Below are 285,987 nucleotides of genomic sequence, written 5' to 3'. Positions count from 1 at the left end.
GCGGAGATTCAGCGCCTTAGAGACACTTTATTTTTCGTCGGAAAAATGATATTTTCATGGTCTATAGCCTTATCATTTTTTCAATTTTAGGGGGAAAATTATTCTTTGCCTAATCGGTCATTTATCGCGTTAAACGGCTTCTGCGCGTGCCCGGGGACTGATATATATGCGGAGAACCAGCGCCTTAGAGACACTTTATTTTTCGTCGGAAAAATAATAGTTTCATGGGCTTATAGCCTTACCATTTTTTCAATTTTAGGGGGAAAATTATTCTTTGCCTAATCGGTCATTTATCGCGTTAAACGGCTTCTGCGCGTGCCCGGGGACATATATATGCGGAGATCCAGCGCCTTAGAGACACTTTATTTTTCGTCGGAAAAATGATATTTTCATGGGCTATAGCCTTACCATTTTTTCAATTTTAGGGGGAAAATTATTCTTTGCCTAATCGGTCATTTATCGCGTTAAACGGCTTCTGCGCGTGCTCGGGGACTAATATATATGCGTAGAACCAGCGCCTTAGAGACAGTTTATTTTTCGTCGGAAAAATGATATTTTCATGGGCTATAGCCTTACAATTTTTTCAATTTTAGGGGGAAAATTATTCTTTGCCTAATCGTTCATTTATCGCGTTAAACGGCTTCTGCGCGTGCCCGGGGACTGATATATATGCGGAGAACCAGCGCCTTAGAGACACTTTATTTTTCGTCGGAAAAATAATATTTTCATGGGCTTATAGCCTTACCATTTTTTCAATTTTAGGGGGAAAATTATTCTTTGCCTAATCGGTCATTTATCGCGTTAAACGGCTTCTGCGCGTGCCCGGGGACTGATATATATGCGTAGAACCAGCGCCTTAGAGACACTTTATTTTTCGTCGGAAAAATGATATTTTCATGGGCTATAGCCTTACCATTTTTTCAATTTTAGGGGGAAAATTATTCTTTGCCTAATCGTTCATTTATCGCGTTTAAACGGCTTCTGCGCGTGCCCGGGGACAGATATATATGCGGAGATCCAGCGCCTTAGAGACACTTTATTTTTCGTCGGAAAAATGATATTTTCATGGTCTATAGCCTTACCGTTTTTTCAATTTTAGGGGGAAAATTATTCTTTGCCTAATCGGTCATTTATCGCGTTAAACGGCTTCTGCGCGTGCCCGGGGACTGATATATATGCGGAGATTCAGCGCCTTAGAGACACTTTATTTTTCGTCGGAAAAATGATATTTTCATGGTCTATAGCCTTATCATTTTTTCAATTTTAGGGGGAAAATTATTCTTTGCCTAATCGGTCATTTATCGCGTTAAACGGCTTCTGCGCGTGCCCGGGGACTGATATATATGCGGAGAACCAGCGCCTTAGAGACACTTTATTTTTCGTCGGAAAAAAAATAGTTTCATGGGCTTATAGCCTTACCATTTTTTCAATTTTAGGGGGAAAATTATTCTTTGCCTAATCGGTCATTTATCGCGTTAAACGGCTTCTGCGCGTGCCCGGGGACATATATATGCGGAGATCCAGCGCCTTAGAGACACTTTATTTTTCGTCGGAAAAATGATATTTTCATGGGCTATAGCCTTACCATTTTTTCAATTTTAGGGGGAAAATTATTCTTTGCCTAATCGGTCATTTATCGCGTTAAACGGCTTCTGCGCGTGCCCGGGGACTGGTATATATATGCGGAGATTCAGCGCCTTAGAGACACTTTATTTTTCGTCGGAAAAATGATATTTTCATGGTCTATAGCCTTATCATTTTTTCAATTTTAGGGGGAAAATTATTCTTTGCCTAATCGGTCATTTATCGCGTTAAACGGCTTCTGCGCGTGCCGGGGACTGATATATATGCGGAGAACCAGCGCCTTAGAGACACTTTATTTTTCGTCGGAAAAATAATAGTTTCATGGGCTTATAGCCTTACCATTTTTTCAATTTTAGGGGGAAAATTATTCTTTGCCTAATCGGTCATTTATCGCGTTAAACGGCTTCTGCGCGTGCCCGGGGACATATATATGCGGAGATCCAGCGCCTTAGAGACACTTTATTTTTCGTCGGAAAAATGATATTTTCATGGGCTATAGCCTTACCATTTTTTCAATTTTAGGGGGAAAATTATTCTTTGCCTAATCGGTCATTTATCGCGTTAAACGGCTTCTGCGCGTGCTCGGGGACTAATATATATGCGTAGAACCAGCGCCTTAGAGACAGTTTATTTTTCGTCGGAAAAATGATATTTTCATGGGCTATAGCCTTACAATTTTTTCAATTTTAGGGGGAAAATTATTCTTTGCCTAATCGTTCATTTATCGCGTTAAACGGCTTCTGCGCGTGCCCGGGGACTGATATATATGCGGAGAACCAGCGCCTTAGAGACACTTTATTTTTCGTCGGAAAAATAATATTTTCATGGGCTTATAGCCTTACCATTTTTTCAATTTTAGGGGGAAAATTATTCTTTGCCTAATCGGTCATTTATCGCGTTAAACGGCTTCTGCGCGTGCCCGGGGACTGATATATATGCGTAGAACCAGCGCCTTAGAGACACTTTATTTTTCGTCGGAAAAATGATATTTTCATGGGCTATAGCCTTACCATTTTTTCAATTTTAGGGGGAAAATTATTCTTTGCCTAATCGTTCATTTATCGCGTTTAAACGGCTTCTGCGCGTGCCCGGGGACTGATATATGCGGAGATCCAGCGCCTTAGAGACACTTTATTTTTCGTCGGAGAAATGATGTTTTCATGGGCCTTACCATTTTTTTCAATTTTAGGGGGAAAATTATTCTTTGCCTAATCATTCATTTATCGCGTTAAACGGCTTCTGCGCGTGCCCGGGGACACATATATGCGGAGAACCAGCGCCTTAGAGACACTTTATTTTTCGTCGGAAAAATGATGTTTTCATGGGCTATAGCCTTACCATTTTTTTCAATTTTAGGGGGAAAATTATTCTTTGCCTAATCGTTCATTTATCGCGTTAAACGGCTTCTGCGCGTGCCCGGGGACACATATATGCGGAGATCCAGCGCCTTAGAGACACTATATTTTTCGTCGGAAAAATGATATTTTCATGGGCTATAGCCTTACCATTTTTTCAATTTTAGGGGGAAAATTATTCTTTGCCTAATCGTTCATTTATCGCGTTAAACGGCTTCTGCGCGTGCCCGGGGACACATATATGCGGAGAACCAGCGCCTTAGAGACACTTTATTTTTCGTCGGAAAAATGATGTTTTCATGGGCTATAGCCTTACCATTTTTTCCATTTTAGGGGGAAAATTATTCTTTGTCTAATCGGTCATTTATCGCGTTAAACGGCTTGTGCGCGTGCCCGGGGACACATATATGCGGAGAACCAGCGCCTTAGCGACACTTTATTTTTCGTCGGAAAAATGATGTTTTCATGGGCTATAGCCTTACCATGTTTTCAATTTTAGGGGGAAAATTATTCTTTGCCTAATCGTTCATTTATCGCGTTAAGCGGCTTCTGCGCGTGCCCGGGGACACATATATGCGGAGATCCAGCGCCTTAGAGACACTTTATTTTTCGTCGGAAAAATGATATTTTCATGGGCTATAGCCTTACCATTTTTTTCAATTTTAGGGGGAAAATTATTCTTTGCCTAATCATTCATTTATCGCGTTAAACGGCTTCTGCGCGTGCCCGGGGACACATATATGCGGAGATCCAGCGCCTTAGAGACACTTTATTTTTCGTCGGAAAAATGATATTTTCATGGGCTATAGCCTTACCATTTTTTCAATTTTAGGGGGAAAATTATTCTTTGCCTAATCGTTCATTTATCGCGTTAAACGGCTTGTGCGCGTGCCCGGGGACACATATATGCGGAGAACCAGCGCCTTAGAGACACTTTATTTTTCGTCGGAAAAATGATGTTTTCATGGGCTATAGCCTTACCATTTTTTCAATTTTAGGGGGAAAATTATTCTTTGCCTAATCGGTCATTTATCGCGTTAAACGGCTTGTGCGCGTGCCCGGGGACGGATATATGCGGAGATCCAGCGCCTTAGAGACACTTTATTTTTCGTCGGAAAAATGATATTTTCATGGGCTATAGCCTTACCATTTTTTCAATTTTAGGGGGAAAATTATTCTTTGCCTAATCGGTCATTTATCGCGTTAAACGGCTTCTGCGCGTGCCCGGGGACTGATATATATGCGGAGATTCAGCGCCTTAGAGACACTTTATTTTTCGTCGGAAAAATGATATTTTCATGGTCTATAGCCTTATCATTTTTTCAATTTTAGGGGGAAAATTATTCTTTGCCTAATCGGTCATTTATCGCGTTAAACGGCTTCTGCGCGTGCCCGGGGACTGATATATATGCGGAGAACCAGCGCCTTAGAGACACTTTATTTTTCGTCGGAAAAATAATAGTTTCATGGGCTTATAGCCTTACCATTTTTTCAATTTTAGGGGGAAAATTATTCTTTGCCTAATCGGTCATTTATCGCGTTAAACGGCTTCTGCGCGTGCCCGGGGACATATATATGCGGAGATCCAGCGCCTTAGAGACACTTTATTTTTCGTCGGAAAAATGATATTTTCATGGGCTATAGCCTTACCATTTTTTCAATTTTAGGGGGAAAATTATTCTTTGCCTAATCGGTCATTTATCGCGTTAAACGGCTTCTGCGCGTGCTCGGGGACTAATATATATGCGTAGAACCAGCGCCTTAGAGACAGTTTATTTTTCGTCGGAAAAATGATATTTTCATGGGCTATAGCCTTACCATTTTTTCAATTTTAGGGGGAAAATTATTCTTTGCCTAATCGTTCATTTATCGCGTTAAACGGCTTCTGCGCGTGCCCGGGGACTGATATATATGCGGAGAACCAGCGCCTTAGAGACACTTTATTTTTCGTCGGAAAAATAATATTTTCATGGGCTTATAGCCTTACCATTTTTTCAATTTTAGGGGGAAAATTATTCTTTGCCTAATCGGTCATTTATCGCGTTAAACGGCTTCTGCGCGTGCCCGGGGACTGATATATATGCGTAGAACCAGCGCCTTAGAGACACTTTATTTTTCGTCGGAAAAATGATATTTTCATGGGCTATAGCCTTACCATTTTTTCAATTTTAGGGGGAAAATTATTCTTTGCCTAATCGTTCATTTATCGCGTTAAACGGCTTCTGCGCGTGCCCGGGGACTGATATATGCGGAGATCCAGCGCCTTAGAGACACTTTATTTTTCGTCGGAGAAATGATGTTTTCATGGGCCTTACCATTTTTTTCAATTTTAGGGGGAAAATTATTCTTTGCCTAATCGTTCATTTATCGCGTTAAACGGCTTCTGCGCGTGCCCGGGGACACATATATGCGGAGAACCAGCGCCTTAGAGACACTTTATTTTTCGTCGGAAAAATGATGTTTTCATGGGCTATAGCCTTACCATTTTTTTCAATTTTAGGGGGAAAATTATTCTTTGCCTAATCGTTCATTTATCGCGTTAAACGGCTTCTGCGCGTGCCCGGGGACACATATATGCGGAGATCCAGCGCCTTAGAGACACTATATTTTTCGTCGGAAAAATGATATTTTCATGGGCTATAGCCTTACCATTTTTTCAATTTTAGGGGGAAAATTATTCTTTGCCTAATCGTTCATTTATCGCGTTAAACGGCTTCTGCGCGTGCCCGGGGACACATATATGCGGAGAACCAGCGCCTTAGAGACACTTTATTTTTCGTCGGAAAAATGATGTTTTCATGGGCTATAGCCTTACCATTTTTTCCATTTTAGGGGGAAAATTATTCTTTGTCTAATCGGTCATTTATCGCGTTAAACGGCTTGTGCGCGTGCCCGGGGACACATATATGCGGAGAACCAGCGCCTTAGCGACACTTTATTTTTCGTCGGAAAAATGATGTTTTCATGGGCTATAGCCTTACCATGTTTTCAATTTTAGGGGGAAAATTATTCTTTGCCTAATCGTTCATTTATCGCGTTAAACGGCTTCTGCGCGTGCCCGGGGACACATATATGCGGAGATCCAGCGCCTTAGAGACACTTTATTTTTCGTCGGAAAAATGATATTTTCATGGGCTATAGCCTTACCATTTTTTTCAATTTTAGGGGGAAAATTATTCTTTGCCTAATCATTCATTTATCGCGTTAAACGGCTTCTGCGCGTGCCCGGGGACACATATATGCGGAGATCCAGCGCCTTAGAGACACTTTATTTTTCGTCGGAAAAATGATATTTTCATGGGCTATAGCCTTACCATTTTTTCAATTTTAGGGGGAAAATTATTCTTTGCCTAATCGTTCATTTATCGCGTTAAACGGCTTGTGCGCGTGCCCGGGGACACATATATGCGGAGAACCAGCGCCTTAGAGACACTTTATTTTTCGTCGGAAAAATGATGTTTTCATGGGCTATAGCCTTACCATTTTTTCAATTTTAGGGGGAAAATTATTCTTTGCCTAATCGGTCATTTATCGCGTTAAACGGCTTCTGCGCGTGGCCGGGGACTGATATATATGCGTAGAACCAGCGCCTTAGAGACACCTTATTTTTCGTCGGAAAAACGATATTTTCATGGGCTATAGCCTTACCATTTTTTCAATTTTAGGGGGAAAATTATTCTTTGCCTAATCGTTCATTTATCGCGTTAAACGGCTTCTGCGCGTGCCCGGGGACTGATATATGCGGAGATCCAGCGCCTTAGAGACACTTTATTTTTCGTCGGAGAAATGATGTTTTCATGGGCCTTACCATTTTTTTCAATTTTAGGGGGAAAATTATTCTTTGCCTAATCGTTCATTTATCGCGTTAAACGGCTTCTGCGCGTGCCCGGGGACACATATATGCGGAGAACCAGCGCCTTAGAGACACTTTATTTTTCGTCGGAAAAATGATGTTTTCATGGGCTATAGCCTTACCATTTTTTCAATTTTAGGGGGAAAATTATTCTTTGTCTAATCGGTCATTTATCGCGTTAAACGGCTTGTGCGCGTGCCCGGGGACACATATATGCGGAGAACCAGCGCCTTAGCGACACTTTATTTTTCGTCGGAAAAATGATGTTTTCATGGGCTATAGCCTTACCATGTTTTCAATTTTAGGGGGAAAATTATTCTTTGCCTAATCGTTCATTTATCGCGTTAAACGGCTTCTGCGCGTGCCCGGGGACACATATATGCGGAGATCCAGCGCCTTAGAGACACTTTATTTTTCGTCGGAAAAATGATATTTTCATGGGCTATAGCCTTACCATTTTTTTCAATTTTAGGGGGAAAATTATTCTTTGCCTAATCATTCATTTATCGCGTTAAACGGCTTCTGCGCGTGCCCGGGGACACATATATGCGGAGATCCAGCGCCTTAGAGACACTTTATTTTTCGTCGGAAAAATGATATTTTCATGGGCTATAGCCTTACCATTTTTTCAATTTTAGGGGGAAAATTATTCTTTGCCTAATCGTTCATTTATCGCGTTAAACGGCTTGTGCGCGTGCCCGGGGACACATATATGCGGAGAACCAGCGCCTTAGAGACACTTTATTTTTCGTCGGAAAAATGATGTTTTCATGGGCTATAGCCTTACCATTTTTTCAATTTTAGGGGGAAAATTATTCTTTGCCTAATCGGTCATTTATCGCGTTAAACGGCTTGTGCGCGTGCCCGGGGACGGATATATGCGGAGATCCAGCGCCTTAGAGACACTTTATTTTTCGTCGGAAAAATGATATTTTCATGGGCTATAGCCTTACCATTTTTTCAATTTTAGGGGGAAAATTATTCTTTGCCTAATCGGTCATTTATCGCGTTAAACGGCTTCTGCGCGTGCCCGGGGACTGATATATATGCGGAGATTCAGCGCCTTAGAGACACTTTATTTTTCGTCGGAAAAATGATATTTTCATGGTCTATAGCCTTATCATTTTTTCAATTTTAGGGGGAAAATTATTCTTTGCCTAATCGGTCATTTATCGCGTTAAACGGCTTCTGCGCGTGCCCGGGGACTGATATATATGCGGAGAACCAGCGCCTTAGAGACACTTTATTTTTCGTCGGAAAAATAATAGTTTCATGGGCTTATAGCCTTACCATTTTTTCAATTTTAGGGGGAAAATTATTCTTTGCCTAATCGGTCATTTATCGCGTTAAACGGCTTCTGCGCGTGCCCGGGGACATATATATGCGGAGATCCAGCGCCTTAGAGACACTTTATTTTTCGTCGGAAAATGATATTTTCATGGGCTATAGCCTTACCATTTTTTCAATTTTAGGGGGAAAATTATTCTTTGCCTAATCGGTCATTTATCGCGTTAAACGGCTTCTGCGCGTGCTCGGGGACTAATATATATGCGTAGAACCAGCGCCTTAGAGACAGTTTATTTTTCGTCGGAAAAATGATATTTTCATGGGCTATAGCCTTACCATTTTTTCAATTTTAGGGGGAAAATTATTCTTTGCCTAATCGTTCATTTATCGCGTTAAACGGCTTCTGCGCGTGCCCGGGGACTGATATATATGCGGAGAACCAGCGCCTTAGAGACACTTTATTTTTCGTCGGAAAAATAATATTTTCATGGGCTTATAGCCTTACCATTTTTTCAATTTTAGGGGGAAAATTATTCTTTGCCTAATCGGTCATTTATCGCGTTAAACGGCTTCTGCGCGTGCCCGGGGACTGATATATATGCGTAGAACCAGCGCCTTAGAGACACTTTATTTTTCGTCGGAAAAATGATATTTTCATGGGCTATAGCCTTACCATTTTTTCAATTTTAGGGGGAAAATTATTCTTTGCCTAATCGGTCATTTATCGCGTTAAACGGCTTCTGCGCGTGCCCGGGGACACATATATGCGGAGATCCAGCGCCTTAGAGACACTATATTTTTCGTCGGAAAAATGATATTTTCATGGGCTATAGCCTTACCATTTTTCAATTTTAGGGGGAAAATTATTCTTTGCCTAATCGGTCATTTATCGCGTTAAACGGCTTCTGCGCGTGCCCGGGGACTGATATATATGCGTAGAACCAGCGCCTTAGAGACACTTTATTTTTCGTCGGAAAAATGATATTTTCATGGGCTATAGCCTTACCATTTTTTCAATTTTAGGGGGAAAATTATTCTTTGCCTAATCGTTCATTTATCGCGTTAAACGGCTTCTGCGCGTGCCCGGGGACTGATATATGCGGAGATCCAGCGCCTTAGAGACACTTTATTTTTCGTCGGAGAAATGATGTTTTCATGGGCCTTACCATTTTTTTCAATTTTAGGGGGAAAATTATTCTTTGCCTAATCGTTCATTTATCGCGTTAAACGGCTTCTGCGCGTGCCCGGGGACACATATATGCGGAGAACCAGCGCCTTAGAGACACTTTATTTTTCGTCGGAAAAATGATGTTTTCATGGGCTATAGCCTTACCATTTTTTTCAATTTTAGGGGGAAAATTATTCTTTGCCTAATCGTTCATTTATCGCGTTAAACGGCTTCTGCGCGTGCCCGGGGACACATATATGCGGAGATCCAGCGCCTTAGAGACACTATATTTTTCGTCGGAAAAATGATATTTTCATGGGCTATAGCCTTACCATTTTTTCAATTTTAGGGGGAAAATTATTCTTTGCCTAATCGTTCATTTATCGCGTTAAACGGCTTCTGCGCGTGCCCGGGGACACATATATGCGGAGAACCAGCGCCTTAGAGACACTTTATTTTTCGTCGGAAAAATGATGTTTTCATGGGCTATAGCCTTACCATTTTTTCCATTTTAGGGGGAAAATTATTCTTTGTCTAATCGGTCATTTATCGCGTTAAACGGCTTGTGCGCGTGCCCGGGGACACATATATGCGGAGAACCAGCGCCTTAGCGACACTTTATTTTTCGTCGGAAAAATGATGTTTTCATGGGCTATAGCCTTACCATGTTTTCAATTTTAGGGGGAAAATTATTCTTTGCCTAATCGTTCATTTATCGCGTTAAACGGCTTCTGCGCGTGCCCGGGGACACATATATGCGGAGATCCAGCGCCTTAGAGACACTTTATTTTTCGTCGGAAAAATGATATTTTCATGGGCTATAGCCTTACCATTTTTTTCAATTTTAGGGGGAAAATTATTCTTTGCCTAATCATTCATTTATCGCGTTAAACGGCTTCTGCGCGTGCCCGGGGACACATATATGCGGAGATCCAGCGCCTTAGAGACACTTTATTTTTCGTCGGAAAAATGATATTTTCATGGGCTATAGCCTTACCATTTTTTCAATTTTAGGGGGAAAATTATTCTTTGCCTAATCGTTCATTTATCGCGTTAAACGGCTTGTGCGCGTGCCCGGGGACACATATATGCGGAGAACCAGCGCCTTAGAGACACTTTATTTTTCGTCGGAAAAATGATGTTTTCATGGGCTATAGCCTTACCATTTTTTCAATTTTAGGGGGAAAATTATTCTTTGCCTAATCGGTCATTTATCGCGTTAAACGGCTTCTGCGCGTGGCCGGGGACTGATATATATGCGTAGAACCAGCGCCTTAGAGACACCTTATTTTTCGTCGGAAAAACGATATTTTCATGGGCTATAGCCTTACCATTTTTTCAATTTTAGGGGGAAAATTATTCTTTGCCTAATCGTTCATTTATCGCGTTAAACGGCTTCTGCGCGTGCCCGGGGACACATATATGCGGAGAACCAGCGCCTTAGAGACACTTTATTTTTCGTCGGAAAAATGATGTTTTCATGGGCTATAGCCTTACCATTTTTTTCAATTTTAGGGGGAAAATTATTCTTTGCCTAATCGTTCATTTATCGCGTTAAACGGCTTCTGCGCGTGCCCGGGGACACATATATGCGGAGATCCAGCGCCTTAGAGACACTTTATTTTTCGTCGGAAAAATGATATTTTCATGGGCTATAGCCTTACCATTTTTTAAATTTTAGGGGGAAAATTATTCTTTGCCTAATCGGTCATTTATCGCGTTAAACGGCTTGTGCGCGTGCCCGGGGACGGATATATGCGGAGATCCAGCGCCTTAGAGACACTTTATTTTTCGTCGGAAAAATGATATTTTCATGGGCTATAGCCTTACCATTTTTTCAATTTTAGGGGGAAAATTATTCTTTGCCTAATCGGTCATTTATCGCGTTAAACGGCTTCTGCGCGTGCCCGGGGACTGATATATATGCGGAGATTCAGCGCCTTAGAGACACTTTATTTTTCGTCGGAAAAATGATATTTTCATGGTCTATAGCCTTATCATTTTTTCAATTTTAGGGGGAAAATTATTCTTTGCCTAATCGGTCATTTATCGCGTTAAACGGCTTCTGCGCGTGCCCGGGGACTGATATATATGCGGAGAACCAGCGCCTTAGAGACACTTTATTTTTCGTCGGAAAAATAATAGTTTCATGGGCTTATAGCCTTACCATTTTTTCAATTTTAGGGGGAAAATTATTCTTTGCCTAATCGGTCATTTATCGCGTTAAACGGCTTCTGCGCGTGCCCGGGGACATATATATGCGGAGATCCAGCGCCTTAGAGACACTTTATTTTTCGTCGGAAAAATGATATTTTCATGGGCTATAGCCTTACCATTTTTTCAATTTTAGGGGGAAAATTATTCTTTGCCTAATCGGTCATTTATCGCGTTAAACGGCTTCTGCGCGTGCTCGGGGACTAATATATATGCGTAGAACCAGCGCCTTAGAGACAGTTTATTTTTCGTCGGAAAAATGATATTTTCATGGGCTATAGCCTTACCATTTTTTCAATTTTAGGGGGAAAATTATTCTTTGCCTAATCGTTCATTTATCGCGTTAAACGGCTTCTGCGCGTGCCCGGGGACTGATATATATGCGGAGAACCAGCGCCTTAGAGACACTTTATTTTTCGTCGGAAAAATAATATTTTCATGGGCTTATAGCCTTACCATTTTTTCAATTTTAGGGGGAAAATTATTCTTTGCCTAATCGGTCATTTATCGCGTTAAACGGCTTCTGCGCGTGCCCGGGGACTGATATATATGCGTAGAACCAGCGCCTTAGAGACACTTTATTTTTCGTCGGAAAAATGATATTTTCATGGGCTATAGCCTTACCATTTTTTCAATTTTAGGGGGAAAATTATTCTTTGCCTAATCGTTCATTTATCGCGTTAAACGGCTTCTGCGCGTGCCCGGGGACTGATATATGCGGAGATCCAGCGCCTTAGAGACACTTTATTTTTCGTCGGAGAAATGATGTTTTCATGGGCCTTACCATTTTTTTCAATTTTAGGGGGAAAATTATTCTTTGCCTAATCGTTCATTTATCGCGTTAAACGGCTTCTGCGCGTGCCCGGGGACACATATATGCGGAGATCCAGCGCCTTAGAGACACTATATTTTTCGTCGGAAAAATGATATTTTCATGGGCTATAGCCTTACCATTTTTTCAATTTTAGGGGGAAAATTATTCTTTGCCTAATCGTTCATTTATCGCGTTAAACGGCTTCTGCGCGTGCCCGGGGACACATATATGCGGAGAACCAGCGCCTTAGAGACACTTTATTTTTCGTCGGAAAAATGATGTTTTCATGGGCTATAGCCTTACCATTTTTTCCATTTTAGGGGGAAAATTATTCTTTGTCTAATCGGTCATTTATCGCGTTAAACGGCTTGTGCGCGTGCCCGGGGACACATATATGCGGAGAACCAGCGCCTTAGCGACACTTTATTTTCGTCGGAAAAATGATGTTTTCATGGGCTATAGCCTTACCATGTTTTCAATTTTAGGGGGAAAATTATTCTTTGCCTAATCGTTCATTTATCGCGTTAAACGGCTTCTGCGCGTGCCCGGGGACACATATATGCGGAGATCCAGCGCCTTAGAGACACTTTATTTTTCGTCGGAAAAATGATATTTTCATGGGCTATAGCCTTACCATTTTTTTCAATTTTAGGGGGAAAATTATTCTTTGCCTAATCATTCATTTATCGCGTTAAACGGCTTCTGCGCGTGCCCGGGGACACATATATGCGGAGATCCAGCGCCTTAGAGACACTTTATTTTTCGTCGGAAAAATGATATTTTCATGGGCTATAGCCTTACCATTTTTTCAATTTTAGGGGGAAAATTATTCTTTGCCTAATCGTTCATTTATCGCGTTAAACGGCTTGTGCGCGTGCCCGGGGACACATATATGCGGAGAACCAGCGCCTTAGAGACACTTTATTTTTCGTCGGAAAAATGATGTTTTCATGGGCTATAGCCTTACCATTTTTTCAATTTTAGGGGGAAAATTATTCTTTGCCTAATCGGTCATTTATCGCGTTAAACGGCTTCTGCGCGTGGCCGGGGACTGATATATATGCGTAGAACCAGCGCCTTAGAGACACCTTATTTTTCGTCGGAAAAACGATATTTTCATGGGCTATAGCCTTACCATTTTTTCAATTTTAGGGGAGAAAATTATTCTTTGCCTAATCGTTCATTTATCGCGTTAAACGGCTTCTGCGCGTGCCCGGGGACACATATATGCGGAGAACCAGCGCCTTAGAGACACTTTATTTTTCGTCGGAAAAATGATGTTTTCATGGGCTATAGCCTTACCATTTTTTTCAATTTTAGGGGGAAAATTATTCTTTGCCTAATCGTTCATTTATCGCGTTAAACGGCTTCTGCGCGTGCCCGGGGACACATATATGCGGAGATCCAGCGCCTTAGAGACACTTTATTTTTCGTCGGAAAAATGATATTTTCATGGGCTATAGCCTTACCATTTTTTAAATTTTAGGGGGAAAATTATTCTTTGCCTAATCGGTCATTTATCGCGTTAAACGGCTTCTGCGCGTGCCCGGGGACACATATATGCGGAGAACCAGCGCCTTAGAGACACTTTATTTTTCGTCGGAAAAATGATGTTTTCATGGGCTATAGCCTTACCATTTTTTCAATTTTAGGGGGAAAATTATTCTTTGCCTAATCGGTCATTTATCGCGTTAAACGGCTTCTGCGCGTGGCCGGGGACTGATATATATGCGTAGAACCAGCGCCTTAGAGACACCTTATTTTTCGTCGGAAAAACGATATTTTCATGGGCTATAGCCTTACCATTTTTTCAATTTTAGGGGGAAAATTATTCTTTGCCTAATCGTTCATTTATCGCGTTAAACGGCTTCTGCGCGTGCCCGGGGACTGATATATGCGGAGATCCAGCGCCTTAGAGACACTTTATTTTTCGTCGGAGAAATGATGTTTTCATGGGCTATAGCCTTACCATTTTTTTCAATTTTAGGGGGAAAATTATTCTTTGCCCAATCGTTCATTTATCGCGTTATACGGCTTCTGCGCGTGCCCGGGGACTGATATATATGCGGAGAACCAGCGCCTTAGAGACACTTTATTTTTCGTCGGAAAAATGATATTTTCATGGGCTATAGCCTTACCATTTTTTCAATTTTAGGGGGAAAATTATTCTTTGCCTAATCGGTCATTTATCGCGTTAAACGGCTTCTGCGCGTGGCCGGGGACTGATATATATGCGTAGAACCAGCGCCTTAGAGACACCTTATTTTTCGTCGGAAAAACGATATTTTTATGGGCTATAGCCTTACCATTTTTTCAATTTTAGGGGGAAAATTATTCTTTGCCTAATCGTTCATTTATCGCGTTATACGGCTTCTGCGCGTGCCCGGGGACTGATATATGCGGAGATCCAGCGCCTTAGAGACACTTTATTTTTCGTCGGAGAAATGATGTTTTCATGGGCCTTACCATTTTTTTCAATTTTAGGGGGAAAATTATTCTTTGCCTAATCGTTCATTTATCGCGTTAAACGGCTTCTGCGCGTGCCCGGGGACTGATATATGCGGAGATCCAGCGCCTTAGAGACACTTTATTTTTCGTCGGAGAAATGATGTTTTCATGGGCTATAGCCTTACCATTTTTTTCAATTTTAGGGGGAAAATTATTCTTTGCCTAATCGTTCATTTATCGCGTTATACAGCTTCTGCGCGTGCCCGGGGACTGATATATATGCGGAGAACCAGCGCCTTAGAGACACTTTATTTTTCGTCGGAAAAATGATGTTTTCATGGGCTATAGCCTTACCATTTTTTCCATTTTAGGGGGAAAATTATTCTTTGTCTAATCGGTCATTTATCGCGTTAAACGGCTTGTGCGCGTGCCCGGGGACACATATATGCGGAGAACCAGCGCCTTAGAGACACTTTATTTTTCGTCGGAAAAATGATGTTTTCATGGGCCTTACCATTTTTTCAATTTTAGGGGGAAAATTATTCTTTGCCTAATCGTTCATTTATCGCGTTAAACGGCTTCTGCGCGTGCCCGGGGACTGATATATATGCGGAGATCCAGCGCCTTAGTGACACTTTATTTTTCGTCGGAAAAATGATATTTTCATGGGCTATAGCCTTACCATTTTTTCAATTTTAGGGGGAAAATTATTCTTTGCCTAATCGGTCATTTATCGCGTTAAACGGCTTCTGCGCGTGGCCGGGGACTGATATATATGCGTAGAACCAGCGCCTTAGAGACACCTTATTTTTCGTCGGAAAAACGATATTTTCATGGGCTATAGCCTTACCATTTTTTCAATTTTAGGGGGAAAATTATTCTTTGCCTAATCGTTCATTTATCGCGTTAAACGGCTTCTGCGCGTGCCCGGGGACTGATATATGCGGAGATCCAGCGCCTTAGAGACACTTTATTTTTCGTCGGAGAAATGATGTTTTCATGGGCCTTACCATTTTTTTCAATTTTAGGGGGAAAATTATTCTTTGCCTAATCGTTCATTTATCGCGTTAAACGGCTTCTGCGCGTGCCCGGGGACACATATATGCGGAGAACCAGCGCCTTAGAGACACTTTATTTTTCGTCGGAAAAATGATGTTTTCATGGGCTATAGCCTTACCATTTTTTCAATTTTAGGGGGAAAATTATTCTTTGCCTAATCGGTCATTTATCGCGTTAAACGGCTTGTGCGCGTGCCCGGGGACGGATATATGCGGAGATCCAGCGCCTTAGAGACACTTTATTTTTCGTCGGAAAAATGATATTTTCATGGGCTATAGCCTTACCATTTTTTCAATTTTAGGGGGAAAATTATTCTTTGCCTAATCGGTCATTTATCGCGTTAAACGGCTTCTGCGCGTGCCCGGGGACTGATATATATGCGGAGATTCAGCGCCTTAGAGACACTTTATTTTTCGTCGGAAAAATGATATTTTCATGGTCTATAGCCTTATCATTTTTTCAATTTTAGGGGGAAAATTATTCTTTGCCTAATCGGTCATTTATCGCGTTAAACGGCTTCTGCGCGTGCCCGGGGACTGATATATATGCGGAGAACCAGCGCCTTAGAGACACTTTATTTTTCGTCGGAAAAATAATAGTTTCATGGGCTTATAGCCTTACCATTTTTTCAATTTTAGGGGGAAAATTATTCTTTGCCTAATCGGTCATTTATCGCGTTAAACGGCTTCTGCGCGTGCCCGGGGACATATATATGCGGAGATCCAGCGCCTTAGAGACACTTTATTTTTCGTCGGAAAAATGATATTTTCATGGGCTATAGCCTTACCATTTTTTCAATTTTAGGGGGAAAATTATTCTTTGCCTAATCGGTCATTTATCGCGTTAAACGGCTTCTGCGCGTGCTCGGGGACTAATATATATGCGTAGAACCAGCGCCTTAGAGACAGTTTATTTTTCGTCGGAAAAATGATATTTTCATGGGCTATAGCCTTACCATTTTTTCAATTTTAGGGGGAAAATTATTCTTTGCCTAATCGTTCATTTATCGCGTTAAACGGCTTCTGCGCGTGCCCGGGGACTGATATATATGCGGAGAACCAGCGCCTTAGAGACACTTTATTTTTCGTCGGAAAAATAATATTTTCATGGGCTTATAGCCTTACCATTTTTTCAATTTTAGGGGGAAAATTATTCTTTGCCTAATCGGTCATTTATCGCGTTAAACGGCTTCTGCGCGTGCCCGGGGACTGATATATATGCGTAGAACCAGCGCCTTAGAGACACTTTATTTTTCGTCGGAAAAATGATATTTTCATGGGCTATAGCCTTACCATTTTTTCAATTTTAGGGGGAAAATTATTCTTTGCCTAATCGTTCATTTATCGCGTTAAACGGCTTCTGCGCGTGCCCGGGGACTGATATATGCGGAGATCCAGCGCCTTAGAGACACTTTATTTTTCGTCGGAGAAATGATGTTTTCATGGGCCTTACCATTTTTTTCAATTTTAGGGGGAAAATTATTCTTTGCCTAATCGTTCATTTATCGCGTTAAACGGCTTCTGCGCGTGCCCGGGGACACATATATGCGGAGAACCAGCGCCTTAGAGACACTTTATTTTTCGTCGGAAAAATGATGTTTTCATGGGCTATAGCCTTACCATTTTTTTCAATTTTAGGGGGAAAATTATTCTTTGCCTAATCGTTCATTTATCGCGTTAAACGGCTTCTGCGCGTGCCCGGGGACACATATATGCGGAGATCCAGCGCCTTAGAGACACTATATTTTTCGTCGAAAAATGATATTTTCATGGGCTATAGCCTTACCATTTTTTCAATTTTAGGGGGAAAATTATTCTTTGCCTAATCGTTCATTTATCGCGTTAAACGGCTTCTGCGCGTGCCCGGGGACACATATATGCGGAGAACCAGCGCCTTAGAGACACTTTATTTTTCGTCGGAAAAATGATGTTTTCATGGGCTATAGCCTTACCATTTTTTCCATTTTAGGGGGAAAATTATTCTTTGTCTAATCGGTCATTTATCGCGTTAAACGGCTTGTGCGCGTGCCCGGGGACACATATATGCGGAGAACCAGCGCCTTAGCGACACTTTATTTTTCGTCGGAAAAATGATGTTTTCATGGGCTATAGCCTTACCATGTTTTCAATTTTAGGGGGAAAATTATTCTTTGCCTAATCGTTCATTTATCGCGTTAAACGGCTTCTGCGCGTGCCCGGGGACACATATATGCGGAGATCCAGCGCCTTAGAGACACTTTATTTTTCGTCGGAAAAATGATATTTTCATGGGCTATAGCCTTACCATTTTTTTCAATTTTAGGGGGAAAAATTATTCTTTGCCTAATCATTCATTTATCGCGTTAAACGGCTTCTGCGCGTGCCCGGGGACACATATATGCGGAGATCCAGCGCCTTAGAGACACTTTATTTTTCGTCGGAAAAATGATATTTTCATGGGCTATAGCCTTACCATTTTTTCAATTTTAGGGGGAAAATTATTCTTTGCCTAATCGTTCATTTATCGCGTTAAACGGCTTGTGCGCGTGCCCGGGGACACATATATGCGGAGAACCAGCGCCTTAGAGACACTTTATTTTTCGTCGGAAAAATGATGTTTTCATGGGCTATAGCCTTACCATTTTTTCAATTTTAGGGGGAAAATTATTCTTTGCCTAATCGGTCATTTATCGCGTTAAACGGCTTCTGCGCGTGGCCGGGGACTGATATATATGCGTAGAACCAGCGCCTTAGAGACACCTTATTTTTCGTCGGAAAAACGATATTTTCATGGGCTATAGCCTTACCATTTTTTCAATTTTAGGGGGAAAATTATTCTTTGCCTAATCGTTCATTTATCGCGTTAAACGGCTTCTGCGCGTGCCCGGGGACACATATATGCGGAGAACCAGCGCCTTAGAGACACTTTATTTTTCGTCGGAAAAATGATGTTTTCATGGGCTATAGCCTTACCATTTTTTTCAATTTTAGGGGGAAAATTATTCTTTGCCTAATCGTTCATTTATCGCGTTAAACGGCTTCTGCGCGTGCCCGGGGACACATATATGCGGAGATCCAGCGCCTTAGAGACACTTTATTTTTCGTCGGAAAAATGATATTTTCATGGGCTATAGCCTTACCATTTTTTAAATTTTAGGGGGAAAATTATTCTTTGCCTAATCGGTCATTTATCGCGTTAAACGGCTTCTGCGCGTGCCCGGGGACACATATATGCGGAGAACCAGCGCCTTAGAGACACTTTATTTTTCGTCGGAAAAATGATGTTTTCATGGGCTATAGCCTTACCATTTTTTCCATTTTAGGGGGAAAATTATTCTTTGTCTAATCGGTCATTTATCGCGTTAAACGGCTTGTGCGCGTGCCCGGGGACACATATATGCGGAGAACCAGCGCCTTAGAGACACTTTATTTTTCGTCGGAAAAATGATGTTTTCATGGGCTATAGCCTTACCATTTTTTCAATTTTAGGGGGAAAATTATTCTTTGCCTAATCGTTCATTTATCGCGTTAAACGGCTTCTGCGCGTGCCCGGGGACTGATATATATGCGGAGAACCAGCGCCTTAGCGACACTTTATTTTTCGTCGGAAAAATGATATTTTCATGGGCTATAGCCTTACCATTTTTTCAATTTTAGGGGGAAAATTATTCTTTGCCTAATCGGTCATTTATCGCGTTAAACGGCTTCTGCGCGTGGCCGGGGACTGATATATATGCGTAGAACCAGCGCCTTAGAGACACCTTATTTTTCGTCGGAAAAACGATATTTTCATGGGCTATAGCCTTACCATTTTTTCAATTTTAGGGGGAAAATTATTCTTTGCCTAATCGTTCATTTATCGCGTTAAACGGCTTCTGCGCGTGCCCGGGGACTGATATATGCGGAGATCCAGCGCCTTAGAGACACTTTATTTTTCGTCGGAGAAATGATGTTTTCATGGGCTATAGCCTTACCATTTTTTTCAATTTTAGGGGGAAAATTATTCTTTGCCCAATCGTTCATTTATCGCGTTATACGGCTTCTGCGCGTGCCCGGGGACTGATATATATGCGGAGAACCAGCGCCTTAGAGACACTTTATTTTTCGTCGGAAAAATGATATTTTCATGGGCTATAGCCTTACCATTTTTTCAATTTTAGGGGGAAAATTATTCTTTGCCTAATCGGTCATTTATCGCGTTAAACGGCTTCTGCGCGTGGCCGGGGACTGATATATATGCGTAGAACCAGCGCCTTAGAGACACCTTATTTTTCGTCGGAAAAACGATATTTTCATGGGCTATAGCCTTACCATTTTTTCAATTTTAGGGGGAAAATTATTCTTTGCCTAATCGTTCATTTATCGCGTTATACGGCTTCTGCGCGTGCCCGGGGACTGATATATGCGGAGATCCAGCGCCTTAGAGACACTTTATTTTTCGTCGGAGAAATGATGTTTTCATGGGCCTTACCATTTTTTTCAATTTTAGGGGGAAAATTATTCTTTGCCTAATCGTTCATTTATCGCGTTAAACGGCTTCTGCGCGTGCCCGGGGACTGATATATGCGGAGATCCAGCGCCTTAGAGACACTTTATTTTTCGTCGGAGAAATGATGTTTTCATGGGCTATAGCCTTACCATTTTTTTTCAATTTTAGGGGGAAAATTATTCTTTGCCTAATCGTTCATTTATCGCGTTATACAGCTTCTGCGCGTGCCCGGGGACTGATATATATGCGGAGAACCAGCGCCTTAGAGACACTTTATTTTTCGTCGGAAAAATGATGTTTTCATGGGCTATAGCCTTACCATTTTTTCCATTTTAGGGGGAAAATTATTCTTTGTCTAATCGGTCATTTATCGCGTTAAACGGCTTGTGCGCGTGCCCGGGGACACATATATGCGGAGAACCAGCGCCTTAGAGACACTTTATTTTTCGTCGGAAAAATGATGTTTTCATGGGCCTTACCATTTTTTCAATTTTAGGGGGAAAATTATTCTTTGCCTAATCGTTCATTTATCGCGTTAAACGGCTTCTGCGCGTGCCCGGGGACTGATATATATGCGGAGATCCAGCGCCTTAGTGACACTTTATTTTTCGTCGGAAAAATGATATTTTCATGGGCTATAGCCTTACCATTTTTTCAATTTTAGGGGGAAAATTATTCTTTGCCTAATCGGTCATTTATCGCGTTAAACGGCTTCTGCGCGTGGCCGGGGACTGATATATATGCGTAGAACCAGCGCCTTAGAGACACCTTATTTTTCGTCGGAAAAACGATATTTTCATGGGCTATAGCCTTACCATTTTTTCAATTTTAGGGGGAAAATTATTCTTTGCCTAATCGTTCATTTATCGCGTTAAACGGCTTCTGCGCGTGCCCGGGGACTGATATATGCGGAGATCCAGCGCCTTAGAGACACTTTATTTTTCGTCGGAGAAATGATGTTTTCATGGGCCTTACCATTTTTTTCAATTTTAGGGGGAAAATTATTCTTTGCCTAATCGTTCATTTATCGCGTTAAACGGCTTCTGCGCGTGCCCGGGGACACATATATGCGGAGAACCAGCGCCTTAGAGACACTTTATTTTTCGTCGGAAAAATGATGTTTTCATGGGCTATAGCCTTACCATTTTTTCAATTTTAGGGGGAAAATTATTATTTGCCTAATCGTTCATTTATCGCGTTAAACGGCTTGTGCGCGTGCCCGGGGACACATATATGCGGAGAACCAGCGCCTTAGAGACACTTTATTTTTCGTCGGAAAAATGATGTTTTCATGGGCTATAGCCTTACCATTTTTTCAATTTTAGGGGGAAAATTATTCTTTGCCTAATCGGTCATTTATCGCGTTAAACGGCTTCTGCGCGTGGCCGGGGACTGATATATATGCGTAGAACCAGCGCCTTAGAGACACCTTATTTTTCGTCGGAAAAACGATATTTTCATGGGCTATAGCCTTACCATTTTTTCAATTTTAGGGGGAAAATTATTCTTTGCCTAATCGTTCATTTATCGCGTTAAACGGCTTCTGCGCGTGCCCGGGGACTGATATATGCGGAGATCCAGCGCCTTAGAGACACTTTATTTTTCGTCGGAGAAATGATGTTTTCATGGGCCTTACCATTTTTTTCAATTTTAGGGGGAAAATTATTCTTTGCCTAATCGTTCATTTATCGCGTTAAACGGCTTCTGCGCGTGCCCGGGGACACATATATGCGGAGAACCAGCGCCTTAGAGACACTTTATTTTTCGTCGGAAAAATGATGTTTTCATGGGCTATAGCCTTACCATTTTTTTCAATTTTAGGGGGAAAATTATTCTTTGCCTAATCGTTCATTTATCGCGTTATACGGCTTCTGCGCGTGCCCGGGGACTGATATATATGCGGAGAACCAGCGCCTTAGAGACACTTTATTTTTCGTCGGAAAAATGATATTTTCATGGATCTTACCATTTTTTCAATTTTAGGGGGAAAATTATTCTTTGCCTAATCGGTCATTTATCGCGTTAAACGGCTTCTGCGCGTGGCCGGGGACTGATATATATGCGTAGAACCAGCGCCTTAGAGACACCTTATTTTTCGTCGGAAAAACGATATTTTCATGGGCTATAGCCTTACCATTTTTTCAATTTTAGGGGGAAAATTATTCTTTGCCTAATCGTTCATTTATCGCGTTAAACGGCTTCTGCGCGTGCCCGGGGACTGATATATGCGGAGATCCAGCGCCTTAGAGACACTTTATTTTTCGTCGGAGAAATGATGTTTTCATGGGCTATAGCCTTACCATTTTTTTCAATTTTAGGGGGAAAATTATTCTTTGCCTAATCGTTCATTTATCGCGTTAAACGGCTTCTGCGCGTGCCCGGGGACACATATATGCGGAGAACCAGCGCCTTAGAGACACTTTATTTTTCGTCGGAAAAATGATGTTTTCATGGGCTATAGCCTTACCATTTTTTTCAATTTTAGGGGGAAAATTATTCTTTGCCTAATCGTTCATTTATCGCGTTAAACGGCTTCTGCGCGTGCCCGGGGACACATATATGCGGAGATCCAGCGCCTTAGAGACACTATATTTTTCGTCGGAAAAATGATATTTTCATGGGCTATAGCCTTACCATTTTTTCAATTTTAGGGGGAAAATTATTCTTTGCCTAATCGGTCATTTATCGCGTTAAACGGCTTGTGCGCGTGCCCGGGGACACATATATGCGGAGAACCAGCGCCTTAGAGACACTTTATTTTTCGTCGGAAAAATGATGTTTTCATGGGCTATAGCCTTACCATTTTTTCAATTTTAGGGGGAAAATTATTCTTTGCCTAATCGTTCATTTATCGCGTTAAACGGCTTCTGCGCGTGCCCGGGGACACATATATGCGGAGATCCAGCGCCTTAGAGACACTTTATTTTTCGTCGGAAAAATGATATTTTCATGGGCTATAGCCTTACCATTTTTTTCAATTTTAGGGGGAAAATTATTCTTTGCCTAATCGTTCATTTATCGCGTTAAACGGCTTCTGCGCGTGCCCGGGGACACATATATGCGGAGATCCAGCGCCTTAGAGACACTTTATTTTTCGTCGGAAAAATGATATTTTCATGGGCTATAGCCTTACCATTTTTTCAATTTTAGGGGGAAAATTATTCTTTGCCTAATCGGTCATTTATCGCGTTAAACGGCTTCTGCGCGTGCCCGGGGACTGATATATGCGGAGATCCAGCGCCTTAGAGACACTTTATTTTTCGTCGGAGAAATGATGTTTTCATGGGCTATAGCCTTACCATTTTTTCCATTTTAGGGGGAAAATTATTCTTTGCCTAATCGGTCATTTATCGCGTTAAACGGCTTCTGCGCGTGCCCGGGGACTGATATATGCGGAGATCCAGCGCCTTAGAGACACTTTATTTTTCGTCGGAGAAATGATGTTTTCATGGGCTATAGCCTTACCATTTTTTTCAATTTTAGGGGGAAAATTATTCTTTGTCTAATCGTTCATTTATCGCGTTATACGGCTTCTGCGCGTGCCCGGGGACTGATATATATGCGGAGAACCAGCGCCTTAGAGACACTTTATTTTTCGTCGGAAAAATGATATTTTCATGGGCTATAGCCTTACCATTTTTTCAATTTTAGGGGGAAAATTATTCTTTGCCTAATCGGTCATTTATCGCGTTAAACGGCTTCTGCGCGTGGCCGGGGACTGATATATATGCGTAGAACCAGCGCCTTAGAGACACCTTATTTTTCGTCGGAAAAACGATATTTTCATGGGCTATAGCCTTACCATTTTTTCAATTTTAGGGGGAAAATTATTCTTTGCCTAATCGTTCATTTATCGCGTTAAACGGCTTCTGCGCGTGCCCGGGGACTGATATATGCGGAGATCCAGCGCCTTAGAGACACTTTATTTTTCGTCGGAGAAATGATGTTTTCATGGGCCTTACCATTTTTTTCAATTTTAGGGGGAAAATTATTCTTTGCCTAATCGTTCATTTATCGCGTTAAACGGCTTCTGCGCGTGCCCGGGGACACATATATGCGGAGAACCAGCGCCTTAGAGACACTTTATTTTTCGTCGGAAAAATGATGTTTTCATGGGCTATAGCCTTACCATGTTTTCAATTTTAGGGGGAAAATTATTCTTTGCCTAATCGTTCATTTATCGCGTTAAACGGCTTCTGCGCGTGCCCGGGGACACATATATGCGGAGATCCAGCGCCTTAGAGACACTTTATTTTTCGTCGGAAAAATGATATTTTCATGGGCTATAGCCTTACCATTTTTTTCAATTTTAGGGGGAAAATTATTCTTTGCCTAATCGTTCATTTATCGCGTTAAACGGCTTCTGCGCGTGCCCGGGGACACATATATGCGGAGATCCAGCGCCTTAGAGACACTTTATTTTTCGTCGGAAAAATGATATTTTCATGGGCTATAGCCTTACCATTTTTTCAATTTTAGGGGGAAAATTATTATTTGCCTAATCGTTCATTTATCGCGTTAAACGGCTTGTGCGCGTGCCCGGGGACACATATATGCGGAGAACCAGCGCCTTAGAGACACTTTATTTTTCGTCGGAAAAATGATGTTTTCATGGGCTATAGCCTTACCATTTTTTCAATTTTAGGGGGAAAATTATTCTTTGCCTAATCGGTCATTTATCGCGTTAAACGGCTTCTGCGCGTGGCCGGGGACTGATATATATGCGTAGAACCAGCGCCTTAGAGACACCTTATTTTTCGTCGGAAAAACGATATTTTCATGGGCTATAGCCTTACCATTTTTTCAATTTTAGGGGGAAAATTATTCTTTGCCTAATCGTTCATTTATCGCGTTAAACGGCTTCTGCGCGTGCCCGGGGACTGATATATGCGGAGATCCAGCGCCTTAGAGACACTTTATTTTTCGTCGGAGAAATGATGTTTTCATGGGCCTTACCATTTTTTTCAATTTTAGGGGGAAAATTATTCTTTGCCTAATCGTTCATTTATCGCGTTAAACGGCTTCTGCGCGTGCCCGGGGACACATATATGCGGAGAACCAGCGCCTTAGAGACACTTTATTTTTCGTCGGAAAAATGATGTTTTCATGGGCTATAGCCTTACCATTTTTTTCAATTTTAGGGGGAAAATTATTCTTTGCCTAATCGTTCATTTATCGCGTTATACGGCTTCTGCGCGTGCCCGGGGACTGATATATATGCGGAGAACCAGCGCCTTAGAGACACTTTATTTTTCGTCGGAAAAATGATATTTTCATGGATCTTACCATTTTTTCAATTTTAGGGGGAAAATTATTCTTTGCCTAATCGGTCATTTATCGCGTTAAACGGCTTCTGCGCGTGGCCGGGGACTGATATATATGCGTAGAACCAGCGCCTTAGAGACACCTTATTTTTCGTCGGAAAAACGATATTTTCATGGGCTATAGCCTTACCATTTTTTCAATTTTAGGGGGAAAATTATTCTTTGCCTAATCGTTCATTTATCGCGTTAAACGGCTTCTGCGCGTGCCCGGGGACTGATATATGCGGAGATCCAGCGCCTTAGAGACACTTTATTTTTCGTCGGAGAAATGATGTTTTCATGGGCTATAGCCTTACCATTTTTTTCAATTTTAGGGGGAAAATTATTCTTTGCCTAATCGTTCATTTATCGCGTTAAACGGCTTCTGCGCGTGCCCGGGGACACATATATGCGGAGAACCAGCGCCTTAGAGACACTTTATTTTTCGTCGGAAAAATGATGTTTTCATGGGCTATAGCCTTACCATTTTTTTCAATTTTAGGGGGAAAATTATTCTTTGCCTAATCGTTCATTTATCGCGTTAAACGGCTTCTGCGCGTGCCCGGGGACACATATATGCGGAGATCCAGCGCCTTAGAGACACTATATTTTTCGTCGGAAAAATGATATTTTCATGGGCTATAGCCTTACCATTTTTTCAATTTTAGGGGGAAAATTATTCTTTGCCTAATCGGTCATTTATCGCGTTAAACGGCTTCTGCAAGTGCCCGGGGACACATATATGCGGAGAACCAGCGCCTTAGAGACACTTTATTTTTCGTCGGAAAAATGATGTTTTCATGGGCTATAGCCTTACCATTTTTTCAATTTTAGGGGAAAATTATTCTTTGCCTAATCGTTCATTTATCGCGTTAAACGGCTTCTGCGCGTGCCCGGGGACACATATATGCGGAGATCCAGCGCCTTAGAGACACTTTATTTTTCGTCGGAAAAATGATATTTTCATGGGCTATAGCCTTACCATTTTTTTCAATTTTAGGGGGAAAATTATTCTTTGCCTAATCGTTCATTTATCGCGTTAAACGGCTTCTGCGCGTGCCCGGGGACACATATATGCGGAGATCCAGCGCCTTAGAGACACTTTATTTTTCGTCGGAAAAATGATATTTTCATGGGCTATAGCCTTACCATTTTTTCAATTTTAGGGGGAAAATTATTCTTTGCCTAATCGTTCATTTATCGCGTTAAACGGCTTGTGCGCGTGCCCGGGGACACATATATGCGGAGAACCAGCGCCTTAGAGACACTTTATTTTTCGTCGGAAAAATGATGTTTTCATGGGCTATAGCCTTACCATTTTTTTCAATTTTAGGGGGAAAATTATTCTTTGCCTAATCGTTCATTTATCGCGTTATACGGCTTCTGCGCGTGCCCGGGGACTGATATATATGCGGAGAACCAGCGCCTTAGAGACACTTTATTTTTCGTCGGAAAAATGATATTTTCATGGGCTATAGCCTTACCATTTTTTCAATTTTAGGGGGAAAATTATTCTTTGCCTAATCGGTCATTTATCGCGTTAAACGGCTTCTGCGCGTGCCCGGGGACTGATATATGCGGAGATCCAGCGCCTTAGAGACACTTTATTTTTCGTCGGAGAAATGATGTTTTCATGGGCTATAGCCTTACCATTTTTTTCAATTTTAGGGGGAAAATTATTCTTTGCCTAATCGTTCATTTATCGCGTTATACGGCTTCTGCGCGTGCCCGGGGACTGATATATATGCGGAGAACCAGCGCCTTAGAGACACTTTATTTTTCGTCGGAAAAATGATATTTTCATGGGCTATAGCCTTACCATTTTTTCAATTTTAGGGGGAAAATTATTCTTTGCCTAATCGGTCATTTATCGCGTTAAACGGCTTCTGCGCGTGGCCGGGGACTGATATATATGCGTAGAACCAGCGCCTTAGAGACACCTTATTTTTCGTCGGAAAAACGATATTTTCATGGGCTATAGCCTTACCATTTTTTCAATTTTAGGGGGAAAATTATTCTTTGCCTAATCGTTCATTTATCGCGTTAAACGGCTTCTGCGCGTGCCCGGGGACTGATATATGCGGAGATCCAGCGCCTTAGAGACACTTTATTTTTCGTCGGAGAAATGATGTTTTCATGGGCCTTACCATTTTTTTCAATTTTAGGGGGAAAATTATTCTTTGCCTAATCGTTCATTTATGGCGTTAAACGGCTTCTGCGCGTGCCCGGGGACACATATATGCGGAGAACCAGCGCCTTAGAGACACTTTATTTTTCGTCGGAAAAATGATGTTTTCATGGGCTATAGCCTTACCATTTTTTTCAATTTTAGGGGGAAAATTATTCTTTGCCTAATCGTTCATTTATCGCGTTAAACGGCTTCTGCGCGTGCCCGGGGACACATATATGCGGAGATCCAGCGCCTTAGAGAAACTTTATTTTTCGTCGGAAAAATGATATTTTCATGGGCTATATATAGCCTTACCATTTTTTCAATTTTAGGGGGAAAATTATTCTTTGCCTAATCGGTCATTTATCGCGTTAAACGGCTTCTGCGCGTGCCCGGGGACACATATATGCGGAGAACCAGCGCCTTAGAGACACTTTATTTTTCGTCGGAAAAATGATGTTTTCATGGGCTATAGCCTTACCATTTTTTCCATTTTAGGGGGAAAATTATTCTTTGTCTAATCGGTCATTTATCGCGTTAAACGGCTTCTGCGCGTGCCCGGGGACACATATATGCGGAGATCCAGCGCCTTAGAGACACTTTATTTTTCGTCGGAAAAATGATATTTTCATGGGCTATAGCCTTACCATTTTTTCAATTTTAGGGGGAAAATTATTCTTTGTCTAATCGGTCATTTATCGCGTTAAACGGCTTCTGCGCGTGCCCGGGGACTGATATATATGCGGAGAACCAGCGCCTTAGCGACACTTTATTTTTCGTCGGAAAAATGATATTTTCATGGGCTATAGCCTTACCATTTTTTCAATTTTAGGGGGAAAATTATTCTTTGCCTAATCGGTCATTAATCGCGTTAAACGGCTTCTGCGCGTGGCCGGGGACTGATATATATGCGTAGAACCAGCGCCTTAGAGACACCTTATTTTTCGTCGGAAAAACGATATTTTCATGGGCTATAGCCTTACCATTTTTTCAATTTTAGGGGGAAAATTATTCTTTGCCTAATCGTTCATTTATCGCGTTAAACGGCTTCTGCGCGTGCCCGGGGACTGATATATGCGGAGATCCAGCGCCTTAGAGACACTTTATTTTTCGTCGGAGAAATGATGTTTTCATGGGCCTTACCATTTTTTTCAATTTTAGGGGGAAAATTATTCTTTGCCTAATCGTTCATTTATCGCGTTAAACGGCTTCTGCGCGTGCCCGGGGACACATATATGCGGAGAACCAGCGCCTTAGAGACACTTTATTTTTCGTCGGAAAAATGATGTTTTCATGGGCTATAGCCTTACCATTTTTTTCAATTTTAGGGGGAAAATTATTCTTTGCCTAATCGTTCATTTATCGCGTTAAACGGCTTCTGCGCGTGCCCGGGGACACATATATGCGGAGATCCAGCGCCTTAGAGACACTTTATTTTTCGTCGGAAAAATGATATTTTCATGGGCTATAGCCTTACCATTTTTTCAATTTTAGGGGGAAAATTATTCTTTGCCTAATCGGTCATTTATCGCGTTAAACGGCTTCTGCGCGTGCCCGGGGACACATATATGCGGAGAACCAGCGCCTTAGAGACACTTTATTTTTCGTCGGAAAAATGATGTTTTCATGGGCTATAGCCTTACCATTTTTTCCATTTTAGGGGGAAAATTATTCTTTGTCTAATCGGTCATTTATCGCGTTAAACGGCTTGTGCGCGTGCCCGGGGACACATATATGCGGAGAACCAGCGCCTTAGAGACACTTTATTTTTCGTCGGAAAAATGATGTTTTCATGCCTTACCTTAAATGGCCTTACCATTTTTTTCAATTTTAGGGGGAAAATTTTTCTTTGCCTAATCGTTCATTTATCGCGTTAAACGGCTTCTGCGCGTGCCCGGGGACACATATATGCGGAGATCCAGCGCCTTAGAGACACTTTATTTTTCGTCGGAAAAATGATATTTTCATGGGCTATAGCCTCACCATTTTTTCAATTTTAGGGGGAAAATTATTCTTTGCCTAATCGTTCATTTATCGCGTTAAACGGCTTGTGCGCGTGCCCGGGGACACATATATGCGGAGAACCAGCGCCTTAGAGACACTTTATTTTTCGTCGGAAAAATGATGTTTTCATGGGCTATAGCCTTACCATTTTTTCAATTTTAGGGGGAAAATTATTCTTTGCCTAATCGTTCATTTATCGCGTTAAACGGCTTCTGCGCGTGCCCGGGGACTGATATATGCGGAGATCCAGCGCCTTAGAGACACTTTATTTTTCGTCGGAGAAATGATGTTTTCATGGGCTATAGCCTTACCATTTTTTTCAATTTTAGGGGGAAAATTATTCTTTGCCTAATCGTTCATTTATCGCGTTATACGGCTTCTGCGCGTGCCCGGGGACTGATATATATGCGGAGAACCAGCGCCTTAGAGACACTTTATTTTTCGTCGGAAAAATGATATTTTCATGGGCTATAGCCTTACCATTTTTTCAATTTTAGGGGGAAAATTATTCTTTGCCTAATCGGTCATTTATCGCGTTAAACGGCTTCTGCGCGTGCCCGGGGACTGATATATGCGGAGATCCAGCGCCTTAGAGACACTTTATTTTTCGTCGGAGAAATGATGTTTTCATGGGCTATAGCCTTACCATTTTTTTCAATTTTAGGGGGAAAATTATTCTTTGCCTAATCGTTCATTTATCGCGTTATACGGCTTCTGCGCGTGCCCGGGGACTGATATATATGCGGAGAACCAGCGCCTTAGAGACACTTTATTTTTCGTCGGAAAAATGATATTTTCATGGGCTATAGCCTTACCATTTTTTCAATTTTAGGGGGAAAATTATTCTTTGCCTAATCGGTCATTTATCGCGTTAAACGGCTTCTGCGCGTGCCCGGGGACTGATATATGCGGAGATCCAGCGCCTTAGAGACACTTTATTTTTCGTCGGAGAAATGATGTTTTCATGGGCTATAGCCTTACCATTTTTTTCAATTTTAGGGGGAAAATTATTCTTTGCCTAATCGTTCATTTATCGCGTTATACGGCTTCTGCGCGTGCCCGGGGACTGATATATATGCGGAGAACCAGCGCCTTAGAGACACTTTATTTTTCGTCGGAAAAATGATATTTTCATGGGCTATAGCCTTACCATTTTTTCAATTTTAGGGGGAAAATTATTCTTTGCCTAATCGGTCATTTATCGCGTTAAACGGCTTCTGCGCGTGGCCGGGGACTGATATATATGCGTAGAACCAGCGCCTTAGAGACACCTTATTTTTCGTCGGAAAAACGATATTTTCATGGGCTATAGCCTTACCATTTTTTCAATTTTAGGGGGAAAATTATTCTTTGCCTAATCGTTCATTTATCGCGTTAAACGGCTTCTGCGCGTGCCCGGGGACTGATATATGCGGAGATCCAGCGCCTTAGAGACACTTTATTTTTCGTCGGAGAAATGATGTTTTCATGGGCCTTACCATTTTTTTCAATTTTAGGGGGAAAATTATTCTTTGCCTAATCGTTCATTTATCGCGTTAAACGGCTTCTGCGCGTGCCCGGGGACTGATATATGCGGAGATCCAGCGCCTTAGAGACACTTTATTTTTCGTCGGAGAAATGATGTTTTCATGGGCTATAGCCTTACCATTTTTTTCAATTTTAGGGGGAAAATTATTCTTTGCCTAATCGTTCATTTATCGCGTTATACAGCTTCTGCGCGTGCCCGGGGACTGATATATATGCGGAGAACCAGCGCCTTAGAGACACTTTATTTTTCGTCGGAAAAATGATATTTTCATGGGCTATAGCCTTACCATTTTTTCAATTTTAGGGGGAAAATTATTCTTTGCCTAATCGGTCATTTATCGCGTTAAACGGCTTCTGCGCGTGCCCGGGGACTGATATATGCGGAGATCCAGCGCCTTAGAGACACTTTATTTTTCGTCGGAGAAATGATGTTTTCATGGGCTATAGCCTTACCATTTTTTTCAATTTTAGGGGGAAAATTATTCTTTGTCTAATCGTTCATTTATCGCGTTATACGGCTTCTGCGCGTGCCCGGGGACTGATATATATGCGGAGAACCAGCGCCTTAGAGACACTTTATTTTTCGTCGGAAAAATGATATTTTCATGGGCTATAGCCTTACCATTTTTTCAATTTTAGGGGGAAAATTATTCTTTGCCTAATCGGTCATTTATCGCGTTAAACGGCTTCTGCGCGTGGCCGGGGACTGATATATATGCGTAGAACCAGCGCCTTAGAGACACCTTATTTTTTGTCGGAAAAACGATATTTTCATGGGCTATAGCCTTACCATTTTTTCAATTTTAGGGGGAAAATTATTCTTTGCCTAATCGTTCATTTATCGCGTTAAACGGCTTCTGCGCGTGCCCGGGGACTGATAGATGCGGAGATCCAGCGCCTTAGAGACACTTTATTTTTCGTCGGAGAAATGATGTTTTCATGGGCCTTACCATTTTTTTCAATTTTAGGGGGAAAATTATTCTTTGCCTAATCGTTCATTTATCGCGTTAAACGGCTTCTGCGCGTGCCCGGGGACACATATATGCGGAGATCCAGCGCCTTAGAGACACTATATTTTTCGTCGGAAAAATTATATTTTCATGGGCTATAGCCTTACCATTTTTTCAATTTTAGGGGGAAAATTATTCTTTGCCTAATCGGTCATTTATCGCGTTAAACGGCTTCTGCGCGTGGCCGGGGACTGATATATATGCGTAGAACCAGCGCCTTAGAGACACCTTATTTTTCGTCGGAAAAACGATATTTTCATGGGCTATAGCCTTACCATTTTTTCAATTTTAGGGGGAAAATTATTCTTTGCCTAATCGTTCATTTATCGCGTTAAACGGCTTCTGCGCGTGCCCGGGGACTGATATATGCGGAGATCCAGCGCCTTAGAGACACTTTATTTTTCGTCGGAGAAATGATGTTTTCATGGGCCTTACCATTTTTTTCAATTTTAGGGGGAAAATTATTCTTTGCCTAATCGTTCATTTATCGCGTTAAACGGCTTCTGCGCGTGCCCGGGGACACATATATGCGGAGAACCAGCGCCTTAGAGACACTTTATTTTTCGTCGGAAAAATGATGTTTTCATGGGCTATAGCCTTACCATTTTTTTCAATTTTAGGGGGAAAATTATTCTTTGCCTAATCGTTCATTTATCGCGTTAAACGGCTTCTGCGCGTGCCCGGGGACACATATATGCGGAGATCCAGCGCCTTAGAGACACTATATTTTTCGTCGGAAAAATGATATTTTCATGGGCTATAGCCTTACCATTTTTTCAATTTTAGGGGGAAAATTATTCTTTGCCTAATCGGTCATTTATCGCGTTAAACGGCTTCTGCGCGTGCCCGGGGACACATATATGCGGAGAACCAGCGCCTTAGAGACACTTTATTTTTCGTCGGAAAAATGATGTTTTCATGGGCTATAGCCTTACCATTTTTTCCATTTTAGGGGGAAAATTATTCTTTGTCTAATCGGTCATTTATCGCGTTAAACGGCTTGTGCGCGTGCCCGGGGACACATATATGCGGAGAACCAGCGCCTTAGAGACACTTTATTTTTCGTCGGAAAAATGATGTTTTCATGGGCTATAGCCTTACCATTTTTTCAATTTTAGGGGGAAAATTATTCTTTGCCTAATCGTTCATTTATCGCGTTAAACGGCTTCTGCGCGTGCCCGGGGACACATATATGCGGAGATCCAGCGCCTTAGAGACACTCTATTTTTCGTCGGAAAAATGATATTTTCATGGGCTATAGCCTTACCATTTTTTTCAATTTTAGGGGGAAAATTATTCTTTGCCTAATCGTTCATTTATCGCGTTAAACGGCTTCTGCGCGTGCCCGGGGACACATATATGCGGAGATCCAGCGCCTTAGAGACACTTTATTTTTCGTCGGAAAAATGATATTTTCATGGGCTATAGCCTTACCATTTTTTCAATTTTAGGGGGAAAATTATTCTTTGCCTAATCGTTCATTTATCGCGTTAAACGGCTTGTGCGCGTGCCCGGGGACACATATATGCGGAGAACCAGCGCCTTAGAGACACTTTATTTTTCGTCGGAAAAATGATGTTTTCATGGGCTATAGCCTTACCATTTTTTCAATTTTAGGGGGAAAATTATTCTTTGCCTAATCGTTCATTTATCGCGTTAAACGGCTTCTGCGCGTGCCCGGGGACTGATATATGCGGAGATCCAGCGCCTTAGAGACACTTTATTTTTCGTCGGAGAAATGATGTTTTCATGGGCTATAGCCTTACCATTTTTTTCAATTTTAGGGGGAAAATTATTCTTTGCCTAATCGTTCATTTATCGCGTTATACGGCTTCTGCGCGTGCCCGGGGACTGATATATATGCGGAGAACCAGCGCCTTAGAGACACTTTATTTTTCGTCGGAAAAATGATATTTTCATGGGCTATACCATTTTTTACCATTATAGCCTTACTTATAGCCATTAAGCCTTATAGCCTTTATACCATTATAGCCTTACCATTTTTTCAATTTTAGGGGGAAAATTATTCTTTGCCTAATCGGTCATTTATATAGCCTTACCATTTTTTCAATTTTAGGGGGAAAATTATTCTTTGCCTAATCGGTCATTTATCGCGTTAAACGGCTTCTGCGCGTGGCCGGGGACTGATATATATGCGTAGAACCAGCGCCTTAGAGACACCTTATTTTTCGTCGGAAAAACGATATTTTCATGGGCTATAGCCTTACCATTTTTTCAATTTTAGGGGGAAAATTATTCTTTGCCTAATCGTTCATTTATCGCGTTAAACGGCTTCTGCGCGTGCCCGGGGACTGATATATGCGGAGATCCAGCGCCTTAGAGACACTTTATTTTTCGTCGGAGAAATGATGTTTTCATGGGCCTTACCATTTTTTTCAATTTTAGGGGGAAAATTATTCTATGCCTAATCGTTCATTTATCGCGTTAAACGTCTTCTGCGCGTGCCCGGGGACTGATATATATGCGGAGAACCAGCGCCTTAGAGACACTTTATTTTTCGTCGGAAAAATGATATTTTCATGGGCTATAGCCTTACCATTTTTTCAATTTTAGGGGGAAAATTATTCTTTGCCTAATCGGTCATTTATCGCGTTAAACGGCTTCTGCGCGTGCCCGGGGACTGATATATGCGGAGATCCAGCGCCTTAGAGACACTTTATTTTTCGTCGGAAAAATGATATTTTCATGGGCTATAGCCTTACCATTTTTTTCAATTTTAGGGGGAAAATTATTCTTTGCCTAATCGTTCATTTATCGCGTTAAACGGCTTCTGCGCGTGCCCGGGGACACATATATGCGGAGATCCAGCGCCTTAGAGACACTTTATTTTTCGTCGGAAAAATGATATTTTCATGGGCTATAGCCTTACCATTTTTTCAATTTTAGGGGGGAAATTATTCTTTGCCTAATCGGTCATTTATCGCGTTAAACGGCTTCTGCGCGTGGCCGGGGACTGATATATATGCGTAGAACCAGCGCCTTAGAGACACCTTATTTTTCGTCGGAAAAACGATATTTTCATGGGCTATAGCCTTACCATTTTTTCAATTTTAGGGGGAAAATTATTCTTTGCCTAATCGTTCATTTATCGCGTTAAACGGCTTGTGCGCGTGCCCGGGGACACATATATGCGGAGAACCAGCGCCTTAGAGACACTTTATTTTTCGTCGGAAAAATGATGTTTTCATGGGCTATAGCCTTACCATTTTTTCAATTTTAGGGGGAAAATTATTCTTTGTCTAATCGGTCATTTATCGCGTTAAACGGCTTGTGCGCGTGCCCGGGGACTGATATATGCGGAGAACCAGCGCCTTGGAGACACTAAGGCGCTGGTTCACCAGGGACACCAGCGAGACCAGACACGCACGGCGTTCAACGCAACTTTATTTCCAAACTCGTAGGCGGTCTTACACATCCGTGATGGGGAGTTCCTCGCCATCAACGCCCCTTCCGCCGAGCACGCTGCTCTGGAGCTGTACCAGAAAAAAAAAAAATAAATGACAGTGCTGCCAACTACATCAGGGAGAAACAGACTCTTGTTGCATGTGTCACTCTGTTTTCAGGAATTTGCATACTGTTCGACAGACATAAGGTGCTACGGACCGCGCGAAGACGAAATTTGAGGACCCTGGTTCCTAGAGCCGCGTACGGAGCGCCGACCACAGCATCAGAGCTATAGTACAATTCATTTATGCACCGATTTATTCACAGTGTTTTACAGGCTTCTCATCGGAGCAATGCGTAAGGGGTGCTTTGCACTGCTATTAGACAGTATATGGGGAGAAGTAAAGAAAAAGACACGACACGTATGTGCGGTAAAAAGGAAAGTGAAAGTCAATATAGAGCGCATCGTAACACGCGAAAAATAAGCAAGAGCGTGCCCTAAGCTGTCTACGAAGAAAATACTTCAGTCACAATGCTCACTGTCAAGCAAGGATACAAATACTAGTACAGGTAATATAAACTAGAGGTTATCTAAACCTTCGAATGACGTCGCAATTTCTTGCGCGTGCGTCTAGTTGGGCGTTTGGTGACAAGCGCGCTGTGCAACCCGCCTGCTCCATGCGGGACAATTCTAGGCATAAACTATAAGCCATCTTATGACGCGTCTTATTAGTACCAAACAACTCTGAATATTTTAAACATTGGCTGCCTTCAAAAAGCAGTCGTATGCCATAGACAGGTCAAAGTTTGCCAGATGCTTGAGTTAAGTAATGAATCGCCACAGGATGTGAATTCCGATGGGGAAACAAGTGCATATCTGCTCCCATTGCGAGGCGCACATGAAGCTAGTTTAAGGAAACGTTTCATATGCAGTTCAGAAATTACATGCTGTTAACGGGAGGGTAAATTTTTTTGCATTGGCTATATTCCACGTTAGAATCGCTGTACCATCGGCATAAATGGAAACATCACCAGAAAGTAACAGATTGGAATGCCTGTAAACGTAATTGCATGGAATGTGATCGCTATGTAGCCAGTTTTTAATTATGTTGTAGTAGTCCCAACTGTACGTTTCGGTGTAACATATACAGATGCAGTTGAACATGGAAACGGAACAATATGTTTGAACAGTGTCAGAATTGATAACGTTTGAGTTTATGCTGCCCTCGATTGCGCTTTATGAAAGCAAGTGCTAACAAATTATTCCGAAGCTCAGAACTAGACGGAAAATCTCCAGCTCACAAAAGGGAAAACAGTTTATAGCATGCTTAACTTACTAATCCGCTTTTCTCAGTTTGCCATGCTACCCTCTGTCGCGAGCCGCTGGGGACGCTTTGGAAGGGCGCCGGGACTTTCGCCCGTTGATTCGCGCACCTCGGCCCATGTTGAGTGTGCGCCGGTTATGCGTTTCGTGGATCGAGATTGGCTTCTCCAGGGAGGCATGTCGCACCTGGAATCCATGTCAACCTCACCGATCATTTGTTGAGCAAGTCCGCCGTTGTGACAACTGTGCGGCCGGGAAAGGCGTGCCGAGCTCCGTCTGCAGACGCGGCTGCCTTGGAGTTTGGTGTCGCCGATTTCCGCACTTGAAATTTACTTTTCGTATTTCTTTTACACGTTCTTTAGACATTTCGCTTATACAAGTCTTAGAACGCAGCTTTACGGGTCAGGTTACCCAATGCGGTGTATTTGTTTACATCGACATCTACAGCCAAGGATCTTTATTTGTTAGCTCCAAATATCGTGGTAGCGGAACATCCCTGAAAAAAAAAAAAAAAGTCGGAGTGCTCGCGCGTCGGCGGCAACGCGGGCGTTTGCCGCCCGTCGCGTTTTTCGCTCGCGAAAAACGCGCCATGCGGTTCCAGCTTAGAAGTAGCGCAACGAAGCGTATTTGCACACCCTAATCCTCAAGTCCTGCCTGCGTTGTTTCGTGCTCCTTCTGCATTATTTTATGCAGCAGGCGGTTTTTGTACCAGCGCAAAATCTTAAACTACCTATTGCTTGGTGGCACCTCTGGTATACATGCGCTGACCACAGTTGCGTAGCGGTAACTCGGGAGTTGGACTGATTCTGGAATCATTCCACAAGATTAAACAGCTGGTTGGAACGGGAATGAAATGATGTCACCAGTTCGACAGATGGAATGGGAGCCAGGGATTCCGGAATGAACTTAGAATGGAATGGGCAAATAGGCTTGGTGCACAAAAATGCGGTTTTAAAAGAACAAATAGTGGTTTTGGCACGTAAAACCTCATCCACAATATCTGCTGCATTCAGCTATTGACGGTACCGAACTAAACGAGCGCCGTATAGAAGAATCAGACTTTACGCAAAGCCAAACTTCACAGAATCAATTCCGCGTTTTTTTTATGTTTTTGCCAAGCTGCGAGCGTCAACTGCAACTGTGCCAAAAACTGAGTTTTACAGCCTTGGATACCTCGCTACCTATTGTTTGTTCCCCGAATTTTATGGGAACTCAGTAAAATCGTAAAGGCAGTCGAATCTACTCTTGCATTCCCCCTGCTTCCGATCAGAGCGTCCGAATGCAGTGCGCTGACATCGCGCATTGGGTAGAAAAAATATACGCATCAGATTTGTACGGCAATGCAATATTTCTCGCCAGCATAGGGCAACAAACGCGTAATACGAAGCCTTCTTCGGGATCCTTCAGCGACATTTAACGCATTCCTCGTTATTACCAGCGCACTTACTTCTTAAGAAGGTGGCATTTCACTCACGGCCCACACAAATCAATTTTTGCGCCTTCGCGAGAAAAAAAAAGAACTCAGTTCGGCTCACCTTGCTTTCAGCCGTGGATTCCGGAGGCGGCTCTTGACAGCGTTCCGTCACTTCACGATGCTACTGCGCATGCTCGGCTGTTGCCTAGGTGACCCAGCCGCGTCGTCCGGCGTATCTACGGTATCATCTACCGGTCTTTTCTCCGGCGCGAGCTCATCTGTCAGCCGCAAGAGTAGCATACTCGTCGACACGCGTTCGTAACGTTCAAACTCGGTGGTGCGCACGGGCCTTAATCGCGCTGCGGAACACATATTCGCGAAGCCTTGCATACATCTGTCGCAATCTCGCGTCGACTATCTGCCGGCTTCTATCGCCGGCACAGCGCGCATTCGGAAACGTCAGTCTTCACCGTATTATGAAATTTCGCAATGGCGGCATTTTCAGCCAATCGGACAGGCCGTAGTAAACCTCCGGGCCAATCAGAGTTGACAAGATGGCGAATCCTGCAACACGACGGAATTTGACTGCGTCTTGAACAACACTTTAGTGTAGACGCTGCATCCTCAATTTTCACCCGTTCTCGCGGTATTCAAAACTCGCCTTACCGTTGCCTTTCGTCGTATGGGACGACACTATTTAAGGGTACAGATAAAATGAATGTCAATTTTTTTCTAAAGCTGACGGAAAGAATACGACTTAACTGTTAACTATACTTTCACACAGGTACGTATGCATCCGACCTTATATGGGATGACTATTTTACATAATCGCTTCCAAGCTAACATTGAAAAAAAGATTGAAAGTAACGTGCAGCATAATCTACAAGGCGTCTTCGGAACGTAAAGGTGCACCTCAGCAAAAGAAAAAAAAAACGACGATCAGATTACGATGCTTCATGTGCGGAGTATCGCTATACCACAATTATAGAGAGCTAGGGACATATTATGTGACGCTCACTTCTGCGATACTATCGCTCAAATTTCGCGTGACGTAGTGCTCAATCAGCCAATCAGAGCGCGCCAGTAGGCTATACTATCACTGACGCGACATTATCGCTGAAAGTGATCGTCCCATATTCTACGAAGCGGCTACCTTGTCCTGCTGTTTAGCGAGTATGCGCCATGATTTCCTGGCATAACGTATTTTTAACATGCCTACAGTTGACACGACAGCAGCTGTGAAGGTGGAGACATGGCGGAGACAAGGACAAAGAACGTTACTGCTAAGAACGTGAAGTTGTGCAATTTGGCCGCATGTCTATGCTGTAAAGTATATAGTATGTTCTTTTTTAGGTGCGCCAAATTTTTAAAAATTGCTTGTGTCAGCTAGCACAATCCTAACCCTTCATCTAGATTACTCGATGAGGCAGCCATTACTTTTACAAGAAATCAAAATGATTAATCAATTATTTATCATAAGTATGCTAATTACATATATAATTATTTACTTCACCGCAAGTAGTTCATTTACAAATTAAAGCCGGTGAGTTTTCAAGGTGTATCCACTTGGAACGAATTCTCAGGACTGCACCAGTCTCAAAATATTAATTTTCAAGATGTCCCACAAGATGCATTGGCATTCCAGTTACTTTTTTATGAAGAAAACGCTGTTTTATATATTGAAGCACAAAAGTAACTCGAACACCAATTCATTGCATCCTACACTTTGAAAAGTAACATCTCAAAACTGGCGCAGTCCAGAGGATTCATTCCGAATGGGTACACCTTGCGAACTCGCCAACTACAATTCGTGGATTAAAGCATGGGAAGTAAAAATTAATTAAAGTGCTGACTTGTGTAAATGTGGCAATGAATGCGTTGTGATCGATTATAAAGGTAATTATTGTAATTAAGAAAATTATTTAGTTATTTCGATTTCTTGTTGCAGTAATGGCCGCCTCATCAAGTAATTTAGATCAAGGGTTAGAATTGTGCTACCTACCAGAGGCAATTTTTAGAAATTTGGTACAGCCACAAAATAAAAAAAAAAAGAGGAACACTCTGTATGTGAGCTCATACCTGCCAGTTTCCATCATGCATCAAAACCCTTCAACTTACCTGATATTTTGTCACAGTGCGAGTTTTTCTGACTGCCTTTTTCAGTTTTTTTTTTCTTTTCGATGCCGTTTTAAAGGAATCCTTTTCTTGGCATCTTATATGTCACCTCGCACTGAGCACAGCCTGAAAGTTGGGATGCCAGTGTACTGCACAAACCTTTACAGCTACTCCTTCATCCCTAGGACAAGCACTGACTGTAATCGCCTTTAGTTATCCAGTCGCACGCATTACCAGCACAAACAACTTCAGGACAGCTGAACAGAATGCCCTTTATTAATATTCTTACTGCGCTTTGTTTTGATTTTTTATCCCCCCTCCTTTCTGTAATGCCTTTGGGCCTTGAAAACATGTTAAATAAATAAATTTTAAATAAGCAAAGCTTAAAAAGTCATTCTTAACTGAATTGATCATTTCATCCCTTTGATAAGATAATGTGCACTCCCTGGCGCCAGAGTAGGACGCGTAGTCTGTTCACCGATGACGCCAGCGATACCATATATGGAAACAAAGTGCTGCAAGAGCAGAGGTCTGTCTACGGTGGCTGCTGTGAATTGCTCCCACGCGTCACCCGTGAGCTGCCTCTCGCGATCTTCCAATTAGAAAGGCAGTCACGCCGCACTTTGCTCCGTTTGCAACGTGCCGCACGAGACAGTCTGTCCGTGCCAGCCAATACATCGCAAAACGAAAACACGTGTAGAGCTGCACTCAAATGTCGCATTAGGGAGTATCGTAATCGCAGGCGAACATTCTTTTTCTACTAAACAGCTTACTGTATAGAGAAGATGCAATCGCAACTGATGTATCACAGTAGCATCAGACAGGCCATGCGCACGAGTGATTTTAGTTCACCTAAAGCTTGCTGTATTGAACAGCTGCCTTAAGAAATTAGTGAAATGACGCAATAATGAAGGCTGGGCCCGAGCATACGTGATTCAATTTAATTCAATTCAGCTTTACTCAACATCTTCCAGATGTTTGGAGCACGGACAAAAAGCCTGAAAAGGATTGACTGGGTCCGTGCACCATAGCATGGCATATAGTGGCATCAATTCCACACAAAAAGCACAGGAGAAAATCAACTTGCAGGAAATGCAAAAACTTCAGAAAATACAAAAACAATGCAAACAGGCAAATATGTGCATAAAGAAAATCCATGAACATACAAAAACATCGTGGGAACTCAATGGATCAGAAACGAGAAAAAGATAGTAGAGAAAATATGAGTGTTTAAACAAAAAATAGAACAATGGAAAGTTATACATATATGTTGCGTAGCTGATGGAGAGATCAATTCTATATCCGTGCCATTTTTGCCAACCTATTTAACACGGTCAGTAATGTGTACTTTACATTTGCTTACCGTAGGTTGGGCAGCATCTATCAACTTCCCACGTTTCGGGATAGCGTGTGTTGTATGCAGGAGAATTTTTTTGCAACTAAGCCAGTGATTTTAGAAGGTAATTTTTCTTGTTTGTTTCCAGTTTATGTTGTCAAAGTAGTCTGAAATTGTACATACATTGTACGTTAACAAACTTAAGCTTGTTGAACATGCTCTCTATGCAACTTAGGTAAGGAGCTTTAAAAACAAGGCGTATAAGTGAAAGAAGTTTCTTCATATTTTCTTTAGTTGTTCCCCAAACTAGTGCACCATAGTTTAGCGTAGGATAAAATAAAGCATTGTACAAAATATTGTTAATAGAAAGAGGAAATACAAAGATTGCACTGGTTACGAACAGAAAAAAAAAAACGCTTCTTCAGATAAATTGCAAACCAATTTTTATGTTTTCTTCTGTCACTGCTATAAATCACCGCTACTACGCTGGAATAGGTGTGACCACTTATCTCGCCCTCAATCACCTCTAGCGCTTCCTATTATCACGTGAATTCTTGAGCCGATCACAGCTATTATGATCCGTATGTTGCATCCTTAATTTGAGCGTGTGCAGCTGACCAGATATTGATCTTTTTTTAGTTTTGCCATGGCTTACTTTCAAATATACAAAAAATGCCGAGGCAAATCCGAGAATCCCTACATTTTTTTCGAAAAACTGGCAGATGGCCATATGGCCCTACCAAGATGTCAAAATGCTCAAAGTACCATACCAATGCCTCCTATATTAGAATACAGTAGGCACTGACCCTACAGTAGGGCAATTACCCCAAGGTTGGCAAAACTGTTTATTAGTAAACCTGTTCCTTTATCAGATCCAAAAGGATGCTTTAGTATGCCGGCTGTTGCCAGCTGGCCTAAATGAATAAAGGCAACATGACAATGAAGTAAAGCTCACAGTGCATCTGTCTGCATTTTCTCATTATTTTCAGACTTCTGTATTGCCATACTATGTATGAAAGTACCATGCACAAGCACTTCCATTTCTAAGCCAACACGATTACACCAGCAGTATGCATTTTCTAACACAGGAAGACTACGATTCTAGTACGGTAGACGTTTGTTCCTTGCAGCTCAGATGACTATAGTTCATTTTTTTTTTTGCTGCAGTGTCAATTAGCCATTCTGCTATGCACGTCACTGTAATAACTTCAGCATGTCAATTAAAATAGTGCTGAAATTCGGAATACAATTAAAGCTACTACTAACTTTTTAGTGGTGGTAATGGACTTTTTAGTGAATATATAAATGTATACTATCGTGCATCGTTAGCAGTTTTAAAAATAATTTTTATCGCAAATGATGTATCGCACATGTAATGCAGCAAAAATGCATTTTGCTGCCCTACATTAGCTACAATGGTTATACAATAACACGAGTGATGAAACTATAATCGATTATTTATTAGCTGACATCAGAATTTTTATCCTCCCTTGTGACCGTCACTTCATAGTCCTGGTCCCATTTGTGCCATGAAACAAACAAACAAACAAAGAAGCAAAGCAATAGGGTCCAACTATCTTTCTATGTTTCTATAGTAATCCTTACCGCAAGCTGGACACAAGATGTACGAATTGAAGCACATGTCCCGTTGGTCCTCAAAATCACCTTTATTTCAGATGTTACAGTTCGTCAGATACATCTTACACAACCAAAAAATGTACACTAGTCACTTGGAAAAAAAAAAAAGGTATATAATGTAAAAGTTACACAATACGTCATTATAAAAAGTTGCCTATGTTCACGAGAATCAAGGAAAGGCTGCCTCAATTACAGTTCATCCATTGATAAAAGAAAGCTCCCTTTAGCAACCTCACTAAACTCAGAATGGAATGTGAAAACCTTTGCACAGACGAGCACACTGGCTGAATACAGAGACAAAGCAATGCACACAACTGTTCTCGAGAAAACAGTGGTGAGGTTCATAACTGTACAGCATGAGACATTGGCAGAATGGCGGGGAAACGTGGTGCCTAGAGTAATGTCAATAATAATAATAATAATAACAAAAGGCTAAATGAAAACTATTCTTTCTGCCAAAATAAAACTTGCTAAAAAAGTATTTAAATACTGTCCAAAGAATGCGCACGAGTATACCTACATAATGACACAGGACTTGTTTGCACGCTAGCCAAACGCACTGCAACAAAGAACGCAAGTATAATGCACAACGCATGACTGGTGCTTAAGTAGATCTGCGCTGCCTATGAAACAAACAAATGCAAGCACTATGTGGCAATGAGGACAGGAAAGCAAACATCAACAAGTGGAGGGGGGAGAAAAAAAAATTGAGAGGACTGTTTCTCAAAAAAGCTCAGCTGCTGGAATGACGGAGGCAAGAACAGCTCCGAAAATGGCAAAGAGTGCAGGCTCTGGAAGTTGTGGTACTTTTTTTTGCTTTGTTTGTTTCATTTTGCTCCTCACAGCCCGGGTCACAAAAGACGATGACAACCAGACAAATGCAACGGCTGGCTGCTCCGCTTGCTTGTCATGGACTTGTCAACCAGGGCCGCATTCGCTTCGCGACTCAGCACCAGTGTCCCGCAACGTCGCATCCTAAAACACAGTGCAATGCTACCCGAGCCATTCGTCCCTGTGGACCCCGTAACGCCGGACGTTGTTTGTTTGCGACGGGAGTCGCCGCAGCAGCGGCACAGAGAAGCCCGCTTTTCGTCTACGACATCCATTCATCCTGCCTCGATCGTCGGCACAACCCAAGAAATGCAACGCAAGATACCCCTGCGACACTTGAGCAAAGTTTCCATGTGAAGTTCATGTTCAGAAGAAAGAGAGAGAGAGAGGCACACACGTGCAGGCATGTGCAACGACGGAAGGACCCAATTACTGAAACAGTAGAACCGAGAGCTGCCACGGTAAAGAATTCTTAAAAAATGTTAAACCTAATGTCGAAGCGGAGAAACGGGTAGCAAGAGAACTGGATGGGATGGGACGGGACAGGACGGGACGAGGTGTCAAGACACACGATGTGGTGCACCAAAAATAAACGAAAAGTCAAATTGCCGCAAGCCACGGCAAAAAACACTCTTGTTGGCACTGGCAGGATCAGGAGTAGTACAGTGTAGTAATGATGATAGAGCGTACTCGTAGTAGTAAGCGTTTGAGTAGTAAATGGCAATGGGGAAAAAATTGCTTTCCCATTTCCCTGGTATATATACCTGACCCCCCCCCTCCCCTCGTACTCTATAAACAGAGGGGAATGCACCGGCTATTTTTTCTTTTGCTTTCATGTCGACGTCCTCTGTGTTTTCGCCGCGGCTGACATTCGAGATAGTTGCCTTGATTGCGAACAGCGACTTGCTTCTGCTCACAAGATGGCGTTAGGACTTCCCGCCTCCCCATGCAGCATGTGGGGGGCAGAAAACAATGTTTCTAGAGATGGGGAGACCTGGTCTTGACTTCCTTGTTTCCTTTTCACAATTCAGTCCTGTGTTTTCCTTTTTCTGCTCCTCTAACAGGTTCGGCGAGTGGCGTGTCATGCCACTTCACCGCCTGTACGCACACAGTCAGAGAGCACCTCCATGGCGTCCGTTCTCCTGTCTTCCTTTCCTTTTCGTTCCCGTCAACAACTGCTACCTGTGTAAAAAGGTAGAACAGGGAGGGAGAACACGCACCTCTCTGCAAGAGACCCCAGCACGCTGCTCAATGTGAAACCTTGACGTGTGACAGAAGAAAAAAAAAATAATAAAATAAAATAAACACACACACACACACTCTTTCGGAGATGCCGATTTGTTGCTGGCAAGCGAGAGAGTAAAATGAGGAACTGGCTTTGGCTTCGAGCTTTCCCACACACAAACGCGGGCACCACAGCCCTGGAACGCCCAGGGGGATGTGGTGGAGACCTTGGCTGCCCCGACCTGTGCATACACATGCACAAAATTCTAATAGAATTCGATATAATTCGTAATGATTGAAAAGACAAACCAGAAATCACAGCAGTAAAAAACAAAAAACAAACAAGTAAAGAAAAAAAAAGAACACACACTGCTGGCTTCCTCAGGCTAGTGCACAATCTTCTTCTGCTCTCCCTCCTTTTCCCTCCCATGTCGTCGTTGGCGTGTGAAAACGTCCCAAAACACGGCGAAACAAGAAAAGAGAAGCCGCCGCCGAGTCGTGGTAGCCGCAGCATCGCCTCTCACACCCAGGAGTCTCCGGCGGGCTGGGATGCCTGGCTGTCGAGCGCGAGGTACTGGGGCCCCTGATCGCTCGGATACCGGTCCTTCTTCTTGTTCACCTGGGCGTACACGGGCTCAGGCGGAGACCTCATAGGCTGCTGCTGCTGCTGCTGCTGCTGTTCAATGGTGCACAACAAATACCCGGGAAGACCAATAAAACTTCAGCACTCGTCAAAGGATTGCTAGAACTAAGGTCTTGGTGACAGGCTAGGAATTCAGTACAAGCAACGCCCACAGAACTGCACTGACTCTGGCCCTCGGTGCTTCCAAACACCAAAACATAGTTTCTGAGAGGTGCCAATATTAAAGGAAGTTTGTGTGCATTATCATGGAAAGGAAATGAGCGAGTGTAATTAACTGGCACATCTGTACAAATTCTCTTTTGGTTGTATAGCAGTGTGGTTGCCACTGCATTCTTAGGTTGTCACCAGCTATAGACGAGGTACAACGCCTGCCAAATGTTTAGCTAGGCCGTGCAAGTGTTAAGTTTTCCATCCTCCAGTGCCTTATGACGAGACCAATGCTAAGCATGTGCTTTGTCAGTGTGAGCTCAGCATCTATCGACGTACAAAGTCTTCATGCAGTAAGGCCACTGGCAGCAGCAGAAAAAATTGGCACTTGTGCGACTTAGCTAAGGACTTTACCGGTTGCATGGCCAAACTGCGATATAAAGGAACTGGACATAATAAATTACAGGATGTGATGAAGTAAATGTTAGATCTGGTTGGACATGCTTTAATTCGATGAATATCCTACTGCTTTAAGATTCCCGTGACCTAGGCAAGCCAATGTGCCAATCCTCTGTGATGACAGAACCACACAGTCACACATTAACAACCATGTGAAACACATTTTTAGTTAAGCACTCACATGCCATGCACATGCACTGCAAGCTGCCGAAAGGTCATCAAAATCGACAGCAGACCAGCTGTTTTTCCTGGCTCATCGGAGACTTTGTGCTTGCCTTTCTTACGCAATGATCTGAATGCCTTTTTGCTAATATCAGCAAGTATGTATGCTGAGGTAATGAACACTGAATTTAACAAAGGAATTTTTGTTAGATGGGACTTCATTATAAGGAGATTGTAGTTTATATTTCGGGCATGGAAGCAGCAGAAAAGCTGAAAGGTGACGAGAGTAAGATGCCAAATGAGGCTAGGTTTGCTAGACTAAATGGATGATCCTTTACAGCAAATAAGGATGGCAAGCAGGTCTGGGACAAGAAAAGGGAGTTGTTATGTTCTTGTTACATACTGGACTCATAGGCCCATAAAGCATGAGCCTATATTATAACTGAACTAGCAAGCTGGTTGGCAACATTTACTGATAGGAAAAAGTGAGGCATTACACAAAACGATACAGAAGTGTGTAACTTTTGATGAGGCTGCCTTCAAGTTGCCGAAAGGAGCTTCCTTGCATGTAAAAGAAAAACGTGGCAGCAACCAACCAAAGGCTAGTGAATCCGGCCAAGAGAGGGTACGAATATACAAAACGACAGTGAAATTTTGGATAACTAGCATAACTGCCCTTGAGGCATTGGACATGACCGCAGCGGGAGAGTTCAGGAGCACCGATGTACTTGTCTAGCTAGCCTCATTAAGCATTTACAATCAGTGTCCTTTCAACTCAAGCTTGCTCGTGGCTTGCTCAAACAAGCTGAAATTGAGCAGTGCAGTGTTCAAGCTACACATCAACAGTAGCTGACCATAACCAACTAAACACTGATAACCGACTGCACCCTTCGGTCACACCATGTAAAGTACCAGCTTCTAGAAAACAATTCCACTGTTTTCACGCCCCAAGTTGTACAAGCTCGTGGGCAACAGGTAGCATGTTGGTCCCACATGTATAACTAGGTGCAACAGACAAGGCAGGTGCGAATGTTCTTCGAGCTTTTAACTATGGTTCTTGATAAGGTGGGCCAGCGAAATGGCCAGATTTTTTCTTTTGCTCCAGACTGTTGCTCATCGACTTTTAGACAAAGAAAAACATTAAGGAATGCTATAGTGTCATAAACCACGCAAATGACAGAGTACACGATAAGATAGGGTAGTCATGAACTGTTAAGAGTTAACGACACAAGTTGTAAAATCTATTTCTAGCCATCCTCTGCACTCAACCCCAATGAGCTAGCGAGCATAGGCAGTATTATCAGTCAACCATTTTCAGGGATGTCAATTTCAGCGTGCACTTATTGGATAAGCCAGTGGATAGGATGCCTATTACCCCAATGAGACACTGTGCTGATCATTAAGTCAGGCAAAAGTGAAAAGTATCTCTGAAAGTGATGAACTGAGAATACGACCTTAGATGCACGCCTGTGAGCAAGAAAGGGACCAGCATTTGTTGTGCTAGCATTAACATTTAGCAGCATATCCTATTAGCCTATTTGGATAACACAAATCACACAACAGTTCATAGGCCTTTAAATTTTTCAACCAAGAGCTCCAATTCTTAAAATGCGGAGCTAACACAGAGCTTCATGAATAGCCTTCTCCTAGTTTTGCTTGTGAAAAACTAGGTAAACAGCATGACTCCTTTGTTTGTGGAGTGCCTCAGATTTGTGACCAGATCAGATTTGGCAAGTCAAGCATTGTCAGGCTATGATCGCCTAGCAACAACTGACTCGGCGCAAGCATTACCTGTCAAAGTGCTTAAGTACAACAAAACCAGAACGTATTGGCTAATGATCGAAAGGAATCGTAGCAGTTTACTGGTGGGAAAAATTCAGGGGCTTTTAAGGACTTCCCGAAACCCTAATGAAGCATTTTCATAGACTAAAATTTAAGTACTACGCACTCTTCAGCAGGCAATACAGTGAAACACAGAGCATGGTACTCAGAACAAGTGTACTGTGACACAGTTGACTTGCGATAATTAAAACTCTGATAATTGAAGACATGGTTTAGTCAAGAATATCTTAAAATTTCGGGCTACATCTTTGATGTATTTCAAAGGCATTTCAGTAAAACTTTTTTTATCCTTCCCCAAAGAGAAGGCAACGTAGCCACAAGAATGTTCCAAAAAATGTCTGCGTTTGATAATCAGCCTGCTTGAATGTTGACGAGCAGTGCCACTATATTGGCCTCAAAGACATACCATGGTGCGGCCTGCTCGACTTTCTACGCGACGCAGAAGGCGACATCATGTGATACTGGCTGCGGAGTATTCGGCCTCTCCAGCAGTTCAGCCATGGTTAATCCCGAGTGTTTGCATGTTTTAATCGTTGTATGCATGGTGATTTCGCTGCAAAACAACATGGCCTGTACGTGCCAGTCTGGTGTGTAGCGCAGCAAAGGTTTTTAGCGAGTGAGCAACCTGATGCTTTCATATTGGTTATTCAATTTGCAAGATCTTTCACAAAAGTAACTATGCACTTTTGCTGCAATAACAGTACTGTTCACAGCATTCATTGCAAGGAGTGCGGCTTGCCACTTCCGCCATAATTATTGCGGGACAATGATTTTTCGCCGGTCTATTATAATGTGTGGAACTTTGATAACTTCTGCCTTTGTCTACTTAATCTGTGCTTCTGCCGTGCGCGGGCATGTGAGTTGAATGTTCTGTTCACATCCATGTTCTGTTCGTATACTTACTATAGCGTTACCAAGTACACATGCCTAGTAGTTTAACACATTGTATTATTCTTAACCGCACCTTACCCAACTTCTGATAATTAATTAAAACTAAAGCCTGTGCCCCTTAAGACTATGAGTCATTACAGAGTCTTACCTTGGCCATTAACATACTACTCTTTACAGAATACTGGGTTACTGGAGACATTTTTGTGGGCAGCCGAGTTGGTCACACCAGCTTATGATGTAGATTTTAGCCAGACAGCACACAGAGCTGCAATTTCCGTGACCTACCACATTTGCTAAGCTGCTGTGTTGTGAAGCATCTGTAGTGACATAGCAGTTAACATTTAGTCATTTTTTATGTTCTTCGCTGAGAACACTTATGTAAGACAAAAACAGTTCAAATGCGTTTTAGGTATTCAAAGCATCACAAGATGTTGTTATCAATGTTGCTACTACTATTAGCGGCTCTTGTAAGCCAGTATTCCGCAAACAGCACCATGTTTATGAACAAGCCAGAACTCTACATTGCAAGTTGACCGCAACTGCCGAAGACCTCTGCATTTTCTAGCAGGCGTGACGAAAATAAGAAATGACACGGAAGGTACGAGGCACACTTTCGGCAAGCAACGACACAGCAACATGCACAGGTTAAGACAAAGAGCCATGCAAGAGTAGAAATGGCAAGAAAAACCCACCACGTTTTATTTTAGTTAAAGGAGTGTAAGACCAGGTCGGGAAGATGTTAGAAACCAGGCGGCTGAAGGAAAGAGCAAAGTTAGTCAGACATGGCACAGACAGACAGCAACGTGAACACAGGAGTGCGTGTTATTGGTAGATGGCAGATAACACGACTGCAATATCTTGAGTTATCACCCATCACCAATAGAGTGCCTGCACCTGTCTTTTGACAATGTACCAAAAGCGATAACAGAAGACTGGAAAATTGCCAATGTCAGCAAAACTGTCAGAGTGACATGAATTAGGCATGGCAAAAATGTATGGGGTCTTGTTGTGCAAGCGCCAATTAAAATAGACGATGTAATATCACTTGACTGATACGCACTTGCGAATGAATGTGAACCTGTTTATACCCCAGTGGCTGTGCATCTAAACGTGATCACGCCCATCGCGCCCTCCTAACCTTTATAGACCTAACTAACTTAGGTTCACGTTTGTAGCATGAATATTTAACATTCTGTTGTAGCGTGACCTTCAGTGACTGGCCCTACTGTGTGTGATCAGTACTGTACCCTAACGCTTGTTCCTTCGAAGATGGGAGGTGGCGGGTTCAAACACCTTGTAGTGTATATTGTGAAGCGGTGATTACGTGCAGGTGATTACGTGCAGCTTTACTTGGCGTCTCATCGTGCAGAACACAGTCAGCCGCATAGCGAACTAGCCATGGACGTGGTTGATAATTGTGGAGGCTGTTCGACGCGCCGTCACTTTAATTCCGGCTGCAGAGTTCTACTTTAGTCTTTAGATTTGTCCTGTTGCAGTGTTCTACTTTGGTCTTTAAATTTGTCCTGTTGCTCTCCTTTCCTTTTTCCTCCCCTCCTTCCTATCTTCAATTTCTGTGTTGCTGTCGCCTCCCTTCAGAAGAGTAGGCAGGCGTTGTGCCCCTTCCGGTGGCAGTTGCCAGCCTGCTCCTCGCTTTCCCTTTCCTGTTACCTGTGTATATGTGTTAGAAACAAATAATAATAATAATGTGAACCAATAATTAATGAGAACTGTGCTCTCTCAAACATTGGTGACGTATCTCATACTTTCAAAGACAGGTGGAGATGATAACTTAGGATATTACACTAAACATTCTTCATCAGAAAACCGGATGTTCTAAATGAACCCTTCTGAACTGCAGTGTGATTATTGCACGGTGAAGTTGTAGCAACAGATTTTATGCACTGCTGCATTTAGTCATGTGATAACATACTATCATTCACACTGCTGAACTATATCTCAATGAAGTTAGGTTCTCAGTTTGTGTTAGTGTTAGCCATCACAACCAGAAGCAGTAGACAGAGGGACAAACAGTATTTCGCAAGTAGTACATTACAGACGACAAACAGCAGGGCAACAGGGAGGCCTCAGCCATGCTGAACGCCTATTGAGGTTAGCAGAAATAGGAGTGCACTGTACACGTGATTGTTTCTGCTAAAGCGCTGGCTCATTTGCGCTTAAATTATGCACAAAGCATTTTGGCATTCTGCAGGCATTACATGCCCATTCAGTCCACAATAAATCTGAGGCGGGACTAAGCTGCGGCAACACTCCCAAAAATGTCCTAGTCTGCTGCAACAAAACGGCGGCACCACGTGTCATGGCTACAGTGAAAATACTGTGTTCATTGTAGCCATGACAGCTGGAGCCACTGTTTCTTTGGAGTGGAGTTGACGCTTTCAGTGATGTCACCGCAGAGGGCATTTCGCGTTTAATGCATATGAAACTGGTGAGTAATGCCTGCAAACATGATATTAAACTAAACTTGCTGCCAAATGCTACATCAGCATGAAATTAAAGAGCAAAAACAAGGAAGTTCTTTAGCAAGAAGAGTTATGTGCACCTCGTGCTCCTATTCATGCAACAACCAGTACAACAAAGCTATCTAAGTCACAGCTACTAAGCAGAACAGCAAAATCACGAGAGTGGAGGACAAGATAGGACTGGCTGCAAGACCAATTTTTTTTTCTCTACGTTTTCCAAAGCGTGTGTCCTCGTGAACTAAGCTGCCTTCAGCCCATTCCCCATATCATCTTCATTGTGAATAACCTGTATGACGTCAGCTAGAAGAAGAAGGCCTCAACCGGTGATTTTAACTTACTGGAATTTGCCGTAGACTAATGCAAGCCTATGGCCACAAATGCCCTTTTATCACTGCACCTAACTAATCCTTTGCTGCCTTTGGCTGTGCTTTCCTTCACTTGGGATCTATTCTCTTAGGAAGTTCAGTATGAATTTCAATGTAAGGGAGGCACAGTCAAGGATGGCAAAGGATTACACGAACTGATGAGATTTGGCGATTTGCAAGCATAGGATGGAGCCTGCCTACACAAGACAGGGCGGACTGGAAATTGCTGGGGGGAGGCCTTCATTCAGACAATATCTGCGACGACAAATCTAAATAATTTCCAGTATGTTAATAAGTCATACGAGACAATGTTGGGCATCTTGAAATGAGCAAGTTGTAGCTCACAATACCAAATTAGACCCGATTATTACATGGAAAATGTTGCAGACCTGAACCTATTTACTAACAAACGGAATGATACGTTAGCACCCCCTGCCCTTTCTACCAAAAACATAAAATGTTGCCTATGATGTTTAAGTGCACAAAAATTTCTGATTCTCTTTGAGTTTTCCAGACCTGTATCTAACCACACTTCAGAAATGTCGTCACATTGAATGTTTCAAATTTTTGGCACAATTCACCGTGATGCACTTCACTGGACTACATTACTTCTTCAGCACCCCAATAACTAGACAGTATCGCAATCTTAACATTATGCCACATATTTCTCATACAAACATGCCTATATAGTTTTCTTTCCATTAACAGTAAATTATAGATTGTTTTGCCTAGAAATTTCGCAAATATCCTGCAAATGAATTTCTAGCACCCATTTAACACTTGTAAGGGTGTGTACAATTCATTGTTTTTGTTATTTTGTAACCAACTCCAACTATAGTCCAGCACTCGGCAGCAGTACGTACAAAAAAATTAAATGACATCACGCTGGATTTGATGCAACTCCATGACCACAAGTGGTAGTCGCATAATATGCGAAGTAATCATTCCACAGAAAGTACTGCACATAAAAAAAAAAAACACCACAAAATGCGCAAGCACGGCATTGCACGAGTAACTTCTTCGGCGCCGCCTGCCGAGTGCGAAACGGAGCACAGAAAACGAACAATAACAAGCAAAGAAGAAATTGCAAAAGCAGTGCCGGGAAGGACGCTTACGGGGCCTGGTGGGAAAATTGGGACGCCGCCAACGGGCGGGCGGTGCATTGTTGGCTGCTGCGGCTGTGCGGGCTGCGGAGAACCCGGCTGACCCTCGCCAGCGCCACCGCCATGGCTGAGTTCGCTCAGAGGAAGCTCCTCCGACTGGACAAACATCAATGAAATGCCATGCTGAATAGCTCTCAACATAACAGACAAGTCTATTAATCTGCTTCTGCAACAGCTGGGCAACTGCTATCTACGCAAACTGTGCTCACCCAACGATGCTGCTCGCATTTCTCTCGGAAAAGAAAAAGTAAAGGAACCCTAGACGGCACAAACGATTTACTTGATAATGATATATCAAGCCAACCCACACCACCATTCTTCTAATAGTCACTCTCCTTTTAGTACAAGAATAATGTGTAAACCACAATGAGGAACATTAAATCGCATTAATTCTAAAGTAGAGTACATTTTTAAGTTATCGGGCATTGTTTCCTGGTATACAAAAGACCACAATCAACTAGTGATTAGTAGTAAGGACAAGGCTTAAATACAGTAAATAGAGCTGGTTTTGGGCATTACGAAAGCTCTGAAAGAACTTGCTGCTAGAAATAACTTCAGTGATTGACAGGTTTGTCTCAATGGCACTTTATACAGTTGAATCTCGATAATTCGAACTCAAAAAGGCTGGAAAAATTTGTCTGAATTAAATGGAGTTCAAATTAAAGGAAGCTCACTGAATGAAAGACTTATGTACAATGCTGTGTTACATGTGTGCTGAACTAACACATGAGTGATGAGTTCAGAATTGTGGCTTCAGGACAGCGTAGAATGTGCTGCCGTGAAGCCGCACCTCAAGGCAAAATTTGCATATAACCTTAACCCCGACTTTACAGATAAATTTTAAAAAATTTTTGATGTGCGTTTTATGCGCTGAAATACAATACTGGCAATGGGAGATGGGAGCCGCAGCCGACATGTGTCCGCACTGCGAGGCCAGAAGAGCTGCCGCACAAGTTGGCGCGCTGCTGAGGGCACGGTCGGAGCGGCGTTACATTCGAATCAACCACCGTAAGCACTTACACCTTTGAATTACTGGGTGGTTTCACACACTGAAACACACACCATTTGGGAAAAACTGCGGCGTCAGTTCGAACAAACCAGAAGTTCGAATTACGAGCTTCCGCTGTAGTTGATGGAAGGCTGTGCAACACTGCAACCCAAACTGTCTCTTTCAATAACAATGCTGAGAGAATGATTCAGCAGCGCACTGCGCTTCTGCGACCCAATCTCGTAAGCTATAATATGTGTGGGCGGAGCAAGTCACAGCGACTACACAGGAACCCGTGGGAGTGGATCATGACATCAAGATACAGAACAGTTTCACAAGATACCTAGTGCACTAGTGATAATGAGAATTTTTCAAAGACAAAAGTGCCTGTTGCTTACATTTTACAAAATATTATTATTATCATGTCACTATAGAGAAAAATATAGACAAAAAGAAAATGTGCTTACCCGACTGTATGGCATGTTCACTGGAAAAAGAGAAAGACAGGGGAAAATATTACAGCAACCTGAAGTTTAAAAGTAGCTTGTGTTTTTTGTGAGAGCACACAAGATATTCCGAAACATAAGGTGCTTTTCCCCAAAATCCAAGCCCGAAAATGCAGACTTTCTCAGCAACGAAACGTTGATGGCACCTGTCACTTTTATGGTGAAGTGCAAGAACTATTACACCTCATCCTCCCAATGACAGATGCACCATCGTTCCTTTTACGGGGACAATCACCCGAGTAGTTGCGCATCACCTACGAAGACATGTGGCTTCTCTTTATTCAGGGTGAAACATGCAAATACTGCTCTCAAACATGGCAATAAACAAAACACATTGTGGAGTAGTACAACTATGTGAAAATTGAGCATGGGCAAGCCAATTGCAACCCAGAGCACTTGTGACATAACCTCTTATAGTGCTGGATTGCATATAATGTGGTCTTTTCTGACTCCCATAGAACTCAATGTATATGCATACGGCTTTATAGTGCAGCCGTGTGAGACGGAATACTGTTTATAATGCGGTTGCCGGAATATCCCGCAGACAAGCAAGGCAGCAAGTGCGCTTCTCCGCGAGGCACGGTGACCATGGGGAGAGCAACAATTCCGATGCAGAGCAAGACACGCGGAGCGAGGAACAAGGAACAGCAGAGAAAAAAAAAAAATGAAAAGAAAAAGAAAGGAAAGACACAGCGGCAGCGTGATGGTTCAGCGGGCACGCAGGGGCTGCCTAGGCAATGGAGTAGCTGTCTGCTATGGCCAATCACCAGCCATGCGTGGTCCTTATCCAATGCGTGTGCAATGCAGCTTTTTGGTTCTTTAGTTTGTGTGCGGAAAGTAAATAGAGCCGCCAAATGATCTTTTTCGGATACAGACGGGGTTGCAGAAACGTCTGAATTATCGGCCAGGCCAGAAAAACGAATTTCAATGATAAAATCTAAATTTGTTGTTTTGGAAAGCTCCAGCAGGGTAGAAAAATCAGCCGAGGCCAAGAGTGCACTTCACATTCACCATATCGTCATCGGCATTTCAAAATGGCCACCTCATACGCTCTTCGAGCCTGGCTGCCGTAGCTTCCTCCGTGTTGCTGCAGTATGCGTCTTAGGCAATGCTTCCTTTGGCTTAGGTGCATCGTCCGCCTTCGTGTTTTCTGCGTTTGCTCTATCAGCATGGAAGTGCCGACTTCAAAGACATGCCGAGTTCATCACGATGCCGCAATTAAAAGGAAAGCAATCACATGTGCGGAGCCGGACGGAAGTCGGGCGGCATCACAGGTGTTCGGAGTTCCCGAAACATGCATGGCACACAAATGGCACACACAGGAGAGGCGTTCTACACCGGCGGCTGCTACGTACGGCGTGCCCGCATAGCCCCTATTTTGAAAGCGATCTGCGACATAGACAAGAGTCTACGCACCTAGGCGCACCGTGCTGTGTTCTCGTCGCTTCGCGTCAAAGCGTGAGACCGTACAAAGGTGAATTCCCTCATTTCTGCTAGCGCACTTCCTCACTCCAGCATTTTGATAAAGAGTTGCCACAGTCATTGAGTGAGACGTGTTCATGTTTGCTTGCGTGCGTGTGACACCATGCTTATTAATTTAGCTAGTAAACGAATGTTTAAATGTTTATACGGCCAATAAAACTACTATCCTTACTTAGCGTATAGCTGTTTACTTATTTGCTATCGTAATCAAGGCTCCGCCTTTTGGGCGAAAGTGCGACTTTTTTGATTTATTGCAACTTTAGTGCATCGGGAATAAATCTTTGTCTTTCCCAAATGAGAGAAAGTAGTATTTCTGTATGAAAGAACGAGGTGTGCGGTACTATAAAGGACTCTTCTTTTCTTAGGTTACAGCAAACAGGTGCACGTTACAATCAAGTGTGTTCTTTTCTTCCTTCATTTTTGGTCACGGAAAACAAGTGCATGTTACAATCAAGGGCGCGTTACAATCGAGTAAACACGATATGTTCTATGGGGTGTCGACAGGGTATGAAGGAATCTTTGTTGTTGCGAAAATTTCAACAAAGCGGACTTCGCTGCGCTAGGATTTGACTGTAATGCCTGCCTCTTCAAGAAATCCAGCTTAAGGAATCTGCATATCTGCAGATATGCGACAAACATGATGAAAAAAGAGAAAACAAAAACAACACAGCAAAGCCATGCCCTGTTTTGAGCAAGTGGTAGCGAAGGAAAAACTGTTCTGACGTTCACTGCCCACACAGTCAATCATGCAAGCGATGCTCACCAGGGGGCTGCCCGCTGTTAAGCTCTCGGGCCACACGCGGCAGGGTGCGGTCCTCGTAGCGGGTGCCGCCTTGCGAGCTGATTGGCCGACTCAGCGTGTTGTTGGCGCTTGACGGGGGGGATGACGAGGAGTTGCGTGCCACGAGCGTCCGCGTGAGGAAGTGGTACTCGCGCCAGCCGGCGTTCTTGTAGACTTCCCGCAGCTCAACGTGCTGCCACAAGTTGTACAGAAGCTAGAAAAGATTGAATAAGGAAAACGTGGGGGGGGGGGGGGAAAAAAGGTGAAGCATAGCATTGCAAAGGTCATGTCAAATAAATACACGTGCCAAACGGCTGCCAAAACGTGTGCCTTCCAAATGTCAAGCTCACAATGCACTTTTCACAGCAGACAATCTGTCAATAATCTCTAACTGCCCTGTTAAAGCATCAGTGATTGGCAATGATATTTATGAGCAAATTTTGTCAGGCAGGTGAAACCGAATGTTGGCAAATTGCGCTGGAGAAAAGAGGTGCCTAAACATGACCATTTAAGCAATAATTACATACTTTTGCATGTCAGCCAAGGCTAAAAGAACCAAGTAACAGGCCTATCTTTAAGACCTCAATGCAGAAATGGCATCTTCAACAGTGTAATAACTCAATAACGCTGAGAGAATTTCTAACTCGTGGAAAAAGTAAAAACTGGCAGCCTTGTGCTCGAGCTTCTTGCACAGCGTTTTAACAATACGTGGGGGCGATAAGGTGTGGTGCAGTATTCGAGGCAGCTGTTGCTGCAGGCGTGTTGCAACGTTGGTGCAAAGAGCAATGACGACGAGGCGTTGCAGACCTCGAACCTCAATTTATTTTTATTTATTTATTTATTTATTTATTTCATGTGCTTTCAAGGCCTGAAGGCGTTACAGAAAGGAGTGGAGTCAAAACAAGAAGTAATGCAGTAAAAAATACAAACAAAAAAGTATTAAAAAAATATTAACAAAAGGCATTCTGAACGGCGGTCTTGAAGTTAGTAGGGTCGGTGATGAGTGCGATTGAGGCGGGAAGGCGATCCCAGTCCATGCTTGTCCTGGGGATGAATGAGTCACTGTACTGGTTAGTATGGCACAATGGCACCCCGATTTTAAGGCTGTGGTCAGTGCGGGCAGAAATATAAGACAAAGGGGCAAGAACGGTCTCTTTTAAAAGGGGGTTCAAGTGAAAAACTTTGTGAAAAAGGGAGAGACGGGAAGATTTGCGGCGTGACGAAAGATCAGGTAAGTTAAGAGTTCGTTTCATTGAAGAAATACTTGCATAGCGAGAATAATTAGATAATACAAAGCGTGCACTGCGGTTTTGAATACTTTCAAGAGTAAACATTAATGAAGACTGAGTCGGATCCCAAATGGCTGAAGCATACTCCACGAGATGAGACAGACGGGAACAGTTGGTATTTGTCAGCACCCACTGCAAGAATTAAGATTTAGCTTGACATTTACTATCCATTTCACTCAGACCAGTGCATGCACCATCATGTGGTAGGCAGGTGCACAGCTGCTCAGAAAAAAACACTAATGCATGTGAGTGTCCGCAGCACTTCTGGCAGCAGTGGAATCCAAAACACTGGCCTGGCTTTGGTAGAGCCTACTAAGCGAAGCATGACAATGTGTCCCATTGGCTTCGTCATTTCTGCAGCTAAACACACAGTGCATACCTAGAAGCATTCTAACCGTCCACTCATGGGCTACACATGTGCTGTCGAAACCAGGACAGCAAGACAACAGCAGAGACGCATAAGTGCCTCTAGTAGTTGTGTATAATTGCTATCGCATAAAAATATGGGTCAGTCAGTGGAAAGTCAATTCTACGGTGGCATGAACAAAGCAGCGTAAAGCTACTGTATGATGGACCAGGCCTCTTGCATTGCACTCATGCTTTCTGGATGTTAAAAGTATGCTCCCTTGTTAAGTGTGCTCCAGAGAAGTGCTGTCCTTAAAGAACTTGCGTCATTCTCACTGATTCTTGAGGGCAATTACAGGTGAAACGATGCGCATTTGATGAGCTAAACCGGAGCCTAGTATTGAATTACACTGCAAACTGGACACAAAAGATTTGGCAAAAACCGACACCATACTTGTGCTTGCGTAATCCACATGAAAAACTAAGAAATTTGAGCCTGAAATGGGGCAAGTGCTTGAAATGTAACATGAGCCTTGTGATGTGGCTTCTCCGCACTGCAGAATGCATTGCCGTGAAGCTGCACCACATTACAGCATGATGAGTAAACACAGAAGCGTGACGACTAAACAAACAAAACAAAAAATTGTCTCTATAACTCTGCCGTGTGTCATAAATGAACAGAGTAGCATACATACGGTGACTATGGCTACGTCGGCAAAGTGGCTACTACAACAGCAAGGCATCTAGATGATGCTCAAAATACCAGAGAAACGACATGAACACAATCAAGTCTAGTGCCTGTTCCTGTGTGCCAGTTCTCTTACTTGTCCTTACAACATTCCGGATATGTTTGACGTACAGCACAGCACAGCTGTCTGTGCTGTGCTCACTACTGATCCCAATTACTCTGTATCCATGCCTCAATACCTGCCTTTGTCACTTTCTTTACTTGAGCGGGAACATGGGTCCCAAAATTTTTTTTAAAATTATTTTTGGGTGATTCTTTAATAATTTCCACTGTCTGGGGTAATTTTCTGTGCTGATTTCAAATCTGTAATTAGATTTTTGATAGCTGTAGCAGTTCAAAAAATATTGAGGTGTGAAGTCAAATTCATTTCAAACTCATTACGGGGCTTTTTGATGATTCCGTCTTGCTAAACCAAAAACTAAATGCATGACACCATTGCTAAAGACATACTGTAGGGGGTGATGCTATGTTTATTCATTTGTAGAGGTTATAATTTGGGGAACACGATCGAAGGCATAAGGTTTCCTTCAAACGTTACTTGAGTATAAACTCTGCTGCTGTGATCATCCGGCTACCATGGAAATGATATAGTACATGTGTCTAAAGCTTCATGCTTGTGGATTCAAACATTCTTGCGACATTAATGCTTTATTTTTCTAAATTTCCAAGCCCTCAGTTTTCTAAGCATAGGAAGGCAATTAGTCTCCTTGCACGTGCATAATCATTGCAAATTGTTGCACTTATAGAGCGATGTTTTCGTTGCAAATGATCAATTTACGAAGTTACAAAACCATTTGGGGCCAGAAGGTCGAACTTTAGGCAAATCCCCGTACAGTGCCCATCATCATTCCCACATTGGCTGAGCTGCCATGCTTGCAGCTACCATGGACACTAGCGCCAGAGTTCCCCCTGGCGTTCTTTTATGGAAACTCCATACATGAAGGGGTCAAGGTGTGCCCGCATACGAAGCTATGGAGCCTGGACGAAATCGCACGCACCTGAGACGTGAACTTGACGACGCGTGCTGAGAAGCGGCCCTTCTGCTTGGTGATGTAGGTTAGCCGCGTGACACCGCCGGCCTCTAAAAGTGAGCGTGCAAAGTCACTGTTTCGCACAATCACTTCGTTGAGCGTAGCAAGCACAGCCGCGATGGTGTCGTCGGAGGTGCCCACGTCGTGCTGCGGATTGCCGTTGGGCAGCTTCTGGACCAGATCGCTCATGGCGTATTTGCCTGCAGCAGAAGACAGCGGCGCATTAGGCAAATGGTGCAAACGTTAAAAGACTAAACGAGGCTGTGGATCCCTATTTCGTTCGCCAAAGTTTGTTCCCACTGCGAGATACAGGAACATTATTAAATAAACAAGTATTATTTTTATTCTTATTATTACGTACAAAAGCTGTTTAGAGGTCGTAAACACATGTATACCTGGAAACCTGATCACCTCAAAAATAAAGGAGTTTGACCAAGAAGGGAAGAATAGGCAAAAGAAAGAATTAATAATAACTTTCTTTCTTTTGCGCGTGCGCGTGTGTGGGAGGGGACCATAGCAACGTCAGAAATAGCCCTGAATTGCTACCAGCGCAGTTGCTACAATAGAATCAGCTCTACATGTGGTTTGAGAGATGGTGTTTATTCTACCATCACCAAATCTTTCAAGGAGCCTTCATAGAAGTTTGTTTTATACATTATTTTCGTTAAAGCGATTCATTTTACGTGACGGAGAGGTTTCCTTGTTGGGTCGCCATAGAAATGCTTATGCATTCAAAGCAGGCTGAGCGTTATCCCAGTCATTCTTTCTGTCAGGCTTAGAGCGACTGCGATAATGCACAGCCTGTTTTTACCGCACGCTTGCCACCAGTGTTCTGGTGTCAGCTTTGCCGTTAGCTTTCCCGCCATCAGGCCCACCACCCCTACCGGTGTGCCGTCACGGCATGTTTGGCACTAGGGTGGACGCGCAGCTTACATAAGTTAGCTGTAGAATTTCGTTTACGTAATCTCAGCCTTTCTCACATAGCATTATTACGTACTTCCAACACAGTAACGAGTAGTGAGAGTAAGTGCGCTTGTCCTAAACACATTTGCAAGAGTAAAAGATGTTAGTCTCTCCGAAAAACTACAGCAAGGCCTTTCGATCGTGGGACTGCACAAGAGCGCAGTTGAGGGCGCGGTTACTATGCAAACGCATTCCTTACACGAGTATACAGTACATCGCAGATGCACCACTGCTCAAGTAAAATCCCACTTATTGGTGCATTTGTGGTATCGTAAGCAAATATATATTAAGGGGGGACGCGGCCCTTGAAAACCGAAAAATCGCGAAAAAGTCGATTTTTGAAAAACCTTATTTTTGGGTTGTATGTCTAATAAACTACCTGTTCTGTAATTATCAGCACCTAATTCAACCGTAAAGTACAGAAAAAACGCTACTTTTGAGGCCCCCTCGGCCCACAAAACACGCGCAGATGCCGAAATGAAGTCAAACTTCGCGCGCGCGCCATTCCCGGACCATGCGGCCTGCCCTCGCCATCTTGGTGTCGTTTTGACCGTGGTTTCTTTGTCTCTGTTTTGCCGCCTTGCAAAATGGCATCGTCGGCGCGGTTGAGGCACTATTGGCGTTTTCCCGCGATGTGATGCGGAGCGCTGATTGGCCGGAGCAGCGCGTTCAAATCCCGCGGCGTAAAGCGCGCCTACCATTGGCTGCTGCGCGGGCGGCGGCGGCTGCTCAAATCCCGCGGGCTAAAGCGCGCCTGCCATTGGCTGCTGCGCGGGCGGCGGCGGCTCCTCCCTGTGATGGCGCGCTCGCGTCCCTTGCTCGCCTGCTTTCGAGCTGTTTATCGCCTAGCGCTATCTTTTAGATTATTTGCTCAGCTTTCTTTTCTTTCGCTACTTCTTCGCTGCACGCGATGCCGGCAAAGCCCAAGACAGTGCAGATGTTCGGTGCACGGGAGCGCGATATGCGTCTTGTACGAGCATCGAACTTCCTATCTTCCGCAGAGAGTGCCGAGTGCGTAGACGCTTTTCAGCGGTGAAACTGTGCTTTCGACTGTCGCCAGTTGAAAATCCGACTAACTGAGTGTGCCTGGAGCCGCAAGAGCTAATTAGAAGCTCCGCAGGAGCTTTCTAATAAGAACACACGTGTGTTCAACTTTAAGGCCTGTTTTCTCGGAATGTATTTTTTCGCTAGTAGTGGTGCTGGGGAAAGCGATATCTCAAGAACCGCTTGTCAGATTTGTATGCCGTTTTTTTTATTCTGTTCCTGAGTGACTTTGCCAGGGGGTAACAGGCTGCTTTTTTTGAAACTTGGTGCAGTTAATTTATAATAAGCAATTATTTTTGATGAATGTGGTCATTACTGGCTACATCAAATTCAAAGTTGTCTTAAAATTTTTTGGAGGGGAAATTAAAGAAAAGGGCTCTTTAGCCCCCTGGGATATCTATCAAGGGATCATCACAGTGAATTTCAGCTTCCTACGATGTCCTGGCATTTCTCCAGGCTTTTCCTCAGGCATATACATGAATCACCTAGTTAAATCTCAATAACTCTGGAACTAATAAACATATCTTCATGAAACTTTGCAGTTCCTCATAGTTCGGTGGTGTGAACATACCCTGAAAGTTTCATCTGGATATCTTAAAAAATAAGAAAGTTCGGTCTCCAGGGTAGCCTCCCCCCTTAAATGAACTCCTGTCGCCCTGCAGCGGCGTGGCTCTGCAACTCACCGATCAGCTCCTTGTTCCGCTGATCCATGGCTAGGTTCCGCAGTGCCGTGGCCACCGCACAGACCACCCTGTCCACTTCCATCCGGAGCAGTTCCACCAAGACGGGCAGGCCCCGATCTTTCCTCACAGCTGCCCTGATGTCTATGCTTGGCTGCAAGCAAGCACAAGTATTTTTCACACTTGGGAGACAACACACAAATGAACAGTGCGCTAGTATATTTTCCTGCCCAAGTTAAATTCTGGGAAACATGGTTAAGAAGCACGTGGGGGGAAAATCAGCCCTTACAGACGTGTTTCAAAGCAGGATACATTTTAGAGCATTTACAGCATAGACCACTTATAGTGCAAGTTGCCGGAGTCACGAATGTTCACACTATAAATGGTACCACACTATAACCAAAACAACATTTTTCAAAGGCTGAACTTGTGCAAAACAAGGAGACCAAGCAGGTGCGAGTATCTGAGGATCGTAGCATGCGGCTTGAATGTTTTCATGCGTTTAAATTTACAAACGGTGGAAGGTTAATGTCAGAGGACCTGTAGTCCACGCATAAAAAAGAAAGAAAAAAAAAGAAAGGAAGAAAAAGAATAGAAGGAAAGGCAACATAAAGGAAACTCGCCGACTAAATTTACAAACCTGCTAGATTATTTGAAATTCCCTGCAGCGCTGCCGCCAACACCACAGGACTAATAAAGAACGGCAATCGAAATTTCGGATGCCATACAGTGTCTCAGTAATTTCTCGAACTGATTCATGAGCGTGCAATGTTTAAAACATGATGTGAACAACGTTTCCGCCATGCAAGCGTTGTCCGCGCCATCTGCGCCCTCACTTTCACTGTTGAGGTGATTCTTTTTATTTGCAACTGCCACACAGCCACTGCGACACGTTTCGTTAGTTCAGCGCCAAACTGCAACTTTGGTCAGAGACACCCCGACGAGGCATGCTGGATGGCCCTAACCGGTGGTGGTGCGGGGTGGCATGCCATTGTGGAAAGCTCGCCGTTGACCTCCCCGTAACAATATGTTCATACCTGCGCATGACTACATAGAGATTGGGCATGTGATCACACACATGGGCTGAACTGACAGCAGCACGTGTGAAGCTCATTTTGGTTTCTCGGTTGATCAGCCGTGGCAATTCGTGCGAATGCCTACAAAGTTTGTCTGTATGTGTGTGGAATGGTAAGAATGCAGAAGCTCGCATGTGAACACATAAAGCCTAAAAACTCCCAACTAAATTTTTGGACCACCGCTTAAACTGACAGTAGCCAAAGTACCATGCGTGAGATGTGTACTTCACGACGATGAGCATCACTACAGGTGCACAAAAACTGAAGGACCAAAGACCGGCAATGCGCACACATACAGTAAGGAGGGAGTGCAGCTGCAAGGGCGGCTTCGTAGCCTAGGCAAGCCCCACACGCCTGCATCGCACGGCCACCGTTTTATTTTTTATTTCTTTGTTCGTTCGCTCCGTGTCTCCTCCTCCTACGCATCACTTTTGTCGCTTTTCCCCCGCGTCTTGTGGGCCCAAGACGTCGCCCCCACCTGGGAGCCACACTAGGCCTACCTGCCCTAACTTCCAACCCTGCAGTGGCAAATAAAGTTCTCTCTCTCACACACAGGTATGTTATAAGTGGTCTAACCTGTATTCAATGCACGACAGAGGCAGTGCAAATGAACAAGTCGTGATAAGTATGCACGGTACCTTAATGTTGCTTCAACAACTTTCACCAAGGCAACACAATATCCACTATTCTACAAGCTGTGCGACTGGAATACTAGCTTATTTGCCCAGTAAGAAAATTCTTCACTATTCGCTGATTAAGAATTCAGGAATGACCCTAACCGAAAAGTCCACCTTTTGGTTGGAGTTATTTCAATACTCCCAATTAATTGTCGCAACTAGACAGGTAATTCTGCCGAAATATTGGAAGCCATCAACGCATGCATGGAGGCTGAGTCACGGGGTTATCTCAGCTTCAAACTTCCATGCCTCGAAAGCCTACCTGCCAGTAGCAGGCGGCCAGGTTCTGGATGGCACCCGCTGCTGCCTCTAGTGTCTCTGGATTAGAGCACTCAGACAGCAGCGCCAAATATGGCTGCACAACCTCCGGCTGCCAGAGGAGTTCCATGCCAGACGGGGGATCCGACTGTGGCCGTGGAGATGTACTGGCCGAAGCCGATGCCAGAGCTGATCCGGAGGACTCCTTCTTTTGCTTCTCCAGGGCTTCTTTCTTCTTCTTGGCCCCAAAACAGCCCAAGCTGTCGCCCACTGCGTTAGGCAGGTAAGACAGCCACAGATGAGTTGAGCAAAAGAACACCACGACATATCACCTAACACACAAGCCATGATTCATGTTTGTCTAGTAACCATTTGTTATTGAATGCATAACACTCTTGGCCTTGAACTTGAATAGGAAGTTCACCCCTTATGGAGTTTTAGATTAGGGTACCCAAGCCACACCCCGGTGTCGGGTGACCCAAGCTTTTTTGTGGGCCCTTCGTGCTCTTTTGTGCCTAGTCTAAATTTTGTTGTATGTTCGATGGCTTGCGTCGCCAACATTTGGGCCACCTAAACTAAAACTCTCAAATGACACATGCATCGCACCTGTAGAAACCATGAACGATGGTTGTGTATCCTTACTGCAATGCCTATGCATGTGCTGACCCATAAATGCTTGTTCCGAGATTAGCCATGTTGCGAGTTTTGTTGTCTTAGGGCGTACCGACACGTGAAGATAAATATATGTATTTACGTATGAAGAAAAAAAGTGCGCTACTATGGAATTTGCGGCTCAACAAATCACTAATCAATGAGAGACGTGCGATTTGAACTTCAAGGACTATACCAGACTTGTGCCACAAGCAGAACAAAAAGTGCTGTGCTCAAGTTGGTTCCCAAGCTGACTTCCAGTCACTCAATGCTTCTAACCAAGTTCTTGCGTGTTCCGACAGCATGTGTGGCTTTTATAAGAAGTACAATACATGATGCCATTGCAGAAGTGCCCTGCATGTAGTCCCACAAGTACACATGCTCTCCATACTACCATTATTACATAAGAGGAATCAACATGGAATTCTTATCGATTCTGTAACAGTGGTGACTGGAACACACAGAAGTTTCTGTTCGGCAGCGGGAAACGCTCAGCAACACACCTTTGATGGCAGCGCCCGTGGCACGCGACGGTGTCGGCGCCGGTGCGTGCTTGTCGTACTCGGGGTCCTCAACTTCCTGCAGCCGGTAGGACAGGTTACGCAACGTGCAGACGCAGTTTTCCACGCTCTTGTTGTCCATGTCGTTCTTGCGCACCGCCGTCCGCATCAGGTGGAGAAGGGCATCGCAGAGGCCCTCGCACTCTCGAAGCTTCCGCCGCGCATACTCCCCAGCAGAGCTCACATTTCTGGCGAGGGAAAGATGACGCAGTGAGACGCATGTTGTGAGATGTGACTCTATTCGCAAACGCGTTTTCCATAAACTGATTTGAATGGTTCAGAATTGTGAATGAGAAGCAGCATGCAAAAAAAAACAGGGTGGCCCTTGTTTGCACTGGCCTCATTTGGTCAGAATCATACAGACAAAAACAAAACAAAATAAACTCCAGCAGAACACATCCATGATGACTGTAGCCAGTAATGCAATTAGCATTCAAGCACTGTAGCGACACACTGTAGTGCTGAAGTGACGTTAATTTAAAACCTGCAGTGGACATTCTGAGACTTCTGTGGCTTCGGCTAAATGCGACACAGACGCCTCCGGTATCGGCCCATTTTGCCATGGCACTCGCTTGCCAAGGTTGGCAGTGAGCATCAAGGCATCACGCCTGTATGATGATGCAATGGTGACGATGGAACGATAAGGAATGAATGATGCAGATGGAACGATGGAGGCAGTATGAAGAAATGAGATAATGATTCTAAACTGATGAATATGGTATAACGTCTACAGCAAGAGGACGATGGCATGAGGATAACAAGATGATGACGAGTGCATGACAATAGCATGTCAACGACTGTATGACGACAATGGCTGACGACAAGGATATGACGACAACCTGATGACGATGCTAGACTGAGGACAATGAAACGACCATGACAACACGACGATGACAGTATGACAATGAATGCATAACTACTGTCTGACAATGATGGCATCATGACAGCAGCATAATCACGATTGAATTATGACAGCATGATTGCAATACAATGACGAACAAGTCGCTACAATGACAAACAAGGAATGATGATGATGGAACAACGAAGGTGGTATGACGACAATGGAGTGACCATTTGTGAGGTGATGACGATGGTAAAGCGACAGCCTGACGATGACAATGAGATGATGGTGAGGGTATGATGACAACGGCATGACAATGACAGCATGATGAGAATCGGATAATGAAGCTGGATCGATGATGATGGAACAGCCCCAACGATATCTCAACGACAACATGACAATGAATGCGTGGCAACTGTATGACGACGACGGCATGACGACGACTGCAGGATGTGAGTCTGATGTTGAAGCTGGAATGATGACGATGCAACAACCACAGTGGCATCACGAGCATGAGCACATATCTAGTTGCCCAAGTTAGTAGACAACACAGACAACTGCGTTGGCCCAAGAGGCTACAGAGACGATAGATCGGCTCAACATGCCTAAAGTAGGCAAAGAATGCCAATCGCATGACACGCCATTGGCAGCTAGAAAATTTTTGTTTCTGTATGTGTCACTTGCACCCTGCAACCAGATAAGTATGCCTGTTGAAACAGCTGCTCCAGCAATCATTGTATGGCAACGCAGCATGCCAGCGGGGAGTGCCATTAACTGCCGCACTCACCGCAAGACTCCGTTGGCATTGCGAAAGACGATGGTCCAGTAGATCTCCTGGGGCTTCGTGTGGTCGCCCCTGTCGCGGTTGCGGTCCCAGCCGGACAAGGGGATGATCACGTGGTTCACCAGCACTTGGAGGGCATCGTCAATGATCGGCCTCTTCAGCTCCTGCACAAGAGATCGGCTGGCTTGTCACAAGGCTCGGCCGACCGTTATACCAGCACAAAGAGACGTGGCAAATTGTGTGAGCTGATAGGCTGTGAACTGTAGGCGCGGGGGTAGTACGACTCAGCAGTTCGTACAGTCGCATGCAAAAAGACGGTATTGACGTTTGTTCACCTTTTATATCTTTTACACCTTATTTGTGTGCAATTTTCAGTTTTCCGATGCTGTTTTCAGATAGTTGAAACATTTCAAACCTGTACAAGTGAACATTTACTCTGCGGCTGCTACTTCAATCGAGTACAATTTGGTATTAATGAGTTGTGTTGTTGTTAGGCAGTTGGTTGAATCTTTATTTCTCTGCCATGTATTCATGTATGCTTTGTTTCACGTGCAATCGAGCTACAGTTTTCTAGCTTTAGTCTGCAGAATTTATTCCCTTTGTTGAATGGGAAGTAAGGACAATTTTCGAAATTTCAAATGTTCTTTGTGTTGCGTTACCCTTCATACTTCCGTATCATGACATCACCAAAGCTTTTAATGCCAACCGGTCACGGGTGTGTCAGCTAACCTTAGCCAGAGTTCAAAAATATGCGAACGCCTTTTTATTATCTCCAAGCGACAGCAAACAACATTAACTTGGTTCTGTCTAGCTATGCGGCACTCGCATATTTTTAAGCTCCGGCTAAAGTTAGCTGGGATACACTGTAAATTGTACAAGTGGCTTTTACAGACAGCAACATTTTTAGGCTACATGACGACACAGGCCATCAGTTGTAACTCGTGCAACTTACAAATTGACCCACCTCGCATGAAGAAAGGTTCCACAAGACCCCGGTCACCAGCTCGCGGATTTCATTGTCGGGCGTCTTTCGCAGTAGACGCACGAGGGCCGGTATGCCACCCGCATTGCGGATGGCTCGCTGAATCGCGGAAGAGAAAATGACGCACAATGTCAGCGTTTATAGGTTGACATTGTCATCCCATTATACACGACATTAATCAAATGACATTTATAGGCCAAAAGTTGACATTTACCGTATTTACTCGAATCTAACACGCACTACTTCTCCGTTAAAATGGGTCCAAAAATAGCTTGCGCATTAGAATCAAGTACGACCCTAAATCTGCGTTACCATATCTCCATCGAGATTTCAAAATGGCCACGTCGCACGCGCTTTGAGGCTAGCTGCCGTAGCTTCCTCCGTGTGCTGTAGTATGTGTGCTTAGGTTAGTGCACTGTCCGTCTTCGCGGACTTCCCGTTTTCTGCATTTGCTCTATCAGCATGGAAGTGCCGACTGCAAAGACATGCCGAGTTCACCACAATGCCGCAATTACAAGGAAAGTGACCACGTGTGCCAAGACGGACGGAGATCAAGCCACATCACAGGCATTCGGAGTTCCCGAAACTTGCGTGCAGGACTGGGAAAACAGGAGAAGCTTTCTACTCCTGTGGCTGCCACTTACGGCGCGGCCATGCGGCCCCTATCTTGCAAACAACCTGTGATGGAGGCAATAGTCTACGCATATTAGGCGCACTGTGCTGTGTTCTCAATGCTTAGTTCGCGTTGAAGCGAGAGGCCACACAAAGGTTAATTCGCTCACTCCTGCTACCGCACTTCCCCACTCCAGCGTTTTGATAAAAGAGTTTCCGCGGTCATTGTGCGAGACATGTTCATGTGTTCTTGTGCGTGCGAGACATGTTCATTTGTTTTTGTGTGCACCATGCGTGACACCATGCTTGTTAATTTAGTTAGTAAGCGAATGTTTAAATGTTCGTACGGTCGATAAAACTGCTACATTTACTTTTCGTATAGCTGTCTACTAATTTGCTGTTGTAATCGATGCTTCGCTTTTCGGATGAAACTGCAACTTTCTTTATTTATCGCAACTTTAGTGTATTGGGAGTAAATCTTTGTTTTTCAAAATGACAGAAAGTCGTATTCCTGTATGAAAGAATGAGGTGCACGGTACTGTAAAGGACATTTCTTTTTTTAGGTCGCGGCAAACGGGTGCGCGTTAAAATCAAGGGCGTTTTTTTTCGTTTGCTTTTGTCATGGAAAACAGGTGCGCGTTACAATCGAGGGCGTGTTAGAATAGAGTAAATACGGTATAGTTTCTGGTTGGGTCACAAGACATCACAGGCACGAAAATCTTTCAACAAGAAAGTTTGTCATGAGAACAAAAATGTATAGCGAGTTGACGGATTTCACTAAATGCTTTTCCTCAATGCAATACAGTCAAACCTCGATATATCAAACACGGATATATCGAATTATTGCGTATATCGAACAATTTCTATATCACATGGAAAATCGCATGCATTTTTAATTATTTATTTCGAACGGCGCCGGATGTAAAATGGATATATTGAACTCCGCCGCCCCGGACCAAGTGCGCTTTGTTGACAGGAGGCGAGCTTTCCCGCAACACTCTCGAAGATAGCAGCGGCGCGATCGGCGTTACAGACTGCTGCGTACGACAGCTGCCCACATCGGTTGCGCCGAGCGCGCCATTTGAACGTAGCGGCGTACACATGCGGCGGCTTGGAGCCAGCACGGCCGCCTCGATCACGCGCGCACGGCGAGGCTTGCCCCCGCCGTGCGCGCGTGATAGAGGCGGCCGTGGAGCCAGTCGGAGCGCTTTGTCGGTGTTGAGCCACACATCATGTGCATTGCGGACTTCGTTGGCGGTGACGACAGCACCGGAACAGTGGCGGAGTTAACAGACGTAGAGATCGCGGCAGAAGCGACTGCTGAGCGGCCAAACGAAGACGCTGCCGAGGCTGATCCAGCAAGCGCTGACGTTGCCCCGCTCCCGACTGCAACTGAGGCTGTAGCTGCTTTGGCCGTTGTACGCCGCTACTGCGGCGCAATAGAAGGCACTGGACTGTCTCTTGTGGACCGTTTGGACTATGTTGAGGACGCCGTGGTCAAGCACGCGGTTGCCAATATGAAGCAGGCTACGCTGCTTCAGTACTTTCAGCGAACTAAATAAATACTTTGTTTGAAGCTTCATGTGAGTATCTATTGCGCCACGATTGGTTCATTGATTGATTTGCGCTAGTTTTTGACGCGTTTTCTACGTGATTTTATATATCGAATTCTGGCTATATCGAACTATTTTGCGATCACCGCGCTGTTCGATATATCGAGGTTCGACTGTATTTGAGTGAAAAGTTAGTTATCTGAAATAAATGAATTTAAAGCTGTCAGCACAAACAGGAACATCATTAACATAATTGATAAGATTGGTGAAAAGCAAAGCATGCATGTTTACGAAGGTAGTAGCATGTTGTTAATTTAGGTAAACAAACTTTTGTGTTAAGCAGTTTTTAAAATTTTTGAAGAAGCATGAGTAGCATGACAGCACACAGAAGTAATGACGAAAGAAGAACTACAAAGATAATCACAATGTAAAAAGTTTAGTTTACATAATTGAACTGCCCTTTGCAAGGTCTCCATCCTTGCTGTGATGACTAAAGGCATCCTTTTAGATGCTACCTTGAGCCAAGTTCTTTCGTAGCAGAAATTTTTGCAATGCTACAGAGTCTCAAAAGATTGCTAACAAAAGTTTTCTTTTTCTAATTCAGTGTTCTTTTGAGAGCTGGGTCTTTTGTCAGAATGTGTTTCATTGTCTGCATAAGATGTAGGGGAAAGCAAAATAAATATGCACTCCATTTTCATATTTGCAGCACAAGAACAAAAGAACTGAACGCGCAAGTTCTTGGAAGTGAATAAGCTATAATAAATTATTGTTGTGTATGACATACACCTGGTGGTGATGTGCTGGTGGAAAAGGTGGGTTGAACGATTTTGACATGCTAGTACACTCTAAGAAATTAAAGCTGTTGCCCTAACACAGTTAACACATAAGCAATGTCCGCAAGATTAGGCAAGGCTTACCTTGTTTTCGTCGTTTTGTCGGCCATAGGAGAGGTTCCTAAGAGCACCGCAGGCATTCCTTTGAATTTCTGGGAAGTCTTGGTTCAGAAGTTCTATCAAGAGTGGGATGCCTCCCAAAGCTCTGTAATATTGACAAAAGTAATTTCAGGTCCTGTTTTGTTAAAATCGTGGCACCTAAAAAGTGTAAGAACGATTCTGCATTTCTTTTTGTACTAGTACCCTCTAGTCTTATAATTCTACTGTTTAGTAAAAAACCACTGGCATGGATTTCTGGGCACAGGCAGGTGCCTACAAGTTAGGCATACTTCCCAGGATAGATAGAGCTTGTTAATTAAAACACACAAAAACATGAGACTTTTGATTTGTCTGCCTTTCATAGTAACCTGCAAGCTTGACGGAGGCCTAGAGTTGATTGATCGAGAGATTGAGGTTTCATTTTTCAGGGGTAGTTTCATTTCTGTGTGACCAAGAGTGGAGTGGACATTAATGTGCGGATGATCATTTTCCCCTTTCGCAGCATGAAATGTGGCATGACGCCTCATTAGAGCAATCAACATTTGGCCTGCTGGCTTCAACCTGCGCTTGCTGAAAGCGACTGATCCAGAATGCAGACCCGAACGCTGCGAGAAAGAATGTACAGTCCTACAGAGGGCTTCACGTGCACTCTGGTGCAGACAATCACAGAAGTACGTACCTCGTTTTCTGCTTCATGCCATTGTCCATGTAACAGAGGTGCTGAAGGTAGGCAGCCGCATTGGCACGCACCACACTGTTGGGGTGGCCCAGGAACTCTATGACCTCGTGCAGGTCTGGGTCTCGCCACCGCACGTCCCCGCCACCTGAGAATGTGGAGAGACAATCAGGTACGAGAAAAACAGCCACTGGACAAGGACTTTCACATCTCCAGGCCTCTCAAGAAGGTGTTGATAGGCTCAGAGGTGTCATTCAGACATTCAGGTGAAGGTCGCCATCTGTCAGTGTTTTCTGAAAGCCAACCTTTGAAATCTTACATGGACGGCATTTTTAGGTTGATTCGCACAATGAGACAAATGTCTGACCACACACGGAGACTTCTAAAGAAAAAAGGAATGCTGTGATACCCATCATGGATGCCTGTATATATAGTATTTAGTGTAGTTAAAGGGAAGCTAAAAAAATATATTGAGTCATACTAGACTGATAGACCACTCAACTAGAAGTCTATTGTTTTCTGTGCGCCAATACACTACATTTTTCTGCGTATAACCTGCACCCCCAATTACAACAGCCCGGAAAGAAAAAAAAAAAAGAATCTGCTCATATAATCCGTGGAAATAACCGTGTACAACAACGCTCAGATGTTTGCAAAAACAGTCTCCATTCGCAGATGCATGACTCATTCAAGTCGCATCTTTGGCAATGCTGACAAAGCTGCATTCTCACGCTGGACTTTATTGCGGATGAATCAGTCGTGAATGTGCCATGAATCGGATCACTTCCCAGCTGGAATTCACACAACAGCAGATGACAGCGTAGACGGAGCAACCCTCACATGGGCAGTGGTGATGGAGCACACGCGACCGAACTGAAAATCCTACCAATGATTTGGCTCACTGCCGTATCGCGAACTGCTTCGCATGAACAGAGGTAGTGCCACGGGAACAGGTGACATACGAGTTTTCCGGCGCCGCATGCACACTTCACTAACTACCTACTAAACGTAAAATGGCAGCCCATAAAAGGGAAGCGAATGGGCGACCATGAAGGAGGGAAGAAGGGAGCTTGTACACAGAGGAGTGGAGAGAGAGGGTGGGGTTCTTTAGGAGATAACGAAACTTTGGATGGCGGAGAACCTCGTCTTGAGGAGTGGCTTCACGACCGCGCAGTGCACGCTGCCGCACTAAAAGGCGAAATTCACATATAACTCACACCCCAGCTATACCATCTACCTTACTGAAATTTTGGTGCCGGTTATATGCGAAAAAATGTGGTGCAGTGGAATCTCCATAAACATAAATTACTTAAATGGAACTGCTGCTTTAAATGGAACACCATCCTCATGGTTGGTCGGTTTAGAATTCATGCAATAATCTCTGCAGCGTCTCTCAGTAAATGGAACTCCTGATAAACGGAACCAATTTCCCTGGTTGCTTGAGGTTCCCTTTGAAGCGAGTAAACTGTATATCAATTTGTTACATAAAAGAATAGCTGCTGAAGGTCCTGTACCTGCTCTTTAATTTGAACTGTGCGGGCCAAAACGGACGAGCTGACATAATCACCACGTGACCTCCATATTTTCATATTTCCCGATTCACTGCTTCACAAAGTAGAGCAATAACGCTGATCTCTGTGATCAATAATGGTGCCCTACCTGTAGATGAACCAGCACAGAATTTAGTCTCCTTAAATACAATTCTTGCTATCTCAGATGCTGTCAGCAAACAGGTTTCATTTGATCAACCCTCATACATGAATTTGTCTAAACTTTGTTCTTCTGGCTTCAAGCAACTTTTTAACAAAATGTGCCTTATGCGTGCGACAAGTTGCAATGATTACATGCATGCATGCAGAAACTTATTGTTCTCATACATTTAGAAGTGTATGACTGCTTGGAAATTCAGAAAGATAAAGCATTATAAACAAAGGCACAAGAACATTTGAATTCATGAGCACAAATATTACACAAATCCATGTGCAGTCAAACGAAGTTGTACTTGCAGCGAACAACTATGCGTGAGTGGATATGTAACCAACGCTGCAATTTGGCATGACACATTTCCACCACATCCATAAATAGCACAGTTGGAAAGTGCTCGTCTCTGTGGCAAGGTGAAAAATGCATAGGCAATGTCTGAGAAACGGGTGCCGACGGCACAAAGCAGGAGCCCGCGATAACAAGAGAAACAGAGAAAGGTGGGCTAGTTGGTGGTCAATAGTTGAATGCATAATGTAACTGTGCAAACGACAACGGACTAAGAAGGAAACACACTGTTTCCTTCTTCATCCATTGTCGTTTGAGTGGTTACATTAAGGATAACAAGAGAGGCAGAAAAACTGCAAACAGCGGAAAGAACCATGACAGTCTGCTTGTTGGAGCACACCGTATCCCAACTCTAATCAGAGATTTGCCTTCCGAGGTCACCCTTTCAATGCACACACATGCACACACACCACATTCGAGCAAGTGAATCTGTGGTGTCAGCAGACACGTCTGCTCAAGGATACCGTTGTAGCTTGTTTATGGGGCAGCACGGCATGTAATTCGACCAGTATTGAGCAATTACGGCTGCAAAAATGTCCGTCACTTCTGTTCCTTGACATTATTGAACGAAATGTAAATTTACAAAATATGGGATTGCTATTTTTCTGCACTACCCCCATAATCAAGCATGTAAATGATGGACACATGCTTGCCACGTCATCTGACATGCTGTGACGAAAACTGAATTTTCTCCTCGCCCAAGCGTGCCCCTATCCAACTTTCTGTACATCTAGCACTCACACAATGAGAACTAAGTGCCCAGGACATGTAAAGGTCATGCAAAGAGCATGTGCTTTGCATGTGGTAAGAAAGCATCAATGGTGAACGGGAATGCAGACCTCTGGGGTCAGAACCATCAAGAGGGGGTCCCACGTAAGGTGGCCTGGGGGGAAGCTGCCCCTCCAGGGGTGGGGGTGCAGGGCTGGCCTCTTCCTCCTCCTCCTCGAAGAGGGCTCGCGGGGGAGCTGCCCCGTAGGGGCCCCTCGCTCCACCTGGGGGACCGGCCTGGTGTTCGTCATAGCTTGGCCGACGGTCGAGATACCCCTGCGGCGGGGGTGCACCTTCGTAACCCGGGCTGTAGCCGGGGGAGCTCGCACCGGGCGCACCCAAGTAGCCATAGGTGCCTGCACAGGTTGGTTATTGTCGTGGTTGTCACTGCTAGCCAGAAGATGCTAAACTGCAGGGTGATGACATAGAAAGGAATGCAGTGCGGACATCTGTAGGGTGTTTCATAGCACTTCATTCAACACAGGGAATGATTAATGACAGGTGGTGCCAATTTGTCATTGTTGGTGGAATAGCATGCGATGCGTCTATGGCTACACGAAGGCTTTGCTACTGTCAAGAGAATAGCAACAACATATATAGCCAAGCTTTTCCTTTTTTCCTATGCTTTGTAGCCAAAATTAACCATTTGCGTCACGGACTACATCAGGTGCAGCAGCGCTGTGAAATCAAGCATTTTCTCACCAAAACTTTTTGCCTGCTTTTGAAAAGCCTTCAAGTAGTGACCGCAGTAGCATCACATCATCGCAAGGCTGTGGTGTGCAACAGTCAATATATGTGGAAGACAATCATGCGAGCGTGACACTGTGTGCAACGATGCAAAATTACTAAACTATATCAGTATGAGAAACATACCAAACAGATACTATTGGAGCCAGCAAAAACAGTTCATACATGGAAATGCAAGTCCAGAATTAATCAGTGCAAAGCCGTTGTTTCTTTTGTTTCATTGCAACCACAGTTCATTGATGACTGTTAGGCAGCATTGAATGTTTGTAGAGACAAAACAATGTTTCTAAAAGCTTCAAAGTGACATTATATATATATATTACCATTAAAGCTACAAGTTGAGAGGATTGACTATATCGCTTACCATGCTCTTGCAACATCAATGTTTGTAGGCCTCGATTATGTCTACTTGATTGTGCATGCTTCAACAAAAATAGGTGCAAAATACACAAGACATTTTTGCGCACATCGTCCTCTTCTTAAAAAGAAAGTGAAGGCCTCTGTGCCATGTGCGTGCCTTTCAGGTATTTAAACAAGGTTTGAGAGCTGGACAAGTAGTGTTCCTTTACTGGAAGACTTGAAACACGAAGAAAAAAAAACAGGGACAAAAGGACGGACACGGTGTCCTTGCTTTCATCCCTGCATTTTCCTTAGCGCCTAAAGTGTACAAGTGATGGCAGATATCTCTTGGCAAAAAGACGCAAGAGAATTGCTGTCCAAGAAAATGATATAAACCGAATGCCATCAAATTGGAAGATTTTTGATGATTTCCACTAGAGTGCCCAAACTGGGAAGCCTTATTAGCTGGAAACATATTAACAATGTTCCGCCTGAAGAATAAAGCGCTTCTCACCGTAGCGATCCGGATGAGGTGCCGGTGAAGGTGTACTCCTGTAGCAGTCCGGTGCGTAATCCACGCCGCCCCTCGGAGGCTGAGGGTCAAGTTCATCATAACCCGAATGTCCATGGGTGTAACCGTCAGGGGCGACCATGAGGGGCGACATCATACTTCGAGACGATGCGGCCTGGGGCACAGCCATATGCGAGGGGGGCAGGGGCGACTCCGACGTGACCGAAGGAGGGGTTGGCGCTTGTCCGGGGTAGCCTCCGTAGTCGTAGTCGCGCAAATAGGAGCCGTATGTGGCATAGTCCTGGGGATAGGCGGCGTGTGGCGGCGCTACCTGACTGGCTGGACTAGGGGGCTCGCCTGCAATAACAAGTGAAGTATTGGCGTTTCCTTAGCTGCACGAAGCCACAGCTACCTCTCAGATAAATTACAGTAATAAGACAAATGGTGGTACCCATAAAGCCTTTGGGGCAGGCACTCCAGCCCACACGTGAGTACAGTCATCACCAAAGTTAACGGACTACAAGATCTGTGAAAACCCTGAATTTTTTTTTTACTGTAGCCAGTGAAATTACACAATGTGATTTTGTTTACTGGTACAGGCAAGAAATCCTGATATTACATTGTATGCCCAGGCTACGGATATATATTCCGCTTTTCTCTCAGATTCCTCAGTCCATAAGCTTTTGACACCACCTGTACGTAAGAGGGAATAAGATCACCCCCTCACCCCCTCAACACACATACACACACGAATGAAAAAGAAACAAAATACACTCAGCGTGTTAGTTCAGGGCACAAACCTTTGTGATTTTTCACATGTTTTAATTGGCTGAGGTTGATAAAATATGGACCAAAACATAATTATGATTTACTATACAAAGAGAAGTACACACAATAGTATACTCAGGGGTCCTTGTATGCTTTCCTTCTGGTCATGAAGCCTCCTCAAAAGCTTCGTATAGGGATAAACGCTGGCACCAGAGGCACTGGTATAAGTAGAAGGAGAATGGGAAGTGAATAGACAACCAGAAGTCATTAAAAGAAAGTGAGATAAACACAGACAGTGAATTGGAGGTAACGAATGGAAACAAAAAAGACCACGGAGATTTACAAGAATGGGAATAAAAAAATAGGAAGGGTAAATCTGTACGACAACACAAAGGGCAGTGAGTCGCTATACGAGGCTCGAGCTGATTGCATAAGGACAAAAAGATACCGGAGCAAGCATTCGCAAGTATGCTGCAGCAAAAATCCACAATGGAGTGCAAACGAATTCGCCCAGTGAGACGCATAGGTAACGTACACCTTCTAGAAGCGCTTGGATTTCAAGTGGACGGACGCATCAACCGGTCACCAATAGAGGTAAGCAAGAAACATTTGGTGGGAAAAAAAAAAAAAAAGCAGGGAAGAGATTTGCACAACTGGACCTATTGCAGGCATAGGTAGCGGTACAAGGTAGATGGAAAGGCTTGGAGGAAGAAAGGAAAGGTTAAGAAGATGTATACAAAAATGGCAAAATGAAAAGCAGCTACAGCATACCTGATTAGCTTGAGCAAGCGGGGCGACTATTTGTCACCACCCAGTTTCAAAGAGCATGCCAATTAATCATCATCATCATCATTATCAGGGAACAATTTGCCATGCCAGAGGGCCAGGCTGCGCAACAAAACAAATCTTTTACGAGGAAATGCGCCTCCTCCCTCACATTTATTTCCTTATGTTTGCAGACTGAACATGCAAGGGGAACTTGTGGCAAAATAAGTTAGTGCGACGCATTTGTGTTTAAATTATACACGCCGCCGTTATATGATTGACGTGGCCCCCATCCACCCTAGCAGCCTTCCTCGTATGAACTGTGTCGGTCAGCTGCCTCTAATTGCACTTATTATACAGGTTGTGCCAACTAACTTTAGCCAAAATTTAAAAATATGCAGATGCCACGTAGCTGGACAGAACCAAGGTAATGTTGTTTGCCGTCGCTTGGAGAAACACAATTTTTTTTGTCTCGCATCATTAGGTAATTAGTCAATTAATTAATCAACTTCTCAAACATTATAATTAGATGAAAAGTGTCAATAAGAAAATTGTAGAGAAACATGAAAAACTTCCAATACAGCTTTCTGTAGCTCAATACGTGCTACCTAAAAGTGTTTTTCTGAGCATGAAAGAAGCCCACAAATACATGCAAAGTGCCTTGAGCGACTAGTTGCGTGCCAATTTTGTGTGCATTTGCGGGCTTCTTTCACGTTCAGAAAAACCTGGGTTAGTTCTAGTAGTAACACATAAATACCCAAGAAAGCGGATGGGGAAACGGTGCCGCGGTAGCTCAAGTGGTAGAGCATCGCATGCGAAATGCGAAGGTTGTGGGTTCGGTCCCCACCTGTGGCAAGTTGTTTTTTCATCCACTTTCATTTCCATTTATTTATCGTTTCATTTATTAAACACAAGTAAATTCCCCTATGTTGTCCTTGGTATCAGCGTTTGTTGGCTTCTTATGATACGACTACTAAAAAAAGCGGGCCCCTCAGTTAATCCCTTTCCTTGTTGTTTATACTTGCTTAGTTACTTTAGTAAGGCAAGTTATTATTCAGTGAATAATATTTTTTGTTTAGTTAGATAACTTCGTTAACTAGTTGGCTAGCTTTGGCTTCGACCATTTTTACCACAAACATGTGGACAAACCAATCTTCAAAGGAAAGAAGAAAGCTTAAATAGACATTATGGCATGGCAGCAGATACCTTAATACGCTACAACAGGGCAGTGTACCACAAAAATGCTATTTTTTAGGGACCTCCTCTGAACTACTTTCCTATGACACACGACTCGAACAACATCAACAGTCACGCTGCTGAAAACAACAATTAAGGTAGGCTAATCACAGACCAACGAAAACCATGCGTCAAAGAGGACAACCTACCTGTATCGTAGCTGCCGTAGCCATGGGAGTTGTCAGTGGCGCCCGTGTAGGGATATGTGACGTAGTCGGAGCCTGCCATGGGCATGCCGTGCGTTCCGTACGGGTTGTACTCCAGCGGTTGACCGTCAGGACCCACGTGGCGGACTTCCCTCGTCTTTATGACCTTTGTGACCGTCTTGACCTGCAAAGAAAGCAGAAGGACAGCTTGTTTCACTCTGTGAGAAAAACAGATTATGCAGACAGTCCCAAGGTGTAAAATCCTTCACTGAGGGGAAAAAAAAAAAGAAAAAGAAAAAAAAAACTTGAGTGGTTGCGTGCCTTCTCTCACCAATGTTGCACATTTAGACATGAACGCATCACACAGCATTAGCTGTCTAGGTTCTTCCTGCAATGGATTCCCCTACATGGCAACCACCCCCGTAATCCACAGGACTGAGTAAAAAAACACTGCACTGGCAGCAGTTAGAATTGTACTGTTAAAGTTAGAGGTGCTATTGTAGGCAGGACAGTAACTAGCACCGTATAGTAGTGATTTGCAGAAATTGACCAGCATGCAAGTATGCCCATGACGCTTAGTGAATTTTTTTCGTTTTTTTTTTTCTCTCTCTTAGGCATAGGTGGGCCTTCGTGAGTAAATATGGCAGCTTGATGCATTCGTTAGACTGGAGTGCACCTGAGCACACTTCGTCGTGGCACTTAATGGTTTAGACAACGCAATGCAGTGTACGGCACCTGTTGCGTCTTGGTCTGCTGCGTTGTTCGACTGACGAGCTGGGAATTCTCGCCCGGCACCGCCAGCTTGGATGAGTTTGGCGAGTGCTCACCATCGCCCACTTGGTGACCGTTGGTCGACGTTGTACTGTGGTAGTTCATCGAGTAGGACTCCTGCACCTGCGGTGAGCTGCCATCTTGCCTGGAAAGGAAGCAAACAACAAATTGCTTATTTTACACTAGGCAGACTGCAGCGCACGAAACCGAATTCCTTTTGGTTGCTTATTTCAGTGTTGAGACAAGGACGTTTGTAAGAGGCAGGCAAAAGTCTAAAGGTGCCGAGTCACGAGACAATTTGTAGAGGACGGCGCACCCAAGCTTGATTTGGCTATACACTGCACTCATCAACATCTGCTGTGAACTTATAAAACAATGGCATAATTCCATAAAGCTGCAGTACTTCCCTCTCATAAATGAACACAGCAGTAGTGTGCATACAGCTTCTGTCTGGCTTTCCTTCTATGGTAACGAGGTAAAATGACTCTTTCTTTCTGCACAGCATATTACAGATTCTTTGCCTGGTTCAGTCTGTTCTACTTAGCTAACCTAACAAACTATAACGCCTTGCAGGCGTCATCTGCCCAGCGTACACTTTAGAAATAAAGGAACAGATTGTACAGGGCACAGAACTGAGCCAAGAAGTACATGTTAATGTCACATGGGAACTGCACAGAGAACAAGGATGCTCACAGTGCATATCTTGCTCATTCTGTTCCCGATGAAGTTCAAATGTAATGCAACTGCCCTGACATGTACATATGTAAATCAAGAACAGATATAGTTCATCTCATTAACCATATGGTGTCGGTAAGTGCATAAATGACAAGATTTTGCTGCAATAACAGTAGTTCGTGCCCTCAAGTTCTTGACAAGAAACAACAAATATTTATTATACTCCACTGCGCGCACAATGCACACTGTTAGTCGGCACACCGTACAAATTTTCAAATGTTCAGCAGCCACAACTTTTCACCAAAACTATCAAGTGCAGCACGGTAACAGGCAACATGACAGCTATGTGCAAGCATGCCTCTTCTATTAAAGGTACATTCATAAATTACAGTAAAAGTACTGAAGTATTTAACAAAACCATTGGATGCACCATCAGGCACTAAAGTGTGGTATGAGAATTAAGAGCAACACACAATCATACATGCAGGTATGCCCACTGCCAAGCGCGTGAGCAATGACTCAAGCTTCAAAAGTACATTCACCACAGACACATACACAAACAGGTACACTCCAACTGTTTCAAACTTACATGTAGCGATGATACTCTGTAGTTGTTTGATCAGGATAGTAGCGCCTACATAGAGTAAAATTTGACAGAAACATTATGTAACAGACACTTTTTACCAAACACACATTCTGGGAACACGCTATTTGAAGTCACGAGCAAAAAAACAACGCACTGCAAATCTGACCGTAACATCGATTCTGACAGTTATTAGACCAGATGCCTCTAAATTCAATCATGGTAACTGCAGGCTAAAGATGAATACCATATTAATGCAATAGCAAAAGAAAACACAGTAAATTCAGAGTTGCCTCTGTAAACACATTTCAACTGCAAATGTAAATTTAAGTGCGACTTAGGTTTCACAATGGGTGAGCTAGCCAACTGTTTTATGAGGGTACCGCAATGTGTATTCATGAGGCATGTTGAGTGTTACGGGTCAAAATGTCTTAACACAAAATGAACCATTTTCAAAGGTGTCCTTCAAATGCTCTCTGCACCAACACATTTACGTCAGCTACCTTTTTTACCAAACTCAAATAAGATTTAGAACAAGTACATCCCTCTAAATGCTGCTGATTGGCTGCCAGATAGTGAAAATGCGACTGCTAACGTGCAGGCACAAGATGTAATGTAGCGAAGGTCCCTGACGCCAACTTTTTTGGATGTTCTCTTTGCTATTTGCTTTCTTTCTTCGACAAGTGTTCACTAATCCAGCATGTTAGCACAGAGTAACAAACTGTATTAGATACTTAGTTATAATGTCACTTGCAATAGTATGTTTCATTTTTAGCTGCTAGGAGAATGCAGTCTAACATAACCGCCAAGGGGCACCTCAATAGCGTTGTTGTAGTATAACGCTCACTTTTGTCTCGCAACTTAGAGAATGAAAAATGACACATAAATGCATGCAACATTACATCGTTTAGGAGACCTCTGTGCAATGCCAGGCCACTGTGGTTGACCTTGATAACGTTAGGCAGCCACGCAATTTTAGACACAAATTGTTGCGCTTTAGGCAACACTGCTCTCGATATACTGTGCAATGAATTAGAACCCACAAATCATTTAATAACGAGGACACCATAGCTTAACTTCATGCCAGGGCTCTTTTATATACGTACAACACCATGTAGGAGAGACATGGGCAGCCACTGAGGTGTGTGTTTGCGCATGCAAGAAGAGCAAAAGCACAAAAGCAAAGGAACATGCACGCACAGTCAGGTGACAGTGTCTTCACTCTTGCCTAAAACAAAGTAAAGTGAAAGAGATTCTGATTTTCAGTGCCGCTCCAGCCGTGGCGCGTTATTCCGGTTTGCAACTGTCTCACAAGCCGGAATGCATTTAAAACTTGGTGGGTGTCCAATGTGGCACGCAAATCGTTTAATGCTAGCATAAAGATATATCTAAAAGAATTGAAGCAAGTTCATAAACAGAAGAGCAGCAGACAAAACCTGTACAATCATATGCTCTCAGCTGCCACAATGCCTGGTAAGCCCAAATGAGAAAACTCTGCCAAAACGTTTGCAAGTGTAGCTAAAGCTCCGGGGCACACCTCATTGCCTGCCTTCTTGTTACTGTCAGTAAAAAGTCAAGCTATCGGCTACCTATTGTGCTCTTTACTATTACTTTGCTTTAAAAGAATCTACAACATGCAAAGTTGTTTCCGCATTGAGTACTTGGTTTCCGAAATGGACTACAACAAACCCAAGAGATATGCAGACAAGTTCCCTAAAATTTCTGCGAGCACCCAAATAAATGAATGGTGCCCATTCGTCTTCCTGTTTTCTTTTATCCCATGCTAACTATTGCTTTGTGCTTGTACATGTGGCTTTATGTCAACAATAAAGTTCAGCTGCTAGTCCAGCTTTCGTCCTGTGCATGTCTTGCATCTTATCTGGCATGTGTGTATTTTTCAATCGTTTTTGTCTTAGGTGGCCATGTACAAAGTTGGCTGGCGCTTAGCTTCGATGCAGTATTTTGCTTGCACTGTTAATCTGCCTTAATTTTTTACTACAAGTAAAACCCATCACATGGATGAGAAACTTGCTGACTCAATAGAGACTTTGTCTTAGGCAAGAGCGAAGAAACTCTCACAGACCGCGAGAGGTTGCGGGTTCGGCAGTGACGACACCAACCTCTGCACTTTCTCGACGAGCTCAGTGCGCACAAGGTGCTCTTCCTCTTTGGATTCCGTCTTTCGGTTAATGATGCTGTGGCCAGGAAAGACAGGGCAGGGGGTGATTGCAGGAGACGATGGAAACGGGGCAGGAGAGCAAAGCAGAGGGCAGGAGGAAGGAGGTGTGAAAGCGTGAGCGATGTCACAACCAGGAAAGTGACAAAGAGGAGCGATCAGGTGGCGGCACACAAAAAGAAGCAAGGTTGCAGAGTGAGAAGCGTGAGCTGTGCCAACTCTGTTCCATATTTTTTTATGGCTTAATGGCTGTTACCATGATGGGAGCTAGGCCCCATATTCTAGAACATTTCAACACTCAACGCTCCAAGTAGACACAAGAGAGTGCTCCCCCTCTTCTAAAGTGGTTACTGATTTCAGTGGCAGTTCCCGGCAGCTTTAGAGCAATACTTTTGTAGCCTCGCCCTTGTGGTAAACATAAAGTACCAGGCTGGTGATGTGCTTCTCAGACAACTGGGCATTGTAGGAGTCATCGAGGAGCGTTTCTGAAGCGCAGCATCTTGTTTGGTAAAGGGGTGGCACTGTGCTCTAGTACTTGGTGGAAAGTCAAAGAAAAGTTTTGAATCAAGGCTTGTTTGAGAACATGGGAGTAAGCCTTCACATTCATTTGACATTGTGCAGCGATTCTAGAAAGCAAACAGCAATGCTGCTCCTTCACTGAAGTAGTCGCCACTTTTCGGTACCATTACTCTGTAATACCGACTTATATCTCATGACCAACACTCTCAGCATCTACTCGAAAGCACTGCAGTAAAGACCTTAAAGCATCACGATTACGCAAATTGTGGAATGTTATTAAAGTTACTACAGTTGAGGGGGGTAGCACTGTCGTATTCTTTGTAGTGTTGATTGCTAGAGAATTGTCTGAGTATGCCCTCTATGCCTCCCTTTTTCTTGCAGGCTTCCACAGTAAGCTGTCAGTGAAATTAGGGCAGCCTACACCTTAGCCTTGTATGCAAAGCCACAAGCAATTAACTGCTGTGGCTGACAAAGTCACAAAAAGGTGTTGACTGATAGCTGCCCCTGATACTGCTCACAGCTCTGGTTTAACACTAGGCAATTCCCTCTTGCAACTAGTAGATGCCACACATATACTGCACCGCCACTGTTCTGCCACTGGGTCTACACTGTGGCCTTCCGGTCACCGCAGAGTCAATTTACACCAGCCACACAAAAGCTGTACAAGCTACACTCCATTCCATACACAGGAGGCAACGCTACGAAGGCTAGAGTGACTTCCCTTGCTGCTCGCATAGTTTATTATGTTGAAAAATAGAATGTAATTATTACACGGAAGACATCACAGATGTGAACCTGTTTACTGGCGAACAAGCAGACTCGCCCACTTCTGCAACCGGCAGCTACAGTGCACCGCTTGCGACCAAAACACAGTAGGTTGCCTACTGCAAGCACACATGCACAAACGTGATTCGATGTAACCTTATGTCCGGAAGTCGTAGTTATAATATGTGAAGTAGTTATTCTGTAGAGGGAAATGCAAACCAAAAGCAACTACACTGCGAAAGGCACAGAGGGACACTTCTATGACCACAACGTTGCCTGTGAAGTGTGAAATGGGTTGTAGAGAAACATAACCCATTATCTAGCAATATGTATGGCAACTTGAAAGCTCAGTTAGTCAGTTCCCCCTAGTGTACTTTAACAGAAATGTTGCCAATTTTACCTGCCAACAAATGCCCAAGCTATATTGAGTGCTGACATGGCCGCCCTGTTAGCTCAAAAGTAACATACCATCAGTTCCCTACTGGCATTCACAAAATAAGAGATTAACATATGAAAAAAAAGGCATCTCTGTGTGAGCAACATCCAATGAGTGATTCTCAGTCATATGCCACTTTCACACATCATTGTCATTTTGCTGGGCACTGCTTAGCGAGCACAATCTTGCACACGCCACAAAAAATATCAATGAAAAGACAAAAATTGATTCCAAAGCTAAGTGTTTGCACAAGCTGTTGCCATGGGAGAAAGTGAAAGTCAGGCTTCAAAGACCGTAAACTCAGAAAGACTGAGTGTTACGCATATAGCTGACACTAAGGAAACCAAGCCTGCGCAAGCATTGCAAATGACAGCAATTAGGTGTTCTTGATGTTCCAGAGCAGCGAATGCTTCTAGTGCAAAGGATCCTGTCGTGCTCCTTAAGTCAAGGACACCCTTTGCTTTTGAAATTACGACATGGTGTGCTGGAGATGCAAAGGCAGGAGTGATGACTGAACAAATGTACAGTGGGTAGATATTAAATAGCTGATGCCATAAATGAACTATAACAACAGTAGGCTTGGAAGCTTGATACTTTCGTTAAAATGCCTCTGTCATTAACTGTGAAATAACAATTTGCACGCCCTTCTCCATGTTCTCCCTGCCCGAGTCAACATATTGTTGACATTCAACCTTTTAGGCTAGACATGTTTAAAAAGCACAAGTGCAGGAAATATGGGGAAGGGCAGTCATGCCATGATAGAGATACTCTTATACTGCAGAATATTGAAGCAGTTAATAAAGAACGACAAGTGACGAGAGCATTACATCCCTTTTCCTAGCTGTAAAAGAATGCTCATTACTGAATCTGATTAAGTAAGGCAAGGCAGGCATCTCTGCTTGTTCCCACAAGCACCCATTAAGGCTCATACGCTGGTGCCTCACTTCAAATAAAGGTATCGGCTGGAGTTAGCCATGGTGTGTGTCCTCTCTGTCCCCATCCACCTCTTATTTTCTTGCCCTTGAGCTTTTAAACAAGGTGGAATCACTTTTGCTGCGGATGTTCAAACAAAATGAAAAATTGAAGGAAGCAGGTGCCTCCCCACAATAAAAACTTAGCGAGACTACTCAGGTGCTCAATGCAAAGCCACTGCTACGCACTCCTCTACGCCTTTCAACTTCCATGCACACGGGCATGCAAGCAAGTTTCCCAGGCAACAAGCAGTTACTACTGAGTGGAGCGGCAATGCTGGTCCCACTGCAAGAGTGGACGCCACAGCACAACTCACAGGTGTGAGTCAGTCATCTTGGGCCGTGTCTCCCGGTCGTCACCTCCAAAGTTGCCAACCTGGGGAGGCGGGGGCCTCCAACCGTACGGGGGCTCCTCGGCAGACCCACTCACCGAGACGCTAGACACGCTCACTGCGTCGTCCCGGTCCCTAAGTTTGATCTGCAGCAGGGAAGCGAAAATATGGAAGCAGAAGACGACATTGTCGGCTGACAATGTACATTGACATGTACATTGTCAGCTGAAAACAGACAGCACAAATGCACGCAAAAGAGATTTTGGGAGTTCTGTCCAACTTAAGTAACCAGCATAGATGAAAGGCCAACAGTACTATATGAATGAATGAGTGAGTTCTTAACTGCTCGGAACAGCAGAGGGGCATCAAGGGAAAAAACTCAAGAGAGCTTGACAGGTTACTGAGCCCTAAACTTCTTGGCAGCAAATGCGTCAATAAGATAGCAAGTGCATGCTAGGCACAGAAAAAAATACACCAAACTCAATAAATAAGAAGAATGCAAATAAACAAAAATAAAACAACATACAAGCACTGAAAGTGAAACGAAGTATGCGTCAGTACAGTAGTAGGAATAACTAACTGAAGAAGTTGGCTTACACCAAATGCAAATAGCATGAACTTCCGAGATCAATACATGCTGCCTAGCAATTCTGCAGATCTCTTTAGAAAGCATATTGACATGACACCACAACCTCAATCACGGGAATCATTCCAGTTCCATGCATCGACCTTCAGTGTTGCAAGGAAATGGAATTATTTTCTATGATGCCTTAAATTCAAGAGACTGAAATTGCGAAACAGACATGCTCAAGTGAATGCATGAAGATATGAGGAATGACACAGTTCAGAACTAGAGCACACAAGGCCACTCACATTGCAGTCAAGTTAAACAAAGAGACGCTGATATGGTTTTGCCTCAAAATGAGAAGAGTTGAGTATACCACAGCAGCAGGAAGGCAATAAAATCTGAATTTGATGGCAGGAAGAAAATAGGTTTTATAATGAATGAACTGTATGTTTTCTTTAGATACATCAGAGAAACGAAGTGAAGCTAAAGGCCAATTTGGCCTGATGGGACTTCACTACGAGGCAACACACCTTAGGTGACATTAGAACACAAGAAGGAAATTTAGAAAACAGTGATATTCAATGCAACATGATACAAATATAAGGAGCAGCAAAAATACATAAACATACACAAAAGTATATTGGTAAGAACATCTCTGTGTGCGACATATACATACAAAAGAAAAGAAAAAGTAATAAAAGAAAGAGAAAAGGAAGACCAGACTTATAAACCCAAAGATGTAAGAATTTGAAAGCATTATATACATGATTTGCATGAGTATACGCATAAGCCAATAGACATCAATAGTAGCGCATACAAAGTAATATCGACTGCCTACATTAGTCCATCCACAAAGAGTTCTTTGATGTGTTGCCTGAATTTCGTTATCGAGAGGTAAAAATTTATTTTTTCACCAAAAGGATTTAAAAGCAGAGGCATGCAATATTTAGTCAGGGCTCTATCATGCCCTGTCCTTGTGGCAGGTACCTGAAGTCGCTGTTTATGCAGTGAATATCTGAACGTAATTTCATGTGTTAGAGAAAAGTTAAGCTTGCCTTTGTGAATGTGAAGTGGTACTAGTTTGTATTTGTAGACTTGTCTCACTTTGAGTATAGTGTTTTTTAAGCAGAGGGTTGCTAGACATTTCCCTCAGGTCACCATAATAGTTTTCAAATATGTGGAGCAATTTTTTTTCTGTAGTACTTCTAATTTGTTCAAGTTCTTTTCACTCTTACACCATACAAGCATGCTATAGGACATGCGCGAGTAAAAAAGAGCATGATATATTTTTTTCTCAGGCAAAGTGGTAGGAACGGATTTAATTAAAATATGCACACAACAATATTGCTAAGTTCTGATGTTAGTCTGTCGACATAAGCATTCCAGGGCATACTTCCTTAGAGCCATACCCCAAAAAATTTTAGTGTTTCAACCTGCTCCAGCTCCTGGTTCCTAAACACGATGTTAATATCGTCTCTGCACAGCTTGTTGATAGGCTTAAAAGCTATGCACATAGTTACTCTTAGCTACTTTAAGCATGAGCTTGTTTTGAAGCAGCCATTTCTCCAATTTTTGTAGGTAGTCATTTACCTCAACCTCAAGATGTACGAGTGACCTACCTATAAAAAATATGTTAGTATCATATGCGTAAATGATTAGCTTACGGGAGTCTGGAATGTTACAAAGATCACTGATATAAATAATTAAGAAGAGTGGGCGTCGGATTGAGCCCTGTGGTACACCATTTTTTACAATAGACATAGGAGAGACCTCACTGCCAACCTTAACACATTGTTTCCTATTGGTGAGGTAACTTTTTATTAGTTCTGGGCCGCTATTTTGTAGTGATGCCTTATGCCTTATTCTATGCTATTCTTATCATCCACCACACAGGGCCGCCTGATCCCGTTGATAATATGGGCAGACCGTCGTTCTGACCACTGGCCAAGCGCGAAAAGCCGGAAAAAGCGTAGAATGGGAAAAGGCATCACTACAAAATACCGGCCCTGATGCCACTCCTCTTATACCATAATCCTGCAATTTTGAAACTTGAATAGCATGTATTAGTCAATTTTTTTTTACCATGGTTAGCTTTAGATACCATGAAGGCAGACCTAAAAGCAAAACGAAAAAACACGCAATATATCACTGCACATGTCATAGGGCGCAGTGCAAGGAACCCCGACAACAGCAACTTTATATGAAAATGGGACAGAGCTTTTAGATAGCTGGTGAGAAGCTTTGATATGCGTGTTTATAGAAGGTAAAATATTAGCTACACACTGTACAACAATGCAACATCATTTGGTTGTCTGCCTTTCCAATGTTATACCTTGCTTCAAGAAAGTCTGCTCTGAAATATGTTTAGTGTTCGTATGTACAGGTGCTGTAAGTTATTTATGTTAACATAGTCACTGTGAAGCTACGGATAGGGATGACTTGCACATGCTATGCATTGGACAATCATCAAGCATTACAGCTGAACAAAAAAAATTTTGAGTCTGTATGCTAGAATTGATTACAAAAAATTATGAATTGTTTAAAGCACCTGTTCATAGCATGGCTATTTATTAAGAAAAGGTTGCTGTACTTTTCATTATCCTGGTTTTGCTGATAACATTGGGAGAGCATGTAAATCAAAATGTACAAGGTTAACGTAAACTTCAACAGATGTGTAGCAAGCTCAATACACTTGATAGCTATAACACTTCATTGACTAGCATTTACAATTAAGTTCTGCAGGGTTATGTCAAAAGAATCCCTCTTATACAAATACAAATAATGTCTCTCATTATGTTTTTCTCAGATTGTCTATGTTCATTTCTTGAAAACTACGGGACTGATATACAAGATCCTCCCATCTTTTGGCAAAACATGGAGATCATGCATCACAAGAGATTGTATTACAAAGATCACTAATGAAACATTTCATACTGCAAGACCTAATGAAGAATGCATTCATGCCCATTTAGCGCTTAGCATTCAAAGAGTATCGGTATTTCAAAAGCATGTGTGTTCAATCAACACATCATAAAGTTCCATCACATTATTTATATTCATATATGCCAAGTATCGCTGCTCATAGTTTGTTAGTTTCTGTGAATTTGTTGCTTTTTGTCACCTACTTATACATACAAGCCATTGTCTTCTAAAAAGACTTCAGATGAGAGTATGATGCCATGTCCTCTACAGTTTTTCATTCTTTCTGGCATTCTCATTGCATTGAGCTTCATATTCCAGGCCCAGTTTGTCTTACTACATAGCCACAATTCATGGTATACATCTCTCACTGTTGGTTGTAATGTGGCAACATGTTAAACATGTTTAGCATTGAGACCGAGGCTGACAATTTCTCCACCTGCGCGTCTATTGCTTTGTCTACGCAACAGCAAAATCCTCTCTTAAATGCAAGAAGAATGTATGAACCTTCCTTGCAGGCTATACAGCTGACCTTTAGCAACACAAGTTGTTGCAGGCACACTTGCAGAGGGCCTTTCTTTTGAAGCTTCTCAAGAACATCTCTCTCCTAATGGTATTGTGGGTACAACAAAAAAAAAGCATTCGATGTCTCCCACCTCGTCACATGAAGTGCAATTCGAAATATCAGTACAACCATGTAAATAGCTATGCTGGTGTATAAACAGATCATGTCCTTATTTGATTTACCAACCATAAATTATTCCAGGAAATTTTAACTCACCATCCTGCCTAAAGTTCAAAAACATACTCCTCCCCTACTCTAACAAACATTTTCTTTTCTTTTTTTTTAGTCCTACCATCACAAGTTTGCCCTTCTTGCAATTGTGTTTCTCTATTCTACATTTGCTGTTCTGTTATTTGTTCTGGCATTGTCACATGAAATGAAGCCCCTCGACTATGTAATGCCTCGGGGCCTCAAGGAGAAAATAAATGAAATGAGATGGTGATGCTTCCTCTCAACAAAACCACATGGTCACACATGGCACATGCGGCAGCATGCAAAGTTACCAAAAAAGAATACAGACACCTACTTCGTACCATCGTTCGTGGTAATACAAGCATCACAGTAATGAATGTGACGGAATGCAACTATCAATGCAGGCGAAGATGTGGGCTCACTTTTTCGAGTTGTGTGGCAACAGTCTGGCGCTCCGCTTCCAGCTGCCTTGTGAGCAACTCAAACTGGGCCTCCTGCACCATGAAAGGACAAAAAAGGAAATGCTAAAGTTAGGACACTGCTCAATGCATCCATTCAGTGGCCCGCACAAGAATCCGTAGGGAGCACAAACGATAAGCACTGGCTAGAGATAAACAACAGCATTACAAGAGTTTGCAGACTAGGGCATAGAATGGTTACTACAACAACATACTTTACAGCTGTACCTGGAATCTGACCAAGCTGGAGCAACTGATCAGGATGCACATAGGTAAAGCAGAAATGAAAAAGTAAAAGGCCTTGACAATACATCAAACGAACCTTTTAGGCGCAACTATGTGTGGTCGGTCTGATATTCAACACACCATGCGGCATTAGAAATACTGCTATGTCTGAGGAATGTAATGGCAAAGAAAATGAAGCAAACCTAATACTTGTGTAAAATACATGTACGGTAAAGGCACAGACAAGTGTCAAACACTGTGTGAGTAGTTATTTGCAAAAGGGACAACACAACTAAATTGGTTCTCCCTGCCACAAACTTAGCTTATAGCTATGGTTCGTGTTAACAAGCCATCGAACCTCATTGAAACTTACTGACCTAGAACCTAGAAGCATGGTCTAGTCAAAGAGGCATGGCCTCCAAGACTGTCATAGCGGCACATCTCTTGTCCTAGAGGCCATAGCCAAAGAAATGTGCATATTTTTCTCGCATTTGTCAGCATCACCGTTACGCTTCCCATCTGCACTACCAGAACATGCAACGGTATCTAGAAAACTGCCCACCTTATTAATCCACAATACTGAGTGTTTCTTTTAAGACTATAAAGAATATTTAAAAACTGCCTGTGGCACATAGCATAATTCTAGTCGTTAAGTTGGATTACTCAAAGAGGTGGACACTACTTGCATGAGGTATCTAAATACATAACTAAATAATTAATTAAGAAAATTCACTAACTTGGCTTTTCATTAATTACTCTTCAGCACATTATGTAACCAACAAATTGTATCTGGTGAGTTTGCAAGGCATATCCACCTTGAAAAAATTCTAAGGATGGCATGAGGTTTCGAGATATGCAACGGTAAAAATGTGCTGCTACTTTACGTACTTTTTTAACAAAGCGCTGTTTTATGAATTGAAGTACAAAAGGAACCCTCATGTATTTCATTGGAATGAATATGAATACCTCAAAACTGGTGTCATCCTGAAAATTTGTTCTAAGTGAATATGCTTTGTGAGCTCACCGGCTACAATTTGTAAATTGCAATATGTGGCATAAAATAAGTTATTGTAATGTTAATTAGTGAATTCCTTGTATTAGTCAGTTATGTATTTTAATTTCTCATGCAAGTAATGCCTGCCACTTCAAGTAAACTCACTCAAGGACTACAATTATGCCACTACCACAGCCAATTTTTTTTAAATTCTGTACAATAAACACCTACAAAAATACGTTGTTTGGAGGCTGTCAGTGCACGCTGTCGTCCATGCAAGCCTAAAAACTAGAAGTGTACAAATATCAACTTTTCCAAGTATAAATCGAATACTGAAAGGTCAAATCAAGACACATACATTTACAGCAAGAATATCTATTACAGTATAATACGGTACATTGCCTGGATGAGCAATGCAAACAGGACAGGTAAACTATCAGGAACAAAGGATCAATTTTAAACACATCACTAACTGTCATTAAAATGAAACTGCGCTAATAGATGCACAGCAACTTCAGAGCCTGCTTGCAAAGAAGCATTTCAATAAAAATGTCTGCTGAATGGGTAGCTTTCCATAAACGAACGGTTGTGAAAAAAAAGATTAGTTGTGGAATGAGAAAAACTGCGATGATGTCCGTTTCGACACGATTCATTGGAAAAAAAAGGAAAATAAATAATGACAAACTACACAAGAAAATTTCAGGTTCTAATGCATGTTTCCATTGTAAAACCAAAAACAAAGCTTTCATTACCCATTTCGTTTCCACACTGCATCGAAACCATTACTGTTGTCTTGCTTCCGATAATTTGCCACACTGTTTAGCAGATGGAGAATCAATAACCAGAGTTTCACATTAGGTCGTTTTGAAATAATTGGTCAACTTCGAATACCCACGCAATCGTACTACAACACCGAAACGAAGGCACTCGCAGCAGGTACCAACGAAAGACTACAAAAACACAGAAGCTCATCGCTAGCAGCTTAGCAAAACAAAGTGTCTGAACGGGTAGTGGTTACTGACGTGAACTCCCAGCGCACCGGTAGCGGAAAGTAATTCCCCAGTGCCGGCAGGCTGCACAAAGACCGCGCAAGAAACGACGCCGCGCTACACCGGCGTTGCCAGGCACTCGCGCAATTCGGCACCGAAAAAGTGTGGCCCACAGACTACATTCCTTGCCTCTAAGCCTGGTCCATGGCGACTGGAAACATATTGTTACCATTCAATAAAGATTTACCTCCGCGGAGTACAGCGAGTGTGCGCGGGTTCGGTTGGTTTGGTAGGGTGTGTCTATGTTCTCCACGCCCGATCGAGAGGGGGCCGTATCCTCCTCGCCCAACAGTCCTCCTCTCCCAAGCGGCGGGCGAGGAGGACATCGAGGCATCGGAGGTGATGAAAACGAGGGCATTTAACAAGAACAATTTGCTGCACTAGCCTACTGACGAGATTTTTTTTTTTTCTTGGAAAGCAGTTTTTCTCGCGTACGCGCAGTGTATTCGTGCAAATGATTCATTGCAGAAATAGCCTGCAGAGACGGAAACGAACTGATCCGGGGACCAACGTGGTGGGAAACCAATTTTTACACTCTTTTCTAACATTTCAACAGAATTGAGAAGAAAAAAAAAGAATAAGCTAGCAAAATATTCAAGAAGAAAAAAGAATGACGCGGCCCAGACGCACGTTCTTAGCCAACAAAAAACAACGCAATGGGGGTTTGGCGCCAGAAAAGGCAAAGATTCGGGGCACGCCAAGCCCCGGGGGAACACCAGGCGGGACCGAATTTGCCCACAAGGACGACAGAGAGGAACGCCATCGCGGCTTGCAAAGTCGCGTCAAGAAAAAACAGGGCGCCGGAAATGCGCACCAAGTCTCGCAAGATGACAACACCGCGAACAGGCCCGGCATGACAGGGGGGTATTACAGAGGTAAAACAACCGAGACGGTCGAACAACTGTTGCAGTAACAGTACTCGACAAGACAGACGCAGAAGGCACGGCATAAAACGATGTAGGAGATAGAGAGCGGGGGAAAAGCAAATTATCAAGAAATGTACGGCCGATGCTTCGGAAGGAAGAGATGCGGCACAACAAGGGAGTGTTGCGGCAAAGCCATACTCCCCTAGAGGGACGAAGAAAGAACGTGCCCGCAGAAAGACCGAACACTACCAAAAGAAGTGGCGAGTACAAACAAATAAATAAATAAAAACGAAGATAACTAGACAAGCCTTGCCGGTTGTTTCGTTTGGGGAGACCGAAACGCACGCCACATATGCGACAGGGACCCATCCGCGCAAAGGGAACAAGACAGGCCGGCGAATAGTTTCGTGGCTTCGCTCAACGGTTCATCGTTAGTTCGGTGCACTGCTGCCAGTAGCGTTGCCGCCGATACTCGAGCATCAGTAAGTACGGCTGTAAGTGACGCGCTTCTCGAGCATTTCGTTCAGCACAAACGCCCAGGCGCGAAAAGAAGGGGGATAAAAAGTAGAAAGCAACAAAAGGTTCACTTCCAATCGCCTGCGCTATATGATGATGCAGCTATTATAATACGGCGCATAGCGCCAGCCGCACATTGCAATTCCACCATATTGTCAAATTCCGCCACGTTGGCGTTTTGAGCCAATCAGAGAGACCGTAGCAGCCCCGTGAGCCAATCAGCGCGAACAAGGTGGCGACTTCCGACAATGCGGCGGAATTTGAGCGCCCAGAATAGCAGTCCCGGAGCTATAGCTCCGATTTCCATCCGCCTAATGTTGGTAGAAATTGAAGCATCGCAGCGAGATTTCAAAGCTTCTCTAAGCGCTAACTGCCCGATTAAAGCGGAGTTATACGTTCAAAACCTTCAGGATAGCTCGTCGCGTTGGTTCAGTGCGCCCATGTGTCCAAACGACCAAACGGAACACGACGATCCAAATTTGATCTTTTGTGGATCTTGAACGAGGAGACATCGCACGGAGCATGACCACCACCGCGATGCCCCGATACCCAGGTTCTCCCAGATCGATGGCCACTAACAAGAGTTCGGAGCGCCGTATGTAAGATCAAGTGGACTCGCTGTCACCTAGGGAGGCCAGCCATTTCGCGCATATTTCGCGTATTGTTTCTATATCTCTCTTTCTTTATCTCACAGGTACGTCATTTATATTCTAAGCAGCTACCTGTTTTGAGCCGACACGTTTCTCGGCCGGCGTCAATTGAGACACCCTGCATATTTAGTTGCTCGGAGTTTTGAGTAGGAGTGCAACAGACTATAATCTCGCAACCAGTATTAGGCATCCTTGTCTTATGGGGACACACGGGAAGGATACATAGGCCACAGGCTACATTACAGACACCGTGCAACAGTGAAAGTTCCCGTGTGCAAATTATTTTCGAAATGACAAAAATGCTTTTCAGGACCCGCGCCCGAATTACCAGCCACTGCAAGTGCAGACCGCCGCTGCGGGGTCGCAAAGATGGCGCACTTTCGCGCAACGAGCAAAGTGGGCAAAAAATAATGCCAGATGTACTCCCGCCCAAGACAGAACGGCGACGTCAACTAACTTCCGTCGTAAACATACACAATCGCTGTTCGTATACATCTAGTCTCAGTGGCCGACACGATCTCCAGTTGTGTACATAATGTGTATGTGCGAACCTGCGCAGAGTCTCGAAGACCTCCTTCAAAGGCGAAGTGCAGCTCTGCGCTTCCTTTCCTTTTCCTATTTCGATGGCACTCACAACAGGAAAACGCGCGAAAGTTACGCGGGCGACGTATGCTGGAGTATTTGTAAAATCGAGAAGCTTGCTGAAAAAAGTAAAAAAAAAGTCGTTATTACGCAGCTGCCGGCACGCCACGCAACATAGGCAAATTGAATGCTCCCGCTCCTATCACAACGCAAAACAATGAAAAAAAAAGAATGAGTCAAGATCCCACGCCATCAGCTCTTTCTAGACAGTTTAAGTTGGCACTATATGACGGCGCGTGAGAGAACAAGCGCTTCAAAGCTGCCCGCGCCACGTCCCCCGCAGCACAGCCAACGCTGCACGCAATTAACGAAAACGCGGTTCCACCTCCCGCAGCGGCGCGGCTTGTCGCAGAAGCTTCCCGGTCGCGTCAAATCGGCGGCGCTATCGATCATTCATCGGCTTGCGCCCTTTCTCTCTCTCCCTCTCTATTCCCAGCAGAGGAGCGGTGACGTCGGTTCCCGCCTCTCCGCGGTTACTTACATATCCAAGGAAGTGACAATGAGCGAGATATAATAATAAAAAAAAGATAAACGATTTACAAAGGAAGCAGACGAAGCAAAATGCCAATGTGGAAACAGCCAAGAAAAGAAGAAAGAAAAGAAAAGAAACCGTTTGGCCGGACGTTCAACGCGGGCCGCCGGCGACGGTGTTGACGGGAGGTGAGGCAGAAGGGACCACTTCCGCGACCGAGGGTCGAAGCCGACGCCGTCACGCAATAAACACAAGCGCTTGTGCGTGCGTGCGCGTGTGCGTGTTTTGACGTCGGCGGTGGGCAACCCATCGGGCTGTCGTCACACGGTGCGGAAAACGGGATGGCGTGCGTGAGAGAGAAGCCGCAAGCTGTGCGTCGAGAGAGACTTCGTCAACGGCCCCGGGAGGACTCCGAAATTGCTGCGGGCGACGAAGTAAAAGCGGCGCTCTCCGGAGAGAGAGAGAGAGAGAGAGAGAGAGAGAGAGAGAGAGAGACCGTCGGAGTCGACGCGTATATGAGTGTTGCGCCAGCGCACCTTTATATACTACGGTGTTGCGTGCGAGAGGGGACTCGGGGTCGTTGACACCCGCAAGGGCAGTACGAGAAAGAAAATGCGAGCCACAGGAGGAAACTTGGCACGAAGAACCGCGCGAGAATTCGTCATCCCGGTATGTAAGGCGTCGGTTACATAAGCTAGCACTGCGCGCGACCGGGAGCCTCGGAACCGGCTGCACGCGCAGTGGGGATCGAGAGTATACCGGAACCAGATCGGCAGCTACGTTTACGTGAACGCCGTAAAGAGGGGTCGACTCAAGCGAACGAAGTGAGTTCACCTCCTGCAAGGGGGTTAGGTAAACGAAGTCCATGTAAACTAAGCTAGCGAGTTGTAAGCTTTAGGCTACCAGTTCGGTCTTAACCGAAAAGCGCCGAAGAACACCATCGCGCGGTAGAAAGGTTAGCCTCGGGATATTTTTACAGCGAAGCAGTATGTGGCTAGTTTCCAGCGAATCGATGTCCATAGCCCCCAAAAGTGGGCCGATCCCGAAGATAGTGCAATACCGGGCCGACCGGCGGCTGCCAGAGGTGAAGCAGGCTTCAAGCGCTCCGCCAACTTGCAAAAACAAGTTTAATGTCTCGGGTCCCATATACAAGACGTATCACATATTGAGCTGATAAGAAGAGATACACTTTGACCGGCGTCAGCCACATCTACGTTCGCACCACCCTCTCTTTGTCGGCGTTCCAAGCGGTTGCGTATTTCATTTCCTTGCGCTTTCCCGTGGTGGCGGTCCCGTTGAAACGTCGCGCGCGTCTAGCTTCCTCCGGCTCCTCAGGGGGGCGGTCCCATCGCCCACGCGAATGCATATACAGATATAACCAAATGTATATATGAATATAACCAAAGGAGGGAGTTTGCGGGGAACCAATTTGGTGTGGTTCTGTGTGACCGCTCGTCGTTTTTTCGAGTGACCTCACAACCATTCCTGCACTGCGGGACGTCGACCAACGCACGATCGCCTTGGATACGGTGAAGCAGTGTGTGCCCTCGGAGTGCGGTGAGGTGCGTGTCTGTTCTACGTGCCGGGATTCGTTAATAAAAGGTGTCGTGCCGCGTTTTGCAACAATACATGGATGTGTATACCTCCCCCCCCCCCCCCCCGGTGCTTCATCATCTTTTGAGGCTCATCATCATGGAGGAGCAGCTAGTCAGGCATCGCCTTTCATTTATGTGCATGCGGCGTTTGACGCACGGCAATGGGCAGTTCGCCACTGATCGAGGAGCCTACACACACAGCTTGGCTGGTCATCTACCTTCACAGAGTGAAATGGCACTAATTTTTTTTTTCTAGCAGTCTCATGCACTTCCTCCCGGTGAAATGTAATAAAAATGTCGCCACTGCGACCACTACGAAGAAGAAATAATTTGCTTCGTACACGTGAGCTCGACGTGAGCAGGTAGTCAGAAGTCGAGCCGGTCCATGCCGAGCCGACCATGCTTGCATGCACCTCAATTGCCAAGCGGGTTGACCTAAAGCCTCGCCATATCCGTTTTCTCCAATTGAATTACTATAAGGGGGTCCGAATCAAATACCCTCCACCCCACAACAGCCTAAATCAGCATGAAGCAACCTCTTGGAGGAGGCTGCAAACAGGAACATACCCAAATCTAAACACACTAAGCAAGATGTTTCCCGCCCAGTATAGAGACATTTGCCCCTGGTGCGGCGCCAAGCCGACCTTGTATCACATTACATGGGAATGCGTTCAGAATCAACAATTCCTTCAAATAAAAGACCCGAGTGCGGAGCAGTGGGAGAGGGTGCTCTCCAGCAGCGACCCGAAAGTCCAGCATACTAGTAAGGCACGCTCACCGAGTAGCCACCCTCAGTGGTGCTCTGGAATAGGGGCGTCGACCCTGCGCAGATGGGGAAGAAGACCGTGCAGACGGCCGACCACATCTGCCACCGCTAATTTCTAACCAATTAGAGCAAATAAAGTTTTTCCTCCTCCTCCTTTCCAACGCGCTGGCGCGTGGACGGGAAGGGGGGGGGGGGTGCTTTAGGTTGACCGAATTCCGGCAATCGCTCGGTCGAGGCGCTGCTCGGCGCGACACGCCAGCGCTCACATGAACCAGTCGACCGATTTCAGGTCCGACAATTCGGCTCGACCCGACTTTACACATCAAGCGCCCGGTACTGCAGCTTCGCATCTTTCACTACACAGAATACCTATAACCGTTCTAAACGGCAGGCGACGCTCCCGGAGCATTTCATATAGTTAGCGCTCTGTTTGCGCGACTGCAAAAAAAAAAAAAAGAGAGAAAGGGAAAACGCAATTTAAAGCCCGACTTGCACATAGTCTTCCTCAAAGGAAACTAAGCCACCTAGCGCACGACCGCAGCCGACTTTGCAGGAACGGACGCGTCCAGAACTTAACGAAACACTCACGCGACCATAACGGCTTTGTGTCTTGCATTTTGCCAGATGCGCGCAACAGGACGGGCAGAGCAGCCCGCAGCTGTACGGGAGAGTGTAACACGGGAGGCTCGTCTGGGCATTTGGGAGGAGGGGACAAGTGTCTGCTTTAAAAAAGTAATAAGGAAGAGGAGAGGTGTGGGTGGTGGGGGGGAGGGTGCTAGATGCTAATATAGGGTGAAAGCCTAGCCTGCACAAGAGAGAAAACCCGTCTCAAGTTTACCGCACGCTGCTGGAGCGCGCACCGAAGCGCAAGAACTGCGTATACGCAGGGGCCTCGGAGAGCGCGTGCGTTTATCTTTAGCCGCAGTTGATCCGCTTTCGGCTTCTTTTCATCTCGTCTCCCGTAAAAAGCCGCGCGGCGCCTGCCGGTATACCTGCAGCTGGGCTGAGCAGAGAGCGTCGACGACAAAATTGCGGGGCTCGCGCCATGGAAACCGACCGAGACTGCGAAGGAAACGGCGCGTGCTGCTCCCAGAAAAGGGACCCGCGCCAGCGCAGACGTCGAAGTGGAATCCTCAGAATTCATTTGGACCCCCCCAGGGGGCCCATTAATGTGCACCTTAGGTTTAAGTACACGAGGGTTTCTGCGCTCAGTCACCGTAGAAATGCGACAGGGAATCGGACCTGCGACCATCGCGCGCAGTAGCTGAACGCCATCTGCCACGGCGTGCGCCACCGCGGCGGGTATAGTTTCGTTATCTTTATCTAAACGAACCGCGCATTTCGTTTTCTCTAACACACATATCACACCACCCCTCACTCCCATGGTAGTTTAACGATCGCAGCACCAGAGTTCGCCCCCGGCAATTCTTGCAGGAAGCTCTGCAGCGTCAACGTTGCCTCCGAGATCGGACAGCGCGCGCCACCCGATCTCGGAGGCAATTGCGTAAGGGCAGGCTCAAGGCGGAGGAGGCAGTTAAAGGGACACTAAAGGGAAACAATAAATCAGTTTACACTAATAAAGCATTGTTTCAGAACAGTACAGGCAGTCATTTCAAGAAAATAGTTTGAATATTAGATGAGAAAACGAAGGTCCAAGTATCAGTATTTGAATTTCGCGCCGAAACGCCAGCGCCGGTACGTCAGCGTGACGTCAGGGATTCCAAAGTTTGTTTTCGCATTTGGGCCGCGTTGGCTGAATGAAGGTTCCCGAAACTTGGCATGTTTAATATTTGGTTCCTTTAGAACACAATGTAGTCAATCTGTACCGCTATATATAATTAGTAGGCCCTAGAAGATGCCATCAAAATCCATGACGTCACAGCCCCCAGGTGCGGGAACTTAAGTAGGCGTCGCCACCCGTATTTCGTTCTTGCGCTTTTTCTGGCTTACCAAACGTCTTATCGTTGTAAGAGTGGTGTTTTTGGTGTTGTAGAACGGTGATTTACTGATGCAGAAGAAATCACTTTTCACTTTAGTGTCCCTTTAAAGCGCCGGTGGTTCTCACGAGATGGGAAAGGACGTGGGCGAGAGAGGGAGCGGCTGTTCGGTAAAGAACCCCGCGCGCTCCCCGGTACGAGCGAGGCAACCCGATTCCAGTGTTGGCAGCATCAACAGCCTCTCGGAAACCACAGTGCGCCCCCCTTCCCCCCCACAGAGAGAGAGAGAGAGAGACGCACGCGCGCTAAAGTACAACGAACGCCCAAGAGGAAGGGCAGCTCCGCGGCTGTCCGCGTCCTCCGGATAGTCGCCATTCCATCGTCGCGGATGTGGGGTGCTGGGTTTCCGTTTGCCGCCGACAGCACTCACCGCCGCTTTTGCTTTACTATTACTTTTTTGCTTATTCTTTTTGCGTGAACTTGTGTTCTGTCTGGGCGGCGCTCGTCGTATACGGACACGACAGATCGGTTCATAACAGCGCGCGCGCTAAGGACGACGCGCTGGAGTCCCGGCGCACGAGTTCGGTGCGAGCCCGCGTGAATTACACAGCGAATTATACTGAGGAAAAAAAAAAAACTTTCTTCTTTTAAAATTTCATATTTTTGCCCAACGACATTCATCGGGTGTTGCATGTCGTGCGAAAACGCGGTTACAAAGATGGCGAAACGGGCGCGTTTCATAACACGTGAGCGAGGTCTTGGTACCGGAAGGAGTTACGAGGTACGCTTCTGCTACAGTGGCCTAGAAGGCTCCCAGGGTCGCCTGGAGAGTGGCGCCCGCTGCACTACCCCTTCTAGGCCACTGTACTCCTGCAGAAGGCCTGTACTTAGAGTAATTCTTTTGCCACACATAACAAAGTGTCAAAACGTTTATCCACAGCATTTATACAATGGCGGCTGACGAGTTCAACAGCTGTAGACTAAGCGTCGCACGTTCAACCAAATAGACTTTCCACTGATCCAGCAAAGACAATAACAAAGACAAACGTCTGCATCTGGAGGACAATTTCAGTTTTTAGACACGAAGTTTACCCCCATTTAGATAAAGGGCTTCGCTAGCACGAAGAAACACAGCACGTGCGATAACAGTAGGGTGGAAGAAACCTATGAGAGACAACAACCGATTGGAGAAAAGCATGGGACGCAGCCGGCCAGAAAAGATAAATGGAAGGAGTGAGTTGCACAGTATTCGATGCAGCACGTTCGCGTTTGCCCACTGAGCTTTCTCCGCACACAAAGCACCAGCGCTGTATCGCGCCTCGAAATGCGTAAAACGAGTGACTCATTCTCAAGCAATGGGTGCCACGCAATGTACACGGACACTGTCAAAACGCATAACATTCGCGCCTACCCAAAACGGGACCCCTTTTCAAAACGTAACGTCTACCTCCACCTCCCCCTATCCTCTGCTACATATTTTTTTTTTCTTGAGGTTAAAACTTCACGATGGCATCGACAAGACCACCCATGGTTCAAGTAAAACCGTTATCGGCATAAAACACTCAACTAGCACCCCATACAATGTCCAAGCAAGTCCAAGTTGAATATCGCCTTTCCGCAAACGTATACATACTCAAACTCCAGCTAACCCTGTCAAGTCCGTGTTGACATGAAGAGCTCTCCCAAACGAACAGTTCTTTCGAAGGCATCTCTCGACAGTGATGGGACAGAACTTCTGAAAGCAAGAAGCATGTGACCCAACGAGAGACGGTGCGATGTACTGCTCCGCATTGATTTGACCACCTACATACTCTTCTCTGACATCAACCTACATCTACGTGAAGAGGGATGCATTCTCTCCCAATCGTGAATCGAGCCCACGACCTCGCGCTGCGCGCCGCTGCCACCGAGTTACAGCGGGGGACAAGTTCGAAGACGTCAGCGTGCGCATGTCTCCGCAAACAATGGTCATCGGAAAAGAGGTATATACCCCGCGTTTGTCAGCGCAAGACTTTAGCGCTCACGTACCTTGCAACGGGCTGTCAGGCGGAGCAGTAACGGAGGCGCCCTCTCGGTACCTCTCAGAAACACCGGTCGTCGGTACATTCTTGGACTAGCTGGCTGTATAGGACTCGCGAGAATCCACACCGTAACGTCGAAGACCCGGACCAGCTTCGTTTCAAAGAGCGCTTGCGGGAAAGTTCCCACAGTGGTGCGGGCAGCTCGAGGATGGCGAACTTGACCGAAAGGGAAATGGCGCAGACACTGCCGCCATTGGTATAGATAAGCGCGTACTGATAGCGCGATAGTTAGCACGGGGACTCCCAAGTCAATATTCGAACGAAGACGGTCGAGAGAGAGCTTCTTCGCAAGCGCGGAAGATTTGTCTCCTTATCGGGAGGCGGGAGTATTGAGACGACATCACGGGGGCACGCCCTTTCGAAGTCTATATTCTCAGCTTCCACTGTGCTGCTGCAGATCAGCGGAAACTAGATAAAGCGCAGATTTGCACCGTACTACAATATGGCCTCTATCGGGACTTCGACCTAGAATCTGGCCTAATCGGGCGACCTTTCCCTTGCCTCGCCTATACAAATCGTTAATAGGTACTGGCGGGTCAGTTGGTGATCATGGTTTTGGTAAAGCAGCGCACTTCGGGGAAAAAAAGGACGCACAATCAAACATGAATGATGAAACACATGGGCTCTGAATGCCCGCCTGTGTATGCCCTCATTGCTCATTCATATTTGCGTGAACCTGTCTTTTTTTTTTTTCAAGTGCGCTGCTTTAACAAAACCAACCTTTGTTCCAGCCTTTAGACTGAATCGCTATCCCTTCGAAAGCAGTAATTCATTTACTCGGATGACTCGAAACCCCGCTTTATAGATCGAACTTCAAGCAAATCTAGAAATTGCGGTTGGCCTCGTCCAAGTTTCTCAAAGAGTCTTCAAAATACTTAATTCCGATCCCGTCCACTTCATGCCTATGCGTTCCTTCGATGGTTGACCATGTTTGTGACACGCCAACAGGACAAGCAAGCAACCCTATCAAACAAAGCTTGTAGTTCAATGGGACGCTAAGACTCCAAAGTAAAACTACGACGAGAATAACACGGCCCCTGGGGTCAAAGACGGCTGAGGGGCAGCGGAGACAATCGTGTCGCAAATGGCACAGAACGCAACCACAAGGACACAAAGCCAAGAGCGACGGACCCTCAGTCAGCTTGTCTTTCGATAACATATCAAAACAACAAGCTCAGATTATACCTCCCAATCCAGCCAATTACTGACGTGTGTGCGACGCGATAAGCAGCCGCATCGCTTATCGAGTTCGCCTTCTTCAAGCTTTTAGTCACTGTGTGATTGGCAACCAAAACGTAGGACCCGGTAGGGTAACATCATTTATCCCCCATCCTCCTGACAGAAAAAAAAAAAAGAAACAACGGCGCCAAGACGATGCCAGTACGTGCGCTCTCTTAGCTATGTAGAGATCAATGCCCTCAGGATGGAACAGAATCGAGACCCATTTGGAAACGACTTCTGGGAGTAATATATCTTCACGAACAGCACAGTCTGCTGCAGGATACTTCCCGGAGGTACCGCGTGCGATGCTGGGACGCAGTGTGCGGTATAGAGTTACTGCACAGCATACTAACTTGAGGATGCCTCCATGCACTCCTCCTCCTCCGCTACGTGCGGGGGGAGAGGGAACGCATGGAGACACCCTAGTGTGCGGTAAGGTCATTAGAGAGAGAGAAAAAAAACTTGTTTTTCTACAGTGACTAATGTGCGCCGTTCGCTCCGTGAAACCGATTTTTTGCTCCGAAAGCGGGACCTCGACGCTCACAACGAAGCCGATCAACGCGGTTGGCAAGAAGAACCGCTTGCTCTGCCAATACGTGGGCGTAGCAATTTCGGCTTCCGATCGCACCAATGCGAGCCAGCCGCGCTAGAGAAGCCGCAAGGTTCTATAGAACGAACCGGAAAGTGGAAAGAGAAAGAAAAAAGAAAGAAGCAATATGAAACAATGAATCAAGAGGGGCATTTAAGTAGAGCGGAAGACAAGCTGTTACAGCAAACACTGCGTCGACTTTGGCACGACTTCATCCCGGGCCGTAACGGCGAGTGCAAAAAAGTGAGAGAAAAAAAAAGACAGAAGAAGAAGACGTACAAAGAAATACAAACACGAGCGCGTGCGTGGGACAAGAAAACAAATAATCAAAAGCTTTACGGCGGTCTTCGAGGAATCGCCATCGCGACGCTCTCGAAACTGGTTCCTTGTCTTCCTCCTCTGCTCGTTACGGCTTTCTGCATTTTCCGAAACCTGCGTTGAGCCTCTACGCGTACAACGGCGTCGCGGTTGCGTTTGCGAAGCCACGCTTCGCTGCGTCGCTCTCCCTCCCTCGCCTTCTCGCCCGTTCTCGTTCTTCGACCGCAATTGCGCGCGACCGTGAAACGAGCCGCGTGTACCGAATACACGAACGGCGGGGGCTGGAAACACGCTGGTTTCCGACGTCGTTCGGTGAGGCTGCTATTTGCCGGTGCTGCCGCCGTACGGACGAGAGACAAGCGGAAGCAAGGGAGAAGCGACAGCGGGTGATGGGGCACTCGCGTTTCGAAGCTTCAGGCCACCATGGATTCGAAATTAATGTAATTTCAAGCAAAATTGCGCCGTTTGAGGCGCAAAAATGAGACACGCCGTAGTAGGGGGGGGGGGGGGGGCACTCCAGATTAATTTAGACCACCCGGGGTTCTCAACGTGCATCTAAATGTAAGTGCACGAGCGTTTTTCGGCATTTCCAAGTTTGGCAGTCGCGGACGGGAGGGTCGCACCAGGGAACTCTAGTTCAGCAGCGCAATGCCGTAGTACCGTGGCTTCGATATCGCACAGTTACGGTGTCCGCGTTTGACCAAGACGCTTCTCGAAAGACGACTTTACATGTCATGAAGGGCTTAAAAATCAAGAGGAACCTCGGGAGAGAGAGAGAGCTGGGCTGGGGCCTACCACCACAACTTGCGGAAGGTCCCGGTGGTCGAGGTAGCCCTAATTCTCGCCCTAAGTATGGCTGCAATGGGCTTGAAACAAGTTACAGGTGGGGGAACCGTAAGAATCGGTCTGATTCGAAAAATGAGCACGCGCAGTGGAAGAGAGCTTCGAATTAATTTCCGACAAGTACTGCGCAGACGTTACCGTGTGCTTGACACACGCAATTCCACCGGGTATGATGTTGGCTATAGCTGGCGAAGTTGACACTGTGGCTAGAGCAAAGCAATGAACAGAATGTTCATTAGCAAGTCAAAGGGACAACAAAGCTCCGCGTAGTGTACCGAAATGTACGTGCCGCTAGATGGTGGTGCGCTGTGCTCGGAGGGAAGCGCCGTAGAGGAGCCCAGCTGCAGTGGCGCGCACATGACGCGCTTCGACGGTGGCATTACGGCGTGTTGCTACATGCTTCCACGCTATTCGCATTAAAGTCGACGGTCATACTCAGATGATTTCTGTCGGGAGTTATTAACGCGATAGCGCTAAGGGCCCCGTGTCGCAAAAAATCCGGTGTCGACGTCGGACGTCGTTACGCGAAAAATCATTCCGAACAACAACGACGCAGGCCCTTCGCGTGGTGCAGAGGCGTTATAATGAACTACCTGAATTCCTCAATGTAAAATTAAAAATTAAATTATGGGGTTTGACGTGCCAAAACCACTTTCTGATTATGAGGCACGCCGTAGTGGGGGACTCCGGAAATTTCGACCACCTGGGGTTCTTTAACGTGCACCTAAATCTAAGTACACGGATGTTTTCGCATTTCGCCCCATCGAAATGCGGCCGCCGTGGCCGGGATTCGATCCCGCGACCTCGTGCTCAGCAGCCCAACACCATAGCCACTGAGCAACCACGGCGGGTCAATGTAAAATGCGTCAGAGAAATCGCGAAGTACGACCAAAAGACAACTTACAGACCCGATAGCGGCGGATTGTGATTCTAATATGCCAGAAAACATAATTCTGTTTCGCGAAAACTCGAACACAAACCCCCCTTTCCAGCGTTTCTGCCATTCATAGAGCGGCGCGGCCCGCTCGGCTCCTTGCAAAGACACCTCCAGATGGCGCTCGCATCCGCAACAAAGCTGCATTTGCCTTGATGCGGGACAAGCAGTCAAGGATCTTTGAATGCCAATGCGCTCCGCTCTTAAAATCGAAGCTTAAGCGTCTTCCGTTTTCTTTTCTTGATTCTTATTTTTTTTTTGTTATTTTTGCACGCTTCCCCGCCCTGCTTCCGAATGGGCAATGATATACACGGGCCACGTTCAACGAATAGTATACTGCTTTCTCGTATATAACTTTCTTCTTCCTACGCTTTCACGTCATCATCGATCGACTACGAAGGCAGGGGAACGAACCGAAAACGCCTTTAATAAATATGCGCAATACGCAGTGACCGTCTGCTACGCGGCATGATTTATGGGCCCGAACGGCATACACACGAAGCTTACAGAGCACACAGTAGAACGAGCCGTCACGGAGCGCTTCTACGTGTCTTTTATAGGCTCGTATAGGTCGCACTCGATCCATATCAACCTGATATGTCTTCTTCCCCCCCCCCCCCCCCCCGAAAGTAGTAGTCAAGGGCTAGGTACATGGATATTCCTTGAATAGCCCCATACAGCGTAAGGAGCGATTCTCCGGGACGTATAGGGGGACCAGAGACAAATTGATTTCCGCTCCATCGACGACGACGACGGGCTGGCTGCTCGACCGGTTGTTTTATTGCGCCCCCCTTGCCCCGCCACCCCCCTACCACACGCAGGCACGCGCTCTTAGGGGACAGGCCCATCTCCAAGAGCGACGGCCCCTTCTCATGCTTCCTATATCTACTCGCACGCTCGCGATGCGTCGCTCAAGCGACAGAAAAGACCTCGACCTCGCACCACCCCCCGTCTCCTTTTTCTCGCAAAAGCTTCTCTCTTCGATCTCCACCGCCAGCTAGCTCCTTTCCGGTATTAAAAAAAAGTAAATTACGGGGTTTTACGTGCCAAAACCACTTTCTGATTATGAGGCACGCCGTAGTGGAGGACTCCGGAAATTTCGACCACCTGTGGTTCTTTAACGTGCACCTAAATCTAAGTACACGGGTGTTTTCGCATTTCGCCCCCATCGGAATGCGGCCGCCGTGGCCGGGATTCGATCCCGCGACCTCGTGCTCAGCAGCCCAACACCATAGCCACTGAGCAACCACGGCGGGTTCCTTTCCGGTGTTCGAGGCCTCAGTCACGTTATTCACCCATTTCTCGTTGCCTCGCGCTCTAGCATCCATCTAGTCTCGGGAAAGTAAAGGAAACAACGCAACAACCACCAGACGTCACCTCTGCGGCGCCGCAACAACAGACGGCGGCCGCCTCTACGCTCGATAGCCGCGCACACCCGTGGCTTTTAGCGTACAAGAAACCGTAAACGAAGAAGGCACGCGCCTGCAAGGCGGGCTGCCGAGCGAGCAAGCGAGTGACGCCGCCTCCGGCCTGCACCGCACGTGCGTTCATTCTTCCATTCCGTGCTCGCGGGCTCGGGAAGAGCGACCTGCGCGCCGCCCTGGCGGCGCGTGCACGTCGGGCACGACCGAAGGAGCGAGCACGGACGCCGGCCCGCTCCCGCCTGCCTTGCATGTATACTACGACGGCGGTCTATGGCCCAATTCAAAGGAAGGAGGGAGAGAAAGAACAGGCAGAGGTCGAAGACAACAACCACCAGGCCCCGGATAACCAAGTCGACGCGCAGAACCGGCCATTCTTCTAGTTTTCAGTGGTGGAGAGCCTCGCTCCACTGGCGCGCTGGAGAGCTTACTAAACAGTATGTAGTTTTACGCGCCAAAACCATGATCTGATTATGAGGCACGCTGTAGTGTGTGTGGGGGGGGGGGCGAGGCGGGGGGGGGGGGTCCAGAAATGTGGGCTGCCTGAGGTTCTTTAACGTGTACCTAAATCTATGTACACGGGTGTTTTCGCATTTCGCCCCCCAGCGAAATGAGGCCGCCGTGGCCGGGATTCGATCCCGCGACCTCTTGCTAAGCAGCCCGACACCACAGCCACTAAGCAACCGCGGCGGGTCTGGAGCTTACTGACGTCTCCACCAGTGTCCGGGCCGAACAGCGCGGATGTGTATAACAGGAGGAGGAGTAAACTTTAATGCGGTTTAAGGATCTTCTAAGTCCGGGCCGGCGTTTATCTTAATCAGAGAGCCACGCTTTGTCCGTAAACGTGTTACCGTTTACGGAATACGGGGTTATCGGAGCCGCGCACGGCAGCATAGCAGCGCTGGTAGCGACATCTTCAGAGAAACGCGAGCGGATGAATAGAAGACTTGCCGCAGGTGAGACAAGGATCCACATCATCATTACGAGCGCTGTGCCTTACCCATCAAGCTACCGCGGCGGCCACCTTCCCGTGCTCTTTCTTTAGTATTCGCGCGCGCGTGTGTGTGTGTGTGCGTGTGTGTGTGTGTGTGTGTGTGTGTGTGTGTGTGTGTGTGTGTGTGTGTGTGTGTGTGTGTGTGTGTGAGAGAGAGAGAGAGAGAGAGAGAGAGAGCACGTGTATTCGTTTATGTTAAGCTCTGGGAGCGTTAACGAGTGGCAGAGGAAGTCGCGCGAACGGGAACACTGTCATCTATTCTAACGTACAGATCGCGCTACCCATTCTGGTAAATGACACTTTCCCTTTTCGTCAACCTCTAATACGGTTCGTAACGCCTGCAATACGTCCGCGTATTACGGCTGAGCGAAAGAGAGCTCGCGCGGATCGAGCGGCCCGTTCGCGGTGCTGGGGCCCGTGCTGTGACGCGAAACGAGAACGAGCCGACGAGACGAAAAAGTGACAGGCCGTGGAAACGAGACGTGTGTGTATAAAGCCCGTCCGTCAACGAGACACGGCGCCGAAAGACAGAGAGAGGCGGCGGCGGCAAATATCTCGGCCCCTTTCTTTCCGCCGGATATCCGGCGGGACGCACAGACTTCGCCGAGCCGTGACGCGGGATTTCCGAGGCACGTTCAGTTCGACACCGTATATATACCGATGCGTCGTCCCGTGTGTCGCTTTGCTCTTCTTCTAAAGACCCGCAAAAAAAAAAGCAGCCTCGCCTGCCGTACCGTTTTTCACGCGTCTCCCGGTTTTCGAGATCGTAAGGACGTCTGTACATATAATAAACACAACACACACAAACACACACGACAGCCATACCGCGCTCTATCTAACGCAGAAGACAGATACGCAGCAAGTGCGCGCATACAGTCGGCCAGAAAACTTTATGGGACACCGCGGGTTTGACGGAACTGCGAACTTCTGCTCCGTTATGGAACGACGCTTCTGATTCACGGATCGCGACCCGCCGTCATAGTTCGGAGAGTGTGTGTCGCTGAGCTCGCGATGTCGTAGGTTCGATTCCCGCGGCCGCATGTCGATGGGGGCGACGCGCAAGAAAAAAAAAAACACTCGTGTATACTTTGAATTACGTACACGCTATAGAAGGAACCCCAGGGTACCAAAAGTAACCCGGATAGCCTTCCCCCCACGCCCCAACTACAGCGCGACATATTCACATCGTGGTTATGGCACGTAAAACCCCTTAATTTAGTTAACCTTGAATTTTGATTTCAGCGATTTAAGCAAGAACTATAGCACATAGTGAAACCGTTCGAATGTGCGAAGGTCCAGCATGCTACGTGCGATGGCACAGCGGAAATTCGATATTCTCTCTCTTTTTCCTTGCGAATTCCGCGTTCCGTAGTGTTCTGCGGCCGACTGCGCGCTTCTTTCGACTACGCTCTTCCCATGGCCAGAGGGCGCGTCAAATTCTCGGCTATCTTTCCCCTTTTGACACAGAGCCGGGTCGACTGCGCGCCACGCATGCATCTCGTCTCAAACGGGGCATTATTTTATACGCATCCCCCTCGCCTGGACAAAAAAAAAAAAGCACCGCTCCAACGGAGCGCGAACGAACGCACAGACTGTTGTAGCAACGACCACACACGCATACTCGTGCGGTTATCGTTGTTCACACCAGGGGGCGTCGCTTCGCGCGTAAATTACGTAAACGATCCGTAACACGACCATGTATCTAGTGGGCGCTTTTGTAAGCGAATAGCGGACTAGCCGAGCGTGGAGACACGAGACAATAAGGAAAAAAAAAAGAACAAGAGAGGAGGTCAAAAAGAAGCAAGACCTTTTTTTTTTCTTTCCCCCTTCCAGCTTATAGTATAAGTGCGGTTGCCGCGTTATTCAATTTTTTTTTGCACACTTTTTTTTTCTTCGCCGTGACCCAAATTCCTGTCCCACCGCAGATAGCGGCGTGTCTGGGGCGTCGTCGCTATTAATAAGCCGTCAGCGTCGCTTCGTGCACGGAGGATATGTATCACGGTAATATACGTCGATTTCCATCAGTACAGCTTGATGGAAGGGGTGAACCTAAAAAAAAAAAAAGCGAAAAATCTCGCACTCGTGATAGCACGCTTATGATAACGAAGACATTTTCTTAGAGAGAGAAAAAAAAGAAGAAAAATCATTACTTTCATTACCCCTACCTCCTTCCTTTCTTGCTCTTTCTGAGCTGCGCTACAAGCCTAAAAAAGTCATAGCAAAACCCGCGAGGTACATCGACAATAGGTACTTCGACCTCGTATACGTGCCGTAACATACCTATAGATAACAAAATATGCAAGCCACGCAAGACTTAGGTTCATGTGTTTAAATTTAACTTATGTTGCGTTTCTTTTATCATTTTCTGTTAACAGCCAGCACTGTATACACCGACCTATCGGTAGCACGGTGAACATACTAAGCAATCTGCTTTCGGTGCCGTGCTACGTACTAAATTAAGTTCTTGGGTCTTACGAACTTAAACTACGTTATGGTTAGGAGGCACGTACACCGCATAGTGGGGGAACTCCGGATTACATTTTCACCACACGGTGTTCTTTTGCGTGCACCAAGTGAACGGTGCACGGGCGTTCTCGCATTGTGAACCCCCCATCGAGATGCGGCCGCCGCGGCAAGGATTTGATCCCGCGACCTCGGACTTAGCATGCAGTGCAACGCCATAGCCACCACAGCGAGTTGCGTGCGATGTGTACTCTACTGTCAGCACAGATTCAAGATGGACGAGTCGAAAAGGTCCTGAAGGCGTCCTTGCGTTTGCAGCATGAACTTGAGAACAAGAATATATCGTAGTCAAACGCACAAAGTCGACGATAAGGTCATGCCGAAACCAAAATTCAAGCATTCTTCGGCAATCCGTGAAACTTGAGGTCTTTCGAAACCTCGGGAAAAAAGGCCAGGTCGACATTCAAGGGTTTTTCAGGCGTTTCAAGAACCGCGCTATATACGAAACTTGCGCTGGCCTGTTTACGCCTGACCGCTTGAGGCATACACAGTAGATGGCTTCTTAGGCCTCGTTTACCGCAACGACTCTGCAGTTTTTTTTTCCCGCCAGTTGAAACGAAAGCGGCAGGGTCTCTGCTTAGCGAACTTGTCGGAGTGGAAGAGAACGATTCGAGTCGCCATCCGGGGCAACGATCTTAACAAGCACCGCCTGTGTGGCTATATACCGTAACGCCGTACACGTAAAACCAGCGCGCGCGCTTCGAATTTACAGAACGACGACGGGGACTACATCGGCAGCGGTTATAAGAGCCTTCGCTAGCTGCAACGTCAAGGGACCTACACACAAACAGCCGGCGACCAAAGGAGTACTGAACCGAACTACAGGCTTTTCCCTAAACTTGTGCAACCGACACCCCTGCCTGCGTGAACGACGAAGCGGCGAGGTTCATTAGGGAAAAATCCGCCGGTTCGACAAAGCGCGGCTCTGGGTCGAGTCAACTCGTTACCGCTATAACCCAGAACACGCAACGTTTTAGCGTGTCCGTTAACGTATTGCCGTTTGCGGAATAGCGCGTTGCCGCAGGGGCGTAAGGCAGTACAGCGCTATAGTAGCGGCATCCTCAGGCGCAGAGTTTAACGAGGGAGCCATGCAGGAAACACGTATTTACAGTGAACTCTCACTTGAGCGAACTTCAAAGGACAGAAAGAAATAGTTCACTCAACTGTGAGTTCACTAAACTGAATATTCACTAGAATATGGAACCGCGTAGGGCACAGCACACATGCGAGTCACAAGTGTGGAATGCAATTTATGGAGTTATGTACAGTCAACAGCAAAAGTTTACGGGATGCAGTTTCCCCTTCAAATGTGAATTCCTACACTGTTAAGGCACGGCACTTCGTATTTAATGAATCACTGCGTAGGTGGCGAGGGCTACTACATGCTGGAACATTTAATTCGAGGCTGTGTGACCACGCTTCGCGAGAATTCAGCTTCTTGGCAGATCCTGCGTCCCGTAAACTTTTGCGGTTGACTGTACATCAATATATATATATATATATATATATATATATATATATATATATATATATATATATATATATATATATATATATATATATATATATATACGAAGTGCGTAACAGTTACGTTATGCCTATCTCGCTTTGATATATATATATATATATATATATATATATATATATATATATATATATATATATATATATATATATATATATACACAGTGAAGTAGACGCGCGTATGAAGCGGTTTATTGACGTTTCGGCCGGGGTCCGGCCTTCATCAGAATACATTGCATGGTGTCAGTACAGTTAATATACACGTGCTTATCAATTGATATCAGTTGATAAGCACATGTATATTAACTGTACTGACACCCTGCAATGTATTCTGATGAAGGCCGGACCCCGGCCGAAACGTCAATAAACCGCTTTATACGCGCGACTACTTCACTGTGAATATTTACCCGGACCCAGAACTGCTTTTTTTCTCGTATATATATAGCAATAAAGCTATCCAGAGAGTCTATGTTTTTATGCACTTTCTCTGGCCCAGCTTGTCGCTGAGACACGAAGTCTCGACTTTCCAAGGCATCCTACAGCCTCGGATAGAACTACGGGATTTGAATCTGCCTCTTTTTCGGGACGAACACTGTAAACAATTGCCAGATCTGATAGTTCGGCACATGTAACCAGCTCACTGTCACACTGCACACAACTGCTGCTGGAGGAGCGATTTGGAGGTGGCGGGTATTGGCTCTACGCCAGCGCTGCAGAGCGCAAAACTTCGTTCAAAAATGAGCCCGGGTCCACTGATCAAGTTCGTTCAACCGAAATGTTCGCTATTCAGAAATTCGTTCAACTGAAAGATATTTTTGCACTGAATGCACAGGAAAACCGCCGGCATTTCCTAAAAATTCGTTATTCTGAAATATTCGTTAAACTGACGTTCGTACAACTGAGAGTTTACGGTATATTCTACTAAACTGCTAGTCTAAAGCGTTGGTGCGGCATAATCGTTAACATGCTGTACTTTTATCGTTTTTCTTCTACGAGAGCACTCACGAAAGAAAAAAAAAGAACGAAAATGTTTGAAATGCATTGAAGTTGAAGAAAGCGTCACCAGATGTCGCCGCCAGCTTTGCCGCCGCCATCCCCGGCTATACGGCAATATCCGAAACGGTGCGAGAAATTAACGGACAACCTAAAACTTTGAAAAATCAAAAGGACTAGACAAACAGTCAGCAACCGAACGAGTACTTAACCGACTTAAGCTTTCTTTCAGCTCACGCAAGTAAAAGCAGCGCGCGCGCGATAACGTCGAAGCGGCGGGGTTCATTACGGAACACCCGCTCTTTTATAAAACAGCGGCGCTACCGGGTTCGAGTTAAAACGTTAACCACCGCGCACGCTGAACAAGTACGCGACGATATTAGTCTCTGTCTGTGTATTCGAGATTATATTTCCGGGGACTCTTCTTTCTTTTTTCCCGGCGAAGCACCGGCGCGTGACAAAATGACGGAAACAGAGCTCGTACTCAGCATATTTAGTCGCCGGAATAATGGTTGCGGAAGTGGTGCGACGACGCAAACGACCGCGGCGCCGTTCGGGGCGTCTCACAGTCGTGGCGCATATACACAAACGCTCACAGAGGCCATGTTTGTTGTGACTCCCGCACCACGCATCCCCTCTTATTTATTGCGGCAAGCGCGAAAGTGTCGGGCGCGCATAACCGGAGAACGCTGCCGCTAACATTGTATAATTAGGAATTATTAACATGTTATTTCATTTACTTGCCGTACTTACAGGCGACTAAGGACGACACTGGTTCACATTGTACTAACAGGAATTATCAAGATGCTACTTTGTTTACATTGTCGTACTTACAAATATTGGGCAAGATATTACATAGTATTGTATAATTAGTAATTACTAACACACAGCATTGTTTACTTTCCGTACTTTATTGTTGTACTTCCCGTTTTCCCACTCCCCTCTGTAATGCCTTCGGGCCTTGAGGGTACCATAAATAAAAATAAATAAACCGAAAGTAAGACAAAGAAAGAAAGAAAGAAAGAAAGAAAGAAAGAAAGAAAGAAAGAAAGAAAGAAAGAAAGAAAGAAAGAAAGAAAGAAAGAAAGAAAGAAAGAAAGACATACTTCATTCTTTCCTTAGAACAGGGTGTCTACAGAACACATGACTCAAATTTTCAAGGACCATACACGGACTTCACATATGCCGATGGCCGAAAATCAAGGAGGGCGGGAAACGAATCTTACCGCCGTATTCAGAAATGCATCGTAACTTGAAGCTCATGCTTGGCTTGATATACACCACGCCTCATTGCGTTTCTGGTGCGTTCACGACAGGCGCCATTTAAACGAAGTCTAGCATGGGCTTCAAGTTAAGATCAATTTCTGAATACGGGGGATAGTCGCACACGTGCACTGGAATATAGTGAACTTTCCCTTCTTAGATACAATTTTTTTTTTCGCAGCTAAGAGTTGGAGACACGCCTTCGAGCTTTACTGGGTCGCTTTTCTAAGTTGACGTTTCAATTGTAACGATGTCAGTCGCCTTCTAGCATGATGGTTAGTTGTGCCCGACTTCAGCCAAAGATGGTATAAAGCATGCCACGTGACTGAAAATTACTTTCCGGCAAGCATTTATAGAGCCTATAGGGCTCAAGAATAGTGCCGTGATAGGCGCATTGCGAACCAACTATAGCTAAACGACAAAATGGTATGGCACGGCTTGGGTGTCTTTCTTCGTCTAGTGCCACGATATTAACGAGAGATTAAAACAAGCCTGTCCTTGGTACCTATGAACACGCCACATTGTAATCGTTTATCGACCCTACCAAAAGAAAATATGTAGGATAGCTTCCCCGACAGAGAGTGTTCATGCCCTTAAACCCTTTACGGGTGTAAGGTTTTAAGTTATAGAGCGAGTTGCACCCTTGAGTAGCCCTTAACGTAGTAAAACTGTTTAAGAGTGATAGCTCCGTGGGAAGTTTGTTACTTTGAACGTTCCAAAGTCGCCCCCAAACCAAAGTTTTCACGGAATTCAAGGAGAACATTTACTTTCGAGTAGTTTTACGGGCCCTTCAATCTCTCTGTCCAAATTCAGGGGTTAAGGATTTCAAGGTACGAACCCCGACATTTACATGGAGCACCTCCGTACTATTCGCAGAGATGTTCTTACGCTGGAATCATTCGTAAAAACAGATGCCAGCATTTCGTGACAGACGTATCATTAGTGAAGGAAGCCGGTCCATAGCAAATGACACTTGTTATAAGAGCTTCGTGAATTAAGCTCCACGTTTTTCAAACTGGTCGGTTGGTTGTTCCTTAAGGAAATCGAGGAAACGGTGTACATGATAAATAAATAAATAAATAAATACACACAACTAAAACGAATAAATATTTGTATGTTCTGTTTCTCGTGCCTGTCGTTCTTTGTAATCTGAGCATTAAATAACTTTACGGTTAACCTCTACACAACATTGTGCAAATTGTTTTCGCCGGTGCCTTTATTATAGCAACTGATTTTCCTGCGCGAATGCCCAACAAGTATTCAATCGCACTTTCCTGCGGTAGCAGGAACTGAGCTGTTCTGTTTCATGTCAAGACAGTGCCATCGAACCCCCCCCCCCCCCCCCCCCCGGCTATTGGTCCGATAACGAAGTGTTTGTATTTCGTGAATTTTGACAAGAGAAAATAAAATTGAACGAACGAATGAGTCGATCGAGCGGCCCAATAGTGGGTTAAAGCGAATACAAGCCACGCCTTCTTTTCAACGCATACGCGTTATTTTATGCCAGCCACGATGACCCGGTGATGATTGCTTTTCGACGCGCCATATGGAGCGTCAGAAAAAGAATAACAAATTTCATAGTAGTCTACTGGAGAGAAAGAAAGAAACAAAGGAAGAAAGGCGGAATGGAATAAATAAACGAAAGAAGAGACGCTGCCGCAGCGATCCGAGACCCCTCGGCACAGAACATCGCCGCAGGCACTACTAACTCCGTGCAATACCCCTCGGCGGCGAGACTAGAGATAAAAAAAATTCGCCCTACGACAATGCTCCCACTTTGCGATATCTGTCAACGATCTGTCAGGAGATTCGACCACGACAGCCCACACCAAACTACACGAAACCCCGCCGGCCACGCCCCTCCCCCGTCTTCCTTTAACGCTTCTTGACAGGCATCGTTTTCAATCCCTCTCGTTTCATTTCTTTCTGTCTACATCTTTCTTGAACAGAGCCGCTCCTCCTCTTCGGTCTTTCACACAGACGTCTTCCGTTCGTACCTGGTCGTCGTTTCTAACCACAAACGGCACACATTATGCACACTATAGCGTGCGTGTATGTACAGTCGCGGACAGAATAAAATGGACCACGGGATCTCCGAAAACGTTCAATTCCCGAGCAGCCTGTAGCAATAACCAGTAAAACTGCCCACGACAACGTTGTTAGCATATTCTAGTCGAGGTCCAAAATGCAAATACCAGATTGCGTTGTGAGGTTGCGGAGATATTCAGCTTTTTCTTAGATTTCATGGTCCATAATATTCTGCCCGCGACTGTACATTATGCACACTTTAGCGTGCGTGTATACGGACCTTCCGTCTCGTATAGAGACGCCGGCACGCAGTGTCGCGCTCTCCCCGGGTGGCCCTCCTTGTACACACGCTCTTATCAAGTGTGCGCATCACTGTGGAAGTCGGGAGCAAGCTCGCCTCACCAAACGTGGACTCCGAGATCGCACGTTCCCGGATGGCCATCTCGGAGGCCATGCACCAACCAAGTGCAGTGCATGCTTCGAAAGTTAAGGTTCGTGTCCGAAAATCGGCGAAGGGAGGAGGAACAGACAAGGTTCCAGAGCGAAGTGGAACGGCCCGTCCACTGAGCGCTACGGATCCTACAATGCATTCCATTCAGTAGGCGTCGCGCGGAGGACGATTAGAGGAGGAGGAGAATAGAGAAACCGTTGTCGTGTTTCGGTGTTCTAGTTGCTTGACGCAACCCTACCCATAGTTCTCGCTGGCTGCCCTGCATTACAGAGGCCAGAAGGTTTGGCCAAACCTTGAGAGCCAAGAGGGAAGCGAGCTGGGGCCAGGATAGAACCAGTCAAAAAAGCCGACGTTACAAAGCCGCTCACGCATCGAAGCGTGAACAGCTTTTCGTTTAATAAACGAAGAAAAATCGTCGCTGTGGATAAATGCACTTGGTAGCTCCCGCTTCAAAGCGCGCGTGTGCGCGCGCACTTGTAGTAGTTCTTTGTCTCAGTCTAGCTATGCAGTGCAACTTCATTTGACAAAAAGAAAAGAAGAGTTAAATGAATAATATAGACGTCATGCAGTTTCAGGCGCCGTATTGTGTGCGCGCGAGCGTTCTTACTTTTGTGTCCCGTTCCAGCCGTGCAGCGCCACTTCATTTGAATAATACACGTGAATGAATAATACAGCCGCCCGCGTTTCATCGCCCCGTCGGCACGTCCCTGTAGTTCCGTGCCGCGTCCCAGCTGCGAACAGCGCCGTCTGGCGTCTTAGCAAATCTGACGTCGCGCGGCGCGGTGCAGACGAAGACGCGCCGAAAACGCGTCGAAAATACGCCCCATGTGGTTGCACTGCATCACAGTAAAGCACCGTCTGCACAGAAGAACGGTGCACGCTTTTTTGAGCGAGCACAAGCGCCCGCGCACTGCACACACACACGCGCGCGTAAGGAACAAGCGAATAGCAGCACAGGCTGCGTCGCCAGCTATTCCCGTGCTCTCCCCCACCCCTCGTCCCCCTCTCCCAATCTTCCCGAAGTGGGAAAGGCTTTCCGAGCGGCCCGCGACGACTTCGGAAACCCGATGCGGAAGCAAGCGCGCGCGGTGAAATATCGACCCGTCCGATGGGGACAAAGGAAGCCCGCCAGCCGCCTCTCCTCCTCGCCGCCCTCAGCGGCCCTTCCCGAACCTCCTTTCCCGCTAACCTCCTCTCCAAACGAGGTCTTCCCTTTCGGGACCGCTAGCCCACTGCAGGCGCGCCTAACTCTCCCCCTCCGCGCGGACAGGAAAGGGGCAAATGCAGAGGCGACCAGCATACCGCATTTTCTCGCGTCCGTTGTGCGTACCTTTCGCGCTTACAGAGCCCTCGCCGCTTATGTACGCACCCTGTGTATACTTCGCGTACCTTCTTCCGCAACTTGTCACTGGTTCCTGCACTTTCTTATCTACGTTGCATTACAGTTAGACATCGTGTCAATGATCGTAGTTGGGTCGGTGTACATCCCACCAAAAAAGGAAGACAATGGGTGATTTGCCGGCGATAGGTTGTACCTACAACTGTTTAACTTATTGCTGTATATTTTTTTCTTCCCCATATTCCATCTGCGTGTCACTTCCAACCCAACTTTAATGAATGGCCATGATCCAATAGTCATGATCCACCTGCTTAGATGGGAGCCCCCGAGCTTTAGCTTGGGGGCTCCCATCTAAACACGTGGGAAAAAAGAAATCGTTTTTATCGACTAACAATGCACCAACTTTGATGAGCTTTGTTGCATTTAAAAGAAAAAGGGTTAAATCTAGTGGCTGCTGGTAGAGAATTCTTTATTTAGGCCGTCAATATTTTTATAAGAATTGTTGAAGATGGCACATTTTCAGTAAAGTGAACATTACAACTCTAACTCGGCAATGAAAAACAATCTCGCAATATTGTAAATTGTATCTAATGTACGTCTACAGCGAACAGAATTTGTGTGTGTGTGTGTGTGCGTGTGTGTGTGGGGGGCTCTCAAATAGACCACTAATACGTGGGCAGGACTTTTGCAAAACCCTTGCAAACAATGTAAGAAGTGCATGTTAGTTGTGAATTGATCAATCAAATTTCTCCCCTTTGTATGCTCTATAATGGATGCAGTTTTACAGAGCTACGATATCTGTTCTTAGTGCAGAACTACGAATTTGCAAACATTATGCTTTCATTTTCTTCAATGTTATCCACGTTTTGAAAGCTCCTTTTGAAGAATTCAGGCCCTAAATGAAAATGAAATGACAGTCACTAAAATTTAACGTTCTCTTTCAAATGCAACAAACTCCATTAAAATCGGTCCAGTGAAAGTGGGAGGCCAAGCTCGTCTCCCAGGACCTGGAACAACAACGACGCCTCGTCGCCAGGGCCAAGGAGGCAGCTAAGGCCAGAGGGTTCCTGGAATGAGGAGACCTCCCACCTAGAGATGAAGCGGGGCTTACTCCGGGATCCTGTTTCAAAAATAAACGTTTATTCCTACTCTGTGGCCCGGTAATTATCTCACAAAACGCGTTTCTGTGTTTTAAATGCATTTGCAAGAGGTGGAATCGGAGTTGGGCCCGAGCTAAAGCATCCTCTTAACTATAACTGAAGTAATCTACCGTAGATACTACAGACTACAACTTGCCGTAGCTTCAGGTATCTTGGCCTTATACCGAAGTTACTCTTTAAATCCCTTTTCCCTCGTGCAGGGTAGCAAATCAATTTTGTTGTTAGCTTTCCTTTGTTTCCCTCTCGCGCTGTAATGTTACCCTATTAGCCACGGAATTTAGCGCCCCAACTCACGATAACCATCGGGATGAAAAAAAGAAAAGATAAGTGCGGGATTACATTTGAGTGAACACGGTAGTTCCCCGCTCCGATGTATAGGGAGGAGAAAGCGTCACTGGGGAAAGAGGAGTCTGCCGGGCACCGCCGGCCGGGAACCCGGGAGCGGGGGAGGGAGTGGGGAGGGGGACACGACGACGACGGGGCCCGTTCTATAATGTCCAGGGGTGTTTACGCCGCGCCTAGCTGGTCAGTGGCCCCGTCTCAAACACACACACACACGCGCACACATATAATGCTCCTCCTTCCCTTCTCCGTTGCAGTCAGTGCGCCCGACCTTTTCCACTGGGGGGGCCACCAAGCCGGGAGCTCCGCTCCAGCTCCTCTTTTCTCCCTTTTCTATATATTCTTTATGTCCCCGTTTTCGGAATGACGTCATTCGAACGACGCGCGCGCGCGCGCTCTGAGCTCAGAAGCCGGACACGCCCATCAGCATTGCGAAGGGTGAAAGTGCAGCCAGCACAGGCGCGTTCGTCTGCAACGCATTCGTAGCGCGCATTCACCGATGTGAATGCATCAGGTGTTGCAATGTTCGCGACAGGAATGCATCGAGCGCCCAGTGCTACAGGAAGGATCTGCACGGAAGACAGACGACGATTACTGTTTGGGGACGAGATAAGCCCCCCGATGATGCAAAAAAAAAATCTTATTTGTTTTGTTTTAGATTGTGTAGGTCACAAAAAGAACGGATATGCAACGGAAAGAAGAAGCACGCGCACACGCCCTTCGGAAAGCGGTAGCACGCACAACGCTTTAACACAAGACCGAAGCCTGCATGCATCGACCACTCGAAACTACATCGAAGACCGATTGCACCACAAATTGAGGTTGTGCTTCAACCGCCATAGAACTATCCTGTGCCAACGTACGTAATAAAACATCGCCCAGTCGACAGCTTCTACATGAAAAATCTTGAAACTATTCGAACTTATTCGCTTAGATACGCCGTGTGATAAAACAAGATAATTATCCGCCATCTCACCTCACCTCCGCACAGATGATGCGCGTGACGTCGTCAGTGTTGACGACACGCAAGAAGGCAACCAGACGTGCGCTCAGTTGAACCAACAGCGGCTACGTTCGCAGCGCACTCTCGGGACGTACAGGTGAACCGAATTTGCAAAAGAGCGACGCAAGACCCCATTCCCAACTGCCAACCGGCATCTCCTCTCTCTGCACGTTTTTCTTCTTTTTTTTCTTCGTCTGACGCGTTTTTTTGCTGTTGCTACTTCGAGACAGGCGACAGATCGCTCGCCCGTCATCCCTCGTCGACGCATGCAGGTATAATATAACATCGTTCCGAGCGCGGGTCTCGCTCTTTCCTCCGGCACAGTTGATCCCAGCAGCAATTTATCAGAGAGGGGCCTGTCCGGGGCTACGCCCAGAGCCGATAGGCGCGGGGGGGCGCCGACTACAGAGCTGGCACCGAGAAAGAATACTTAAAAAAAAAAAAGAAAGACTCGCTAGCAGGAACTGTCGCAGGCCAACACGCGTTTCCTAAGCTCCTCCACAGAGGGCGTTTCGTACCCTCCCAACTCCGGCAGGCCTCTCTCTCTTCCGCCGGTTATCTCGTTGCCCCGCCGGTATCGAATGTCACCATTTATTTCTGTCCCACGCGGCGGAACACACGTGTGCGCCTTCCTTATACGCGGGGGACCGTCGGCACGCAACAGTGCTTGATACCATCGAGCATCGCGCTACATTCCCAGTTCCCCTCGGTCATATATATCTGTATCATGTACGTGGCACGAGATTGGTGTTACGTAAAGGTCGTAAAATGAGACGACTGAGAAACGCCGTCGCTCCTCGTCGGGGACGGCACGATGGTAATGAGATTGGCGGGCACGTGCACGTATGTAAGACAACCCAACGCTTATATGTAGAAAGCGAACAGAGGCATTACGTGAAGAAGGCTTCCACAATGCGGAAAGTGCAAGGGCAAAAAAAGGAAAAGTTTGGCGATCTACAAGCATGCAGACAGTCGTATAGAGAGGGGTACACAGCACGGGGAGTATTGGAGCGTTTTCGCAGTTACTGCCACAGGAAAAAAAAAAGGAAAAAAAAACAATTCTGCAGCGTTTATTCGCGCAGAGCGCTAAGCCGTCCAAACATGGCGAACGCGACGTTCCAGGTTTAGCTTGGCTTGGTGCCTATCGGTATGGCTCATCTCACGACGGGGAAGCCCAGCACGCGCAGCCCGCAGGTCTCGGGCCAATCTCCACTTCGTCGTTCTTGATGCGCCGCGGAGAGTACGGTTCCCAACCGCCGCACACCAAGCACTTTGCCAGAGACTGCCACAAACAACAGTAACGTTGGCACCTTTCGCAGCATCAGAAACCTAGCTTCGCGAGAAAAAAGAAAAAAGAGAGAGAGAGAGAGAGAGATAACAGTGACCATTCGCAAGTATATATGAACGAACTGAAAAAAAAAATAGAGAGCTTGAAGATAGCTAGAATGCAGAGTAACTGGTAAAATAATCCACATTCAACCCCTGGAGTCGTCGCGAAAATTCTTCCGCGACTCCGAAAACAGCGAAGAGAGAGAAACGCGCCGAGTCCGCAGCCGGCGTCGCGTGCTATCAGTTTACCCGGTTAGCTCGACGTGAACGTCGTCGCGGCAAAGCAGTTCCACCTTCCAGCACAAAGGAGGGTGCGCAGCGGAGCGATCGAGAGGGAAAGGAGGCCGCGGATGCAAACACGACAAACGCACGGCAACAGATGGGAGAGAAAATGGGGAGCAAATGGAACGAACTCGAAACGAAGCCGACCTCATCGGTCGGCACGAGCGTTTGACACACGCGATAACATGCACTCGCTGCTCTATCGCGCTCCCCCCCCCTCTTTCAATTCATGCTTCCGAGAGAAAGGGTATTTAGGAGGGAACGTCAGCGCCCAGTGGTTTTCGGCTGCCAAAGATATCGCTCGCTCAGAGGAGCCGCACGCCAGTACAAGCGAGCGAGCGCGTTCTCCTCAAACCAGCTCGGCCACCGAATCGCGCTCAAGCTACAGCCTTGTATAAAGCGAACGCACGCACAGAAAGACAGAAACACACGAACGCACGAAGGGATAACACACACGCGTGCACCCTACCGCACACACATATTCAAACGCACGTCCACACAATCGCACATACAGACGGCCAAGCAAACCGCTCGGGCTGCATAACGTTTTGTTTTGTTTGTTTATCGGGCCGTCCTCGCATGCCGTCGGCCTCGGGAGACAGCGGCTGCGTCGGACGCGCCGGGTCCACTTTACTTATTGATGAGGGCGTCCCATACGTCACTGGGAAGGCGCGTAGCTTGCTGCGCCCCCCCCACCCCCCCCCACCCCCTCTCCTCACACGCCTCCCCCAAACCGCCTTCAGAGCCCGGCGCTCCGGTTGAAAGCTGGTGAGCCCCTCGGGGGCAAGCACGCGCAAACTTCGTTGTGCATTTTTTTTCCCCTTTCCGCGCTCTGTCTTCCTTACAGCGGCCCGGGGCACAACAAGCAAGAAACGCTGAACGGCTCAATTTGATTTTCGCGACAGGCGCGGCCCATGTGAGTGTACACACGCGGAACGCATAGAAGCTCTGAGAAAGTTTACAGCGCTTTCGTTTTAAGCACACGCACAGTTTTGCGTTCAGTTGCTTCGAATGCGCGCTTTCAAAAGACACGACGGCGCTCTTGGCTGCCACGACGCTCTCCCAGGGTCCGTTTGAAGCCAAAGAGAGAGTGAGACACAAAGAGAGAGAGATAGAAAGAGAGAAAGTAGTGACCGAAACGTTTTTCTTCCTCTGCATTTTGTTTCTCTCTCTGTTATTTCATGTTGCGAAGCATATTTTTTTTTTTTCATCCGCAGTTCGAAAGGACAACATTGACTCAAACTGGTAGAAATGATTTCCTGAAATCAATTGTAGCGACGCATGTGGATGCTCGCGCAGTCGAGAATCCTGCACAGAATGTTACAGTGTCTGGTTTTTCATCATGCACGAACAAGATTTCGCCAAGAACTCGGAATGTGTATATATGAACAGAAAGAAAGAAAGAAAGAAAGAAAGAAAGAAAGAAAGAAAGAAAGAAAGAAAGAAAGAAAGAAAGCGGATTTTACGTTAGCCATCCACGCCATGGATGGCTAACAGAAACAGTAGTTACACGGTGCGTCGCGTATTTCAATGTTGTAGTGACTAGAATATTATGTACAGTAGCGAAGAATAGTTTCGACACCCCGACATCATGGTCAAGAATTGAAATTTTTTCCAACACAGCCATCGCAACGTGCAACTGCTTCCACGCGCGCGCGCAGCCTCTTCCACTCTACCACAGCCTACACACCCGTGAGCAACGGTATACGTACCACGGGCTCGATGAAATAAAAAGAAGCTGAATTTATTCGTAATACAGACGTACAAACTCAAATTGACGAGTGCATTGGAAAGTTCGCAACGCCACATTTGGACTGCAGTCCCCAATTTTCAGTTACATTCACAGCCGAATATACAAGAATATCGACTTCATCGCGGAACCCTTGATCCGTATACTTTCATTTAGGGGAGTACTTTTGTTGCCCCGTGAACCCAAGATGCGATCCTGGGTAAGGAAAACTTCTTGAAAACACAACGAAACGCTGCTACCCAAGGAAACGCCACAAAACAATGTGCAGTGTGTTCTGGCATATGGACCCCAGAATTCGGTACCGAACGCACGATCTTGTGAACCGCGGTGCCGCGGTCATCTGCGTCGTCGTTGTCGTGTTGTCGTCAATAAGTCAGCAACCAGTGGTTTTGTGTAGCATTTGCGCCTTCTTTTGAGTGTCACAAATACAACAGGTGTCACCCACATCGCAACCCTGCCAGAGACGGCTTGTCCCGCACAGTAATGCAAACCTATATGGGGCTCAGCCAGCGAAGAGCTGAAAAAAAGAAAAAAAAAAGAATCATTTAAAACTACCTAATATCTGAATAAAAAAAAGAGAACCACAGAATCTGACGTTGGTGAACGCTATATTATACGATAAGACGACAATGGGGGGGGGGGGGGGAAATGCAGTAATAATGTTACAAAGGAGTATACAGCTTCGTATAGCTTCGTGCTACCGTCTGATAGATGACAATTTTTGTTTTTCCCTTTCATAAAGCTTCCTCCACCTAGCGGATTTCCGCGGAATTGATTTGACATGTTCATTCATTGTCTCCGGAGTTCGACTCGCCGGTGACTTCTGCCTCGTCCTGCAATCTGCTGCAGACTCCTGATTCGCTCTGATGGTCGAGCGACAGCCGCAGCAAGGATTCCATCGGCGGAGTAGGACGAACTTTTTTTCAACGAACGGTCCTCGGCGTCGGGCCTTCCTCCGGTCGAGCTGATAGCTACTGTCACTGTACTCTTAATATCATTCCACATAAGTTTTATTAAGTGGAATATATTTAATTTATTAGCAAAAAATTCACCGGCGATTAGGATACAAAATGTGAGCGCAGCTCCATGTGTGTTTTCATTTGGAAATATATTGGCTGGCGCGTACAATCTGTCTCGTGCGGCACGTTGCAAACGGAGCGAGGTGTGGCGCGACTGCCTCGCTAATCGGGAGATCGCGAGAGGCACCGCGTGGGTGACGCGTGGGCGCGATTCACAGGAGTCGCCGCAAACAGACCTCCGCTCATGCAGCGCTTTGTTTCCATACGTACTATCGTTGGACGCACTCGCCGCATGCCATCGGTGAACAGACGACGCGAGCTACCCTGGCGTCATCTCGTAGCCACTGTCGTCGCAGAGCGGTACTACGCTTTTCTTCTCGCACTTCCGCCATACCCTCCTCCTCCCCGCCGCAAACAGACCTCCGCTCATGCAGCGCTTTCGTTTTCATATGTGCTATCGTTGGACGCACTCGCCGCATGTCATCGGTGACCAGACGACGCGAGCTACCCTGGCGTCATCTCGTAGCCACTGTCGCCGCAGAGCGGTACTACGCTTTTCTTCTCGCACTTTCGCCATACCCTCCTCCTCCACTTTCCGCCCCATGCTTTCCCAATACAGCCACCTCCTCCGCTTTCGCCCTCGCGTTCTATTCGTTTTTCATTCCCCGCTGCGCTCCGCGCTCACTCTCTCATCCTTCGCCCTGGTCGTCCGCTCGGTTACGCCGACGACGCCGAGCCACGTCGTCGCTCAACGCGGGAACGGACGCTTGAGAGCTGCGCACTAAAATTTTCCACCTTGGAACTTATGTGGAACGGCATTCGGAGCGTATTATATGACTACAGAGTTAAGCCTCCAACGCACCACAAACCGGAGTTCGCATACTGAGCCGCAGTCGAATTCCTCGCTCCGCTAGCGAATCGACTTGGAAGGAAAGCTAGACAAGCGCTACACCATTGGCCGAAAGAAGGCGCCGACGTCACCCGCCCTCCACCAATAGGATAGGGGAAGCCAGGCGTAAGGACTGCTAGCCCACGTAGAGCCACCACCGATCCCACAACCGTATATGTTACAACGGCGAGCGGCAGAGGCTTTGCACTCTAACAAGCGGATATCCTCCAAAAACAAAATAAAGAGAGAGAGAGAGAGAGCGCGAAACCGCGAATAAATAACGTGACGCATAGAGAGAGAGAGAGAGAGAGAGAGAGAGAGAGAGAGAGTCAGACTGAACTTCCTCGGAGCGCATCCGGCGGCCTTGCGCGGGCACCGCAGACGCGCCACCGCAAGCGCGCGCAGAGATATCGCGCAACTTCAAAGGGATCCCTCCCGCCGCCGTCGATGTATACCTGCGCACCGTCGAAAGCGAGAGGAAGCGGCCGCGTCTTTCCCGCGCTCGTTTTATACGAACGAGATCGTATAGCGAAGAAGTAAAACACGGGGCACAGCACGGCGAGAGGAGGGGGCAGTCGGCGTTGTGTAAGAGAAGGCGCAGCTGTGTAGAGACGAGCCACCGGAACCGAGCACCCAGCGCAGGCGCGGATTATACTTATCGATCCGGCAAGCCAGACGTCGACTTCGGAAGGGAAAGCCTCTTTCCTAGCGCGAGCCTAGCCTTGCCGTTCCTCTCCCCGTCGTCGAACTCTGGCGGGCTTTCGCCGCGCGAGAGCGGCATACATAGGCAGCGTCTCTGTAGTCAAAGGCGCGCGCACGCGGTGTTCCTTGCGCTTTGTAAAACTAACGCCGGCACCGGCTGCCGGAAGAGAGCCTGCGTCCTGGATTCTCCCGCCGGAAAAAAAACGCGCGCGCAAAGTGCAAAGAGAGAAAGCCTATATCAAAGCGCTGCGGTGTCGGTGTGCGTGAAACCACGTCGGTGTGCGTGAAACCACGTCGTTGTTATTTACTGGCGTTTCTTGCTCGGGGTGGAGCTGCGTGCGCGCCGTTACTAGCGTGCAAACATTTTAAAATGTGGAACACATGAACGTTTACTGCTTGCGGGAATTCGTTAAGCAGTCTACATAACAACGCCCCTTGATACTTGCTGTCGACTTTCATGCGTACGCTTTATGTAAATAACTCGTTTGGAAGTCTCTAATTCCGTCTGTATATCATGCAGCCTGTTTACTTTCTATAGACAAACACGGGAAGTCCGACAACGCACAGTATAAATTCCTTTCTGTGAGGAAGGTTGCCCCGTAGCCGCAATAAGCTAGAGCCTTCTTCTGCAGTGTGGCAGTTCTTGGCGAAGAAGAAAACAACAACACAGTGTCAGCAAGTTCGAGCGCCGCCCCGAGAACGTTTACGAAAGCAGACGTGATTACAAAGCCACAAAATGCAACCAGAGGCCCACCACATTTGGCTGAGCAAAGCAACACAAGGTGTCGCCACCTGGCAGGACGCGGCTCCATGCCGGTATTTAAGCGTGAAGTACCTGCATAAAGTGGGGACTATGGTTTTAAACCATCAGGTACCCGAACAGAATGTACTCCGTCCACTCTGCGTACGAAAAGAACACCAGACGAGTTCGCGTTCCGCGCATGCGCAGTGACGCTGGCCCTACTCTTGCTCATGCGCTGGGCCGCATGCGTCTTTTATTTCTAAAGCGCACTTAATATCTACTCTCTTACGACAATGACCCGACAAAATTAAGGATGGAGTCGGTATGAAAAAAAAATGGCTGTGGCTTAGCTTAAAGCCCCTCAATCTCCCAAAGTAGCGCCATTCACTTCTCTCCTCCTCCGCTCGGCGCGGCCTCGACGGTGGCGCCGCCGGCAGTGGGCCTGCCGTAGCAGACGACGGCTAACACGCTACGGGAGGAAATCTGCGGAAAAGTTCGTTCGAGTCCTGCGGAGCAGTTTTTTCAATCTAGATCTTGCTTTGTCAGTCGGTAACTGGCCTTAAGAATGTCGTGTCGGATTTGCGGAAGAAATAGAGAAAAGCACCATTATTCAAGGCGTATTTAAGGCGTAAAGCGCGCGCACGTTGAAAGTTCGTGTTGCTGAAACACGACACAAGCACGCGGTGTGCTCAGACACGCGAGTAATTACCAGAGTTTCAGGTTTTGACAGCGCGAAAGTATGTGCACGTGGTTTCGTAGGTTAATTTACGTACCTGCAGGATGCTTTTGTTCGGCCGGCGCGTGAGAGATTCCGACTGTCTGCGGTCAGCAATGCCTGGCAGCAGGGCCGTTTCTGTTCCGCGCCTTTTACAGATGTACGTAGCTCATGCACAGGTTGTGGCGGCCATGAGCAACGTTTTCACACATAGGCGGTATAGATAATTTTAACAACTTACCAGCATATGAAATCGTTATTTATTTATTACAGTGCAAATGGCAAGAATTTGATAGAAAAGAAAGAAGGAACTTGATGGGACAACTGGAAAGAGGTTCAGAAAATAATTATCCCCCTCCCTCATTGGCACCAGCAACACTTTTGTTGAAGTGCTAATTTTATCTCTGTATACTACGTGCGTCTGTATTCTTTTGCGTTGTAAGTTTTCACAAGGAAGCAGTGTTGCGTTAACTGGAACAGTCAAGGCACACAAGACAGAAGAAAAGTTGATTCTTGGGTTTTACATCCCAACACCACGATCTCATAAGGCACGCCATAATGGGGGCTCTGGATTAATTTTTTTTGCAGCTGGGGTTCTTTAACGCACCCCCAATGCACTGGACACGGGCCCGTTTTGACACGGGCGTCAAAAGAAGAGGTTGGAGGAGCCGTGTCACTTAACAAAGCCGCGCGTTCTTTGCCACTTGCTCGAAGTCAGCCCGCCCGATCTTGTGAATCCACACTTTTCTTCGTTTTGCGTTGCGCCTGGCGGATGGTAAAACAAAAAGCTTTTTGCCGTCACTGGGTCTGTTGTGGCAACCGTAGGCGCAGCAGCACGGCATCGCAATTAAGCACTCGGCCCTAACACATTGTATAAAACTACCGCGCTCCTTCAAACCGCCTGCCGTACTTCGTCGCGGAGGCCCAAAAATGGGGGTCGCAGGCCCAAGATTGGGGGTCGCAGCGCGCTGGAAAGAAAAGATATACAAAAGCGCGGCGCCTGCTCTGCGCCGGAAAGAAAAAAATATACAAAAGCGCGGGGCCCGCTTTCACGTGACACAGATTGGCCAATGGGGGAGCGGAGGAGGCTGGGGCGACAGGAGGAGTGGAGGAGGAAGCGCCTGGGTGAGCGGGGTGGCGGAAAGATCTAAGAATGGCGCTACTTTTGGAAAATTGAGGGGCTTTAGCTTAGCTAAGGTTAAGCCGAGGATGCGAAACATACTAGCCTTTATTTTAGTTGTTGAACCACTGTTTAGCCTGGTGAACTGCTGTTGCTTGGCTATATTTGGTTCGGCTAGACGAAGAAACAACTCATGCAGGCGAGCGCACGAGCTGAGACCCGGCTATGTAGCTACGCGGCCGCAAGCGAGCGCACGAGTTGAGCCTCCGCTTTTGCAGCTGTTATGACGTCATATGGTAGCGACGCGGCCGCGCGCGGCGCAGCAAGGAAGAGCGTGGTTGTGCGGCTAGTATGCTTCGCATAAAAAAACGAAAAAAAAAAGAAACGGCAGAACTCGTCGGCCCAGTACCACTACTGGCCCGGAAGGGTAACCTCAAGACCCCCCGAGAACTCATCTGCGACGGCCCGCCGGATGACCCAACAACGCGGAGACTCCCACAAGGCTCCGGCGGGCACAAGGTCGCCGCCCCCGCAGTGTGACCCACTCGGCCGTGCGAGGCAGAGAGAGAGAGCGCGGCAAGCCGAGAATGCGCATAACCTCACCGCGCAATTTGCAAATCGCTCGCCCATCGCGAGCAAACGTGCCCGGAGGACTTTCTCCACCTCAGCACGCGCCGCCGAGCAGCACACGACGAATGCGTTCGTGGCGAGCGCTTGCGGGCCACAATGAGTCGTTTATTACGCCGGGTGTGCCAGTCGCCGTGCCCCTAGAGCGATCTTTCTGCGCATGTACTGTACGCTGCCAAGCTCAAAGGTCTATCTCTCTCTCTCTCTCAATCGACGCATAACTTTGTCGTTTCTCGTTGAGATTTCAGGCCACAAACATTTCTCCTCTGTCACTCTACGCGCCACCAAGGTTTCCCCCTGCAAATTCCAAAAGGGAGAAGAGATCCGCGTAAGCTAAGGTTATACGTGAACCTGATGACGTCGAGTTCACGTACACGCTAGCGGGTGGGACCGAGCGAGCGTCGAGGTGAGTTCAGTTAAGCGAGTTCAGTTCGGCGAAGGGTGGAGTTGTAGACTCACCAGGCCCACTTGAAAAAAGTGCATGTAAACGGTGTCGGGTCGATCTGCATAAACACCTCGCGTCGAGTTCATGCAAATGAACCTACAGAACTGTCTTTCATTGGACGGAACGTTCATGTGCTGCACACTACTGCACGTCTGTATACGAACGAATAGGGAGAACAGGGGGTGGGGGGGGGGTGGAAAGAGAAAGAGAGGAAATAACGATTTACAGGTTATGACAAAAGGTACATCTACGAAACGTAGTACACACTGGTGATCACATAAAGGTCCATAGAGTTCGCGTGCGTTGACGAAAACTAATTGCTCGGGACTTCATTACCTAAGCAAGGAGACAACAGTCCGACTGAGAATGGCTTGTCGACAACTGCCGGCGATGCATCTTCGGCAACGGGGTCGCAGAAAAAAGAGCCGACTTGACATGCGATATAGGAGGGGGAAACAATCTTCAGAGCATGCTGTACGCTGCACGCAACTTGACATTCACACGCAGTCGCACGGGGAACTAACTACACCACAAGCGCCTATAGAGACAACCAACAAGTCGTCACAGCAGCGGAACGACTCGCGGGCGCGCACCTCAGAGACGTGAAGACGCGAGAGCACCACCGCACCCGACGAAACAAACGACTACAACGGGGAAACCATTTGCGGTCGCAGCGGTGGTAATGGTCTTTCGTCGGAGAGAGGCAACGACGAATTCGCACTTCGCGAAGCGTAGTGGCGTTGTTGACGCGACTAAAGCGCCTTACAATGGAGTCATTAGAGGCGGCTCGAAAGAGACGCCGCCTTTACCTCGAGCCGAGGCGAGTTCAACGCGAAGTGCCCGCGCAGCCCCAACACCATCGAACGACAAACACACAACTTCTTTCTTACACACGCGCGCGCGCGCGCGCGTGTTTGTGTACACACAAAACCGCCGGAGACGGACGCGAAGGAAAGAAACCGCGGAATGATGAATGAGTGGGAAATAACGGAGTAGTGACTCTCCCTCCGTAGGAGCAATAGGAAATAGGACACACACACACACTCACACACACACACACACACACACACACACACACACACACACACACACAAACACACAAACACACAAACAGCGAAACTTTTCGGGAGGGTTCGACAATCAAGAAGGCATCAGGCCAGCTAAGAAAGAAACCAAGAAAGGCGGCGGCACCAAGGGGGGTGGAAGGCGAATGCTTCGCAAAAAGTCAAAGCTGCCTCCTCGGCAAGAACAGCGGGTGGGCCAGGACGGAAGCGGGGAGATGGGGTACGACCCCACAAAGAGATAGAAGCCGCGCATATAGATCGACGACACCAATGCGCAGCTTCGACTCAGCGCCTGGGCTATGTGGCTAGCCTGCCAAAACCGCAAGAGCGGCGGCACGATCACGATAAAAGACCCCCCCCCCCCCCCCCCACTCCTTTATCCTCACCATAGACCCGTAAGCAATTCCTCCCAGCTCTCAAGAAAAACAGAAAGCATAATAGAGAGAGAGAGAGAGGTTAGGGTAAGGTTGAGGCGGATGCTTAGGGGTTGATATTACAGAGGGGCGGAGAACGTATACGGGAGCGAGGCCAAGAACGACAAAGACTTCAGAATCGCGTCTTGAAGACGCAAATATCGTGGGCCAAACAGAGAAAAGACTGCGAGAGAAAAAAATGCAGAAACTGAGACGGCCTCACGGAGGAGGAGGAAGTCAAAAGAAAACTTGCCATTCGATCGTTTTCGAAGGCGGAGCAAAGGAGAAGAAAAAAAAAAAAAAGACACGTTAGCAGCAACGGTTAAGCAGAAAGAGGCGCGAGTGCGAGTGGGGGCGAAGATGGACTCTAGTGCAGTTAGAAATAAAAAAAAAGAAGTGCCGCTCCTTCTTCAAAGCGGGATCGAGTTCGTGCCGGTCCCTCCCTGCCATCAGCTCTCGACTTGACCGAGGCTCGCGGTGAGATACCCTTTGCCGCGGCCCTTCCGGCGGTAATCGAAGCTGGAAACGCGCGAATCCTCTGGTCACGGAAGTCGCCGGCTTCCGATCAGGAGGAGAGCGAGTTGCTTGCTCTCACCGAGCAGCGTCGCGGAGCGGCCAGCTGAGTAAGTGAACCGCACGTATACCAGCACTCGAGGAACCCTCGATGTGACGGAACGCCGAGTTCCGACGCTTCTGAAACACTGCCACATAACGGTCGCAGGCGCACTGGATGCGACACATAGCCTAAGTCGGGACGTCCAAATTTCTGCGACTTGCGAGACCTGCATTTCGACCGGCTCATAAGAAAAAAAAAACAAAGGAATAGACAAAAGGAAAAATTCCCGGGTGTCCTTATAGCAATCGCCTAAGAGATGCGAAGGCGAAAGCCTCGTAAAGGCTACTGCAATTTACCCGAATCCACCTTAATCTTCTTTAATCAAGCTTAATCCACCTTAATCAATCTTCCTTAATACAATCATAATCAATCATGTATTATCTTTGCTAATCATGAATCACCTCTTATACACGGCTGGACGTGCTGTCGTTGGCATCTGGCCTTCCTTGAGTGACGAGCTATTTTTTGTACCTCACAACGCGACCTTGAAACAGAGATTTAAGGCTTTCAGCTTAAAAAATAGAGCGAGGAGGAGTTCGTTTTTCAGCTGTGCCGACCCCTTTTGAGGCCTAGACTAATTTAAATGCATAATTTTCGTCTGCCTAACGGCTAAACTAGCGTACGCGTGACGGCGCGCACCCACGCGTCTCGTCGCATGCAGATGGTGCAGAACAGATCGCACGCGTCGAAGCGCGGCGCGAGCACATGTATCTTCTCCAGACGAATACCGGTGCTCCGGCTGCCTCGCGAAAATACGAAACGGTGTCTACCGAGGCGAAAATAGTGAGTAAAGTGGGCGCGCGTCTTGTAGGTTCAAACATAGAGTTTCTCACTACAACTCCTAGAGGGTAATCTGGCGCCACCGTCTATGGGAGTTTCTTAAGGGGGCACCGTGCCGTCATGGGAGTGACGGTATATGTGTCTGCGAGGCTCGTGTTGGCTGGTGTTGTAAGAGGCTTCGTCTAAAACGTGGATATGGCTACGCAAATAACGCATTCTCAAAGTAAAATCTTCATAAAATGTTTCCATTCACGCATATTACATCTTTACTCACTCACAATGCATGACCAAGCGAAGAAAAGCAAGAACAGACGACCAATTGTTTTGAAGCGAGCGCGAACCTTGTCGTCTGTCCTCCAACTTTAGCGGCCCGCTGACACTTTTTACGTAACATGTAGTCGTACACACAATAACAAGTTCTCATAGTTAAACAAAACATGTTTTCACGTAATAATAAGGCTAAAACAGCCTTTCACGTGCTGTTCTAGTAGAAAATGAATCATTGTGACAGACGGAACGGTACTTGCCAAGCGCGTCTTCAAGGCGAGAACGATGCCAACCCGAAGTCACAATATACCGGCATTCCCATGCATACCACAGCGCAGCAGCGCCAGATTTCCCTCTAGGTAATGTAGTGAGAAAATATATGGGTTCAAACCTCCATTCCTCGCGAGGCGCGCGAGCGCGAGCTTTCGCACGCCGGCAATAGTACGTGTAGTTTGGCATTAAGGCGCCGTGCAATGCGACTGTATCAACAATGCTGGCGTTACCAGGCTGTACGGCCGCATGGAATCCATGAAATCCACGACAGCCGTCTCAGCAAGAAATCGTGCAAATATCATCTGTTCGCGTCTGGCACCACCACATTACGAGGAGAAAAAAGAAAAGGCTGAGAATCAACGCGACGGCAACGCGTACCCGCTGTGTTACGTTACATGAGTGATCTACCAATCACGTTCCAAGGCGAAGCACGGAGGCTATAACATAAGACTCAACGGAGAATCCGGGATTCAGACCTGCCAACCTTGGAATTCGAAGAACACTGCAGTGGAAAGCAAGAACTACCAATGTTCGTTGGGTAACGCTAAAAGTAATTTGATAATTCAATGTGTTTACTGCTTGCTATAAATATTCACAGACTGTGTTCTGGATGCAGCGATGGCGTGAACACACTCTGCTCTATGCAGTCTCAGCAACAATGACCTGCACCCCAGGCAAGAAGAAATGTTTTTGAAGATATTAATGTAAAATTCAAGTAAGGTCTGTCGAATATTCGGCTGCCGCTATACATTGGTTCTATCAGTTGACGTAGGGCTACGCAGAGGTACGCCCGCATAATCAATGGATCCGAAAAAGTGGGCCATAAAAAATCGTTCGGCGACTGTGCTCGTCCTTTTTTTTTGTGTGTGTTGTCTTTGCTCTAAACTACACGCAAATGAAAAATCGTAAAATATTTGTGTCAGCACAACAATCACAAGCGAACGCTAAAAAAATGAAAAAGAAAATCGTAAAAGCTGGCAGGTGCGCCGGATCACGTTCGGGCACCTGTGGTTCCTAGAGCGCGCCTCCATTAAGTTTTCAGCGAAACGCAACGCACAAAAAAAGGCCAGCGCTCGCCGCCCACTATGCACGCCGTGAACATGCGTGAAAACATATGCGGACGCTTTAAACGAACGTCGGCGTTAAGCTTAAGTTGCGGGCCTTCACGTCCCCAAAGCCAGCTTTATGATTATTCAAAAGACTAGCGCGAAATAGCAGGGACAAAGACAGAGACAATGACAAAGACAGAGACAGCGCTCGTCCTGTCGTCTTCTCTGTCTTTGTCCCTGCTATTTCGCGCTAGTCTTTTGAATAATGATGACACACCAACTAGCCCAGCTTTCTGCTTTGACCAGCTTTATGGCCGAGAGAGACGAGGAGGAGACTGCAGACTAAATTTTGACCGGCAAATGTTCATGAATGTACACACAAAACCCCTTTTGCTGTGCGTCCTGATCAGAAAGCCCAAGCCGCGGACTAGAGAGAATCCAGCACGCTAGATCGCGCCGGCGCACCCCAGCGTCACAGCCACTAAGTCACCGGCGGGCAGGTAAACGTCAGTGTCACGCTACGCAAACAGCACTTATATACGCCAGGCAGGATCTCTGAGCCAACCGACGGTGGACGAAAGGGCTGGGAAGTAAGCGAGAGAGAGGAAGGGTACGATCTGAAAGAAAAACACGAACAAAAAAGGACATTCCAGGGAATTGAGGGGGAGTCGCGAAAAAAAAACAACAGCCCCCTTATAAACCAAGCGCGGAAGCGGAATGGCCCGAGGGAGTATAAAGGCGGAAGCGGCAACGGTGCTCGATGGAGGAGGGAAAGAGAAAGACGACAGTAAAGCCATCATCGTAAAGTAGAACGACAAGAGCGAATGCCTCGCGGGGTGGAGGCGGGGAGTTAGAGATCACGCTGGATGGAGGCGGGGTGTAGAGCAACGGCATCTGCAGAGGCCCAAAACAAGAACGAAAAAAGAAAGTAAACATCTACCGCCCGCCGACAAAAAAAAAAAAAAAGGGGGAATCGCCCTCTCCATTTCTTCAGTTGTGGAAGCGATACCATCATCGCCCTGCAGCCGCCCGCCCGTTCGTCCAACGTCGGCATGCCCGCGGCAATCGACGACCGACGACGGCTAATGGAGGAAAGATAGCGTTATGTTCCCTTTAACTCCCCTCCCCCTCTCTCCCGCCTCCCTCGCTTTCTGGTCCTTACACGTCCTCTTCGATTTCGCCGTTTCCCCCACTTCTCTCTTTAGCCCATAGCCGCATAACTCAAACCAATCGTCGCCCGTTCTTTCCTTCTTACCTTCCGATCTGTTTTTCATACTGCCTCCCGGGAAAGGTGCGCGCACGCACACACACACACACACAGCGCGGGTCGATCTCTTGCGAGACTGTTCTGTTATTTGGCGGCTTCTCCCCCCCCCCCACCCCCTGCTAACCCCTTTTCCCTTTTTTCGCTCGAGTACATATACCTTCGGCTTCTCAAACGCCTCTTGGATGGAGATCGCGGCCGCTATGCACACCACGCCTCCTCTCCCGTTCTCCCTTTCGCCACGCTCTGCTCCTTCCCGAACAACCCGGTGACGACTCCACGCACCGCCCGATTCCCATCAAAATACCGCGAAAACCAATAAAGGCAAACAAAGAAAAAGAAAGAAAGGAAAACGCGGCGACTACGTCGCCGACCCAGCGTTCGGGCCCTCGGCTTCCGGCAGCGGCTCGTCGATATATTCATACAGGGAGGAGAGCTTGCCGCGAGAAAAAAATCCGTGCAGTGCTGTGACAAGACGGCGCAATCGCATCAGCCAATCGGGAGAGAGAGAGCTTGGGAGGAAGAGCTATTCATGGCTCACTCCACTGTCCGGCGCTAATCCTGCCGTTCGCGATACCGGTTGAACGCGGGAAGGTTTGCACGGATGGATTAGCGGCGAACAGTGGGACGGACATTGGGCGATGCCCGGCCGGTATGACGCAGCGATTCCCTTTCGCTCGTTTCTACGCCTTTCTCGTACACCGCTCACGACCGGCCAATCCTGTTGATTAAGGCAGGCGGAGCGCGCAGTTCGGACAATTGAGACGAAGCGCGAAGAGGTAAATTGTTACGTCATCCATGTCACATTAATAATTGTTCCATTACCCAAAGAATATTACGTTCAATACCGTTACATTAACCCGGCCCTTATCTTACTACGATTGGCCGAACCCATTCGTTTTTGGTGTTTATTAATTGGTACGGTATGCGAAGAGTACGAAGAGCCAGTTACACTAAAATCGTAGCTTAAAAAAGAAAAAGAAAGAAAAGAACACTAGACGAGAGAATATAAATAGAAAAAAAATATACACAAATGATCAAAAGCTTTCCCAGTCGCTTAGGCTGAAAGGAACGCACTACATGCAACACCGAGCAAATTTACTAAGAACTCGACACAAAGCTGCAAATCACCACAAAGTACGACTAATACCGAGCCAGCGCGCCACCTGGCGACGAGCTCGAGCAGACTTGGCTCGTGTGTTTTGATGCGATCCGCAGCTTCCGGCGCACTGCGTGGATTTGTCGAGGCCGAGACGAAGTATTATACGCGGCCCACCGCCGCGCGCAAGGCAGTGGCGGGTATGCAAAGAAGCAAGCGCGCTCGCGTGCAAATTGCAACCGAGATCAGCCCAGCTCTTCCACTCCACTCCCCTCCCCCACTTCCCCTTCCCCACCGCCTTCCGCTTTGACGCCGGAAGAAATTACGCCCTCCGGTGCGACGAGCGAACTCCGCGCGGCTAATGAGAGAAAGATGCTTCTCGCGCGATGGCACGTCGCTATGCTACGCGCGCGCACACACAGGTCTGGAAGTAACTATCACTACTAGTTGGCTGCGTTTAGTGAAGGAGGCCGTCAGTCGATCGTTTGCCACCTTTAGCTCGCGGAACACGACGGAGGAATCTCATTATATCTCCCCGAGTAGCGGTAGCAGTTCCATGCCGGATGGCTACGTTTAGTATACATAAGGCAGTAAGTTGATCGCGTTCACGTGCTTGAGAAAGTGGCGCGGAATAATAGCTCTGCGAGCTAACTTGCCCCCTCGCCGCGTAACGGTTAAGAATGGGAACAAGCCCCGAACGACGTCTGCAAAGAAGGCATGCTAACGCACGCCCACGTGATCTGAACATAGAGGGCGCACACTTCACTGGAGGGAGAGAGGGAGACTTGGGAAGCCTAACACAGCGAGGATTACCCCTGGCTCAAAGTGATGAGAATTAAAGGATGCTACCACGCTAGGGCTGGAAGTCAAGTAAGGTTACACAGCCGCCTTTAAGACTTAAACCGTACGCACGAGAGAAGCGATTCCAGAGGTCTTAACTAGGGAGGGGCTCTAACGCGGTTCTTGAAGTAAGACGCTGCAGTCTCCCAGCACGCTTGCGAAGCAGCTACTTGCAGGGGAGGTCTGCTTTACATGTATGCGAAGCGAGTAGGCTCTTGGATTGTGCTCAGGGAAAGTCTGATTATACGGCTGTAGCTCGAAGACGCTACACCTCCGCCCTAACCTCCCCCCCGCCCCCGTCGCACTTCCAAGTTCCCCCAGCGTTTGTACACATAGATAAGCATATGTATTTAAAAATGAACGTTCGAGTCCAACTTGGAGACAGGGGATAGAAGGCCAAGTATGGCCACGCGCGCTGACCTGACCGACGCGCTCGCTGCGAAAATTGAGCAGCAGCACTTTTTTGAATTCTGATTGCAGTATCTGCAGCTAAAAAAAAGGGGGGGGGGCACGCCGTTCAGAGGTCCGGTATTAAGACCACACCGAGAAGAAAAAAAAATAACAATATACAACGGAAACATGGGCTACAATTAAACGCCACACGTACCCGACGGTGACCTCAGGGAGTTAAAACAATGCGGGCTCTCCCTCCCAGTGATGGATCTGTCCGGCGGTGGGGGAAAAAATGGCTGTGGCTTAGCTAAGGTTAAGCCTAGGATGCGAAGCATACTAGCCTTTATTTTAGTTGTTGAACCACTCTTTAGCCTGGTGAACTGCTGTTGCTTGGCTATATTTGGTTCGGCTAGACGAAGAAACAACTCACGCAGGCGAGCGCACGAGCTGAGACCCGGCTATGTAGCTACGCGGCTGCAAGCGAGCGCACGAGTTGAGCCTCTGCTTTTGCAGCTGTTATGACGTCATATGGTAGCTACGCGGCCGCGCGCGGCGCAGCAAGGAAGAGCGCGGTTGTGCGGCTAGTATGCTTCGCATAAAGAAATGGAACCAACGCCACTGGTCACGGGCCAGGGCGAGTTTGCATACACAGCGAGAGAACAATGGCTAAAACGCTCGGCTTCCGTCAATCTACTCCGCATGCGACGCAAGAGACGCGCTAGGGAGAGAACCGGCACTCAAGGACGCCGAGGAAGACGGGGGCCGGCAGTGCAGGATGTTGCGAAAAAGCAGCGCCCACCGCGCCGCTCAGTGAAACCTGCATGTGCCAACAAGGCGAGACGGAGCGAACGTATACGGGAGCAAAGCGGGCGAGCGAATTCCAGAGGCGCAGTCGCCGTGTACACACCTACGCGCTTTCTTTACGCCGTCGCGTTGCTGAAGGCAGCGAGAACGGGACGAGCTGCAGGGTCTGCCACTCTGTGCAGTGACCGTACATACTGACGGCGAATAACAAAAAAAAAAACCTGCCTGAAAAAAAAAAACGCTAGCTATGAAACTAACTCCCTATTTGGGGTAACTTATGGCAAGAAAGGCCGGGTACACTGAAATCCACAACGAATGCGAAACTATAGTCCCAGGCGCGGGTCGAGTTGGTTCGCTATCAACATACACGCATAACCGCATATTCCAGATTATTCGCTGGTGACAGCGCGATCTGATCAGGCTCGATCCCTTCACAAAAGAATTGGTGACAGAAATAACGAAATTTCTGATACTGGGTAGGCGCGTCTTGCGACGAGCGACAACTTGATACTGGTGATAAGATCCGATGAAATCGAACACCGGAGAAAAAGAAAAAAAAATATGACGCGTGAATATTTATTTCATAATTATTTCCTCGGGTCTAGTGAACACTTCTCTTGGGGAAAGAAATGAAAAGGAACAGGAGACCGTACAAAGCGTCAGTGATTAGAGAGTCACAGAAAGCAAATCGCTGTTTCACCTTTCAGTATATACTCTGCCGCGATGTGGTTTAACGAGGGTTCAATTAGCGTCCAACAAGGCTTACGATAAGCATCGTATATTGTTGGAGGGCTCCGGATTATACTGACCATATGAGGTTCATTAAAATGTACGTGCACAAAAGCATGGTAGAGTATTCTGCGTTCCGCCACCCATCGGAATGCGCCGGGCTTCGCACCTGCGACCTCGTTCTGCGCCCTCCGTAACTTTTCAGAAGGCGCAGACTTAAGCCCAAATGAAGAAAGCTTAATTATTAACGGGACACTAAGGAGCAGCACCAACCTTGGTCAGGTGAAGCATCTTATTTCAAACACACTATTTGCATGTATGTTACACAAAGACAAAAAGAAAAAAAGGTTGGCTGCTATAGCAGCCAAGGCGAAGGCGAAGGCGTAAAGGCGAAGTTTTCCTAATTGATTACAGCGCGCGAACCATGCAGTACCGGTACGTTCGTGTGACGTCGCGAATTTTAGAGTATCCCCGCTGACCAGCACAACGAAGAAAAAAAAAAAAGATGTCTCGAAACTCACTCTATCCCACACATTCGTGTTGTACACAATTGCGTACGCGACTTATTTTCGCCAGTGCTGTCCAACGGAGGCAAGGAACAAACACACTGAGCTACGAGTCTATAAGATATCGTTACGGCGAGACTACTTTTTATAATAATCTCTCCTGTTTTCCTCCCATTCCGATATGACAGCGCCGTTCCTCAAGTTTTTTCTTTCTTTTTTTACCTCTAGTTCCTTTCGGCTTAGATTACGAAATAATAAAAAAAAATAAAAGAAGCGCAGCAGAAGTGCATTGACCGCCCACAATGAACGATCGATCATCGCCACAGGGTCTGCCGGTCGCCGCTCCGTTCTCATCAGCGTCTCGTACTTGCCGCTTCGCGAGACACGAGTTGATCGACTGCCCGCCTCCTCCGTCTCATCAAACGACTCGAGGCCGTGTGACAACTACGGAGAGTGCCAGAAAGTGGCACCAAAAGTGCGCAAGTAAAATGTAGTGCCATGTTTTGGCCACGTTTCGTATTGCTCCGCCCGTGCGCGGATCACACCGAAGCACCCCCGCCGCGAGGAAGTTGCGTCGAGAAGGCTGCGGCGGTCACGTGACCCAATGGACATTCCGTCTCGTTGGACATTCGGTCTGGTCGGACATTTCGCTTCGCCCGCCATGTGACCAATTGGACATTCCGTCTCTGTAAAACACGTTGTGGGGCTAGTTGGTGCATAGCTTTCAATAGGTGAAGCGCCAATAGTGTCCTTGTCCTGTCTGTATTTCTTCTTGTGTGCCGTCACTATTGACGCTTCACCTATGGAAAACGTTCCGTCTCGCTTGGGCATTCGGGCTCCCAATCGGTGAGAAGGATCCGTGTGGCTGCAACACAGACGGCAGCTTCAACCTGTCTACATATGGCCCCGGAGACCACACGGATCCCTGTCGGAATTCTTCGAACACGACAAATGTTGCATCTGCAGTCGCTTTCAACACGCATGTTTTCCCTTCCTAGGCGCCACCAATGTTCCAGTTGCCTCGATCTGTCTCCACAGCCGGATTCAGTTACCTTTCCTCAGCTATTCTCCAAATGCTACGCCCTGCCCAGGATACTAGATCCACGTTTATTGCTGGATGAATACGTTGAAATTCAAGCGGTACATGCGCGATGGTCTCTGCGCCATTTACACGTGCTATTATCTAATGTCACACCACGCGTCACCACACAGCGTCGCCCGCGTACGGACGAGGGATGCTATACCGGGCGGTTCGGACTTTCCCGAATGTTGCGGACTCTTGAAAATTATCCTGAGTGATAGTTAAACCCCGCACAGAAAGAAATTCGTTGCGGTGTTATATTTCTAGCAAAACCCTAGATCCGGAACTTTTCACAATGAGTTCGAAGTGCGAGCATCCTAAAAAGCAGCGATTGTGACGACACGCTTGTCACCTCAGCGCGTCGGTGACTGACTTCAGCTACTACCTAAGATTACTGTTATTGTTTACTTTTTTTCTTTTTTTTTACAGTGCCAATGGGTCTAGCGACGTACGTACGGGGTACAAATTTTGGCTGGAACCAAGCACGTATAAACATCCCGCCCGAAAGGAGTCCGGGTTTCAACTGCACATACCAAAAATTTCGCTCGAACGTTTTTTTTTTTTTTGTAATCAATTTAGTACTTCCCAGCAACACAGCAACAGGCGATAGGGTAATTCTAGATTGCGAAAAAAACACGTGGACAGATGACTAAGCAAGCAAGCGCGTCACGGCAAGGCCCTATAATTTGAGTCAACGCGAGCTTCCGACGAGACGAGCTTGCACAATGGTAAGGTAAAACCACACCACGTGCCTCGCAATCGGGAGTTAGGCGAGTCAACCATCGCTGAAACAGCCGAAAGGCTGACGCAGCACAAACGAGGCACGAAGGAAGCGGAGATTTGTTTTCAGCCAGAGGTTTAGTCTGCTCTCTCTCTCTCTCTCTCTCTCTGTGTGTGTGTGTGTGTGTGCGTGCGTGTGTGCGTGCGTGTGCGCGCGCGCGCGCGCGTGTGTGTGTGTGTGTGTGTGTGTGTGTGTGTGTGTGTGTGTGTGTGTGTGTGTGTGTGTGTGTGTGTGTGTGTGTGTGTGTGTGTGTGTGTTTTCGACAGCACAGGACGCACCAATGAACCGCTGCTGTGCGACCTCGTCTTCTCAGCGGGCGACATAAAAACCTCAGAGCCCCAACCAACAGTTCGCGGTGGCGTATATACAGAGCGAGTCGAAAGTCGTGCACCCGCTATAACAGCGCCGATTGACAGCCGCACACACAGAGGGGCTCGTTGGCCGGCGACTTACGAGAGCGGGGGCGTTCGACGAAAGGGCCGCGCGTGTGTAACCGGCAACATCCGGGCTCGCAGACACTACACGATTCACGCCGTGCACGATTCGGTCACCGTTTCGCAGCGCTGCGCCCTCTGCTGTTATTATCCAATTTCAGGTTTTCTTTTTTCCCCCGGCCGTATGCTAACTGTCGAATAACCGTAGTGAAACCTTCGCCTTCCTTTCCGCTTTAAGAACCAGTCGTAGTAATGGACTCCGGAATAATTTTGACCCCTTGGGGTTCTTTAACATACACTCAATGCACAGCAGACGAGCGGTTTTTTTTTCTTTCTTTCTGCCCTCATCGAAATGCGGCCGCCACCTCGTACTCCACAGCGCAACGCCATAACAGGGTCCTTCAAACCTGGCCATAGCTGGGGCGTTTCCGCGGCCAGTTCACAACATTTGAGGAGACAGACTTAAATTGTTTTGCTCGTGGAAGCCGAAGTATCTTTCTTTTTCTTTTTTCCACCCCAAGTCGACAGATTCCCGAGTTCGACCTATAGGAAGCGAACGCATATCCGCTTCGCACGGCAACCTCAAGTTGCAAGAAAACTGCAAACGAAAAAAAAAAGGAAACAAGGGTTACAACAGGAACAGAAGGCGCGCCCCGCATCGGCTGCTTGCGTGCGTGCCGTCTGCATATCGTGCAGACGACGCGTACAGGCGCAACTAAACCAGCGCAAGCGCAGACGAAAAAAAGAAAGAAAGGAAGAAAGAAAGAAATTAAAAGAGGCAAAGCTAGCACTCCAAACTGGAACACCAGACAACGAATGAGAATGGAGACGGGGACAAGACCGCCCCATTTTTAAAGCGCCTTTTCTTTTTACTATTATTTTTTTGCGCTTCCTGCAATCTCGAAATCCACGCACACCTGCAACGCACAGCGGTCGCCAAAGTCGGGAATGTGCGCGCCGTCGTTTTCCTCCTCATACTTGGCGACTCTTTGTCGCCGATTCCGCAGAAAAGAAAGAAAGAAAGAAAAGAAAGAAAGAAAGAAAGAAAGAAAGAAAGAAAGAAAGAAAGAAAGAAAGAAAGAAAGAAAGAAAGAAAGAAAGCCTCCCGAACCTGCCCGTTATGTACGATACAGAAGAGAAGGGCAGCCCACGTCGGTTGACCTCGGCACTCAGGTCGACATAACTGCGAAAGAATGAGAAGGCAGGCAAACTTGGACCAGTTTCTTCTTTACCTTTCTTTTTTTTTTTCTCAAGGCACATTTCTCAGCTTCATCGCAGCCCCAACCGCAGAAAATGAACCGTTCGCGGAGCGCTCCTCGACTTCTCAGATAAAAGAAGAGGGGGCAGGTAAAGAAATGACGAGAGAAAGAAAGAAAGAAAGAAACCACAGTAAATAGGAATTAGGGCAGCACGTCGGATCGAGGCACAAAAGAGGGGAGTAATCGAGAATGACGTAAGCGTCCCGTTATGAGGCGGGCGCCAACCCGTCCCCACCTAGACGTTGCACAATGACTGAATGAGAGCTTCACCGCCATCATCACGCATTCTCTCTCTCTCCTGCATCCATCTTTACCCGAGGAAAAAAAAAAAGAAAGAAAGGGAACAGCGAGAAACCAAACGGAGGGAAGACGTGGGGGAGAGGCACGGGTGGGGTGGCGGTGCTGGACAAATGATACAACCACCGTCCCCAAATCTCCCCTGTGCTCTGCGATGAAGTGCACAGTGTACACACATGAAACGAACAAGGGCCCTTGTTGATGGGGGTGGACCGGTCGGATTAAAGGTGCGCTCACACAGCCGTGAGCAAAAAAAGAAAAAAAAACACTGCAAAAGAAAGGAGAGATGCGGGGACGGGAAAATTGATAGGCTCGCGACGTCGCATCCATACTCGTGTTTAAACAGGCACCCGCCCGGTGCCCGTTTCCCCAGATGGGGGGGAAGGGGGGGAGTCTCGGTAAACAAACCTTAGTTCCCCCTTTCTTCCTACGTCACAAACAAGCGGCTTACAACTGGGCGGCTCCTCCCCGGCAGGTTCGGCCCGCAAGGCGCGTGTCGATTTCTTACGCGCAGCCGGCGAGGTTCTGAAATGATCCCGTTCTCCCAACCTCACCACCATGCAGCCCGCTACGCATTATTATTTTTTATTTAGCAACGACGCGTTCGAGAAATAGGTTTCTCGGATGGTAAACGCAATAGTGCGTCAACTAGCAAGGTAAAGCGAGTGCAATGCGGTTATCACCGACCAGCTTTTCACTTATTCGCTACAAGTGAACATGAAATCGATCACACTCGAAGAGCGAGTACGAAAGAAAAAAAAAATATCATTTACTGTCTGAAATTCTCAGATGTATACGCCATCTCGAGCAACTGGCACATCAAAGACAGCGAAGCTGCATAAAAGGGAGCCTTTCACGCTCTTCGGAAGCCCGATGGAAGACCCATTTCGACGCTGCCCGAAATCTATCCAGGACTTCGCTAACGCCATCACTGCATCCGGTACAACTACTTCGCTACACCCGAGCCTTTTCAGATGCTTCGCTAAATCCGGGCGTAGCGTCTACAATCTGCGTTATATCCGATGCCATGTTCCTGCGCGCTGCGGAGACTCTACCGACGCCGGCGTCTGCCTGCGCGTTCTGAGCGCCTGAAAGAACTGCACTACTGGCTTTTCTTATGATTACATAGTGATAGAAAAAGCTATTACAGGTTATTTCTTGCAGATTTCGTAATCTGGAAGTACCGGGCGCGAAGCGTTAAAGAAAGGAAAGACGCGCAAGTTAGATGAAGACTATCACTTAGGCACAAGATAAGCCCCGAAGGATGCCAACTTTATCTTAGCACTCACGAATACTGTATGTGCGGTATGCCCCGAGAAAAGGCACGTACAATACCTGAATTAAGTCAAGCGTGCCAAAAAAAAGGAAAAAACACCGATACCCCATTCTTGGGCTCTAAACACGGGCGGTGCGCTATCGTAATCTCTAAGCCGATATATCGCGCGGGCAGTTATCGTAAACAGCCGATATTACCAAGTCGCGCGCATGACGATGGGCTATATACACACGCAAAGCGAAATGTCCACAGCCTCGCCAGCTGGACGAACAGTGGCTCGCACGGCTCTATACGCAAGCTGCAGCGCAGACACACAAAGTGCTCGGACGTGTTCCGCCCTCCTACTAGAGTGGACATTGTCCGCGACGAGACCCTTTCGCAACGGTGCACGCAATTTTGCGGAACGACGTATACCCGCGCCATTCCCTAATTCCCCTCAACTTTCCCAACAGGCCACACTATACGCGCGTACGCGTGAAGGTACAATGCACGGCCGCTCGGGAGACGTGCTCCCTGCGTCCCTAATGCACAGCAACCGCAGTCGCGTGCTCATCTAAAAGCTGCACGTAATTAGGGAGGGCAGAGTGTGTATACTATAGACGCACCATTCCTTTATTCCCCGCCCCCTTCCCCAACTGGCCACACTTCTCTACGACGAGGGATGCACTACAAAGTGACCGAACGTGTTCGCCGTTTGTCCCGAGTGTGGACAACGCGTCCTACGCGCATGCGTCGCTTCCCTAACGCTGTGCGCAATTACCGGACTCCGCAGTTATATACACGCGCTTTTTTTCCCTTTATTTCCCCAGTTTCCCCCCGGCCTTCTCTCTCTGCCGCGAGGAGTCTGCGGAAACTCGATTACGTGCTGCCGTCGCAGCCTGGTGGGTCATACGGGGAAAGCCCGGCAGCCAAAGTAGAGTAGCCTATAGGTCCCCATCGCCGTAGGGTTAAGTGCGTAAGGCAAAGAAAGGAACGGGGCAGCGCTAGCTGGCGTTCCTTATTAGGGAACGCCACGACCATTCCAGGATTCCCCCACCTCTTTGCGACCTCGGGTACGGAGGCGGTCGGTCGCACTTCGCTGCGCTCCACACACATACAACGCTGGCGCTTGTCCTTTCCCTAGGCAAAGGGAGGAGGGGGTCAGGACCTCAGTTAAGTGCGAGGGCAAATAAGGGCAGGACTTACCCCCCGCCCCACACACACACACACCCTTTCCATTCTCTAGCGGCTTCGAAAAGGAGCATGTTATAACGTTGCAGAACCGAAGCAGGTTTCCCCCAGCAGAACGAGAACGAGGTCACGACGAAAGTGCCTGAGTGGGACAATGAAAATCATTAACGCAAGCACTGAGCAGATAGCGAGAGAGAAAGTAAACAAGCCTTAGAAGAAAGGGATGGTTTCGCAAACGCATGGTCATGGAAGGTTTAATTACGTTTCGTACTTAGGTTCCCCTCTCCTCTCTGCCGCACTTACTTATACTGCTTGTTTTGTACACGCGATTTCTGTTCTTTCCTTTGTCTGCTTCTTTTCTTGCGCTGCGCATGACATATGAGCAAGCCTGCATTAATTCCGACAGCAACAATGCTAACCCTAGGGAACGTGGCAAGATACAAAGGCAGGCACTGTGGTGTGCGCCTACAACTACATCTCTCTCTCTCTCTCTTGTAATCTCGGTACTCGTATTGCAGGTTGTTTCGTGCAATAATGTGCACGCTATTTCAGGAAATACGCCGATTAACGCTCCGCATCGAGTAAGACTGCACTACAGGTCCAAGCGTCGTTAGCACTTGCTTCACTGATGATGGCCTTTGGTTAACGGGCTCTGTTAGGCGTTCTGCAGAGCCGCGCGTACACAGTCAGCCACAAAAAGTTTAGGAGGCCCCGCGGGACTCAGGAAAAACATTGAATGTCCGAGTACCTCGTGGTCGTACTTAGCAAAATCGTACAACGTTATGTCGTTCGCGTGCGCTAGTACAGGCTGGAATAGCGAACACCAGGCATGCGTCCCGAGGCTGCGGTTTTCCTGCAGACGGCACGGTCCGTAACCCTTTGGAGTTGACCGCATATATGAAATACGGAGGCTTGCGAAAAGGGTTCGACTCAAATTGAGGACGACGCAACGAGCTATGGAAAGAAGAATGATGGGTGTAACGTATCTGCTAAGGAAAGAGCAGATTGGGTGAGGGAACAAACGCGAGTCAATGACATCTTAGTTGAAATCAAGAAAAAGAAATGGGCATGGGCAGGACATGTAATGAAGAGGGAAGATAACCGATCGTCATTAAGGTTTACGGAATGGATTCCAAGGGAAGGGAAGCGTATACCAGGGGGCGGCGGAAAGTTAGGTGGGCGGATGAGATTAAGAAGTTTGCAGGGACAACATGGCCACAATTAGTACATGAGCGGGGTAGTTGGAGAAATATGGGAGGCCTTTGCCCTGCAGTGGGCGTAACGATGATGATGATGATGATGATGATGATGAAATACACCGTCAATCCGGGATGAGTTGGCGCTACTTGGAATCCTTTAAGGTCCGCCTAAATCTCCGCGCGAGTGCTTTTTTTTTCTTCGTTTAACTCGTATCGGGGCACAGCTGTCGCAGCGTGAAACCGAATTCACGTAATACAGGTTCAAAAGTTACAAAGCCGTCCGCTGCTATAGACGGCGGCGAGTGACCGGCTGTCCTTGACATTTAGTGCACGCGGCTGTGTCGGACGGGAAAGCGGACGCACGGAGAGAGTGAGAGAGAGAGAGAGAAGGAGATTCTTGAAGATGGGAAGGAAAGGTTGGGGTAAAGTGCAGCGCAGTAACTGTCTCTCCGCAGAGGACACCTCAACCGCGCTGCACAGGGGGTAGGGAATGAAAGTAGGGGGAGAGAAAGAGCACCAGAAACAGCAGCACGCCGCGGAGAAGCTACAACTGGTCAGCGATAAGAGGTGAGGGGGGCTCTCCAGATGTTCGCGCCCATCGCGCGGTTGTCGAGGGACGCGCGATAAGGAATCGAGGTCGGTCAAGAAAAGCCCCGGTCCATGCCGCGCTCGTCGCCCGCATTATTCTGGCACACTGAGCCCATATACGGTCGGCTGCGCTTTGACCGTGCTTAAAAAAGAAAGGATCATCGATCCGTCGCAACTTCCAATCTAATCGCGGCAGCCTGGCTGACCATGGGTGCGCTGTACTGAACAGTGTCGAATCCCGCCATGTTCGCGTCCTGAGCCAAACGGAGGGGGCGCGGCCGCCCTGCGAGCCAATCAGAGTGTCCAATATGGCCACCATAGCTGATACCCTTCCAGAAGCAACCCGAACGACTGGAGCCGAAACTACGCGGATAGTTCGTTAAAACAATAATTATGCGAAAGTTTGTCTCGTTCGAATGAAAAACGAACTTCGCGGATTAGGGCTATAATTTCATGCACGTTTTGTTAAATGGTTGAATTCAAGAAGAAATCGCAAATAAACGGTTAAAGACTTGTTATAAATCGATAGGACGCTATACACCTCGAGCCCGTTGCTTTACTCCCGACAATAGCTGTATTATGTGCAGCAAAGGGTTACTATAGGTTCGCGTACATAAAGAACAATGGCAGGGGCAAGAAAAAGAGCACGACGTGGGGACCCCAGCACCTGGACGAACGTTTCCTCTCGGAAATTAATTCTCCGGCCTGCGGGACAACTTCGCGCGTCAAAGGGCCCGAGTGCGCTTATAATAAGTGTAACAAAACAGTCGTGGTACCGGCGCGGAGATGGTACTTAATGTAACGAGCTGATAATTAAGGAAGAGCAATCGCTTCTGGCAAAACGGGAACGGTTCCGTTATTTTGAGCGAAGGCGAACACAAAGCTGCGAGACAGAACCCCTCATTTCGCTAATGCAAGTTATAGTGCACATCGTTTTCGAAGGCACCGGAACGCCATTATCATCGCAATAACCCTCTCCCCCCCCTCTCCCCAGGTATGATAACGCTGAACTTCGCTCATACTACATTCTGAACTCATTACTACATTCTTTTATCCTGAATCATTACACTGTGAGCCGGAAAACGTCCCGTAATTACATCTTCATCTCACTCATTCGGAATGCAGCAGTGAAGTGTGTCAGTCGTGCCGCCAGCCTCACTTCCGAAGGCGCTGAAAAAACTCGGCGATCCCGTAGTTACCAACCCCCGGAAAAGGACGGCTTCGCCACCAGACACGCTTTGTTCTGACGGTATCGATCTCTCTCTCTCCCTCTCTCACCCCGGCCCCTTTCCTTTTCTTACATCCCACTAACATTGATTGAAGGTAACGCCGACTGAGGCCATTTTATCTTTGTTGGCGCGTATTTCCAAGCGCGTTCTGCAGTTTTCTTCCAGTCACGGTGTGTGTTGTTCGGAAGCAACAAGCGGCGCTTTTTTTTCTTCTCAGTCAGCGGGAGGTTGCAGAGCTTCGATCCGCGAAACTACATGTGGATCACGGGGATCAGTGCGCGATGTTCCCTCCATTGGAAAAAAAAAAAAAGGAGCGCTGCAAGCTAGAGAGCCACTGGGGGCGGGTGGGGGTGAACTAACCAGGCGCTAAGAACCGTGTACTAACATGATTCCGCGATAAGATCAAACGCTTCATCGAACGCTTCCATCGATCGAGACCAAGAACAGACTAAGCAGGAAAAAAAAAAAAAACAGATTCCACTCGATGCTGGCGGCGAGTGGAAGCCTGTGGAAGCCGATGGAACTGCCGTTTCCATCGAATTAGGCAACCTTCCTTACAAACTCATTTTGTCGTTCTGTGGATGGTCGACAAAAATTGAACATATTGCAATTTACAAATTCTAGCCGTCGAGTTCGTCGCAAGGCGGACCCACTTCGAACGAATTCTCAGGATGACACCAGTTTCGATATATTAATCCCCGAACTTTGCGGAGAATTGCAGTGGCGTTCCAGTTACTTTTGCTCTTCAATACCTAAAACGACGTTTTGTTAAAAAGTGAAACGACAGTGAATTTAACCGCAAGTTTGACGGCGCATGTCTCGTAAATGGTGTCATCCACACAATTCTTTTCAAGTGGATATGACATGGAATTTCACCGGCAAGAATTAATTAATTGCAATATGTCCCATAAAGTTATAAGTCAGAAACTTACAGAAATTTCGCTAATTAGTTGAGTTTGCATTTCAATTCTTGTGCATGTCCGCCTCTTCGGTCAGACCAGCTCATGGACTAGAATTGTGCTCTTTGCCACAGGCAATTAAAAAAACATTTAAAGTGTTCGCTGATACACCCTGTACACAGGCAATACCTAACTGCTGTCTAAAGCCCCTGGACTGTCTCTACTGAGAGCATATAGTTACTATAAGTGCATAAAAAGTAAGAGTTCAAAGGTTAGGCAATCAAATTGCGTCACCAATCCTGCATGTAAGCATATATATTCTAATGGACGCGTATACATGCACCACAGTAACCTACCGCTCTATAGGTAGGCACACTAGTATAAGATATATACAGACTGTCTTAACTGAAGTTTATGAAGGTTAATTACTGTTTACATGTAAGTACAGGGACACACGTGGTATTGGGGTATACGAAACATAGATACTCCACATCTCTTCGGATCGCGGGGCCTCCCCTTCCCACCATTACAATGCGCAGATCCCAAAACTGCTCAGAAGCCTACCGCTGCTAAATAAACGACGTTTACAAGAGCAAACGAGCAGCTCCGGGACGCGGACAGAGACAATCCGGTTAGGTTCGCAGTAGTGATCGTTAGGGACTGGGGAGAGATCGTTGCGAAAGCCGTCTTGCTTATAGTCTTGCTTAGTTACACACGCGCGCACACACACACACACACGTCTTGGCGTGCTATAGTGGCCGTGGTCGCCGCGTCAGGTCTGATCAGGCCGCCATGCTAGTCATTCGGGCCCTGGCCCCTCCGAGATAGGGTATTGGGGTAGGTGGGTGAAGGTGGGGGGGGGGGGGGGAGGGCAGGGGGAGTCTGCAGAGCTGGTGCACGCGCCGGACGTGATTGATTCGTTCGGAGCCTCCGCGTCTGCCGAGCAGCCCGGTGCTCCCGTCCGTCTCGCAGTTTCTTTGACCGCCAATAATCGACGAGCACAGCACGGGTCGAGCAGTTTGTCACCAGCGGCGCGTAAGCATTGACAGCAGCCACGCGGCGGCATATATATATATATACCTTCCAACGACGACGTCGACGAGAACACAAAGATTCGAACAGAATCGTGCACCACCGGAGACGACGCGAGTTAAACTTTTACGAGCGAGAGAGGAAAAAGAAGAAGGAAAGGTGTGTCGGGTCTTGCGACATCGCCCGTCGGCTATCGATTCGGCATCGATCTCGCCTCCCCCAATACTGTCGATACGAAGCCGATCAAAAGAGGGATTGCCATGCTATACGCCGGGCCCGCGGGTATATAGGACGGGCAAAAGGGCCCCGGGTGCAGAGACGTTGCGTGTCCGTGATGTCTCGTAACTTTTTTTACTTATTTGTCTCTCTGCCTCTTTCCCGGACTTATAAGCCGTGTCAGGAGTACATCAATTTCTGTGCAGCACAGTTCGCATAGAAACTATTAATGTTTTCGATCAAGTACTCCGTGATTTGGTTGTTCTTATGTATTGCAGCATGACGTCGACGTTCCTTGCCAGTTGTGCGCAGTGCGGTCCACGCATCTTCTTGGTTTGGGCCAGTTCGAATAAACTTTAGTCGTGAGGTAGCGCTTGTCACGTGGCTACCACATCCTCTGTCCCGTCCAAGGTGTGCGCGCATGTTTAACCTGTAAGTGCGAACCAACAAACCCGGCAACGCGTTCTACTAAGGAATTGTGTGCCACGGAAATGAATCCACGCAACTCACTAACTCAGACGTGCACACATTCGCTTTCCTTCGATTGCACCAATTCTCTTCGCGCAGTAAACGTTCAGTGCAACAGAAAACTAAGCCGGTTGGCGACAAATAAAGTGATGATTGCCCGTGGCCACGCCGTGACTGCTTACGCTTGCTGCAGTTCTTTCTGTGTTGCACTTGGCGTGAAGCGCTCAACACGGGCGTTTCATTGCACGAAATCTTGCTCGTTGACTCTGCACTTCTTTTAGAGAGATCCGATGTTTGGCGCTCGCGCGTATTCGTTGAAAAAAAAAAAAATCCACATTCTGCACGGGCCTACTACGAAAGGGCTCGCGGTATATTGTGAATCATTTTTAAAAAGTTCGCTATAACCGACATTCCGATAACGCGACTTCGTTGCAACGCGCAGTCGTGGAGCAAACCACTTACCATCGCGAACACACATACACAGACAGACCTTACCCAGTAGACATACGAATTTCTGAGATCTAAACTTAGATGCTTACACAGACTTAAATTACCAGCTGCTTGAATCGCAAAAAAAGAGAGAAAAAAAGTATGTGCACTGACTATCGTCGCACGCTGTACACGCCCGAAGACTTATCGCTGCGTCTCCCGGCAATCTCTACGCCAAGCCTGCAAACTATAGGCATGGGACACGTAGCCCCTGGGAGGACCGCCGCTATGAGAGACGTACGGGCGACCGGCTCCTTGCCTATGTATCTTTCCTCCTCACCGTCTCCAGAAAGTCGCGCGTGCCCAGCGTGTGCAATCAAAACCCAAAACCACACTCGAACACCGCGCCGATCGGATAGCTAGGGTGCCCACATCTGTCTCGATGCGCCGCGCCGCCGGCAGGGAGTGGGTGGGTGGGGGTGCGCCGAGAACCCGGCCAGCTTCACGTGCTGCGCGTGTTCAGATAAAGCTGCTCATGCAACGAATAAATCGCGGTTATCTGAAGCTCGCTCGCTAAGAAGGGAGGCCCTGCCAGCTGCGTCTTTCGTCTCGTTACAGTTCCGTGCAGTGCCGCCGCGGTCCATCCGGGATGGAAGGAGACACATAGGCATCCCGAGCGGTGGTCACACCACCTCTGTCGCTGATCTCAAATATATTGCGCTGTCCTTTCAGGTCGGTCGCATTTTATCTTGGACGAGACCGGAAGAATAGAAGTTCTTCGTATACTTCGCCTATAGTTCAACGTAATCGAGTCGTCTATTCTTTATTTAACGCTCGATTAATCAATCCTAGCTGTAATTCGCCTGCGTTCAAAAGGCCCCCGAAATCGTCCATGGTTTCCGAATGATTGCTTGAGTTTTAGTCACAAATTAAACTAGATTCTGGGTTTTTTACGAGCCAGAACCGTCATCTGATTATACGAGGCACGTCGTAGTGGACGATTCCGGATCAATTCTGACCGTCCGGGGTTCGTTAACGCGCACCCAACGCCAGACACACGACCGTCCTCGAATTTCGCCCCCATCGAAATGGTATAGCAAGCGGTTATGGCGTCCACTGCAAAGCATCAAGAGGTCGCGGGCTCGACTCCCGGCACGCACAGCGACTCCATAGCGTCGCGTGCGTTCAGCGAAAAAAAAAAGAAATAAAGAAATGTGCGGGCGCCGTATCGCATCATAATATCGGGGCCCGCTTGCACAAACGCCAGCCTCTAAGCCTAGACTTAAATCCGAATCTTGTCTTATTGTAACCTAAAATAAGACTGGACTTTCCGGCCATCATCGGGTCTCGCCCAAGAGGTCGCCACTTGCGTATACACTAAACAGACAGACCTTATGCGTATCCGAGAACGAAGCGCCAGTGGAGCTGCGCAAGCGCAGAAAGAGATCGTCCTTGTAGAACATATGAATTCATTCTGGTCTCTTTAGTTATGCGGCACCGACAGGCTCTGTTAACCACGAACTGGCCCCTCAGCGCCGTGCACGGAACTACGGCGCAGAGCGGCGCCATGACGAGCGCGGTCCCGGGCGCTTCGAAAGACCGAACAGCGGCGGCATCCCTCCTTGCGCAAGACCGCGAGGAGACAGGCGGCCGTGCATGCGCGTGCCCTTGTTTCTCCACACGACAAGAAGGACGCGCTCGGAACGGGCTTAAGAATGCTGGCCGGAATCTGGAAGGCACGCGACGACGACCGAGGCCGATATCGGAGGGACCGGCTCCGCCGGGGTCGGTCGCGGGAGTGTGTGGAGGAGGACACCGCGAATGCGAGCCCGCCCGCCCGCCAGCCCGCCCGCCCGCCCGGGACTGCAATGCAGAGCCAAAGCGCGAGCAGCTGACACAAAAATTAATTAAATTATGGGGTTTTACGTGCGAAAACCACTTTCTGATTATGAGGCACACGCCGTAGTGGGGGACTCCGGAAATTTCGACCACCTGGGGTTCTTTAACGTGCACCTAAAGGAGGAAGTAACTCGAATTTTCGTTTTAACAGCAGCGTTCTACGCGTCCGTTGCCCCACTTATGGCGCCAGTAAGGTATTCGGTACGCGACTCGACAGCTCAAGGCCATATTTTTCGCGTAGTGAAGTTTGCTCCTTAAACTTTACATGTGGACCACCCATGCCAAAAAGTTAACCTGGCTTATTATTAAATTATGGGGTTTTACGTGCCAAAACCACTTTCTGATTATGAGGCACACGCCGTAGTGGGGGACTCCGGAAATTTCGACGACCACCTGGGGTTCTTTTAACGTGCACCTAAATCTAAGCACACGGGTGTTTTCGCGTTTCGCCCCCATCGAAATGCGGCCGCCGTGGCCGGGATTCGATCCCGCGACCTCGTGCTCAGTAGCCCAACACCACGGCCACTGAGCAACCACGGCGGGTGCGAGCAGGACACACGAAAGACATATGACTTCGTTCTGGTCTCTTCAGTCATTCGGCGCCGAAAGGCTCTGTTAACCATGAAGTGGCCCCTCAGCGCCGTGCACGGAACTACGGGCGGCCTCCCCGCGTGCGCGACGACCGAGAAGACGGCGACGCCGAAACTAAAAGGAAGGAATGTGCGAGCGAAGCGACGGGCCTTTTTGAAAGCCTGCGCTTCTCGCTATACACACTATCGCAGAGGTACGACCGGGTGGCAATAGCTTGCGCCGTGAGAACAAGGATACAGATACAGAGAGAACACAGGAAGGCCTGCAGGGCAGCGATGGCTTCAAACAGAAAAGTGGCGGGACAAAAACGTGTTCGCCGAGGCATGAACAGGAGATGCACTCTACAACAGGCCTTTCACGGAAAGCAGGCCTTTCACGGAAAGCAAGACATGCAAAGTGAACGCAGAACTGAAATAGCCTACACGCCCGACTGTGGCTTTAATAACATTTGCGTCATAACAGCCACAGACGTGTAGTGCTTAATCTCCTTTTCATTAATTGCTTATCTAGTCCAGTTATGGTGCCTTTGTTTCGTTAAAATAAAGGTAAACGCCCTCTTCCTCCGACTGTGCCTCTCAAGAGGCTGCCTATAATTTCATTAATGATACGCAATAGCTTGCCACTGCCTAATAGGCATTTAAAGCGGCACCCGAAATTAGGAAAAAAAAATGGCTGTGGCTTAGCTAAGGTTAAGCCCAGGATGCGAAGCATACTAGCCTTTATTTTAGTTGTTGAACCACTGTTTAGCCTGGTGAACTCCTGTTGCTTGGCTATATTTGCTTCGCCTAGACGAAGAAACAACTCATGCGTTACTCTGCTTCGCCTTCAAGAGTGGAACGCGACAGCGTTCCCGTCGACCCGCCAAGGGGTGTAAGACAATGGGCTACGGCGCAGCGACTACGCGCCCCGCATTGGACGCGGTAAGCGTCGAGCAACGCAGCGTTCGGCGCGGCAATGAAATGTGCGCCTGAGCAAGCGACGCACGCCTGAGCCTAAACAGCTCGTTTCTAAGGCAACACCGCATTCACTAGAGGCGCTTTTGTACCGCTTTGAAGCATCGTACTCGTGGCTCAGTGGTAGCGTCTCCGTCTCACACTCCGGAGACCCTGGTTCGATTCCCACCCAGCCCATCTTGCAAGAGTTGAGCCAAAGCCACCTAGAAACAAGCGCAGCTGCTTATATACCGCCGCGAGCGACGGCGCGAGTTGGAGCCCCGTTTCTCCTCTGTCGTGACGTCACGGTGTCACGTGGTATGGCATGGGGTCAAAGGTCATTGAAGGCGACACCGCCGCGCCTGAGGAGCTGGGTTGAGCTCTCGTAATATGCTTCGCATAAAAAGAAAAGAAAGAATAAAGAAAATGAACGACGTCGCTGCAGAGCCCTTACATATCTTGGGGGGTTGCACTAACTCCCCCCCAGACATACACTCCCAGCACACCCTTCGCGTAAGAGCGCCTTCCCGACACCACCTAGAGCTCCCACCTGGCCTTCCTCAACAGAGCGAGATCGATCGTTGGGCGAGCTCCTCAACACAAACGCGCGCGGCAGACACGCGGAAAGCTGGAAATCGGCGCTACAAGTCTCGCCAACAATATGCCAGTCAGTTAAAAGAAGAAAAAGGAAAGGAATAATGACAAGGACATAACGCAACGTATCCATGTCGCGAAACGCACGCACCTGGGTTCCGCGTATAGCATTCGTGGCACCTATAAATCACACGCGTCGAATGCCCGCGCGACGCGGAAACGGAAGGTGATAACGAATCTGACAGCAGCCATAGCGCTCGCACGAGCCAAGCGCACGCCCTGCCAAACAACACCGACGAGGAAGCTGCACGCTCGTAACGCACCTGCCATGCAACTGCGTCAGCAACTTCGCCTCCCCCCCCCCCCCCCCCCCCCCCGCTGTAAACAGGACGTGCGCAGCTAACTAGGTTAGCCATTTCGTTGTTGTTGATTGTGCGGTTTTTACCTGACGGGGATGGCACGACGAAGCGTTGCAAACAGCAGGGTGTAGTCGTATATAGGCAAAGCGTACGATGCGCTTCAGTAGAGAGTCGAGCTGCAGCGAACTTTCGCACCATCAGACATGCGTTAGTGTTAAAAAGCGTTAACTTACTCTTGGCATATTGCAGTCCCTTGTTGCTGTAGGCTTGTATTCACTATAGGTCCAGCCATGAAAGATGGCGCCTGTTACGACTTGTTCCAAAGACAGACGCACTCCTGACCGTAGTGACGCGAAGGCTATGCTAAATGCTGCCGGTTTGAAGGAGGCGTTTCAAAAAGGGCTTTCTGGGGATTTCCGAGACGTAACTACCACTCAAGCTGATCTTTATATTCCCGTTCAGTCTCACTCCCAACGCCAGCGCTCTAATCGGAACACAGCGTTTCATTTACGTACCAGTGCGATACGCGTAGAGAGAACATTGGTTTAGCGCAACGTCACCAGACTTCGCTCTCACGAGTGATGTTCCCGACTACGTCTACTGGTATTACGACGACGACGGCTAATGCGATTGCTTGAACCCGCCTGGCACGAAAACGACGTGCGCTTAACGCCCAACGCGCACTTCGACGGCAAGTTGTCAAGCAACCACGAACTGGAGGAAGTTTCTCACTTTCTGCCCGCTTACGAATTGTCCAGTCAAAACAGGCTTCCCGACAATCACTGCGTGTACCGGAACAAGCAACTCGAATTGTCGTTTCAACAACAGCGTTCTGCGCGTCCGACGTCCCACTTATGGCGCCAGTAAAGTATTCGGTACGCGACTCGACAGTCCAAGGCCATATTTTTCGCGTAGTCACGTTTGCTTCTGAAACTGTTCCACTGAAACAAGTGGAACACCCCTGCCAAAGAGTTAACCTGGCTTCTCTTCCTTCGAGCAAGCCCGGCGGCAATAAGGGCGCTAAGGATAACGGCTATGCACTGAAAGGAAATCTATAGCAGTCGCGCACCAATTCCCGCTGGGAGAAGCACTTTTTGGAAGAAGCACGCCGAATAGAAATGAGCAGCGTTTGCAACTCTAGGAGAGAGAGCCAGAGAGAGGGATATAAGGAAGGCATGGATATTAACCAGTCAAGAGTCTGGTTGGCTGCCCTACGCTGGGGGAAGAGAGAAGGAAGAGAGGGAGAGGGTATAGAGACTTGCACGGACACCACTTGACTCAAAGTTGCTCGTACAAACCAGACCTTCTCAGAAAGCACAAAAGCGCCTTCACTGCCATTTGAGCTGACGATCGGTGGGGACGGTGCTGCAGCACTGTCTGTCCACTGAGGGGACTATCATCTAGTTTCGTCAACATGTTGGACAAAGATTGCCTTTGCGCTTCAAGTTGGGAACAGTGGCACAATAAGTGGTCAATGTTCTCCTCGCAACCGCAAACATCACATGCAGGACTGTCAGCCATTCCAATTAGTGCTGAATAAGCTTTCGTGAAGGGTATACTCCCAGCCACAACCGACACAGAAGAGACGCTTCGCGTCGGCGCAATCCAGTCGGTCTGAGTTGCAGTCAAGGGCTTAATCTGTGCAGTGTGGTGCGCCTTTTATGCGCGGTATTCCACTCTGCTAAGGAGAGCGTGCGTGCTAGAATGCGAAGTTGTCTCGCAGCGTCGGTCCTTCAGAGGAAACCCGCAGAAAAGGAGGCCACCCAACCAGACGCCCAGCAGAAACTGATGCAAATAGGGTACCGTATGTGGTAGCCGAATAACCACAGTTCTTATTATTATTATTTTTTTTACAGACGTTGGCAGGATTTGGGTCTTGTACGAGTTGGAATTACGACTGCGTGCTGGCAGCGGATAGAGAACCGCGACTGTTAGGCAGAACATGCCACCACGGCAGACGAGACCCAACAGCGCTTTTCCTCATGTTTACATTCCCGCTGACATGTAGTTTAGATTGCACTCACATCCGGTTTAGCCCTTGCAGGCCCGCAGTATGTAAAACAAACAACTAAAACGTTCGGTACCCTTCGGGCTTTCGGTGACGCCGTCGCTAAATGAGCCCGCTCGAGTTGACACTGCAGTGGCCTATACGAGTGAAACACGGTTAGCAAATATCGAGCTCCATTTCGAGGAGTGCGTGCGCCTTACGTGTATAAAAATACGGTAGTCTTCTTTACGTTCGCGACAGGCTTGGTGGGGGGGCAGAAAAAAAAAAGAAAGAAATCGTTTCCTCGAAACCGCCACACCCTCCCGCGCCGACAGCCTTCCGCGGAACGCTTATTCCCGGTACGGAAGCTGGCCGTCCAGGGGGGGGCGTAGCACATATAGGCACACTCGCACAACGGTGTGTCCTCCCGTATACCGGCGCCGCGTGCACCCCCTCGCCCCCCCCCCCCTCCCCCATAAGCGCTCTCGTACAACGAGACACGTTTTTGTTTATGTCTCCAAACAAAGAGCAGCCGAGACGCGACGGAGAACCGGGGCCTCGCCCTCGAACCTCGCTGCGCCGTTTCAGCTGGACGGCAGCTGTTCCGACGCGCACCCCCCCCGTCCGCCCAAACACACACGCGCACGCACGCACGCACACACACACACACACGCCCACCCACGACATTCTTAACATACTTTCTAGTTCACTCTGCACCTTTCGTGGTACTTCGTGTTTCTCGATCTCCTCCGTGTCGCGTAGTGCAAGACTCGCATTCGAAACACAGTTCGATTCGGGGTGTTCAACGTTCCAAAACTGTAACAGTTTGCTATGAGAAACGCTGCAGAGGAAGGGTTATGGATTAATCTTGACCACTCGAGGTTCTTTATAACGTGCACCCAAAGTGCGGTGCACAAGCGGCTTCCACCCCCCCCTCCCCCTTTTTTTCCCTTTCCGCTGACATTGGAATGCGGTTGCCGCGTAGGGGAAACGAACCCGCGACCTCGTGTTCAGCAGCGCAACGCCATATGCATTGTGTCACCACTTAGGGTACCTACTGCCTTTAAAGGGACACCAAAGAGAAAGAAATATTGCAGCTGTATTAGTAAATCATATACTTCTAGAATACAAAAAAAAAGAGAAAAACCTTTGTTGTCGCTAGAAGAGGCTTGACAGGGTCATAAAAGACTCCAGAACTACGACAGGTGGCGACGCCCCATTGAAGTTCCCGCGCCAGCTCGCAAGTAATGTCATGAATCTTGAAACGGTCGGTCCGGGACTAGTTAACTTTTTTTGCTGGTAAGGAGTACACAGTTTTCTAAAAGAAACAAAAGAGAAGTGAACTTATACTGATCCACAACGGCCCAAGCGCACACACACGGGTGTAATCTGTGACGTCACACTGACCTACGGGCACTTGGGTTCCAGCGCAATATTCAAGAGAACCGAACGTTTTCTTCTAACGAATAACTTCTCACCGCGAAATTAATGGAGCCTTCAAACGATACTTTCTCAGTCTAGTCGTCTTTGTAGAATATATATTTTTCTCGCGTACACACGCGCAAGCACCTTCAACGTCGAAACCACCCGACGCACCTACAGAAAAGCTAAGGCGTGTGTGTGTGCACAGATGCCCGGGTAGAGGCCGCCACGGCTCACTTATTAAGAGCGGGGTGCAGCCAGCGCCAAGGACCGACGCCTCGCTACCGACACGCGCCTCGTTCCACATAAGACGACGGGCCTCGCACAGAAGCACTTCGAGAAATGAAACTAGTAAACGAGAGCGGCGAATGCGGTTTGTTGCGTGGCCTCGATTTTGCGTGCGAGCGAGCGAGAGAGAGAGAGAGAAAGAGAGTCGACGAATGACAAACGTCTACGCGTAGCGACGACGATTCGACACCCTTGATCGCATCCCCCGATATCGAGAAAAAATGGCCAGGCCTAGCTTGGTTAAGCCAAGAATGCGTTGCATATTGCGCGAGTTGCGAGCCCAGCTTTTCCTCCGGCTGTCGTGACGTCACGTCACGTGGTTGCGCTAAATGTCAATGGTGGCTGCCCGGCCGCGCCCAAGGGCTGAACTGAGTGATTGCAATATGCAACGCTTAAAAGAAAGTATCTCTGGTTTATCGGAAGGCAGGCATGGGGGTGAAACTGATGGCGATTACCTTCCGCACCGCGTGAAAAAGCACGCGAGCACAGTAGCAAGCGATGACGACAGGAAAGGAGAGGAAGGGGGGAGAGGGGGAGGGGAGCGGCTCGTTCGTATTCACCGAGACGACTGCGACACGCACTGTAAGCTGTAGCCAATGAGATAAGTGTGCGTGATCGGATACGTGAGGAATCCCTCGTCGACCTCTCTGAAATGTCGAGTTGCTTCAATATGGAGAACATCGCGACCCGAATAGTAGAGAAACCCACATTTCTCTGACACCTGCTCATCCCTGGGTGAGCAATGTGATCACACCTGTTTTGTATGTGATCCCAAGCGATGATACCAGATCACTGTGCAAAAGCAGGGCATACAAACTTTGCTTTTCTTTTTCCAGTGGGGTAATCGCAACACCAAAATCTTGAGCAAGAAGCATAGCCAGCCCAATAAAAAGGTGACAGTAGATGCCACCGAGGATGGCCATTAAAGCCAAAGAACTCGAGACAAGAATTTGTATATAATAGACTGAATAAGAATACATCAAGAACTGCGACATACATAACAGCACACAGGTTAGTAGATTTTCCTCGCACTTAGTAAAATTCTTTCAAGTGGCTTTGGACACACCTTAACTAAAGCTTTCAGCAAGTGAACCTGACAAGCTCATTAAGCCTAAATAATGCGTTACTTCTGAATATGTTGCAGAAATGCAGTATTTGCATCAATCATTGTTCCTAAGTCTTCATTTTCTCCCCTCTGCCTTCTCTTTTAAGGCGAAGCGGCGTACCTCTACCACCTAATGCATTTGTTGTGTCCATGCACAAAAATAACCTCTTCTGTGGACCGATTCCAGAGGTAGTGGAATTGTAGGCTAGAATTGAAGCAAAAAGTGTGCATACTTTTTCAAGTCACACATACAGTGCATACCACATAAATTATTTCGATAGAGAAAAGCATAAACACAACTCATGTCAACATGATGGAAGACAAGGTGGTTGTTAACAATGGGAGGCATAGAATGATTGACAACGACATCCACTGCTTGTAACAGGGGGCATTACTTCAATACCCACATAAAATATAAAGTGCAGGTTTGTGACAGTGCTATGGGAAGGCCACGTATAATGAGGACTCCTGAAGAGCAGCGTGGATATGAGGAATGGCAAAGAGAATAGAGAAGACAATGTGAACAACGGTGTCATGCTCGTCCCATGGATGAACATAAGTGTCCAGGACGCCCAGCGCAAGCGCCAAGCACAGCAGGATGATGATGAATGTCGTGAAGCCAAAAACGCGGCCAAACAATGAAGCTACACTACAATAACTCACTTCAAGGGTGCGAATTCTAAATTTAAGAAGAAATTTCTTAACGCAGAATTTGGATTTAGTTGCTCTGTGTGATCGGACTGTGGTTCCAAGTTAAGTACATTTCGCTTGTCTGTGGTCCACTTTTGAAGGTGCATGAAGTAGCAGAACAAGCCAAGTCGCAGGCCGTTGAAACGTCTTTGGTTAATAGTTAGGCAAAGTGCATGTGAATGTTGCCATGCGAATAATTTCGAGCCACGTCGCAAACAGTAATCGTTATAGGTGTCGTTTACAGCTCTGCTGTCCAACCACCTTCACAACGTGGATTGGAGCCTAAGTTTTCTTTCTTTGGTCAATCACTAAATGCGTAGACCACATCTCAGAGGCAGGAACTAACCGGCAAATGACACATAACCAACAATACAAAGTGAAAAGTTCAGGCCCACAAGAATAGGAGCGGGTGGTACATGCTGTACAAAACGACATCCACTTCGCATTCTGTAGTTTGCGCATTCAATTTGTATTACACTTCACCAAATGACCCTGAAGAACTGTCATCAAAAGAAACAGCCAATTACTGAAATTGGTGTGCACCAGACAGTAGCATAAAGATCTTTTCCTTAAGCTATCTACGAAATACGTCCGTATTTCTTTCGGAGACTAAACGTCTTGTCGCCGCAGCAAGCATTATGGAAAAACTAGGCAGGCACCAAACTGTTAAAAAGTCAATCTAAAAGCAGAACACTGGTTGAGCAGGGGCCACAGGTGAAAAAAGTAATGGTAGAATAGCTCCAATTCTTGCTGAGCTCAGCTGAAACAATGGACATCGGCAAAATGTAATCCTCCTCCCAGCGGTTCAATAAACAGAGAACATGCAAACAAATGAAGCTGCTCGCAAAATTCAGAAATGGAATGCAAGCACGCTGCACACCTTGGTGCTTCTCCTTCCTCTACAGCCTCGACAAATGACAGAAAGCAAAATAAATTTGAAGTTTTAAAAAGTCATCTTCCTTTTCTTTGGTGGCTAGCGATACTGTGGGCCTCTGAAATGCAAAATGAATTCAAATGAGATTCAGCTCTGCACGGAGCCCACATCTGTATTAAGGTCACTGCCTGTGGAAACAGCTTGCTTTGAAAAGAAGTAAGAAAAATGACAACGGAAAAGAGAAAAAATAATAAAAAATCTAATTTTAAAAGAGAAAAAGAAAGGGTATTGAGCAAGGTGGCATTGCTTGCTTCATTCGTGATCCACCCTAGACTCGCCAACAAAGAGATGAGTCAGAAACTAAATTTGCATGCCACTATCACCCGAATTCTCTTGGGAAATTTCAGACCTACGAGCTGGGTTCATTTCCCCCCCACCTTTATTTTTTTTCAAATGCCTTCACTGAAAAAAGGCTACATGCTATAAAGCACACTCTTGTACCAGTAGCGAAAATCCCACATGAGCAGTATGCAATGGCTTTCCATATTTAATTATACATTGCCTGTTTGCAATGGTTGCGCCAACCTGAGGAGCACTACACTACAATGCAAGTAAAGCAGCTGTACTGTGTGATTATGAATGCCAACTATCTCTGTCTGCCCTTGGGGACAATCTGGGGCAGTCGCAAATGACTCCGGTATGAACTATGCAAACTGTATTGCCAAGAAATACGAATTGATGCACCAATGTAATTTAGGCAATAAGTACAGAGAGCTCTTCATGCATCAAACCAAATCACCCGTTTTGACCTAAAGCATATGATGACAGTAAGTGCTGGAAAAGCAAAAAGAATGGCATTACGACTTGTTGAGTGCATCAATATTTGAAAGGAGGCAGATTCAGTTACTTGCAGCTGACGTAAGATGGACAAACAGAGCTTAGTTACTTGCTGCTCAAGTTATGGAGAAACAAAAGCAAAAGAAATGAGTAAATATGTAGGCGTGGGTCCAAGTAATGCATGCAGCGCATGTACAATTGAAAGAAGAGCAGACTCGTGCAGCCTTGGGGAATAGGAACTCAATTTCCAGCAAACCTGTTTCATTTGAGCAGTTCTGTTAAGAATTTCAGTTGCTCAAACTGAACCTAATGAACGAGCTTTGCGCCAAAACCACACACACAAGAAAGCAAACACGAGCACCCATGTTGCCTCCTTTCTTGTGTATGTGGTTTTGGTGCAAAACTCGTTTATTATGTCGGATAACCAAGTAGCCCAGCAGTTCGCTCTTCTAAAGTATATTAAACTGAACTACACACTTTAAAAGATTGGCTGTGTATGACTCGCCTGTTTGAAACCTTGCCGACATACAATGCTTTCAAGCCCTTAACTTTTAAGCAAATTTTTTAGGAAGGCTGCATTTGATCAAAATGCATTTGACATTGCAAATACAGATTCGCTACAGTGTTCCCTTCATTTCACTATGTTAGGTTACAGCAGTGTTTACAGTCTGCCCAGGGCAGCTGTATTATTAGTCACTACACATTATGCATGCTATTCTACCCACTTTCATGATATGTAAGCTCTTGTAACAAACATTTCTGAGACACACAATAATGTAGCATAAAACAGCCTAAAAATACTTCTGTGTAATTAGTAAAGGAATTTTGCAAGGATTGCATTTCATCCACATGCATTTAACTTCCCACACAAATTTACCGAAGTGTTTCCCTAATTTTCACGAACCTGTATCACGGTGGCACGTATAGTTCCACAAGGGCAACAAGAAAAATCTTGTGGCACTCATTAATGCACTCATAATGCCCCAGCTGCACTTGCATACTTACTATATTGCAAATGCCCCAAAGAAGCCTCGAACTTTGAACTTTGCCTACATATACCTGTAACCACCTCCCTTAATTTCACGCCATATAAACAATGTGCCTCATTTAGATCATTGATGACACTGGGGCAACCTTATATAATGCATGAAGAAAGCTAAAGAAATTTGAGGTCGGCAATTATTTGCAAAGCTGCTAATTAACCTAGGAATGTTTAGTTTCCCCAGATATTACACTTAATATGCTTCCCATTTCCATGGTATGTGAACTCTGCAAAACATTGTGAATAACAGCTGCATGAAAGTCTAATGCTTGAATAGGTAACTTTCTACAAAAGCTGTAATTGATACGCAAACTTTGCATACTGATCTGCCATGGCTGTACCCCATTTTTTGCAAGTTCGACCAAGGTGGCATTTGTAATGCCATGTATTTACTGCTAGCCAGTTATCTGCAGCTTATGGCTTGTGGCAGCGAATGCAGCATGAATTTACATTGCATAAATGTCAACCTGATGTCGGCACTGTTGATGTTCACCTGGGGATCTAACAGCTTAGAAAGCTTGCTCTGCAGGACCTTCTGCCCAAAGGCCATGACCCCCTCCCTCCTGAGCCTTCAAAAGACATCTGGCACACCGCCATCTGGGTTAACCCTTTACTGATGAATGTTGCCTAGAGGCAACACACCAGAAAGTTTTTTTTTTCTGTCTGAGTTTTCATATTGAGTACAAAGTTCTTGGCTAAATGTTCAGCCAACAATGAACGAGAACAACAGGCGGCAAGCATCCTTTGTTGGTGTAGAGCAGGAGCACAGGATGAAATAGGAGAAATTCGGCACACGACTCGCTTTCTCTCGAAAGAGCAGTCGGAGGAGACAGAGCGATGCAAGATCTGCGGCTGCCGTGGTGTCACACAAGTGGTTGCGAGCAAAGCAAATGAACACGCATGTCTTACATATGACAATAGCTGTCTGTACAAATGCCAAGCGAAGCTATAGGTGGTTTAAGGTGAAGCCCCACTTCTAAGTTGTGCCTAAGGTTTACCCCCTATTACTAATAACACCTGACCCCCCCCCCCCCCCCAAATATATATATATATATATATATATATATATATATATTTTTCCCCGTTTTGTTGATTATGCTTATTCTCGATGTGCATTGCAGACTTACATGGCAAATAACATTTTCTTTTATTTATACATGCTGTCATTAATGGATTAAGTAGGGGATAAACGAAAATTTTGGAACCCTTGTTTGTGACATGTTTTGAAGCGTTTCATATAACACTTACAAAGATTCTCTGCTGCTGTGAGAAGAAACACGGTGATTTCATATTTGGAAAAAATTGTGGCCACGCTATGGGTGACGAGTGATGAAAGTTTGAAGGGTGTAGATTAATTATTTGGGTTGCATATAATTACTCATTTTCTCCCAATTTTCCTTGGTTCTAGGAGGCGTGTCGCTGTTTTTGCCGGTCTCTTCAGCAGCCCCGTTGTTTATATTTCGTTGAAGTAGGAGACATGTTATGGGTCACCCTTGGTACAATGCCAAATATAGGAAATGTCCCTCAGGTCATAAGCCCCGTCATCTATTCTGACCAGAACAATGAAAGAGAAAAATGCAGAGAGAAAAACTGCAGCAAGAAAAGCACGGAGGAAAGAGCAAACTAGGTCAATCCAAGCAAAACGCAAAGTGTGCGATCGGGCTAGTTAGCAATCCATGATGTGCACAGCATTACAGCAGACATAGGACAGCGCTTGTCTCAGCCGTGGCTTTCCATCTTATGTCTGCTGTCGTGCTGTTCACATCAAGAAATGCAAAGGAAGCAACATTACTGGTGTCATAGCAAGGCCAAAGGCTTTCTTGCCCTTAACAAAATAGAGCTTACTGAAATTGAGCATTCAGCGCCTTACGAGTAGGAGTAAGGAGCTATAACCAGGACACCAATTCATCAGGTTTTCATGCAGCTGTTTCGTAGACAAATCCCAGATAAATCATCCTTGCAGACCCACAGCACAAGGCTCAAAGAAAACAGTTGAGCTGTCAGGGAAGTGAGGGATGACATCATGGTTTTTGCAATGATGCAACATGTCTTGGAAGTAAACAGCACTAAGCATGACACAAAGAAAATGAAGACACAGGATGCTACAAAGCGTCCCATGTTGAGGGCTGTTTGCTCTCAAAAGACCCAGTTTTATGTTTCCCAGCTGTAGTGGTAATATCCTGAAGACTGCTTGCAAAAAGAAAAAAAGAAATGGAAAAAAAAGAAGAAAAGAAAACCTTCCTGCAATGTCTACTGTGTTGCTGGCCATCACATAATTCTACACTGCAGAAATTGACGCATAGCAGTTTCCTCACAAACTCAAAAAGGTGTCATTTACTTAAGTGCCTTTTTTCTTGCTTCTGCTAAATAAAGAATGGCCACATATCGGTGCGCGAATATGCACGAGTATCAGTTCCATCACGTTTGCATTAAATGCAGCACCGTCATTGACACTTCGATCTAGAATGCTTAATAAGTATGCTGCATTGAAAAGAAAACAAAATCTGTGCATTGCTGGCTGTTTCCAGAGACGACACTTAAGACCAGCACACTCCTAATGAACACCCGAGCACAGTATTTAGCTCGGCACAGTTGAACATCGATATAACGAATTAACGGATATTACATAGTAAATATAGAATGCATCTAGTTGATATCAGCATGTAACAAATATACACGTCTAACAAACATTAGGTATAACGAAGGTATTCTCGCACCAGATGCAACTTTGTTACGAAGTTTGACTGCATCTTGAACTTGCAGCTGCTACGTCATTACTCTTTCTTCCGCAGTGACATACGCTCAAGCGCTTCGGAAAGAAGTGTGGATGACTGTACCACTTATCCCGGCAATGGGCTGCAGCCCTCACCTGTTCTTTCACGGACTGGAGTATGCTGGCTGCTGAGCTATTTGGGTAGGTGTGCATTAACGGCGGCTCCGGCGGTGGAGCGTCCTGGCTCGCCGGCATGGTGCTGTGCTCTCCAAGTGGAGCTGATGGGGATCCCATTCAACTGCGGCACAAGACATTGTCTCCATTCAGCCAGTCACACACTTCACAATGCCAAGAGGACAGCCAGAGCCAGTGGTCTTTCGGAAGTGGAAACAGTGGAGAGGATAGATTCAAACTACCAATGCACAACGAGTTTGCCGACACATTGTAATGAAAAGCCACCACCCTATGGGATTCACCAAAGCTGACCCCTCAAACGACTTACTATTAAAATTGACCCTGCGAGTTAAGAAACAAATGGTGATCCAGCGAGCAAACACCTAACAGTGCAAATGCACCTATGTAAAAAAGCACTATGTATAGCTCACAGACTTTGCTGCACTTTGTGATGGAAAATGTTCAGAGCATTCAGGTAGCCCGGCCAGGAAAGCTGCTTTTCGTGAAAGGTGTTAATTTTGTGCATCAGTCATGCGACTGATAACTATTAACAGCGCACAAAGGTCGGTTAAAGACGCAACACAGGCGCTGTGCCTTTTGTTACTAGTTTCCAAAATGCACCAACTCGTCCAGCTTTCGACTCTTCAGCATGTGATCTGCGAAGAAGCTGGCAAACATCTGTTCCAGTTTCAACAAACCTTACACAACGATGATGCCAACCATTATTTCTACGAACAGTGTGCGACAATCCACCGAAAACCTGCCCATGGTGACGACGGATACTTCCTTAGGAATTGGCCACAAATTCAAATTATACGGGCTGCACACAACTTACGTGCTGAAGTCACCATTCTAAATCAGCTGAACGCTAATTTCCCATGCACCTGCAGTGATACAACGACGCACGCTACAGGTGCTGTCAGCTGAAACGCACGGGCCGAAGCCACGCTCGAGCGAGATTTTTATTTATTTATTTATTTCCCACGACAAACGAGTCGGAGTACGATGAAGCACGAAACCGCGTACTAGCCCCGAGGACACGGAGATGAAATCGGCGTCCTCTGGGGCTGCGGTTTTTTGAGGTCAGACCAAACAAAAAAAGCCTTCTGACTCGTAGCGACAGGAATCCCTAGTTTTTTTCACCGCGCCACGCAACGTCATCGTGTGTCACGTACGGAGAGAAGCCGGTTCGACGGCGACAACAAAACGGGGCCGGAGAACTTACCCAGCCGTACGCGTGAACTTAGTCCGTGGCGGCCGCATCACTGGCACGAATGCGCCGCCTTCGAGGCGTTGGCACCCAAAGCAAGACCAAACCTGCGGCGTCTTTCGTTGGAATGCGGCGTCTGCTTCGAAGTGAAGTCGTTGGGGTCCGTCCGTACGAGACCCGCTAGGCCTAATGGTCCGCGGCCCCGCACAAAAGCTCAACGTCTCCGCGCACTGGTCAGTGAGGAATTCGTGCGCTGGCCACCAATGCTGCAATCGACCGGACGAGCCGCCGACACAGCGCGCGTGGTCACACGGAGCTCTAACTCGAGCAAACCCGTCACTCAACGACGTCCGAAACACGGCTTCGTAGCATCCACAAGCACAGTTGACACTTGCGCGGAACAGGAATGAAACTAGAAATCAAGCAAACAACTTCGAAAGCGGCATTGTCGTGGTTCTCCAAACTGTCCCTAGAGGGGACGACTGTAGGAAGGAGGCGTGGGTGAGGGGGGGCTAGCTGGCGGCGGCCGCTTCGAGGGGCCGTATAAGAACGGCGTTGCATTATTCGAAACAGCGGTGGTGGTTGGCGGCGGGCGGTGAGTGACCTGCGGCCTTGCTGGCTGCGGACGGCGACTCGCGCGGCACCTACACAACAAAAGCAAAGCGGCGACACAAAAGAAGAATGAAGAGCATCTAAAGAAGTTTACCTCAAAGAGTAGTCTCCATTTCCCATCGTCCCGACTACCGCAAGAGCTGCTGCCCTCTCCGAAAAAGGCCATATGGGCCGGACGTCGCGGGTTGCGCTTTTGTGTTGAGGCTCGCTCATTTGGCGACAGTTGCGGGTCCCACCGCGGCGTCATGCCAGTTATGCTGTGTGCGTTGATATTGCCGCCAGGAGGCAGATTCGGTTACTTGCAGCTGACGTAACGAACAGAGCACAGTCGCTCGATGCTCAAATTATAGATGAAGAAAAGCGTAAGAGGCGAGTCAAGAATGTTGGCATGAGTCCAAGTAGTGCGCAGATGCACCAGCACAAAAACAAAAAAAGGAGGTGGGGAGGGGGTCCGGCATGAGCGTCCGAAACTCGATCGCCCGCGCTGGCATGAGAAATTTGAGAAGAGCGCTGCGAGGAATCCGGTGAGCGTGATTTTAATAAAACATGACGAGCCGAGCCAGGCCGCCGGTCTCACAAGCACGTGCGGTATACAGGGCTGTACGAGTGGAAAAAAATAAATATCAAACTAAATCACATCATGAAATATCACCGCTGTCGTGAGGAATGCTTTCCACTGGCCTCGTTGTGCGCACGGATATCGCAGTATCCAAGATTGATTTCCAAGTCAGGCAGCTGGGCATGTTGTGCGCTCCGATCGCGAAAGAATGGCCAAGTCATCTTTTATGTCAAAGTTCTGCCATCACTTGCGTGGTTTACATTGGTTCACTTCTATACACCTATCAAAAACATCGCTGAGATAACAAGGAATATACCGACAGACATTGATATAAATGACGGGTTTTTCCTCATTTTAAAACTAGCGCGCTCTTTCTTTTCTCGCTTTTTTTTTTTGCTTCGTTTTCTCCGTGATATGACTACTGAAATAAGGACTGACGGGCTGTTATGTTGCATAATTGTGAGTTCATGTGGCAGGGAAGTCATCAAGAATTTATTTAGTTAGTGCAAATAAAGGCAGAGCACAAATAATAAAACAAACGAACTTCATACGTCCCCTACGACAACTGAGCCAGCTGAATTAAATGGCTAGCCACAACAATGAAAAAGGCGTTAACCTAGTACCGGAGAAAGTTTGCATGCGTAATTACCTTCCATTTTCTCAGGTTGCGTCGGTGCTCTCCGCAAACTCATTTCGGGTGGTGGTTCGCTGTCTCTGCAGTGCGGGCATCGAACGAAGAGCCCCTCCGAGATCCGATTGCTGTGTTCAAAGCCGACGCACCCGGGTAGGCAACGCGATCACAACAAAACACTGGCACAACACGCATTCCCCTCCCGAAAGTTCGCACCAGAAAGCAGCAAAAGCAGTGTGGCAGGGAGTCGACACGGCACTGGTTTCACAAGATGAGCTGCTTGATGAGCGCGCACTCGAGTTTCCCAGCTCGCTTCAGTTATACGCAGTGTGCAGGCTCTCGAACGCGGAGTGAAGTAGAAAAAAAAATAACAGCGATGAAGTGCAGGCAAGATCCTTTTGAGAGCCCTAACCCTAACCCACGGAGAGCTCAGAACCCTGGGCCCGAAATCGCCATACGAGTACGCTGCTCCAGCGGCCGGCGTCCCACAACGACTGCAACGAGCGATAGCAGCGAGCTCGCCCCAGGAGAGGTATCTGCGGACACAGAACACGTTGCCGCGACGACCTTCGGCGTTCAATCCTGGCCGTTATTCGTCACGGTAGCGTTGCTTCTTCGACGCATCGAACGAAGGGTTGGCATGAAAACACACCGCTCGCGCCGCTGGCACCACACCGTCGCCTCCGCTGCTGCTACAGCACATCACGAACGGGGCGATAGAGACCCGCGCACTGCGCTCCACTTAGCTCATATCTCGATATCCCGTCGCCGGTTTGGCACTCGAGGCGCGTTATCCGCAAAAAAAAAGTGGGAGATAAGGGAACTGGCTTCCGCGTCTCTTTTTCAGAAGGGCGTAAACTCGAACTGCAGTGCGCGAACTCCACCAGCACTTCCCCGCTGCCCGTCCTTCGACCGGCAAAAGCCTCCTTCCAGGCGTGTATCGCACGCAGGCCGCCGAAGGGACCGCTATCTGGACATGTGGCGCCCTCTGTTCGCGAGCGCGAGAGAGTAACGGCGTTCTCTAGCCCTGGTTGCACTCGGTAAAATAATGAGACGAAGCTGCTGCCGATTTTGCGTAGAACGTGATCCTTCCTACCCTTCCCTCTTCTGAAGCTGCGTTTTTCAGTGGCCCTAAGGGCTGGCAGGCTCTGCACGGTGCGGGGTGGTCCTGGGAGTGTTTCATTTATCGGTCAGGCCTGCGGGGGTCGCCATGCATCGAACAGTTTCGTCAAGGCGTGTTGCGCCTTTGGCGGTGTCTGGCTTTTTCGAGCGAATCCCGGGACCTGGCCGGCTGGCGTCATCGTTCACGGCTCCTTTTCCTTCGTACTCAGAAAGAAGGCAGAGCGGCACTTTCGCTCGTGGGGATGGACGCACGTCGCAGATTCCTGTGCGTGCGCTCGCTCGACACAGAACAGAGCCATCAAAATGTGGCGCAGCTCCTTGTTGCACTTCGCCTATACTTTCAGTCGGACGGGTGATCAATAATAAACTTAAGACGCGCGCCGCCGCGAGTATTGGCTCACGTGAGGTTTTACTGGTGTAAGAAAGTAGAGCTGTTTCCCTGCCTTTTTTTTTAGGCCTAGCTGTTTCTTCCATTGTCGTTAGTTTCCTGCCTCATGTAGCCTGATGGAGTTTGACTAGCAAGAAGAACGTGCTTTCGGGAAGAAACATATTGGCAACGTCTTTACAAGGAATAAAACAACAGAAGCACGCACACAGACACGCAGTTGGGCAGAATGGTTTCTATTCCAGGTCTTTTGTACCGAACGAAATGGTGGAGCACATTTGCCAGTGGAGCCAAACACACCAACACTTTCGCAAATGCGAAAGAGCTCAAGCAAAGTTTAGCGACGGACGCAAACTTTAACCGAAGTTTTCAGTTGGACGAGTTGGGTAACGAATTTAATGCCACTATACCCAGACACCCGGTGTCATAGCCAGTGTTTATGAGCGAAGTTGGAATTCAAGGCGTCAAGCTCAGAAGTAAAAAGAAAAAGAAAAAAAAAACACGATCTCGGGGCGGGAACCGGCTGACAGAGGATAATAGAAAGATGGCGTCGAAGGGACGTTGTTGCAGACGTTACACCCTTGTGTACACTTTTAAAGAAGTTTGCACCCCTTGGGGCTTATCTTGACCCACAACGATAATCATCATCTGCCCCGTTTGCGTTTCCTTTCTTGAAAACTCTGCGCTCTCCCTACTTTCCTGTCTAAAGTGCTATGCCACGCCGATAACGCGCACGCCGTTCGTGACCTGGAAGTACCGGTCTAGCAGCGTTAAAGAAAGGAAATGGGGCAAGATAGATGACAATTATCGTTGTTGGACAAGATAAGCCTCAAAGGGTGCAGACTTTTTAAAGAGTATGAGAAAATATTGCGGGTTCATCTAGCTCCGCGACAGGGCCACCGAAAAAGAGGCTTCGTATATAAGCGCTGTTAAGAATGGCGAGCCGCTAAGCAAGATTGCCACCTTGCCACCCGATTACGACAAGGGGTGCAAGACGCGCACCTCTCCCTCTCCGTCGCTGCAGCTGGGAGGCGTTCAAAGAAGCGGCCTTTGCGTTGGAATCCGCCGCCTTCCTCCAGCCCCTTCGACATTGTGACGGAACTAGTTCGGTGCGTGAACAATGATTCCGGAGTTCCCCAACGCGGAGCTGATTTGACACGCATGGACAAGCTGCCGCGGGAACGACGTATTTTTGTGCTTCTCACGGTTCGGAGTGGCACGGAACAACGAGCGACCCTCGAGCGGCAACGATAGTTCCCGGAACGGCACCCGCCAACGCCGTCGTCGGGCATCAGAGCGCGGTTGCCTTTGTGTACGTAAACTGTTCTGCAGAGCAGCGGCGCGTTGGTGATGAGTAAACGAACAGTCGCCGCGTCGTAGGACCGGCGGATCGAGTGTATAAAAACTGTGGTTGTGCGAATGCTGAGGACACTTCTCTTGAGCAGTCATGTTAGACTGAGTCACTTCTCTCATGCAGTCATGTTGGACTGTTACTCTTTTTTCTCAAGCAGTCATGTTAGACTGATTTAATTTCTGTAAATAAACCCCTTTTTCCTCGTTCTCGATGAGAAGCAGTTCTTCACTTCATCAGCGATCTCAGCGTAAATAAGTTGGACGACGGCATGGGCCAGCTACCTTCGAATTCATGCCGTACTCCAATCTTGGCAAAGGACCACGGACGATGGGATTGAGCCCCCAATCCTGACAACTGGCTGACAGCGGTGAGATGGACTTTGCGACGTGGTGCTGTATCTGCGGTGAGTGCTTGGTTTTTGCTTTGACTCTCTAGGCTTCATTTTGTGGTTGTTCTGTTTAGAACAGTAGGGAAGCTAGATTGTTGTGTGTTAGCTAGGTTGTGTTTTCCTAGCTAGATTTAGAGAGCAGAATCAAGGCAGTAAAGCAGCAGTCATGGAGTTAAGGACACTGCTGAGAGACGAGTTGTTGATTGTTGGTGAGGAACTGGGCCTAGATGTACGCAAGGAAATGCTCAAATCGGAATTATTGGAGCTAATTTCCAATCAGGCCAGTGAGCAAGATATTGAAATGGGATTGGAACTTCTCAAAAAGAGAGAGAAACGGGAAAGAGAAAGAGAAGAACGGGACAGAGAAAAACGAGAGAGAGAGGAACGGGATAGAGAGAGAGAGGAACGCGATAAAGATCGCGAGTTAAGAAAAATGCAACTTGAACTTGAAAACAGACGTTTGGAGTTGTCTCAAGGAAGTGAAGGCGCTCTGGGTCGATCAAGTGAGGCAGAATCGTACCACATGGACAGGCTATTAAAGCCATTTGAGGTCGGGACCGACATAGGCTTGTTCCTATGCAATTTTGAAAGGACTTGCGAAAAGATGAACTTCGGCCCGAGTACATGGCCACAGCGGTTACTGTCTATGTTGCCGTGTGAGGCGGCGGAAGTAATCGCCAGATTGAGTGTGCAGGATGCATATGATTATGCAAAAGTTAAGGCTAGTCTCCTGAAGAAATACCGCCTTTCAGCCGAAGCTTTTCGGCAAAGGTTTAGGAGCACAGGCAAGAAAGATAGCGAGGGCTATCCGGAGTTTGCATATAGCTTAAAGGCCAACCTAGTCGAGTGGCTTAAAAGCGCGGAAGCGTACGACAGCAGAGACATGATCATTGAATGCATGTGTCTAGAGCAGTTTTACAAAACCATCCCCCAAGCTGTGAAACTGTGGGTGCAAGACAGAGGTAATGTAAACGCTGTGGAAAGGGCGGCTGAATTAGCCGAAGAGTATGCAACCCGTAGAAAGTTGAACGCCGAGGAGGGAAACTGGGACGGTCGAAATGGACCGCGGAAACCATTTCCGTTCAAAAAGGGTGCGCAAACTAGACGATCCGAGCCTGTAGACATGGCGGAAAAGCCCACAGAAAAGAGCGAGGGGAAACTTAACGTAGAAACCGCACAAAAAGAACAGAAAAGAAAATTCGAATCTGTTAGACCAATTCGCTGTTACAAATGCCACAAACTGGGACATATAGCTGTAAACTGCGAGAAGTCTAGCGTAGTTTTTTCCTACGTGGAGGAAAAGGATGAGAATATGGAACTTTTAAGTCCATATCTCCACGACCTGCAAGTTAATGGAAAACCATGCCGAGTGCTAAGAGACAGTGCCGCCACGCTGGACATTGTCCATCCGTCTTACGTGATGGTAGATGACTTCACCGGAGAAGTAGCGTGGATAAAACAGGTTGTAGAAGAACACAGCGTGTGTCTGCCCATGGCCAAAGTCAAAATCAGTGGACCATTCGGGGAGCTAGAGACTGAGGCTGCAGTTTCCAAATTTTTGTCACTGCAGTATCCCTACATCTTTTCGAATCGTTCGAATCAGTTACTGCGTGACAGAGGGCTCAAACTGGGAGAGGGCATAGTACAGGCATTGACCCGAGGCCAAGCTCGTAAGATCGCGGCGCTTTCGGCTGAAAATGTTCAAGCTCCTCCAGCGGAAGCAGAAAAGGGGATAACTTCGATACCCGAATCCGAGCTAGGCCCGAGGGACAAAAGAACAGTTGAGGAGAGCCTGCCAGCTGACCAGCTCAATGAGAGCGTAGCACTAGAGTGTCAGAGTTCTAGCCTGCAGGAAGAGCAAGCAGACGCGCTCACAAGCGAGACAGGGTCGTTATTATCACCGGCCTCAAAGAACTTCGATCAACTCTTACGCGTGGATAGAGAGTCACTGGCAGCTGAGCAAAAGAATGATGAGAGCTTAGCTAAATTACGTGACACAGCTAAAGAAGGCATTGCTAGGCGCAACGTAACGATACATGAGAGAGGAGGATTGTTGTATCGGCATTACAGAGATCGAAAGGGTAAGATTTTAGATCAGTTAGTCATACCTACTAAGTATAGGGAGGACCTTTTGAGTCTTTGTCATGGAAATGGGTGGTCCGGCCACCTAGGCATAAACAAATCAAAGGAAAGATTGCTTATGGAATACTACTGGCCTGGCTGTTTCAAAGATGTAGAAAACTTTGTAAGATCATGCGACGCCTGCCAGCGTTCTGGTAAACCAGGAGAGACTTGGAAAGCTCCACTGAAGGTAGTGCCCTTAATAACAGAGCCTTTCAGACGGCTTGTAATAGACACGGTAGGGCCTCTTCCAAAAACAAAATCAGGCTACAGGTACTTGTTTACCATGCTGGGTCCGGCTACCAAGTTTCCAGAAGCAATCCCTTTGAAAGAGCTCAGCTCCACCGAAGTAGTAGACGCGCTTTTGACAGTGTTTGCACGAGTTGGGTTTCCAGCCGAAATTCAGGCAGATCAAGGGTCAGTATTCACGAGCGCACTGACTTCCACATTCTTGCAAAAGTGCGGGGTAAAGTTAATACACAGTTCTGTCTATCACCCTCAGTCAAACAGTGTAGAGAGGTGGCATTCGGTGCTTAAGCGAGTTTTGCGTGCGCTCTGTTACGAGCACAAGGAGGACTGGGAGAACTGTCTGCCGGCAACTTTGTTTGCTTTGCGAATGGTTCCCCATGAGGCGACAGGGTTCTCACCAGCAGAACTAGTGTATGGGAGGACACTCCGGTCTCCACTGAGAATGTTAAGAGAGATGTGGGAGGAAAGAGGGGAGAGTCCAACCGTGGTTGAATACGTGCTAAATTTACTGGAGCGGCTAAGCGCAACTCAAGAACTAGTCGGAAAGAACATGGCACTAGCTCAAAAGAACGCCAAATTCTATTACGACAAGAATGCGAGGCTTCGTACGTTTAACGCCGGAGACCAGGTAATGATCCTCAAACCTTCAAGAAAGAACAAGCTTGAAGTTCACTGGGACGGGCCCGTTAAAGTGTTGCACAAACTTTCAGATACTAACTATGCTTTGAGAATGCCCGGTCGCAGGAAGGAAGTGAGGATATATCACTGTAATTTGATGAAGCCGTATGTAGAGCGGAGCGGAGTCGTTAACTATACCGTCAAAGAGCCGGATGGCATTGGTACCAAGTTTAAGGAGTATAGGACGACCTCCAACTCTGAAATCGGCCTAGAAGAAGTAGTAGAACACTCGGTAAGCTCGCACGCTCTAAGACCCGAGCAGCTAGATGAGCTAAAAGGGGTGTTAGGGGAATATATCGACAGATTCAGTGATCGGCCGGGTAGAACCGAACTGATAACGCATGAAATTGAGCTGACCTCTGCCGAACCAGTAAGATCAAAACCTTACAGGGTGTCTCCAAGACAGAGAGAGATTATGGAGGCAGAGATACAGCGCATGCTAGAGTTGGGAGTTATTGAGCCCGCTGAGAGTGACTACACGTCACCGCTAATACTTGTAGAAACCCCTAACAAGTACCCTCGTCCGTGTGTTGACTACAGGAAGTTAAATGCGATCACTAGGGATCAGCTGTACCCGATACCCAACATTGAGGAACGAATTGAAAGAGTTAGCGCTGCTAATTACATTTCAACTATAGATCTCGTGCGGGGGTACTGGCAAGTTCCCCTTTCAGAAAGTGCCAGCCGCTATGCCGCATTCATCTCGCCTGTAGGCACTTTTCGCCCTCTCGCACTCAGCTTCGGGCTGAAGAACGCGCCGTTTAGCTTCTCTAAGTTAATGGATATTGTCCTAAAGGACTTGCAGGAGTTCGCCTTACCTTATCTTGATGATGTGGCCATTTTTTCGGACAGCTGGGAACAACACGTATCGCACCTCAAACAGGTGTTCTCACGGTTGAGGGAAGCCGGCTTAACGATGAAAGCGGAAAAGTGTAGGTTTGGTTGTTCGCAGGTTACTTATCTGGGCCATGTTGTCGGTCAGGGCATGAGACGGCCGGCTGAGCTGAAAATAGCGACGATTGGAGATTTTTCTCAGCCGCGCACGAAAACGGACCTTCGTTCATTTTTGGGACTTGTGGGGTACTATCAACGGTACATTCCGAATTACTCGCAATTGGCAAGTCCATTAACAGACGCCCTCCGAAAGGGAGCACCGAGTAACGTACACTGGGATAAGGACAAGGAGAACGCTTTCCAAAGTTTGAAAACGCTATTGGTTTCTCGCCCTGTGCTTCGCGCGCCAGACTACACAAAGGAATTCATAGTTCAATGCGACGCAAGCGACAGAGGTATGGGCGTGGTACTTAGTCAGGTCGGCGACGATAACGAGGAGCATCCTATCCTCTACGCCAGCCGTAAACTAAATGTAAGAGAGGAAGCCTACAGCGCTTCAGAGAAGGAATGCGCTTGTTTGGTTTGGGCCGCCCAGAAGTTGTCGTGTTACTTGTACGGAGCGAAGTTCATCTTCGAGACCGACCACTGTCCTCTGACGTGGCTCAATCAAATGTCACACAAAAACGGCCGCTTGCTCCGATGGAGCCTCACTCTCCAAGAGTACAACTTCTCTGTTAGATATAAGAAGGGAAAGTTGCATAGCAATGCTGATGGTTTGAGCAGGCTAATTTGAATTCTGCGTTTGGGGGTCCCGCCTAAATTTTAGGGTTACTAGTGTTAATTTTATTAAGCGAAGAAGATCCCCTCTCATTTGGCAGGATTCCCTCCATGATTGCTGAATGTGTCAGCAGGAATTTGCTTCAGAAATTGGCATAGCGAAATGCAGCATTTTTTGTTTGCTTCTGCACTTATGTTGTTGTTGTTTTTTTTTTTTGAAGCCTAGCGAGTCTAAAGTGATAGCCAATGCACGCCATCTCGGCGCAGAGCCGTGTTGTGGGGTTCATTTTGCAGTTGCCTGTCCTTGTTGGATGTTTTGGGGCGGTGACATCAATGCACAAGTGGTCGCTGCGAGCCAAGACATCAATCCCCCCCTGACCAGCAGCCGTTCTCTTCCTGCCTAGCGGTTGTCAGCGCGAGACAGTCGAGATTTTTCGGGCCATGGAGGCGCTGTTAAGAATGGCGAGCCGCTAAGCAAGATTGCCACCTTGCCACCCGATTACGACAAGGGGTGCAAGACGCGCACCTCTCCCTCTCCGTCGCTGCAGCTGGGAGGCGTTCAAAGAAGCGGCCTTTGCGTTGGAATCCGCCGCCTTCCTCCAGCCCCTTCGACATTGTGACGGAACTAGTTCGGTGCGTGAACAATGATTCCGGAGTTCCCCAACGCGGAGCTGATTTGACACGCATGGACAAGCTGCCGCGGGAACGACGTATTTTTGTGCTTCTCACGGTTCGGAGTGGCACGGAACAACGAGCGACCCTCGAGCGGCAACGATAGTTCCCGGAACGGCACCCGCCAACGCCGTCGTCGGGCATCAGAGCGCGGTTGCCTTTGTGTACGTAAACTGTTCTGCAGAGCAGCGGCGCGTTGGTGATGAGTAAACGAACAGTCGCCGCGTCGTAGGACCGGCGGATCGAGTGTATAAAAACTGTGGTTGTGCGAATGCTGAGGACACTTCTCTTGAGCAGTCATGTTAGACTGAGTCACTTCTCTCATGCAGTCATGTTGGACTGTTACTCTTTTTTCTCAAGCAGTCATGTTAGACTGATTTAATTTCTGTAAATAAACCCCTTTTTCCTCGTTCTCGATGAGAAGCAGTTCTTCACTTCATCAGCGATCTCAGCGTAAATAAGTTGGACGACGGCATGGGCCAGCTACCTTCGAATTCATGCCGTACTCCAATCTTGGCAAAGGACCACGGACGATGGGATTGAGCCCCCAATCCTGACAGCGCTGCATGAAGATATCAGTTACACAATATGAACTCGATTAAGCCGTGAGAAGCGCAACCAAAGGAGGGAGGGGGGCTTAGCCTTCCCGATATTTCGTCGCGCTGTCATTCACAGCGACCAAGACAGCCACCCGCGCCGGAAACCCTCCCAGGATTTTGTCTATAGAACGCCTTTTGACGCGTTGGAAACAGTTAGCCGCCTCCATCTGCAACATGGCGGCAACATCAAGTCACTGACCTTATCACGTACCGCACAAGCACAAACTGTTCGGAAACGTGTTACCACAGCGCCCAGCCAGGGAGACCTCCTCATGCTTGACCCGCACACTGACTTGCCGCTTGCGAACTTGGACACAAGTGTGGTCCCGGTGTCTCCTCCAACTATCTACACTTCTCTCTCCCTCCTCACTTGCCTCTTCATTAAGTTTTTTTTTAATCTTTTTTCTCCTTCTCCACGTCCCCAAGGAATGGTTGCGGTCTCCACTTCTGGTGAAACATATTCGCGCCTCTACACATTTTCATCTCGCCGATGGTCGACACTATGGCAAGTACGCGCATCATGCTCTGTGGACTAAGCCCTGCGCTTTCTTTGTATTCCGTCGCTCCTTCGGTTGCAGCGATAGGACGTGTTGTCACATGTTAAAATTTAGATTTTGTTATTTTTCCGTCTTTTGCGGCAGCACCCCGAACAAAGAAAATATCCGGCTGCGCCACTCCGGCCGGTGATATGTTCCCGGCCCACAAGCGTGCTCACGGTTGACTGCGCTGAGCAGCCCTCGTCAGTCAAACATTGCGCTCGCATATTTAGGTCAAATATTTTCTTATGGTAATGACTGACTGATAGGAATTGATGACGTAATGGTGCCTAAGGTCATAGAGCGCCATGACAGGAATATCGGCAATTATAATCTTTAAAAGCGAAAGCGTGCAAATGGATAAAATTGAACTATGTAGTTGCGAAGAATAAACTGCGCAAAAACGTTGAAACTGCAAGAAAAATAAAGATAGATTGAAAAAGTATGGGATGTAATCATGAATGAAGCATTAACAAAAAAAATTAAGCGAACACGGCAAGCAGAACATCGATGGCTCTTTTCGTCATGATGCGATACGTATGACCATACAAACAAGTGTCTTGAAAACTTCGAAATGGCGGTGCTTTCACAAATATTTCGGCGCCTGAATCAAACCTATGATTCATGTGGTCAGTATAATAACGCATTTTCTTTCAAAAGCGGCAAATTCGACTCAAAGCGGATCAGCGGTTACCTACAAGGAAGTTGTGTCGGCATTCCCCAAGAGTAGGGCACCATTAGAGTTTGATTGATTGATTGATTGATTGATTGATTGATTGACTGATTGATCCCTTATTGGTGTATCCCAATTTCACTTTGAGCCGTACATGTATGGCAGTGAAAGCCCTTAACTGTGGCACCTGCCATTTTAGTCTTAAGCCTATTTATCTATAGTATACCTACGGTCAGGATGTTGCCTGCGTTAAATTATCGGTATAATCTGATCTTAACCATAGTGATACGTTCAACACCGTAAAGTGAAGCAATGGTTTACGCAAAGGACTCCACATAGTGGTGTCCCCTCGATTAACTTTAGCCGCGTGATAGTTTTCTTTCTTTATTTCTTTAATGCACACTAAATTTAAGTACACGAACGTTTCACTGCAAATACGCGCCCATCACAACACGGCAGCCGCAGACAACTACAAAACCCGCCATTCCGTGCAGGCATTGTGGACCGTAGGACCTGCTTTACACAGCACATTTTTGCCATCGGTTTGCACCCTCAGAACTGGTGTAACGTGAGCGTTCTCTGCAAGCTCTCGAACGAGCGAACGAAAGAAAATATCGAAAGAGAGAAAAAGAGAAAGTGGCGTCAGCCGCTTTTTCTTTTATGGAAACATTTACGAGTTCCTCGGGTGACGCGCTTACAACAGTCTTCGCATTATCGCAACAGTCGCAACAGTCTTCGTCCTATGGTCTCCTTGGTAAAAAAAAAAATAGTTCACGTTGCATAATTGCTACTAATAATAGTAATAGTAGACCAGAAAGTGGGGTCCTATATATCGAGGGATCAGTCAGGGGCTTGCCAGCCGAGGGGAGACGTTGTGACTTCAAGAGAACGCGCTTCGTCACCGTACGGTGACGCATGACACTCTGGAAGTTGTACACGTCATGCGAAAGCGGGAGGGTCTACGAGAGTGACCAACCGATCGATCGAGGCTCGCGGTGTGATCAGGGAGCTTCGGCGCGTTACAGAATGTGAGAGGGAGAGGGAGAGAGAGAGAGAGAGAAGGTGTCAGGGAGAGTGAAAAACACCACTAGGCGGCGCCTCACTAAAACGGCGCAGCGTTGTAGAAGCTACGGGAGCTGGATGCGGCCAGTTACGTTATACACATACGGGTGTTACAGAACAGCGAGATTTTCGAATCGATCGAATCACGCGCAAATACCCGAAAACATGTGGCTTCGAATGCTGAATCAAATGCCGAATGCATTTGATTCAGCATTGGAAGCCACAAGTTTTCGGGTATTATACTTCGTTGGAACTTAGCGAAGTTCAGTGACAAAGTTTTCGCCTAAATTGGTGTAAGAAAAACTGCGTCGTCATTCGGCCTCGTCCCTCTTGGTATTGTCTCTTGCGCGGAAAGCCAGCGCGGTAAACCAAACGATGACGTAATATGTAGTCTAGGAAAGAAGCATGCTTAGAATGTGCTCCAATCGGGGCCATTGTTGGAGACAGTCTATGCGTTCACAGCTAAGAAGACAGCTTCAACTCCAACCAATGAAACGCAGCTGGAACTGTTTGGAAGACGTCTCTGCGACGCGACGCCCCTTCGCGTCAAGGAAAAGCTAAGAAAACCACATATCGTAGTTCTATATTATGTAATAACACACTGCGGTTTGCACAAAGCGGGTAGAAAAACGTGATTACGTTTTCCTGTGAGCCAGAGGACCTACCAGACGCGTATTCAAGCCTTTGCTCACTGCCATTTTGTCTGTACAGCAGACTAGCCTGCCTCATTTTTGACTTTGACGACGTCGTCGCGAAACTGCCTTTCTCGCCTTTCGTCAGACCTGGAACGAGACTTAAGATGGCCGCTGTCCCTTTAGTTATTTAGCCATCTCCAGCGAGTATTGGAACAGTCTGCATCAAGTAACATCAGCGAGATATCGCGAAAGAAAAACGAGAATTCGTTGGCGATTTAATGTTAAATGAGAGGGAAATGCGTTAGCATTAGGTCGCACCTCTTTGAGGTATTTCTTTGACAACCAAAACATTGTGCATCATTTTTTTCTTCTTGCTTACCAATTTTTGGGACCTTCTTGCGATCTCTTTCGAGGCCCTGAACCAAAGTTCTGCTTCTTATAGTCGGTTCAATTAATATTTCTTTCTTAGATGCAGTACATTTCGTACACATCGATTCGATGGTTCCCTAATGCGAGCATTTCTGTGTTTCCCATCCATTAATTTTGAATTGGGAAATCGTATTTGGCCTCGAACTAAAAGCTTCCTTTTAAATGCCCTCCTTTTAGCTCTCACGGAGTACTTACAAGCCATATTGTTCAGACTGCAAATTAGACTTGTTGGACTAGATTCATGGTAGCAAACAAAACTCGGCGCTAGGACGAAAGACAATGTTTTTTTTTTTTCTTGCGGCTCAAAGAGTCGGCCGCGAAGGTACTCCACTTATCCTCAATCTGAATTCGAAATCTGCAGGTCATCGACGTCCGAACCATTCTGACGTCATTCTGTCGTGCAACCGTTCCGTCAGATGCCGCTGACTTGTGAGGCGGATTGAGAGAAAGCTTTGGCTCAGGGACGACTCCAATTTTCTAGCTCAAGTGAACACATAAACGCAGGAACGCTCTCGCTAGACAATTTACGAAAAAAGAAAATGAATGATATATATATATATTTACATTTCATGGAGAACGCCGAATTCTACGGATTCCTGGAAACAGAGTTTCGATTTATAGGCCATCAATACTTTAAAACAAAAATTACGAAAATCGCCATATTTCAGAAATATTTGCAGGGCGTATTTAACATTGACCGGGGTAGTTGGAGAAGTGTGGGCGAGGTCTTTGTCCTGCAGTGGGCGTTGCCAGGATGATGATGATGATGATGATGATGATTTAACATTGAGATTCAAGGCTGTCAACAAAATGGTGGACAGCTCGCACGTAGAACGACGCCATCATCCTCGTCGTCTACGCTACAGCGATCACTCCTTCCTGTCGAGTTCAGTACAAAACATTTTAGCTACATGAAGCATGAAACTTGCAACTCGCACTCAGCAATAATAATAATAATAATAAAAGAAAAGCAGAAACAAATGAACAGGATTATCAAAGTGAGCGAGTATCTTTCTGGCTCTACTGAATTATCAGCGAAAGTCGTGGTTGCAACGTTTCTTCTAGCCTCCTCGGTTGTCATGGCAACTCCATGCTGACCGACGCCTAGCTTCGCGTCGCCTTTCCGACTTCTGTTCCTCACAGTCACCACAGCAGCACGCTGAGCCGCCGCCTTCGCCGATGCAATTGTTTCACCAGCCTCCGGCGTGACGTCAGCGCCTCTTCGACGAAGCAGCGAAGTCCGGAAACATCGGCGCCTTTCTCGCTTGTCGCGTCGACCTACTTTCTCAGCGATATCTCCGCCTCCGTGGAGGCCCTCTCCTGCTCAATATATGGAGCTACCCTTTCCTCATTCTATGCACGGAGAAATTCCGGCCATCGAGTAGAAAAAGGGGGGGAGGGAGGGAGCTAAAGAAGGCTATTCGCTTTACAGTCCAACATCGATTTCACGAACCCAGATTTTACGATTTTTTATTCAAGGAAGCTTTCGGGCGAAATACATGGAGTGAAAAGTATGGAGATTGCAGGTTTACCACGAGGGAACATAAGACGCGCTTGGCGGGTGTGCTACGATAAGCGCGCACGAAGAGAACGATTACACCTCTTTTATTTTTCTTGACTAAATGGAATGTTTCTTATTCGCATAAGTGTTCTGGCTCCTTTCGTTTTAACGAAGTTCTCAATTTAACGAAAACATTATCCAGTATACTTTAAATTGAGATTTAACTGCCTAACGATAACGACAGCGTCCGGCGCGACGACTTACGGAGTGACGGGCTTTCGTCCCGCGTGGCTTCAGTCAATCAAAGCGCGCGCAGAAAGCGATACATGTACCGGAAACGATCGATCCTGCAGTGCACCTCCAGCGCTGTCGATGATAAGCGTACACCTTTGCGCCGCGGTTTTCGCGTCATCAATAACCACGTGGCGTTTATAGTGCTTGCGTAAGCGCTGTGTGCCACACATGTGTGCTGCAGTCAATTAGCGTGATTTATGACGCATGAACAGAGCAATCGTTAAGCATCGATAAAGTCTGGAGGTTCACCAACGTCAAATATACTCAGCGGGGACCGGCTGCGGGTGTGCTGCTTTAGGCTTAACTATAGTGCCGATGCGCAATAGTTTGCTGCCTTTGTGAACTGCAGCGCCTGGGAAAAAGTCCATGCAGTTCCGTTGTTACCAAGTCACGCGAGGTTAAACAGCGGGCAACAGTTCTATAGACAAATGCACTGGATATCAGTGTCACTACTTAAAAGCTGCACTACATACTGCGGCGGTTTGAGTCGCTTGATTGGGCGACGGACTCGGTCAACGTCCACAGAATTACTATTCTTCCAGTTTCACACGCAGACTGTGATCTCCATGAACGGAATTTCGGAAGTGGGCTTCTTCTTATAAAGTGTCTTAGTGTGGAGAAGCAACCTTCGAGGAGCGCTCGCCACATTTGTCATTAAACATCTGTCCCGCGTCCTTCCTTGTCCACGTTTGTCCGTGCTCGTTTCTGGCATACGAAATTGCTAGGCTTTCGAGGACAGGCATGCGTTAGCCTTTGAGACACATACGGTAAATCATAGAAGTACCGCACGCAGGCTTGTCGCCTGCAAGATATGTATTTTTGCAGATATGCGAAAGCCTGTCGCGAACGCATATTTTATTCATATGTGTTACAAAGCTCGCACCCTCTGGTATTCATTATTCCCGATTTGAGTTCGAGGCACACACTACTGGTTAGGTCAGATGTGGAGAGAAGCGCACTTTCATATTTGCATACCTGTCTACAGTGATGTAATTCAACTGTCTGCATTGAGAAGGATACTTTTGGTATCCGTGACTAAATGTTTACCCTGCCTTTCTTAGCACGTAATTAATTAAGATAATTGCAGTGAACCTTCGTACAGCCGTCGGGCGCTGCTCCAGCCGGTGTAGAGCTTCATGAAAGTTTTTGTCCACGACGGAGGTCAAAGAAAAAAAAGACGCTAAACCCGTCTGGATCTAGACTCAAAGTATACTTTAAAAAAGAGGATATGTGTTAGTTTTGTGTCAAGAGGTTTATTACTAGAAGAGAAATTGAAAGCCAAACTTCCAACTTTCTTTTTTTCGCACCGAAATCTCAGCGTTGGTACGTCAGTGTGACGTCACGGATGTCAAACAATAGATATGGGCTGGTATTGCGACGTAAATGCTATTGAAACTTGCTTAATTTACTGTTTTGTTAATTCAGAATGCGATGTAGTCAATCCTTATCGATATAAACTTTCACGGAACAACCATCAGCATCCATGACGTCACGGCACGATATAGTACGGAAATTGCAAGGCGGCGTCGCCACATCCTTCGTGAACTTTGTATTTTCGCCCCCCCCCCCCCTTCCCAGCCCTCGACACCTACAGCACAGTACGCGTCGTGGCCTGGACGCGGAATTATCGCAGTTTACGTCGAGAGCCTTGGTTTTCGGTGGAAATGTAAACGATCCGGAATATCACAGAGCGAGGAGCGCGGCCGGACTCTGTACAAAGTCCTGCATACTTCGCTTAAACGGACACTAAAGGCAAATGCTAAGTCGACGTGGACATTGAAAATACCATTCTAGAAACCTAGCTCGCAACGTTTGTTTCGTGCCAACAAAAGACTTAATCTACGAGAACATCGCATCTGAAGGTTCTTGATACCTCTATCGCACTTCAAATCTCCCGCCACCCAACCGAGGAGTTGTGACGTTTTATACGCCATAACCACCTTTTGCTGCCGTTGGTGAGTAAAACGGCGCCCGACCGACGGCGGTGCGGTTTGTTGGGCAAAACGCATACGCGCGGCAGTGGGGAAGCCGAGCCAAGAACCAAAGGGTGGATTCACCGCTGCAGCTGCTTTTGTTCAAGTGGTGTGGACCGTTCAGGCATCCCGCGACATCGCACGGAAGTGGAATTCTCTGCTATTGCCAGTTTGTGCTAGTTTTGCGACTCAGCGAAACCAGCGGAGCACTACGCGATAACGAAACTACTGGAATACGAAGGCGCGGGCGGCGCATAGTCGAACGAAAACGAAACATTGCGACCACCCGCGTCGTTTTCAAGGCTAATATCAATTAATTATTTTTTTCTAAAAATGAAACAGAACTGGACAAGTAGTATCTTGTTTCACTTTATAATACAATACTATGATACTTTCTTAACGAGTGGTTTAGTGCTAGTGACAAAATTTTAATGAGGAGGGCCTTTGTCCTCCTCATTAAAGGGACACTAAAGTGAAAAGTGATTTCTTCTGCATCAGTAAATCACCGTTCTACAACACCAAAAACACCACTCTTACAACGATAAGACGTTTGGTAAGCCAGAAAAAGCGCAAGAACGAAATGCGGGTGGCGACGCCTACTTGAGTTCCCGCACCTGGGGGCTGTGACGTCTTGGATTTTGATGGCATCTTCTAGGGCCTACTAATTATATATAACGGTACAGATTGACTACATTGTGTTCTAAAGGAACCAAATATTAAACATGCCAAGTTTCGGGAACCTTTATTCAGTCAACGCGGCGGCCCAAATGCGAAAACAAACTTTGGAATCCCTGACGTCACGCTGACGTACCGGCGCTGGCGTTTCGGCGCGAAATTCAAATACTGATACTTAGACCTTCATTTTCTCATCTAATATTCAAACTATTTTCTTGAAATGACTGCGTGCAGGTTTCTCAAACAATGCTTTATTAGTCTAAACTGATTTATTGTTTCCCTTTAGTGTCCCTTTAAGCGCCATCTCGTTTCTCTAGAACAAACTGCTCCGCGAAAAGGGTCAGTAATGACGCCGCCGCTGGCTGCCGCTGCCAACGTTAAAGAAAACGTTGGCCGCTGCTGCTCGTATAGAGACTCTATATATGGCTGCTGATACTGGTAATCGCAGATTACGCTCGTGCCGCCACGAGAGGCACCGTCGTCGGGGGTGGAGTAACATATTCAGAGTGCCTACAGGCAGTTTATTCGTGTGCTCACGCAGGACTCATTGGCGAGTGCGAATGATAATACTCACGGTTATGAATGAATAGAATTTATCGATAGGAAAGACAGAGAGGTCGACCTGAGCTAGTGCGCTCTGGTCTGCTACTCTGCACTGGGGAAGAGGGAAGGGGAGTGAAAGTGTTGGGATGGATGATGATGATAAGAGAAGTGGTGAGTGCTTATGTACATGAGACAGTTGCCTCGCTAGAGCTGCTCGTCGAGCTTGGTGTCCTGCAGAAACTTCAACAATACTTTTGTTGCACACATTGAAATTGCAGTGTCAGGCCATGGGTCGAGGATAGCTTCCTCCGACAGTAGTTGTCTGCCAACGCTGGCTAGGAAACTGTCTGATACTCGCGGTTAACTTTCTGTGACTGTGAAGGGAAAGCTACCGGCGTGTGGCTGATGCTGCACGTGTGTTACTGCCCCGAGTATATAGTCCGGCAGCGTTTGCTAGTGCTTTTGGTTGCTCGGAAAAGACGCTGAAATGACGCAGCTTTCACGTGCGACGGTTTCGCGGAAGGGAAGAGCCACAAAATAAGTAAACCTTTACACTCGGGGGTGTGTTCCGTATTCTTTAACACTTGCCAATAAGCTGTTCATGTTTTGTCTTCCCCAGCCTAATTGACGTGGATTAAAACGCGGGACTCTTTTCAGAAGCGATCTCTCTTGTGCGCGCTTTGACTCCGTGGATTTCCCTTCACTGCCACAGAAAGTTGTCCGCGAGCCGGAAATGTCTGCCTCCCCGAACGACATAGTCTGCTCCACTACCTATAAAGCCTATCGTTTCATGTCTGCTATGACCGCCGGTTTGAAACGGGTATTTTTGCTCCACATTTAGACTCGATCGCGCTCACTTGCTGATACGAAACATCGGAAAACTATTCGAAGGATGTTCATATTTACGAGTAACGACAATTCGATTCGAATACCGAATCGAACAGGGCAATGTTCGATTGGTTATTCAGAAGTTTCGAATGTTCACCCCCCCCCCCCCTACAGAATTTTTTTTCTTTTTAACTTGCAGGTTCCACAGTTGCTGTAACGGCGTTATTAGAGGCCCTACGTGTAAGTCCAGCCCGTGCCAACTCCTGATGGCACACACTGATGGTGTTCGGTACAGAAAAGGCACTGACTGGGGGAGGGGGGTGGCTGGCAGGAGGGGTGTTGAGGAGGCCAGGTCGATAAATAAGAACGACCGCTCTTTCCGGCCTCGACGGCTGCAGCCGCCCGCGGACCCGCGGTCAAGATGAGGGTGACCCGAGGTGAGTCATCACCCTTGGTCGTTCGGAGAGAAAGCCGCAGCCGTAGCCATAAAGAGTAGAGATGCTATGTAGAGGGCATATATAGTTCCGCGCAAATGAAGGGCGACGAACTACGGAGAGAGAGAGAAAGGGAGGGAGGGGAAGGAACGAAGAAGAAGGTGAAAGAGGTGTTTGGGCCTTCATAAGAAGCAGGAGGAGGATGTGGGAAATGCCGGAACCTTTTGATGATGACGGGAAAGAAACAAGATAGATTGGAAGGAAATGAAAGAGGGAAGTGAGGGGGGAAAATGCGGAAAGGGTAAATGTTGGAGGGAAAGACTGATGTTAAAAAAAAGTTATGCGGGGAAAAGGGACGAAAAGGAAGAAAAGGAGACGGAGAATGAGATGGACGAAAGAAGGAAATAAAAGAAAGAAAGAAAGAAAGAAAGAAAGAAAGAAAGAAAGATAGAAAGAAAGAAAAATACGAAGAAAGACGTGTGAAAATGAAAATCTTGGAAGGAATGATTGACACTAGAAAAAAAAGGGATAGAGCGACGGGAAGAAATAAATAAAGAAAGAAAGGAAGGAAGACGGAGAATGAAGTTGGCGGTTGAAAGAAACGACGGCGTAAATACAGAATAGTGGCTGGCGGGGCTTGTTGGCTAGCCGGGCTCAAGTAAATACAGAACACGCAAAAAATGCGAGAAAAGAAAATAAAGAAGAAAGAAAACACGTGAATGTGCCGGAAAAGGGAAGGAATAACTTATTCGTCTGGCACCGTGTGCCGTCCGCCGTCTGCTGCTTCGCGAAAATGATCGCCTCGTGGCGACGGCATTTCAATCGTTGCTTTTTTTTTATCTTGCTCCTTACTTTTCCTTCTCAAAGCCTCGCCAACCAACCGCGGACCTAAAAATAATCATTATGCGCCACTTCTTCGCCAAACTGATCCCCCTTCAATCCTTCTTTCCCTTACCTCTCGGATTCGGTCATTCTATGTTCTTCCATTTGCGTGCGTAATTTTTCTTTTAGCGTCCCTAATTTTGCAAGACACTCACACATCGCTTGTGCTGCTTTTCAAACAAAAATGTTTGGCTTTGGTAGGCAATAGTCGTTATACTAGGCTTGCGGTAAGGGCTTTGCGGAACTCAATCCTTCTTTTTTTATTTTTATATCTGCCACTTCTCTTGATCTCGTCCGGTTTTCTCGTCCCTCAGCTATAGAATGTACTGAAGCCTAAGCCTTTCCCGTTCTCGTTTTCGCAATGAGCATAATATGGTGTGTGTGTGTGTGTGTGTGTGTGTGTGTGTGTGTGTGTGTGTGTGTGTGTGTGTGTGTGTGTGTGTGTGTGTGTGTGTGAGAGAGAGAGAGCTCCGGGGTTTTTTACGACTTTCGCAACTTCGCAAATCTCGCCGCAAAAAAAAGGAAAGAAAAAGAAAAGTAAACAGAAAGGCAAGGAATGAAGAGCTAACAAAAAAAGATAAGAGAGACAAGTGGAACGAACCAAGAAATGGCAGGCTATTGAAACGCGATACTGTTGCTCGGGCTTGCCGCCAGGGAGAGCTATTGGCGACACGTGCGCTTTCGTTGCAGGCGTGAGAGCGTGTGTGCATAATCCATACGAACGATTTCGGGTCACTTCGCTTCTCTTGGTTTTTACGGTGCCCCCCACCGCCCGCCCCCTCACCCTTTTTTTTCGCTTCTTCGTCTTTCGCTTGACCTGGTGGTTCGCCGGTAATGAATTATTTGTAAGCTACGAAAAATGACGGGATCCTGTGGCTACGTTCGGTACGAACGTGATGCCGGGATAGCCGTATGCGTGCGCGCGCAGAGAATAACGATACAACAGGACGCGTATCACAAACAAGCACATCTGCGGCTGAACGTGGACGTAATGAAATTCAGATGGACGGCGGGGACCTGTATGCTAAATCGGTAATATGACGGGCCGGCGGTGTGCGGCGCGCACCACGCGTATGCTAATTGCGCTCTAGCCGACGTGATCTTGTGGAGATGTCCCGTATATGTATGCGTCCTTACAAGTACCGGACAAATAGGACTGGCGTTCTGATTTGTTATGCGCGAAGGAAAAAAGGAAAAAAAGCGTACCGACGATTACTACGTGAATTTTGCGGCTAGATTATTTGGCCAAACATGTAGTTAACTCGATCGATCGGAGCCGCTGTCCGGCACTTTGCGCTTCAACGCCGCCGCAAAAGCGGGGTCAGCCTCAGAGTTAATAAAACACAGATTTGTTCACATACATACATACATACATACATACATACATACATACATACATACATACATACATACATACATACATACATACATACATACATACATACATACATACATACATACATACATACATACATACATACATACATACATACATACATACATACATACATACATACATACATACATACATACATACATACATACATACATACATACATACATACATACATACATACATACATACATACATACATACATACATACATACATACATACATACATACATACATACATACATACATACATACATACATACATACATACATACATAGAGTTTCTCACTACATTACCTAGAGGAAAATCTGGCGCTGCTGCGCTGTGGTATGCATGCGAATGCCGGTATATTGTGGATTCGGATTGGCATCGTTCTCGTAGAGACAGGACACCTTGAAGACGCGCTTGGCAAGTACCGTTCCGTCTGTCACAATGATTCATTTTCTACTAGAACAGCACGTGAAAAGCTGTTTTGGCTTTATTATTACGCGAAAACATGTTTTGTTTAACTATGAGAGCTTGTTATTGTGTGTACAACTACGTGTTACGTAAGAAGTATCAGCGGGCCGCTAAAGTTGGAGGACAGACGACAAAGTTCGCGCTCGCTTTGAAACAGTTGGTCGTCTGTTCTTGCTTTTCTTCGCTTGGTCATGCATCGTGGGTGATTAAAGATGTAATATGCGTGAACGGAAACATTTTATGAAGATTTTACTTTGAGAACGCGTTATTTGCGTAGCCATATCCACGTTTTAGACGAAGCTTCTCACAACACCAGCCAACACGAGCCTCGCAGACACATATCCCGTCATTCCCATGACGGCACGGTGCCCCCTTAAGAAACTCCCATAGACGGTGGCGCCAGATTACTCCTCTAGGTGTTATAGTGAGAAACTCTATGCATACATACATATTGAATACGAAGTCCAATTTCTGCTTTCTTTTTATTTTTTAAACAAATTTGGAAGCGTTGTAGAATTAGACAGAGACGGCCTCAAATTATGTCGTGAAACAAATTACGATTCCAGTTTACAGTTTTCCGTAATACATTTTTGGCACAGTGTATAGAAACGTGTAAACTCGAAGAGCAATGCGTCTTGATGCAGATACTGAGTGATAGCTTATTTCTCGAAACTACCGCCAGGCGGAATTTCTATCGAAAGGTTATGCTTTAATGAGAAAAAGAAATGATTAAATTATAGTACGCTAATTGCCAAGATGACGATTCGATTACGAGGCACGCAGCAGCGGGCGAGTCCGCATAAATTTTCTCCACCTGGGGTTGTTGAACGTGGGCTTAAATCCAAGCATACACGTGCGTTTTATTTTTTTTTTTTTTTGGGGGGGGGGGGGGGCGCTTTGGCCCAGATTGAGTACGGTAGGGTCTTGAACCCGCAACCTCGTGCTTTACGATCTCGCGCTCAGCAACGCCGTGGCATATATCCACTGCGAAGGTATATGCTTTGACCACCGGATGTACCTCCCAAATTCTGTAATTGCAACATTACCTCTAAAATCATCGATTGAAAGTTCATTGGTAAACGTTCGGTAATTCAAATACCGAGTTGATCGTTCTTAAGCGTTACGGAATAAAGAAAAACGAAAAAGTCCTGTCGTAGACAGCATAATTGCATTCCCCGAGCTGGAATATTCAAAGAAGTGGACATTAGTTGCACCAGAAATCGAAGCACGTGTTCGACTAGTTAACGGAAACTCACTAATGTAAGTCTTCTAAATATTAGTTCACGGCACACTGCAATTTGCGAATTGTAGCCGGTGAGATTGCGAGACGTATGCACTTAGAATGAATCTCCAGGATAACACCAGTTTCGAGATATTCATTGCCAAGGTGTGCGACGAAGCACAAGGCCGTTCCAGTTACTTCTCTGCTTTAATGTACAAAAATGCATTTTGTTAAAATTAAGAGGCAAGTGGAACAACAGCGCATCCTTACCGAAAGTTTGATGGCGCATATCTCGAAAGCCGGGTCATCCTCAAATTTTTTTTTCCCACTGAATATTCCTTGCAAACTGACCGGCTACAATGAATAAATTGCAATTTGTGCTGTAACGTAATTAACCAATAATTAGTACATTTTCCACGAATAGTTGATTATTTGTTTCGATTTCTCGTGCGAGTACTGTTAAGCCTCTATGAACATTCCAGCTCAAGGAATGCAATCATGCTATCTGCCACAGGCGGTTTTTTGAAATCCTGGGTAAATTGAAAATTACCACGCCGTATAGTAGCGATTATTGCGTGAGTTCTAGTGTCCACCGCTGCTACGAAACAGGCTCGGGCGGTAAAAATTGTAATGTTTTCTCATACCTCTCAGTTTAAGTGCTCATACGAGGCATATCATTTAATTAACGTGCAACGTGAGCGGGTTCACCTGACTAAAATCCGATTATTAGCCAGCACTTCGTGCTGTACGTCCTTTCTTCACCTTGTGACGCACTGGCGTGCAGAAAGATTGTTTTGGGTCAACTCACTCAGCGGCAGGTCGCAGTGTCTTGATCATACCTAGAGGTTCGGATTCCATGGGAAGATTAAACTGAATTGGAGTACATATACAGGCTGTTTCAGCGAACACTTTAAAAAAATGGTAAAAATTGCTTGTGGTGGATAGCACAATTCTAGTCCATGAGATGGTCCACTTGAAGAGGCGGACATGCACGAAGATTGAAATGAACAATCGACTAATTAGCAAGAATTCACTTATTAAATTCTCAACTAATTACCTTTTGGCACGTATTGCAATTTACAAATTCAAGGGGGTGAGACTGAAAGACATATCCACTTGAAGAGAACTGTGTGTATGACATCAGTTACGAGATATGAGCAGTCAAACTTGCGGTAAGAATGCACTGTCGTTCCACTTCCTTTCTTAACAAAGCGCCATTTTATGCATTGAAGCACAACAGTAACTGGAACGCCAGTGCATTTCTCTGCAAAGCTCGGGAATTGATATCTCGAAACTGGTGTCATCCTGAGTTCGTTCCAATTGGGTCCGCCTTGCGAACTCCTCGGCTAGAATTTGTAAATTGCAACATGTGCCATAAGGCAATTCGTTAGAAATCTATTTTGTGAATTTTTGCTAATTAGTCAATTATGCATTTCAACTTTTTGGGCAAGTAATGCCCGCCTCTTCGAGAGGACCAGCTCGCTCATGTACTAGAATTGTGCTGCCTGCCACAGGCAACTATACAAAGACATTGAATGTGTTCGCTAAAACACCCGGTACATATTTCCTGAAAGTCCAAAGGAGATGAAAACAGAGTAAGCGTAATGCCAAACTCGCCTTCTTAGAGCATTTTTTTCAATCTTCGAAGCGCATGCCAACGCCGGCGTCAGATATTTCTTTTTTTGCCCTGCGCTTCCGCGGTCTCTGCAGAATTGCGACATTAGCCCCAGCCGAGAGTTCACCAGTTGCCCCGACAATTCCTATCAGCATATCGAGCATGAACCATACAGACTACGACGACAACGACGACTACTACTACGACGACCATGATTACGATGATGATGATGATGATGATGATGATGATGATGATGATCGCAAATGCTGTAGCTCCATTTGATCTTCCCCTGAACATCGTGAACTACTTCCCGCCAATTTGGTGCCAGTTCCTGCTCGCGTGGAAGCGGCACGGAACCTGACGCAGGAACGCTGCACTACTTATCTGACGAGTGCAGGGAATGGTGTGAACTCGCCCTGCAGTGCACTGAGTAGAACGAAGGGCGACGTGCAGGAGACGCTGTATCGAACTGGGGAAACGAATGACGAATTGCAGCACTCCGTTATAGCTAGCTCACGTAGTGCAGGCGAACCGAATAAAGCTTATATGACGCATGCCCAGTAAGCGCGACTCGGGAATGACCGACTTACCGCACAGTATCGCAGTCCAATCACTCGATTACAGTGAGCTACGTATAATTATAATTTTAGCTCTCTGTACGTCTATGTGCAGTACGCCAGCAAACAGGCGATGTAAGTGTTAACAAAAAAAAAATATGTTACAGAAACAAAGTGAATCCGAACAAAGGAATGTAATGCCTAATGCTTGCAGCGTGCAAGTGAATGAGTTGATAGCACAGAAATGAGTGTAACAGACATTTTAGTAGCCTAGGCGTCAAGGAAAACGATAACCAAAGACAGGCTTGATCAGACTTAAGGCTTATACCTCGAGAAAAATGGTAACCGAAGAGTTAGGCTTAGTCAGGCACAGCTGCGAACCGACGCACCTGCGAGATGACTTCTCCTATATACAAGTAACGAACAAACGTGTATTCTCACCTCGTGCACTCGCACCTACATCGAGCGGATTGGCTTGCTCACTCGTGGCTGGGACTAAAACATCAGCTATGTAGCCGATGACGAGGACGGCGAAGAGAGGACGCACCACGCAGGTCGACAAAGCAGCTGCGAAATAGGAATTTCCTTCAACTACCTCCTGCCACCCGATTCTTGGCCTCTACCCCTTAGTGGGTGCAAGCCACGACAGAGGTCCACCACCATCATCATCGTCATCATCGCCAACCGCAGCTTCAGCTATGGGCCCCGGTCCTCCGCCGTCGTCGTGAAGCGGACGCGAGCCCACCATGTGGTCCCGGCTGGCGCCGTCGGTCGCCAAGGTCGAGCTCCTGGCCGTCCTGCTGGGCGTGGTGTCCCTGGCGGACACGCTCAACTTCCACTACGCCCGCGGCTTCGGCGTGTGCATATTCAGCGTGTACACGCTCGCCTTCGTGCTGATCGCGGCGTACACCACGCCGCTCACGGCCTTCGTCTACCTCGCGTCGCCGGGCCTGGAGTCGTCGTCCGCCTACCGTCACGCCTGCCGGCTGCACTACATCCTCGCCTCGGTGGCCTACCTCACCGTGCTCGTCTACCTCGTCACGCATCACGCCGGCATGGCCCGCGAGACGGTGCGCTATCGCGTCATCATCGCGTCCATGGTCAACATGCTCGTCTACTGTCTGCTGGCGTTCCTCATGTGACTGTTGTGGCGTCCTATGTCCACGGGCGTTTCGAGGCGCTCAGTTCATCGATGACGCAGGCACGCGGTTCCGCTTGTGACGTGGCAGAACGGGTACCTCCGCGCGGCACCCTGCCCGATGCAGCTTCTGACGAGTCCAGCCTCTCGAAACTTCTCGTACGCCTGCTGTTTAGCATAATGCGTGACGATGTGCTTATCCGTCGCCGAGTCGGGCGCTGTTTTCGCCGTCGACTGTAAAATGACGTCGTTAGGCTGGTGATCGGTGCTGGTGATTTGCTCTTCTCGTGGACGCCAACTCTTCCGCGTACTGTTCAGTATGCGACTTCGTACCTTGCTTGAAGAGAATAAGGTCGAGGCAAACAAGACTGTTTGCCGTGGAATTGGTTTCTTCGAATTTCCGCAGAGGTGCCATGAGACAACAAAGAAAAGCCGCTGCCGTCCATTCCAAATGCCAAATTGACCATGGTGGCCCATGCCCAGTTGCTGCGTTCTCTTCAAAATCGTAAGAAAAAAGAAATGATAGTGTCATTTCCTCCAAGTATGCGATGATGTGGTTCCGTTGGCGACTGAAGTTACCGCATACTGGATGTCAAAACCGACAAGTTGTCACCGCTCCTCCTGGACGACGGGATCACATTACAATCGTTCGTGTAGGTGGAAGTCGTGTCTCTGCAGGTCGTGAAAGTGTCGACGAAGTATACTGATGCCCAGTGAACGCATATGTTCCGAGACTGGCACCGCTTCGGCGTGGAAGGGCACACCCGCCTGCATGTTATAGATGCCTTCGCCAACATTCTTGACGTGCGCTGGCCTGCGCCCAATGTGTGACGTTGCATGACGCTGTGCGCTTAGCGGCGAGCATCACAAAGCAATGAAAAAAATTGTCTTAGCCGATAAAATCACAAGACGACGATCACTTTTTGCTGGTGGCAGTAAATCGTCCTCGTGCCGTCAAAGGCGCGGGAACTTTTCACGGGTTTCGTGCCAAAAGTTTGCGAGCGTGCGGCGTTCGGCATGGCAGGCCGGGTTCTCAGTGGTGAAGTTCTTCGCCATCTTGCAGAAAAGAATTTGGACTATGGCCAGGCATTGTGTCGGAACCCGGCAAAGGAAATAACACTGTTTCCTTTTTAGAGTATGATTGGATGACCGCGCTTAGGTGCTTGTATTAAACTTGCTATCGTCGTTTCATCCGCCAAGCTTGATGTCATCGCCCTTACTTTACTTAAACGATTTTGCCATTCTCTTCACGTATCTAACGTTCAATTGTTTTGTGGCAACTGCAAGGGACTACAACGGTCTGAATTCTATGCTTCTCTCGAATCACTGTTCTAAACACAGCCCATTCCTCATATAATACACTTAATTTATGGCGGATTTCCTCCCTGATGCCTGTCAGTGTAATCAAGCTTTGTTAGTATTGGAGAACGGCACATTGAAACACAACACATGGCATGCACTGTAAGGTGCAGGTCCATTTATTTACAGACTACGATTATGTCCGTGGTTTCTGATCGTTTCTTTCGTTGTTGCGCAGCCGAGTGGATCTCCATTCACGACTGAGAGAAATGGTCTTATGCAGTATCTTTTATATACGTTCGACGACGTCAGTTGCGTCTTTCTGATTGGTTAGTAGTTCACAGTACCTTATTTTTTCAGTTAGTTGCAAAATGTTACTGCTCTTGCTACTGCCGAACGACCCCAAAATGACGATTTCCGTGTGTTTAAATAACTTGCTAGTATGTACAGGTGCGGCCACTGCTAGAGGGAACACGAGAGCCCGTCGCATTGCTTCGCGGAAATTCCACCACTGGAGCCTCGTAAAGTCTTGGAAGACGACTTTTCGCCAATCGCTTTGGTAGCGCTTGTGCCACAAGACTTGATGAGGCCCAGGCGGTGGGGAGCTCCGCGGAGTGATGCCATGGGCTCTGTGTTTTCACTAGCAGTGGCCGCGGCTGTACATGCGTCATAAATCACGTGAGTGCACTAAGGACTAGTGTAGCGCCCGACCTTTAGCCTAACGCCACAATTTCCCGCGGAGAGAAGAGAAAGCCGCGAGAGTTTAAGGCTGCGCAAATTGTACAGGATGTGTGTTCCCGAATTAGGTGCTATGTAAATCGATACTAGACTAAAGCGGCACGAAGTCCAAAAGTCGTAGGAGCACGGCATTTTGATGTAAGCGTGCACCTGGACAGTCGATAGAGCTTAGATGAAAGATACCTACAAAACTGCAGAAACTGGCTAAGAAAGCTTTGCATGAATAAATAAACAAACAAATAACGCCCTCTCGATCTGCTTTCGTTGAGATGCCATGGGATATGATGACTAAAAATGTATAAAACCTGACAATGAAGGCTTCGACGCCACTTACACCATGTTCGTGTTGCTTCTTCTGACGAATTTAACCGCGAAATATCGTGCACAACATAGCTTATATTGGCTTCTTGTCGATTCGTTTGCCGACTCATGTTGATTTACTCCTGGCACTAACCAATCAAAAGACAGCGTAAATGCAACATCTTATCAGATCAACGCAATACAGACAAAACAGCTAGCTAAATGTTCGCGATGTGTTAGATGCGTGGTGCCTGAACAATCTTTAATGCGAAACGCTCTTGGGCGAGTTCAATCCAGTTTTCTGTTATGGCTACCTGGCGACGTTTTCGTGAGTCTGTTGTGAAGACAGTGTAGTCTCAATATGTGGGCCGATCCCGAAGGGAGCGAACTTTAAGATATGTGTCATACCCTTGGATATGTGACATTATAGGTATGCGAAGCTCTTCAATGAACCCTTTTGACGTCAACCTGGGTATGTGACACTGGATGTGTGTCACTGGTTATGTGCCACTCGTTAACACTTAAGTATACCCGCCCCAGTAGCCACTCTTCAATGGACCTCCTTAACGGCAACTTGGGTATGTGCCACTATAGGCATGTGTTCCTGGAGTCACTGGGTATCTGCCACTGCTTAAGGGCCCCAGCGTCCACTTGGTATGTGCAACTCTTCAATGAAACTCTGAGGTCAGTCTGGATGACAGCGCATAACAAAAACAAACATCATGCGCTGCATTCCGCGTCAATTATCAATACTTCGCAAAAGCCTTAGCCATTCGCTGCAGAACACCTATAGGACTCATCAGAACCATTCTCTACCAAGCCATCAATGCATTACATAGATATTAACTGGAGCTACGTGTGTTTATTTTTGTTTATTTATTTTCTGTTGCAGAATATGCGATGTGCACGGAAACGTCCAATCACTTCCGTGATGCTGACGTCGAGGCCGAAATCTTACTGCGGATACGACTGACCAGCTTCTGGACACGCTCGGAAGAGCCGGACAGCTTCTGCAGGTACGGCGTGATCCTCCGGATCTTTGCGGACACGTCATTGTAGTTGACCCGCAGAAGGCGATGTAGGGCCGTCAAAGCGCGGTAAACCTGTTCCTCGCCGAGGTCGCCCTGCAAAAACTGCGCGATGGCCGCGGACAGCTCCTCGGCAGCGTCGTCGAACAGCTCCCGCGTGGTGAGATTGAAGACGAGCGCGGCGGCGAACTCCTGCGCGATCAGCCGGTCGCTAAGGAGCCCGTGGACTACGGCGCGGACCGTGGCTTTGGCGTTGCTGCACACCCGGCCGCTGCTGTCTCGCCACTCGGTTACGTACAGCAGCCACTCGCAGCTGGCGACGTGGCTGCACAGGTTGCAGAGCAACTTGAGCACTTCGTCCTGCTCCTGGGGAGAAAGCTTCGCGATTCGGTTGACGTAGTTCATGATGACGTGCGTCCTGCGGTCCTGGTGCAAGAGGAGGATGACGTCCTTGATCAGCGCCGCCGCCTGCAGCACTCGCAGTAGCGACAGCCGCGCCGCGCACTTCACGTCGGGCGACGTCAGCAGCTTTTCGATCAGGTCGAGCAGCTCTGGGCCGAGCTCCCAAGCTCCGTGGCCCTCGACGAGGTACTCGCGGAGGTGGTCCAGCTGCGAGCGCTCGCTTTCGGTGATGGCGGTTCTTTTGAGGTGTCCTTCGAGCTCCTTGAAAGCGGCGATGCCGTCGACCCGTGGGTAGAAGATCGGTTGGTCGCCACCGCGCTCATCATCGCGCTCTTCCTCGCTCCCTGTATCTGGACTCGTTTCTCCAGGCGCACTACCGCGAGCGGAGCCAGGCTTCTGACGGCTTGGGGAGGGCGACCTCTTCGACCTTTGTCGCGCTCCGCCAGGAGAATCCTGTCCCGGCGCCTTGTCGACACTGATCGCGAGGCGCTCGAAGAGAGGCACCAGCGTGCTGCCCATCGGCGTGCGCAGGAAGTCGTCGGGGAGTTCCAGGATCTCTCGCGGGATGGACTTGCCGGTCAGGAACAGGGCGACGTCTTGCGAGAAGTTGTTGCAGTTGTGGCGGAACAGGTTGTACGTGCTGCCCTTGTAGCTGGACTCGCCTAGTTCGCGGATGTACTCCAAGAACACCCGGTGAGGCAGCTCCGTGCGACCGAGGCTTATGACCTTGTCCGGTTCCTGGAGGATGGTCCTTCCCGCCGGACAGCTGTCGATGCCCGTCGAGCCGAAGAAGTATTCCGTGCCGCGGACGACGATGCTCGTGTGCCACACGCCTGGCAGCTGCTTTCCCAGGAGAGCGGGGGAGAGTTTCTTGGCCAGTCCCTTGGACAGGTCGTACACGTAGAGCTGAACTTCGAATCCGGACATTTCGCTCAGGCTCACAGTGAGCCGAAGAAATCTGGTGGCTACTTCGGTGCTGCGATGCAGTAAACGCTGCACTAGACGCCTAGACGAGCTGTCTTGAGCACGGTAAAGCCTCCTGCTTCCGATGACTCACAGAAGACGACAGGCTCGGCGCCGACCACAAAGTGCATGGGCCTTCTTCTTTCTTTGTTCGGTGCCACGCGGCGCTGCCTGCTTCTTCTTTCTCTTTCGACGCTGGTAAGAAACAGTCACGCGCCTATATTTGGTTTTGGCCATATGTATGCTGTCTTGGAGGAAGAAAAAAAAACACAGAAAGAAAGACAGCAGTCCTGTGCGACATTGCAGTATAACAATCCAATTTCCAGCAAAAGTGCAGCGCTTCCACGAATTTGAAATTGCACATCACGCTGTGATAAATGATGCACATCCTAAGGACGTGTCTGAATATAAAAATGTTCTTTTTTTTGTTGTAAAATAACGTGGCTCTACTTATACGACGAAAGCAAGGAACGTCACAGCGATACTGCTGCACCTCTGCGGCTACTTTCAAGAGATCTGAAGAAAGAAATCAAGCTGCTTCGTAGGTACGTTGAACCGATCTTTGCAGCTTGTCGTAGCGATCTCCACCAAGGCCGTTAAAGAGTCATTTGTCACTCCTGAGGCTGCCAAATGTAACCCCATGTTTATTTCGATCCGTTTCAGTAAGAATTTCAGTTGCTTGTAATTAAATAACTTACCTCAAAGCGTTGCTCGTATATGAATGGCTCGCTTGGAACCTTAAACGCCCGCGCGTAAAGATTTTGAGCAATTAAGAAATTTTTACGAAGGCAGCGATTCCTTCACGCACATCTTACTTCTATAGTCCCACCTCGGGACCGGCCGGTCTGTCCCTCTGGCCCGTTCGCGGGCCAGTGGCCTTTACAAAGTTATTCCTCGGAATTTTGAGAATGTCAGTTCACAAACAAATGTCATGAAGCAAAACACCGACAGCGCATGGCTTTTATGTTTCTTTGATATGGCCACGTCTCGACCACGTCTCGACTGGCCTGGGTCTCAACTACGTCCTGACGTAGCCGGCGTTTGCGGCATGCTGATCAACATCATAAACAGGAAGCAACATCAATGTTGATGCTTTCAACAAATATTGATGCCTCCAGGTAGCACGTGTGAGTTTATTGACCAGTTGCCTTCACCCAAAAAGATCACCTACACGTGACGCCTGCGGCAGAGAGGATGTTCCACATCCGCCGCCAAGGTTTGTGAGCGGTGGCGCTGGCTAACACTCCCAGAGTTAGTTCTAGCAGTAAAACATAAATATACCCAAGCAAGGGGATGGCAGAACGGTGCCACGGTAGCTCAATTGGTAGAGCATCGCACGCGTAATGCGAAGGCGTTGGATCGTTTCCCACCTACGGCAAGTTGTTTTTTCATCCACTTTTAATTTATCCTTCCTTTAATTCAATTAGTAAGTACAAGTAATTGCCCCTGTGTTGTCCTTGGTGTCATTGTTTGACGTCTTCTTATGATACTATTTGTCGTGTGCTGCACAGCTTCGCTGGTTATCCACCTCAACAGAGCGCAATGGCTCATGATTTTAAAGCGAAGCTGTGTTTGACTCTTCCTTCGACTTTCCCACTGCTGCTGCTGTCCGGCATGCCACTAACGCCGGCCACTTCAGGACGTGGACGAGACGTGGCCATATATTATTTGATAAAACCCAAATCCCACAGGCATTTGCCACAAGTGTCCGTTCGGAAACTGCACGATACATGACGAGATTTAATATCGCCCACAAGTATGGCGTTCTTCTCACTGCAAGCAATAAAAGGTATCGAGATAACGGGTATCTTGCACTCCAGCGGGGAAGTACGTGCTAATTACAGCATATGGCGCGCAACCAGGCAGCGTTATATCCAATACTATCATTGCACATACTAGTGACATCATCTAATGTGCTATAGTAGCTTTGCGGGAGACCTTTGGTGACACACACACGCACACGCACACACACACGCACGCACACACACACACACACACACACACACGCGCGCGCACACACACACACACACACACACACACACACACACACGCACACACACACACACACACACAAACACACACACACACGTACACACACACACACGTACACACACACACACGCGCGCGCAATCAAAATACAGACTTAACGATCATCCGACGCCTTCGCCCTATCACTTTTGCAGTTATGCGCGAGTCGTCGCCAGCTGATAAGTGCGGATCAGCCATGACGTAAAGCGGCTGCACTAATGCGAAATACCGCTAAGCCACACTTGTCACGCAGCGGTGGTCCACTCGCCCGACGATACAGTGAGGCGTCCGACGGAGCGAACGATCATTGCAGCCCGTAAAATGGGAGGCACATGAGCACTACGCGAGTCTCGAGGCCAGGCTTGCCGAAGCGCCGACGAGGTAGTTGGCGCGATGATGCGATTCTGACCGAAGCTATTAAAATGAAGGCTCGTTTGTATTCATGTCGCAAGCTGCAGTAAACCCCTTGCTATAATGCCCTCGCGTTATGCCGGAGCCGTTTCTAATAAAAGAATAAGTGGAAATTCGACACGTGCTCCTAGAGTATTCTCGCTTTGACTTACGGCAGTTAGTTAGCAACACGAACTGCTAAATATGACGAATTCTACGTAGTGAATACATAGCAGAGGGTTAATGCACGCATACGCGTTCTTTCCTGAATGTGACAACCGGCCTCAAATTTCCAAGACGACGCTTCTTCATCTTGCGGGATCAAGGCCCATCCGATGAGGGGTTTACGTCACCCTGGCCATCATGCCTCTGCTGGGCCCTTTCTGAGCTAAAATCTCGTAACCGACATTTACTCGACGGCACAGAGAACCGGCATTTACTCGGCGGCAAGTCTCTCAATCAAATTCCCAAGCTGGCTGCTAGGAGGAGGAGGAGGAGGAGGAGAAAGTAAACTTTATTGCCCTAGAAGGAGTAATTCAGCGGTCGGACCGGATGTCTTCATCTTCTATTGGTTGATGCCGATCTCCGGCCTGCATGGTTGGCGCCCCTATTCCAGGGCACCACTTAGCGTGGCTGCTCGTCGGGCATGATCCACCAGCCTCCGTTGGAGGCTAGGGTCGCCGCTGGAGAGCACGCACTCCCACTGCTCCGCACTCGGATTTTCTATTTTGTGGAATGCCTTATTCGTATTGCACTGCCATGTGATCCACCATCGAAGCGCAGGGTCTAGCCGTGCTCGAAATGCGGCGCTGTCATGCGTCGGTGACACGAATGTTAAGAAAAGCGTAGGCAGTGAATTAGACGTAAAAGATAAAAAAAATGAATAAAAAGACGTTTGTGGAGCTTTGCAAGGAAGGAAATAAGAAGCCAATAAAGATAAATTGTTAAACGCGAGGCGCTTTGGTGTCACTCACGGTGTCAACGCTAGTTGCGGGAGAAGAACGTAGGCTATCACGTTTTTGCGACAGGGTTGGGGTGTATGCGGCATAATATTGTTATATTTATGCTGAGATGACTCAGCACGTCGTAATGTAATGCCAAGATACTCGGCAAGTTTGTACCGCGAGGAACGTTAATCAGAACGTTGATGAGAACGTTAAGCGGACAGCAGTGAAGATCAGCCCAAGGACGATGCGAATATCGCTGAAAAAATAAGTCTTGAAGAGTTGGGAATGGGATTGTTACAGGCATAGGGCGACTTTGCTAAAGCAGTGATGGCCAGTGTGCTAAATATTTATAGTTATAGTAACACACAATTACCTCAAGCAGGTTTGGTTCGAAGTGGAGGCTTTTAGAGATCGTCACCATCTCCGATATAGTTCCGAGTGGTGTTGAAGAGCTCTTCGTCAAAGTTCGTTGGTCATTACAAAAGGGAAAGTAAATTTCATAGATTATTCATTTTGTCGGCGATTGGTTTTCGGAAACACATGCACAAATGCATAGCCGCCTTGTGGAAGTTTTTCTGCCATTTTGAGGAAGTTGAACATTGATAAGATCGTGAACGCACTTTCAGAGGATGCAGCGACCTTCCACCATTTTTTTTTGGTATTTGCCTAAGAGCGAAAACCTATAAGACAACGTAAAAAAAATAACTTGAAAAAAGAAAAACAAAACAAAACAATGCAGACATGCCAGCACGGAAGCAGATTAAAGGTTATATAACGCAATGAGAGCTGAAACCGGAAAAGGTCGGCATATATGTTCAGAGATGGGAAGACAGCACTGCGAATAAAAGCAATAAAAGCGGGTAATGAGATTCTTGTGTAGGTTAAGAGGCAAAGCAGAATAAGAAATGAAATTCTACAATGATTGCATACTACTACGTCCTTAGGGCCGATTTGCGCTCGAGCCGCCCATCGCCGCAAGCCGCACCGCACGCGTGCGGTCGTGCGAAAGATTGCACGTATCAAACACTTGTGCACAAATTTCGGTTTACGATGTGTAAGGTATGCACTGTGCACACAGTGTAAATGGAAATTTGTACACAAGTGCTGGATACGTGCAATTTTTCGCACGAACGCAAGCGTGCGGTGCGGCTTGCGGCGATGGGCGGCTCGAGCGTAAATCGGCCCTTACGGTGATCCTCATGACGGCTAAAAGTTCGTAGCCTCAAGCTGCCGTCTAGTATCCATGGCAGAAAGCATTTTATGGCCGCCGAGAGCACACAACTCGACACGTATGTAATCTCGAAGGCCATACTTTTTGTTCCGCTTGGCTGTATTGCCCTCCGCCAGATGGCAAAGCTAGTCCATCCCTCGTAATCCCTCGCGTGGAGGAAGTGAAATTCTCTCCCGATCTTTTCTGCCTCCATGGCTCCCTGCTTTCCGCGCGTTCCTATCGATCAGGCAGAACAAGCTCTCGACGGCTCGATAGATTTCGCAACGGTGGCGCCTCTCTTCGGAACGTCGTCAAGGATAACCTTTATTATTTTGTCGCCTTGTCGACAGGTGGCGCGAGCTCTCAGTTGACGGTTCAGTCTCCTTCGAGTTTAAAAGAATTTGGAAGTATCATCATGATCATGAGACTATATCGCTTTTCTTCTTCATTTATTGTACCACATAGCTACATGCTATATGCATTGCAAAATTAGCAGAATAAAATATGACTTCTAAAAGCGGATATTTCAGATTTGCGCTGTAAATTCCATCGAAGACGAGGATTTTACCTTGTTTTTTTTACATTTAACCTTTTCTCTTTACCCGCTTTTATACTGGGCTTAGTCAGTCATAGCTTCTCAAGTATCGCGTCGCAGTTTCGTTTGCAAAACAGCAGCAAATATTCACAAAGGAAAAAAAAAAGAGGCAGAACAAATTCCTGACGTCTGTCGATTGAGGAGGAACTTTTTAAAGTTTTCGACAACGGTGCATGTAAACACATCACGTCGTATGTTCGAACATTCGTGTGTAGTCCCTGTAGTCGCCCATCAACCATGCTTCAGTGTATTGATTCAAGGATGGGCCCATTCACTAATTCTTGATACATTGGCGATATAGTGGGCTCAATGTCGAGTGTGAGATGTGTGTAGATACAGCTCGAGAAACTTATTATGCCAGGAAGCGGCACTATACCCTTTGTCCGTATTTAACGAGCGCTATCGGGGGCGAGCTCCACCACTGGAAAAGCTGGCGCTGCCGTCGGCGTGACGTGATACGAGGGATCACGCGGACACAGCATCCGCGCCCGCTGCTTCGGAAGCGCCGAAGCAGGCTGAAAACGAAAGTTTAAAGTACCACCTGCGCCATGGTTCTGGCTAAGTGGGGAGGTTTTCCTGCTTCCGGTGCCTGCTTGACAACACTTGAAAGCAGTAGCTATAATAGGTAGTGGTTGTCTTTGAAGGCGTGCAACATGGTAGGCTACTGCTCGGTGCAGCAGTGCCGGTCTTACGCAACGGAACCCGGTGTCAGCCTTCTCACGTACTCACAGGACAAGAAGCTGCGGGAAGCTAGACTCGCGAAACTTATGACCGGCAAGCAGCCATTGACTACAACTCGGGCATGCAGCCAGCACTTCCGCGAGGATGATTTGTGCTACGGTGTCGGGACTGCGATGTTCAGTGAGCAGCAAAAAGTGCGCACTGAGGCGCTCGGCTGCGCGCGCTGCCCGGCTAATGTCATGAAGCTCTGGTCTATGTATGATTTTGTTGATGCTAGAAGCTGGCAAGTTCACCGGAACGGAAAGGGAATGGTAAGAAGCACATTAAAAAACAAGGCGTGCCATATGCTCATGTTTGTGCTAGCACGAAACAATCAACGTACTTGATTAAGAAACAAACAAACGGGAAATTGCTTGCTGAGAAGACCGATAAACATACAGTGTGATGAAACTTGAGAAATAATGATATTCAAACATCCAAGAATTTAGAAGAAAAAAAGACAGATTGAATCGTCCCGACGGCATATCAAAAGTCACCGTAGTCGTCGAAGTTTCTAGTTATAGCGAAATTATTTTTGAGCAGCTGTGGCAGCGTTGCTTGTGTACAATGTTTGCTTGTGTAGAGTCAAATGCTCATATGCTGCGGCGTAAACATCATGGCATGGTGCGAAGGCGTGCTCGCACCGAAAGCGAAACATTGTACGCGTACATGCATGCAGATGCGCAGTCGGTCGCCGCGAAGCCGTGTGATCGCTGCATTGCGGCTTCATTCTGTTACGGTGCATTTGGTTATACAGACAGCCCTCCACAAGAACATATTGCACATAGCTGTCATTGACTGCCTATACCTTTCAAGTAAGAAACCGATTCGGAGGACTCCATCACGGCGACCGCGCGGATTGGGCGTTCACTGTACGTATTCAGTAAAGAGAGAGCGTCTGTAAACCATTCTGCGCTTTCTGCTAGCCTGAGATTATTGCTTTGGCAGTAAAAACTTCTGTCGCTTCGAGAGTACTTACAGAAATGCCTAGGAGGGTTCCCGCGTGGTGTTTTTATCGAGCGCCAGCAGCCAAACATACGTGAGGAGCGCGCCGCGTGATTCCTCACACTATATACGCAAGCGAGGCGCTTCCGACAGATGGCGACTCCGCAAGTCCTCGCCGCCACTGCTCACCCTTGCCGACGTTCTGGAGTTGAAGTCCTTACGCTGAAGGTTGGCGATACAACAAGGCGGAAGAGTGAAATTTTGTTTTTAAATCCTCGAGTAAAGCCGTCAATTGAGAAATGTGGACAAAAGAGGCATTCTGCTTACGCAGCCGAGGTCCGTGGACCTGGTCATTCATTTCGTTCCTTAGTACGCGAATCATTATTTTCACAGCCAACTACAGCAGGCGTCTTCCCTCTGCCGTTACACATTTTGCAGCAGGAGTGGAGCACAGTGCGCTAGCGAACGCCCAGTTGCGTTTCCGACAGCTAATCGCGCAGTAATAGCGCAGAAGCGAAAGCGCACGAATGCGAAACGATTGTTAGGTTTCGCATTCGTGCACTTTCGCCGAGGCAATGTGAGGCGCGCAGCCGGAAGCACTATCTCGTTTGTCTTGAGCAATTCGTTCAGCGAAAAGGGTGCTAAACGGGGAAAGCGAGATCCTTTGTGAAATATTGTTAGAATTTGTGACTGCATCTCCCCCAGTGATCACCCAGCACTCGCCGGGGACGAAAAAAAGTTCGGGCTGCGATGCGATTCGAATATCGCGTTTGAATCGCCGAGCACTTCAATGCAATCTGCGCTTAGGTCTCTTTATTTACAGTTCATGAGTTGCCCGTGATTTCGATTCGTTTCTTCTTGCTGCGCAGCTATCTGAATCTTTCGAGGGGGCGTGTCATTCACAACCGAGAAAAATGGTCTTCTGTCGTCTCCTTTGTATACGCCTGGTGACCTCAACTGCTTCTTTATTATTGGTCAGTAGTGCAGAGTATTTCTTTTTCCAGAGAGAGAGAGAGAGAAAAGGGGGAAAGGCAGGGAGGTTAACCAGAGGGGAAGATCCGGTTTGCTACCCTACGCTGGGGAGAGAGGGGAGGGGGAAGTGTAAAGTAGAGATAAAGAAAGGAAGGAGCACAGACATACAATCGCAGTTGCTTTTATTTTTCATAGAGTTAGTATACGAACTCTAGAGGAAAAGCTGGCAAAAAAAAAGCGGCAACTGCAAATGTGCTGCCATGTTGCTACGACTAATTTCTGCAACGCAAAAATTTTCAAAATATTAGGCAAGAACAAGAATTTATAGGTGCAAGTACTTTTGGAACAGCTGTAAAGTTCATTCCCATATTTTTTCGGAAAGATTGGATGATTATTTATAAAATTTTGTCGTAAAATGAACGGTGCAGGAAAGGATGCGTTTGCAGGAGCATATAAGCTAGATGGTGCCACCATACTGATGAAGGCCCAGGGATCGCGTTGATTGCAGCTCTCGTCTGAATCGCATCTCGTCGTATGCGCCTGCGCGCCTGCACAGAGTAGTAACATGGCAGCGCCCTTGCGGTTGCTGATTTCAATGCATGGACGATATGGGGAGCTTTTCCTCTAGAGTTATTTACGTTAACCGTTTTTTTTTCTGGTTATTTGCGAAACACAGCTGTTATTTGCGAAACACGTTTCAAGTGAGAGCTGGCTGTCAATTATCGATGGAATTTATTAGTGAGTTGTTGGGAAGCATAAAGAACAATTGAAACATTTCAATGAGCTATTGGTGGGTTCAAGTAACTACGGCCAACAAAAAGAAATGCTACTGAATTCGGCTAGAAATTGTCATAAGGGATCATCACCAGTTCTTGCATCAACAGTCATCGCTCCTGGCGCTCAGCCTTTTCGAATTTTGTCCGCCTAGAGAATCCTGTCCTAGCGCCGTATCGACAGCAATCCCGAGGCGCTCGAAGAGAGGCACCAGCGTGCTGCCCATCGGCGTGCGCAAGAACTCGTCGGGCAGTTCCAGGATATCTCGCGGGATGGAGTTGCCGGTCAGGAAGACGGCGACGTGCTGCGAGAAGTTGTTGCAGTTGTGGCGGAAGAGGTCGTACGTGCTGGCCTTGTAGCTGTACTCTCCCAGCTGCCCCATGTAGTCCAAGAAGACGTCGTGAGGCAGCTCCGTGCGACCGAGGCTCACGACCTCGTCCGGTTCCTGGAGGGCGGTCCTTCCCGCCGGACAGCTGTCGATGCCCGTCGAGCCGAAGAAGTATTCCGTGCCGCGGACCACGACGCTCGTGTGCCACACGCCGGCCAGCTCCTTCCCGAGGAGAGCGGGAGAGAGTTCCTTGGCGAGTCCCTTGGACAGGTCGTACACGTACAGCAGCACTTCGAATCCGGTCTCGGCGTTACCACTCGATTCGTTCGCCATGACTCCGACGTTCCCGGCGAGCGGAAGAAATGCGGCGGCTGCTTCGGCGTTGTGGTGCAACAAACACTGCACTAGACACGCCTAGTTAGGCTGTCTTGAGCACGGAAAAGCTCGGGCTTCCGGTGAAGAGGACGGCTGCGCCTCGATGCCTCCAGATCAACGCGGACCATCCATTGCCATCGTCTTTGTTCGTTCGGTGCCACGCATCACTGTCTGCTTTTGCTCACGATGACGGCCCTTGGAGGAATATGACGCGCTTGTGGGTGGTTCTGCTGCGAAAATATCGCAGTTTTGCCAATCGCGCCACCTGGTGCCCCGGCGCTGGGGCTCCCCTGGAGTCAAGATCAGAGCAGTGGGCGTGTACGTTGTGTGTTACTTGCTGGCATGACTGTTCATTTTTCATCCGATGCTTCGCCCCATCGCTTTTGCAGTTATGCGGGAGCCGTGGTTACAGCTGATTAGAGCGGCTGACCCGTGACGTATAACGCGAATGCTACTGCGAGAAACCGCTCAGTCATACCTGCTAGGCATTGGTGACCCTCACATACCTCGCGAGACGACGCTGCGGAACATCACACAGAGTGAACATTCGCTGCGGCGTGTAATATTGGTCGCACATGCGCACTGCGGGGGTCTCGAGGTCAGGCTAGCTGCGCCGAGGTGTTAGGTAGCGCGATGACGCAATTCTGTCTAGAATTTTGTCTGAAGCGATGGTGGGCTATCAAAACCAAGACGTGTTTGCATTCATGTTGTAACCTTTAGTAACCTTCCTGCAGCTATGATACCATCTCGGGAAATGCGGGGTCATCCTTAAATAATGGGAGAAATGGAAATTTGCCGCGCGCTCGCAGAAGTCCGTCGCTTTTCACCCCCGACGTGCAGTTAGTGGGTGCAGAAGGATTGAAATCTGGGCCAGTTGTTACATACTTGAACGAAAAAACCAGTCAAATAGGCCAAACCGGTCGATGTATTAATGACCGCCTGCGTGAGCACCACTCCTCCATGGGGTCAAATAACGGTGCAAACTTGCCTCGCCATTGCAATGAGTGTGGTTGTTATCCTTTGTTAAGCAATGTGACGATTCTTGGTAGGGGCAAGGGCAAAGAAGAGCGAGAAATCTTGGAAGCGTACTACATCAGTTTATTAGGTGATGACTGCGTTAGTACAACCTCGGTGCGCTTACTGGAAAAAGAATTTGAATTTCTAAGTCGGTCACGATAGAAGCGTTTCTTGTCTTTTCATGCTATGTGATTAGCGATGATGCAGTTGCGCATGCTCTGCTGGCCTTGCTGGGACTACACCGATTCTAATCAACCTCAGTTGATAGTACTTGTCCTTTGTGTTTTTGACTGGTTTTTTCGTTCAGTTAGTGGATGATTCGAATTGGTAACGCTGGCTAACTCGAGAGAACGAGTACGCAGTGGGCTAACACATGCACACGCATTCTTTACTGAACTTGGTGCTCTGCGTCGAACCTCCAATAGTGGAGCCTCTTAAGCTTGCAGAATGAAGGGGCTGTACTCTACAGAAAGTGGCGGACCCCATCCACTGAGTGGCGTACGTCCCCCTGGCCACTTCCAACTCTTGAAGAATCGACGATGCATGCCCCATCAAGATGTTCAACCGTTTAACTCTGCTCGGCGGAACATCTTGATGTTCAACCGTTTAACTCTGCTCGGTGGCTTGTGCGACCATCTGGGACTTTAAATGCAATTTCTGTAAGGCCACACACGTCAGCGAACTCACCGCAATTTCCTTCTTTCCTTCCCTCCTCTCTCTCCCTCTTATCTTTGTTTCCCCTTTCCCATTCCCCCGGTGTAGGGTAGCCAACCGGACGTTATTCTGGTTAACCTCCCTGCCTTCTACTTATCTCTTTCCCTCCCCCTCCTTAACTCTTCTCGGCGGTGCTTTCTGAGCTAAAATCTCGTAACCTAGCACTGTCAGCGTCTACTCGAAGGCACCGAGTTTGAATCACGTCTCTCGATAAAATCCTCATCGCGTTGGCTGCTGGGAGCCGTTATTGAAGCGCAGCGTCTACCGTGGCCGGAAGGTGGCGCTGTCATTTGTCGGTGACATGAAAGTTAGAGAAACGGAGGAGGAAAATTGGATGCAAGGAATGAGTACAAAATGTACTAACTGCTCTACAAGCATGGCAGTTAAAATATCAGGAAATATAGTTAGTTGGATTACACTGAGTGCCTAGATTTTTTTTAATGCCAGTACAGCATATACAGTACACCAAATTTGCGCGAGAGAGTGAAGCATGTGTCTGGTGCGCAAAAACTGCGGAGGCGACTCAGCTCACTGTAATGGATTACAGAGATATTCAGCGAGCCAGAACTGTAGGAAACAATAATGAGAAAGTTGATAGGAACGTTAAGTGGGTAGCGATGGAGATCAGCCAGGTTTCGATGCGAATATTGATTACCAAAAGTTCACAACTGGATCGCTATGGGCATAAGATAAAGCAGGGATAGGCAGAATGTTGGATTACTGGGTTTATGGTAACACATATTTAGCTCGGACAGGTTAGGCGACTGTTAGAAGCGGATGTCATTACCGATACATCCTCAGCACAGGTAATATTGTCAGTGCTTTTGAATACCAGCTTCGAGTAAATGCTCGTTAATGATTACACGTGCAAAGATAAATTTCATGGTTTAATCATTCTATAGACAATACATTTTTAGGAGCGCCACGCACAAATGCACAACTGCCCTGCAGTAGTTATGCCACCATGTTGGGGCAGGCAAACCTTGATATGGTTCTGAGCGTGCGGGTTTTTGCGAACTTCTGCGAACGGAGAGGCAGAAGAGGTAGTCGCTCCGCTCTGTCTAAGCTTTTCATCACGACAACATTGTGTCAACGAGTGTTCGCGGCCACCGAGGGAGAGGTGTTCACATTTGCCTGTGCGCGTCGGACACCATATCTGCGAATTAGTCAGCGAATTTTCACTGCATTTTATACGGGTGATAAAACTACGAATCTAATACTTCGCGCGTGTTATCATTTGCAATCGCTATCAATGCTTCGACTTTCCGGCAGTACAGTGGTGAGCAGCCTTGTCTAGAGCGCGGCGACAGTGCTCTGCGGTGCAAATCAGCGCCACCTAACGTTACGCTCTGGGTTTGAGATAGGCTTCCCGCGCGCATGCGCGGCAGAAACAGAGGCATGCCTGCTCATCGCTTCCTTGTACAGCCACCACCTTGCGAGTTCGTTTCGTGCCGCCAGGGACGCGCTGCCTGCAATTGTGACCCTTTGACGGCGGCGAAGGCGTCGCTATGCCGCCGTGTTTCACGAGTGTAACGAGACGGCCAGGCAAGCAAGCGCGAGTAATAGCAGATCACCGCGCATTTCTGCACAGGCACCACTCGCCGCGGCCATAATGTCTTTCGGCGTGTGTCTGCACTGCGTATTTAGCTAAGGGCCACAGCCGACGAAAATAGGCGACGAAAATAGACACCAAACAACCATATAGGCCCAATTCTCGCACTCTTCGCCTGGTCTGCGCCTGAAACGCGCGATCACCCGCTATCACTTGGACGTGCTTCAGAAACGCGCGATCACCCGATATCATTTGCACTTGCTTGCCTAGCCGCCCCGTGATACGCGCGAAACGCGTTGGTTTTCCGGCTGTTGTTGCATATCGTTCAGCGCGACCCTGGCGGACTGAAGCGCAAGCACTGAGGCCAAGAACCCACGAGCAGGCACCGCCTTATTTTGGCCGCGCATGCGCACGAGACGCATAGCTCAAACCCAGAGCATAACGTTAGGTGGCGCTGACTTGCTCCGCAGAGTAGAGTTACTGCATGTGCTACCCCAACCTGTCGTAGCATATACAGTAACTCTACCGCAGAGCACCGTCGCCGCGCTCTAGACAAGGCTGCTCACCACTGTACTGCGACGTTTTTTTTTGGTCCTCTTCGTTCGTTTTTCATGCTGGCCTTCTTCCATCGTAGCTTCACAAATAACGTGCACGATATTCCCTTGCGGTTTTATTAGCAGCGCAGGACCAAATTTCGTCAATAAAAAAAATATACGCAGATCATGTCCCCGATTTCTACCCATGTAAGCGAAGGTTTCTTAGTGTTGAAGAACTGCGCATCGAAGCACAACACGTGGTACGTACACCCTTGCAATTTTTTTAACCAGAACGTGAGAGCTTGAACCGCAAGACGCGGCAGCGACGAGCTACGGCGACTGTATCCACGGGCGCGCAAGGCGACTTGCAGTTCCAATACAATCTGCTGCGCTATTCGCTTCGGGAGTGTCTCGCACCGCTACGGGGCCGCTGAGATGCCACGGGGTCAACGATCACGCGTTCCGGTTAAAAAAGTTTGCAACGGTTCGCAAGGTACAAATCTCCTTATTTAAAGGTTACGTCATGTCCATAGTTTCCGGTTGTTTCCTTTACCTATGTATTTCGAGGTGGCGCCATTCACAACTCGCAGAAAAGGGTCTTCTGCAGTATCTCTTATGTATGCCTGATGGCTCGAAATGCATATGTCTGATTTGTTTATAGTTCGGAGTACCTTTGTAGAGTTCCCTGCTAAACGCAACTGCTTTTGCCACTGCCGAAACAACCGGTGCTGGCGATTTCCGCAGGTTTACATCTCTTGCTACCATGCGCTATGAACTGCGTGCGGGAATTAAGAACAAATGCTGCACACGACCTTTAACCGAACTACGCAGCCGACAAGGATTGATTGCATATGCGTGAGAACTTTAGCGCGCAGAATGGATACAGGGTAAATGGCCCGAATTGGGCATTTTATAAGACGATAGAACACTGCATACCTTGTTGCTCGTTTTCCACGACATTTGGGAGCGCGGCATCTTGACGTCACTGTGCACATGCGCAGTCAATAGAGGTTATATGAAGCATACTTTCCGAACTGCAGAATCTAACTCGGCAAAGAAAACAAAAGTATCCATTTTTTTACTGGTTTATGATGATTGGCACCTGACGTCACAGAAATCAAAGGATGGCCGAAGTTGTTCGTGTGTGAGAGCAACATAAAACACACAACACTGCGACTAAAAAGCTTGCACTGTGGTAGATGACGTATCGAACACAGTGCCAACTCAGTTCTCTGTTTACCACGGAATAAACGCTGTGTACGGAAACGTCCCATCACTTATGTCGTCTTGATGTGGAGGCCGAAATCCTACTGCTGATACGACCGACCTGCTTCTTGACGCGCTCGGAAAAGCCGGACAGCTTCCGTAGGTACGGCATGATCGTCCGGATCTTTGCGGACACGTAATCGTAGTCGACCCGCAGAAGGCGACGTAGAGCAGTCACAGAGCGGTAAACCTGTTCCTCGCCGAGATCCCCCTGTAAAAACTGCGCGATGGCCGCGGACAGCCTCTCGGCAGCGTCGTCGAACAGCTGCCGCGTGGTGAGGTTGAAGACGAGCGCGGCGCCGAACTCCTGCGCGATCGGCCGGTCGCTGAGGAGCCCGTGGACTACGGCGCGTACAGTGGCTTTGGCGTTGCTGCATACCCGGCCGCTGTTGTCTCGCCACTCGGTTATGTACAGCAGCCACTCGCAGCTGGCGTCGTGGCTGCACAGGTTACAGAGCAACTTGAGCACTTCGTCCTGCTCCTGGGGTGAAAGCTGCGCGATTCGGTTGACGTGGTTCATGACGACGTGCTTCCTGCGGTCCTGGTGCAGGAGGAGGATGACGTCATCAGCTAGAGCCGCCGCCTGGAGCATGCGCAGTAGTGACAATCGCGCCGCGCACGTGACGTCGCGCGACGCCAACAGTTTTTCTAGCAGGTCGAGCAGCTCTGGGCCGAGCTCCCAAGCGTTGGTGCCAGTGGCGACGAAATCGCAGAGCTTGTGCAGCTGTGACCGCTCGTTTTCGGTGGTTGCGGTTGTGTTCAGGTGTCCTTCGAGTTCCTTGAAAGCGGCGATGCCGTCGACCTGAGGGTAGAACACGGGTTGTTCCACGCCGCTTTCGTCCTCGTTCTCTTCACCCCTTGCTGCATCAGAACTAGTCTCTCGTGGCGCTCCACCGCGAGCCAAGCCGGGCTGCGGACGGCGCCGGCGTTTTAGGGAGGGCGAAGTCTCCGTTCTTTCACGTGCTGCGCATGGAGATCTCGGCCCCTTACTAGCCCTGCTCGAGGTGCACTCAAAGGAAGTCCCCGGAGTGCTACCAAGTGACTTCAACTCATCGGAGAGTTCCAGGAACTCTGCCGGAATGGATTTGCCGGTCAAGCACAAGGCGACGTCTTGCGAGAAGTGGTTGCAGTTGAGACGGGACAGGTCGTACGAGCTTGCCTTGTAGCTGGACTCTCCCAGTTTGCGAACGTACTCCAAGTAGGTGTCGCGAGGTATCTCCGTGCGACCAAGGCTGATGACTTGGCTCGGTTTGCCGAGGGCGGTCTTTTCCTGCAGTGGGCAGCTGCCGATGCCCGACGGGCCGTAGGAGCATTCCGTGTCGTGGACGACAATACTCGTCTGCCACATGCCGGCCTGATGCTTTCCGGGGAGAACGGGAGAGAGTTGTTTGAAGGGTCCTTTGGACAGGTCGTACACGTAGAGCTTTACTTCGAAGCTGGACTCGGCGTCATCGCGCGATGCGCTTGCCATGTCGCCGAGACTTGTGGCCAGCCGAAGAACGCTGGCGATTTGGTGGCTACTTCATTGCCTCGACGCAGTAAGCGCTGCAGGAGACGCCTGAATAAGCTGTCGTCTAATCTATAATAATCTATAATAAGAATAAGCTGACGAACAATCGTCTGCTACATCAGCCAGACGGCGTGACTTCAAGATGAGAAATGATTTATCGTATACTGGTCCCACCACGCAACACGCAAGTTTTTTTTTTTTACCTCTAGACAACATAAGCGACCAACCAGAGGTGAAGAGCGCACGTTTTGGGCCGCATTAGCATTATCTTGCGAATTGCAATTGACTCAGCCCTTCTTTGCTGTGTGAGAAGCGTTCAAATTTCGGCGTAAAAGCTGGTGTAAGTATCAGCGTAAGTATCAGCGTAAGTATAAGCGTAAAATAACGGTAAAATACTGATAGCAATGCGCGCGTCACACGCGGACGTTCGCACGACGCAAGTGGCGGCACCGCCATTTCTCGTTCACTTCGCTGCTTATGGTCTCACCACGTGATGACACCTGATTAAACTAGAAGCCACTGCCTTACGTGCATGTTTTGCATAATTTAAGAAAAAAAAAACGCTTTGTCGTAGCTTCTAATGATGTTAAAGGTTGTTAATTTAAATTGCAATAAGAATATATACGGGGGTGCATTTGGCAGGCATTCTCAGGTCATGAACAGCAGGTTACCATTATCCCTCAAGAGAAAAGTGTATAACAGCTGTGTCTCACCAGTACTCACCTACGGGACAGAAACCTGGAGACTCACGAAAAGGGTTCTACTTAAATTGAGGAAGGCGCAACGAGCTATGGAAAGAAGAATGATGGGTGTAACGTTAAGAGATAAGAAAAGAGTAGATTGTGTGAGGGAACAAACGCGAGTTAATGACATCTTAGTTGAAATCAAGAAAAAGAAATGGGCATGGGCTGGGAGAATGTAATGAGGAGGGAAAATAACCGATGGTTGTTAAGGGTTACGGACTGCATTCCAAGAGAAGGGAAGCGTAGCAGGGCGCGGCAGAAAGTTAGGTGGGCGGATGAGATCAGGAAGTTTGCAGGGACAACGTGGCCACAATTAGCACATGACCGGGGTTGTTGGAGAAATATGGGAGAGGCCTTTGCCCTGCAGTGGGCGTAGCCAGGCTGACGATGAAGATGAAGAGGAACGCAACACTCAGAAGTGCGAAAATTCGCAAGAAGCTCTTAATGGTAAATTAATGTTATTTCAGACAAACACTTCCGTCAAAGAAACGATGGCTTGAATTGAAACAAAAATGCAAACAACACCCGAGAGCGGTGCGAACGATATGGGCACGAATCGTGAACAAAAAAAATCTCATGGTCCCAAAGAATGGCGAAAATGAGGCGATACCCATGCCTCTTCGCCGCCCTTGGATGTGACCGTTCAGCAGAATATTTGAAGTAGTAGCTTAGCGCAAATAAAACCACGGACACAAGGAAGACAGACAAGGACAAGCGCTTGTGTCCGTGGTTTTATTCGCGCTAAGCTACTACTTCAAATATGGACGACCAACTAGCCCAACAGTCAACTCTTGCAGAATATTTCCCGCGGCTCGTCGCGCCACAGATTTGGGGCGGTGAGTATCTGCAATGGTGGCTCAGCACAACGTCACGCAACGTCGAAATGACGTTTACAAAATTGCCTAACTTACCTAAACACATCGCATTCCTACAGCCAACGAACAAGATGGCGTGGCGGCTGCCTCAGAACACCACGAGCCATACTCGCCAAACTGCAGATGCATGCATTGCACGTGCTTTCGCGCGCTACGGTTTGCTTTCTTTTCAAAGCGCTAACATCGTAATACAGCCCTTGGTGACTGCCAAAGACTATACTAAAAAAACAAAAGACAGCTTGCTTGTAAAAAGTGTTCAGCTAGACGTCACGTTTCGTCAGCTTGATGAAAGTGCAGAAACGCCTTTTGTAATGCTTTCGTTTCCTGGCACAAATTTAAACAAAAAAAAAGAAAAGAAAGCGTCCTTTCAAGAGCCAATCCTTAAAGCTAACATGGCGGATAATGACGTCAGTGCAGCCGCCATGCGTGTCGAGAATGCAGCATCTTGCCGAGCAGCGGTGACCCTTGCCGTACTCACCAGACGTTACTGTGGGGCTGAGGTGCGTCGAACAGAGCGAACGATCAGCAGCGTGCAATATTGGACGGACATGCGAACTGCGGGGTTCTCGAAAAAAAAAATAAATTATGGGCTTTTACGCGCCAAAACCACAATTTTTTTTTTTATGAGGCACGTCATAGGGGAGGTCTCCTGAAATTTCGACCACCTGGGGTTCTTCGACGTGCACCCAAATCTAAGCACACGGGTGTTTTCGCATTTGGCCCCCATCGAAATGCGGCCGCCGTGGCCGGGATTCGATCCCGCGACCTTGTGCTCAGCAGCCTAACACCATAGCCACTGAGCCACCACGGCGGGCGCGGGGTTATCGAGGCCACTCTAGCCGAAACGCCAAGGAGCTAGGCGACACGATGATACAATTCTGTCTGGAGCGCTGGTGTGCCATGAAAACGAAGGCTGGCTTGCATACCTTTTGTAACCTTTACTAAATCCCCAGCTGTAACGCTCTCGGGCAATGAAAGAAGGAAATTCGGCACGCACTTTAACAGGTCCGTCGCTTTTACTCGCGACAGTTAGTTTGTAAGTCGAGTTGGTGGCGAATTCGACAAAATGACCACGCAGTGAGCACAAATGCACGCTCAAGCGTTCTTTCCTCAACCTGCCGCTGTGCCTCGCATCTTCAAACTTAAGGCACCCTAACCTTGTGGAATGTAGAGGTTTTACTGGAAACTGGCGGACCCCTCCGCTGAGTGATCTACACCGTAAACCGACTAGCACCCTTAAGGGTGCTTGCTGCCTACAAATCACACAATTATTCAACCCTTCAGGCTGTAAATCGGTTTACAGTGTATATGTCCCTCTGGCCACTTCACTCCACTCGGCACTTTCTAAGCTTCAATCTCGTAACCGTGCACTCTCAGTGCCTGCTCGAAAGCACGGTTATGAAGACATGTTTGTGGATCAAATCCCCATCGCAGTGATCGCCGGGAACTTCCACTGTTGAAGCACATGTGTCTACAGCAAAATATGTAAACAAACAAACAAACAAACAAACAAACAAACAAACAAACAAACAAACAAACAAACAAACAAACAAACAAACAAACAAACAAACAAACAAGCTTTTCAGTGGAACTTTACAAGGTTGGCGAAGAAGAAATCTGGAAAAGAATTTGACAACGCGGTAAGGTCGGGCGTTCACATTTTATCCCTGAGCCAGCTGCCTTGGAACAACATACAGGAGCAAATATTTGCAACAGGCCGAGGCATGTGTCTACTGCACAAAAACAGTATGGTCACGACTCGGCCCATTGTCGTGGGATGTCGACACCAACCCGAAGGCGTACAGGTGACATCCCCTTCGCCGAAATGCCGTAGTTCAAAGCTGACTGGGGAGGTAACTGGAAAGCGGCTGTGGGAGACTAGCTAGACACGATTCAAATATTAGTGGATAAAGGCAGCAGAACGCTTCGGACGGGAATGTCAAGTGGCATAGGTAGTGTTACATGTTAAAACAGTCATAAAACACTAAAGTTCTGTGGTTACACAGTAACGCATAGGTAAATCACGCAACATAGGTAACAATTTGTCACCACCCCGTTTAACGGAGGTGCGACTAGCGATAATCATCATGATCATCGTCATCATGATGCACTCTGCTCAGTGGAGTCGTGAGAAAGTTTCGTTTTGAAACCCGTTAGTGAATACAAGTGTAAAGATAAATCATGTGGTTTATTTTTTATAGGTTGCAGCATGGGATGCAGCAGCTTTCCGCCATGTTTCCACTATTTACTTATGGGACAAAACAGCAAACGACGAAACTGGAAATCACAGATGAACATACATTCCGGAGTTTTCATCACCGAAACCACGGCATGATTATGAGGCGCACCGCAGTGAGGAGGCTCCCGAATAAGTTCGACCACCTGGTGTTATTTAACGTGCAAACAATACACATGGTCATTTGTGCGTTTTAATACCATCGAAATGCGGCTGCCACCGCTGAGGTTTAATCCAGCCCCCTCAGTCTTAGCCGCGCGTCTTAGCCACTACAACACCACGGCGGGAAAAGCATAAGCATAACGTTCCAAGACAGGCGGTACTATGAGAGCAAGGGCGATGTTCCAGTTGAGAATGAGAGGAAAAGCAATATCGGAAAGGAAATCGCACAATGATAACACGTGCTAATTTGTTTTGTCTAGGCACCTTAAGAGGAAGCTTTAGCTCGGGTGCTCCTATCTAAGTACATGTAAAAGGAGAATTAGTTTTTCTAGGCAACCACTGCACCAAATTTGACGGGGTTTGCTGCATTAAAAAGAAAAACTTAAAATCTAGTGACTGTTGGTTTCGAATTTTCGATTTAGGTCGTCAATTTCATATAAAAATTTGGCAAAAATCGCAAATTTTCAGAAAACGAAACTATCAAGTTTACAACTCCGTAACTCAGCAAGAAAAAATGATATCGCAATTCTTTGAATTGTACCTGATAGCACATCTAAAGCGGACAAAATTGATATGTTACACATGAATCTCAAAAAATGGGGAAATGTGTAATTACAACTTTTGCAGAACCCTCGTAAACAACATAACAAATTCACGTAAGATGGAAACTGACATAACAAATTTGTCCGCTTTGAATGGTCTAATGGATGCCGTTTACAGAATCGCGATATCTGTTCTTGATGCAGAGCTATTAGTTTGTAAACTTCGTGCTTCTATTTTTTTCAAACGTCTAAATTTTTGAAAATACTTTTTAACAAAATTCAAGCCCTAAATCAAAATTCCACTTCCAACAGTCACTAGAATTTAACTTTTTCTCTCAAATGCAACAAATTTCATTAAAATCGGTCCAGGGGTTATCTCAGAAAAACGTTTTTGCGTTTTTACATGTATTTGAATAGGCCGCGTCGGAGTTGGGCCCGAGCTAAAGCTTCCTCTTAATGACAGCAGCCGCAAGCTACTGTCTAGTATCTTTAGTATCTTTTGTACATCTTGCACGACCTCCGAGAATCGATGGCACCACGCTTAAAGTCTCGAAGGCCACGCTTTTTGTCGCTTGGCTCTGTTTTCCTCCGCAAGATGGCAAAGCGAGTCCGACACGATGGATTTCGCCACGGTGGCGTCATTTTGCGGAGACAGCGTAACGTATAGGCGTAAACTGCTGACACGCACGTGGTAGGAGCGAAATGCCATACTAAAACGCTGCTGCCACGCACGGAAGTGACGTCACAGTTATGATGACGTTGTTTAAACAAGTATGGCGTGTTCCGGTTTATAGTTTTGCGCGCGCTGCTGGAGCTGCTTCAGCTTTTCAGCTTAGCTAAAACAGAATTTTACGGTTTCTTACTGTGTTGTGTGATAGAATGTTGTTCTAGTTAGTTGCGCTGGAAGAACCGGATGGGTTTCGAGCTTGCGATCTCGAGCCACACTTGGGCGCAACGCTGGAGCAGCTCGTTTCTTTATGCCTTGGAGCGCGTTTATGGTTGGTAGTGTGGTCTTGTGCAGCTCCTGTTACGTTTTTCAGTGCTGTTGCTCTTGTTTGTTGAATTTACTGATGTGAATGGAGCATATGTGGGCTCTCAGTTTGGCAGAACTTTTTGCTCTTATGGTAAAAAACGTTTAAACTCGTTCCAAATGCTTGTTGCTGCAGTTGCCGCTTAGTGTTGTGCATCGATCGCGAAAAAAAAAAAGTTTCATCCTTCGTAGGATTGCTGTTGCAGATATTGCCTAAGTAAGTGAGCTGTTGCAATTTTTATATGGCACTCGATGTCGCATTTACCTGTACTGTTTCTTGTCTTGCATGTTCGTACTGTTCCCTTGTTTATCGGATTTTGGCGGCTAGCGAATCGCGACTTGCTTGAGCACCTGCTCGCCACAGTTCTAAAGGAACATGTTGAGCAACCCCAATGTAAACTATGAAGACAAATATTGCAGAACGTGGCCCAGCCACTCATAGTTCTACTTTGGCTCAATTTTGTTCTAAAGCTTGGCTGTCTTGAAGACCAAGAAATTTTCTTAAATTTCTTCCAGCTAGTTTGCTAAGCTGCTATTTAGTATTGCTTCTTGTGATGGCGCTATGCGAGGTACCAGGTTTGCGCAAATGTTCCTCGCAACTTGTTTACAAACATGATGTAGGTTCATTGCAGGAACCTGCATTAGGTTATAGATGTGAGATGCACGCTAATATGACCGGTGTGGGTTTGCGGGTCCCTGCATGCCACTCTCAAGCAAATTCCAAGTTTCCATTGTTTGAATCTTCCTTGACTTCGCAGGGCTTGTTTGGTTAATCCCTTCATCTGTGCAATAGAATGCTCATTAGTCATGAGCCTTACCCTGATCCTCTTGTCCAACAAAAAAAAAAAAATCTTTTAGGCATTGCATTAGGGAATATATCTGAGTGCCAATGTGACAATTTTTGCCTCTGTAACCTTTTTTTTCTCCCATCTTATCAGTGAAGGCCTTGTTCGAACAGAGTGCCATGCAGTGACAGAAATTCTCATCACAGTGAGAAAATCTCTGAAGGAGATTTTTGAGTCTGACTAGGACTTCGTCTTGGGCAAATTGGTGAAGTCTGCTGCACATTGTTTTTGTGTGCGAAAATCTATTTACAGAGGAAGGACACATGAAAGTGCGAACTACTAACTGATTTAATGATTCAAAGGATGAAACATAGTGTACAAATTTTGTGCACAGGCAAGAGGTGAATGTTGTGACAGTGCTAGTTTGTCTTTTAATGCTACAAATAGCCATTAAACAAGTGCACCTCTGGGGAATTAAGGCAATTGAAGTGCTACTAACATGTGCACTCTCTGATAAAATATACCTTCGTGAGCTCATGCGATGTTTTGTTGCTACTTCTGCACAGGATCATAATGTGCGAAAGCACGGCTCATATGAGCAGGCCTTGCAATGTGTGCTGCACCATCCGGTTTATTTAAATTGTTTGAATGCTCCCTCAAATAGTCATTCAGGCATTGGGCCGTTTGGTCCACGTAGAACTTGCCACAGCTGAGAGATATCTTATGACCAAACCACAGCACAATGCTCAATATGGTTGGCGTGATTTTTCATACACCCTTGTCTTTAGGTACGAGAACACAATTGGGCTAATTTGACAGGTGTATAAAGGAACAAATGGGACATTGTATCTAGCAGGCATGTTCTTGAAGCTGTGGGTAAATTTGTGCGCATATTTGTACATGAGGTGTACAATTTGTACACCTCAGGCCTAGTGGCGTCTGTTCCGCTTACATTTGATTAGCAAGTCCTTGTCGAGCTGCTCTTCAGCTTTCGGGAAATGGATTCGGCCATGGCACGCATGACCTAATTCCCCCACCTGTTCGCTAGTTGCGCTTCTGCTGTGATGGGTGTTGCGACGCTCGCCACCAAGGTGCTCTGTCAGGAGCATATACTAGATTGACAAGTAACCTTATTTCCGCATTTCTTGTCAGCAATTTGGGCACACTTAGCTAAAACTTTCATGTTTAGTGCACTAGTGAGTAGTTACTCTAAGCACCTTTATGACAAGTTGACTGTCTTTGCTATGCGCTTAGCTGAAAACCTTCTATGTTTTTAAAGCTGATTCTGAACAGTATCCACAATTGCCGACCAAGTCACTTCCTTTGGTCTCCTCGGATGTTCTTATCTTCCAAGCTGAATTAGCCTTTATTGAGCTGAGCCATAATTGTTTGACCAGATGATGAAAATAGGTAATGAACTCGGAGAAAGCATAGGGTAAATTAAATATGCATTTTTGGAATTTATAAATAGTATGGATAAGGGAAATGAAAGTGGACGAAAAGATAGTTTGCTGTAGGTAGGAGCTGAATCCACACCACCTTCATTAGGCATGTAGTGCCTTACCAATTCAGCTACTGTGGCACTCACCCTCCCATCCCCTTGGCATAAGCCACTACCACTCACAGCCACAGCAGCAGACGTCTTAACTGCAGGCATCATAAAATACATCAGCAGGCAACTGTTCAAGGGCTCTGACTTCGGCTGCCCCTTGATGCCCTAAGACAGGGTATGATGGTTTATTGGCCATTTGCCCAATTGGGGCAAGTGGCCTGTTGATGTGATTTGATCAAATGAACAGGCATTTGAAATCCCACTTACTCAATTGGTTGTACATGCCGTTACCAAATCTGTTCTTTGAAAGGTGAAGCGTTCCTCACTAGGACGCACCATCGCACATAAGAAGAACAGATATCACTAGATATGACTTCGTGCCATATGTGCTCAGAATTAGCCACAAATTGAAAAACTTGACTAGTAGATATGGTGCCCCAATGGTTTCTCCCGCACCGAAGTGATTAGCCCAATTGTGTCTTTGTAACACGAGTACTGAGAGACAAGGATGTACAAAGAACCATGCCAAGCACTTTGTGTGTTGTGCTGTGGGGGTTATCAGTGCAATACCTCTCTGCTGTGGCAAGTCCTATGCAGGTCAGAGGGACTAGTGTCTAAAGGGACACTAAAGGCAATTATTAAGTCAAGCTAAAGTAATAGATTAGTGCTCGAAAACGTCGAAGGCATCACTGTTATTGCGAACAGAGCTTCAGTAATTGATGAACGGAAGTAACTGCAATACACAATTAGAGGCTGCCCCAGCACATTAAAGTACCAGCCCGATGATGAAGGCACTCCTCATTAAAGTTCTGTCGCTAGGACTTATCTAGTAGTAATAAAAAGATTGCTGCATTGCATTATAAGATGAAAGAAAATGCTATTCGTCTAGTTCTATTTGATATTTAGAAAAAAGAACCCATTGAGGTTACCCTTGAAAGCATCGCCCACGCTTACATGTTTTAGTAGTTTCGTTATCACATAGTGCTGAGCTGGATTTTCTGGCTCGCGAAACTCGCACAAACTGCAAGTTAGAGAATTCGATGTTTATGTGATGTTGCGGGATTCCCGAACAGTCCGTGCTACTTGATCAAGAGCAGTTGCAGCGGCGAGTCCAACGTTCTGTCTTGGCTCGGTTGCTACATGGCCGGGCTTACGCATTTTGCACAGAAAACTGTAGCACCGTCTGTAGGGTACTGTTTTACTCACCAATGGAAGTGAAGGGCAGTGATGGCACAACGTCGCCACTCTGTCCTCAGGAGCAGGCGAATTGAATTGCTCTCTAGGTATGCGAACCCTTCAGATGCAATTTTCTCGTAAACTATCTCTTCTTGGCATCGAAGAAGCACTGTGAGGTTTATGGAATGCTACTTTAATAGGCAACATCTACTTAGTATTTGCCTTTAGTGTCCCATTAAATGGCCATAATAGGAAACACTCAAACAATTCAAATATATTTCATGGTGTGCATCTTGGCACGCTTTTCAAGGCCTACTAATGTGAACTGCGCTTTTTGCGTGTTATGATCTTGGGCAGTGCATGAGTTCATGGAGGCATATGTTATTAAAACAATCCTGCATGTGTTAGTTAATATAATTCATTTTAATTGCATGTGACCTTAGAAGCAGGCTAGTAGCCAATAAACTGTTGTATGCTACCCCAAGGCATTTAGGCGGTCAAAGTTAGGGCCGTCGACCATTTGCCTGCTCCTAAGACCGATTAATGGCAAATCAGTTCTGTGGAAGCCCGCAAAATCAAGGAGGGTTCACGAAAAGGAAAATTCTCATCAACCTGACTTTAGCACAATGTCCTGGGTTCCATCCCAGGACCTGGAGAAAATTTTTTTTCAGCTATGAAGCTTTTTTTTTTTCGAAGAAATCCCTTATGGGTTTTTAAAAAACTGCTTTGGGCTGAGAAACCTATGAAGCCATCATTGTTTTAACATACATCACATGACATAGCCATAGGTACGTACGATTGTATAACACATAATCACTGATAACTTGACAATCCATGCTTCTCTTTCATATGCTCGTCCAGTACACATGTAGAACGCAACAGTCTGCATGTTGTAAGCTGACTTCAAATGGCCGGAGTAGAAATCATGCTGTCAGTGTCACACAATCATAGTCACTGACGTCTTTTTGCTTTTGTTACACACATAGTTCATTTTACACAAACATGTTGGTCCGCCTAGCAACACTTCACATTAATCATAACAATGTTGGGTTACCAGCAAAATGTTACCATAACATTGGTTATGGTTGCTCCATTTTGATTTCCGACTTGTGTAGTTGTTTAACCCTTTTGCTGGAATTCAAATTAACAAGTCCTCATTGTTAATTACATGAATGCAATAATGACTTGCAGGCTAAGGCAATGTTTTCAGACTTGCGACGGAAGCACTGTGAGCAGAGGTGTATGTACAAAGAAGTTGTGCGAAGGCTAGGTTTGGTCGTCCTGGTCACCAATTTATGGGAGGCAGCATGAAGAGGTAACTAGGCTTATTCAAGCCAGCCAGCCATGGTGTCACGGGATCTTGGGAGCAGCCGTTCAGGTCGCGTGCACTAGCATGTTCTATTCTTGCTCTGCCTGTGCGTGAGCCCATCTTCTTTGCCTATGTTGGAAGTGATAGCCGCGCCGCTACAGAGCCCATGTCCTAGTGCGAAGTGCAATTGAAATAAAGTCCAATGGTAAAGCCCCCAGGTAAAGTGTGCAGACGGTGTTGTCATTGGTAGTGTCGGGTTCTCGCAATCTGTGAGATATACACCAGGCAGCATAGGTTGTGAGTGAAGCGCAGCCACATATGATACCAAAGTGAGAAATCGCAACCTGCCACAGGCACTCGTAGATGCACGGGCCTGTAGAAGTCGGAGCTCCAAAAGTAGACCATCTGGCAGCTTGGGACTTGTGTGGAGATAGCGCAAGTGTTGGTTACTCATGTTGTTGACTTGGAAGTGATTCTCGAGCTGAAGAAACCAGATGGCAAAGTTGCTCCTGCAAAATTTCGGTAGGCCATGCATCTGCGGAAGATGTGAGCACAACATCGGAAAGCTTGCCTGCTGCTGCTTTCAGTGGAATCTCGAATGCCGATAGCATCAGGGTTGCAGTGGTCACTCAGTGCATCACGAAGGTTGTGCTTGTGGCAACGCCGCGCCAACGAGAGTGAAATTTGCGCCTTGTTGAGTCGGTGGCTGAGCCTCTGAATTGGCGATGAGTGAGTTGCCCCGAGTGGAAAGCGGGCAGCTTGTGGGGACGTCTAAGGAAGAACAGCGACGAGCTGTAAAGTAGCCGAAGGCGCTTGCGTTTAGCCCAGTGTATTTCTTGGAAAGAATCGTCGAGCAGCTGCCTTTGAGCTGGGGGAGGAAGCTCATGGACCACGTAGAGGTTTGATGCTGGGGTCGGCGCATGCCGACGACCGGCATGGGTGGAAGCAGGTGATGTGGGACGACCATATTCAGAATGACACGATAGATGGCGAGAGCTGTTGTGATGGAGCACCAGCTGGAGGAGAGTGAGTGCTCGAGGTGACATAGTGAGCAAGGACGGCTGCCCACGAGTCCTTGTACAAGTCAGAGCAGGGGCTGAGAGCCGGAGCCTGGAACCTTGTTAAGAAGGAAATGGTTGTTTAGCGGGATGAACCAGATGTCCAGCATGTCAATGTAGAATTCCCATGCCCCCTACAATCGCAAGACTTCTGCCAAACCGTGCGAGGCCACGTCACTACTCGCCTTGGTAAAGTCGGTGCGCTGATGCTGGCATGGCAGGGCTCAGTCGTCCTGGTCACCAAGTTGTGGGAAGGCTGGGCTCGGTCAGCTGTGTCATCACTTTGAGGGAGGCAGAGCGAAGAAGTAACTGCCGTAGCCACTGTTTGTTTAAGCCAGCCATGGTGCCACGGGATCTCGGGGCAGGCTGACACCGCGGCCGCTTTGGTCAAGTGCGCTAGCGTGATCTATTCTCGCACTACCTGCATGTGAGCTCATCTTTTTCGCCTGCGTTAGAGGTGACAGTCATGCCGCTACGAGGTACTAAACATGTTTACTGTTTGAGCATCTCTGAATTGCATGAGCTATTAAATACACCCATCACACAAGTGCAGAGCCCTTCCGCTAAGTCTATCTGGCAGGAGTCTTTTGTCCTGTAAATATTCACGTTTTCCCTGTCCATTGTACAGCTGTATCCTGCTACGTCTACTTGGTTAGGTGCCGACGCCAAACTTGGAGGAAAAAGCGAAGCTAGATCCTTATTAAACGATTTCAATGTGATAGAATTTTTACAATGAATGAAGGGAAAATCAGACATCCACCCATTCGTAGCAATCGCTACAAAGGAAACCCATACGGATTCCTCGAAAGAAAGGCCTCATAGTTGAAGAAAAATTCGTCCTGGTCCGGGACTCGAACCCGGGACCACCGCCTTTCCGGGGCAGCCGCTTTACCATCTGAGCTAACCAGGCGGCTAGCAGATGGCAGGGCGAAGTCGAATTTGTCGACAACACAAAGCAAAGGCAAGAGTTTGACGTAGTAGTTCTGCGGAAACCCGCAAGGTGGAGAGAAGCAATGAATGAAGGGAAAATCAGACATCCACCCGTTCGTAGCAATCGCTACAAAGGAAACCCATACGAATTCCGCGAAAGAAAGGCCTCATAGTTGAAGAAAATTATCAGCATTCAAAATTAGCTCTCATTACAAACCACATTTACATTTGCAAGAAACTCTCACTAAAAGGCAAAGCTTATACTTTCTGATGAGCCTACCTTGTGCATTTTCATTCCTTAAGAATTTGTGTACTTTTCCTTATAGCTTTTATCTTCAACATTAAGTGAACAGGGTTTTTCAACTTATGGTCAAAAGACATTTACACAAGAACTAAAATTCGTGCTATCTTGTGCTGTCAGGCCAAATTTAAGCTTTTCTGTGTTGTATGTCATCTTGCTTTTGTGTTCTACTTGGCGCTTAATAGACAATTTATGCACAAACAAACCATTTGTATTACAGACTCTTCAACTTTATATGCAAAAAGTATTGCCATTGCAGACAGAAAACACTGAAATATAGTAATTCTGAGAATTGTTTTCTGTGCAAGAAATTTGGTTGGCTTTGGGCAAGGGTCTAAAAATGTTGCATAATTTGGTTTCCTAAGTAAAGTCAGTTTTTCCGTAATACAGCTGTAGTCACAGGGCATGTGTGTTCCTTAATTACAGACGTGCGCACCACATGTGCTTACACATGTGCTTAAGATACCCCGATAGACATTTTACGCACAAACAAACCATTTGTATTACAGACTCTTCAACTTTAAATCCAAAAAGTACTACCATTGCAGACATAAAATACTAAAATATGGTAAAAAATTCTGGGAATTGTTTTCTGCACAAGAAATTCGGTTGACTTTGGGCAAGGGTCCAAAAATGTTGTGTAAGTCGGTTTCCTAAAGTCAGATTTTCCGTAATACAGCTGTGTTACGCGGTGAAGCATGTCAAAAATGAAAATAGGCTGTTGTCACAGGACATGCGTGTTCCTTAATTACACATGCACGCACCTGCTGTCTCCTGTCATACTACAAATACCGACACATGTAATAACTACTGGCAGCCATTCAAAGCTGTTTGTGTGGAGATTTAAGGCCCACGTTCTGGGATGAAAAGTGCGGCCCTAGCTGTAAGAAAGTAACGTTTTGTTTATGAAGCCAAAGTTTATAGTGTTCATGTTTTTTAAGTGTTTAATATTTCCAGAATAATAGCTACATCCTTGCAAGGTAGTTGAAATAACAGCTCACATTGCCCCAGCCATGTCCAAAGTAGCTCTGATGGCCTGCTAGTACAATAGATAGGTGTATCGGTGCTTTTACTGACAGGAGACGTAGGGTGCACAGACGTATCATTAAGGGGACACTAAAGCAAAACAATGAATCAGTTTAGACTAATAAAGCATTGTTTTAGAACCCTGCAGGCAGTCATTTTAAAACAATAGTTTGGTTATTAGATGTGAAATTGAAGTTCGAAGTATCAGTATTTGAAATTCACGCCAAAACCTCGACACAGCTGCGTCAGTGTGACGTCAGGGATTTCAAAGTATATTTTTGCATTTGGGCAGCGTTAGCTGAGTAAAAATTCCAAAAACTTCATATTTGGTTCCTTTAGAACACAATGTAGACAGTCTGTACTGTTATGTACTTAAGTAGGCCCTAGAAGATACCGTCCAAATCCATGACGTCACAGCGACCAGGTCTGGGAACTTTAAGGAGGCGTCGCAACCCGTCTTTTGTTTTTGCACTTTTTCTGGTCTACCAAGCATCTTATACTGGTAAGAGTGGTGTTTTTGGTGTTGTAGAAAGGTAATTTACTAATGCAGAAGAAATAATTTTTCTCTTTATTGTCACTTTAAGGAACACATTATATGTCCCTGACAGTGGCCCCTTTCCACTTTTATAATATGCTTCGCCGTCGTACATTGCATATGCTTCACTGCATAACAAGACCGTATTGTGGCGAAGCTGATTTTAGGAAACTGAACTATGCAACATTTCTGGGAACCTTACATGGCTTCATTCTATAGAGGCTCTAGGAAAAGGCACGCTGCTCTATATTCGCAGCAAACATAATCTGCGTCATAGAAAAAGAAATGTTTGTGATGTTTATTCGCAAAATATTCATGTAACATCAGCCAAAATATTACCTGCCGTTTTATTGTGGCACTGCTGCCAGTAAGCCTGAATACCTGAGTGGATCTGAGTAGTCTGGCTCTGAAAATTGCCCATTGATAATATTTGCATTCCGTTAAGATCAGTTTTTGCCTTTACTAAGATGCAAATGAAAAAATGTTACTGTGATGTAGCATTTAGCATGACCTTTAATACGTCCCGAAGACATGGTGGACCGATCACACTGAAGGCGCAGTTCAATCTTAAGCTGGGTCCCCACAAGAGATGAAGAACACGATGTGATGATGGTCATGTGCAGATGATGAAGTGCCTAAGAAATGCCCACATTATAATTATTTGTGTCTATAGAAGAATTATAAGCAACCTCTAAAAATCTGACTTGTTGTGATGAAATTGAAAAAGTTGGCAGGTATGTATTATGACATTGATGCAGAAAACATTCATTTTGCCATTAAAGAAAGTCCTGTATGCATTCACTTTTTCATCTTCCCTCTTGTGTTTGGGCCTTCATTGGTCTGCATTGTGCAACAGGTGAAATGATGAGAAATATAACTAAAGACAAATAAAATCCTAGCCTGCTAACATACGCCTGCTCAGTACACTATTGACACGCTCTGGTTTATTAAGCGTGCTCACCTGTCAATTCAGGCACAGAAGCAGGTCCTGTTCTTGAGCTGAAACATACACAGCCATGCTTACATAGGAAACAACTTTCAGGAGGCCAATTATTGACACGCATTGCAGATAGTACTATGGATCAAGCATGAAGCTGACCACAATGCCCTCGAACTCTTCCCAACATACATATATTTTCTAGCATCCTGGGCCAACCTTCTGGCCATGCTTTGAAGCTGCTGTCAGGTTTCGAACCAAGCCCAATCTTTCTGGCTTTGTTGTCCTCCTCGTCGTACCATTTCCCCCCTCATTTATGTTTGTCTTATTGAGATAGATATTATGTGATGATTTTTCATTTGTGTGTAGTATGGGCAAAATCAATTTAGAATAAAACAAGCCACCCAGCTATTTTTATGGCCTAATTGTTTTTGCGCTCATTGATCATGGAGACCTACCTGCACGGCTGCATGTATATGGCAACTAAGTTCTCGTCAGATGTTATGTGAATATTTAATTAATAAACTTCATTTACATTTCTGCGCAGCACAGACCCATTGCGGCTGCAACTATACTGAGCTGCATGGCTGTTCGCAGCATCATTACGGAATAAAATCTGCCAGTCTTTATTTAATAAACAGTCAACATAGTGAATAACCGAATACTATTTTGTATATTCTAAATTTAAGTACTTTATGGCTTGCACTGTCGTGTTCTTATAACTTTGGCAGGCCTAAAAATCTCAACAGACCATCTAACTATGTGGAGTGATTTTTTAGCCATTACATATTCATTGCGTTTGCCTGTTTTCCACATGGCTACCAATAATCAGTAGATATCATGTCGGTTATTTATATTTGGAATTGGTGACTTTCCAAAAACCTCATAGTACCCCCCCCCCCCAAAAAAAAAATCCATCGCATACATGCAATAAAAGTTTAATGCACCCATGGAAGGGGAAGTAAATCGTAAAGATTTAAGTTAGAAGCTGAGAGTAAGATGGTATTTCGGCGTGAACAGCAGACTACAACAAATAAAGCAGCGGCACAAAACAAAGCGAATGAAAAAAGTATTGTTCAGCCAATAAAAACATTTCACTGTTGCTGCAAGGTGAGAAGAGGGAAGCAGCCCTGCACTCACCCCAGCAACTACAGGCTTGACCGAAGGGTCCAAGACATCTCGAACATAATGTGCACACTTGGCCAAAGAAGCGGGAACCATATCGAGAAGCTTGTGTTCTGGCCACAGAAGCGGGAGCTCACAGGCCTTGTGTTAGAATTCTGTAGCCTGGTGAAGTTACAAACCGTACTCTTGTAGCGATGTGTTGGCCAGGTTTTGACTGGTTGCCCTGGTCCAGTGAAGTGTTGACTGCATGTCTTCAGCACAATCCATGGGGCAACCTTCCTATGTGGCTTTCATCCATGTTCCAGCTATTCCCTTCATTTTTGTCACCTGGGGCTTCGTGGTCCGCAGTGATTAGTCCCTTACTTAATATGTACAAATAGGTCCTTTAATTTTCCTGTTTTCTTGCCTTGAATGCCCTCATACCTATTGCAAACAGAAAAGGAAGATAGCACCACTCTTCTATCATGATCGTTCACATTAGAGTTCCATTAAAGGAGCAAGATCAGGGTATCCATGGCATCTGTCTCGATTCTTTACATTTTGTGCCATAATACCCAGGACTCGTACTGTGGCTGCAGGCGTCATCTGTAAGTTTGGGAGGTGGGAGCACCTTCTGCTTGCTTCAGCTCCTGTCTGACCTTGCCCTTCAGCACAACAGTCTAAAGTTCACAAAGCCAGGATGCCCCCTGAGGTGAATGACACAACCTGTCAGCCCAGCCCTTGGAGCAGCCAATGACCTGCCTATCGATGCGAAGGACAACTGCAATGACAACTGCAAAGCTTGCAAGGCTGGGACGATAAATTTCTTCAGTGACATCCATCTTGAAGGCCTAGTCCTTGAAGTGAATGGCGCATAGAGTGCAGACTTATCTTGCCACCACAACGATGACTGCTCCATAGCTCACAAGGCTGCGATAGCAAGTCTCATCGGAAGGCTGATCGTGCAGGCCTAGCCCTTGAAACCACCAGCTGTGTGTCTGCCAATAATCTGTGCCTTCATCGTGATGGGCTCTCCAAGGTCTGCAAGGCTGGAACGCTGAGGTCATCCCATCTGAAATTTGGAAGCTTTGCCCTTAAAGCATCCAGTACCACCATTAAAGATGGGAGGAACTGCAAGGATCACTAGTGTTTACTAACAATTATGTAGCATCCTTGTCTGTGTACTCACAAGTGCCCTAGGGACCTAAAAGACTGAAATATGGGACATTGAGTGGCTGAGAATTATGGGAATATTCTTGCACACTGACATCAAAGAAAAGTAATAGGATACTTACATCTATGTCACAAATAGTTGTTAAGTTCAACTTAGTTTGCTTTCAACGAGAGTGACGTAGAGGCTTGTGAATACTTTGAATTGGACATCTGCTGCAGTAAAGTGAAGCTCGAGGTCCGATTGACCAAATTAGACAAAAAAGCACGTTACACATCCGCCAAGCCAACAGGGATTTTAATAAGCAGGCCATAGAGCTGGGTTTGTTCACATGACTAGAGGATGCCCATTGATAAAGCTAAGTAACTCGGTCTAAAGAATGCTGCAAGAATTTAACACTACTTTAGTAGCGATATTCTCACAGCAAACAGATGCGTTGCAGAAGCAACAGTCATAGCTCCAGAAGCACAGAAACTCGGAGGTGAATCTGAATTTGTGCCACAAAAGCCATTCTGTTCTCTGTCAGCAGGTCTGCTATGCTGTGTCGGTCAATGGGTGCTGTGTCTGCCCTGAAGACGGCGACAGCTTACCTTTAACTGGGACTGATAGCCCATCTAGCACCACTGCTAAAGTAATGTTAAACATTTATCCTAAAGACAAAAACGCAAAACAAAGCAAGAGGGAGGGGGGGATGAAGCTTGCAGAAAAACGAGACAAGGATTCTTTCAGATAAGGTGTGGCAGCCATGATCAGAACCAGAACGATAAGTCAAAGGAGAGTTTTTGCACTTTCGTGTGTGATCAAACGGACAGGCATCATACTGAAGGCGTCAAGAGGAGCACAAGGATGAAGCAAAGGCACTTGGCAGCTTGGAAAGACAGTCACGCAATTGAATGCAGAAAAATTGCGGGAAACAACTCAAGCACCTGAATGCAAGAAAAGAGTGAAAATAATACGTTATGTTAAAGAAAAAGGATTTCCTTTTGAACACAATATTAATATAACACTGCCCCACTGTACGATACATCAAACATTATACACAGCTTCAAAATTGCATAACTGTGCAAACTCAGCCTGAAATAGATGGAATAGAATTTGTTCCTTGTGAGCAAATCGGGATTGTGGCTTGCATAAGCTCAATGTGTGCAGTTTTTGCTTAGCAGAAAGGTTATTAATTAGTCAAACTTCTATAGTGGTAAACAAAATAGGAGTTCGGCAATGGGAAAGAAAAGAACATTAACATTTGTGTGCAGTAGTGTGAGAGTTAACGTGGGCAGAAGTGCAATGTGTAAATAGGTTCTATTTTGGGCAGATATACCGAGATATAAATTGCACTGGTATTGTACTGAATCAAGTTATCTTGACATGAAGCAATAGCCTGCCCTTTAATTTGCATAGATTTTGCCATACAGTCTTGCATGGCTGTTAGACTACTGCATACTTTGGCAAAGCCAAATAGCTGTCATGCTAAATGTCATGTATAAGGCAGCCATGTATGTCTATCCACGAGAAGGCATATCTGTATTTTATGACTGTGCGCAAGTTTATTGTTGACAGATACCGTATGTTGTGCATAACATAAAGTATGTCCTTGCATTCATAATGGACGGCAATATTTTTCAATTCTACCCTGCCCCCTCACTCTAGGTCTTTGTCCAGAGAAGGAATGCCCACTGCTTGAGTGCCCGTGACACAGTCGATGCTGCTTCAAGCTTCAACAATTGTTGTGTCAGTTACAGCTATGCAAGCCAATATTTGCACCAAAAAGATGTTACTTAGCTCCTTCAGGTTTTTTAAATAAAGTACTTTACCAACAAAACTATGCCCGAGGGCTGTCCCCCTTCGACTTTTCTTTGGCATTTACAACACATCCTAAGACCATAAATGCTTATTCAAAGCACCCAATACACTTTAGGCCGAACATTGTCTGCAAAGTTCCATTTGGAGAGGTACTGACATGATATCTTCAATTATTCCTTTTTTTCTCTCATTAAATTAAGGCTTTAGAGCTCTAAAAATATAATAACAAGCCTTGGAGTGGCGTGATTTAGTATAATAGCTTTCCTGGAGCCGGTTTCAGTTTTGTTTTCTGGGAGGATACTATGTAGTGACATCACAACACAGTATGTGGTCATGTGAGAAAAGGACATTGCAATGTTTTGACACTCTCTTGAGGCCTCCGGCTAGCTCAGTCGACTTGTGCACTGCAAATTTTGAAGGTCAATGTAGCAGCACAGTGGACGACTGAATGAGCTAGAGCGAGTGTCATAACATCGTAATGTCTTGCTCCCACATGACCATATACTGTGTCGTGACATCAAGGCATAGTATCCTCCTGGAAAACAAAAGTGGCTGTAAAGAAGCTACTATATTGAATTATTTACGGTGTTTTGAGGCTTCACCCCTCAAACGCTGTCTGTCGTCTTCTCTCCGCCACTCTTCAGCACTGGTAAATTCAATTATAAACGTGCACTAACCAGCTCAGTTAAGCACACTCGTGCAGTATGTACTACCAAGCGCTTTTTTATCCCCTTCCATGTCGCACTGTTACCCCGATGGAGGCGAAATGAAAAGGCACCCATGTATTGTGCATTTGGCGCATATTAAGGAAACCCAGATGGTCATAATGCGGAATCCCCCACTACGGTGTGCCTCGTAATCATATCATGGTTTTGGCATGTAAAACCCCATAATTCATTTCATTCTGATGAGAAGTGGCTAATGTATTTTTAAAACCTCAGTTGACAACGTGTTTTACCTGCTCAGAAAGAATAAATTTGCTTCTTCTTGTACTGTCCCATGGATTATGCATTGCCTTCGATCAAAAGCCTGACTAAGCATTGAGACACATCTTGGCTTGTCCATGGCAATGCTAGAGAATGCGAAATACTGTTTATGAGCTGAGCTTGTTCTTGGCCGTTTTTAGCAAAAAGCCACGGACGAACCTAGCTCGTCGAAGGCACGGAAAATGTTAAACATACCACTATGTGTACAAGTATTTCATTTCAGAATCAAGTAGGGGAACACAAGCTGCACACCTGGCAAGTATTGCTTGTACAATTGACGGAAAGCTAAGTCTACCAATCTTGCTAGAAAGCACGCCTGAAATGATGCACGTCAGCAATTCCAAAACTAGACAGCAAGGACAAAAGTCTAAGAATGCAAGGCATGCGGTGAAAGATGTTGGGTAGCTTTTGCAAAGAAACTGCGGGTAAATTATTAGGCTACTATGAAAATGCCTTTGGCAGACCAGTTCTTTTTAATAAGCTTGATGACACAAATTTGCATTGCTTAGACAAAGGAATACTGTTAAGAGCTTGGGGTCATATGGCTTTCAGTGAAAGGCAATAATGAAGAACAAGTCTTAGCACAGCCACCTACATGCTCTTTTTGTTTGTACAATGATTTAAAGCAAGGGGCCCGGCCCGGGTGGGGGGCTCAGAAGCAGATTAAGAATGATGTATGTAGGACATGCCCACGCATCATTAACAATGGCAGATGAGATAGGTGATATTTCTGGCTCCTGTTCCAGACATTAAAATATGAACCAGATTCTCTCTACGATGACTGCTTTATCATCAGGTTTATAATATTACCCTTTTTTATACACCTAAACTTATAAAAAGGAGCTGCAGACAGGCTTCACACAAATCAGGTAGCAATGTCTTTTGACAAATTGGCTTAATAGCATCAGCATTAGGCATATACTTCCACAATCCTGTTCATTAAGTACTACTTGGAACATATGCAGAGGAAAGGTCACTTATATTGATATTAATTAATGCTGCATGAATCTCGGAACTTTCAAGCAACCAGAGGGGCTCCATGCTGTAACGTCTTCCTAGTTGTATTAGTATGTATGGAATACAGGTTTAGTCAGATAAGTACACTAAAGGCAAAACATTTTTCTTAGTGACCATAGTTCTTTCTTTTGTGTTTCTTTTTCAACTTGGAAGGAGAGAAATGAGTGCAAGATGATGGTTGTCAGTACATTTAGATTGCCACAACAGAGTGATTAATAAAAATGGAGTTGCTGTGAACCCGTTAAACGCATATCCAATATATAAAGAAGGGAACCTTAGCAAAGCTGCACAACCATTAGTCAAATCAGTTCAAGTGCATATACTAGTTAAAAAAACAAGCTTAAAATATAATGTACCAAATATTAATTTAGCCGTCATGTATACCACTCATAGGTGCTAGCGTGGCTGAGTTAGTGATCAGAAATGATCCTACAAAAAAACCATTGTTGTAGAAAAAACAAAATCCGTGTTCCTGCTAGGGTTTGAGTTCATGACTTAATTTATAAGCCAGGTGTTCCATACATGACATGGCAGCAGTTTCATTCTTTTCTTTCTAATGTAGACACAATCCAATAATTGTAACCCAGTGTACTTGACCACATTTGAATGTTTCAACAATTCAAATGCTGAACTCTTAAGAGTACTAAAAGTGAAATATTTTTATGTGGGTAGTTCCATCAGTCAATACAGTCATTCTTAGTCCACTATAACTGCTGTTGTCTTAAATATTAAATGGTGGGCAATATTGGGAGATGTTGAACAAGTAAGCACCATCGGAAGATAAATAATTTTTGTACACCACAGGTCTTAGAACAGTTACCCATTGACAAAAAGCTAATAAAATTGACATTGTGCTTAAGAAGCCCGAGTATGTGAAAGTGCACGAGCAAAGGCTTTGCAAGTTTAAGAGCTGTCCATCAAGAAAGATGTGTTTTCAGGTAACACTATATCATAGTAAATACAAAGGGCAAGTGGAACAGTAGGAGCTCCAGATTATATTTGGTCATGGCCAGGACATAACGTGAAATGATTATGAGACTTTCAGCTGTCCACAGAGTTGACAGTGCAAGCCTTACCTTAATTAGGTTTCCCTAAAAGGCTGCCACAGTAGGTTGACGCCTACTTGTATGTAATGGTTCATTTGAAGTTTTGTGGGTTGTTTTCGTCACTCCACTTGGAAGAACCCTTAGCACACCCCTTTTACTATTGCAAACTAATCCTTGCCTTCAAAGCCTTCCACTTCCCCTTTCCACAGCCTTCATTTTACTCTTACGCACCTGATATCCTCCTCGACCTTTGCGAGCGATGAGCTATGTGGAAATCAGTTTTTAATAAGGCAAGTCCCTTTGTCCAAACATTGACTCCAGGCAGAAGATTCTTTTGTTCAGTGACTGTCAGTCATTTAACTTATTGTGTGGTGATCTACTTTCTCTACACAAAACCTTGCACAATAAGGTGTAATTTAAAACCACCATTAATTTCTGGCAAAGTGGTACCTTAGTTGGCCAGGCCATTGCCTGACCAAGTGTGCTGACCAACTAGCTATCCCTAGTTAAGTACAAGGGCATCTCAGTCATTCAAGTGAGTATGGGAAAGAACATTTCAACAATAAGTTTGGTTTATTCTCACATAAGAATAAGTTATTCTGACAGGGCTGCCTTTGTGGAATCGCTGGATCAAAAAAGCACACATGCATGAATCACGTGCATGCATACTTTCATATGAAAAGCTGACATTTCTATTGCGTCATTCTTTCACGCTACAAGTAAATGATATATTTCATTAATGTGGAAAGCTGGGCTAGTTGCTGATTAATCATCATACCTTGCAGCTAGTGTCATAAATTCTTAGGTGTCTTCGCCTTGTCCTTGTCAGTGCACTGCTTCACCTCCAAGATATGATAATCTATTTCATGTTTTGCAAAGGCTAACTATGAAGCTTTCGATGACAGTAGATACAGAACTATCAACTGACAACTCTGACTACCTAAAAGATAGACCATCAGAACACCAACATGATTGGGTAAAAAGGAAGCAGAGCAGTTCCTGACTGCCACCTTTGTTTCCTATACTAGCGAACGTGCCACAAATGTCGGACACGTAAATTGGGCAGCCACAACACAACGGCTCCTGAATTTCACAGGTGCAAACACCTCGCCAAAAATTCTAATGTGTAGTGCGGAAAGACATTTTTATAGTGTATTCTGTATGTATTGGTAGTGCGCTATCAAAGAACTGCGGCACAAAAAAATCGTGAAGCTATTACGAAATCAGCTATATTTATACATCCTTCACTGCAACCAACAACGTTATACCAGAAAGGAGTTCCTGCCGTTTACACATATAACCGAAGACAAATTCAAAACCATGCATGTTTAGAGTGTTCAAAAAACAGAGCTATCTTAATAAATTTACAAGTACCGCATCGTTAGCCTGCACAACGCCTTGTATTGCATTGGAAATAAGAAAGGAAAAAATTAAAAAATGTAAATACAACACATAAAAATGAGTAAATCATTGCATATTGTCCCAGTTTCTAAGTACTAACACATAGAGCTTTAATGGACGACTGCAAACAGCAGACAGAATGAATCACTGGTTGGTAGCGCACACCAAAAGACACGTAGTATGAGCTGAATGAGTACTGATTTGCAGGAACTGTGAGATCTGTGAACTGTGAACTGTGAACTGTGGTGAACTGTGACCATTGTGAATATGGACAGCAGTTCATGGCGAGAACCACTAATTTGTTAGTCACTGTGCAACGAGTAAAGAATATGTACTTCTGACATGCAGCTTCTTTGCAGTACAACGTAATAATGAACCTCACTGACAAAAAAACTAGAAAGTTGGAAACATCTCACTCGCACGAAGACATTAAAACTACGAAACTCAAGCTAAACAGCTATTGGCTTAATTTTGTGGATGGTTTATTGTACCAGTGCAGTCGGATATGTATGGTACACGTCGAATACATTTTCACTGCAGCAAAAATTTTATGCGATGAAGCCGATAGATTTTGGTGTAAAAGCTAGTTCGTCGCAGCCACTGCAACTGCTGAGAACATATCGTAAAAACTTGATTTGCACACACACACACACACACACACACACACACACATATATATATATATATATATATATATATATATATATATATATGTGTGTGTGTGTGTGTGTGTGTGTGTGTGTGTGCTGCATATATATATATGCATATATATATATATATATATATATATATATATACTGGCTACCTGTGAGACACTGAACATTGCGAAAACATGATGAAGCGCAATGTGTTTACCGGAGTTTAAAATTTTTACGATAGGCTTCACTGCATAATACTTAATGCTGCTGCAAAGCCCATTTGCAGACAACAATTATGCATTGCAGCGAATAGCTGGGTTTATTAGTTGGCTTTATTGTTGTTCGCGAGCGGTTGTGTAAAGAAGGCGCAAACAGAGAGGAATCCTGAGGGCAAAAAAACGGTTTAAAACACCACACCAGAAACACCTCTGAATGCATGTCGGTACACATATAAGATGGTTCTGTGCTCATACTGTGACCGGAGACGACGTGTACGCACGTCTGTAATTAGGGACTCTTATTATAGTCCCCGTGAGAGTTGAACTGAGCCCCCTTTCAATCTCAGTATGCTTCACAGCAATGCAGTTAGTTTGTATAACTCACCACATAACTTGTCTGTATTGTGGTGAAGATAAAGCAAAAAACAACCATTAAGAAACACATACAAGACCTTTGCCCACGTGTAGGTGTGTGTGTGTGTGTGTGTGTATATATATATATATGTATGTTAGCACATATGCTCCTCTGCACTGCATTTTGTACAATTTAGCCCACAAGATGTCTATGTTGCGGTCAAGTTTGCCCCCTGTGGGTTGTATTTTGTCCCCAAACAATAATCGTCATTTATCTTGCCCACATTTCCTTTCTTTAATGCTGCGAGGCCGGTACTTCCTAGTCACGAACGGCTTGTGCGTAATCAGCTTGACACAGCAGTCTCAACAGTAAAGTATCGAGCACCGAGTTTTCAAGAAAGGAAATATGCAAGTAAGGCAGATATGACGATTATCGCTGTAGGACAAGACAAGCCCGAGAGGGTGTAAACTTTTTTTAGAGTGTACTGTGGACTGTCAGCGGCTGTGAAATCTTCAACATCTAGCTCTTCTCTCTCTTTCGAGATAAAATTTAATTGCATCTAGAGAAGCCAAAGCCCCAGGCTTGGAAAACTATTCTCCATGTTAGACGGCAAGGGACTAAAGAAAGGAAGTGAGCAAAAAAAGAAAAAAAGCACACTGACTTACACTTACATCCATGCGAAATGCACTATCGCAAAAGTGATTTTCTCATTGCCTTTGTGGAGCACAGCTCACATATATTTTTGGTTGCACCACAAATCGTGTATTGTGTGGCTACTGAATTCCTAAAGACAGCCCTCACTGTTACAAAGCCTCTGCAAATATAAATCAATGGTCCCTGTCCTAGTTAACACAACAGGCGGGTACATGTATGGCATATGCTAGACAAATAATTCTAAATAAATCCCTCTTGAGCACATGGCCGTTAACGAGACCTTTAGCATTTTGAAATGCAAGTTTAGCTCTGAAGTGGTTAAATTGGTGATACAGCCATGGTATGTCTCGAGGTAGCATTTTCTTGAATCTACTGTGTGTAAAACACACTCACGATTGTTGACAGTTGAATTGTTACAATTGCAATCAGCAGAGAGACCTAATCTCGGCCTACATAGCTATACATACTAAAGGGCTCAGAGCACATATTCAACATTCCACCATCTTGCTTGAGTACCATCTCGTTTGCTTGAAAGTGGTGAGCTCTCAGGCTACATTTTCAAGAACCATTGTTACTCACTAGCCTCCACTTTCAAAGATGTTTGCATGTGCTGCAACATCACCATTTCCCCTTCGGGGTGAGAGAAAGCTCTATTAGAACTGTTTATGACATCTGGGCCTTCTTTGTAACCCCTGGTATTTAGAGGCATACTTGATCAAGTGCCTTTACAAATTCACTGTCCTTCGTTATTAAATGTGACCACTGTAACTGCAAAAAGACCATTGAACACCTCCCCTGTCAGTCTTTGATGTCCAATGTCAGCCCTTTTAGAGTGTACCCACACAACTGGATAGTCGACCTTTCACAGAGGCTAGGATCCTGGGTGCTTGGCCATATTAATGAAGAAAGCTATGCATACATGCTCTTATGACTTTCTAAAATAAACGAATCTGAAAAGATACTTATAGACACCATCTGTCTTTTGTGCGAGTGAACTGTCTCGACTTGCCTCCTTTTTTTCTTTTAAACCCTCATACCCTCACCCCCATGCAGGGATAGCCAACTGGATGTACGTCTGGTTAACTTACCCGGCCTTCCTTGTTCCTTTCTTTCTCTCTCAGATGTAAACCCCATGCAGAAAAACCAAAAACCACACAATATCTAGTCAGCCATACCTGTTGAAACTAAGATGCGACATGCTTAAACAATTTCAGACGTGTAAATTCACCTAAAATACAAGTACAAAAGAAAGGACAACACACATGTAGCACATGCACTACTGATTCTTGTGCTTTCTTTTAATTGTCCTTGTATCTTATATACATTTACAAGCCTGTAATGCTGAACCAACTTGCCCAACTACCTACATTGCTTAAACCAATTCAATTAATATTTTGGTTAATGTATACCCAAGAATTCGTGCGATGACTGGCAGATTCTTCTCTTGCAGAACTTCATCCGACCAAACACCAGAGAAAAGAGTGATGCTGATACAGACACACAAGTTTTTTTGGCAGTGGAATATGTTAACTGGACAAACTGCTGCAAGCGTTGCATAGCAACATGCATTGAAGCTGGTGAGCAAGTTGAAGTGCATGATCTGCAAATTTTCTGCCAATAATTTGCATTGTCAGACATCTGTGACGAAGGTGCAGAAAGGATTGCTGGCATCTGGACCAGGTTCTTGCTAAGTTCGTAGCAACTGCTATTACACTGGAGGACAAAATAAAGCAACCACTGGGCCACATGAAGCAGCATTCTCACTTGTTGCTTAATCCAGCAAGGACAGAAAAAGAGTGGAGAATGCTGCCTTCCAAGCTTAATTACAAGCAATGCAAAAGCAACCTTGGAAATCGAATCAACTGCATCATTCTGGGCAGAAATGGGAGAAGTAAAAAGATAGGATGACATGCAAGAGTACAGAAATATCTGTGCATTGGCCCAGCACATATTAATTTTATATTATTGCTGCAGCTGAAGGAAGCTATGCTTAAAAAAAAGAGCAGCAGCTGGGCTTGGAGTTTAAAAACTGCATGCCATAATCACAATAATATCAGCTTTTGCCATGACTGGCAGGAGCTATGTCAACGTGTACAAGCATCAATGACCAGCAAATTAAAGTCCACCAAACAGGAAGTGGACTAAACGAGACATTTGCTTGAGCTTTGGCAAGTGTTATCACCTGGCATTTCTACTTTCATGGCCTCATCAATAAAGTAATACGCATAAGTAATACAATATTGCTTTTGCTGTAATGGACTTTTTATTGTGTATTTGCTTATGTTAGTATACGTTTTTTTGATGTAGTTTTATAGGTGCCACACAGCACAAAATTTTTTGTTATAGTTTATATTGAAAGATTTCAATAATGGGGTTGTTACTCTTACTTGTTTTTATGCCAACCCAGTAGCCCAAGTTGTATATTAGCTTGTGCCACTAGATGTGTGGATGTGTTATGTTTGTGATGCCATCGTGTTCGCTGCGTTGTCGTACATCATTCCAGCTTTGTCATGCGACTCTCACGCTACCTGCGTTGGAACCAGATGGCTCACATGAAAAGATTCAGGTGTCTCAGCAGCAGCACACCCACCCGTTGTTGGTCACCTCCATTTGAAATTGAAAAGGAAGTTTCACACGAGTGTTCATTTCGAATCACCGATAGCAATACCTCACCTTGGCATAGCCAACTACCTGTAAAATACTTCACATAACATCAATTTTCACATTGCGTGGGATTTACGCAAGTTTATCTCATAGTTTTCATGTAGAGCCTTTTGGACCTTTATGTGGGGGATAATAAAATGGCTTTTCAAGTCTAGCTCCTCTGAAATATATATAATTCAACACCTTGCATGCTAAGCTGCAGCTTCTTAAGTCCCAAACTGGCATCAAGAAAGCCAGGACTGTAAAATGATACTGGGCTGGACAAATCAGTTTCCAAAGATTTATGTTACGTTCTTGACCTCCTTTCCAGAGTTCCTGTGATAAGTTTGTGTGAAAAGACATTCTCGAAGCTAACATATGTAGAGACCACGCTGAGAAGCTTTATGTCAAGAATGGCTTAGCTGGCTGATGGTGCCTTTGGTGGAGCAATGAATTGCAATTTTTTTTATGATGTTATGAAGATAAATAACACCATAGCATGCAGACATGCTGCAGAAAGAAAGCAAGAAGCGAATGAGTAATTGCAAAGTGATCTGCATATTGTATCCCAGCTGTATTGTGCATGCCACATTACCAGAGAATCCTGCTGACCTTTAATTAACCTTTCCAGCACAACATGTCTTTATCAAGCCATACCTTTACATTGGGTTGATACATGCAGGGATGCCCTTTCACCTTCATGTAAGCTTAGCTCTGTCAACAGCAGATGCACTAAAGCTGAACACTCTTGCTACCTACTTCACATACTGCAATTGAAATGAAGGAAACACAAGTCTTAACAGTAAACTTTTAAACAGTGCATTTAAATACTTGTGCAACCTTCTTTTTGGAAAGACCATGTGGTGCCTAGAGATGTAGCTTGACAAGTAAGAAACTGATGTGCTTTTATCTAAAAATAGAATTGATTGATGTTTTGTGGGACAGGGTACCTGGTGTCTCAATGAGCACACTTTATGGCTGAGAATATTTTTGCCATTGTGTCAGCTTTGAAAACTTGTCAGAATCTTTAATCTTGGTGCATTAGAAAACACCTTGACACAAAATGAATGTAACCCTTGATGTCATTGAAAGAACAGTGCTGAAAACAATTCGATAAATACAGCAGAATGAAATGCAGAGAACTTAGGTGGGAAATAGGTAAGCAATTTACCAACCACATTATCAATGCAAGCAGCTGACACTTAATAAAATAAGAAAGCCCTGGAGCAAGTCTCTGGCTTGCAGTGAAAGACCTGTGCACACTTATGATGATATTGCAGTATTCATGGCAGGGACGGGCCATTCAACCTTACGCACTGTAACACTCTGTATATCTCTCTGAAATCTTCTTGTACCAACATGTACAAACTGCATGTTGCAAACAGCAAAATCATTGCTATTGTCCTACAGACAGTTTCCATGTTTATTGGATTCTCATTTTAACAGCTGACTTTAAGCTTCCATACTGAGAGCTGGACGAGTTAGTGCGTTTTTGAAAGAGTAGAAACAGTGCACAAAGTATGAAGGACAGTGAAAACGCAACAGGAGCACTGACTTGCAACTGAATTTTTTATTCAGGTATACATACAAGAATAATATGCACACACCATGCAATGTGAAAAAAAGCAAGCAAATGAAGTGCAAACTATTAATCATGATTGACATTGCTAGAAAACACAAGCATGAGTGACGTCGTGAGTTAACTGCGACATCATACTAAATCCATGCAAAAAACCATGTTAGAACTTACATGGGCATTATGCGATTCAATAAATTCAACAGTATGCTTATAACCTATGTATTCTAACATTTTACTTGAATAAGGTGCTAAGAAGATCAATCTATATATAGCTACAAATGCCTTAGTCACCAGATTTGAAAAGCGGGAGGACTTTCGTTTGTTTCAGAGATGAAAGAATACCTGTTGTGGGAGAATGCTGAGAAATAACAGCGATACTGAGGAGTCCATTGGGAATAATATAATGTACCAACATGCATTAGGAATTACGTCAGGATCTCCAAATTTATTAAATTTGCAGACATACTTCTATATTTTAACAATATTATTAAGGCATACAAATTTTAAAAAGAAATGCCACTACGTTAGTATTTGCCATAGCAAATGATTTCCTAGGGGTGCATGTACAATGGCACCCAATTGAATATTGTACAAATAAAGCTCTACCACATGTGTTTGACCCCTGTTGATTGCAAGTCGCACAAGCCTGTTCCCTTAGTGAGTGAAACTCAGTGAAAGAAACTTGGCCTTCTTTGTGGAGCAAAGACAGTTGGCAAAAATGAAGCACACAAAGGTAGAGAGGTTTTGGTATAGCCTGCACAGTGAAAGATCCACTCAAGATCCAGGTGCTGTACCGACGTATCTTCAGAAGATAAAGCATTCATCTAAACACAAGCACAGGGTGTAAATGATCGCACTCCGATGCATGTGATACATAATGACAATCGCCACGAAAGCCCATCGCATTACTATTACTTCCACAGGTAATTTTCATGGCTGCTATGGAATGGCTGTCTCGCTGCACCACAATCTATAGCAACTAATACACTGGGCATTTCAAATGGTTCATGAAAGCGGGTTGGGCCCTGGCCAGACTGAAGCAGCGGCACTCGAGAGACACTTTTCAACGCCCAGCCTCGTGTGAGTCACTTGACACTCGTCACGGACACTTGCTGACATTGCCTTCAGGCGGGAACAGGCCTTTCTGTTATATTCACGTTTCACGTCCAGGCTTTCGTTACTAGGCTTCTGCGTGCGTAAGGCGACGCGAAATGTTTGAACGCACTTTGCTCATCGACAAAAGGCGCCCTTACTTTGCACAGCGATTTGGAAATGTGTATGCACCCTACATCGACGTCAATGCCGACGCGCACCACTTCTGCGTTTTCGAGCTCGAGAGCAGTGTGTCGACGTGGTGTCCAAGGCCAAATAGGCATCCGACTTTGCCAGAAGGCGTACACACAACTTAAAGAATCGCTACATACGACACACCCTGCAATATGCATGATCCGTGTCGGCACCATATGCAGTCGGCGCTGTGCTACCACGACTCTTCGAAACCGACAGTCCAAATGAGGCGACATGTCGTGCTGTTTCGTGGATGCAGCACAGTTCGTTCGAAGCTTCTGTAGCTTCGTAACGGCAGCGTTATTCGTACTCGCCGATATTACACAGTGACCCAATATGCAGTCGGCGCTGTGCTACCACGACTCTTCGAAACCGACAGTCCAAATGATGCGACATGTCGTGCTGTTTCGTGGATGCAGCACAGTTCGTTCGAAGCTTCTGTAGCTTCGTAACGGCAACGTTATTCGTACTCGCCGATATTACACAGTGATTTGTACACACCACACAGCCACAAGGAATCGCAACGGTCCTCCCACTGCGTGCACGCGTGTAGGCGCCGACAGTCATTTTCGATTTTGAAACGCTGCACAAAATAAATGCTTTATTTATTTAGGCGTAGTGTATTTAACAACAAAACGATAACGTTAGCATTTCATGTATTTTTTTCTAAGTTTTCTTTTTGTGACGTCATCATGCGTGGCAGCAGCGGACTCCACTTGGGGTCGTCTGCTGCCACGTGCGTGCACCCAGCGCCGGCCTAACGTATAATCCTTTTTTATTTTCCAAATGCCGATAGGTGGCGTGAACGTTCTTTCGGTGGTCACGGCTGAAAAGTAAATGCAGGCCGAACGCGCAATGAAGTGGTGGAAATTCACCAATGACTGAAGCAATGATGTCTTCTGTCTCCATTGTGGTTCACGCTTTATGCTAGGGCACAGAAAGACGACTTGAAAACAGTGAATTAGGGTTTGATTTATCCTACGTGCGTAACGGACAAATGGTGCTACAGAAGGTCCCCGGACTCATGTGTGCGGACGACATGGTGATACTAGCAGACAATGCGAGAAATCTACAGGCACTTGCGAATATGTGTGGCAACGCAGCGACAAATCTATCCCTTAAGTTTAGCACAGAGAAATCGGGAATTATCAGCTTCAATGAAGAGACGAGTAACCACGTGGTGTCAATACAACATCAAGTCATGCCGATTGTCAAGCAATATAAGTACCTCGGCGTATACATAAACGAAGAGAGACCGACTCAAGCACCCACCATGTTAATATGACAATATAAGGGAGACGGAATGCAGCGATAATGAAACTTGGAGCGCTTTTGGGCCGCAATAAATATGAGGTGATGCGTGGAATCTGGAAAGAAGTAACGGCGCCAACGCTAGCGTTTGCAAATGCCATTCTGTGCCTAAAACCGCATCTATTGTCAGGGTTGAAACTTGACCAAAGGTCGGAAGGCCGGATGGCTTTGAGAGCCCACGGTAAAACCACAAATGAAGCAGTGAAGGGCGACATGGTTTGGGCCTCTCCTGACGTCAGAGAAGCGCAACACAAAATTAGTTTTGAAGAAATACTCAGAACAATGGATCAGAAGAAACGAGTGGCTGAAGTACACAAGTATCTGTACCTGAAAAGTGTGGACACAGAATAAAGGAAGCGGTAAAGAAAGTTGGCAGCCAAATACAGGGTGATGGAAAGTGTAGGCAACCAAGAGTCATCAGAAAGAAAGTGAGAGGAACAGAAATAGCGATTTGGATGCAACGAACGGAAACAAGAAATATGATTGAGATTCACAAGAATGGGAAGAAAGAAATTAGAAGAAAAAATCTGCGCTATAACACAAAGGGAAGTGCCTTGCTATTTGAGGCTCGAGCTGGTTGCCTAAGAACAAAAACATACCGGAGCAAGTATTCGCAACAGGATGAGGCATGTGTCTGCTGTAGCAAAACTCCCGAGGAGAGTCAGCTCACCTTAAAGGAGTGCCAAGATATTTGTCCAGTTAGAATCGTTGGGAACGTCCACTTTCCAGAATCGCTGGGATCGAAAGCGAGATGGAAGCATCAACCGGTCATTTGGTCGAGATGAACAAGATACACTTAGAGTATGTTGATGGAAAGAAAGCGGGCAAGAGCTCGATGGAGGCGGGGCCGTTACATGAATATGATTTAATGAAGAGAGAAAAGACGAAGGAGAGATCACTAAAATCCTAGACTGATAAGCATGAATAGACTACCTGATTAGCTCAAGCAGGCTAGGTGACTATTTTTTCACCGCCGCATTTCGTATGAGATGCCAATAGATCACCATCGCCGTCTTCATTATCATAATCATCGAAGGGAGCCCATCGTTTCTTTCGCGACGTTTCTTTGGCGATCCGCTTTATGCACGAAAACCACTACCACCATGTCCATCTTGCATGTGTCGCCTGAAAAATGGCTACGCGGTTAGACGCGTGATGACGCGTGATGACGAGCGAAGGCGCGTGATTGACACCGTCATGTGGCTACCGCCCATATGGTGGGATATGGTATGTGGGCACTTCATCCTATAGGCACGCACTAAACGGGGTAGAACGGCGCAACGTTCTTCGACACAGTGCCGGGCGCGTACTGCGGTGTCGAGTAGCCTTGGTGTTGAGGTGTCCACGGCTGTCCAGAGTAACCTTGCTGCGCTCCGTACGCGTTTGGCGCCGGATACTGCCACGGGGTAGCCAGTGGCACGGCCGCGGAAGAGGAGTAGACTACAGTCGTTCCCGTCGCACACCGCGCTGGTTGAGGCCAGCCGGGTTCGGAGACGCCGGGGTAGCCAGTGTTCGCGCCCTGAAAGAAAAAAAAAAAGATGCACTAGTTTTTCAAGTTACCGTTGCTGAAACGAGTCTTCACATTATCAAGGACGCACAACAGGGCTGCCATGTTGTAGGCGTCACCCTTCTTGAAAAGATGTAGAAGGATTAAAGAAAATGCCCCTAGCAGATATAACATTTCTATATATACAGAGAGATTACACTGAAAGGCGGACAATACTTCAGCGAAAAATCGCAATGTCCATTTAGATAATTATACTAACCATGCTTATTTTATTTGTTAGGTTAAGAACGCATTCAGCTACGGCGAATTGAAATTGGTATATGATAAATTCATATACACTCAGCAGAGTTAGAGCTTCAGTTTCGCAACTGAAACCTGTTAGGGAATTCATTGGCGCTGCACTTGATTGGCGCAATGGAGGCGTCTTATGATTGTATTAATTGCATAAAATGTCGAACACCGTTTGCAGTACTTCATGTTTTTCTCCCTGTATCTTTTTAAAGTTTCGGCTGCATATATATCGGAGAACAGCCCGCATAGATCATATATATATATATATATATATATATATATATATATATATATATATATATATATATATATCTATATATATATATATATATATCACGCTTACTTTTCGTGCCAGGAAGTCACCCGCGTGACTACATGGAAGTGTGGATATGACATCATTTCCGTTAAACAGTCGGCCTCGCAATATGTAGATGATGCTTGAATAATAAAAATGCATATAAACGATCAATACCGTTAAATCAGGTTATCTCGCAACGGCTGCGTTCGGCGTCTACCAAGAGGTGGTGACAGAAGTTCATGTTAGCGCCGCCATGGCAGCAGCTAGCTTCACTAAAGAAAAAAGTAAGTGCGTATTTTCTTTTCTTAAACTACAGGTGAGTTACTGTGACAAATGTTATAATGAACGATCAGTACTATAAAATGCGATCTTTCGCAAAGTTTCAGTGATATTATAGCATTGCATCAGGGGGAAAGATATTCTGTAAGAGTCCACCTAGTGGACTTGTCCATTTCGTCTGCTTCTGAAGGTGTAATTGGCTGGGCGGGGGTAAACGCCAGAAAAAGACAGCCAATCAGCAGTTTAGCTGCAGACAAAATGGACATGTCCACTAGGTGGACGCTTGCAGAATACCCTTCCTCCTCCCCCAAATCGACTATATAAGCAATAAGGCTATTCACACTTGGCTTGCGGAGTGACTTCCTCGAGCGAGTTTTCCACCCGGCCACGCACTCCAGTACTGTTAGGCATGCAGAACAAAGAAAACCGCCACTGAAAGTGTGTCGCGCAGCAAGAATGAAAAAGAAAGACATAGGCAAAATATTAACAGTCACCTAGGCGTCCTTAAGTGATTTAAACACGAAAGCATTATAACTTATCTAATTGGTTACGTCCATTATACGTGACGTCATGCATTGTAACTTGTCCTTTACAGCTGCACCTTAACCCAACTTACTCCAATTTGCACCAACCTTAATCCACCTTAAGCGATCTGGCTCTATCTTTACGAACCTTAATCCACTTTAATCCTGAATAATTCACCTTAATCCGCTTTAATCCCCATTAATACACATTGCTCTAATTTGTATCCACGTCAATCCACCTTAATCCATTTTAATGCACTTAATCCACCTTATTTCCCTTTAATTATTCTTCATTCACTTCTCTTCACCTTAATTCACTTTACTCCACCTTAAGTCACCTTACTTTACAAGTAAGGTTACCTTACAAGTAAAAAGAAACGGACAGGACAACGCTGGAAAGCGTTGTCCTATCTGTTTCTTCTTATTTGTGCTCGCGTCCATACTTGCTGGAACCCCTTATACGTTCACCATGCACCAACTGGCTCAGCAAACCACACTACTAAATTACTCTAACTTGTTCTAAATTTAATTCACTTTACTTCACTTTAATTCACATAAGTGCCTATAATTACGGCTAATGAACGTTGTTTTACAATCTACTATCTTTTGTATTACAGCTGACGTCATACAGGGAGCAAGCATGTTACTATATTCTGTATTATACGTCATACAAGACGCTGATGACGTCACTGATGATGATCTTTAGTACCATCGCTTGATCACGCTGGATTTGCTGCCTCATAGGACGTATAAAGCTTTCGCCTTATTAAAGACAAAGCGGTGGGGCTTGTGACATGAGCGTGACGTGTGCCTCGGCTCCGGTGTGGAAAAGACGAGGGAACGTCGTTTGCGGACGCTAGTCGAGGCAAAGCGGGAGTGTGTCTTTGTTATCTCTTATATCCTCAGATCATTAACAATGGAAAAGCTTGAAGTCGATTCAACATCCTAGTGAAGTCGATGAAAGTCTTTCTGAGCGAGTCGGAGGTGAGAATAGGGTTATATAAACCAACCAGTAGCGTCTCAACGACATCGTCTGAAAACACTAGCGGACACGAGGGAAGCATGCGAGTACGCTCTCCATCACCACCTGTACCACCAGTGTCGACCACGTCACGGCGGTACCGCCACCGTGCGGTGGTATACTGTACGGTGGTAACAGTGGCACCGATACCATAGGTACCGCAAGGTGGTACCAGCAGGAGCACTGGTACTGCTGGTACTGGATCAATCTTCGGGATCGGCGCACATTTTTAGACCGCACTATCTCCGGGATCAAACATACGACTAGAAACATGGGTCAGAAATATTCTCGATACGGAAAAGTGAGGTTAACTCGCCAAGAAAGACTTCTTATTAAAAAAAAAAGATATGCAGTAGAACGCTCCCGAGACTGTGCTTTAGAACTTCCAGCACATGTGCGGCATATCTGACGGAGATCTGGCAAGGATTAAGTAATTTGGCTCTACGGTAACGAGGTAAACCACGTCCACGAACACACGGAACAAATGGTATCCTAGTTGAAACTCGTTGATTCGCGAGCGACCCGAGAATGTGACGAAGTATCAGCAGATGAGAGAGAGAACACACACACACACACACACACACACACACACACACACACACACACACACACACACACACACACACACACACACACACACACGCACGCACGCACACACACACACACACACACACACACACACACACACACACACACACACACACACACGCACACACACACACACACAAACAGACACAGACACACACATAACCGCGCTTAGTCGCGCTTATACACTCTACCATGGATTCTAACCAACTAGCCCGCCAACGTGTTTTAACACACATAAACACACACAGACACAACAACCCCCCCCCCCCCCCCACACACACACACACGCGCGCGCTGCCATAACTAGACAAATCGTTCGTGGGAACCTTACCGGCACGTTGCCGTTCCTTCGCGGCCAGATTCCGCGGCGCCGAAGGATGCCCGCCACGTAGAGGCCGACCAGGCAGGACACGATGATCAGCGCGACGACGCAGACCACCAGCAGGGCACGCGACAGCCCCATAGACACGGAACCCGCGACGGGCACGCACAAGACGAGTATACGCTCGTCGCACTTCTAGCGCGCGCGCGAATTCGTCGAGCGAAGGCCTATACACTGACCATCACCTTAGGCCGGTGCTTTTCGTTCGCCGCACCATTGGCCACACCGTGGGCCGCCCGCGTTGCGTCCGACGGGTTCCTCTTCGCGCCAGGGCGCGTACGCTCACCGTTCCCGCGCAGTTGAACACGCAGCGACTGAGCGGCCCGCCAGTCGAGGTCGGAAAAACACGGGTGGTGTAGGCTACGCAGCGTGCAGCCGGGTTTCAATGTCGACCTTGGCGGCGAAAGCAGACAACAGCTGTGGGCGTCCCGCGCGCGCGCACGCAGCCGTGGCAGCGGTGGCGAAGAGAGGAGGGACGGGAAAGGGGGGACGTAGCAGTGTCGCGTCCCGGACGGTGACACACCGGCGTCAGTGGGCAGAGGACGTGAGCGTGCGGTGAGTCGCTCGCGGGGATGTGTAAATCGACGCGTGTTGACGGAACACTGAGCAACGATCACGCGCGCACCGCTTCAACGAGCGCGCGTACACATTGTGTATGCGTGCAACAGACACCGGTTTACGAAAGCGTGGTCATGCTTTGGTGTCGCGTCGCAGTCCTTGTTCCCCCGCTTACTGTGATGGACCGACTATAGGCCAACGTGGCACCCTTTGACGGTTTAAGACGAAGCTTTTCTTAGCTCTGGCTCACCTTCTTTTTTCCCTGTTGGAAATACTTGTAAAACGACAAAATGTTCCCCACCACTGGACAATCGTTGAGGCACTGCTTTGGTGTCGCGTCGAAGACCTTGTTTCTTGCGCTGTTCCCACGCCTACTGTGATGGACCGACTATAGGCCAACGTGGAACTCTTTGACTGTTTAAGACGAAGCTTTTTTTTTTAGCTCTGGCTCACCTTCTTTTTTCCTTGTCTGAAATACTTGTAAAACGACAAAATGTTCCCCACCACTGGACAATCGTTGAATCCGTTTGAAAGAAATATGTGGCACTTGAGAGAGAAAGTCACAATTCTTGCAAACAGACGCGGTGGCTTAGCGGCTATGGTGTTGCTCTGCTAAGCGCGAGGTCGCGGGATCGAATCGCGGCCCAGCATTTCGATGGGGGCGAAATGGAAAAACGCCTGTGTCTCATGCATTAGGAGGCACGTTAAAGATCTCCTGGTGGTAAAAAATTGATTCGGAGTCTCCCACTACGGCGTGCCTCATAATGAAGTCGTGGTATTGGCACGTAGAACGCCAGAAAGAAAAAGAAGACAAATTCTTGCATATATAGAAAAGAAATCTTGATTTGGAACGACGAAATTAAAAAATAGAACCACACTGATTAAAATTGGATATTAAAACATAAGTGCCAAAGTTAACAAATGAAACTTCACCAAGAACAAATATAGCACTACTGTAAGATTTACTGCAAGAACACATTAAGCAGACAAGGTTGATATGTAAGTTCGTGGCATACGAGAAATTGTCGCAGTGTTTCGTAGGGTATTGCGAAAATCTTGCTTACAGGTTCTGGGTATATTTCAGAGGGGTGTCAAATTATGCATCTTTATCAGCGTTAGATACATTATTAGGTGTGGTGTATAGAATTGTGATATTGCTTTTTATTGTCGAGTCGCACAGTTGCAAACTGGATACTTGAGTTTTCTGAAATATTGCAATTTTCAAGAATTCTAACAAATTGATGATATAGCTTGATGATCCACTTCCTACCGTCAATAGATTTATTTTTTTTTCTTTAAACGCAACAGGCTTCACCAAGATTGGTGCAATGCCTACCAAGAGAAGCGGTTTCTCTGGTTCCATATACCGTGAAAACCGGAATAAATCGGAAGTCGTACTGGAATATAGGTCGTATTGTGATATCCGTATTGTGATTTTGTCTGCTTTTCTATGTAAGCTTGACTAGGTTGTCTCGCACGATTGTCTTTTCCATTGTGCACCGCAATTTCTCGTTGTTGCTGCTCTGTGCTCGGGAACATTTTCGGGGATAATTATTGCTTGGCTCTCATGTTGTTCTTCCTTGTGTTTTCCTGTCACAATGCAGTGCAAGTGAATGCACTTGTTTCGAATCACTCCTGGGTTGGCCACCAAGAGGCAGCTACCAGAACTAACTAACTAACTAACTAACTAACTAACTAACTAACTAACTAACTAACTAACTAACTAACTAACTAACTAACTAACTAACTAACTAACTAACTAACTAACTAACTAACTAACTAACTAACGCTAACTAACTGACTATCTAATAAGCAGGGTGTCGACCATCATGATTCTGTCGACTGGATGCTTGAAGACTCAACCGCAGGGAAATGCCTTCAATGGGTGTTGAAAGTTTACGCCTTTAATATTTTGATTCTACATTGGGCCCCGCCATAGTAGTTGTCCGTACGTATGTGATGATGCTCCAGAAAACAGGGCTGACGCATGAAATAGATGGGTACACGACTGCGCTGAAAAAAAAAGGAAGAAAAAACGAGGTGCTAGAAAGAGACGCCATGGACCACGCGTCCGGAATTCCGTTTTATCGCCCCCGGCAAGTGGAGCTTCCGGGATCCGCTCCCCATTTCCGAGGTCTGCGAGGTTCTCGCTTCGCTTTTCACGACCGGAAGTGCGGCGTCATCGGCGGTCTCTCCGTGGCTGCCTACATCTGGCAGTAGGACGGAGCGACGGCCCCGAGTGGTGCACGACCGCTCACCGGGCCGAGCTGCTGCATGAAATGGTCCGGTGCGACGCCCTGCTGGACGACTACCGTGCGAATGTCCTGCGTAGTGCCGTGAGAGATAGATAGATAGGTAGATATGCAGACAGACAGACAGACAGACAGACAGACAGACAGACAGACAGACAGACAGACAGACAGACAGACAGACAGACAGACAGACAGACAGACAGACAGACAGATAGATAGATAGATAGATAGATAGATAGATAGATAGATAGATAGATAGTTAGATAGATAGATAGATAGACAGACAGACAGACAGACAGACAGATAGATAGATAGATAGATAGAAAGATAGATAGATAGATATACAGACAGACAGACAGACAGACAGACAGACAGACAGACAGACAGACAGATAGATAGATAGATAGATAGATAGATAGATAGATAGATAGACAGACAGACAGACAGACAGACAGACAGACAGACAGACAGACGGATAGATAGATAGATAGATAGATAGATAGATAGATAGATAGATAGATAGATAGATAGATAGATAGATAGATAGACAGACAGACAGACAGACAGACAGACAGATAGATAGATAGATAGATAGATAGATAGATAGATAGATAGATAGATAGATAGATAGATAGATAGATAGATAGATAGATAGATGTAAGAAAATCAGTGAGGTTAAGAGCTAGTTCTGGTTGACTACCTGGGGCAGGAACAAGTGGTACGCGGATAAAAAGAGAAAGAGCGAAAGGGGAGCGAGAGGAATAAAAGAAGACGAAGAAAGAAAAGACAAACACAAACAAAGTAACCGTGTACGCTACAGAGCGCTAGCAGACGGTGCTCTTAAAGCATATAATAAAGACCCTTAGAACCTGAGGAACCTGAGTAGGGAGAATGAAGCCTTCGGCACGGAGTTTCTTCGGGAGCACTTGGCCTAGAACAATTACTTCTGACAGTGGACGAGGTTGCGGCTCGTCGGGGGGTTAGGGTAAGGAATCCTCTAAGCTTATCGACGAATATGTCCAGTAGTAGGAATGAAGGAAAAAGTGTTTATTTGACATTAGCTACACGGCTCCAGTTACGGAAGCACACTCCATGCAGGAGCAGGTTGAGCGTCCGAGTTTACACCAGGACACGTCGGGCTCACTGCACGAAACGTATCCGCTTTTAATACCGTCATCTTCCCTAGGCGACTCGACTGGGGAATCTGATGACTGTATATCGCAGCCAATCACAATCGTTGGATCGGTTGCGATACCACACCCACACTATCGCATAGTTCCGCGGCCTCCCCCTCTCCGAAGCCTCCACTCACCCGAAGCACAGAATAGGGGACATGATAGCAACCTGGGAATCCACGATCGGCGTCATTTTTCGTTAGCATTTCAAGTTGGCCCTTTTCATGGTGGGGGTGGATGCCTTTTCTTTTTACCCTTCAGCAGTAGGTGTCAACGCTGCGTTGACTTCTTCGTAGGCGCCGATGGATTGGTGGGGTTTGCCTCGTGGAAAACGTCCAATTAACGCCTTTATGGTGTTGAGACGTAAGGACGATTACCCAACCGGTCCAGCAACAGTGCAGACTACTTGCATCTCGGCACTAAAGCGCGGGCATACACAGATAATGTGTGTGAGTGTCTCGACTCGCAGCTACCACGTGTCGCACTAACTCCTATAAGTGTCTTCCACGCGTTGAAATGGCAGAGAGAGCCCCACGTGCCACGGCAAGTAGTGGGACACTCTTGCCGGGCTGTCTGCAATCAAATTTGAACGCGATAGCGTTAAGCGCCCTGTGTTGCAGAAAATCAGGTGTTGGCGTCGGCGTCCGCGTCCCCGTGAGCAAATGTTCCCCTATATATTAGGCTCATGTCTATGCCAAAGGTATGTTTGATATGTGACATGCTGGTATGTTTGCATGCATGCTGGTATGTATGCTGGTATATGGCATGCTGGTATGTTTGACATGTGACATGATATGTGGTGGATATGTGACATGCGGTATATGCGGCTTATATTGGCACAACATTCTATCCCTAAAGTTGCTCATATCTTGGCTTACATTCTTGACAAAAGTTATTCGTCGGAATTATGAGAATGACTGGCCACAAAAAAATGTCATGAAAGAAAACACCGACAGCGCCGGACTTTTATGTTAAGTCTTCACGGAATGAAATATTAAAAGTGCGAAACAAAAAAATTAACCCGGAAATGATTTAATTTATTTGCCTCGGCTGTGCGCTACCTCCGGGCTCGGCCCACGCAAGAGGCCGCGTTTCGCCGATGCCGGATTTTCTGCGACACAGATTCCTCAATGCTCTACGTTAAAATGGGGTTATAATTGCAGCATACTTGTTTAAATATATCGTATCCGAAAGCGAACACCATACTGTATCTATTCCGTAACAAAGTATTAATGTGCGTTCTGTTTTGTTGCACAGAACATGGACTTAACGTCATGTACTTACGTTGTTGCTAAACAAACGAATCTCGCAGATATTTGGGTTGAAAAACGCAGCATACGCGGTATTCAAGAACGCTTCTTGATGTAATTATATTGTTTGCCACTCTGTATTTCTGATGGATCTTCTGCGTTCTAATGTGACGTTGTTCATCTTGCATTACGCTGTTTTAAGATGCGAAGTTGTTTTTAGAATTTTAACCAGTTCTGTTGTGCCTTTGTTGTATGCTTGGTGCAATCATTGTTGTGTGCCTTGTACATAAGGGGCTGGTACGTCCTCAAGTGAAATAGTTTTGCACGTATCGCCCAAGCACGCACACATTGTAAAGATGCAAATAAACAGAGCTTGAACCGTGACATGTCATGTGGTGAAGGTCCTTTATTCCCCCAATCCTCGCTTCCCATCTTTAATGGATAGGCTCAAAAGTATAGGCTGGCTATTTGCCCTTGTCTTTATCTTTCTTTTTCGTTCATCCGGGGCGCGGTTTTGTGGTCCCCAATTTTCATTATCTCCTCTCTTACAGCACGGTGTCTGGCCAACATTCTCTGATGTAGGGGACGGAGACTAAGCCGGGCCCGTAGGCCTGTACTCTTAACAGAACATTTCCTTGTAATTATTACATAGTTGTCACAGCATTTTTTACTTTGGTATATGCGCAGTTGATAAATGTAGAATTACTACCACTATTGATTAAACAGGGTCTCAACTACCAATTTTAAACGCAGATGGCACCGCCGATTACAAAGTTTCTAGCCTGTAACGAATCTATCGGACCCAGTCTGTCATATTCTAGACAGTCAAATGCAAATGTTTATAAAGATTATTAATAAAATATTCTCGTAACGGAAGCCGTGATTTTATTGGCTTATATAAGGAAGGAAGGAAAAAATGGAGAAGGAAAGGCAGGAAGGTTAACCAGTGTAGCTCAACCGGTTTGCTACCCTTCACATGGGAGCGGGATGGCGGGATGAAAGATGAGGAGGAGATATAAAACGGTTCTAAGGGGCATACGTAACGGCTAGGGTCCGAAATATCAGGCTCTGAAGAAATCGGCCGGTGGCTGTATCTGCATTCTGCTGAAACCAGTTTTGCAGAAAGCTGGATGCAAATTTAAGGTTCGTAAGATTCCTAATATCCCTAGGACATGCGTTAACAAGCTCCGAAATTCGAGAAGTTTACTATAATATCGTAGATGTTTGGAAGACGTGCCCGTAGAAAACATAAAGGAGTACTGACACGAAATTGTTGCCTTTTCATTGACCTCGAGAGATCAGGGAAAAAAAGCAATGACGTCACGACACATATACATCCCGAAAAGCGAAACCGAAATCGGTTCGTAGAAAAGCTACTGCAGTAAACTATTTACGGCGCTCCGAGGCTTACCAGTATGTTTTCTGGTGTTTCGAGGTCAATGACCTCCATTTAACGCTAGAAGTCCACAATGCCATGCGAGCCTTTTTTTCCTTCAGGAAGAACCCGTCCCTGGGTCAGCTGGTGCACGCCGGCAAATAGCCAGATTGTTGCGCGAAACAGAAGTCTGCAAAAAATTGGAATCCGCACGCGGACGGGACAGGCGCCGTCCCGTCCAATTGTGTGTTCCTCGGTGTCGTCTGCTTCGTGCTAAAGCCTAGCCACTTAACCGGTAGTAAACGTGGCGCAGCGCCGTAGTGCTGCACACAAGTGCAGCAAGTGGTTAAAGCAGCAAAAGCAAGTGGTTAAAACAGCAAAGTGGTTAAAGCAGCAAAGCAAGTGGTTGAAGCAGCAAAGCCCTACCCTCTCGGGCCTGAAGCAGCCGCGGATGCAGCACACGCAGCAGGCGATGAGGCCTAGGGCCACGGCCACCACGACGGTGATGATGGTGACCACGATGCCCGCAGCCAGTTCGCCGGTACCGTCTGTCGAGTTCATCACGGCGTCACGCTGGCCCTCCTTGGCTCTGCAAGCAGAATTTCAGCGTGTTCAGTCACAACTCACAAGGAAGATGTAGTTCAACGTTACGGGGAAAGCACAGACGTACGCAAAGCGCGCGCGCACGCACGCACGCACGCACGCACGCACACACACACACACACGCACACACGCACGCAAGACACACGCACACACACGCAAGACACGCACGCACGCACGCACGCAAGACAAACGCACACACACGCAAGACACGCACGCACGCACGCACACACACACACACGCACGCACGCGAAAGACACACACACACGCAAGGCACACACGCACACGCACGCACGCACACATACACACACATGCAAGACACACACGCAAGGCACACACACACGCAAGACACACACACACACATACACACACACACGCAAGACACACACACACACGCACACACACACATGCAAGACACACACGCAAGGCACACACACACACGCACGCACACACGCACACACACACGCACGACACACACACACGCAAGACACACACGCACGCACGCAAGACACACGTACACGCACGCACGCACACACACACGCACGCACACACGCGCAAGACACACACACACGCACGCACGCACACACGCGAAAGACACACACACACGCAAGGCACACACGCACGACACACACACACGCAAGACACACACACACAAACACACACACACACACACACACACACACGCAAGACCCCCACACACACGCAAGACACACACACACACACACGTGGCGTGCACAACGCCGACAACGCACAAGTTGTAACTTCTTGTTATCCGCCGCGGTAGCACAGTCGCTCTGCCCCTGCGCAGCAGTGCACGACGTCATGGGTTCGACTCCGGAAGTGGCGGCCGCATTCCGATGCAGACGGAATGCAAAAGAAGATGCCGCTTGTGTACTAAGCGTTACGTGCACGATAAGGAGCCTAAGGTGGTCAAAATAATCCGGAGTCTCCCAACAGCGATGTGCCTCATAATGAGATCGTGGTTTCGGTAAATGAAACCCCAGACTTTCTGGTCCTGCTCTTTTTGTGGTTTCGACGCAACGCTAGCATGTACCGACAAGATCATTTCATTAGCCTGCCGGGAATTTCATTATGGTCCTCTAGACTGCTACGTTGAGCTTGAGGAATGAGAACCCACGAGCAATAGAGGCACGAAGGGTGACAATGAGGGGAAAGATTATTCTCTTATGAATACGTGTGTACCACTTATAGATCAGAAAAATATATCAGTATAAAATACTTGTGCTTCTTCTAAAAACCGATCACCCTCTTGACGCGTGTTGACCCTGGCGATTGACGGAGGTCGCCTTTTAATAGGTACACGAGGCCTGTATCGCCTCTTGTGGCTGAACTACGGAGGATTGGGCATGTACGGGGGTGCTGTTGAACTTTCTAGTAGTCGGAAAAACGAATGACGTTGCCTGCGCTGAGCGGCTTGACTTATCTAATTGGCTCACAAGAGGCGAGGAGCATGCTCAAATGGAAAGGTATTCGATGGGGCTCAGCCACTGCACTGAATATCGGATGAAGAGGGTGGTGCCAGCGTCCGCAATTGGTCCCCTTTCTCTTACTTAGCTTGCTGTGGCTCGTCGACAATCGCGGCGGCATGCAACGGAAGCTTAAAAATGACGCTAAAACGGATCATCAGCAAAGAAGAGTTGGCAGAACGAGTTTGTAAACGTGCCGAAAGTTCTCGAAAACGTTACACGGCTACGCAAGAAGTTTTATTATACGCAAATAAACCCATGCTCTCAGTTAGGGGCGAGTAGCCAGTGCCGGAGCGATTGGCGGAAGCCATCTTTTATTCCTTTCTGAACGGGGCAGCCTGCGGCTATTCAGAAGGAAATTCAGTTTTGTTCGGCATATTAATGCATCTTTAACGCGGCCGCGTCACTTTGACGCGGTAAGTTTTTGCGGTTTTGTAACGTCGCGTGAGAGGCAGGTGAAGTAGATGCAGCCCGAAAACTTTTGACCAATTGCTGAGGGCTAATGGCAAAAAGGCGTCGAATCAGAAATAACTATATTTGTTTTATTCGGTCAAAGTATGCATAAACAGTGTGTACACTTCATATCAGATGGGGAGCTATCGCGGTTTTAGTGACGTCGCGTGACAGACAGGTGAAGTGGGGGTGATCGAAAAAAGCTTTTGACCAATCGCGGTGGGCTGATTGCAGAATTGGAATAGAAAAGTTTGGAATAGTTTTACGTTATAGCGCCCCTGCATGCTCTTATAAGCATCCACGAAACTAGTGTATAGATACATTGCTGTACTAAAGCCTAGCCTACCTGTTAGATTTATTCTGTATCCTGCATTTATATTTCGTCTGCGTGCTCTCTTCTTCTTCTTTCTTTTGCCCTTCCTGCAATAATTTCTATCGGTATCAACAGTATATATAAATGAAAAGAAAAGAAACATTTTACCTAATCACTTTCCAGCTATTTTGGGAAGGCTTAAGAGGAAGCTTTAGCTCGGGTCCAACTCCAACGCGGCCTATTCAAATACATGTAAAACGCAAAAACACTTTTCTGAGATAACCCCTGGACTGATTTTAATGAAATTTATTGAATTTGAGGGACAAAGTTAAATTCTAGTGACCGCTGGGAGCGAAATTTAGATTCAGGGCTTCAATTTGATGAAAAGAATTTTCAAATATTCAAAAGTTCGAAATATGTAGACGCACGAAGCTTATAAATTAATAGCTGAGCACTAAAAAGAGATATCGGGGTTCTGTGAACGCATCCACTAGATCATTCAAAGCGGACAAATTCGATATGTCAATTTATGTCTTACGTGAGTTCGTTACGTTGTGTACAAAGTTCTGCAAAAGCTGTATTTCTATATTACTATTTAGAGTAAACTTTAACATATCCTTTTTGTACGCTTTAAATGTACTGTCAGGTGTACTTCACAGAATTGCGATACCATTTTTCTTTGCTGAGTTAGAGAGTTGTAAACTTGATAGTTTAGTTTCCCGAAAATTTTTGATTTTTGCCAATTTTTAATAAAACACTGACGACACAAATCGAAACTTCGAAATCATCCCGTCACTAGATTTTAAGTTTTTCTTTTAAATACAACATGGCTCGTCAAATTTGGTGTAGTGGTTGCCCAGAAGAACGAATTCTCCTTTTGCATGTATTTATATATAGGAGCACCCGAGCTAAAGCTTCCTCTCAAAGGCATTTTGAAATATAACGTGCAAGAGGTCTCGGAAGGCTAACATCGTACATAAAGCCGAGACCACACGTACGCTCGCGGACGCGCGCCTAGCGCCTGCCGCGCCTCGCGAGGAATGGCGGTTCGCAACCACAAAGACGCGCGTCAACGCGCGCTCACTGGTCTCATTCACAGACGCCGCCGCTTCGTACTTTGTTATCGACAGTATTTCAACATGCTTCAGTATCTAAAAACGTGATCGTTATATTTTTATAGCTGTTAGATCAACGCAAAAAGGAAAACAAGAAGCCCTTTCTTGCATGATATAAATCTGCTTCATCATCATCATCATCAGCCCGATTACGCCCACTGCAGGGCAAAGGCCTCTCCTATACTTCTCCAACAACCCCGGTTATGTACTAATTGTGGCCATGTCGTCCCTGCAAACTTCTTAATCTCATCCGCCCACCTAACTTTCTGCCGCCCCCTGCTACGCTTCCCTTCCCTTGTAATCCAGTCCGTAACCCTTAATGACCATCGGTTATCTTCCCTCCTCATTACATGTCCCGCCCATGTCCATTTCTTTTTCTTGATTTCAACTAAGATTTCATTAACTCGCGTTTGTTCCCTCAGCCAATCTGCTCTTTTCTTATCGCTTAACGTTACACCTATCATTCTTCTTTCCATAGCTCGTTGCGTCGTCCTCAATTTCAAATCTGCTTCACTGAGAGTTGAACGTTCCGCGCCGTAGCTGCGTAGCCAGGCGCGCCGACGCGAGGCAACCCAAGCGCGCGACAACAGAGAGGAGCCGTTCCCCCGAGATGGCGCGGCGTTTCGACGCGTGCGAGCCACGCCGCACCGTCTGCGCATGCGCGGGCGCCTGAACGCGAGCTTGCGCGCGTCTGCAAGCGTACTTGTGGTCTGGGCTTAAGAACGTACACGGCCTCTCGCAGTTGAAATAAAAATCGCGACGTGTTTCTACCGAAGAGCTCGTAACTCACGTATCCTTTCTCCAAGCTTTACGCCCTTGTCTCAGCTCGAGAAGACGAGGAGTCGCTGCCCCAGGCCTCGTCGACGACGTCGAACGTGGGACTGATCTCGATCATGGCAGCACCGACCGGGTCGGTCCAACCGTCGGTCGCACGCGTGCAAACGGAGAGCGCAAAATGTGAACCCGACGACCGCCGACGCGAGGGGGAAAAGCGAAACCACACACCTTGCGTCGCTCTTACGCTGCGCCGTGCTCTCATATGGGCTGCAGAACTGAGCGTATTTTCCCTCTCCCAAATCACGAAGCTGGCCTTCAACGATGCAGGCGCACGGCGAGACGTGCGGGGAGCGGCGCGCCTTGCCGCGTTCGAGGCGGGAAGGGGGGCTGCCCGCACATGGGCCGCTTCTCACCAAGCACCTGGGAAACATTTAGAAAAAAGAAAAGAAACCCAAGTGGAAAGGATTATTGCCCCCTGTATTTCACCAATAAAAACTAAATATTTTTTTCCCTTACATTCTAGAAGGAAATTACGTCGCATAAAGTTTTTTCATGGTGTAGTGGCTGGTTACAGGAAGATAACCGATCTTCCACACCTTTGCTCTTTAGCAACAAGAGAGAGAGAGAAAGAGAGAGAGAGAGGAAATGATAAATGAAAGGTAAGGAGGTTAACCAGGACTAAGCCCGGTTGGCTACCCTACACTGGGGAAAGGGAAAGGGGGACGGAAAGATTAAAACAAGAGAAAGTCCACTGGTCACTCAGTGCGGATCACAGACGCTGGCTCAATCCGGTCGCTTTCAAATATCGCAGCTCATATTTAGCAACCAACTTTTGCCAAAACTAAAGCATTCCAAGGCAGTTTCTTTTTTTTCAGAGAGCATATAGCGGACTGGAATATACTTACAGATTCAGTAATAATGTCGCCAAATTTCGTTCAGTCTCTCGATGAACGCATTTTATGTTAGATTTGAGGTTTGTTTTGCTGCTGATGTTGGGTTTCATTAGCTACATGATAGTGCGTTATTATGGTGTATTATTGTAGTTTTTGTTCAATCCTTAATGTGTCGTATTTATAGCGTATTGCTGTCTATTACTTGACTATTGTACCATTGTGTACCAATCTATCATCGTCTTTGTTATCATGTATCTTCCCCTCCTGCTTGAGCCATGTTGGCGTACGGTGATACCGCTATACGTGGTAACATATTAACACCGAGGGAAAGAAAACCCTGTCATTTATCTTCCAACTGGTTTTACTGAAACACTTTGCACTCATTAATTATACCTGCAGCATGTGCCTAAGCAGAAGTCTATGTGTGTGCGACACGTTTTAGGACATCATTATTTTAATGAGTGCTTTTTTCTTTTGTTGCACTATCTTGGCGTAATTTGGCAAACACCACTATAGAAAGAAAAGACGCACATTTAGACCTCGGCTTCCCGGAAAATTATCTCAGAAAATTTTCTCTTTAACAAAGTGTTTTTTATTCGCCCTATACTCGTATATTGGCAAAACCTAATTCGTAGAAAAAGTGAACACAACGTCTCACATGATTTGACAAAGTTTTGACCAGGAAAATGTGGATAGATGAGATGTCGCAAGGGAATCTACTATTTACAAAACGCCTCGAAATTGATTCAAGCATTGCTACAGTAACTGCAGCACCATGCCGGTTTTAGGTACATTGTCAGGAATTTGCAGTTAGTTGCATTTCTGCCACCCCCGCTTCCTCACACAACTACCATGTAAAAACCGTATGCATGTTTGAACGAGTGAATCAATAAAGAAAAAGAACAAAAATTCAGGCCGGACATATTGCTTTTCTAAACTGTACGTTGCACGGTATCAGCTTTGAAAGCTGAGCTGAGCATCGACTCGGCTAGATGGCACCAGCTGCCGCGCGACGTCACAAATTTTAATGCATTTCCTTGTCGTTTTGGGCCGCTGTGACGTAAAAAAAGTTATCGAAACTTGCTAAGTTCGGTGCTTGGCTTGTTACAACGTAGTCCATCGTTACCGAAAAAAAGGCCCGACCAGACGCAGTGAAAAAAACCATGACGTCACTGCCATGTGGTGCGGGAAGTTCAAGGCGGCGTCGCCACCTGCCTCAATAGCTGTTCTGTCATTTGTGGCTTATGAAGCACCTCAAGGTTATAGTGGCTCGTTTGGTATTGTACGTAGGAGGATATATCTATTAATATGGCTGTTTCTTTCTATCTATCTATCTATCTATCTATCTATCTATCTATCTATCTATCTATCTATCTATCTATCTATCTATCTATCTATCTATCTATCTATCTATCTATCTATCTATCTATCTATCTATCTATCTATCTATCTATCTATCTATCTATCTATCTATCTATCTATCTATCTATCTATCTATCTATCTATCTATCTATCTATCTATCTATCTATCTATCTATCTATCTATCTATCTATCTATCTATCTATCTATCTATCTATCTATCTATCTATCTATCTATCTATCTATCTATTAATATGACTGTTTCTCTCTTTAATGTCCCTTCAATGCGGCACATTGGGGTTAGTTGGTAACATCTTGTCGTAATTGTATCTACTGAAAGGGGGGGATGAACAGGTCAAAGAACAAACAAGAGCGTCACAACTTCCGAACGATGTCCTGCCCTCTGGCCGGGCGACGCCTTCATTCCTTTCGTTAACGCGTCTCACAAGCGCGTCTCGCAAGGACCCTGACTTGGAAGTTTGCGTTCTCGTTTCTCTTCCCTCGTCTTCGCCCTCGCCTTGGGCTACGCACCTTCTGCAAAAGCTTGTCACCACCTATGCTGGTGCTCTTCCCGGGGTACCTTGAACGGAGTGAACCAGACGGGTTCCACTTCCGTCTGCACGATCGTGTTCTGTCTCACGCGCGCGCCATCCCCAGACAACAGGGCTTCTGGTTTCTCACTCTGCGTTCTCACGCTTGCGCGTCCCGCAGGGACCCCGGTTTAGCATTGCGTGTTTTGCATTTGGGCTCCTTCTGTTGGCGAGCAGGCGGATTCGCTTTCGACTGCGGTTATTCCGCATACGAAAAAGAAAGAAAGAAAGGAAGAAAGAAAGAAAGGAAGGAAGGAAGGAAGAAAGAAAGAAAGAAAGAAAGAAAGAAAGAAAGAAAGAAAGAAAGAAAGAAAGAAAGAAAGAAAGAAACGAAGAAAGCCCTTGTTATGGAGCGTCAGATGAACAGGGCCTCCGGTATCGGCCAGGCATCCTCCTCTAACGCCGTCGCCGCTCTCCTTCCACGTGAAACCTCCCTTCGGGGTCTGCCGGTGCATCGACTCTTGGGAGTGGGATACCGCACATGCTTCACGGATCGACTCTCAACGCTAGTACTAGCCTAGTAGGCCTCGGCTTCGCAATGCAGTGACATCCTACTGTTATTTTTCTTTCTTAACTTAATTACATAATATTTGGACACACACACACACACACACACACACACACACACACACACACACACACACACACACACACACGAGATCGCAGGGAGAGTGGACAAAGAAATGATGATGATGATGATGGTGATGATGGTGATTATATACACACAAAGAGTGAGAGAGAAAAGAGAACTAGAGCAACTAAGTGACTTAGGACAATCTGATCTTTCGGTTACCCTTCTTCTCGTTCTTTATCTCTTGCGCTGTTGAAGTCCAGCTGAGTGCCTGCTCTTGGTGGTGAATGAATTTGTCGAGGCATAGCTATGGATGTTTAATCTGGGCCACCCGCAGAACGCATTGTGGTGGTAGCAAAAGGTTTTATCTCTTTTACATAGGCGCGACCTCTCGGCCCATATGGTAGTTAACATCTAGGGATGAAGGGAAAGAGAACGGGGTTCCGAGGAGGGTGTGTGGTCAAAAGTACATGAGCAACTGCGCTTCTTGGAAGTAGTTTATGAGGGAGTCCAAGATGCGTTTTCTGCGCTCTGGTTGCCCACATGGCCTTGCATCCGCGTGCCTCGTGAGTTCTGGGCAATCACACACAAGGTGGAAGATGTCTGCTTGTTCTTTGCTGCTACATCTTATACAGCACTCCGTAATAATCCGCGTCGCAGTTGTGCTGGAGTTTCTTTTGTGGAGGAGCGCTAATCTCGCCGGCGTAAGGGCAGGGCCAGTTCGCGCTCTGCGCAGGAAGTCTTTGGTCGCTCGTACGTATCCTCGGGGGATGGGGTCAGGTTCTTCCGGCAGCAGGCTTCTAAGCACAGTCTTGCGTTGTGCTTTCGTCTTCTCTATTCTTCATGGTCGTAACTCTTCTTCGAATGGAGGTATATATGCAGTGGTATAGCCTTGCGCGGGGGTGTCCAATGGCTTCTGCCGCGCGGCATCGTGGGACCGCTGGTATCCCGGAATCTCGGTATGGTCCGGAATCCAGTGTAAGGTTAGCACATGTCCGCGTGCTTGCAGCTTGCGCGTCAGTGACCTAATCTTTCTTAATGTCCGGCTCTCTGTCCTATGAGATGCGCACGCCCTGACGACCTCCCGCGTGTCTGTGTACGAGCACATATACATTTGTGTCGGTCGTTCAATTCCAAGGAATGCTTCTCTGGGGGCTGCTTTGATCGGTCTTAGCTCCGCGTCTCTTGCAGTAGGTCGCCCATGAAGGAGCTCTGCCTTTATTGTGTCATTTTATAGATGCAGTACCAGACTATAGCCCCCCCTTTCATCGATTACTGTTGCGTTCGCATATAAGGTGTCCCAGCTAGTTTTACCCAAGTTGTTAAACGAAAAAGAAGAATGATTAATACAGTAATTATAAATAAGCACTATTAAAATTGTTCGATGGCAGGATTTGAACAGCACACCTTGAAACGATTACTCCACGCACGCATGAACAAGCGGAACCACTGCAATTAGCAGCGATTAGGCTTGTTCTCAGCGTCTTGGTGCCTTCTGCAATAAAAAAAATGCATAGATCGCTTTGTAATTTAGGCAACTGAAAGCAGACAAAGCAGGATAAACGAAGCCACAAGATCGTCCGAAGCCCGAAGCACGACGATCAGACGAGTCCATGCACTTACCCGTCATTCCCGCAGTGGCTTAACGATCGCTAACGATCGCCGCGCCAGAGTTCCCCCTAGTAACTACTGTAGGAAACTCTACGGTTCATCGTCGCGACTCAGGCGCCGCCTGGTCAAAAAATAGGTGTTGAAAATTTATTCGGGCAAGAAGCTGCCGGTTCAGCGGAACGACAAAGGCGAGAAAGTGGGGAAACACTGCTGGAGACGGCTCGTGCACGGAGTCGTCATTTGACGACGGCCACCTCTCGCACTGTGCATGCCGCGACTCGCGCCACCTGCGGCTGCGCCACGGGCTGGAGGGTGGTGACCGTGACAGTCCTCACTGCGCACACCTGCACCGGCTTCGGGCTGGGCGGAGCGCGGTAGACCACCACGGGTGCCGTCGGGCGCTGCGGTCGAGGTGGCGGTGGCTGCCGAAGGAATGGTCGAGTGTTTTACATATGTGTGGTGAGGTAGAAGGGAAAGCAGAATATATATATATATATATATATATATATATATATATATATATATATATATATATATATATATATATATATATATATATATATATATATATATATATAAATATATAGTCATATAATGAGAAGCCAACAAACACTGACACCAAGTACAACATAGGGGAAATTGCATGTGCTTAATAAATGAAATAAAGTAATGATAAATTAGTGGAAATTAAAGTGGATGAAAAAACAACTTGCCGCAGGTGGGAACCGAACCCACAACCTTCGCATGTCGCGTGCGATGCTCTACCAATTGAGCTACCGCGGCGGCGTTTCCCCATCCACTTTCTTGGGTATTTATGTGTACTAGTAGAACCCTGGGAGTGTTAGCCAGCGCCCCCACACACAGACCTTGGCGGCGGACGTGGAACGTCTTTTTTGCCGCAGGCGTCACGAGAACGTGATCTTTTCGGGTGAAGGCAACTGGTCAATAAACCCACATATGCTACCTGAAGGCATCAATGTTGCCGGATTCGAGACCCTCGTTATGTAATAAACGAGAAGAAAGGGGGTTAACCGAGGGACCCGATAATTATTAGTCATATAATAAGAAGCCAACAAACACTGACACCAAGGACAACATAGGGGAAATTGCATGTGCTTAATAAATGAAATAAAGTAATGATAAATTAGTGGAAATTAAAGTGGATGAAAAAACAACTTGCCGCAGGTGGGAACCGAACCCACAACCTTCGCATGTCGCGTGCGATGCTCTACCAATTGAGCTACCGCGGCGGCGTTTCCCCATCCACTTTCTTGGGTATTTATGTGTACTAGTAGAACCCTGGGAGTGTTAGCCAGCGCCCCCACACACAGACCTTGGCGGCGGACGTGGAACGTCTTTTTTGCCGCAGGCGTCACGAGAACGTGATCTTTTCGGGTGAAGGCAACTGGTCAATAAACCCACATATGCTACCTGAAGGCATCAATGTTGCCGGATTCGAGACCCTCGTTATGTAATAAACGAGAAGAAAGGGGGTTAACCGAGGGACCCGATAATTATTAGTCATATAATGAGAAGCCAACAAACACTGACACCAAGTACAACATAGGGGAAATTGCATGTGCTTAATAAATGAAATAAAGTAATGATAAATTAGTGGAAATTAAAGTGGATGAAAAAACAACTTGCCGCAGGTGGGAACCGAACCCACAACCTTCGCATGTCGCGTGCGATGCTCTACCAATTGAGCTACCGCGGCGGCGTTTCCCCATCCACTTTCTTGGGTATTTCATCCCAAGGGTTTCTTGGGTTTTTTCATCCACTTTAATTTCCACTAATTTATCATTACTTTATTTCATTTATTAAGCACATGCAATTTCCCCTATGTTGTACTTGGTGTCAGTGTTTGTTGGCTTCTCATTATATGACTAATAATTATCGGGTCCCTCGGTTAACCCCCTTTCTTCTCGTTTATTACATAACGAGGGTCTCGAATCCGGCAACATTGATGCCTTCAGGTAGCATATGTGGGTTTATTGACCAGTTGCCTTCACCCGAAAAGATCACGTTCTCGTGACGCCTGCGGCAAAAAAGACGTTCCACGTCCGCCGCCAAGGTCTGTGTGTGGGGGCGCTGGCTAACACTCCCAGGGTTCTACTAGTACACATAAATACCCAAGAAAGTGGATGGGGAAACGCCGCCGCGGTAGCTCAATTGGTAGAGCATCGCACGCGACATGCGAAGGTTGTGGGTTCGGTTCCCACCTGCGGCAAGTTGTTTTTTCATCCACTTTAATTTCCACTAATTTATCATTACTTTATTTCATTTATTAAGCACATGCAATTTCCCCTATGTTGTACTTGGTGTCAGTGTTTGTTGGCTTCTCATTATATGACTAATAATTATCGGGTCCCTCGGTTAACCCCCTTTCTTCTCGTTTATTACATAACGAGGGTCTCGAATCCGGCAACATTGATGCCTTCAGGTAGCATATGTGGGTTTATTGACCAGTTGCCTTCACCCGAAAAGATCACGTTCTCGTGACGCCTGCGGCAAAAAAGACGTTCCACGTCCGCCGCCAAGGTCTGTGTGTGGGGGCGCTGGCTAACACTCCCAGGGTTCTACTAGTACACATAAATACCCAAGAAAGTGGATGGGGAAACGCCGCCGCGGTAGCTCAATTGGTAGAGCATCGCACGCGACATGCGAAGGTTGTGGGTTCGGTTCCCACCTGCGGCAAGTTGTTTTTTCATCCACTTTAATTTCCACTAATTTATCATTACTTTATTTCATTTATTAAGCACATGCAATTTCCCCTATGTTGTACTTGGTGTCAGTGTTTGTTGGCTTCTCATTATATGACTAATAATTATCGGGTCCCTCGGTTAACCCCCTTTCTTCTCGTTTATTACATAACGAGGGTCTCGAATCCGGCAACATTGATGCCTTCAGGTAGCATATGTGGGTTTATTGACCAGTTGCCTTCACCCGAAAAGATCACGTTCTCGTGACGCCTGCGGCAAAAAAGACGTTCCACGTCCGCCGCCAAGGTCTGTGTGTGGGGGCGCTGGCTAACACTCCCAGGGTTCTACTAGTACACATAAATACCCAAGAAAGTGGATGGGGAAACGCCGCCGCGGTAGCTCAATTGGTAGAGCATCGCACGCGACATGCGAAGGTTGTGGGTTCGTTTCCCACCTGCGGCAAGTTGTTTTTTCATCCACTTTAATTTCCACTAATTTATCATTACTTTATTTCATTTATTAAGCACATGCAATTTCCCCTATGTTGTACTTGGTGTCAGTGTTTGTTGGCTTCTCATTATATGACTAATAATTATCGGGTCCCTCGGTTAACCCCCTTTCTTCTCGTTTATATATATATATATATATATAAAGTAAAAGCTCGTTAATTCGAACAGCAAGGGGAAGCCGCTTCAGTTCGAATTAACGAAAGTTCGAACTAACGAAAGTGAAGGAGGGCAACAGTACACTGCGATTTGGAAGCAGTAGGGCATGTCAGAAATTCGGCGTGTCAGAAAGTGATGGCGTGTGCCGCGGGCACACGCCATCTTCAAGGCGAAGCTCTGGGTCCGACTGTGCCACACCACCGATATCCACTGAAACGAACGTTAGCCGAGGCTTCACACCATCACAATGAATCGCGACGGCCGATACCTCCTAAGCTGAAAACAGAGGTGCACAACCAATGAAGACTGCTGAGACAAAGACGCTGAACATGTGAAGGTGGCGAAGGCCCTGATTCGTTGGTTCTTGATTGCAAGCGCAGCTGCGACGTACTTGATTCGCTGTGTTTTGGAGCTTCCCGTGCCATCTCCGCACAACATTAGCATCTGTACAAGATTTGGAAAGCCTCCGAGATTCGCAACAGGCAAGAAGTCTCGGAGGGTACGTAGAACGGAGAGGCGGCAGCCGCCGCTGCCTTCTGGCTAACCCCGCGTCGATTAGATTTTTTTCCGATTTTGCCTTCTCTCGCCGTTCTCTCCGTTTCGGAGGCAATACAGCCTTGTGTGTAGGCAGTAGGCGCGTTTCTCTGGCCGTGTGCCAGGCGAGCGTAGTTCGAATTATCCGTGAGGGAACCTTCTCGCGTTCGAATTAACGGACTTTTTTATACATAGACTTCTGTGGAGCTTGGCCGGACCAAATCGTACAGTTCGAATTATCCATAAATTCGAATTATTGAAGTTCGAATTAACGAGCTTTCACTGTATTTGCCAGCTTTTCTTACTGTTGTATTGCAGGCTCCGTCCGTACAGTGACATCAGAGAGAGAGAGAGAGGTGCTCAACTTGGCGTGCCGCTACAGACGTGTATTTAGATTGTATTTAGAATGTGTCCGCGCTCCCGCGCAACAGCGCTACCGTCAACTTGGTAGCTCGAGTTGGAGATTAAAAAAAAAAAAAGCTAACGCATCGATTCGAGTTGGTCCGCCCAAGCGCATTTTCGCTACGCAGCCAAAAAAGATGGATGGTCGTTAGCGTCGCTGCAGCTAGTCGTGCTCTCCGGCAGAAGCGCGTGGCATGCTATGCGTCCTCGAACGTCATTGTGAGAATTTCAATTTGCACTTTGTTAGCCTACACTCTAAGAACAGTTTACACCCTTTGGAGTGCCCCTTTTGCCACACAACGATAATCGTCACCTGCCTTGATGCGTTTCCTCTCTTTAACGCTGAGAGTCCCGTACTTTCCAGGAACGAACGGCACGCGCGTTATCAGCATGATAGCACTGCCGACAGGAAATGCTATCATGCTGATAACGCGCATGCCGTTCGTACGAAAATCTACAAAGATGCAATCAATTATCTGCCTTTCGTCTATTGCTAGGGCCAAATCATGGGGGAATTCTACTAGCTGCGTAGCAGAAGAAAAACCTTGCCGAAATCCATGTTGGTTTGCATTTAGTAGATTGTGTTCAACTAGATGCGACATAATACAACTATATGTAACGTGTTCCATTATGTTACAAGTAATACTAGTCAAGGACACTTGCTTGTAGTGTATATTTTAGGCCCAGTTTTGTATACAGGCACAACATTTGCCGATTTCCAGTCGGTAGGTACGGCACCCATGTCTAAACACTTTTGGAAAAGACGGCGTAAATACAGGCATAACGATTCACAACAACTACTAAGCATTGCCTACATACTAAGCAACTACATATCGCCTGGCCCATTTGCCTTTCTGGGAGAAACATTTGCTAAGAGCTTACGTTCACCTTTCAAAGCAAGTTCAACTTCGGGCATTTCTTCATTGCATAGCGAAAAATCCACACTCGCAACCCGAAATTGGCGATTACTAAATACGGAAGCAAAATAACTGCTAAATACGTCAACTTTGCACTTGTCATCATCGACTAGCGTGCCTAATCTTCAATAGGAGGGATAGAATTGTCGTTCTGTCCATTACGCCATACTTTAAAAAATTCTTTGGAATCTTCTACCATATGTTCCCCAAAGACGAGCAAAGTAAGATTCCTTAGCCGATTTGGTTGAATTCTCAAAATCAAACTTCAACCTCTTTAGTTCGAATAAGTTTTCCAGGCACCTTTGCTTTTTATACTTTAAGTATACCCTCCGCAGCAAGATGCGCTGTTCCTGATGAAACGACGGTTTATCTTTATCAAGTTTAGATCAAAGAATCCGCGTCGGAACGAATTTGTCTCAGAGATGGAAAAGCTGTTCTTTAAAGCTTTCCCCACAACTGTTCAACGCTCAAATCATCCGCTAATGTGTCAAACGTTGGGAAGTACGAATCTAACGACTGATTTATACAACGATAATCAGCCTTACAATACAAGAACACTATCCTAGGTGGTTTCTTCACCATGTGCACATTTTTAACACTAACGTCAGCAACGAAAATGTTATGTTCGCTCAACCCGGGTAGTGCATGAACGTCTGATACGGTACTAGACCCATTACACAAGAGCAAGTCTAAGACATGGCCAGAACCATCGTCACGAGACGCACTGAGGACATATTGTTCAAATGCGTGGGTGTCCATTAGGTCAAAAAAAAACGAGGAGTACAAACAACCACGAAAAGAATTCCTGGAAATCGCACGTGACCAGTCAATTTCCGGTCGGTCAAAATCACCTCCGACCAAGGCACGGTCATTTTTCAAACACTCCAGAAAGTCAGAAAGCTTGATGAACTGCTCATACGACGCGCTTGGTGTACGATAGTAGGAGCCAAACACCATGCTTTTCTTTCCGTTTGCCAGCCGAGTCCTACAAAAAACTGCCTCGATATCAAGAAGTGGGCTTGCCAGGCGAACGCAAAGTATGCTATTATTTACAAGAATAAAAACACCTCCACCGTGAGAATTTGGATCGTGCCGAAGACAGTGTTAGCTTGCCGGGAAAATTTTAGAATCAAATGCAAAAGAATCTAACCATGAATCCGTGCCAAACACCATCGTGGGCTGTAGGGTACGTAGCAAGCATTGAAATTTAACAATTTTATTCTCATTGCATCAATAGGCCGCAATTCTTCAGGCGCACAAAGTCCACACAAGCAAAAATTGCTTAACGCTTCGCTCGCGAATAAACGTTGTTCGCACGAGCTTTTAAAGTGTTTTTTGATTAATCGAACTTACCGATTTAACGCAATGATTAACGGCTCCATTCGACTCGCCCGCATTATGCGAACTAGTTCAGGGGTGAGGGGGGTGGGGGAGGAGGAGCTGCACACGTCGTTGTTCATTTCCCCGGTTCCACCCCGGTGGAGTCTGCGCGTCGCCGTTCGTGTCACTTACGCGCAGGCTTCGTTTACGACGAGTTCGAAGCATTCCCTGCACTAGTCGAAGAGGTAGTGCAGCTTTAGTGCACCAGGTGCCGTGCCGGTTCCGCAACGAGAAAGAACTGGCACCGAACCGGCGGGAACTAGTTGACGAAGTGCAGGGTCAATCGAATGGACCCGGCATTCAAGTCTGGTCGCAGACACGAACGCAACAAAACTCACACTGCGGTTCACGCATTCTTCGGTTCAACGCAGTCACGTTCCCTATTTTGCAAAGCTGACTATAGTCGGATACAACTTTAGAAAAAAGGGGAGGCCCCGCTGGACCCGCCCAGACGACCGAAGCGCGACAGCCGATTGCCTCCGCGACTAAAATTATCCCGCTAAAAAAAATCGTGCTTCTGATACGCGCAATTCTCGGTATAAACAAGGACTTTTGTATTTTGATGACTGGTTTAGTAGAGCTCTCATGTACTACAACACATGCCGGATCGCGACCGAAAAATAACCCCGTGCCTTCCACAATGCTTCCTGTCGTCTGCTCTTTCGCTTCATTGCAAGTGACAAAAGTAGAAAGAGCAGCTCTGCATGGCTTTTGTGCTTGTTTACATGTACACGGCACATTTACTACTCTTTTTCCTAGCTTAAAATGAATCAGTTGCTATTGGACAAGTACTTATATAAAACAATGCATTTATCGCAACCATTACAAACCTGGGGCCTGAATACTCGAGGCAGGAAAGGTACAAAAATGCTTTTCGGCGCACTGACAGCGGATGATGAGTTTTGTTTCCGCGGCCTGTTATAGTGAACGCTGTGTTCTGAGAAAATATACACGAGAGATGAATTTGTTGATGTAGCTGTGCTGCTTCAATGTTTCGCGCTGTTTTAGACGCTAACATTATATCACACGACTAAAGCCGATTTCCTCACCCACTTGTGACACTTCTCACGGGGACTCCACGTATGCGTAAAAACGTTGTTACAGCAAACCTCAATGTGGACAAGCCTATCCTTGTTCCGCTTGCTGGAACAATAAGATATATACACTCTGCTATCGATTACGTGAGAGGTGACCTGGCTATTTATTTATTTATTTATTTATTTATTTATTTACTTATTTATTTAGTTATTCATTCATTCATTCATTCATTCATTCATTCATTCATTCATTCATTCATTCATTTAAATATAAGTATGCTGCAGGCCACAGAGACTACGCGGGGACGTATGCAATGAAGATAATTAAAGAAGTCAGAATGACAAACTGCTTGCAAGAGCTAAGGATCAAGTGCAACAGAAAAATAACAATGCCAGTGGAATAATGAATGCCAGTTTGAATACCTGTATATGCAAATACGTAGACACTGCACAAAATAAAGTATTTGGTGGAAAAAAATACAAAATAAACCTTCCGGAACGATAAAAAAAATCGGGGCGGGAAGCGGTGTTAGAAGCACAGCGCCCAGGCATCCAATTGATGAGAGGCCAGTGGGGGACATATTATTCCGGACACTAAAGGTGTTTAACTAACTAACTAACTAACTAACTAACTAACTAACTAACTAACTAACTAACTAACTAACTAACTAACTAACTAACTAACTAACTAACTAACTAACTAACTAACTAACTAACTAACTAACTAACTAACTAACTAACTAACTAACTAACTAACTAACTAACTAACTAACTAACTAACTAACTAACTAACTAACTAACTAACTAACTAACCAGCTAACTAACTGACTGATTAACTAACTAACTGACTAACTAACTAACTAACTGAATACCTTCTTGCGGCAGCGCTGACAGCAGCTTTGCAAAGTGCGCTTGCACCAGCATAGGCAGGAGCACACGACAACGACAACGATGATGACTGGGACGACGAAGGCGATAGTGTAGATGCTCGCGAACACTCCGACAACATCGGTCGCTGCAGTCGGGGCCGGCGTAGTCACGTGACGGTACGTGTAAGGGTACGTGTACATCGCTCCTTGGTGCAGTGCTCTGCATCGACACGGTAAATAATAAAGGCAGTAAGATTCCTGAAGAGCGCGACAAAATACGCTGCCTTTCGAGTTCACAACGCGAAAGCACTATATCGCCATTACGCGAGAATCCGTCGGCGTGACCGAAAGATGGTACCAAAAATAGTCGCCGCCGCAAATAGTAAAAAACACGTAAAACAAATGCTCGGATTGACCTCACCTTTCTCGGGGAATTTTCTGTAAACAAAGTGAATTAATGGCTTTGAAAAGATAACTCGGTACATTCCGGTCTGGGTGTGAGACCAGCACGCATCCCAGACACCACGGTGGCTCCACGGTTCTGGTTTACTGAAGGTGAGCCCTAGTGTGTACGCCATTGCATGCGCCACGTCGCAGTGATCTGGCTGACTAAAGGTGTGACCTATATTGGGTGCGTCATTGAGCACGTGACAGCGTAGTCAGTGGGGAGGAGGTGCCGCCACGTCGTGAGGTGTATAAAAGAGCGCATTCATGACGTTCCGATGTCTACAAACGTATAAGATACCTTCACGTTCCTATACGCGTAAAGCAGTTTTAAGTGCCTCTGCCGAATTTTTCGTATCACCTCCGAAGGTTATAGATGCGTCAGCGATGCTTCAATTTGTTCGTTTGGTAGCGAGGAGAGGTTCTTGCGCGGCCATGTTGCGGTGACGCAATCATTTTGTCCATATTTAACCAGTTGTTTTTTTTTTGAACAGTGATTTTATGCTGTGTGATTGCGCATGTGTTGTAATGAGCGTATACTGACGATACCTAGTTTTGTTAAGACCGATTGCAATGTGTGGTATACAGAAATTACTTATTACATAATTAACAAATGTTTGTTAATGTTTAGGCTTACAATGTGATTCGCTATGGAAGAGCGTCGCGTCCGCCTCTTCCAGCAATTCAGTTCAAAGATTGGAATAGTGCTATCTGACGTAGACAATATGTTAAAATTGTGGATACAACAACAACAACAACAACAAAGCAAGCACTTCAAATACGTGGCTCGCCGTTTCATGCCCGCCGTTGCTCGGCGACTACATGTAGTGTTGTGCGTATGAGCTCGAGGTCCTGGGTTTCGATCCTGACCCTGGCGGCCGCATTTCGGTAGGGTTCGAAGTGAAAAAAAAAGAAGAAAGCGAACAAAAGCAGTCGCGTACTTAAGACTAGGTACACGTTAACGAACCCCCAGGTAAGCGATCAAAATGAATCCGGAGCTCCTTTCCCGACTACGGCGGGGCTCGCAATCAGATCGCGGTGTCCGCACGTAAAACCAGGCACTTCCTTTTTTTTTTTAAATCGCCGTTCGGCATATTTTGCGATTTTATGTGAAAGGTCGTTCCACTTAAGCAAGCGGAAAATAATTTCGGCTTGTAGCTGGAATCTTACCTGGAACGAGATTGAGCGTGGAGGGCTCTCGCCACTCGTGTTCTTCTCGAAGGGCTGGCAACGTGGGGAGACCGGAGTGAGCGTAGATCACTGGAGATGCAAACTGCGCTTTTTTAGACTCGCGCAAGCGCTGCGCAATCAGCTGTGCCAACAACGGCCTCTGTAATTTTATAAGTGGCATGTTTCACGTATCGCACATATCGCATTGCCTGTGCCGAGGTTTCGGCTGCTGTGGAGCACCGCTAGCGATATCTCTCTATATAGCTGAGGTTGCGGTGTCGGGCACTTGGCATCTTGGAGAGACCCAATAAAGCTCGGTTATCGACGGAGTAATGCGCCGTTGAACGATACGCACGAGGACGACAGTTTGATACCGCATGGCATGAAATACGCCACGTCGGCTCGTTGACTTACCGATCAAACAGTCGCGGGTAAAAGCCGCATACCTTTGATGCGTCTTCGTGGAAAACGGGTCCCGACCGACATATGAAACCACTGCCGTACATTGTGCACCTGTACGATCTGCGTGTTTTCTAAAATATTGTTTTAGCTGTCTACGCCACAACTACTCCACAGTTCCGAGTCTTTCAAGCTGTACCCGCCGTGGTTGCTTAGTGGCTACGTTGTTGGGCTCGAATCTATGTCGGGGGATAGAATCCCGTGGCCACGGCGGCAGCATTTCGATGGGGGCGAAATGCGAAACCAACTCGTGCACTTAGATTTAGGTGCACGGTGAAGAACCCCAGGCTGTCGAAATTATTCCGAAGTCCCCCACTACGGTCGCGCCTCACAATCAGATGGTGGTTCGGGCATGAAAAACCGCGTAATATTAATTAATGGAAAATTATACATCCACCCATCCGTAGCAATTGCTACAAAGGTAAACCATACGGGTTCCTTGAAAGAAAAGCCTCGCAGTTGAAGAAAAATTCGTCCTGGTGCGACGAATTCCGGGGCAGCCGCCCCTCTACCATCTGAGCAAACCAGGCGGCTAGCAGACGGCAGGGCGAAGTCAAGTTTAACTCGAAGCAAAGGCAATAGTTTGACGCAATAGGTTTGCGGAAATCCGCAAGGTGGAGAGTAGTAATTAATTAGGACAAAATCCCAACCCCATAATATAATTTTTAGACTTTCTATCAATCTGTTATATGGTGAAACTTTAAATGTGTGTACTTAAAGTACCCCTGTCCATGGCTGATTTTAAAACAACTCACACCTTCTTTTTCTTTCAACATTGATAACTCTTCAGGGAAGTTCAGACAATTTTTGTAGCCGCACCATGTTTCTTAGGTTCTCGCATTTTCTCATATATATACTTTTTCAACATATTTACTATATCGTATTTCTTATTTTATCTGTTCGACTAAGCCGCCACACCCTTCGATATTGCGACAGTGCGGCCTGACGACCTAAATAGGTGACGATGGCCATTTACTTTCCTTCACGCGGTGCCTGTATTGTGGATGGACGGGTGAATGAATTCTATGAGCGTCCCCTTTGAAACGGGTTGGTGGGTTGCGCCACCAAGCTCTTGTTCTTATTTTGCCTGATGTCCTACCTATCTTTCTGAGAGAGAGAGAGAAAAAAATGGCTGTGGCTTAGCTAAGGTTAAGCCCAGGATGCGAAGCATACTAGCCTTTATTTTAGTTGATGAACCACTGTTTAGCCTGGTGAACTGCTGTTGCTTGGCTATATTTGGTTCGGCTAGACGAAGAAACAACTCATGCGTTACTCTGCTTCGCCTTCAAGAGTGGAACGCGACAGCATTCCCGTCGACCCGCCAAGGGGTGTAAGACAA

At 46.4% G+C, this 285,987-nt stretch overlaps 4 protein-coding genes, 1 long non-coding RNA gene and 1 pseudogene across 13 annotated transcripts; all 6 read right to left on the bottom strand.

The window, feature by feature from the left end:
- Window positions 1–43,502: 43,502 nt before the first annotated feature.
- Window positions 43,503–174,705, bottom strand: LOC139053026 (splicing regulator ARVCF-like). Of its 9 annotated transcripts, none has more exons than XM_070530169.1 (24): window positions 172,658–172,912; window positions 171,967–172,595; window positions 170,724–170,865; window positions 92,385–92,456; window positions 87,704–87,864; window positions 84,640–84,714; window positions 82,526–82,570; window positions 81,226–81,406; window positions 80,494–80,674; window positions 77,579–77,932; window positions 76,050–76,334; window positions 73,165–73,309; window positions 72,471–72,591; window positions 69,371–69,487; window positions 68,410–68,570; window positions 66,725–66,969; window positions 65,575–65,840; window positions 63,563–63,713; window positions 60,840–61,072; window positions 57,442–57,673; window positions 55,158–55,177; window positions 53,655–53,798; window positions 50,387–50,448; window positions 46,087–46,223 (listed from the first exon to the last, which is right to left on the bottom strand). In XM_070530169.1, exons 3-23 carry the CDS (start codon window positions 170,859–170,861, stop codon window positions 50,434–50,436), a joined length of 3,342 nt encoding a protein of 1,113 aa, XP_070386270.1. In that variant the 5' UTR covers window positions 170,862–170,865; window positions 171,967–172,595; window positions 172,658–172,912; the 3' UTR covers window positions 46,087–46,223; window positions 50,387–50,433. The 9 variants fall into 9 exon arrangements, with proteins under 9 accessions (XP_070386266.1, XP_070386263.1, XP_070386264.1 ...); XM_070530168.1 differs by having other exon boundaries at window positions 46,088–46,226; XM_070530165.1 differs by lacking the exon at window positions 50,387–50,448 and having other exon boundaries at window positions 43,503–46,223; window positions 172,658–172,913.
- On the bottom strand, window positions 98,861–99,038 carry LOC139053027 (U2 spliceosomal RNA; annotated as a pseudogene).
- Window positions 174,706–203,012: 28,307 nt separating the features above from the next.
- Window positions 203,013–214,092, bottom strand: LOC139053024 (uncharacterized). The gene is made up of 2 exons (XM_070530160.1): window positions 213,203–214,092; window positions 203,013–204,602 (listed from the first exon to the last, which is right to left on the bottom strand). Exons 1-2 carry the CDS (start codon window positions 213,753–213,755, stop codon window positions 203,041–203,043), a joined length of 2,115 nt encoding a protein of 704 aa, XP_070386261.1. The 5' UTR covers window positions 213,756–214,092; the 3' UTR covers window positions 203,013–203,040.
- Window positions 214,093–217,279: 3,187 nt separating this feature from the next.
- On the bottom strand, window positions 217,280–220,517 carry LOC139053022 (uncharacterized). Its single transcript, XM_070530158.1, has one exon. It carries the CDS (start codon window positions 220,351–220,353, stop codon window positions 218,890–218,892), a length of 1,464 nt encoding a protein of 487 aa, XP_070386259.1. The 5' UTR covers window positions 220,354–220,517; the 3' UTR covers window positions 217,280–218,889.
- A 29,656-nt stretch (window positions 220,518–250,173) lies between these two features.
- Window positions 250,174–258,102, bottom strand: LOC139053023 (uncharacterized). Its single transcript, XM_070530159.1, has 2 exons — window positions 257,639–258,102; window positions 250,174–254,318 (listed from the first exon to the last, which is right to left on the bottom strand). Exons 1-2 carry the CDS (start codon window positions 257,768–257,770, stop codon window positions 254,058–254,060), a joined length of 393 nt encoding a protein of 130 aa, XP_070386260.1. The 5' UTR covers window positions 257,771–258,102; the 3' UTR covers window positions 250,174–254,057.
- A 2,033-nt stretch (window positions 258,103–260,135) lies between these two features.
- LOC139053025 (uncharacterized) lies at window positions 260,136–269,202 on the bottom strand. The gene is made up of 3 exons (XR_011510171.1): window positions 269,058–269,202; window positions 264,726–264,888; window positions 260,136–260,571 (listed from the first exon to the last, which is right to left on the bottom strand). It is a non-coding gene; the product is annotated as an uncharacterized lncRNA (long non-coding RNA).
- Window positions 269,203–285,987: the final 16,785 nt, after the last annotated feature.

This window comes from Dermacentor albipictus, unplaced genomic scaffold (assembly GCF_038994185.2).
Source record: "Dermacentor albipictus isolate Rhodes 1998 colony unplaced genomic scaffold, USDA_Dalb.pri_finalv2 scaffold_56, whole genome shotgun sequence".
Taxonomy (NCBI): Eukaryota; Metazoa; Arthropoda; class Arachnida; order Ixodida; family Ixodidae; genus Dermacentor; species Dermacentor albipictus.
Note: the sequence above shows the minus strand (reverse complement) of the source record. Positions and strands in the feature narration are given on the sequence as shown.

What these genes read in the sequence shown, in the direction of transcription:
- LOC139053026 (XM_070530163.1), bottom strand. Translation starts at nt 170,861, where the DNA reads ATGGGATCCCCATCAGCTCCACTTGGAGAGCACAGCACCATGCCGGCG. An exon ending in TCGTCAAGTTCACGTCTCAG is followed by an intron (nt 57,674 to 60,839) that starts GTGCGTGCGATT and finishes AATCTTTTCTAG; the next exon opens with CTTCTGTACAACTTGTGGCA. An exon ending in TAACAGCGGGCAGCCCCCTG is followed by an intron (nt 55,178 to 57,441) that starts GTGAGCATCGCT and finishes CTCTTTTTCCAG; the next exon opens with TGAACATGCCATACAGTCGG.
- LOC139053022 (XM_070530158.1), bottom strand. Translation starts at nt 220,353, where the DNA reads ATGGCAAGCGCATCGCGCGATGACGCCGAGTCCAGCTTCGAAGTAAAG.
- LOC139053023 (XM_070530159.1), bottom strand. Translation starts at nt 257,770, where the DNA reads ATGGGGCTGTCGCGTGCCCTGCTGGTGGTCTGCGTCGTCGCGCTGATC. An exon ending in GAAGGAACGGCAACGTGCCG is followed by an intron (nt 254,319 to 257,638) that starts GTAAGGTTCCCA and finishes TTTTTCTTTCAG; the next exon opens with GGCGCGAACACTGGCTACCC.
- LOC139053024 (XM_070530160.1), bottom strand. Translation starts at nt 213,755, where the DNA reads ATGGCGAACGAATCGAGTGGTAACGCCGAGACCGGATTCGAAGTGCTG. An exon ending in GAGCGCCAGGAGCGATGACT is followed by an intron (nt 204,603 to 213,202) that starts GTTGATGCAAGA and finishes GTCTTCTGTGAG; the next exon opens with TCATCGGAAGCAGGAGGCTT.